The 256,364-nt window shown below is 43.1% G+C and overlaps 6 protein-coding genes and 1 long non-coding RNA gene across 21 annotated transcripts; 4 read left to right on the forward strand and 3 right to left on the reverse strand.

The window, feature by feature from the left end:
- Window positions 1–26,434: 26,434 nt before the first annotated feature.
- On the forward strand, window positions 26,435–69,824 carry PIAS1 (protein inhibitor of activated STAT 1). 4 transcript variants are annotated; one of them, XM_069986058.1, is made up of 14 exons: window positions 26,435–26,512; window positions 42,183–42,627; window positions 62,238–62,322; window positions 63,417–63,464; window positions 63,723–63,813; window positions 63,892–64,026; window positions 64,606–64,711; window positions 64,968–65,041; window positions 65,638–65,798; window positions 66,825–66,955; window positions 67,701–67,881; window positions 67,985–68,127; window positions 68,339–68,376; window positions 68,501–69,824. In XM_069986058.1, exons 1-14 carry the CDS (start codon window positions 26,489–26,491, stop codon window positions 68,786–68,788), a joined length of 1,950 nt encoding a protein of 649 aa, XP_069842159.1. In that variant the 5' UTR covers window positions 26,435–26,488; the 3' UTR covers window positions 68,789–69,824. The 4 variants fall into 4 exon arrangements, with proteins under 4 accessions (XP_069842159.1, XP_069842176.1, XP_069842184.1 ...); XM_069986075.1 differs by lacking the exon at window positions 26,435–26,512 and adding an exon at window positions 26,546–26,603; XM_069986083.1 differs by lacking the exon at window positions 26,435–26,512 and adding an exon at window positions 26,625–26,721.
- Window positions 69,825–75,505: 5,681 nt separating this feature from the next.
- Window positions 75,506–88,516, reverse strand: CALML4 (calmodulin like 4). Of its 2 annotated transcripts, XM_069986181.1 has the most exons (5): window positions 88,453–88,516; window positions 88,184–88,214; window positions 81,136–81,276; window positions 79,347–79,535; window positions 75,506–79,192 (listed from the first exon to the last, which is right to left on the reverse strand). In XM_069986181.1, exons 1-5 carry the CDS (start codon window positions 88,453–88,455, stop codon window positions 79,095–79,097), a joined length of 462 nt encoding a protein of 153 aa, XP_069842282.1. In that variant the 5' UTR covers window positions 88,456–88,516; the 3' UTR covers window positions 75,506–79,094. The 2 variants fall into 2 exon arrangements, with proteins under 2 accessions (XP_069842282.1, XP_069842291.1); XM_069986190.1 differs by lacking the exon at window positions 88,453–88,516 and having other exon boundaries at window positions 88,148–88,207.
- Window positions 88,517–92,558: 4,042 nt separating this feature from the next.
- CLN6 (CLN6 transmembrane ER protein) lies at window positions 92,559–99,925 on the reverse strand. Its single transcript, XM_069986170.1, has 7 exons — window positions 99,569–99,925; window positions 98,150–98,264; window positions 96,073–96,171; window positions 94,856–95,044; window positions 94,461–94,516; window positions 93,557–93,679; window positions 92,559–93,259 (listed from the first exon to the last, which is right to left on the reverse strand). The coding sequence occupies exons 1-7, from the start codon at window positions 99,619–99,621 to the stop codon at window positions 92,989–92,991; spliced, it is 906 nt and encodes a 301-aa protein (XP_069842271.1). The 5' UTR covers window positions 99,622–99,925; the 3' UTR covers window positions 92,559–92,988.
- LOC138802658 (uncharacterized) lies at window positions 99,664–116,679 on the forward strand. Of its 2 annotated transcripts, none has more exons than XR_011364797.1 (4): window positions 99,664–99,898; window positions 110,354–110,405; window positions 112,778–112,877; window positions 115,785–116,679. It is a non-coding gene; the product is annotated as an uncharacterized lncRNA (long non-coding RNA). The 2 variants fall into 2 exon arrangements; XR_011364798.1 differs by having other exon boundaries at window positions 99,664–99,806.
- On the forward strand, window positions 99,992–105,273 carry FEM1B (fem-1 homolog B). Its single transcript, XM_069986155.1, has 2 exons — window positions 99,992–100,272; window positions 102,992–105,273. Exons 1-2 carry the CDS (start codon window positions 100,019–100,021, stop codon window positions 104,625–104,627), a joined length of 1,890 nt encoding a protein of 629 aa, XP_069842256.1. The 5' UTR covers window positions 99,992–100,018; the 3' UTR covers window positions 104,628–105,273.
- Window positions 110,309–196,438, reverse strand: ITGA11 (integrin subunit alpha 11). Of its 7 annotated transcripts, XM_069986099.1 has the most exons (31): window positions 196,353–196,369; window positions 196,198–196,260; window positions 178,517–178,628; window positions 154,288–154,394; window positions 152,354–152,445; window positions 151,692–151,806; window positions 150,822–150,949; window positions 150,270–150,418; window positions 149,998–150,142; window positions 149,331–149,499; window positions 148,611–148,681; window positions 146,391–146,535; window positions 141,149–141,297; window positions 140,801–140,941; window positions 134,888–135,091; window positions 134,194–134,324; window positions 132,785–132,951; window positions 132,302–132,447; window positions 129,984–130,094; window positions 127,134–127,219; window positions 119,659–119,866; window positions 119,228–119,326; window positions 117,701–117,777; window positions 117,257–117,346; window positions 115,793–115,883; window positions 114,228–114,338; window positions 114,054–114,140; window positions 113,693–113,803; window positions 113,454–113,549; window positions 112,769–112,882; window positions 110,309–112,071 (listed from the first exon to the last, which is right to left on the reverse strand). In XM_069986099.1, exons 2-31 carry the CDS (start codon window positions 196,229–196,231, stop codon window positions 112,012–112,014), a joined length of 3,546 nt encoding a protein of 1,181 aa, XP_069842200.1. In that variant the 5' UTR covers window positions 196,232–196,260; window positions 196,353–196,369; the 3' UTR covers window positions 110,309–112,011. The 7 variants fall into 7 exon arrangements, with proteins under 7 accessions (XP_069842200.1, XP_069842220.1, XP_069842193.1 ...); XM_069986119.1 differs by lacking the exon at window positions 152,354–152,445 and having other exon boundaries at window positions 196,353–196,438; XM_069986092.1 differs by lacking the exons at window positions 196,198–196,260; window positions 196,353–196,369 and adding an exon at window positions 194,148–194,288.
- A 23,641-nt stretch (window positions 196,439–220,079) lies between these two features.
- On the forward strand, window positions 220,080–227,880 carry LOC138797059 (uncharacterized). Of its 4 annotated transcripts, none has more exons than XM_069978751.1 (4): window positions 220,080–220,152; window positions 221,578–221,746; window positions 223,435–223,477; window positions 226,259–227,880. In XM_069978751.1, exons 2-4 carry the CDS (start codon window positions 221,597–221,599, stop codon window positions 227,584–227,586), a joined length of 1,521 nt encoding a protein of 506 aa, XP_069834852.1. In that variant the 5' UTR covers window positions 220,080–220,152; window positions 221,578–221,596; the 3' UTR covers window positions 227,587–227,880. The 4 variants fall into 4 exon arrangements, with proteins under 4 accessions (XP_069834852.1, XP_069834178.1, XP_069833326.1 ...); XM_069978077.1 differs by lacking the exon at window positions 220,080–220,152 and adding an exon at window positions 220,322–220,426; XM_069977225.1 differs by lacking the exon at window positions 220,080–220,152 and adding an exon at window positions 220,352–220,455.
- The last annotated feature ends 28,484 nt before the right edge of the window (window positions 227,881–256,364 follow it).

The following is a 256,364-nucleotide window of genomic DNA, read 5'->3' on the forward strand; positions in this document are numbered from 1 at the left end:
GATAAAATTTACAAATCCTTAAACTGTTCTATATTAGTATTACCCTCTAAGCCCAGGGGAAGGGCAATTCTCCAGCCATGGCTCCCTTGAGGTTCCCTCCACAGGGTTTTTTTCCTTGCCTGATTGCCGGAGGGTGACTCGTCGTGTCATGTGATTTTAAACAAAATTATGACCATTGAACATCTCATTACAATGTGTTGCGTTTTCATTTTGTGTTCTTTGGTTTCATTCTTTTTTGCTTGGGATTTGGCAGTCCATCCATATTGCAGAGTCATAAAGCGAGAAATCTGGTTACCAAAGAAATACCTTCTTTGTTTCATCTTTTGCAGGGACCTTTGTCTATGACTGCACCGTCAAAACAGAAAATTCTGAGAAGTCCAATAGAGTCCATTCACTTCAATACCTGCATGGACAGTGCCACATGGAAGAGGTTGTTTAGGACACATAACAACTTTATTTGTATGTATGCTACATAGTATTGCAACTGTTAGTTTACACTTACTGTGGTTTCCAATACAGGCCTACAGAAAGTTTAACTCTGCTTTCCAGGTGCCTGAAGGGTAATCGTCCTGGGGCAAGGGGGATTCATCTAGGTAGATTTAATGTTCAGTCATTTCTATTACAGCTACAAACGGTTTGTTGCCTAGCTTTCCCGGAACCCTGAGAGGTAAATCTGCCTAACTAGTTAGATTTAGAGTTTTGCAGGTTTAGCATAACATGGTGGGTTTGTCGTGTACAGCTTCTCATGAATTCTTCACATTTTCTTGGCTCCTGGATAACAAGAGAATTGGGAAACTATGGAGGCCTGGGAAAGCTGACTGACAAACTTTGTGGAGCTGTGATCGGTATCAATTGATCATGCAAAACCCAGGATGCATCAGTCATATAGTGTGTGTGTGTGTGTGTGTGTGTGTGTGTGTGTGTGTGTGTCTATCAAGCAGTATCAGATCTGTAGTCACCATTGTGGAACCCCAGTGTCATCACTTAACTTTCCCAAAAGACTGAATGGAAAGTATTTCATGCTATATATAGGGGAATGTATCAGTATATAACTAGGTAAACTTTAAATTCATCAGCATCAGAAGGCTGAGTACCATGAAGTTTAAAGTGACACTGTCACCCCTTTTTTGCATTATGACTTCTCTACACAGGTGTAAAGGGTAAATTTTGCCATTTTTATACCTTATTTTATATACATTATGGTGCTTGTTCCAGTTAAAAGTGATCTTTTATCTACTGCGGATTGTGTCACCTGGGTGGGGCTTCATGGCCGCAGCGCCACTTAGCCCCGTCTACAACCCCGTTGTCCCCGCCCATACGTGACCTCATTGCCACATGGGCCCCGCCCCCTCCGCGGCCATTGGTATCGGCCAACCTAGAGGCAGTGGGGCCTAGACCTTTAGGCCAGCCTGTTCCAATGGTCATCGAGAGGGCTAGATGGCTATGACATCACAGAGGGGTGGGGTCTATGGCGTGCTGTGGGTGGGGGCCATGTGGTGCTTCGGTCGAGAAGCCCCGCCCAGGTGGCACAATCCGCAGATGATAAAACATCACTTTTAACTGGAACATATAATATAAAATAAGATATGACAACTGCAAAACTTACCCTTTACACCTCTGTAGAGAAGTCATAATGCAAAAAGGGGTGACAGGGGTGTCACTTTAAGGCAGGTGGGGCGGGGCTCTGGGGGGAGGCGTGATTTGCAATGATTTACGCCTCCTAGCAGTAAAACATGGTGCAACCTCAGATTTATTGGATTTTCTAAAAGACATGTACTGCTCAGTAAGTCTGGCGCGTAGCATAGCAGCGAGAGGTACAGGGACGCCAATCCTAATAGATTCCCCCCATTGTGTATATGCCCAGTACTGCAACTTGAATTGAACTGACCACAGCCACTGCAAAATGTATGGCGCTCTCTCCTTATTATAATTCTTCAGTATCAAAACCCTGTTTCTGTAATGATACATATAAATAATTTTTAGTTAATATCATTTACTTATAAAGTTTCAATGCAACACTATGGCAGTATGTGATATTATCGCAATGTTCTTCCATGTGCTGCATAAAAATCTCCAGTCTATGCGCACAAATTATCAATAGGAGCACCTTGATAAATATTGCAAAATTTTTGCACTTTATATTTTGGCTAAAAATTAAAAAAGCTACATAATATATTTTATGCAAATATAAAAATCACACATGATAAATTTGGCTAAAAAAGTAGCTAATATAAAACACTGCCCAAACCACACCCCTCCTCAAAACTTGAAAAAAAGGCGCAGCCAGCATAAGCTGATCAGAAATAGAGCAAACAGCTACCAACCTACTTTTTATTTTACAAGTTACCTACCAGACCAACCTGAGTATCCCTTCTGATTATGTACATATACAGATATAAATGTACAGTATAATTTGCAGACCGGATTTATTCTCTTAAAGGGGTGTTTTACTCAAACATAACATTTCATGTTTCATGCTACCCATGGTGAGACTAACAATTTATTCCATACTTGTTATTATCTATTCAGTCACCTTCTCCCAACTCTGAGCTGCTGCTTTCTGCTGAAGACACAAAAACATGTATGTGAGCTTTTCTCTCCATCCCCCCCTCTTCCCTTCCAAGACAGCTGATGTAAACAGGTACCTATCTGTAACTTTGTAATGTCACAGAGATAATCACAGTGACTTCATTAGCAACTTTACCTCAGATTAACCCTCCCAGCATTATGAAGAATTACCAAAGTTGGAGATACTGCTGGCCAGGGACTTGTTTACATTAGCCATCTCGGAAGGGAGGGGGAGCTGGGGGAGACGGAGAGAAAAACTCACACAGTTTTTTCTGTCTTCAGCAGAAAGCAACAGCTCAGAACTGGGGAAAGGAGACTGAATAGATAATAACGAGTATAGAAGGAATTGATAGTCTCACCATAGGCAGCAACATATGAAAAGTTATGTTCGAGTGGAATAATAATAATTAGGTACATTGCTATGTGTTTTTTACATGGACAGAGCAGCGTCGGGGTGGGAATGCTGGTGGCGTGGTCCTTTTTTTTAAACCGCCGCCAAGTTCCCGTGCACAATGCAGGACTTTTACCGAGCACCAACCCAGCCTGAAGCACTGGGAGCGGGACCGCCACCTCCCAGTGTGATGAAACCCCCACCCCTCTGTGACGTGGCTTCATTGATTCTAATGGAGCCACGTCACAGTGGGGAGATAACACTCGGGGGCTGGCAGCCCATCTCCAGGGCTTTATGCTGGGCCGGTGCTTGGGAATTGACCGGCGCCGTGCAGGGGAAGCGCGCCACGGTTAAAAAAAAAGAATTCAGGCACTGGCATCCCCACACCGGCGTCAGTTTGTTCATGTAAAAAACACAAAGCAATATACCTAGTGGTACATTCACTTTAAAGTGTCACTGTCGTATTTTTTTATTTTTTATTTTTTGCAGAAATCAATAGTACGTATAAAAAATGTCTTCCTCCATCATCTTACTTCATGTAAGATGTAAGGTGGAACCAGTGTCAAGGCAGTCAGTCTACACAGACTGTATCCAAGTTGGTAATCAGGGGAGTATGTGGGGGGATGGGGGGCACCAAGCCCTGTCTGTCAGTCAGTTAGGGCAGGGAAGGGTGGGGGAGGGAGCAGGTGTATGATGCTGCAGCTCAGCATGGCCTCTATGAGAAGAGAATTGTGGTTTTATGAGTTTGCAAACAGCCATCAGCCAAGACACAGGTATCATCTTATTCACTGTCCTTTCAGTAATCCTCTGATGTCTACTACACATAGCATGATAAAGAGCAGACAGACTCCCTTTAAATAACCAGTGTGAATAATGGTTACTATTCAATATGTTTTATTTATAAAAATGAATCATGTATTCATATAGCTCATTGAGTGATGACATAGAAAATCTAACTTTCTCCATAAAATGAGTGCACATTATATTGTATCTCCTGGATAGATTCCTATATCTGTCTAGGTCGCGGTGTCCCAGCTGTGAGTGGGCAGTAATGGACAGATGCAATGTACAGAGAACTGTTACCATAGCAACCCAGTGGCAGGGTCATGTGTAGCGCTCTGTGCACACAGCAGGAGGACGGGATGATAAATAACATGAATCTGGGGCTGTACAACACAATGGCCTGGGTCCATGCCGCCTATTTTTGGAAGGCAATATGAATGTAATATCATCACGTTAATGTCTCACGGGTTGATTCTATATTGCAATACTGTATCGCTGCTGTAGACCTTCATATTACAGATATAGGGTGGGTGTTGTCTTACTGTTTCTAGGAATTATTTAGCTGTAATCCTATAATTATTCAGTAATTACATCGCAAGAACCAACACAACTCTTCTGTGGAATGTGATGGCCTTATGTCGTGGCTTTTCATGTCAATAAATAGAATGATATTACTATACTGGAGACTGACAGAAAGGCAAACAATAGGGGAGAAGAGGCGGCAGTGAGGATGGTAAAGACCCTTTATATGGGCCGACAGGGCAGGGTAATGAGTTCCAACCGCATTTACCAAGTTTTTAGGGTGTGCTCACAGTCAGGTTTTTAATTGCAATCATTGAAGCCAAAGCAAGATCAAATAAAGGTCATAAAGAAAAAAACTGAGATTTCTCCTCTTTTCAAATCCAATACTGGCTTTTGTTTTCGTTAACTGCAATTAAAAACTGGAATGGGTGAACACCCCATTATATGACTCAGTTAACGATTTCCGCATCATTCATGCAGCCCTTAAAGGGAAACTAACAGCAGGTTAGAAGAACCTTTATCCTCACTACCAGTTTAATGAAATTCAAGGTAGGTGCTTGAAGGGAATAGAAGAAGCAGTTGTAGTAGTGCTTGTAAAAGGTAGAGAAAAGAGGAAAGGAGCCCTGAGCCCAGTGTAGCCCTGTACTCTGCTGGAACCTTGGTAGATATCTTTAGTAGTGAAGTGATGTTGTACTCACATTTAGACTGTGTCTGACCATCTTTACCCCTACAGTTGCGAGCTACTCGTCCTTTCAGGGTAGTACGAGCCCCAGCCGTGGGTACCTGGGTGTAGCTAGGTGTCCCAGCTGTCCCAATTACCTGCACTGTGCAGCAGGATACTTAGACCTTGTCGCGGTAGCTTTGTCCTACTGAGACCAGCTCCTATTGTATCAGGAGCCTGTCCTGCACTTTGTAGACATGTTCCTGGTGGCCAGGGGCTGGCTGGCAAATTTTAGCCCGGGGGGCAAGCACACAGCACTGGCCCATAAGTAGCAGGCTGGCGGCCCATCCTTTAAGGACCACTCTGGCCCTTACCTATAACATCTTCATCATTTGTGACCAAATATCCTACTGTGCCCTGTGAAGGGATCAGAAGTCACTTTCCTGTATAAGTCTATGGGGCGGCTCAGCGATGACACGGGACGTACCCATAGACAGATGCTAGGAATGCTGGGTGACCTCTATCATACTGAGTATATGATGCTGGAAAGCTGGTTGACCTTCATCAAACTGAGTATAAGATGCTGTGAAAGCTGGGTGATCTCCATCATACTGAGTATAAGATGCTGGAAAGCTGGGTGACCTCCATCATACTGAGTATAGGATGGTGAGAAAGCTGGGTGACCTCCATCCTACTGACTATAAGATGCTGGGAAAGCTGGGTGACCTCCATCATACTGAGTATACGATGGTGGAAAAGCTGGGTGACCTCCATTATACTGACTACAAATACAAGATGCTGGGAAAGCTGGGGTTTCTGTATTTTTTTTTTACAATAGTTTATATCACTGCTGTGGTCCTGTGGGTATAGGCATTCCTCTTTTTAGAACACCCCCCTCGTGTGTGCACCCCCCATTAGTAAAAATAATAATAAACAAAACAACAAACACACCTACTTATATGTATCCTCTATGTACTCCTGTATATATGTATCCTCTATGTACTCCTGTATATGTCTCCTCCTGTATATATGTCCCCTCTATGTACTGCTGTGTATGTCTACTCCTGTATATATGTATCCTCTATGTACTGCTGTGTATGTCTACTCCTGTATATATGTATCCTCTATGTACTGCTGTGTATGTCTCCTCCTGTATATACTGTATGTATCCTCTATGTACTGCTGTATATATGTATCCTCTATGTACTGCTGTGTAGGTCTCCTCCTGTGTGTGCGTATATATATATATTAGGGCTGGGCGATATGGGCCAAAATCAATATCGCGATTAATCGCACATGTAGCCGCGGTAACGATAACTGAACGATAATTATGACATGCCCCTTTTTGCAAACCACACCCACTTGCTATGAAAAACTGTCAATATCAAAAAAGTAAAAAACTCACTGAGCATGACTATACAGGGGTGGCGGACAGGGGTGTATAACTATACAGGGGTGGCGGACAGGGGTGTATAACTATACAGGGGTGGCGGACAGGGGTGTATAACTATACAGGGGTGGCGGACAGGGGTGTATAACTATACAGGGGGCGGATAGGGGTGTATGACTATACGGGGGGTGGGGTGGACAGGGGTGTATGACTATACAGGCGGGGGGTGGACAGGAGTGTATGACTATACAGGGGGGGGATAGGGGTGTATGACTATACAGGCGGGGGGTGGACAGGAGTGTATGACTATACAGGGGGGGGATAGGGGTGTATGACTATACAGGCGGGGGGTGGACAGGAGTGTATGACTATACAGGGGGGGGGGTAGGGGTGTATGACTATACAGGCGGGGGGTGGACAGGAGTGTATGACTATACAGGGGGGGGATAGGGGTGTATGACTATACAGGGGGGATAGGGGTGTATGACTATACAGGGGGGATAGGGGTGTATGACTATACAGTGGGGGGGGGGGATGGGGGTGTATGACTATACAAGGGGGGTAGGGGTGTATGACTATACAGGGGTGTATGACTATACAGGCGGGGTGGGCGGACAGGGGTGTATGACTATACAGGCGGGGTGGGCGGACAGGGGTGTATGACTATACAGGGGGGCGGACAGGGGTGTATGACTATACAGGGGGGGGGGACAGGGGTGTATGACTATACAGGGGGGGGGGACAGGGGTGTATGACTATACGGGGGGGCGGAGAGGGGTGTATGACTATACAGGGGGGGGACAGGGGTGTATGACTATACAGGGGGGGCGGAGAGGGGTGTATGACTATACAGGGGGGGGACAGGGGTGTATGACTATACAGGCGGGGCGGAGAGGGGTGTATGACTATACAAGGCGGCGGATAGGGGTGTATGACTATACAAGGCGGCGGATAGGGGTGTATTACTATACAGGGAAATGTAGTTCCCTTAGTAACAGTACAGGGCTGTAGCATAGGAGGAATGAATGGGCTGCAGCAGGATGTCTCCTATAACTTATCCTGCATGCTGCAGCCCATTCGTTCCTCCTATGCTACACTCCTGTACTGTTACTTAGGGAAGTACAGGACAGCCGCCCCCAAATGCTGCTCCTCCAGCTCTGACACGCCGGCGTCCCTGCACACACAGGAAAACATAGGGCAGTGTTCGCCGGCCGGGTGTGTGTGGGAGGAGCCTCGGAGGGGAGAGGTGGGGGGCCTCGGACAGGACGGGACCAGTGGGGGGCATCGGACGGGACTGGACCGCTGGGGGTGGGGTGGTATCGGACAGGTGAGGAGCCTCAGACGGGACCGGACGGGTAAGGAGGGCGGGCGCTTGGACGGGACTTGCGGGGGGCGGGGCCTTCTTACACTGCTGCTCCTCCACCACCTCCCGCTCTTATATTAGCGCCCCTGCACATAATGTACAGCGCTAATGCCAGGCGGCGTGCGTGTGTGCGGGAGGCGCTCTCACAGGATGGGCGCAGTGAGGGGGCACTCTAACAGGGAGATAGAAAAGCAAAAATACCGCAGATACCGTCCTGGCTAAGTTGAGGTCGGTTAACCGACGCCAGTGACGGTATCGGTATTTTTGCGGTATACCGCCCAGCCCTAATATATATATATATATATATTCACGAGGGAATATGCAATGCAGGAAAATTTGGATCAGTGTAACTATATATATATATTATATACACAGGAGGAGACCTACACAGCAGTTCATAGAGGATGCATATATACAGCAGTACATAAAGGATATATGATGTATCCTCTATGTACTCCTGTATATATGTATCATCTATATACTTCTGTATATATGTCTTCTCTATGTACTCCTGTATATATGCATACCCCCCAACTTTTGCTGGGGGGAAAGAGGGACATAGCCACGCCCATAACTGCGCTCTATGACCCCATAGCCACATCATCTATTACCATTATATAAGTAACAAATATTATCACCACTCCTTCACCACATAGTTACTTATACCACCATACTACTGGTGCCTCCATCTAGGTAGGGTGTAGTAGTGGAGGTATAGTGAATAAGGGGTGTAGTAGTACAGGTAAAGATGAGGGGTGAGGTAGTACAGGTATAGATATGGGGGGTATTAGTAATACAGATGAGGGGCATTAGTAGTAGTAGTACAGGTATAGATGAGGGGTATTAGTAGTACAGGTACAGATGTGGGCTGTAGTAGTACAGGTAAAGATGAGGGGTGTAGTAGTAATACGGGTATAGCTGAGGGGTCACTGGGGGAAACTGGGGCAGCTGGGGGTGACTGGGAGAGCTGGGGGTGTACGGGGCAAATTGGGGGAGCTGGGGGTGACTGGGAGAGCTGGGGGTGTATGGGGCAAACTGGGGGAGCTGGGGGTGACTGGGAGAGCTGGGGGTGTATGGGGCAAACTGGGGGAGCTGAGGGTGACTGGGAGAGCTGGGGGTGTATGGGGCAAACTGGGGTTGACTGAAGGGGGACTGGGGACAGTTGGAGTTGACTGAAGGGGGACTGGGGCAGACTGGGGATGACGGAGGGGAAATGGGAAAGACTGGGGGTGACTGAGGGGCACTGAGGCAGACTGGGGGTGACTCTAGGGGGACTGGGGCAGCTGGGGGTGATTGGGGCAGGAGTGAGTGCACATAGCCCTCCTCCTCTTCCTCTCACCCTGGCACACAAGTTCCCCTCCCCGCCACACATGCAGGTCCCCAGTCTTTGAAGGAGGCCGCAGGGACTGTAGTGGTGATATCACCACTACAGCCCCTGCGGCCTGCTCCAGAGACCGGGGACCTGCACGTGTGGCCGGGAGGGGAGCAGGACGTGATATTTATAGCTCAGGCAGGTCAGTCGCAGCTCTATTAGGCGGACTGCCCGACCGCCCTGCACCTCACCTCCGGCCCAACACTCCACGCACCGCCATAAGCCCGCCATGCACCTCACCTCCGCGCCGCCCGATTGACCTGCACCTCTTGCCCGGCCGCCAACCCGACAATTCATGCTGCTCCGCCTGCAATGATTTTTTGTGAAAATTTAATTTAAGATTTTCACAAAAAATCTAATCGATTCTAACCTTCTGGGCGAATTAATTTGATTAGTCACCCAGCCCTAATTCCTCTGTATGTCTCCTCTTGTATATATGTATCCTCCATGTACCCCTGTATATATGTTTCCTCCTGTATATATGTATCCTCTATATACTCCTCTGTATGTCTCCTCCTGTATATATGTATCCTCTATATACTCCTCTGTATGTCTCCTCCTGTATATATGTATCCTCCTGTATATATGTATCCTCCATGTACCGCTGTATATATGTCTCCTCCTGTATATATGTATCCTCCATGTACCCCTGTATATATGTCTCCTCCTGTATATATGTATCCTCTATATACTCCTCTGTATGTCTCCTCCTGTATATATGTATCCTCCTGTGTAGGTCTCCTGTATATATGTATCCTCCTGTATATATGTATCCTCCATGTACCGCTGTATATATGTCTCCTCCTGTATATATGTATCCTCCATGTACCCCTGTATATATGTCTCCTCCTGTATATATGTATCCTCTATATACTCCTCTGTATGTCTCCTCCTGTATATATGTATCCTCCTGTGTAGGTCTCCTGTATATATGTATCCTCCTGTGTAGGTCTCCTGTATATATGTATCCTCCTGTGTAGGTCTCCTGTATATATGTATCCTCCTGTGTAGGTCTCCTGTATATATGTATCCTCCTGTGTAGGTCTCCTGTGTATATGTATCCTCTATGTCAGGGATAGGGAACCTTGGCTCTTCAGCTGTTGCAAAACTACAACTCCCATCATGCATGGACAGCCTATGGCTGCCCAGGTATGATGGGAGTATTAGTTTTGCAACAGCTGGAGGGCCTTGGTTCCCTCCCCCTGCCCTATGGCCTGCTGTGTAGATGTCCTCCTGTGTAGGTACCTGGCTTCCTGCAGACACCATCTTCTCGGTCTTCAGGCTCTTCTAGCCCAGTTGCAGAAGAACCAGCTGGGAGGAGAGAGCGGCCTCTGGTGGCCGGAGGAAGATACTGCGTACAGCAGTTTGCTTTTTACCATAAGCCTCATAGGCTTATAGAAAGCATAATGGCCATAAAGGGGGCGGGGCTTACCGTCATGGGGGCGGGGCTTCAGCGGCCGCTTACAGCACAGACCGGATCCACAGCACAGCCACAGGTAAATATGACTGAAGAGGCCGGGGCTGTAAGCAGGGGAGGCACTGAGGACTCCAGCCAGCTGTCAGCAGCCAGGCGGCCCTGACAACTGGGGGAAGACCGGCCCGGGGGGCATGTGCCCCCCTGCCCCCCGGCCCAGCCCGCCCCTGCTGGTGGCTATTCTCTTTTACTTGTGCTTAGCACTGCCTAGTATAAGTGGTAGTTGACTTTGAAAAACTCTTGATCTCTAACTGTTCGCACTAAAGACTAGTCTACACTGACTGTTGTTGTCCCTGGCAGGGGTCCTGGCACAAGCTAGGCCCTGGCTTAGCTACTGCAGGTATGGTTTTCTTTGTGTTCTCTCTCTCTCTCTGAGAATCTAATCAGAACTGAAGTGCACTTCCTCCACCAGTAACTTCTCCTACAGGGGCCTTTGTCAGCCTGCCTATGAGTGGTGGGGATACGTGTGTGCAGGAGAAAGGACAAAGAGGATAGGTAGAGAAAGAAAGATCACCTCCTAGTGATCAGCACATAACACATGGTACACACAAACATTAACCCATTGATTACTTCAGCTGTGCATAGAAAGACATATAAATATGTCAAACACTGACACCTAGTAAGGAAACTATAAAGTACCTTATCCACCACTAAATCTGAGAACTTTCTAAAATAGCTGACTATGTGCACGACACGGCTCTTCCGGTTCTAGAAGCGACACAAGCAGAGAGCATAGATAAGCCATTCTCTGACAAAGAAATTGAAGCTGTCATTGTGTCTCTAAAAGGAGGGAAGAGCCGTGGCCCTAACGGGTTTACCGCCAGCTTCTTTAAAACCTTTAAACTGCTTCTTCCTCTCATGACTAAAACGTTTAACGCTATCTCTCCTGACTGTCCTTTCCCTAAACAAGCGCTCGAAGCGCTGTGGTGGTCCTTCCCAAACCCAACAAAGATACGGGGATAGGCAGCAATTATCGCCCTATCTCTTTGATCAACTGTGACATTAAAATTTACTCCAAACTGTTGGCAAACCGCTTGGGGGGAATCATTCCCTCGGTTATACACAATGATCAAGTGGGATTTGTGCCGGGACGGGAGGCAAGGGACAATACCCTTAGGACCATAGATTTAATCTCTTATGCTAAACGCAGGGGCCTTCCAATGTGTCTTCTAACCGTGGATGCAGAGAAAGCATTTGATAGGGAGCATTGGAGGTTCCTGCGAGCATCTCTGGAGCAAATTGGGTTGGGCGCCTCGTTTATTAACAGAGTCCTTGCTTTATATTCACAACCATCTGCCCGGGTTAGAGTTAACGGAATCCTATCAGACCCTTTTTTGATCCGCAATGAAACTCGCCAGAGTTGTCCCTTGTCTCCCCTCCTTTACATTCTCACTATGGAACATCTAGCAGTCGCCATGCGAAATAACCCGGATATTAGTGGGTTGCGGGTCGGGAGGGATCACCACAAATTAGCTCTCTACGCTGATGATTTACTTTTGTATATATCTGCCCCTCTGGTCTCCCTACCTTCGGTTCTTACTGAGTTCAACAGGTTTGGCACGTTGAGTAATTTCAAGGTTAACATGACGAAAGGGCTTAATATAACTCTCCCCACCTCAGAGGTTGTGAGTTTGAAAGACGCGTTTTCCGTCCAATGGCAGACGGAAAGCCTCACATATTTGGGGCTTAAAATGCCTGCAGAATTGCACCTATTGTTCCCTCTAAATTACTCAACATTACAAACGCGAATTCTTTCGGAACTTCAGACGTATGCGCACAAGCCCATGTCCTGGTTTGGGCGCATGCATGTGGTCCAGATGGATATACTGCCCAAATTACGTTATCTGTTTCAGACAGTTCCAATCAGAGTCCCGGTGGGGTTCTTTCGGGTCCTGCAGCGGGCGGTTTCAAAGTTTGTATGGGGGTCGTGTAGACCCAGATTACGGTTTGCTGTTCTTACCAAAAGTAGAACTGACAGAGGCACCAGGTTACCGGATCTCAGGCTATACCATACTGCTGCGGTTCTCGTCAGAATCCTGGATTGGGCCCACTTGTCTATAGAACGATCGCTAGCGCCAATTGATCTTACTTTGGCCCCTTGGCTGGGACCCGAGGAGAAGAAATTTTTTCCTGACTGGCCATTCTTGCCTACACACACGTTGCATGTTTGGGATGGGTGTATTTCCTTTCTACTCTTTCAACTTGGGTTTTTTCTGTTGACCGCTGAGAAATAGGTTTTTTGCTCCCCATGTTGGGGATTCTGCATTTCATGATTGAAAATGACTGTGTATTAATGTATATTATTGTGTACCTTGTTAAAGTTCTACGGCTTCATAAGCTGGTAACTTGGTTCGAGAAACTGGACACGTACGTCTACGCGTGAGATCCGGCCATGCCTTGGCGTGTCGGAAACACGAAATTGTTTTATGGACTCTAATGTGTCTTCTTGTATTGGGTTTTCATGACTTCGGTCGATTGTTTGTTTTGTGAACCACTCTTTACAAATAAAAACAGATTGAACATAAACCTGAGAACTTTTTGACAGGTGCATAAGAGAAGAGAAAAACACCAGTGGTGGGATACCACATTATTTATATGGTTTGTGCACTGGGGGTGGTACTACAACCCTTAATGCACCGATTTTTTTGCCCCACTACATCTATATTCAAGGTGTTCTCTGCATCACTCCACTCATTACTGCAGATCTCTGGATGAATATTCATAAGGAGGCGCAGGCCAGCAAATTGGCAGACTGAGAGCTGCAGTAAAAAGCTCCAATCAGCTGATGAACCAGTGTTTGCTTGTTTGCTTGCTGATCGCTGGCTCTTTTAGGGTGTCAAACCTCAAACACTTTAGTGGTGTCCCACCTCAAACACTGGCTTAGCTAGCCTGTTATGTCTAGTCCCCAAACATGGAAGAAGGCGAACAATGGTGACTGGAATGGCATAGTATATGCAGCAGCATGTAAGCTAAGTAAATGTTTTTTTTTATTTTTTTTTTATTTACCCACTTCTGGGCGTAGAACTTAACCCTTTTAGGACCAGGCCCAAAATGACCCAGTGGACTGCACAAATTTTGATCTTAGTGTTTTCGTTTTTCCCTCCTCCCCTTCTAAGAGCTCTAGCAGTTTCAGTTTTCTATCTACAGGGCCATGTAATGGCTTGTTTGTTACAGGAATAGTTGTACTTTGTAATGGCGTCTTTCATTTTACCATAACATGTATGATGGAACCCCAAATATATTATTTATAAAGATATAAATAAGTGAAATCGTAAAAAAGAATGCAATATGGTAATGTTTGGGGGGTTCCTGTGTCTACATAATGCACTATATGTTAAAAGCGATGTGATACCACTATTCTATAAGTCAGCCCGAACACAACTATATGCAGGTTTACACAGATTCTCTAATGTTATTATTATTTTTTTTTTATGAAATCCTTTTTTTTGTCAATTAATTATAATTAGTTAATTAAAATGAGCCTATTGTGACGCTTATAACGTTTTATTTTTTCACCTACGGGGCTGTATGAGATGTCATTTTTCCCGCCATGATCTCTAGTTTTTCTTAATACCATATTTGTGAAGATCGGACGTTTTAATCACTTTTTATATATATATATATTTTTTTTTATATAATGTAACATCAAATCTGTAACCGCGTGCTTTTTTCCCTCTTTTCGTGTACGCCGTTCGCAATGATGCTTGTTAAGTTTTAATAGATCTAACAATTACGCACGCTACTGTATATTATATGTTTATTTATTTATTTTTATATGTTTTATTTATATAATGGGAAAGGGGGGTGATTTAAACTTTTATTGGGGGAGGGGCTTTGGGGTAGTGTATTGGTGTTTTTAACTTTTTCTTTTACACACATTTGAAGTCCCTTTGGGGGACTTTTACATACATTAGTGTGATTATTCACACTGATCACTGCTATGCCTTAGGATAGGCAGATCACCAATCGGACCGCATGGAGGAAGGTAGGAGACCTCCGGCGGTCTGATACAGCTGAATGTAGCTGAATAAGCTTTCGTGTCAGCCATGGGTGCGATGTGCAGCCATTTCTGTCTTTTTGGCTTGTGCTTAAACTGCTCAGTACTCCTCTATAGTGTCCTCAGCGATGCTGCGTATTAGGGTCTGTATGGAAACATAGAAGTGCAGATTGCAGAATCACCTTTTCTATGTGTTCACTGTATGGAAAAAATATTGAGGATAGCCTTACCCATTAGATCAGTAAAAACTGAAAATTGTAGCTGAAGCCTGCAGAGCAGAAATCTAATGGAGAATGTACAAGTTATGTAATGCTTATAAGTGCTACGCCTTATGTACAGATATCACAGCAGCCATATATCTAACACTAGTGTAATAATAAATATAGGACAATCAATCATCATATTTTCATTGTTTGTGTAAAACCAAGAAGGCATTAAAAAATAATTAGGTGAAGGGTTAGTCTTTGTATCTCTTGATTTTAGACATTGCCTTATCGTATAAAGTTCTCCTTTTTAACTGTCTATCTGGCAATTGTTTCTTCTTGCAACATTCTTCCTCATTTATCTTAATCATGCAATTTACATTTGTTTCATCATATAAGAATTACGTTCATTAAAAGCCTTCAAAAGCTATGATTATTATATTTATTATAAGTTTTGTTACCTGGAGCAAAATTGTGCACACTCTAACCCTAGATGGTTTTCTTCATCTAAAATCTATTGACACAAATACAATAAATAAATAAATAAATATATATATATATATATATATATATATATATATATATATACACTACCGTTCAAAAGTTTGGGGTCACCCAAACAATTTTGTGTTTTCCACACTTTATTCACCACCATACGTTGTGAAATGAATAGAAAATAGAGTCAAGACATTGACAAGGTTAGAAATAATGATTTGTATTTGAAATAACATTGTTTTTACATCAAACTTTGCTTTCGTCAAAGAATCCTTCTTTTGCAGCAATTCCAGCATTGCACACCTTTGGCATTGTAGCTATTAATCTGTTGAGGTAAGCTGGAGAAATTGCACCCCACGCTTCTAGAAGCCGCTCCCACAAGTTGGATTGGTTGGATGGGCACTTCTGGCGTACCATACGGTCAAGCTGCTCCCACAACAGCTCAATGGGGTTCAGATCTGGTGACTGCGCTGGCCACTCCATTACCGATAGAATACCATCTGCCTGCTTCTGCTGTAAATAGTTCTTGCACAATTTGGAGGTGTGTTTAGGGTCATTGTCCTGTTGTAGGATGAAATTGGCTCCAATCAAGCGCTGTCCACTGGCTATGGCATGGCGTTGCAAAATTGAGTGATAGCCTTCCTTATTCAGAATCCCTTTACCCTGTACAAATCTCCCACCTTACCAGCACCAAAGCAACCCCAGACCATCACATTACCTCCACCATGCTTAACAGATGGCGTCTGTCATTCTTCCAGCATCTTTTCATTTGTTCTGCGTCTCACATTTGTTCTTCTTTGTGATCCAAACACCTCAAACTTGGATTCATCCGTCCACAACACTTTTTTCCAGTCTTCCTCTGTCCAATGTCTGTGTTCTTTTGCCCATCTTAATCTTTTTCTTTTATTGGCCAGTCTCAGATATGGCTTTTTCTTTGCCACTCTGCCCTGAAGCCCAAAATCCTGCAGCCGCCTCTTCACTGTAGATGTTGACACTGGTGTTTTGCGGGCACTATTCAATGAAGATGCCAGTTGGGGACCTGTGAGGCGTCTGTTTCTCAAACTAGAAACTCTAATGTGCTTATCTTCTTGCTTAGTTGTGCAACGCGGCCTCCCACTTCTTTTTCTACTCTGGTTAGAGCCTGTTTGTGCTGTCCTCTGAAGGGAGTAGTACACACCGTTGTAGGAAATCTTCAATTTCTTAGCAATTTCTCGCATGGAATAGCCTTCATTTCTAAGAACAAGAATAGACTGTCGAGTTTCAGATGAAAGTTCTCTTTTTCTGGCCATTTTGAGCGTTTAATTTACCCCACAAATGTGATGCTCCAGAAACACAATCTGCTCAATGGAAGGTCAGTTTTGTAGCTTCTGTAACTAGCTAGACTGTTTTCAGATGTGTGAACATGATTGCACAAAGGTTTTCTAATTATCAATTAGCCTTCTGAGCCAATGAGCAAACACATTGTACCATTAGAACACTGGAGTGATAGTTGCTGGAAATGGGCCTCTATACACCTATGTAGATATTGCACCAAAAACCAGACATTTACAGCTAGAATAGTTATTCACCACATTAGCAATGTATAGAGTGTATTTGTTTAAAGTTAGGACTAGTTTAAAGTTATCTTCATTAAAAAAGTACAGTGCTTTTCCTTAAAAAATAAGGACATCTCAATGTGACCCCAAACTTTTGAACAGTAGCGTACATATGTACAATAAAGTTTTCCCATAGAATACTACTCCACTCTAGGCTTAGGTGCACATCCACTTACATAGTGCTGCAGTCTAAGAGGTGCCAAAAGCTGGTCATCTTCATGTGACACAGATATCAAGCAGTTCTCAGAAACAATGATAATTCTGCAAACTAATAGCTCAGTAATTCACATTTTTAAAGTGCATCTGTCATGGCATAAAAAAACAAATAGTGTTAAGACTGTACCTATTGGGTCCTTGGCGCAGTTCTTGGTTCGTAAGGTACAACCAAGACTGCTCTTTTGGCCATGAATTTGCACTTATTCTCTTTTATTTGCATTTGTCTGAGTCTTGTCTGAACACTGTCCTACTCCAGCACTTGTTGTGTGGTGACTGACAGGTTCCACAACACCTGTCTAATTTCTTCTGCTAGCTATAAGGCTGCATTCACACGTCCGTAGATTTGTGGACCTTATGGTTGGTGAATGCATACAATGGATTCTTTTTCGCCCGGCATGATGTATCAATATCAAGCTGGCAGCGGGGAAAGTCTTTGGGGGAAATTTGCCAAACTGGTGTAAAGTAGAATTGTCTTAGTTGCCCCTAGCAACCAATCAAATTCCACTTTTCATTCCTCACAGATTGTTTGAAAAATGAAAGGTGGAATCTGATTTGTTGCTAGGGGAAACTAAGACAATTCTACTTTACACCAGCTTGATAAATCCCCACTTTGAGTTGCCGTGGCACTGTACTGACACAGCTGTGCAGCTCTTTCATTTACAGTGCTGCAGTGATTCAAAGACTTTCCCTGCTGCGGGGTAAGAATCTATTACATGCATTCACCGTCCGTAAGGTCCACAAATCTATGGACGTGTGAATGCAGCCTTAACCAGGGTTGCAGATTATTTATTAGTAATTGACGTTTGGTTTCTCCAATCACATCCTGGACTCCCTGACCTCCTGTAAAGCAGCTCCAGTGTCTTAAAGCGAATGTACCATTAGGGTTTTGTCAGACTGGGGGCGGGCCCGCCTCCAGTGCTTCAGGCCGGGCCAGAGCCCAGGAATAGATCGACTCTGTATGCAGGACCCAGGCCGAGGTTCACAACCAGGACCAGGGCATCTGCATCCTCACACTGGCGCCAGTCTATTGAGTTAAAAATCTTAAAGCAAGATGTACCTGATGGTACATTCGCTTTAGGACACTGGAGCTGCTTTATAAGAGGTCAGGGATCAGGTCCAAGATGTGATTGGAGAAGCCAAGCGAATGTACCATCAGGTACATCGCTTTTAGATTTTTACATAAATATACCAGTTCCGGCGTGGGGATGCTGGTGCCGCAGTCCTTTTTTGAACCATGGCACAAGTTCCACACTAGTCTATTCCCTGGCACCGGCCCTGCCTGAAGCACTGGAAGCGGGCCGGCCTGCCCCCGGTGTTACGAAACCCCCTCCCCTCCATTGATTCTGTGGTGTCCCACCACAAGTGTTTCGTGTTTCCACACCTGTCGCAAAAGCCCCTAACTCAAAGTTAAGTGGTGATGAAGGTATTCTCTAGTTTCACCACAAGGTGTCAGTATTTTATATATGCTTTTATGTACTGCACAGCTGAAGCCAACAAAGGGTTACTGTTTCCTATCTAATATGCACTTTTATTGTCCAATGGAGATCTTTCTTTCTAGCCTATCACTCCTTTTCTTTTCTTGCACACATTACTTTCCACCACTCACACTTTTACACATCCCTGTAGGAAGCAGTCACTCGGTGGGAGGAAGTGTAGCCTCAGTTCTGCTGTAGCCAAGCTAGAGCCTGGCTCCGGGACTAGTCCTGTTCAGTTGGTCGAGTGTATGCAGAAGCAACCAGATACACTCAGTTCTTCTAATCTATGTACTATATCTGATGCAGTGCTGGAACCACTCTACAAAGTACACGGCAGTATCCTACTACACAAGGGGAACTAGCCTGGATAGAACAAAGCTACCAGAAGGTCTACGTATTCTATCTCGCAGTGCAGGTTACCCGGTACACCCTCGGCAACTTAGCTTCACCCAGGTAACCAAGGCAGGGGCTTGTATCACCCTATTAGGACGAGTACCTCGACACTGTAGGGCAGAAGGTGGTCAGACTAAAGTCTAAACACGGGTACAAGTAAACTTCTCACTTACAAGTATTTCTCACTGTCAAGTATCTCTCCAAAGTTTCGGCAGAGCACAGTACTGCATTGGGTTGGGACTCCCTTGACAAACTCCTCTCCTCTACGCTGCTCTTCTCCACTCTAAACCTTTCTAGCACAGCTGCAACTGCCTCTATTCTATTCTACTGCTCCAAATATCTCCTCAGCACAAACAGGTTCAAGAACTAAAGTCTGTACATAGATTATCTTTTTCTGCAAAAGTGTTTTGTATTTCCAAGAGACTGTGCAGTAAGGCTGTTTTATTTTTAATATCACTGGGACTAAGTCATCCTTTTCCTCTGCACCAGCACCTATACACCATAGTCGTACACCTTGGGTTAATTTTCCCCTCTCTGTGGGTGGTGGTACTAATAGTCCGGGTGGATCGATTGACATTCAGGACTACAGTGACAAGAGTCCAAGGGACCTATCACAACCCAGCAGGTCAACGACCATTTTAAGGAGTACAGCGAGCCTCTATATAAAGTAGGTACTACCACCATGCCTGTGTGCTGGCCTAGCACTGGCGTCACGACTATACTATCACTGGCTGAGCTGTACAACACAACTGACCAACCACCACAGAATTGGCGTCACCAGTAACACCTTTGTACTCACCGGTCGACTACCACAATTCTAATGGAGCCGTGTCACAGAGGTGAGGGCAGAACATCAGACTAGGGCCGACCCGTCTCCAGTGCTTCACGCCGGGCCCGTGGTTCAAAAGAGGACTGCAGCACCAGCATTCCCGTGTCGGTCTATTGATGTAAAAATCTTAATGCAATGTACCTAATGGTACATTCGCTTTAACCCTTTATTGGCTATTGAGTCTAGTTTTCTACCTCTGTTGTCCTGTGGTTGTGACTTTGTTAGACTATTCTCTGGATCTTGTTTTTGTAGCTTTGCAGCCCGGTAGTTGAGACCTGGGCCTGTTTGACTATCCCTACTTGTCTGTCTTTTCTATATGCTTTCTTTGTTGGCACTTATCTAAGTTAGGGACTAGCACCGTGGTTGTCTGCAGCTGCCTAGGGCTGATAGTAGCAAGTAGGCAGGGACAGCGGGCGGGGACAAGTGCAGTGTACACAGTCCGTGTCCTTCCGATTGAGTGGTACCACAACTCATAACACCCAGACCCAGACACTTTTCACAGTGGGCATTTTTTATCAGTTAGTCTTCTCAGCTGCAGCAGTGCATAGGGCCATAGCTGGGCCACTTGTTACGGCGCATGTGCAGGAAGCAGCCCGTAACAAGCGGCCTAGCTATGCATATATAAATACGCATAGTGGGAGGGCCGGGAGGAGGCAGGCCAGGGCAGCCGTGCTGGTGCTATGGGAGCATGGGGAACGCCTCAAATGTTTCAAGCACACTAATTACCATATGAGCAATTAGCCGAAAACAACGGGTTACCGTACTGCACCGGAATAAGGAATACAGCCCTGGAACCCTGAGGTAAAGGGTGGCTGGCTCATATCAGCAGGTTCACTGACCCGAACCTGCTGATAGTGCCGCTTTAAATCCTTTTTTATAAATTATTTTTATTTTATTATTTTTATTTATTATTAATAAAATTGCCCTATTGTCACTCTTATAACTGTTTTAGTTTTTCACCTATGGGGCTGTATGGCACGTCATTTTATGCGCCATGATCTCTACTTTTTATTAATACCATATTTGTGTAGCTCGGATGTTTTGATCACTTTTTATTATTTTTTTTTTTATATACACTACCGTTCAAAAGTTTGGGGTCACCAAAACAATTTTGTGTTTTCCATGAAAAGTCACACTTATTCACCACCATACGTTGTGAAATGAATAGAAAATAGAGTCAAGACATTGACAAGGTTAGAAATAATGATTTGTATTTGAAATAACATTGTTTTTACATCAAACTTTGCTTTCGTCAAAGAATCCTCCTTTTGCAGCAATTCCAGCATTGCACACCTTTGGCATTCTAGATATTAATCTGTTGAGGTAAGCTGGAGAAGTTGCCCCCCACGCTTCTAGAAGCCGCTCCCACAAGTTGGATTGGTTGGATGGGCACTTCTGGCGTACCATATGGTCAAGCTGCTCATTGACCTGTTGTAGGATGAAATTGGCTCCAATCAAGCGCTGTCTACTGGGTATGGCGTGGCGTTGCAAAATTGAGTGATAGCCTTCCTTATTCAGAATCCCTTTTAGGCTAGGTTCACACTACGTATATTTAAATCTGTATGTTTGAGGCTGTATAGCAACCAAAACCAGGAGTGGATTAAAAACACAGAAAGGATCTGTTCACACAATGTTGTAATTGAGTGGATGGCCGTCATTTAATGGCAAATATGTGCTGTTATTTTAAAACGGCTGTTATATTGAAATAATGGCCGTTATTTACCGTTATATGGCGGCCATCCACTCAATTACAACATTATGTGAACAGAGCCTTTCTGTGTTTTCAATCCACTCCTGGTTTTGGTTGCTATGAGGACCTGACATGATGACCAAATACAGCCTCAAATATACATAGTGTGAACCCAGCCTAATTACCCTGTACAAATCTCCCACCTTACCAACACCAAAGCAACCCCAGACCATCACATTACCTCCACCATGCTTAACAGATGGCGTCAGGCATTCTTCCAGCATCTTTTCATTTGTTTTGCATCTCATAAACGTTCTTCTTTGTGATCCAAACACCTCAAACTTGGATTCATCCATCCACATTTTTTCCAGTTTTCCTCTGTCGAATGTCTGTGTTCTTTTGCCCATCTTAATCTTTTCTTTTATTGACCAGTCTCAGATATGGCTCTTTCTTTGCCACTCTGCCCTAAAGCCCAAAATCCTGCAGCCGCCTCTGCACTGTAGATGTTGACACTGGTGTTTTGCGGGCACTATTCAATGAAGATTCCAGTTGGGGACCTGTGAGGCATCTGTTTCTCAAACTAGAGACTCTAATGTGCTTATCTTCTTGCTTAGTTGTGCAACGCGGCCTCCCACTTCTTTTTCTACTCTGGTTAGAGCCTGTTTGTGCTGTCCTCTGAAGGGAGTAGTTCACACCGTTGTAAGAAATCTTCAATTTCTTAGCAATTTCTCGCATGGAATAGCCTTCATTTCTAAGAACAAGAATAGACTGTCGAGTTTCAGATGAAAGTTCTCTTTTTCTGGCCATTTTGAGCGTTTAATTGACCCCACAAATGTGATGCTCCAGAAACACAATCTGCTCAAAGGAAGGTCAGTTTTGTAGCTTCTGTAATGAGCTAAACTGTTTTCAGATGTGTGACCATAATTGCACAAGTGTTTTCCAATCATCAATTAGCCTTCTGAGCCAATGAGCAAACACATTGTACCATTAGAACACTGGAGTGATAGTTGCTGGAAATGGGCCTCTATACACCTATGTAGATATGGCACCAAAAACCAGACATTTGCAGCTAGAATAGTCATTTACCACATTAGCAATGTATAGAGTGTATTTGTTTAAAGGGGTAGTGTGGCGCTAAAAAATTATTCACAGAATAACACACATTACAAAGTTATACAACTTTGTAATGTATGTTATGTCTGTGAGTCGCCCCCTTCCAGTGGCGTAGCTACAGTGAAGGCAGGGAAGGCGACTGCTATGGGGCCCCTGCATGAAGGGGGCCCGAGGAAGCCTGCCCTGCCTTCATGGTAGGTACCCCGCTCCCCCAGGGGTCCAGAGAGGAAGAGGGACCCCCACTGCACTGTTCAGCCCCCTCACTGTAGTGCCGGGTGAGCGGGCTGAACAGAGGAGCAGGACCTGCCAGACGGCACAGGAGAGGGATGAAGGACCTTTGGGTCACAGAAAGGTCCTCAATACCTATGTGAAGATCAGCCCGGACTACAGGAGGAGGAGGAGGGGAAGCCTGGGAGCTGTAAGTGCTGTGTATGTGTGTCAGTGTGTGTATATATGTATCTGTGGGTATATGTATATGTCAGTGTGTGTATATATGTATCTGTGGGTATATGTATATGTCAGTGTGTGTATATATGTATCTGTGGGTATATGTATATGTCAGTGTGTGTATATATGTATCTGTGGGTATATGTATATGTCAGTGTGTGTATATATGTATCTGTGGGTATATGTATATGTCAGTGTGTGTATATATGTATTTGTGGGTATATGTATATGTCAGTGTGTGTATATATGTATCTGTGTATATATTTATATGTCAGTATGTGTATGTATCTGTGGCTATATATATATGTGTGTTTGTGTATGTCAGCAATGTCTGTAGCACTGGTGTTTATGTGTATATGTGTGTATGTCAGCAATGTCTGTAGCACTGGTGTATATGTGTATATGTGTGTATGTCAGCAATGTCTGTAGCACTGGTGTATATGTGTGTGTGTATGTCAGCAATGTCTGTAGCACTGGTGTATATGTGTGTGTGTATGTCAGCAATGTCTGTAGCACTGGTGTATATGTGTGTGTTTGTGTATGTCAGCAATGTCTGTAGCACTGGTGTATATGTGTGTGTGTGTATGTCAGCAATGTCTGTAGCACTGGTGTATATGTGTGTGTGTGTGTATGTCAGCAATGTCTGTAGCACTGGTGTATATGTGTGTGTGTGTATGTCAGCAATGTCTGTAGCACTGGTGTATATGTGTGTGTGTGTGTATGTCAGCAATGTCTGTAGCACTGGTGTATATGTGTGTGTTTGTGTATGTCAGCAATGTCTGTAGCACTGGTGTATATGTGTGTATGTGTATGTCAGCAATGTCTGTAGCACTGGTGTATATGTGTGTGTCTGCTCCCAAAGATGTTCTGCAGCAGCTTCTATTAATGCTGGGCTCTAATAAAAGAACCCACCATTAATATCTGCTGCATTTTCTTTTATTTCTGGTTGAGTATTTCTTATTACACTGAGATGATTTCCCTGTGTACAGTCTACTCATGGCGTATACATCTGTACTAGTGTAATCACAGCGTATATATGTGTGTATGTCAGTGGTGTATCTGTATATATGTTAATGGTGCCTCTGTGTGTGTATATGTGCGTCAATGTCTGTGTTTGGCGGGGGGGGGGGGGGCGTACAGGATTTATGGGGCCCCATACAGTTTTTTGCTATGGGGCCCCATGAATCCTTGCTACGCCCCTGCCCCCTTCCCATGTCCCACCACCCCCGGCCGTGTACCTGGAAGTGTTGGTGCATTATACATTACCTGATCTGTGTCGCGCATGTCCACCATCTTGTGCCAAACAGTCGCGTCATCAGCCGCTCAGCCGCGATTGGCTGAGCATAACTGTGATCAGGTAATGTATTATTACTTCCGGGTACACGTGCGGGGGTGGTGGGACACGGGAAGGGGGCGATTCACAGACATAACATACATTACAAAGTTGTATAACTTTGTAATGTGTGTTATTCTGTGAATAATTTTTTAGCGCCGCACTACCCCTTTAAAGTTAGGACTAGTTTAAAGTTATCTTCATTGAAAAATACAGTGCTTTTCCTTCAAAAATAAGGACATATCAATGTGACCCCAAACTTTTGAACGGTAGTGTATATAATGTAACAAAAAATTGGCAATCCTGGCACTTTTTTCCCTCTTTTCATTTACGTCGTTCGCCGGATGACGATTGTTATATTTTAATAGATCGGACAATTACGCACGCTACGGTATATAATATGTTTATTTATTTTTATATCTTTTATTTATATTATGGGATAGGGGGTGATTTTTATTTTTATTGGGGGAGGGGCTTTGGGGTACTTTTAAAAACATTTGGGGGGAGATTTATCAAAGGGTGTAGAATTTAGACTGGTGCAAACTACCCACAGCAACCAATCACAGCTCAGCTTTCCTTTCACCAGAGCTGGAAGCTGAGCAGTGATTGGTTGCTGTGGGCAGTTTGTGCCAGTCTAAATTTTACACCCTTTGATAAATCTCACCCTTTAACTTTTTTGTTTTTATACATTTTAAATCCCCCTGGTAGACTTTTATGTGCAATCATCAGACTGCATACACTGTACAATGCTATGCCATAGGCATAGCATTGATCAGTGTTATAGGCGCTCTGCTGATTGAGCATGCCTGTGACAGGAGCTGCTTCTGTCACTTACACTTAAATGCCACGATCACAGCGTTTAAGGGGTTAATGACAGGCTGCAGTGCGATCAATGCAGCCTGTCATTAAAGCGCCAAAAAAAAAACATGGCCACTTTCCCCCTACTCTTGTCTCCAGTTTGGGTGGGGTTTTGAAACTCGGTTCCATTGAAGTAAATGGAGCTTAATTGCAAACTGCACCTGAGCTGGAGACAAGAGAGGAGGGAAAGTGGCCATGTTTTTGTAGTGCTGGATAACCCCTTTAACAGTGAGGGCCCGGCTGCTGACTGCAGCAGGCCCCCACCTGCTATGAAGCGCGCTGTTCATAGCTCATTAGAGACCCAGTTAGGTCCAGGGTCATCTGGTGACAGACACCCATGATGTAATTGTACGTCCAGGGTCTTCTAGGGGTTAATCTTGAAGTTCGGGTCTCTATGGATACAGAGATGCAATGAGGCCATAATGGGACAGCATAAACCCTGTTGTCATGGTCCCTAGCCAGGGCACAGCATGCCTTGTCCCTGCTCCACACACCGCCCGGCTTTTCTATAGACAGTCCAAAGCAGGAAAGGTTTTCGATGAGGATTTTCTACTGCTCTGGACAGTTCCTGTGGCAGCTGGTGTATTCTTCTTCAGACCAGTAGCAGCGAAAATGGTTCAGGCTGAAACAGAATCGGTTGCCATCTTGGGCCGGAGCTGACTGTAGACCACAAAAAAGATGTCAGTTTCCAGTTTAGACTGGAGCATGTTGGGGTTATTCTCATCTCTAAGGAACAGTACAATCACATTTTATTAGTAACTAGCAAAAAGATTCAGCTAATCCCAGGGGTTCCCTTACTTTTTCTATCTATAATGACTGGCGTGTGAATAGGATTTAATACAAAACATCACATGGATGAGGAATACTGATGAATACTGACTGGATACAACACACCACCCTTATGGTGTGTTTACACACACAGATCTGTATGACAGATAATTGAAGCCAAAGCCAAGAGTGGATTTGAAAAGAGAAGAAATCTCAGTCTTTCCTTTATGACCTGTTCTCTGTTTATAGTCTGTTCCTGGCTTTGGCTTCAATAATCTGTCAGCTGAATCTCTCTGTGTAGCCGCACCCTCACTCCTGGTGTATGTGCTACATAGCTGGTTAATGATAGACGTATAATAAGGTGCCCTGACCTACATGACAGCACCTAGCTGCCGCTATTATCACTAATAACAAACTCCGCTCCACCACGTGCTCGTCCTCGCATGCTCCCCGCTCACTTGGCGCCATTATTCAAATCCTACGCGATGACATCACGGGCGCGTCGGAGCCACGTCGCGGCGGGTTCATTACGCATGCGCGCAGAGCGGCAAGATGGCGGACAGTGCGGAACTGAAGGTAAAGCGCAGCTGGAATTGCGGGACCGGGATCCCGCCCTGTGTCCGATGAGGGGAGTCTTAGGTTCCGGTCGGGGTGGGCCGATGGATCGGTGAGCCAGGAAAGGCGGGGTCCTGAAGAAGAAAGAGCTGAGCGGGCTGTGTGGAGGGCTCCAGTCGCCGCTGTTATTGTTGCTGATCTCCGTGCTGGTGGACGGGAGGGGGTCTGGGGTGAGTGAGGGGACGGCAGGGTGGCTGACCCTTCTCCTCAGGCTCGGCTCCGGGCACGATGAATGGGGAGGTGTAGAGAGTGGTGCTGAGGAGAGGTGTGTGCCGGGAGATGGGCAGGATGCTGGCGCTTCTCTCCATCACTCTATGGTCCCCTCATCCTGTGGGGGTCCTGGCTGCATGTCCCCCCGGCCTCCCCTCCCCCACAGCTGTCTGACTGCCTCCCCCTCCTCCTGTCAGCCCTACCTGACATGTCTGCCCCCTCTGCTCTCCATTGTCTGGGCTGCTGCTATACCGCTAACTGCCTCAGGCTTTATTTACATGCAGCGTTATTTCTTGTGTATAGCTACATTATTTCTCCATCCCATCCTAACACTGGAGCACACATTGTGTATGGGCAGCAGTGTGTTATCATGCAGGGGGCTGGTCACTTATATGGCAGCAGGCAGCGTAGTGCTGTGTAACCTATGCAGCAGCAGGACTACAACTCCCAGCATTCCCTGACATTGTAGTGGTATGTAAAGCTGTTGTAGAACTACATCCCCCAGCATGCCCTGGCTAACATGACTTGTATAGGTCTGTCATTTCCAACCAGTTGTTTTCTATGTTTTGCCAAACTACAACTCCCAGCATGCCCTGGCTGCCTGGCTAACATGACCTGTTGTATACATATGTATAGACCTGTAATAACGCTACAATGCCCAGACTGACTGGCTAACATGACTTGTATGTATGTATGTATGTATGTATGTGTGTGTGTGTGTATATAGATGTAGATGTTATCTCCAGCCTTTGGATGTTGAGGCATGATGGGGGTTGTAGTTTACAACAGCTGAGGGATTGCAGACTTGTCTAGGCTTCCTATGGAGTTTTCCATCTGATTCTGAGTGTCTTGAGCTTTGCTCTGTTTTATGGGTGGGCGCTATGCTTCATTGGTGTTTCAGTATAGAAATAATCTGCTCTGTAGTATTTAATACTTCTACCTTCTTCTGCTGCTGTCCTGTGTCTTACGTGACTTGTATGTATATGAGTGTGTGTGTGTATATAGATGTATATGATGAGTGTTAGGGTACTATTACGCGGAACGATAATCGGCCGAATTGGCCCGTTTCGGCCGATTATCGCTCCGTGTAATAAATGCAACGATCATCGGCTGATTGTTAATATAGGTTAGACCCTATTTTTGTCGGGCGCCGACCGCGCACCGCTGCGTGTAATAGCGGTGCGTGGCCAGCGACTAACGATATACATTACCTATCCACGTTCCAGGGCTGCTCCTGCCGTCCGCTTCTCCCGGGGTCCCACGCGCGCTCTAGCTTCACAGCGGCCTGTCAGCTGGTAGGCCGCTCAGCCAATCACAGGCCGTGGCGGTTCCGGCCTCTGATTGGCTGAGCGGCCTACCAGCTGACAGGCCGCTGTGAAGCTAGAGAGCGCGCGGGACCCCGGGAGAAGCGGATAGCAGGAGCAGCCCTGGAACGTGGATGGGTAATGTATGCCAGTTTAGCAAGGGCTGCAAGGACATCGGTAACGATGTCCTTGCAGCTCTTGTCAAACGATTATCGGGCCGTGTAATAGGCCCTGTAAACCAGCAACGATCTAGCAGATCGCTGCTCGTTTACAGGTATTATCGGGTCGTGTAATACCACCCTTAATCTCCAGTATTTAATACTTACAATCTCCCTTCTTCTGCAACCCCCCCCCCCTGCTGTCCTCTGTCTGTGTCTTACATGACTTGTATGTATATGAGTGTGTATAGATCTATATGAAGAGTGGTTATTTCCAGTATTTAATGCTTACAATCTCCCTTCTTCTGCCCCCGCTGCTGCTGTTGTCCTCTGGGCCTGTGTGTTTACTAGGTGCTAGTGGCGTAATGTCATGTTACCACGCCGGCCCCAGGATGCATCACCATGGACGTAACCGCATCCTAGTCAGCACACAGGACCAGTGGGGTCTCTGATAGATGGAGGAAGTCAGTGTAAGTAGATCGCAGAATGTATCTTTTTTTTTTTTTTTTTTTTTTTTTTCCCCTCGCTTGAGTTTGAAAGTGCGACTTATGTGCCTGGCGTGTGAGAGCAGAATACGTAATGCAGGTCAGTTATTGTAAACGTTTAACGTGAAAGTGGCAATTTTCCCATAGAAACTTCATTGTCAGAACTAAACATGAATCTGGATGCTTAGGGCAGGTGTTATTTCTTTATTTTTTTGCTAATCGTTGTTGTCGTGTTAAGACTGGAACTTGTATGGAAAGAAGTTTTGCCCTTTGCTGTATGGAAGTCTCTTAGTGACTCTAAGCTATGGTGGAGTAAAGTCAGACGGACCCACCGGCCTTGGTCAGATCATCTGACTGCTATGTGTAGGGCCGGGCCAGGTCTCCTCTGACAGAGAAGGCTTGAACATATTGTAATTCAGCACCTGATCCTTTTGTACTAACAGGGGATAAGATGCTGCCAGAAACTTCTTACCCCTATCTCCCCATTCAGCATGTGTATAAGTAGCTGTTGGCCAAACCAAGCATGTATGTGTATGAACAGCTGCTGACACAGCTATTGAAAGCTTATGGCTGTGTTCACACATCTGCATTGTGCAGGTCGCAGTCTGGCTGTGAATCTGACATTGTAGATCCCAGCCTAACCACATGTCTGATCTGATGTTAGAGTTGTCAGTTTGAGTCTTGTGGCCATAATATGCATCCACATTATGCTAGTATGAAAGCCGCCTAAGGCTGCTGGCTGGGAATTGAATGTACAAATCCAAGAAAATGTATTGTAAGTGACAGGATTCCCTGTGTTGGCATATTCCAGTATTATAGTTCCTGATACTGAGGTTTGATCGCCTGTGTTTTCATAGGCAGAATGATCTAAGGCTTTAGTGGTTGCCCTATTTGTCTTGGGCTGCTTCTTCACCCGCCCGCTTTGACCCCTCCTGGCCTCTTGATGTGCCCTTCTGTTTAACAGCTAATTATTTTTATAAATAGTTCTGTCACTTTAATTGCTGTATCACTTGCTATTGTGCATCCTGCAAACCTTGGCAATGTGCCTGATGCTGTAGTGTGCGGAGCTGCTTTACTACGGTGGTTGGTGAACATCACTATTATGTGGGTAAATATACCGTAGTTGGCGGCAGGTGTTCAGCTCCAGTAGGCATGTATTTTTGGAAAGAGGTACCAAATGTTTGCATTCTCCAGGGCTGATGAGGTTGACAGCTGTATGGTATAACAGGCAGTGCACAGAGCTGCCACCACAATACAAAAACAAGATACTTTTTAACTTTGATTCTTTCATTTGATCAACAGTTTTGTTCTGGTTAAAATTTGTAGCAAAGCAGAGTGCAGATCCTGGTGTCCAAGGTCTTCTAGCACATTCATACTGTATCACTAGTGTTTTCTGGCAGATAGTCCCCATTCATTTAAATATGTGGGGGGGAAAACGCAGCAAGAGTAACCACTGTCTTTCTTGTAGTTAGATTATTAGCAACAATTGCAAGGTCTTTCCCACAGGAGGACAATGGTGCAGTCATAAATTATTATTGTACTGAAAATAATGTGTAGTCGCCAAAAGTTTTTATGCAGTTCAGGCCTTAATAATATAGGAGTAGTGTTAATATTAGTCACGTTAAAAATTGCTACACGGTATGAGTGTATGTTGTCTGAGGTTCACTTTGTTCCCCCTCTTCACGCTGTGTTCCATACATCAGTCACATGACCCTGTTTTATATAAATTTGTGTTTTTTGCATAATTCTAGTTACTGTGTAGTCAGCCTTTTTAAAGGGGTCACCTCAAAAGACACCTTTGGTTGCAGGATAAGTGTCTAATGGCGTCTACCTACACTGATAACAGGGGTTACATTATCACATCTTTCAATATAGGGCAATGGTTGCGCTTACCATCTGTCAGTCCCGTAGAGATGGATTGGAGCAGCAGTGTGCATGCTTGATGGCTGTTCCATTCACAGTAGTCTCCTACCCTTTTATTACGGAGATTCCTACAATTGACGTTTCTAACTTCTCTTTTCCAGATAAAACCACTTTCAGGTGATTAAGTGCTAGCTATTCTGAGGGAAACTGCAGAGCCCTATACCCAGGTCGGATGACCAATTTACAAATCAGTCATCCGACCAGGGTATAGGGGCGAAAGACTAATCAAACCGTCTAGTAGCTGTCTCTAACTTTAGAAAGTGCTGTTTCTGGAAAATAAAAACTCTTTAAGGGTCCATTCACATGTACAGGATGTGCTGCAGCTTTTATGCCTCAGATATCAATGATTTCTCACCGCATATCACTTGCAGATTGTGTATGTGTATATGTGCCCTTAAGGATGTAGTATGCAGTTTTTCTCTGTAGATGTAACCTTAACTGCTCTCGGCTTCCTGTAATAACCCGGACTTTAGTAGAACAGTAATGTGCTGAGTGGCACAGCCCGGTTCTGAAGATTGTGCTGGGATTTGTAGTTGCATAATTGACGAGTCTTGTATTCCGTTTCAGGTGTGTATGTGTTCCATAATGGTAGCAAAATGTAATCCCTTTACAAGTTATAAGATCAATCTTTAACATTTTTCTTTTAAAAATTTGTTTCCATGTTTAGTCTCACCCCCACCCCCCCCAGTTAGTGTCCCTGAGCCATTACATAGAGATCTGGTCCCTCTTTTCTGCCTTACATCCTGTTTATTGTGGACAGTATAACAGAGGCTGCTGCTCCTTCCCTTCTTATCCCTCTCACACTGGTAGATCAGACCACCCCATTGTCGCTGTATATGATGTGGTCTGTGAGGATTTCCCGCCTGGTGTTGCCCTATAAATACTTATTACAGGTGTTGCAGTCTGACAAGTTCTAGTCTTATGTGGGAGTCCTGATGCTTGCTGTGGTCTATGTGATGCAGCTATTGCAGATCATGTCATTTGTAAGAATGTTAAAGTATTCCTTTGCTGTACCTGCACTTGTGTGGCAGCCATTGTGCTACATCTGTTTTGTAAAATGTTTAGACTGAGCTGACGGGTCATGAATGATTTTATCTGCCATATTGTGAGTCCTTTGTATTCTTGCTTTAACTATCCACATACATTTTAATTTGTCAGTTTGGTTTGTTTTTAGTGGGTGTTATGGGAGTAGTGTCTTAGGGTCCTATGATTTTTAACGGTTAATGATAAACTATCGAAAACGAGATTGTTTATCGTTAACCTGAAATCGTTCACCATATTACACAGAACAATAATCGTTAGTTACGCTCGTTACTATGATCGTTTATTCCTTCTGATGGCAGAAAAACAATGAACAATGTGCTATTACACTGAACGATCGGTGAAGAAATACTGGTGGTCTAATGACTCAAATTGACATGTCTGTTCAGATCTTTAGACCTGTGATAAGACGGAAAATACCAATAGAAAAACAAATGAACCTCTGACATATTATAACATATAAATTTTATTGTTAAAATTGCAAAAGAATAACAAAATAATGAATAAATACACAATGAACCATGGCTGACAAGAAATATTAAAAACGACAAACATACAATGAGGGGGCTGCTGCAGATGGACACAAGTAGATAAATTAATAAATAAATAAGTAAATGGTAGACTAAAGTGCTAAATACAGTACCAAGAAAGCTATAGGTAAATAGTATATACTAAGCAAGCCAAAGGAGTGCAATAAACAATTCATAAATTACAGCTGATAAAAGAAATTACTAAAGTGTCCTACCATAAATAATAAGGGTCAAGGTGTCCACCGGCGGCCCCCACCCCAACGCACGTTTCGGCGTAGCCTTTTTCAAGGGGTACCCCTTGAAAAAGGCTACGCCGAAACGTGCGTTGGGGTGGGGGCCGCCGGTGGACACCTTGACCCTTATTATTTATGGTAGGACACTTTAGTAATTTTATCAGCTGTAATTTATGAATTGTTTATTGCACTCCTCTTGCTTGCTTAGTATATACTATTTACCTATAGCTTTCTTGGTACTGTATTTAGCACTTTAGTCTACCATTTACTTATTTATTTATCAATTTATCTACTTGTGTCCATCTGCAGCAGCCCCCTCGTTGTATGTTTGTCGTTTTTAATATTTCTTGTCAGCCATGGTTCATTGCAAAAGAATAACAAAATAATGAATAAATACACAATTTTAACAATAAAATTTATATGTTATAATATGTCAGAGGTTCATTTGTTTTTCTATTGGTATTTAGCTTGCTACTAGAACCCGAAGTTCTTAAACCTTACATTTATCCCCCCATACATTAGAGTAGTACAGGTAGTGTCTTGTATGGTGGAGCTCTACAGACTTTATATATGTGTCTGTGATAAGACGGGCTTACAGCCGTAAGGGCCCTATTACACCAACAGATTTCTGATGGATTTTTACAACCAAAGCCAGGAACAGACTATAAACAGAGATCAGGTCATAAAGAAAAGACTAAAATTTCTCCTCTTTTCAAATCCATTCCTGGCTTTGGGCCCTTGCACACTACGGAAATCATGCAGATAACTTACCGCAGATCCCATCGCTCGACCCCAAACCAATCCCCCCAGCTTCCAGTTACAGTACATTAAAGCTGAGCCATGATTGGTGGTTGTTGTAGATGAGCGCAACTCAAGCATGCTTGAGTCCGATTGTTTGGCATTTGAATACCGATGGCTGAAGAAGTTGAATGCAGCCCTAGGGTGTCTGGGAAAACATGGATACAGTCGTAGGCCGGGTCATTGTGTATGAAATGGCATGCAGGTAAATCTGCAGATTATTTTTCTACTGTGTGAGTTGGTAGTTTGTCAAACACCACTTTACTTACACTAAACACTGAAACTGTACAAAGTATGTGATATAGCATTGTTTTCCTCAGCATGCATGTGTGGGATTATAGCATGCATGTTACAGTGGAACCCTAGCATAACTTCCATACCTGACTAAGGGTCCTATTAAACAAAGCGATTTTTCTTTTTGAGCGATTTAATGATAAATGACTGCAAAATGATCCCTTTTGGGAACAAGCTGAAATCATTCACTATAATACACGGAACAATAGTGTTCAGTTATGATCACAAATATGATAGTTCGTATACTCTAGTCTATAAAGGAATGATGTGTACATACACCGAAAGATTTGGCAATGAGTAACAATGCTTAAAAGATGCGATTGGCGACATAAAAATTAATTTTCGTTAGTCGTTTGTTTGTTGCCTGCATACACATGGAAAGATTATAGTTTAAATTCAAATTTAATGTTTTTTCACACGATAATCTTCCCGTGTAATAGGGCCCTAATTTTTCCTTTATAGTTGTTATGTTATATACTTTAGAGCTCTGTGTATATCTAGCAAAATCTCTCCCAGCTATATACCATAATGTCACCATTGATTCTTGGTTACGAGCATGGGTATAAAGCAGGTATGGGGAACCTTCGGCCCTCCAGCTGTTGCAAAACTACAATTCCCATCATGCCTAGACAGCCGAAGCGAAAGCTTTGGCTGTCCAGGCATGATGGGAATTTTAGTTTTGCAACAGCTGGAGGGCCGAAGGTTCCCCATCCCTGGTATAAAGTATGGGCCCACAATATTTTGAGATTTATTATGAACCTCAAAAAAGGTAGTTTTCACAGGTATGAGTCTCAAATATCTTAAATCCCCCCCCCCCACCAATTTGGAACGCTTTTCAATTTTTAATTTTATTTATTCTTTCCTGGCATTTAATTTGACATTTGTAGTAATTATGGACATAAAATGTAATTGCATGTGGTTTAATGACAGATGGTTTACCATTTGAGTCAATGCAATTTAATGTGTAAAAAATTTTTTTTTAATCAATGTCCCAAAATACAGTGTACATATCCTAGAGACTAGGATTGGTCTTGTTTTACTAAAATCAGTTTGATTGGTGAGACATATAAAGAACCCTGCATCAATGGACTGTATAGGGGGTTCCCAGTTTTATGTAAGTAATGCTTAGTCATTTTATTAGGGAAAGTTCTACAGCTTTCTAACTTTCTGTTTCCATTCTTCATTATCAACGTTGACAGACGTGTTTTTTTTTTTTCCTTCCCCCTCCCCCAAGCGTACTATGTAACGGTATGTTTGCTGTCAGATCTGTCGACTTTTCACCCCTCATAGGTAAGCAGGGATGTTTCCATTCATGCTGTACATCTCACAGCTGCAGTTTACTACCATTGTGGTCATTCTAGGCAATCCTCTGTGAGCTAAACACAACCAGGCACAAGTTGCTTTCCTACCAATGGCTTTATACATTAGTTTTAGGGAACCTGTACCATTGGAAATGTCTGCCAATCTGCAGGCATCATGTTATAGAGCAGGGGGAGTTGAGCAGATTGAGATATAGCTTTGTGAGCTCCAGGATAACTTATTTCCTCATGGAAATATCTGCTCATTCTCGGCTAATTAATCACGGGGGTGGTCCTACTCATTGATTGACAGCTATCTGTGTATACATGTGCGTTTAGATGGAGCTGTCAGTCGCTCAGCAGGCCCCGCCTCTTTGATTAATTAGCTCCGAATGAGCAGAATGTTGCATGAGTAAATGGAACTCTTCCCACAAATTATATATCCATCTGCTCAGCCGCTTTATAACATGTCTAAATTTGGACTACAGGTTAAGGCTAAATTCTCATGTTCTGTGTACAGTCTGTATATGCGGACTATGTGCTAAGGAATGGGCCTCAGAGCTCCCGCCATCATTCTTCATTATGATTCCGGGAGCTCCAAAACTGTTCAAATTTTCATCCATCCAGGGATGGATCAGAATGAAGGAGTGTTCTGTGGATGGTGGAAAGTGACTGAGTAAGCACTAGTGTCGCACAGCCAGTCAAAGTAACTCATCCAGGTCATCAGTGTTAGCTCACATCTGTGTCTGAGGCTGTTTGCTCTTACATTCATCTGCTCTGCCTCGTAGCAGAAGAACGGTGTGTGGAAAAAAGCGGATATGGCGCGTGACTTTCCCAAACAGACCCTATTAACTTTAATGGGGTTCGTTGGGTTTCTGGCTGGTGTCTATAATTTTTCTGGATTTAAACCGGAGAAAAATACTTTTTTTTATTTTTTTTGTGTGTGCAAGTGTTTGTCAGTGATTGAGGCCCTAAAGCAAATGGGAACTTAAGGCCGTATTACGTGGCACAATGTTTTGGGGAAGAGAGCGTTCCCCACTCACTGCCTGTGCTATTACATGCACAGACAGCAAGTGGAAAGGAGCGGGAGGGGCAGCTTGAACGATCCTTAGGGTACTATTACACAGGCTGACTACGGCCCTATCATTTTAGTAAACATGTTTACTGGACCTATCAGACGATAATAGCCATAGGGACATCCATGCAGCCCTTGCCCAAACACCTGATACATTACCTCTCCTCCGGTCTTCTCTCCTGGCCTGTGATTGGCTGAGCGGCCTGTCAGCTGACAGGAACCAGAAAGCTGCGGAGCACAGGAGAGAAGACTGGGAGAGGTAAGGTGTCAGGTGTTTGGGGAATAGTCAGCCGTCGGCCATGCATCACTATTACCCATAGCCATACGTGACCGGCGCCTGACAATTTTAGGTCTAAGCTTAAATCAACAATCAGCTGATAGTTGCCATTGGCTGGTTATTGTCTCTATTACACGGAGCGATAATCAGTCGAATTATCGCCCTGTGTAATAGGGCCCTTTAGATTGTGCAGGCGGCCCATTGAAGTCAGCCGCTGACTTAAAGGGAACCATTTACCCCGTGGCCCCGGCAGAAACTGACATACAGTGACATAAAGGTCAATATACTAACCACATCGCTCCCGGTCCCCTTCCGGATCCCGTTGTTGACACGGAGAAATCGCCGATTCTTTTTCTCGCACCCATTATGGTAATGAGTGCCGCCGGGCCCGAGTCCAGCCTTCTCCCCGCCTCCGACACTTGATAGAAGACGAGGAGGAAGAAGACCCGGCATCATTCTTCTCGCCGGATCCCGCGCAGGCACCGTGACAGTCGTTTTTGGCGCATGCGCAGTTCACAATTGAAGCCGCTCCGCCGCTTCACTGTTTACTGCGCGTGCGCCGATTGTCTCGAGCACGTATCCTGTTTACCACGCAGGCGCAGAAGAGGTGACTAGACCATCGCAACAGCGCCTGCGCGGGAATTCGTCAGAAGACTGAAGACGTCAATCAAGTTCCAGGAGGCGTGGATGGGCGGCGACGAGAAGAGGACCTCATGAATAAGTTGGACTCGTCCGTGGTTTCCTATGGACGTTGGACTCATCTCAGCTCATTACCATAATGGGCGCAAGAAGAAGAATCGGCGATTTCTCCGTGTCAACAACGGGATCGGGAGCGATGTGGTAAGTATATTGACCTTTATGTCACTGTGTGTCAGTTTCTGCCGGGGGCCATGGGGTGAATGGTTCCCTTTAATCGGGCTCTTTTGACATGTGGAAAGGCCACGATCAGCTGACATTGTGCGCAATTATTGTTGCCTTTCAACATGCGCTGTTAGGGTACAAACCCACACACCGTACACGCAGCTTATTTACTGCTGCGATACGCAGCAAATACGCAACAAATACGCAGAAGATTAGATCTAAATAACTGGACGCAGCATCAAATCTGTTCCACCAAATCTGCTGCGTATCTGCTGTGTATACGGTGTGTGGGTTTGTACCCTTACACTAAACTGTTATCGGCCTGAATGGTTGTTAAGTAAGGCCGATAGTTTGGTCTAATTGGGCCTTTAGCATTTCCTCAAGGGAATCTGTCATCTCTATCACGCCAGCTGTGCAGACCTGGACAGTTAGGGGTCAATTTTTGGCTAAGTAAAAAAAAAGCCACTGGGAAAGGGTTTTACAATCCCAAAACCAATAACCTTAGGTTAGTTTCAGAAGAGTGTAACGCACTTGTATATCTGTTTCTGTATTACTGACCAAAGTTTTAGTCTGACCACAGGTCTGATCACCCGAAGCAGAAATACGCTTGTCTCAATGTCTCACCTGCAGTTGCTGAGCTGCCAGAAACCACAGTAATTTGCCGTAAAAATTCTTGTGGTTTTGCAGTGTGATTTTTGACCACCTGTTACATGGTTGTTTCGGCACATGTGATTACATACTCTGGTCCTAGATACCAGTCATAGCACTTGTCTTGGCTATTTGCAAGTTGCCTCTAGAGTTAAAGTGTAAAAGAAACCTTTTTTTTTTTTTTTTTTTTTTTTTTTACACCATGTCTTTAGAAGGAAAACCTAAACCTAAAGGTCTGCGCTCTCAGTAGTTGATGCCTTTGAATGTCTCCCTGTAAGGATGACAGATATCAAGCCTCCCAGCCTGCAGAGATCTCTACATCAGATGTTGGAGCCGCTATCTAATACTGAGGCCTTTCTGTCGTCTCTGTATACATTGGGGCACTTTGATATTTTGTAGTTTACCTTTATGCTTTGTAGCTGTGTTCCCCATTTGTTGCAAAACTACAAGTCCAATTATCACCAGGGCATGGTGGGAAATGTAGTTTTGTAAGAGGTTGGCTAGCACTGCTCTACATGGTTTTCGTTTTTTCACAATGTAGGTTTATTCCTATTAATATAAGTGCATTTTGCATTCATGGAAATGGCAGATACTTTTCTGTCCTGCTTCCCTGCGGGATCCCTTGCCTGCGTTTCCTGTTTAGTCTGGAGCCCACTTTAACATGTAATGGTTAATGCTAGCTGTGCTCCTGAGTGGGCGTCAGTCCTGTGAGACCTGTGTAGTTGTCAGGATTCCAGCTCCGGAGGAGATGTCATCTAATGCAGTTCAGCTCTCCATGGAGCTGGGGAGCAGACAGTGTGGCATCTGATAGCCATCATAGCCTGCGGCTAGTTCTGAGGCGTCCCCCACTATGTGTGATTCTAGCAGTACACACTGTGCATTTCTCCTGGACAATCTTGAGTGTTTCTGCCTGCTTGTCTCTGGATAGGCTGCACCGCCCTTCTTGGAGGGTGATCTCAAGTATCCTCTACATATTTATTGCAGATATATAGTTTCCCTTTCTCCCTGTATTCCCCCTCCTTTCCCTTCCTCTCCTTCCCCTCCCCCTCCCCCCTCTTTCTCCTTCCCCTCCCCCCCCCCCCTTATCATTCTCTCCCTTCCCCCTCTCCCTCTGTTTTCCTCCCCCTCTCTCTCCATCCTTCTCGCTCTCCTATACTTATGTTGGAAGTAATTACTTGGGAAAGCCTGGCTTTTGTATAGGACGGAGCTATAAGATGTTACTGTAATTGTTGCCACAGCTCTAGGACTCGCAGACAGCAGCCGTGTCACCCATAGGAAACAGTGAGGTTGGAGCAATCATTTTTCCTATGCAATTTAAAGATGTTTCTATAGGTTGCTGTGGGTGATTCTTTACACCATACCTGTCTTATGCATGATGTCTACCGTCTCTTGTCATACATGGACATTCCTAGTAAGGAGAAATTCTTTTGTTTATCTTGGAAACCTGTAAAAATAAAAAAATACCTTTTTAAGGTTGAATTCACACATACAGGATCCGCACAAGATTTGATGCTGTGTTCAGTTATTTAGATCAAATCCGCTGCGATACTGTGTGTGTGTACAATTTGAGCTGATATTACAGATGACTGTGGGGTGATTCCAAGATTGTTAATCACTATCAGCTTAGGTGATAAGTAGCAGATGTTTTATAAAATAAATAATAGGGATGTCTGACTGCTGGGACCTTCATCAATGGTGAGAAAGAAGCTCTGTTGTCACACACTTGCTTGTTCTCTGCCCCGTTAACTCTTTATGTGATTTGACTATATTCAGAAGCACAGTTAATGAAGTGATGGCCAAGTATGAGCACCGCCACTCCATTCACTTTGGGGGCAGTTGACTTTTATTTCTTGTAATGGATTAGGGTCCTGGCAGTTAGACTCCCACTTTTCAATTACTCACCCTTTAAAAGTTTTGCTAAACTTTTTCGCAGTGGGCCTGTGTGAATAAAGGCTGACCCTTTTGAACTGTTGTGGGGGCTGCGGAACTTTGTGATGTAAAATGTATCTGGATCCTACAATCTGCAAAGTGTCCTCCATTGTGCACATCTATTAAATCTATTTCTTCTCCATTTGGAAGGATTGGCCCAGAGCTGGGTGGTTTGCCAGTAGTACAAACTTAGGTTTTTCTTTCCCTCTTTTGTCTGGCCAGTTACAGCATGGCTTACTCCTCTTTGCTATGCCATGACAGTGCTGGACTGACTGGCACTGTGCTAGGCTAATGACTTAGGCCTAATTCACACATCCGTTCTGTCCGTGGGCACGCAATTGCGGACAGAACGTAAAACCAATGTTTTTCAATGGCCCAGTTCACACGTCTGTATGTTTATACGGGGCCGCGATCTGTGCTGCAAATAAATTGACATTTTGTAATGCGTACCGTTTTCTTGTGGCACGGATTGCTAGGGTAATGGAGGGTGAACGTAGTGCTCCGTGAAGCACGGAGCACTTCAAATGCACATTCATAGTGCAGGTCCACGGTCGCGGTCTGCACTAGGGGTGTGTGAATACAGCCTTACTCTCTCCTGCACATAATCCTCACCCCACTTCTTGCAATTTGTCCTGCTTTGTCTTACTAGAGACAAATTTTCTGTGACGACAGAGAGAGAACAACAGAACACAGAGAATTAAGACACCTAGGGGGAGATTTATCAAAGGTTGTAAAATTTAGATTGGTGCAAACTGCTCACTGCAACCAATCACAGCTCAGCTTCCAGCTCTGGTAAACGAAAATGGGAGCTGTAATTGGTTGCTGTGGCAAGTTTGCACCAGTCTAAATTTTACACCCTTTGATAAATCTCCCCCTAGTGGCCAAAACTTTAGAGCTGTTTTTCTAGGGTAAGGAGTGGTCTTTGGTTAATAGAGTGATTTTGTTAGGAAACACATTAGCAAGTGGAGAGAAGTTATTTAAGAGTGAAGTTTCTCATAGACCTCAATAGACTACATGATAACCATGTGGGTGTCTGTAGCAAATTCCTAGCCTTTTTGGCTTCTGGTGTTTTTCAGTGCTGGTCTAAATGTGACAAGTGATCAAACATGTTGAGAGTTTTGCATCTTTTCATTTCCCATATGTGTAGATTTCCCTGGGGTAGGAGCTAGATGATAAAGGAAGAATGGGGACCCTCTGTCCCTCAAGCTGTTGCAAAACTACAATTTTCATCATGCATGAGCTTTGGCTGTCTAGGCATGATGGGAAGTGTAGTGGTTTCCCAGCCATATAATAAAGCAATCCTCCTTCTGCATTATGCCTATGGTAACTACTTGTCAGTCATGTGTGGCTTGCATAGAAACTGGTTGTGTTAAAGGGGTTGTCCAGCGAAAATATTTTTCTTTCAAATCAACTGGTGTCAAAGTTATATAGATTTGTAATTTACTTCTATTAAAAAATCTCAAGTCTTCCCATACTTATCGGCTACTATATGTCCTGCAGGAAATGTTGTCTTATCTTCAGTCTGACACTGCGCTCTCTGCTGACATCTCTGGCTGAGACAGGAACTGTCCAGAGTAGGAGAGACTTTCTATGGGGATTCATATAAAACCGAGACAGAGTTCCTGTCTCGGCCAGAGATGGCAGCAGAGAGCACTGTCAGACTGAAAACAAAACACCATTTCCTGCAGTAGCTAATAAGTATTGGAAGACTGGAGACTTTTTTTTTTTTTTTTTTTAGTAGAAGTTCATTACAAATCTATAGAACTTTCTGATATCCCTTTATTTGAAAGAGATTTTTGCTGGGCAATCCCTTTAAGGGTGCCTTCACACATACCGTATCGCTGCGTGTTTATTGCTGCGTGTTTGGTGCGATTTTTACATGCGAGTTTTGATTTTCACATGAAAATCAAAACTCGCATGTAAAAATCGCGATAAACGCGCAGGGTACGGTACGTGTGAAGGCACCCTAAAAGTCTGTTCTTGCCTTTGTGTTCAGAATTACAGAAGTGGACATATTATGTGAGCTTCTGCACATTGTGAGCTGTGATCTATAAGGGGATATTCACACACAGCAGAAATTCTGTATGTGTCGCCTTTTTATATTAATGGACCTGCAGGAATCTATTCTGTAGATGACACAGATGAACAGATTTTCAGTTATAGAAATTTCCACAACAAATATGCCATGTGTGAATTAACGCTAATAATCCTATTAGAAAGATAACAGCACAGGGCAGCAGTGGGGAAACCATATGCTTCCATCATGCCCTGTAGAATAGAGGTGCTGTTTATGTTTATGTTCTGCTTGTATGCTGTTTACGGAGCCCACAGGGAAGTGCCCTGATCTTACAAGAATCACTCCCACTCGTGATTCCTTCAGTAATCTATTAAGGCGTTGCTTGTAATGAATTTCACAACAGCATCTCTTTTGACCACAAAAGAAAACATTTTTTTTTTTTTTTTTGGTTTGATTACAAATGTTTTCAGGGCTGTATTTTAATAATTTGGCCTGTGTGTGGTTGTCTTTTCCATGACCATAACTAATTTCTTCTGTCTCCTTGTTCCAGCAAATGGTTATGAGCCTTCGTGTTTCTGAGCTTCAAGTACTTCTAGGATACGCAGGACGCAACAAGCACGGTCGCAAACACGAACTCTTGACCAAAGCTCTGCACTTGTTAAAGGCCGGCTGCAGTCCAGCTGTACAAATGAAAATCAAGGAGCTGTACCGACGGAGATTTCCACTAAAAATTCTCACACCTGCAGACTTTTCTTTACCCAGTGTGCACTCCAGCACCATGCCAGCCAACTTGTCTCCATCCTCCATTCCTCAGCTTTCATATGACAGTCACCCTGCTTCTTCCCCGTTACTTCCAGTCTCCCTTCTTGGGCCCAAACATGAACTGGATCTCCCACACCTCACATCCAACCTCCACCCTGTCCATCCAGACATCAAACTGCAGAAGCTGCCCTTTTACGACCTGCTGGATGAACTCATAAAACCCACAAGTTTAGGTGAGTGAATGTTCTGATGACTCTTGTTACTTGTTTTTGGTTATACTGTTATTACTGTAATTTTAGGTGACGCACAATAATGAAGAGTGTATCTTATACAAGAACCTCTTTTAGATTTTCATAACTGGTTAACCCAAGGGGTACTACGTCTATGTACCAGACAAAATGGGTATTTGGCTAGTGGTGGCTAAGAGGGAAGTCCGTCCATGGCTCATAGCCAATTTACATTGCTGATCTTGCTTGCCAACCTATTATGTTCACACTTTTCATTGCACTTTACTTTTTGTCTTGCTATGTAGCATTTTTGTTTTTCTAAATATATTTATTCCTCCATGCATATGTTCACACGTGGCAGACTTGTTTCAGAAATGTGTCTATTTGTGGAGTCTTCTTGTAAAAAGGCTCAAACGTAGGTGTAGGATCCTGTGGTGATCTGAAATCTGGCTCACTAAAACTGAAAGGTCCGAGCTGATAAAGAGCACTTTCATAAGAGTGTAATATGGATGCTAGCATTACAGATTAGTCTGTCATTAGTCCCGCAGTTGGGCCTGAACCTGCATCTACACTTAAGTGAAAGTGTCCTTTTTATAGAGTTTTTTTTTTTTTTTTTTTTTAAATCATAAAGATTGTGTACAAATCTGTTAATTTCAGTAAGATTAGCAACTAACGTACTTCATTTGAGACTGGACTACAGATCCATCTCAGCTACAAGAAGTCACATAGCCGTGCTGCTATTTATTTCTTGCTTGTGTGGTGTCTCTGAACACGTGACTATTACCCCTGTCGCATCACATGTCGCTCATCTCTACCGCTTTCTGACTCCTCTGGTTTTGTTTCTGGAGAGACTGGGAGAGATTTATGAAGATTTATGCAGTGCATTGTCTAGTTTGGGGAATAGCGGTGAGTAGTGAGTAGGTACAGACAGCTGAGGGGAAAGACTCAGCCACAGCAAGCTCCGGCAGCATCAAAACAAAGGTGCAGCATAGAACTGGTTATAATAAAAAAAAAAAACAAACTACTTCAGACCACTTCACTCATGATATTCTATAGTGTGATTAAAAGGAAAGACTATAAGATGGATTTGAAAAGAGAAATCTCAGTCTTTCCTTTATGACCTGTTCTGTTTGTCTGTTTCTGGCTTTGGCTTCACAAATCTGTCAGATAAATCTGTCTAAATGCACCATTAAGTTACTTATCTCAAGTGCAGTTATGATTCTCTACCCCCTCAATTGCTGCCAAGCCAGAAGCATTGGGGAAAATGTAGAATCAAGGAAGAAAAGGAATCAAGATGGCAGACACTATGCATGCCACCACAACAGCAACATACACAAGAGCCTGTGTACATTCATATACACACTGAGAAAAATAAGTGCTTCATTAAGGCAGGTTGCTTTCAGAGAGGGTTATATAAATGGCTTTGTCTGGAAGACAGAAATATGTAGCCCTTTTTATGTGGTCTGCACTGTTCCAAGAAGATGTAGACTTCTATTCCCCTGGAGTTGTCAGAATGTGTTTCTGCTTTGCCGTACCGAGCATAATAGATGCTGTTTCAACAAACTTTGAATCGTTGAAAGACTGTTTAGACGAAGCGATCTGCTAATTTTCAGTAAACGACCAATGACTATTTGAGTACCTGTTGAAAGATCACAATGAACGATTTATTGCTTGTCGTTTGATCGTACGCAGTGTTTACACGAGCAGATTATCGCTCAAATGCAAACGTTATCTTGAAAATTTGTGTAAACGCACCGTTGGTCACGAAGTGAATAGAGCACACACAACCTGACTACTGAGGGGGTGTGGTTTTTGGAAAAAACAAAACAGCAAGGTATTTCTAATCCTGCATAACCTATTAAAAAAAAAAAAAAACTCCCTGTAAAAATACCCGAGCACACTTTCTCTTGCTCTTCTATTATTCCTCTCGAAAATGTAGAAATACCTTACTAATAAGGTCAAATGCCTATTTAACTTTTTCCACGTGGCACAGCACAGTGCAAATGTCTTACAAATATATGCTTTGGAAATCTTATTAAAACAAGTTAAGGGCCATTAGATCTTTATTTTGCTTATTTTGACGCATTATGCCCACCAAATGGTTGAAGCTATGTTACAGTTCTCAAATACAAGTCACACGTTTTTATTTCTATTTTATAACATTCATTTAATCAGCCAAAAGATTACCTTTGTGGCCCTGAGGACCACTGTGCCCCTCTGCTCTAAAGCGCCCCCCCATTCCATTGGATAGATGGTGGGTCTGGCATCTGCCCCTCTTGCCCATCTGTTGTGTGGTGCAATCAACCAGGGCAGGGGGTACACAGTGGTCCCACCCTCCCCTACCAGGCATGTTTAAATCTTTAAAGGTATGACTTGTACCCCGTATGTGGCAACTGTAATACAGTGCTGGGTGTGGGGTCCTTGTTTACAAGGGGACAGATTTACTATGGGGCCATGCAGATTCATGATATGTTTTGGTAATTTTCCTGCCATGTTAAAGGGGTTGTTTTACTTTTTTTTTTCTTTCAGATCAACTGGTGCCAGAGATTTGTAATTTACTTCTATTAAAAAAGCTCAAGTCTTGCAGTACTTGCTGCTGTATGTCCTGCAGGAAGTGGTGTATTTGTTCCAGTCTGGCACAGTGCTCTCTGCTGCCACCTCTGTCCAGAGCAGCAGAGATTTTCTTTGTGGATTTGCTGCTGCTCTGGACAGTTCCTGACATGGCCAGAGGTGGCAGCAAAAAGCGCTGTCAGACTGGAGAGAATACACCACTTCCTGCAGGCATACAGCAGTTGATAAGTACTGGAAGACTGTAGATTTTTTTTTTATAGAAGTTAATTACAAATCTCTGGCACTTTCTGGCACCAGTTTTTTAAAAGAAATTTTTTTTGGCGTGAACTACCCCTTTAAAACTGTCATAAGATAATGGTGTTTTAGACAAGAGGGTGGAATTAGCAGATGTTCTATAGCTAGAACTATAGTTGGGGTGTTTTTGTTCCTCTCTGTTGGGGGGAAGAGGGATGTTCTCAGCCAAGAACAATGTACACCCCTACAATCTCTGGTTCTTGGAGCGGATTGGGACCCACAATGTTAACCCATGAGTGGCCAAACAAAACCGTTTTGTGCAAAAGTTTTTTACAGTCTTTAAACAGACACTTATATCAGCTTTTTTTCTAGTCTCCATAAACGCCAAATAATTGTATATATGTGTAATGGAGTCCAGTTACCTCCTTCTCTCGCCTGCTGTTCTGACATATATAAGACTGCATGCTGCTGCTGGCTGCCTTCTCTTCCCCTCCCTTCTCTGTGTTGGACCGGGTCCAGACATGATGGATTTGTGGTGTGGAAATTTTTTGCATCCATTCTTGATCATGCAAATGTCCCCTAACTAGGAGGGACATGGCACGTGAGAAAAGTCTGACTTGGGAGCAGGTTGCAAACGGGAAATTAGTTACTAGATATAAAACATAACAGCTACTTTCTTGCAAATCCAGCCCCACTCCTGTCCTCAGGCTATTTGTGGTATTACAGTTCAGCTTCAATGGAACTGAGCTGCAAAACTACAGGTAAAATGACTGCACGATGGGTTCAATTTCTGAAGGAAAGCAACCATTTATTTTTTATTTATTTTTTTTAAGGTGTCTGCTGCAGGTCAGGTGCGCTCTCTGCAAACACATGCAGCCAGTTGCTGCACCATACCTACAGTATATCTGTACATTGCGATTCAAACAATTGCATAAATGTCTGCAATCTGTTTAACTGTGGCTCTGCACACGTGCAATGACATAACACAGCTTTTGTTTTGTCTAAATGTAACCTTGTCATATACAATTTTTTACTTGTTAAAGGTATTTAAAGGGGTTGTCCCCAGATACTATCACCACCTATCTACAAGATGGGTGAGACATTTCTGATCACTGATCATAATACCAAGGTCCTATGTCCTACTGTCTAAATAGAACATTGATTATGCACGCTTGAAGGGACTGACAGATAGCGGAGCACGTATATAAATGTTACACCACAGTGTCATGGATCTGGCTACTTCTGCTTTGGGAATAGAAGATTAGAAAGCTGTGAATATGGTGAGGACAGAACATTCCAACACTGATGATAAGGTGACAGCTGAGGATATCCAGGGTACTGCTGCGTGTGGGGGAGGTGGACTGCACTGTATCCAAGACAACAGCTTACACCAATTGTATGCTCTGACCCTGCGAGATCCACACCAGGCTATTCTCCATAGTCTTGTGTGCAGGGCTGTGCTGATCCTTATTACTAGCCATTGTCTCTGCATCTGCTCTATAACAAGGATTGATCACTTCAAGTCTTTACGTAGTTTAGTTCTGTTTGCCTCCTGCAAGGATTTCTCCTTGGAAAAAATCCCTTTATGCTGTTAATGATATCTATTACCGGTTATTTATAGCAGAAATATATTACACAGTGTAATAAACAGAATGTATTCATCCTCATCTTGGACATTTTGTGAAGCTCACAGTGTGCCTATCATAATTGAGAACTTTGGCAGGAAGACATCAAGTCCCTGCTAGTCTTCTGTACCTCTAGAGGAAAAGCACATCCTTGCCAAGATAACCTCATTCCGGCACAGGGCACTGGTGGCCTCTTGGTAGCCCTGGTTCAGAGTACTGTCTGCATTTGCAGGACCATCACAGTCAGCACTTGAACCAGAAATGATTTTAATACATATAGATGACATAACTAAATTGCAGTACCTTTACTTCATAAAGTAGTCTGTTACTTATGCACATGATATAGATCTTCTAAAAGGGCCTGTCATATGGTTTCCTCATAGTAGTACCCTATAGTGATTTATCATGGAGCTACGATATTAAAGGGAACCAATCAGACCAATTGAGCTGAATTGGTTCCCTGGAGCACAGTATAAGGCTCGTGGCACATACCGGTCATGGCTTTAGCAGCTTTATACCCAAGAAGAAGGAAGTTTAACCACTCTGCGTGTGGCAAGCAGAGGTGGGGAGGTAGTCATCTGGGCAGGTCCCCGTCTGTTTAGTCACCGCTCTCTGTGTGTCAGTGCGCTGGGCGGGGATGATTGACAGGGAGAGGCGCCAGTGACTGGCGCCTCTGCCTGTCTCTCATCCCCGCCAAGTGCACTGACTGGGATAGACTGGGGAACTGCCCAGATGGCTCCCTGCCGTGCAATGTGGGATTAAACATCATTTTCTGGGGTATAAAGCTGCAGCCACGGCCGATACATGCCTCAAGCTGCGCAGAAGCTTTATACTGTGGGCTGATTGGTTCCCTTTAAAGCCTCTCACTAGGGGTTTCCATGTAGTGTTTAAAACAGAAAAGTATCAAATCTAAAATTTTCTAGATATTCTACTTTATTCATTTATTTTTTTACCCAGCCATCAGCCCCTCTGTGTACTGTAATGTGTTTCCTTCCCTTCTGTTCTGTAGCCTGATTGTTATTGGCAACACTGCTAATGTAAAAAAAAAAGTTATGCCCATCGATAAGCCATAACTTCTAATGGTGGAAGGCCCTCTTAAAGGAAACCTGTCCAGATTCATTTAGTTCCAACCACTGGCAGCATGAAATACCCACACGCTCATACAAAGAGTTTGAGAAGTTTTGGGGTGCTCTTACATGGTATGGATAAGCTTGTATTCTCCACAGTCATTTTGTGTGCAGAAAATCTGTAGCACCTCACAGTATTATGAATGTGATTCTGAAGAATCTCTCTGGAAATCTTTTTTTGCTTTATTAGTGCACCATAAGCTGTTAGAGAATATAAAGTGCCTTGTGCTTACCAGTTTTGTTTTTGTTTAAATTTTTTTTTTTCATTTTTAGGGTACAAACCCACACACCGTATACGCAGCTTATTTACTGCTGCGATACGCAGCAAATACGCAACAAACACGCAACAAATACGCAGCAGATTAGATCTAAATAATTGGACACAGCATCAAATCTGCACCACCAAATCTGCTTCAAATCTGCAGCGTTTTTGCTGCGTATCTGCTGTGTATACGGTGTGTGGGCTTGTACCCTTAACTAATATGGATTCCTAATGCTGCCCTTACTACTTATGGCTCTGGCTTTGCAGAGAGAGGGGTGGAATCTCCTCACCGCAGTTCATACTCGGGCAGCCAGCAAACCCATAAGTGGCTTGGTGTCAGTTCACCTCATGTGCAGTGTGTGTGTGTGGTTTTTTTTTTTGTTTTTTGTTTTTTATTCAGTGTTTAAGAGGAGAAAGTGATTTTACATATAATCAACTCCTCATAAAACACTGCAAATGTGAAGTTTTCAGACTGTGTTGGATACATATTTTCCAATATTGTGATTTGTGGGATTTTGAGAAATATTGGTAAAAAGTAGCAAAAACACAACTGCCCAGATTTATCCACGCTGATAAATGTGGCCCAATGTGTGAACCAACTTTAGGAGGTGGTTAGCTATTCTGATCTCGTAGAGAAGGCAGCAGCACACAAGTTGCGATGGGAGACATCTGGGAGTTGAGAGGTCAGCACGCAATGTGGGCATGATTGACAGGCAGTAGGCCACAAACTTTTCTCTCTGCCTTTCAATCATCCCCGCACTGCAGGCTGACAGGCCGTGACTAGTTGCCGCCCCTCTCCTGGCCTGCGTAGTAATGAAACTTTTTCACCTTTTATAAAGCTGCTGCTGCAACTGCGGCTATTAGGCTCAGTACAGTAGATCTGTACTGTGCTGCCGGTAACCATATCGGCACAATCGTGCTGAATGATTCCTTTTTAAAACAAACAACCCCCCCCCCCCCCCCACACACACACACACACACACACACACACACAAACCAGCTATAACTGTATGAATTGTAATTCCTATTCCTTACATGGCTCACTATTTTAGAGGTAAAACAACACATTAGACAACTAGTGTACTCTAGTGATTGGGGATGGGTTCTTGTTAAAACAAAGTGCACTCTCCTGTCTCTTAGATGGCACCGTTAATGAACATGAATATTTAACAAGCAGCACATCACATCCTTGTATCTCTTGTTTATGGCTGTGTATTCAGGGTCATCCTTGTATCTGCTCTGACTGATTTTCTTATGGATGTTCTGGATAGTAGAGGTAAAAGAAGGATATCTGGAGTGGAATTCCCCGCTGCCAGCTATGCTGTGGTTGAGTGACCTCAGAAGAGTCCTGGGAGGATGAAGTACACGCTTTATTGCCAGAACTATATATAGCTTTTTATAGCTGTGCTTGCCATTGATTGTTTTCTCATGGGAACAAGTATTGCTTTAAGTGGCCACCTATCTCTCACAGTTGGCTTTAAGCTAAGCTTTAAGGTAATGTGTCACCTAGGTATTTCTTGTTCTGATCAGAGCCAGATGCTGAAATGTTTTTTAATCTTTACTCCCCCCCCCCCCCCCCCACCTTAAATTTTGTTACTTTTCCTGAGCATTTTGAGTTACTTGTTTCATCAGTTCTATGGACATTGAAAACAATTGTCTGGAGCTTCCTCTTTTACTCCTAAGAGTTTTCTAGGCATGCTCTGTGACCTGTGCAGAAAGAAGGCTGAGCTCTGACACTCACTTATTCAGAGCCGCCTGATACAACATTGCCTTTAGGCAGAAGGGTGTTTGTGATTTCATGTTAAGACATTTCAGGATTCTCTGAAAGGCAATGGTGTATCTTTTAATGGTGTATCTATCTTCACAGTTTTTCCAAGCACAAAGAAATGTATCCTGCACACATATATAACCTTTAATTTAACCCTTAGGCGACCCTGGACATACCCGTACGTCCAGGGCCGCCTCCATGTGTTCAGAGCGGGGCTGCGGACCTGGGTGCCGCTCGTAGCCCGGGACTGCGGCTATTAGCGGGCATGGTCCGATCGCCATGCCCACTAATAAAGTAATTGGGTGCCGTTGTCAAAGTTGACAGCTGCATCCGATTACTTGAATGCAGCCATCCCTGGTGTCTAGTGGGGTGGATTGCTCCTCCGGGACGTTGTTGATCCCGGCTCGGCACTCTATTGCTTCCGGCTGCAGCAGCCGGAAGCAATCAAAGTGCCTATCTCATCGATCTATGCTGCTTTTTGTTTTTGTTTTTTCAATTTCACCACACTTTTTTTTTTTTTTTTTTTTTTTTTTTTCTGGTTTCACAGTGTACTTTACACTGACAATGCCTTTTTTTTTTTCCTCCCCCCTCTTACGTTTTTAACAAACGTTTGAGACTAGAAAACATTACAGCTTTTTTTTTTTCCAGCTGAAACAGCATCACTCCTGACGGTATCTGGAGTTAGTGCTCAGCCTCCTTCAATATAAAGCTGCAGTGTGATCAGCTCTATAGGCAAATTCTCAGTGACTACTTTGTGTTCATTTGAGTAAATACTTGGATTCTTTAAATGCTGGGCCATATACCCCCTCTTTCTTGTTACCTGTATAGGAAGGTGCAGTCATGGTGTGCTTCCTAGAGATGCTAGTGTTGGAGCGTAGTTACCACTTTCTCAGGCAATGCACTTGACAAAGTAAAGTCTGACATGGAATGTTTCCCAGTACTGATTCCTGTGTATGATCGATGAATGTTAGTAAGATAGTGATAGCAAGAGGATGGCTTTTCTGCACACGGTTTTGACTTGGATGAGCTATGAAAATCTCATGTCTGTTCTGCTGTTCTGGTAAAACACTTATTTTTCACAGGCTAACCGTTTATACTGCCCCCTATTTACAAAAATGTGTATGTGCATGTTAAGCATAATTTCCTCTTACTAGGATCATCTCTCTACATAGAGCCATTACTGGGGGTTTTGTTACTAGATGTTCACATAAACCGTATCTCCTCTTATTGGTAAGAGGTGGTTATTTCAATGATTTCAATCCTATAAATCATGGCGGAAAAAGGGGGTGGATACTGGAAATAAATGCCTATTATATAGCCAACCATGCTTTTCTTACACAGAACTGAACCCTGCCACAACACTGCCAGCAGACAGTCTATAGGTAACGTACAATACTTTCTCAGATATTACACTGTTGTATTCAATGATGTTTATTTCTTCATCTGATTTATCATTACACTTCCAGATTTCACTTACCGGACAAGGATTTGGCTTGAGGATTATTAACATAAAACAATTAGACTTATCCCTTCAGACTATTCACTTCAATTTTAGGATCAACCAAAAGCGTACAGAAAAGACTCAATTCACTGAATGTGAATCAGTCGTGTATTATATAGAAATATACTAATGTTGATTCCTGCTTCTAGGAAAAAATGTCCAGTATTTGATGTACAGCACTGTCCTATAGCCACATACTGTATATGCTACATACTGTGAGGTTACATAAACTACTATCCACCTTCTGTTCTCACTAAAGTTCAGCAATACTGTAAGGACAGGGGGGACTTGTGTCTGACGGGTCCAGGTACTGGAAAGAGTCTTCATATCAGACTAGGCCTCTATCCGTAGGATATCATGGTGCTGGAAATACAAAAGTCTGGTCTGCATGCTGGGAGGGCTCTTCAGGATTCCCAGATTTGGATAATCCCAGAAATACCTGGACATTAGTTGTTGACTTTGTACAGACATGCAGGGAATCGTATGGATAATAGGAGGCGTAACTCCTACTTCTCGAAGATAACTTCTTAAGAGTACAAAGCATCTAAGGCATTAGTGTTTATCCATGGTAGCCTATTAATATTCCTTCCTAAAGGCCCTTTTTAATGGAATCAGGAATCAGATTGGCCGATATGAACCACTGCTTCTCTTTTGCATTGTAGATGTTCCCTTTGGAATGCAGATTGGTGTATAGTTTTGGAGGGAAGAGTTCCAGGATAGCTTGTCATGTATTCAAGTAAATCTCTGCTCATTCCCACTCACTGTCAACACTCTATCCGCAGACTCTGCTGTCATCCACGGATTGGGCATGACCGACTGGCATGTGGGTGGTCCTAACCGGTGAATGACGGCTATCTGTGCATATAGAGCGCTGCCAGCCTGAGTGGGAATGAGCAGAGACTTACATTAATAAATGACATTTTATCCTGGAACTTTTCCCACCAAACTATATATCCATCTGCTCAGGTCACCCTGCTGTATAACATAATCCCTGCAAATTGCATTGCATTTTCATGGCAATGGATTCCATTTTAGGTACCTGTAAACATTAAAAGTAAAGTTGATAAACTGATAGTTTCAGTTAAACAAATGTTCTAGAAAGAAGTCTGATGTGCCTAAACTCTTGGCCGATAGACGAAAGATCCTTTGTCCTTCACCTGGCGTCATGTGGCCGGTCTGAAAAACTCTTAACCAGTATGGATGAAAATGTCTGCAAATCGATGGTTCATCAGACGATTGTACACTGGCTACTTAACCACCAGTCACCATCTATGTAATGTGTATGGCCACCTTTACAATAAAAAAAAAACAAAACCTGTAGTCCATTGCAGCTAGAGATCCTGGCCTCAGATGTTTACTGCGCGTGTGGATTTTCCCATGCCACAACCTTAGTTGCTGTCATTTTATTGTTTATAGCCACTTAAAGCTTGTACAGTATACTTTTAGTTTAAAAATTCATAAAAGATGAACAATCTGTTAAAACCAGCAAATAAGTTTTGACGTGTCAAATTTTTGTTTGCGTTCTCGATGCAGCGACCCCCAACAATCCGGAGAACGGGCAGGGAGCAGCATGCTCCACTTCCTGATGACCATCTTCTCCAGCATACTCTATAGACTTATAATGGAACTGCCTAGAGTAAAAGTGGAATAACACGATACAACACTATCTGTTGCTTTATACTATGAAAATACCTTGCTAGTACCCATCCCCATATTCTTTGGATCGGGATGCTTGGAGATAGGATTTCTGTTTTAATACCTGAGCATGAAACATCAGTCATTTGGGTATTTTGTGTTCTACTCGTTGTGGATTGCTTCTAGGTGTGAGTAAGTTACCTCATGCAGGATGCTATACTTTGATGTGGATCCAGCCCTAAAGAGGTACTACGGCGCGTGTCTTGTACTTCAGAGAGTGAATGAAGACCGGTTATTAGGAGGAAGGGTGGTGGCATGGGCAGTGCGGAGGCATTGCAGCCGAGGGGCTGGCGGGACAGGCCGGATGTTCAGGGAGTGCGCCTAGTTCAAGAACCAGGAAATAGACCAAAAGCTGTTGGTAACAGGGTCTACGTGGTCTATGAATGCCACGATTTCGGCATGAAAGGGACATGTAAAGTAGCGCAGTCTAGGAATTATTTTTTTTTATTTTTGTTTGGTTTAGTGCCGGAGTACTCCATAAAGCTTGAACTCTGCTAAAGACATTGGCCTAGAGCAGCTCATAATCATACATTAATCTCTCTTCATATGGATTGGTAATTGTCTTTTTTGGGAAACACCTTTTAAAAAGGTCAATATCATGATGTTCTCCCCCCCCCCCCCCCCAATTTCTCCTGAAGCATGGTTAAAAATTATACTCTAAATCTTCCATCCGTCCCCACCTGGTCACATATTGTTGCTGCTTCAGACACAAGATGTCTCTGTGAGATCTTTCTCTCCAGCTAGCGATTGGCTAGTTGGGTAGGTCCTGCAGGGAAGACATGGAAGTAGAAACAAGCAGTGACCAGCAGGGTACCAGAAGAAGCTAATGCTAGAACTGGGGTGGGCGAGTATCATTTATTTTATTTTTACCACACCCACCGCAGAATGTGTGTGTGTGTGTGTATATATGTATTTGTATCCATATAATATATTCATTTGAGCTTGGCTGCTTTGCCAATAGTTGATTACATTTTACAACTTGTGTTATCTCCTGTGCCTACTCACCACCTTTGCATGGGCTTTGGTTTATTAAGAAGTCACATTTGTTAAATTAAATGTATACATCTTTATAATATAGCACAATCCAAAGAGGATGACAAGCCTTAGTTATTGTACTTAGCAGGATTTACAGTCTAATTTACACATTACATGCATAGCAATTAAACCTGTCATTATGATTGTAGTATCTGGGTGGCACCCATATTACTCAGAAGAAAGCCGTGCAACATAAACTGCTCAGATATTGGCTGTGTTGGTGACTGAACCAAGTCCTGAATGGTGCAAGAAAATTGTGACCGCAGTGCTGCTGTGCAATGTCCACCATCTGCATTATATAGCACACCTCATTGTGCAGGAATCTCCGTACATATAATTGTTCATAAGTGTATTGTAATTTAAAACTTCATAGTACCTGCATTTTAATGAGAACTAAAAAAAAATATGCATGATTTTGTTAGATTAACACTTTATAATGTTAATGGAGAGTGTAACCAGCCGGTTACTGGACCAAAGGAGGACCCGTTCCACTTGGGTTAGCGCAGGAGTACTGGGATGTATAACCAGACATATATACCAACTTCGTATATCCACGGCACATATAGTCCAGCCACGAGAGATATAAGGAACCGATTACTTTTATTGCAATATTACAAGGGCCTTTCTCAAGCTGGAGAAAGGCCCTTGTAATATTAAGGCCAAAACGCGTTGCAATAAAAGTAATCGGTTCCTTATATCTCTCGTGGCTGGACTATATGTGCCGTGGATATACAAAGTTGGTATATATGTCTGGTTATACATCCCAGTACTCCTGCGCTAACCCAAGTGGAACGGGTCCTCCTTCTTTGGTCCAGTAACCGGCTGGTTACACTCTCCATATACTCCTTTCCCACCCCTGGTGGTGACACCCCGGAACAGCTGCGGAGTACTACTTTACATGCCATCAATAGAGTTGTGCCTAACTTTGCACAACTCCGCCAGGTGAGTGTTTTTTTTGTAGTTACCTACTACCATACACCTGATCCTCACCTACTGCACAAGGAAGCACCCCCGCCTTCTCCCCTTTTCTCACTTTATAATGTTGACAAGGCTGTTGTTTAACCCCCTCTATGGTGCACAGGTATTTTTCAAGAAATGGCACACGAGCAGGGCTGTTTGCCAGTAGTACCCATGCAGGTATTTCCTTACCCTTACTTGTCTGGCCAATCACTGTAGATTTTGCACACCACTTTGATATGCCATGACACAGCATTGGATTGATAATGCTAGAACTTTGTTAGGGGATAATTTACAGTACAATACTATCAATAGCTTGCAGAGGGAGAAAAGGATACTGATGTATTGGCTTTGTGTTGGGTAGTGAGCGCGGAAATAAGGAACAACAAGGAGGGGGTTATGCTAAGAACTAATGCTGAGATGAGAGAAGCTTTGATTTACCTTTTAGTGACCCTGAGGATCCTCTAGAGCAGTGGTGTCAAACTACAGCCCTCTAGCTGTTGCAAAACTACAATTTCCATCTTGATGACATCCTTGTTCTAGAGCAGGGGTGTCAAACTCAAATACACAGTGGGCCAAAATAAAAAAATTCTGAGTTTATTGACATTTTCAATATAAACAGACACAAATAAACAAAATATAGTCAGAGCACGGTACAGAAAATGGTTCAGCACATGTTCATCTAAGTAATATACCTATATATTCCAGATAATCTAGCCGTTGAGTAGGCCACAGGGCTCATAAGGAAAGGAAGTGAAACGAACTGGAGAGCCAGAAATACCGAACTTGAACGAACCAGGCCCGTAATGAACTTCTACAAAGCTGGGCTATGAGACAAACTTAGCACACCATAGTAAAGGAAAGAAAAGGCACTCCAACATGACACTCAACAGGTGACCTACATGCGCCCCGGTATGCCGGGGAAACAGACAAGAGGGGACATAGACAACAGAGACTGGATGAGGGACAGAACAAGAGGGTGGATCACATTTAACAACTAAACAGACAAGTGCGGGGCACGGTGCCCCCATGCGGTATGGAGAACAGGACTTGTAAACCACACAAGGTTCATACTAGAAGTGGATTCATACTAGAAGTGTGGCAAAATCAGCGGAAGCCTCAAAAAGGATCCAGGGGTTCCACACTTTGGAGAAGCCCTCCGTGCAGTCATGTACCTCCACCACCAGCTCCTCAGCCCTTCGGATAGCTTTTAGTTCATTATGCCATTCAGTCATGGTAGGCACCACTTTCGACTTCCAATGTCTCGGCACTACTGTTCGCGCTGCGGCCAACATATGTCTAAGCATACTTTTTTTTCTGAGTGGCCATGGTGCCAGGTAGATGAGAGAGAAGTGCCAGTTGAGGGGTATGTGGAATCGGCTTACTAGCATACTTTTCATAAATCCGAAACACTGCGCCCCAAAACTGTTGGATCAAGGGACACTCCCACCACACATGTAGCAGGGAACCCTCCTCGGTGAGGCACCGCCAGCACCTATCAGACACTTCCAGGTACATTCGGTGCAATAGCGTAGGGCATCTGTACCATCGTGATAAAAGTTTGTAATTCTTTTCCCTGGAGTGCGAATCAATGGACAAGCCGTGAGAAAGAGCAAATTTTCAACTCCTCTTCTGGGGAAAAGGAAACTCCAAGGTCTCTCTCCCACGCAGAAAAGAAAGGTGCTCTAGCGGCACAACCATGATATTTAATGAAGATTGCATGCAGCGTTGCTGGCACTGCCTATCCTAATGTAATTTTCCCCACATAAGTTACCCATTATATCCCTAAAACAGTAGGTAATCCCATAATTCTGCCCATGTAGTAGCCCCCCCTAAATAGTGCCCCACATACTAGCAAGGCCTACTATTAGAGACCTACATAGTAGCCAGCCCTCCCGATAGTGTCCCACATAGTAACAACCCCCAATAGTGTCTTATATAGTAGCCAGCCCTCCCAATAGTGTCTTATATAGTAGCCAGCCCTCCTAAGTGCCCAATATAGGATCAAGCCTTCCCAATAGTGTCTTATATAGTAGCCAGTCCTCCCAATTGTCTTATATAGAAACCAGTCCCCAAAATAGTCTCATATAGTAGCCAGACCACCCCAATAGTGTTTTTTTTTATATATATAGTAGTCAGCCCTTTCCAATAGTCTTTTATAGTAGCCAGCCCTCCCCAACAGTCTCTTAAGTAGAAGCCAGTCCCCAAGAATAGTCTCTAAAATAGAAGCCAGACCCTACTGTAGTTTGACTGCCCCCTTAGCTTGGACTCTTCCTTCCTGCAGCTGCAGGAGTTGCCCGTCAGAGGATGCACGTGATGACTTCACCACATTGCCAGCGTTGGGGCACTACTGAGATACTTCTACGCCAAGGGCTAAAAACTGCCTGCGGCCTACGAGATTATAATATGGGTGGTCCAAGCAGCTCCACCCATATTAGAATCTGCTGCAACGTCAGGTGGGACAAATTTGACACCGCAATAGAAAAGAATGGCGGGCCATAAATAATGGCACGACGGGCCAGAGTTTGACATGACTGTTCTAGAGGATGGAGACAGGTTCACACATTCCCATGCCCAGACAGTGTGTGCACTGCATCTCCTGCACTTATTGCTTTCACTATCACTTACTTCCTGTGTTCTTTCCTGCTCTGTCTGTTACTAAGACAGGATTCATCTAACAGGCAATGGGAGGGCAGTTTTGCAGAGAAGTGACACTTTTTTTATAGGCTAAAATTTTAGAGCTGCTTTTCCAAAGGAAGGACTTTTTTTTTTTTTTTTTTTTTTTTTAATAAAGAAATCTACAAATTTGTTAGAAATTGCTTAGGCTTTCGAGGGTATTTGTTTTGAAGTGCCAATTATCATTTAACTCAAAGTGAATGTAACAGTATAAGCAATGAACAAATAAGTTTCATACGACCTGGGCGACACAGCTGAGCAGATTCTGATGCTGTCGTCCATTTAAAAAAAAATGCTGTTTTACCTTTGCTAATCAAGTAGTCTGCCACAGTTGGAGGTGAGCCCAGTCCCCCTTCCTCCAGTGGTCTGATATCTCCTCCCTGGGGGACGTTCGCCTTTTGAATCAAGTCCGGGCCTGGCTCTGCCTCGGCACATCACCCAGGGCAGGAGATAGCGGTGTGCTGGGCCCTCCTGCAGTGCACCGAACTACTTTATTACCATATATAGTAAACAGACCAGGTCTCAGGACAGCACCATCAGAATCTGCACAATGGCGCTAACAAGGTTGTATAAGGATATTTTATTGATTATAGTGGTACCAAGCAGCCGGTCAGCTCAGAAACTGCCTCTAAAGCTGCACCCACGGCAATGGGAGTAAAAAATGGGGCAGGAGATCGGCAGTGTGGACAGGTAATGTATTAACTGTTTATTCAACCGTCGTCCATGCATCACTATTACACGTAGCTATGCCCGCCAAACAATTTTGGTCAGGGCCTAAAACAATCAACCAATCGTTTCATTGGCTGATTGTTGTCTGATTTGGCTGATTATTGCTTTATGTAATAGGGCCCTAAGGGGGGGTTGAAGGTTACATTCCCTTTAAGGACCTAACTCTTCAGTTTCTCTTACCCTTGCTTGTTACTTGGCTTTTATGTATAAAAAAAAGTTTGTTTTTCTTTTGAGAACAAAAAAAAAACAAAACAAAACCAAACCCTACAATGTAACAGGAAGTTCTGCAAAATGTGTGCTCGGCAGAATGTTCCAGAAAATGGAGAAATAGCCATTATGTGACATCTGATTATAAATTTACTGTAAAAGAAATCAAGTAACTATATGCAGACTATAACCTTTAATCTTATTTGAATTAATGGGGTGGGTCTTGTGTCCCTGGATGGTAATTCTTCTACTAAGTGGAACTTATATTGGCATATATCATCCTCAAAGTTCTGCAGTGACACTGCTACAATAGTATAAGAAGGAACCCTAATATAGCATTTTGTGGCAAGAGGCTCCCATAAACATTACAGAAAAGTTGTCCAAAGCTACAGATTTTTGACAGGACCGGCTATGTAATGTATGGGGAAGTCCGGTCTCCCAGCAGGTAATCTTGACATAAAAGAATTGGGAATGTTAAATATTCTTCCGTGGTGATAAATCCCCACCAGAAGTGTCTGGCAGTGGCTTACTCCCATCCACCCTTTGAAAATGCATGACGACTTAGCTGCCCATGTATCTGTGTGGGGGGAACTTGGAGTAATAGCTGTGTTCTGCCAAAAAGCAATTGACGTTGTGTAAGCACTGAGTCTAGTTAACCCTCATACCGAGTTGCTCCAGGGGAAGGCAGAAACCACCTATTAAAATCTCAGACTGACTTTGCCATACAGTGGTAAAATAACCCTCCTTTGATGCATTGTGCAGAATCCATCCCAGGAAGAACATTCTAGATTAATACCAGTATCAGTGTGTGTTCTACTCTTAAATCTAGCCCTACTTTTGCAAATACCAATACGTATTACAATGTTCCATAACGTTACGGTTCAGACAGTGCAGTAATGCTTTTGAGATTAGTCATGGAATTGCACCGATTAACGAAAGTTTGTGCAGCGTTCATTTGTTGATTTCTTTAGGATGCTAAAAAAAAAAACCCCACCAAACATTTAGTCCCGCCTGTACTGCTGATAGTCGTATAGTACATCAGTGTTGGCTAAACAGCAGCAGCACAATTCTTTTTGGCTGTATTGGTTTGTACACACAGGTTTTTTTAGCCCATATTTTTTTTTTTTTATGTATATAGTATATTAATCTACAACCCCAACTGTCTGGTCACATGACAGCAATGGGGAAGGGGTGTGTGTTCATTCAGGACTGATAGACTGCAGGAAGGAATGAGCAAGACATTTGGGCACAGTATAGCAGCACTCTTTCCAGGGAGAGGGGGGTTACAACTATGGAGAGATTACCCCCACAGTCCTGTCCCCTAAGGCAAGCCCCAGCCTGGATCTGCTATGATTTGGAAGGTGAGGGAGACTTCCTGGGTCAGAGTACAGTGCTTTAGACCCCGCTATGCAGGCCATGCCCCTCCCCCAACTCGCGTTCCCACCCAGTACAGGGAGCTCTTAAACCAAATCAATGCTCTTAAATCAAGTCACAATTTTGAAAAGCTGAGCTCTTAAACCAAAGCGCTCTTAAACCAAGTTACTCTTAAACCAAGGTACCACTGTATTCTAAGGATGCATTCCCACGTTCCGTGATCCTGACGGATCACGGACGTGGAATGCATGTACCAGAGTCTCCCCGCACCCGGACAGCATCTGTAATTAGATGCTGGGAGCGGGGGAGACTGTATTCATAAGCGCGGTGCTGTTACTATAGCACGGCGCTTATGAATACAGTCTCCCCCGCTCCCAGCATCTAATTACAAATGTTTTCCAGGCGCGGGGGGGACTCCGGTACATGCATTCCACGTCCGTGATCCGCCAGGATCACGGAACGTGGGAATGCGGCCTTAAAGTACTTGAAGGGGTTATTCAGAATTAGAAAAAGCGGTTACTTTAAAGGGAACCTGTCACCCCCGTGCCGGGGTGACAGGCTCCCGACCCCCCGTTAGAGACCCCTATACTTACCTCATCCCGCCGGGTCCCGCTTCTGGATTCGGTCGGGTCCCGGAGATCTCAGCCGCTGCAGCCCGGCGCGCGCGCTGACAGATGAGTCCAACGCTCATAGAGAATGACGGAGCGCTGGACTCTCCTGTCATTCTCTATGGGTGTTGGACTCATCTCTCAGCGCGCGCGCCGGGCTGCAGCGGCTGAGATCTCCGTCACCCGACCACCTCCAGAAGCGGGACCCGGCGGGATGAGGTAAGTATAGGGGTCTCTAACGGGGGGTCGGGAGCCTGTCACCCCGGTACGGGGGGTAACAGGTTCCCTTTAAAACAGCACCACCTGTGTCCTCAGGTTGTGTGTGGTAATTTTGACCGTTGTTTTTTAACATGTTGAAAAACTAACAGCTAGTATAGCAACAATCTGCTGCCGTTGCTCCAAATAATAGAAGCGGCGGTAGCCGATCGCCACTGTCTCCTATGGGCTCCCCCCAGCCACAGCTATAACAAGCACCGACAGCAAGCGGTTAACAAGGAGCAAGCTAGCACTCCTGCTGATCGCCCCGTGTAATAGGGCTTTAAAGTCTCTCTTCAGCCTTGTCCATTGGGTGACCTTAGAGGTATATTTACACATGGCAGAAAGTTCTTTGCCCGAAAATTGTTTGATACATTGGAATGGGGTTGGCAAGCATATGGATTTCTGCAAGAAAAAAAAAATCTACTGAAAATCGATGTAGAAAGTTACAGATTTTACACTTTCGAATCTTTTCTTTCTCCCCCTCCCCCCTCTCTCCATGTTGCTCTGTCTCCCCTACACTCGTAGCAGCATGTGATCCAATATCGCCTATCCACAGCTATGTGTTTGCTTACATAGACTTTAGTGGGTTCTAGTTTGTGCATTGAATGACATGTGATGTATCTGAACACGATAGCCTTGGTTTCATTGTCTGTATGGTAATCGCTCATTATGAGAAATTTTCTTTTCTAAATCTACGAGGTGTTTCAAGCCTGTGCATTAAAAAAAAAACTTCTGTTGCATTAAATGGATGCTTGAAAAATTCACATTGTTGACCACCTTTATAAAGTAAGCTTTGGATTGTGTCTTGTGTTCTCCTTGAAGAAGCATTGGCAGATACAGCAATCTGCGGCCCCCGCAATCTCCTGTAAGCTTCTGTGATAATATTTTGACTCAAAAAAAAAAATAAATCGAGGCGAGTCAAATAGTGGATGAATGTAATGCATTTATTAAGATCCTGATCCTAATGTCTTGTCCTTGTGTCTCTGCAGCCTCCGATAACAGCCAGCGATTTCAAGAAACATGCTTTGCATTTGCATTAACACCACAACAAGTCCAGCAAATCAGCAGCTCAATGTAAGTCCCCCCTCTTCCTTTCCTAGTACCCCCCTCCCTTTCTCTTGCAGCCATGCCTCCCCTCCCCCTCCTCACGCCTCTCACTTGGCAACTGCGCTGGGCCTATTGAAATCATTGTGCCTGATGGGGGCTAGAGTTACATCTGTGGCTGATGGTGAATTAAGTGTTATATTGGCAAAGAGTTTGAAGCGAGCGATACTGGGCTGCCCGCACAGGCGCCATATCCCCTATCCAGTTAACTCTTTTCTGACCGAAGCAAAAATCTCCCCCATCCTATTTTCTGCATGAGCAGAGAACTTTTTTGAATTAATTTGCGAGCCCCCAAACAGCAGCACAAACCTCAGCTTCCTAGACTACATACAGTGGGTGAAATAAGTATTGAACACATAAGTAAATATATTTCTAAAGGTGATGTTGACATGAAATTCTCACCAGTTATCTGTAACAACCATCCAATTACACAGACAAAGAAAACTCTAGCTGTCCATAAATGTAGGTTGAACTTGATGGGCTCTTGGGTGTTTGTTTTTTTTTTTTTCCTTTTTTTTTTTCCTTCTCCAACCTTATCAACTATGTAAGGCTTGGTTCACATTATGTTTTTGCAATCTGTTTTTTTGCAAAAAACTGATGCAACCATGTGCATCCGTCTTTTCAATCAATTTCCATTATAAAAAAAAATTATTTTTTTTTGCGTACACAAAAACGTGGTCGACCTCATTTTTGTGCCCGTTAAAAAAAGATCTGTTTTGATCTGTTAGTTTTTGCAAAAATGTAGTGTGTACCCAGCCTTAGGTATGAGATGTTCAAAGCTCAAGCCCCCCTTATCCCTGTAGAATGGTCACTGCATGCCCAGAGTGCTCTCATTCTAGTGAGTAGGGTCCAGTTCAGTTTGTATGTCGATTGGTGTTTGCTAGAAAGCGAATCACTAAATGCTGTTAGATGGCTGCTGCCATAATGTACAGTAGATTAAATATATTAGTATATATATAAAGTATTGCTAATATTTTTGTTTGCAAATTATTTAATTACTAATTAAACTACTTTTTTTTAGTATTTTTGTTTTCTCCTCAAAAATTCACTTTCCTTTTTTGCAGGGACATCTCTGGAACAAAATGTGACTTCACAGTCCAGGTGCAGCTCAGGTAACCCAATGGCTACTTTCTTTTCTGCCTGTCTTAGGCCTCATTCACATGTCTGTAGTTGGAACTGTAATTACTGACAGAACATAGAACCAATGCATTTCAATGGCCCTGCTCACACATCCGTACGCAGCTGTGATCTTTAATGCAAAAAAAAAGACAGGACTTAGTGCAGACCCGCAAGAACAGGCTGTTCTACGGCCATGTGGATGAGAACAGAGTTTCTAGTATCATGCTCTAATCTTGCATCCTTCTCCACAGGTTCTGTCTGTCAGAGACTAGCTGCCCTCAAGAAGACCATTTCCCACCAAACCTGTGTGTAAAAGTCAATGGAAAACCCTGTAACCTGCCAGTAAGTAGGGCTTCTGCTCAATGCTTGTCTAAAGACCCCCTTTCCCTTTCCCCTTTATTCATATTTCTACTCTTCTAGGGTTATCTTCCACCAACCAAAAATGGGGTTGAACCAAAGCGACCAAGCCGACCAATCAACATTACCTCACTTGTACGTCTGTCAACAACTGTTCCCAACACTATTGTCGTGTCATGGACAGCTGAAATAGGACGTGTAAGTTTGCCAAGTTTGACATTTTATTTTTGCCTTTAAATGGAAACCTATGTTTGTTTTTTTTGTCTTTTATGGGTCATTGACTCACATCACTGAGAGAGAATTTTAAAATCTTCACCTAAGGAGTCTACTAATGTCATAAATGTTTACACAGAGTAGTCCAGAGTAATATATTCCATGGGCTACCTTCATGGCGCACACGTGAAATGTGTGGTAAATCACATGATTATTGCCATGTCACCCCTGCCAAACCGGTAACACGGTCCAGGTAGCTAAGATGGGCAATAGTTTATTGAGGAGCAAATCTGAACTGTATTACTACACTGGTAGAGAGGGTATATTAGATGTTATATTACATAAGTGTTTGAAAACTATGCTTTTCAGCTCTACAAATGAGATGGGTACACACACATACGACAGCGTCTTTAGGCATGTCTGCCTGATAGGGAGTGCAATTGTGTCACTGCATGCCCCTTTATAGCAATGGCCATGGCGATATAACTTGTATATCTCACTTCTTGATCCTCTTGGCTTTTTTGTGAATTGTTGGGGATAACCTCATTGTACTCTGATCTGCAGAATTTTTCACTGGCTGTATACCTGGTGAAGCAGTTATCTTCAGCCATCTTATTGCAAAGACTGCGAGCAAAAGGAATCCGCAATCCAGACCATTCCAGAGCACTCAGTAAGTTCTGCCTTTATGATGCTGATTTATAATAGTGTTCCATGATATTCCCTAGGGTAAGCTCTCTGGAATTAAGGGCGCTCTATAAATAAATAATAATTATAGGGTTTCACTACTCTGCAGACTACCATTTGGGCCTGGGAAATGGCTGTAGAGTTAAATATATAGACAAGGTCCATTCACAAAACAGAACGATATTTGTATAATAGGGCTATATAGTGTTATATGAATAATGAATTTTTGTTTTTCTTGTTAGTCAAAGAAAAACTCACAGCTGATCCAGACAGTGAAATAGCAACAACAAGTTTACGGGTTTCACTCTTGTGTCCGGTAAGATATAATACAGGCCGAGTGCTTTATGGTTTGTCCACTTTAAAAATATGATCTTTAACCCTTTCACGATCATATTGATCCCATAAGCTGATGTTCCTGTGTCCTCCCCCTTTCCTCTGTCCCCTGCCGCAGTCACAATCTTGTGGCAGGGGAGAGAGGGGAGGGGGCAGAGTGCACGGCCAAGCGCCCTGCCTTCCCTCCCCCGCCGGCCTCCGTAGCCGGTTTACATGGCTACCACCGGGGCTCTACGATCACTTCGCAGAGCCCCGATGGACACCGGACAGAGAATTCTCCCTCTGTAGAGGGAGAATTCTCTGTCAGGAGCCATATAGATGCTGCGGTCGTGCTGACCACAGTATCTATACGGTTAACTCTGAGCACACACATTCCTTGTTTGGCCCTATAAACTTCCCGAAGGGTACATTCACACATAGATAACAGACCCATTCATTTCTTATGGCCCTGTCCACCCATCCGTAGGTGGATCCATGCCAACATTGGACTTTTCAGTATCTTTTGTATCTAGTAGCAAGGTAAAACTCACAATGTGATTCCGTGCATATGAAAAAGTAACCTGTTTGGTTAAATTTCAGCTGGGAAAGATGCGTCTGACCATCCCCTGCCGATCACTTACCTGCTCCCACCTGCAATGTTTTGACGCCACATTGTATATACAAATGAATGAGAAGAAACCCACATGGGTGTGTCCTGTGTGTGACAAGAAGGCCCCATATGAGCATCTAATCATTGATGGGTAAGTGTTGGGTCTTTGTAGTTCATTCTCAAGATGAATGTTTGATCCATAATGCATCCAGCCTCCCATTGCTATTAGAGAGTGAACGCTGTTTTGTAATCGATGCAATTCAGTGGTCACAATAATGAGATTTCCTTTTTCCCTTTATAAGGGGAGAATTTGTCTGGAATGGATGATGTAGCTCACTAATATAATCTTTATTTAAATATGGCGCCAACATCCTCTATAGTTTTTTACAATACAGAGGCTTTATGAACTCTAGGGACATTACATTTGAAGAGCAGTGGGAACCCTGTATGAATGAGCTTGTTCTCCTCTGTTAAAGATTAGTCCTCCCACAGTTCAGCCAAGATGGTTTAGTTATAGAAAAAAACTGTAAAGTGCAAAGCAACAAACCCCTAATATCGTCTTCCCCAAAAATCTGCTTCACATCTTCTGCCTCTTCTAATTGAGGCCCATTTTGAAAGTTGTCTCTTGTGTCTTCTCTTATACACTGCTGCATGAATCACTGACAACCTGTGGCGGATGTGTAATCCAACACCACACCATCTGAAATCTTATAGTGCTTGAAAGATGGCCACATGTAATTTTACTCCCCTCCGCTTTTCAGAGGGCATTTGGTGTAACTCTACACCACATCTTGTGTAACTGGCCGTCTGCTAAGTAACATGACACTCTATTAGCAGGGCGTTCCCCCCCCCCCCCCCCTCCCCCACCCCACCCCACCACCTTCTTTCCCTTCCCCCCTCTGCAACCAAGTATACTCTTTCATACTTGTCACTGTTGAGGTGTATTATTAAGCATTGTTTTATGATAACTTGCACAATTTAGAATTTGTCTATGTAGTTCATTACAATTTAGATCTCATAAGGGTGCCTGATTATTTCACTTTTAATGAAATATGGCTTTATTGGTGTCTGTTTTTACTGTCTTTTTTTTATAGTTTGGTGGCAACATGATGCATTGTGCTAAAATAGTGGTCTTATATGTAAATAGGATGATGACTTAGATTGTATGTATCCCTAGCTTGTTCATGGAGATCCTAAAGTGCTGTACAGACTGTGATGAGATCCAGTTCAAAGAAGATGGTTCCTGGTCACCTATGCGGTCAAAGAAAGAAGTGCAGGAAGTCACAACCTCACTTAATGGAGTGGATAGTGAGTACTGAGGTTTCCTATCTATCATATGTTATTTACCGATCTGCTTCCAAACCGTGGTAACTGTAACGTCCTAGTGCAAATGCAAAGAAAAATAAGAAGTGTAAAAAAAAAAAAGCGCTTATCGTTTCTTTTCAGTTCAAACAAAAAAAATTGCTGTCCGTGGCAATGCGACATATTCCCCCAGGAGCATTTAAAGAATATTATTTTGGTCTAGCACAGGGCTAGTAAAGGTGTGAGTGTGTGGTGTGTTTTTTTTTTTTTTTTTTTTTTCTTTTTATAACACGGCTAGGCTATTGGGAATCTCCTCCTGGGGCTTTGTGGGTTCACAGTTCCATGCAGACAATATTTATTTTTTTTAGTTGCATTAATAGTTGAGATTCAGTAACCCAGCATGGCAACTACATGATATACTAAGCTGGCGCTGTTTAAAATGTATTGCATGGGCCAGGGCAAACAGCTAGTCAGCAGGTGTGAGACCTACACTGGTCAAGTATTGATGGCCATGTGGATAGATAATCTGTAAATAAGGCTAGGAAACTTATTTGAGCCTCATGTAACATACAATTTGCATGAAATCCCGATTTGGTTTTAAAAATAATAAAAAGTGCTTTAGCGTCAAGGATACAAGTCTCTACTATACATGGTAGCTAAGTAGGAGGATTGTCTTATGTCCATTCCATACATTTTTAGACCCTCTTGTTGCCTATATATTTTATATGTTAATATGCATTTAATGTTGCAGGTGGGTGTATCAGCAGTACGGTAGAGCACCAGGTGTCGCCTAGCCAGCCTTCTAATAAAAGCAAGAAGGTTGAAGTTATTGATCTGACGATAGACAGCTCTTCAGATGAGGAGGAGGAGGAGCCATGCGCTAAGAGGAGTTGTCCATCTATAACTCCTGCGTCACCATTAAGTAACAAAGGGTGAGCAAGTCAGAAGTTTTATGATTATGATGCTCCCCCCCCCCCCCCCCTCGGTCTCTGTGTAGTCATTCATTTTGGTCTGTATTTTAATTCTTCTCTTCAGTCTGATGAGCCTGCCACACCAGGCATCTCCTATATCTCGAACACCTAGTCTGCCAGCTGTGGACTCCACGTATATCAATACCCCCCTACTTCAGGACTACAGGCATCCTTTCCATATGACACCAATGCCATATGACCTGCAAGGTATGAGTCACCAACGCACTGCTTCTCATGCCACTGCAAATGAGTTCCAGTTAGACTTGTTGGTTTCAGGTTCCATATGCAGATTGTTTGATTGATGTAAAGGCAGTCTGTATCATCTATTTAATTTCTACAGTGAATGTTGAGTGTTATATACACAAGTACTGTATTAGCTTCTTGACGCCTATATCAACTGTATATCTTTTCTTGGCAGGATTGGATTTTTTTCCATTTCTATCTGGAGATAATCAAGTAAGTGCTTCGAAATTCCCCTAACTTTTTTTTTTTTTTCCTTCTCCCCTTCCAGTTGTTTCCTTCCTTACCATTTCCATAATTTGCTTCCTCAAGGCTTTTCTTGTTTCTTGTTTTCCTTTAGCATTACAACACCTCCCTCCTGGCTGCCGCAGCAGCTGCTGCCTCTGAAGAACCAGACCTGCTTCATTCATCACGTTTTTTCCCTTATGCGACCTCTCAACTCTTCCTGGACCAGCTGAGTGCAGGAGCGAGCGCCTCTCTCCCAGCAACCAATGGAAGTAACAGTGGCAGTAACAGCAGCTTGGTATCCTCGAACAGCCTACGCGAGAGCCACAGTGCAACAAGCAGAGGACCAGCAGACAGCTCTTCTCTCTACGGCATAATCCCAGATGTTATCTCTTTGGACTGATCCACAGATGAGCACATTCGGGAGGAATTTAAACACCCCCCGTTTGTTGCCCAATTCCTTTTATTTTATTTTTTTTTAAAGGAAATGTTTAACAGAACAGACATGTACAGAGAACAGAACTATATTTTCAGTTTTACTTTTGTATATAAACCGAAAACTTTACTCATCCCCCTCCACCCTAACAGAAACTGATTTATGGACCCACCTCTTCCCCTGCACTTGCTTCCCCCTGCCCCCCTTTCCATTTTGGTTTTCCAACTGGATCCTGGAGACTGACTCTTGTTCTGGAGCCCTCCACCTGCCTAGTTGGTTCCTCCTTGTATTATCTGGCTTCACAGCATTACCCATTTTTGTACCATATAGATCAGACACAGTATTGGTTTGATTGTCCCTGTACGAGTCAGGTGCTTGCATCAATCATTCTGGAACAATCTCCATTTCTGAATCTAAGCTGCAGTGATCACTTGTTTAGTTTCTTTTCTGCACATGTATCTTGTATTTATTGGATCTTGTTGAAGTCTTTAGCAGTACAAATGAGCATCCTAACATGGCCTTTCTTCTAGGCAGTATTGCAAGGACTTGGAGTGGGTGAAAGTCATCTTATTGGTGTTTGCTGCCAAATGAACACTGCAAAACAAAGCACTTCTGTTCCCATCAGCACTGGGAGACATCTTGAAGGCTCTAAGTTACATTTCTCTAAATTAAGCTATCCATCTAAAGAAAGGGAGAAAACAAAGCCTTTTCCTGTGTGTGAGGAGCTGGCATTAACTAAACCTGAACTTGTCGCACTACTAGTGTTGCATTATTACTCTCTTAGCAGGTCCAGCATTGCAGGCGGTGCCTATATAAAACCGCTCCTGTGCATGATAAGTTAAATGGCTAGAAAGGGCCAAGTAAGGAGGTGAAAACCGTAGTTAAGATGAAGAAATGTGGCCTGTATCTCTATTGAATACTACAGACTGCCTAGATGATACAGATGTATGCTGCTCTGAGCATCTGTTCAGAGTCCTCTATTTCTACTGTTTCCAGTTATGTCAGCAATCAGCAATTATGTCTGTTATATGAAGAGAACGACCTCTCCCTGTATGACTATGACGTTGGTTTCACACAGCACTTATGTAGTGAACCAAGAGTGTTGAGCATCAGCCAACCATAATAATTTGTTATCATTGTGTCTACCTGTGGAAGTCCCACGATTTAAGGAATTGGTTTCTACTATATTTTATTGCAGTTCAAAACAGCTAATTGGATAAGGATAATTGGATTATCCTGGAAGCTTTCTTTCAAAAACAGTGCCACACCTTTGTTCAGGCTGTGTGCGGTATTACTATTCTGCTCCATTCACTTCAATGGAACTAAGCAAAACCACACACTCACTGGGGACAAGGGTGTTTCTGTAAGAAGGCAGCTATGATTATCTAATACAGTATAATCCTTTTAATGTACGACTAGGAGGTTCTGTGAGATTAGAAATAAGGTCCGATTACCTCTCAGATACAGTGTCACTCAAGTCTGTGGGATGTCTGGTAGTGCCTCTCAACCTCCAATATGGTTAATAGAAGGCTGCAATACCAGGCTCAAGTCAATGGACCAGAGTGATGCTGCTCTTTGCAGACAAAGCGGACCTTATTCTTCCAATTTTTATACCATCCCTCTAACATTGACAGACTGACTTTGGGTAGGCTCTCTGTTTGCTTCTAAAGCATGAGTTCACCCTTCTTTTTACAGGATAAATATAATCTATTTAAAGTTACTGTCATTTGTAAAAACTTTTTAGATGTCAGACCCATGTTAAAAGTTTTGTTCGGTCCAGGTCTGTTCAGACCCGTACCAATTGGTTGAACGAGCCAGGTGTACTTTGCGCTAAGAACAAGAAAATGCCCCTCCTGGCTCTGAGTCAATATCAGTCGGGCTCCCTGCTCGATCTCCCGATCAATAGGGGTCTGAACACTCATACCTGGACTTAACAAAACTTTTGCCGTGTCTATACAACATAAGGAGTCCTACAGCTACTGTTGGACTCCTTCTTGCTTTACGTTACTAGGTCAGTTCCCAGGATAACTGACCCTCCAGCATGCACCCCTTATTCTCCGCTGCCACTCTCCGGACCTTGTTCCCCGGTGCTGTTGTATCACAAACTTTTGTTATGTCTCTGACATGTCAAATATTTTTACAAATTACAGTGACACTTTAACAAGCTGAAACAAATGATACATTTCTACTATTGTGTGGAATCTTGGTTGTAGTCCAGAGCTGCATTTACAATTCTGCTTGTTGCCTTTTGGAAACAGTTACATTTTTGACTGCATTGAAAATTGGACATAATCCTAAAAATGTATGTAAGCATTCACGAAGCAGTGGGGCGTTTCTTCTAACTTATTGGGTTATTGTATAGTGGCCGGTGGAAAGACTGCAAGTTCCACAATGAGTTCAGCTCCAAAGCTTGATTTGATTTATAATGCAGACTGTAACTTTGAATCGGCACAAGACAAGTCATCTCATTTAATGACGTCTGTCATGACCCAATTCTATACATTTATGTTCAGGATGGCTATGGGGAGTATGGTATCATGTCATGGCTACACCGGTTAGTTGGCAATAAGGGTTTCTTAACCTGTGGCCCAATTCCCAGCATGCTGGCTGTCACAATGTTTTGCAATAGCAGGTGAGAGGCTATTGGTTGGTGTAGGATCCTACCAGTGAAAGTAATGACACTTGCACTTTATGGCAGAGCTGCAATTGCTGTATGTGTAATGCTCTTGCTACTATTTTCAAATAAGTATTCAGAGCAGTTTATACAGCAGTGTAGCATGAGACAGTGGTATAATATACAGCCCCTGAGTATTCACATGCAAGGTAATGTGTAGAAAGCTGCATTGAACAAACATAGCAATGCAGGTTGTTTTTGTATTGGCAGCTTTTTTTTTATATATATATATATATATATATATATATATATATATATATATACATACATACTATAAGGGTACAAACACACACCGTATACGCAGCAGAGCTGCAGCAGATTTGATGCTGTGTTTAGTTATTTAGATCGTATTTGCTGCGTATCACAGCAGTAAATACGCTGCGTACACGGTGTGTGTGTGTTTATACCCTAAAGCAGTACAAGGAAATGTCCCTACACTGCTCATCAAAAATATAGATTTTTTTTTTTTTTTACTTTTTTTTGCTAATTACCCAGTTGCTATCACAATGCCCTGAATGTGTCCCTGTAGCCATCCTGTAGCAGTACAGGAGGAGCGTTGTCATGTGACATTACCAAGATGTGACTGTACTGACCCCCAATAAGTCATCGAAGTATGAGTGTTTTTGAGGCAGTATGATTTGGTAAAAACCTGCTATGGTCAGATGTTAGCTGTGGGTGAACAAGAAAATGTAGAAAAAATTGAATGCTGTTATGCGTTGAAAAAGTTCCATAATCTAGGTTGTCTTTTTTTACTGTCTGTTACAGATGTGAGTCTCTGCCAGACCACAGGTCCTGAACTGACAATATTCTAGTTCTCTATGATGCTGGGAGGTTCAGGTGTGACTCTGCACTTGTGGCCATAATACAGAAGCAGAAATGAATCCTATGAGTGGATTCTCTTGTCTCTAGGCTAGAATACAGCTGCTTTTATACTGTGTGCAGTTTCTTTCTATGGTATAGCATAGGCTCCAATCTTTGTGCAGTATACATATGGATGCCTCTGTATGGCCTAACCACTGTTCTCCTTGATCCCTCTTGTACATACATGTGAATAGAAAAAGAAACCACCAGACACCTCTGGTGACAGCTTTTGTCCCAGAGAACAAAATGATCAGGCATTTGAAATCCCACGTGTCTGATCCTTTTCTCCATAACATCTGCCATTGGGGTGGGGGAGTCAGGGGGCCACCATACACACTAGATAGGTGGCTGATAACGTTGAATTGGTGCATTTAATGTTAATGGGTCATAATTGAAATGGGTAAGAAAAAAAAAAACGCTACCTTCTTGCAGAAATAGCACCACCCCTGTCCTAAGGTTGTGTGTGGTATTACAGTTTAGCTCCATTCACTTCAATGGAATTGAGCTGCAAAACCCCCACCCAACCTTAGGACAAGAATGGTGCTGTTTCTTGTGGCCATGTTTTCCTAAACCTGGATAATTCCTTTAAGGGTATCCCTTGGAGAGAATACTTTTTGACAATTCCTGATGCACTGGCAATAACTATAACCTGAGGAATAGTAAGGGAATTCTGAAAACATGCCCTGTTTGTGGATCATGGGGATTGTAGAGAGACTGATCTTAAATTCTGGGTAATAACTAAATGATGATTTCTGACTACTAGTGTTAAGTGGATCTGTCAAAATGTTTGGGTTTGGCAACATTATCTAACCCTGTACACAGTACAGAGAATTTGGATGCAGCCCTAGGGAGTCCTGGAAAACATGGATACAGCCTATGATTGTATTTAAGGTTTTCCTGGCAGCCCTAGGGTAGCATCCAACTTCTGCAGCTGAGGGGAACTAAACTCCGAGGCTTATGGTTCAGATTATGTCGCCAAACATTCTCACAGATCTACTCAACACTACTGGCTACCAATGAAGATGATGCCAGTCCCAGAGGCAGGAAATAGGAGTCCAGCCCTACTAGTCCTGCGTGATGTGTTCTTAGTAGAGATGAGCGAACTGGGTTCGAGTCGATCCGAACCCGAACATTCGGCCTTTGATTACCTGGGGCTGCAGAACTTGGATAAAGCTCTAAGGTTGTCTGGAAAACATGGATACAGCCAATGACTATGTCCATGTTTTCCACATAGCCTTAGGGCTTCAGCAGCCACCGCTAATCAAATGCCGAAAGTTCGGGTTCGGATCGACACGAGCATGCTCGAGGTTCTCTCATCTCTAGTTCTTAGCCAATGACATGAGAATACTTGGTAAAAAGTTGCATGTGACAGGATGGGACTCTTGCCTGCATACAATTTACATTGGCAGGAAAGAGGCCTTAGGGCTCAGATATCTAATTTATAGAATAATTCCATAACATAAGAGGTTATGTGCAGCACTGTTCTGTAGGTGCTTTGCATGGAGGGAGGGGTTGTAGTGACGGGACTCTTCTCAGTTTTACAAGAACAGATCTGCATACCAGAAAAGACTGGTTGCAGTAGATTATTTGTTAGTTTGCACTTGGCGTAGTCTCTTAGGTGAGATGTCACTAATCTGTAAAGTGAGGATCTAGGCTTCCCTCTAGATGCCATCCAACCTGTGGGTATCTGGCTATTGAAAAAGCTACAATTCCTATTCTGCTGAAGGAATTGTGATGATGATGATGATAGTTGTAGTTCTACAACAGCTGGAGAGCCACCGGTTGGGGAAGCCTGATCTATAAATGTAAATGCACTCATTAGCTACCCCTAGTGGTAAGAGGTCAGGTTTTGCAGACCAAACCACCTAACCTTTGTTTTTAGTTTTGAGTGTAAGTTCATTACATACTCTAAATCGATGTTTTCCAAATGAGGTTAAAATTTTAATTCTGGAAATAAGATTTGATCACTGGTTTTATAGCCAGCTCTTCATCCATCACAAAGGGTAATATTCCTGGATGGCTTGTAGTAGGGGCTCTTTGTGCTCTGTAGCTGATCTACAAGGAGATGTGCTCTGTTTGTGACTTTCTTTTTCATGTTTTTCCCATCCTTTGCTCTCATTGGGTAATACAGTCCTGCTGCTTATCCATACACTGCGGTGGGGTAAGCAGCAGAACGCGCGGCAGCAGATGTACAGAACACCACAAACGATCCAATCCTGTAACTCATTGCCTTAATCTTGTGTTCATATGGCATGCCAGACCAGCTGAAAGGCTTTTAAAGATGTATAATAGGCCAATGTCAGTTTGTATAAAGTACCAAGTGAAAATATTTATTACTTGCATTGGAAAAATTGTTTACCTATTGAATGTTATCTGTTTCTGTAGAAGTCTTTAGATGTAATAAAAGCATTCTGATGTCTTCTTGTGACATGTGGCTGTCCCTTCTCATAGAGGTCTAGTTATAAAGATTTCATTTTGCACTTTATAGCTTCAAGGGAAAGGGATGCGTGGTAAGGCTCAACTAGAAGATCTGGGGCCCCATTTCTAAATCTGTAATGGGTACAGGGGTGAATAGGAACACTCTGAATGTGATGGGCAGTGCTTCTCGATTCCAGTGATATTTGTGCCTATACCACCGTCACCCCTCCCAATCCAAGTCTGCATATGTTTGCAACCCTTCCTTTTAAAGGGGTTATCCAGAGAAAATCTCTTCTTTCAAAGCAACTGGTTTCGGAAAGTTATATAGATGTGTAATTCTATTTATTTAAAAATCTCTTAAGTTTTTCCATACTGCCCAGAGCAGTAGCCCATCCCTATAGAAAACCTCTCCTGCTCTGGACAGTTCCTGACATAGACAAAGGTGGCAGCAGAGAGCACTGTCTGGGTATGTGCACACTGAGTAAATAGGACAGAAAGTCCGTCGCGTAATCAGACGACCGCGGCGGGCGCGCGCGTCTCCGCCCGTGCCATAGACTCCATTCTATGCACAGGCGGATTCCTTCCTCTGCCTAAAGAATGATCGAGTTCATTCTTTGGGCGGAGGAAGGAATCCGCCTGTACATAGAATAAAGTCTATGGCACGGGCGGAGACGCGCGTGCCCGCCGCTGTCCGCGAGCGTCTGATTACGCGACGGACTTTCTGTCCTATTTACTCAGTGTGCACATACCCTCAGGCTGAAAAGAACACCACTTCCTGCAGGACATATAGTAGCTGATAAGTAAGGGAAGATTTGAAAATTTTAAATAGATGTAAATTACAAATCCTGTATAACTTTCTTGGATAACTCCTTTTAAAGTGATAAAGAGCAATGAAACCACACATTGTTGTGGAGAAAGTGATTTTATAGTTACTAAATTGTCCATGGCAAGCACTCTAAACTCTCATCCTTGGAGGGCATGTGTGGATCCCATTAAACTTCTATTCTGGATTGCCTCCTTGTGGGTATTCCCAATTGTCTGAGTCAACTTAGTTCCTGGATCCTCCCCTATCTAGATAACCTCTTGTGTGACTGTTAAACATAAAGCAAGTACTGCATTTATTATCTACTACTTTATATTTGGACTAATATGTAAAAGATACAAGCATAAAAAAAATTTAAAACCCATCAGTGCATTTCAGACCTCTCAAACACATAACCTAAAACGCTAATAAAAGCCCATCAATATCTTTTATGTTGGTCCAAAAATGACACTGATCATCTACTACTTTATTAGCCTCAAGAGATTATATCTGGATATTAGTGGAGAATCCAGGAGCCTGAGAGACCATTGGGAAGAAAAGGCTGGGGGTCCTATGTGAGACACTTTCCCACTTGGACCCCCAATTAAAGGGGTTATCCAGCTCTACAAAAACATGGCCACTTTCCCCCTACTGTTGTCTCCAGTTTGGGTGGGGTTTTGAAACTGTTTCATTGAAGTAAATGGAGCTTAATTGCAAACCGCACCTGAACTGGAGACAACAGTAGGGGGAAAAGTGGCCATGTTTTTGTAGCGCTGGATAACCCCTTTAATGGAGTGCACCATGTATGTTGCAGCCACACAGCTCATTCTCTCTATTGGGTTGCACACATTTCCAAGTTAAGCCCTCAGAAATGTTCCAAAGTTTCTGCTAAAAGGTGACAAAGACTTTGTTAACCAAAATATTAGAGAGAAATAAGCTATACACTACAATTAAAGTTCTGGCACTCTAATAGTTGACCAAGCCATTCCACAACAGTGCTCCAGGTTTACTAACTATATCACGCCACACACTATTAGGCCATGTTTACACAACTTATGTTTAGCATAAATCACGGCTGTTGTTGCAAATTGCAAAAACGCCTGTGATTTATGCTAAACATACGTTGTATTTGAATGGAATCCTGTCCGGAGCGTGCAGCTCCAGATGGATGCTCCTTTGTGTGCAACGGTGAATTGGGATGTGCGCCCGCATCCGAATTCACCAGAAATGAAGATCAACCGGCCAGTACTGCAGTACCGGCCGGGATGATCTTCAGTAACACCGGCTGTTCTGGGATCCAGACGGTGGTATACGCAGTGGGACCATGGCCTCATGCTGTGGTATAGACGTTAACATTTTCACTTAATATGCATTAAACTTTCAAAAGGGAATAATCAGATCGGATGCATTTAGTAGTCAATTGCAGAATCCTATGTCCAAGGATGCAGAAACATTGAATGCAAGCTCATTGATGCCTGTGCATGTATGAGTGAGTATATTAGGAGGGGGCTTGTTGGTGCACTGAGGCTGTTGCTAAAATCTGCCAGGCGTATGTTTCAGTGAGGCCGCACAGTTTTGATGCACCTGGATTTATGTAGTGGCATGGACCAGCAGGTGATTTTGTTATACCAGCGTAATAAATCTCCCCAGCATAACTTGTTTAGGGGTCCAGTGGGTGGTCCTAGTGACTGCTCAAACAGGAAAAGCTGTCAGAGATGAGCTAAACCTCAGTCAGTGTATCCATGTTTTACAGGCAGTCCTGGGACCTGCCATCACTTACAGCTGCCGAAAATATGGCTAAAGAACTATCGCCAGAGGATCACTACCCTGATTACACAGGACAAGGTCAACCTGTTTGCCCAATAATGTAACAGGGACCTTCGCCAACTAATAATTGGTCTAAATTTGGGCTAGAAAGCCTAAGTGTTCTGAGAAGAAAGGATATGCAAAATAGCTCTCACATCTCTTGAGCAAAGAAATGTCCCCGAGTCTCGCTCAGTCAAGGAGCCTTAGAACATTGACAGAGGATTTTATTCTAAGCCAAACAATCTCTCCAAAAGAAAAGATTTCCCATCTGCAGACAGCTGTTTTGGGGGTTTTGCCCCTCATCAGTGCAGAGCAGGGTGTTGGCTGGCTAGTGAGAGGTCTATCAGCGTGGGTCAAAGTGCTGGTTTTATAGTGTTCCAAGAACATTGCCAAAAAGTTCAGCATCTCTCTTTAACCCTTACTAAGAATACAACAATGGCCTGAGCCCTTGGGATAAATCTGGTGCAGAAATGGTCACTGCCGATATCCGTCCTGTGTAAAAGAGCCTGAGATCAGCCAACAAATGAGAAATGTCTGGTTCGTTGGCTGATCACATCTTTTGTGCAACCATTAAAATCCTTATTAGTTGTGTAAAAAAAAATGTGATGATAGGTATCGGCAGGGCTGTGGAGTTGGAATTTTCATATGAATTTTATAAATGTTCCTCATTAATATATTTTATGTTTTATCAATCTAAAGACCTTATTTATAACAACCAGAAATATAAACCCTTTCTCACGTACATTAAGTTTCCTCCGTATATCAGTAATAAAGCACTGGCCCTATTAGATAAAGGTGGTCGGGGAGAGGTTGTCAGTCATTATTTGTCAGTTTCTTTCTGAGCTGGAAGAGTCCATTGTGTGGGGGGAGATCTGTGCTGTTCTGGATGACTGCATATGAGCAGCAGTGTAGTATGAAGATATCCTGTGTAGCTGTAACCACTGTCCTCAATGTGGTGTTTTGTCTCTGGGAGAAGATTGTGTGTTTTTCTTCAGTGTGCTATGGCTGCAGGAGGCTGTGTGTTGCGGGGGGCGGGGGGGGGGCATCAATAATAATAATTAAAAAAAAAAGTCCTATTTACGTGTTCCTTGTGCCCTCACTGTGCAGCATAACAGCTCACGGTCCCCTGCTGGGCTCCTGATCCTGTGAAGTCACTCCCATTTAAGAATGCCTGCTCAGCCAATCAGTGAGTGAGGCGGGGCACAGCTGCAGTCACTGAATGGTAGTTCCTGTGGGGCCGCGATGATAGAGAGCTAATAAATCTGGGTCTATGTCTGACCTCTGTATCAGAGATATCTGGCATTAACAGTTTTCCTTGTGTATGGTGAATATTTAGTTAGTAGTAAGCTGTTCAGGACATGGTAGTTGGAGACTGGCTGCGGTCCCTGCACACACCCTCTGCTTTATATCTTTCGTTATTCCTTCAGAAGTCGCCCCAGGATCATGTAGGACATTACGCAGAAACTGCTGAGCCAGTTCTACTTTACACTAATGTAATAAATAACTCCCCTGGTGTCTGACCGTCCATTTATGAAGGATTCAGAGCTTGATAAAATTGGAGTCGGTGCTTGATAAAATTCAGGAGTCTTACCAACCCCATAGCCCTGGGTATAGGTGGCAGAAACAGTCCAGCGTTCATTCGTGAGGTCCGGCCCACAAGATGGATTGAGCGTTGTAAAGGCTCTGCAGGCGAGTTGACCATGTGTTGGACACTAGTAGTCAGGTGGTGGCACTGTGATCTTCCTCACAAAGTCTTCATACTTCACCATGCCATCAGGCCCTACCTCAGCATCTCGAAAGAGATCATCCACTGAAAATAGAAATAATAGATTTTTTTGAGTGAGTAAAACAAACATCTGCTGCATTGCTCACTGCCGCTTTCTCAAGCGATATACAAATCCAATGGTAACACTAGGCCTCTACCACAACCCAGACTATTATCTTATTATCTATGTTAGTCCTACCTTCTTCAGGTGTTAGCTTTTCTCCCATGCTGGTTAGTTTAGCCTTGAGCTCGGCCAGTGGGACCTTTCCCTTCTTGTGCCTGTCAGTCATCAGCATGGCTACAAGGATCTCATTCTCTGGGTCCTCCTGCTTCTGCTGACGGTACATGATGGTCAAGAAGGTTGAGAAATCCACTTCTCCATCTTTACCTACAGAGTAGAGACCAGGGACCAGCTATGATATGTATAACAGGCCTACATTTTAGTTTGTACATTTTTCAGCCTGAATTTTCTTCTTTTTTTTTTTTTTGCAAAAGCCTATTCACACAATGGAGTTTAAATACATGTTTAAGGCATAAACCATGGTAAGGATAAAGTTCCAGGATGACATGCTGTACCCTGAAAGTCACCACTTCATGTTCCACTAAGGGGGGAAAAAGTTGCAAACAGATGTAAAATTAATTTTTAGTCTTCATTTGTAAAGGAAAAAAACTCCCCACTATTTCTTAATGTGAATTTACCCCAAGGGTACAGTCACACCGCTTGAATGCAATATGCATTTGTAGGGTTACAGAACCTATTATGTGACTGGGAATTTAGATTTTCTTTAACATTAAAGTAGTAATAGTTATTTTTTTTTTGCAGAAATGAATAGTACAAGGGATTTAAAAAAACAACCCCGTAATAGGTTTTATTAGGCAAAAAAAAGCCTGTTTGTACTCAAAAAGCTGTTTTCCTTATAATAGACACAGATGGGTGAGGGGCTTTTTGGTGAGGGGCTTTTGGGTGAGCTTTTTGAGAACAGGAGGAAACTTGTTTGCTTAATAAAACCTATTACAGAATTTCTTAAAATCACTTGTACCATTGATTCCTGCAAAAAAATTTAAATGACAGTTACACTTTAAATGGGGAGGAGGTCAATATTTGCAACCTAGACTGGAAAACCTTCACCAGTTTTACTTGGCACATTTGAAGACTGAAGTAGTTTTAGTAAATCTGAGCCACAGTATTTTTCCAATACCAGGAGTAGACCCATAGAAAAAATCCTTCCATAAGAGTTGGACACAATCTGAGGTTGATTAGGGGATCTGGAGCAACAGGAGAACATCTTACTTTACTGAAAGAGTAGTACGCCTGGAACAAACTTTCAGCTGATGTAGCAGGTAAACTCCACAATAATTGAAAGTAAACCTGTCTGGAATAATCATGTTTCTTCAGCTTGTTTGGGGGATTTTTTTCAAACTTTTTTTTTGCCCATATTTTCAGACACATTAAGAGATGGACTGCAAACAAATTTTTTGGGGGATGTTTAGGTCCCAAAAAGATGTGCCAAGATACGTGCACATAAACTGCCCAAGGGACGTGCCTTGCAACTTGATTTTAGAGCTGTAGTTGAATTATAGCCATAAAATGGCATAAAAGGCAGTTTTCCTATTGAAGTCAACAGAACTCAACGGGAAAAAAAAAACTTTTTAAGACATAAATGAGACGTTTTTGGGCTGTTTTACATCCCCAAAAATGTAGCAGAAGTAAGTCTTTGTTTTACAGTATGGGGTGTCAAACCATGTTACATAGTAGCAGGAAATAACTGCTGACCCCATCACTGTGCAGAGTGGGTGTTTTATGCCTAAATGAAACAGCAGCTCCAGGGGATTGGGGGCAGGTAAGTATGCTTTCTTAAATAAAAAAAAAATAATAACCTCCCCCCCCCCCAAAAAAACAACATTTACTGACAGTTTTTGCATTACACTTAAACTGGCTTTTGCCACATAGACTATAACATAAATAATATACTTGTACCAATACCTACCAATTTTTTGAACCTGCAGGTGGCGGCTGACCTCTGCAGGGGTGGGACAAGTCCCCAAACAACGCATGACAGTCAGAAGGTCTTGAGCAGGAATCTTGCCCTTTCCCTTTTTATCATACAGGTTAAAACATTCCTTGAACTCTGTGAGAATACACAAATCACAGATGACACAATGCAGTGTTTCATAGATGAACATTCTGATTTCAGGAAATATCCCTCAAACATATGGATGAGAATTTTTGTAGTAAAAGGAGTACTCCAGAGATTTTTTTAATCAACTGGTACCAGAAAATTATATGATAGAGAAATAATTAAAAAAAAAAAAAAATCTTAAGCCTTCCAGTACTTATCAGCTGCTGTATGTCCTACAGAAAGTGGTGTATTCTTTCTAATCTGACAGGGCAGTCTATGCTGCCACCTTTGTCAGCATCAGGAACTGTCAAGAGCAGTAGCAAATCCCCACAGAAAAACTTTGTTGTTCTGGAGAGAAGTGGGCAGAAAGCACTGTGTCAAACTGAAAAGAATACACCACTTCCTGCAGGACATATAGCAGCTGATAGGTACTGGAAGGCCTAAGATTTTTAATTTTTTTTAACAGAAGTAATTTACTAATCTGTAAAACTTTCTAATACCAGTTAACTTAAAAACTTTTTTTTCCCTTCTGGAGTACCCCTATAATAAAATATGTTTTTAATTTGCAATGGCTGAGAAAAATGTTGCCACAACAACAGAGTTATCAATTGAAATACTGGAAAGGCTTATAAAGCTTATTTTAAATGGAAATCCACCACAGTGTGTGTAAGAAGATGTTGGTTGTTCCAAGTCAGCTGTGTGTTAAAGTATAAACAAATTGAGAAGATTATGCAAGGAAAAAGTGTGGAAAGACAAAGGAAGACATGAAAATATGAGTGTAGAATATTCAAAGCAATACACAGTACAGATAAAAAGGCACAACAAATCAAACAGTGAATGGGCAGAAACAGGAACCAATGTTTAGGACAAAACTGTAAGTGATTCCATATGGAAAAGCCAAATAAAAACCAGCATTAGCACCTAAACAGAAGATACAGGAGTCGTGCGTTTACACAGAAAGATTTATCTGACAGATTTTGGAAGCAAAAGCCAGGAATGAATTTGAAAAGAGGATAGATCCCAGTCTTTCCTTTATGACCTGATCCCTGTTTATAGTCTGTTCCTGGTTTTGGCTTCAAAGATCTGTCAGATAAATCTGTCTGTGTAAACGCACCATAATGCTAAGTTTACACGAGGCGATTATTGGCCCGATCGCACGATTAACGATTTCGAAGTAACGATTTTTTTTTATAACGATCAGCGTTTAGACTGTACGATATATCGTACGGAAAAATCGTTTTGCAATCGCGCGCCCGCAGCCTGGCCCGCCCGCAGCCCGGCCCTCTGCTCAACCGCAGCCCCCTGCGCCGCCCAGATCGCCACCCCCGCCGCTCCGATCGCCACCCCTGCTGCCGCTCCGATCGCCACCCCTGCTGCCGCTCCGATCGCCCCCCCCCCCGCTGCCTCTCCGATCGCCCCCCCCCGCTGCCTCTCCGATCGCCCCCCCCCCGCTGCCTCTCCGATCGCCCCCCCCCTGCTGCCTCTCCGATCGCCCCCCCCTGCTGCCTCTCCGATCGCGCCCCCCCCCGCTGCCGCTCCGATCGCCCCCCCCGCTGTCGCTCCGATCGCCCCCCCCGCTGCCGCTCCGATCGCCCCCCCCCCCGCCGCCGCTCCGATCGCCCCCGCCGCCCCGGCCACGAGCATACGTTACCTGCTCCGCGTAGCAGGTCTTCGAAATCCACGGCTCCCCTCTTCAGCGCACTGATTGGCTGAAGAGATGAGTCGGGAATTTCAAACGGCTCCTCTTCAGCCAATCAGTGCTGCCTTGCATTGATTGGCTGAAGAGGGGAGCCGGGAATTTCAAACGGCTCCTCTTCAGCCAATCAGTGCTGAAGAGGAGCACTGATTGGCTGAAGAGGAGCCGTTTGAAATTCCCGGCTCCCCTCTTCAGCCAATCAGTGCACTGAAGAGCGGAGCCGGGGATGTGGAAGACCTGCTACGCGGAGCAGGTAAAGTATGGTCGCGGCGGAGGCGATCAGAGCGGGGGGGGGCTTTGGGGGCGATCGGAGCGGCGGGGGTGGCGATCGGAGCGGCGGCGGGGGTGGCGATCGAGCCGGCGCAGGGGTCTGCGGATGAGCGGGGGGCCAGGCGGCGGGCGGGGCTGCGGGCGGCAGGCCTATCGCGCGACCACTGTTTACACGGAACGATCGGCGAATTTTTTGCGAACTACGAACGACGATTTATGAACATGTTAAAAGATCAAAATGAACGATTTATCAATCGTTCTCCGCGTTTACACGTACGATTATCGTTCGAATTCGATCGTTATCGCGAAAATTCGCCCGATAATCGCTCCGTGTAAACTTAGCATAAGGGTCCATTTACACAGACAGATTTATCTGACAGATTATCTGCCAAAGATTTGAAGCCAAAGCCAAGAACAGACAATAAACAGAGATCAGGTCCTAAAGGAAAGCCTCTTTTCAAATCCATTCCTGGCTTTGGCTTCAGATCTTTAGCAGATAATCTGTCAGATAATCTTTCTGTGTAAATGGACCCTAAAGACAAGCAATCATGGAGTGTGGAAGATTGGATGATGGTGATTTTCAGTATTGCATCACTAATCTGCACTGCCTAGGAGATGGTGCTGGGACTTTTGTCTAGTGCTGTCCTACTGAAACATAACAATGACAAATGCCGCCATAAAGTCTGTCTGACAAACTGGCCACTAAAGCCATGCATACACTATACAGAACAGTAACCCTGGACACAAAGGGTACTTTACTAATGCTTCATATGAAACCGTTTCATTACTTATAACACATAAAGACTATGTTCACACCACGATTTTCAATGCCCGTTATTTTCATATTTTGACGGCTACTGAGAACATCTTCCGTTATTTTATAGGCTATGTTCACACAACGTTTTTTCAGCCCTGTTTAAAATTACCTCCGTCATTTTGAGTCTAAAATAGCGGATGTAATTTAGCAGCCTGGCCTCCCCTTAGTGCATTATTCTAGTTTGGTTACTAATTGGCCTTTGGATGCGGCTTAATTGAAAAGTCCATTTAATTTAATAGTAAAAGAGGAGAACAGTGACAAAAGAAAAATTGTGTGTGAACAACTAATAAAAAATGTCCGAAAATAATGATCTAATTCATTATTTTGATAAACCTCCGTTATTCAATACATTTTGTGCACTGGACGTCCGTCTTCCCATTGACTTCAATACATTGCCATTGCAGTCAGTTAAATCGCAGCAATAACAGGCTTTTATTACATTTCAAAATTGGCCGCCTTTTCTCTATTTTTGATGTTGTGTGAACATAGCCATACACTGTATGCGCAAACAGCTGTTGTTTCCATAGTCTTCAATGGAAATCATTAAAGTCTGAAAACAACGGGCATTATTTAGAAAAAAAAAATGGTGCTCGTTTTTTTTTTTTTGTTTTTTTTTACAGAAAATTTACAGTGTGGGAACATAGCCAAAATGTGATATCCCAGACGCCTGCAATATGAAGGCAGCAGACTATATAATTAAGGTCTCAGCACTCGCTTGGAGTCTATAATATCCATACGGAGACCCCACCAGTAGGACAACTTTTTTCTCATACATTATAAGGCCATACAGGTGGTTTGAGCCTAACTGGTATTTTAAATAATTATAATTCTATTTATTTCAGTTACTTGTATAGTGCTGACATGCTCCATAACACTGGCATTATTCACACCTCACCCTGGTTCCTATCAGGCTCAAAATCTAATTTCCTCATATTAAACCCTTACTAGGGTCACTTTTCATAGTAAGCCAGTTAACCCTTTAGTATATTTTTCAGAATGTGAGGAAACTGGAGGACCTGAAAGAAACCCACACACCGTTGCTGTGTGTTTGAGCCATTAGGTTTTTGCATTGTGTTCTCTGCTACTGTCCTGAATAGATGGCCTCATGTATTAAAGGGGTTATCCAGTGCTACAAAAACACAGCCACTTTCTTCCAGAGACAGCACCACTCTTGTTTCCAGTTTGGGTTGGGTTTTGAAACTTAATTCCGTTAAGGTGAATGGAGCTTAAAGGGGTTATCCAGCAGTACAAAAACATGGCCACTTTTCCCCCTCTCTTAACTCCAGTTCAGGTGTGGTTTGCAATTAAAGGGGTTATCCGGCACTACAAAAACATGGCCACTTTTCCCCCTCTCTTGTCTCCAGTTCAGGTGTGGTTTGCAATTAAGCTCCATTTATTTCAATGGAACTGAGTTTCAAAACCCCACCCAATCTGGAGACAAGAGAGGGGGAAAGTGGCCATGTTTTTGTAGCGCTGGATAACCCCTTTAAGTTCCATTTACTTCAAAGGAACTGAGTGGTGCAAAAGTGGCCACTTTTTGTAGCACTGGATAACCCCTTTAAGATCTCTGTATAGGGGTGCAGTGTGAGCTCCCAGGAATATAGTAGACTCTGTTTGTCCCATACAATCAGGGAATCCACATCTCACCCCGGAGGTATGGTGTCCTAACCACGGAGCCATAATTTTCCCTCTACTTGATATGGAACAACATATGCCATTCATTACAATAATTCCTTTTATTTGTTTGAGGTTTCACAAAGCCGGAATGTTTCTCTGTTAAACAAACATATCGAGGGGATATACTTGTGTTTCATACACCACCCTCATGTAGAAGCCCGCCGGCGTGAAATACATTGCATCCATGGCTGCAGCAGATGTAGAGATCTACCCCAGCTACAAGTTTAGCTTACATCTCCACCATACAGTATGCCAGTTCCTGGCCTAAATTATAATCAGAGGTCGTAGGGTGGTATAAACTGGCCAAAAAGTCACAAAATGTTTTGTGTAAATGAGAAATAAAATATACAATTTCCCCCAGAAACTGGTGTAAATATAGGAATAATTCCACAACACCGCCCCCGCAAATACACATTTTTTTAGTTAAATGTCAAAAAATAGGGCCCCCCCCCCCAGCCGTTTGATACAAAATACGTAGTCAGGAGTGAAGAGGGCAGCTATGGTGACTGTTTTGGTATGTGTGTTTTTTAATCTTTTTTTTTATTTTTTAAATGAACTTATATCTCATATATATTATTCACCTCTCTCTATTTTTTTCTGAATAAATTAAAATGTATCCATTAATACTATGTAAGCAAGTTAATGGGATAAAGAAAACTTGTTAAGAATACAATTTAGAAACACACAGTAAGCTCATCTCCTCCACCTAGTGGTGATAATGTAAAAGACACATATCACTTTTGCAAACTTCTTAAGTCATACGGGGACATTTATTAAGGTGTGCAGCAGCCATTTTATGGTTCAGAGGGGCCAGATGTGAACTTATATAACTTACACATAGGGGGAGATTTATTAAACTGGTGTAGAGTTGTCTTAGTTGCCTCTAGCAACCAATCAGATTCCACCTTTCATTTTCCAAAGAGTCTGTGAGGAATGAAAAATGGAATCTGATTGGTTGCTAGGGGCAACTGGGCCAGTTTTACTTTACACCATGTTTGATAAATCTCCCCCACAGTATGTTTTAGCTTGATTTACCTTTGACAGGAAGTGGAACATGAAAGAACTACACAATGTGGTATTGTCTCCAGCTCCCTGCATCTTCCCTTCCTTCTAAGACAACACATCCCCCTCTGCTGTCTCAGAAAAATTGTCTGGATTTGGTCTCTGAACTTTATACCCACCCCCTGAATGATGTCCTCTCCCCTGCCCATCCCCATAGAGGCTTCATAAGGTGCTTCCTGTCATATACACATATATAAACATATCTTTATTGGTGCTGCTATTTACTGAACAATGCCACAAGCAGGGGAGAAAATATAGTAGCTAATGCAGACTTGCTGTGTGGAGAGAGTCTGCTGTAAAAGGCTCCGTGCACATGGAGCAAAAATGGCGTAATTCTCTGCCGTGGAATGCCGCCAGCTTTCCTGTCATAATGACAGTCTATGGGAGGCTCGCACCCGTCCTCTCTCCGTGCTGAAGAATGAACATGTTTATTCTTCAGAGTGAAGAGAGGAGGCGCGCGAGCCTCCCATAGACTGCCACTATGACAGGGAGGCTGGCGGCATTCTGCCACTTTTGCTCTGTGTGTATGCAGCCTAAAGCAATGCTCTGCAATCTCTCTGGGTGAGGAATGAGCAAGGTGGGAGTGCTGTAATAAACAGCTGAGCTAAGCACTGCATTCTGGGAATTGTAGTACCGAAGAACTGCTCAGGAATCACAGGTAATTAAAAAGACATAAAACAAAGATTTTTGGTGGTTTCAGAACCTGGGTCAGATAAGTAAACCTATATGCTTTAGCAGTACTTAAAATAAAAACAACAAAAAAAAAACTTACATTAGAATACCCCTTTAGGGTACGCTCACACTTACCGGATCCGCAGCAGATTTCATTTAAATAACTGAATACAGCATCAAATCTGCACCATCAAAACTGCTGCGGATCCTGTAGGTGTGAACGCACCCTTATAAGGTCTCAGGAGGGCAGTTATAAAGAAGCTAAATTCTTATACGGATTAGCTGAAGAGTTATACACTTCACCTGATAACGCTGCCTGCCTCTATCTGCTGTGAGTACATTTTACAGTAACAGGGAGAAAAGAAGACAGGCTGAAGTTGTATTACAGTATAATACACTATAGTGTTAGTTAGGGGAGAGGAGTTCTACGTCACTGATCTATCAGCTGCTGCACCTAGATTGGACTCATGGGAATTTCTTATGTAGATGTATAGAACAGGCACAAAACAGGGCAGAGGGACAAAAGTATAGACTGCTCCTCCAAAAGGAAGAAGCTCAGGAGGTATGGATGAACAGGAGACAAGCCAGCTGCTTCCACAAAGCACTAATAGGAAAGATAGAAAGCATGAAGCCCACATGACAGTTCCTTATTCTATAACAGATGGTAATAACAAGGCATCAATTACTTTTAGGTCAGTCCTCCCAGGCCCCCCAGGACTTACTTTGTATGTCATCCTGGGATAGGAACTTGGTCTGTAGAAAACACAATATCAGTTATCTAAATGAAAGATATTGGCAGCAATCCATAGAAACATACGTACATATATAATGTGAAAAGGGTGAGGTCAAGACTCAGGATACAAGAAAGACAAGTCATACAAATGTCTTACAACAGTATTCGCCTTGCTCTACCCCCAGGGACATGGTAAAGGATGGGTACATGCATGCTGTGACCCCCTGATAACGTCTGATCCATCTGATCACAACCTACCATCTCTGGTCTCTGTGCTGTTCCTGCTCCCTGTGAGATGATAAAGTCCACACAGGAAGAAGAACATCCGGCCACACTGACTCCATTGCCATGGAGACCTGGGGTCAGATTCCACCACGATCCGCCAGGTAACAGGTCCTATTACCCTCATAAAACAGCTGTCACACAAAACTCCTATCCCAATAAAGTATTGATGAAGTGTAGACAGAACACGGTCTCTTCCTGTACTTAACCATGACTTATGAATTTTGATTGTCTTTTTAGTATATCGGACCTGGCATGGGATAAGATAGATGGACTCTGATGATTACCAAATGATTCTTAATAATTTTGTTTTATCCTGCTTTGGGATTAAATTGTTATTTTTCTTAATTGTTTTTTGAATAGTTTTTTTTTTTTTGTTAACCTTTTATCTAATCTAAAGGCATCATGTTATAGAGGAGAAGGAGCTGAGCAGATTGATATATATCTTTGTTAAAAAAGATTCACTTTAACTTGTCACTTATTGAAATCCTTGACTTTTCCATGCTTAGGAGTCTAGTGGGTGGTGACACTGTGCACTGGACTCCTAAGCCCAGAGTGAGCAAAGATTTCAATCAATAAGTTATAGGTTTTGTTGAATCTTTTTCTACAAAGATATATATCAATCTGCTCTGCTTCGTCTGCTCTATAACATGATGGCGATAGATTAGATAGCATTTTCATGGTGACAGTTTCCCTTTAAGTAAAAGGTGAATGTGAATTTCTGCCTGGATTGATTCAGGGCTTCCCCAGGGATGTAGGTCCATTTGTAGAGTTACAGCAGGCTACGGGCCATTTCCATCCACCATTACAATTATGTTCGTAAACAAGGCACTTAAAATAAGTGGAATAACATTAGGCATACTGTAAGTGTGCTTCATATCTGCATTAGTTCTGCATCTTATTTCATATTTTGATTCACATAAGGACTGAGCAATGACACCCAATATAATTGCAGACATAATGGCTAAAAACGCACTTGAAGATCTCCTCTCCATTGTGCTGAAAGACCACGCCGACACTCCTCACTTTTCAGAGATATTGTGACTTCAATGTTTGGGCCTCTAAGAGAACCCCCTAGGCACATGATTAGTAGCAACCGTGCCCCCACAGAATCCTAACAACTCATGTACTGAACCCCAAGAAGCCTTAACGGGAAACTACCAGCATGTTAGAAGCATGTAATCTGCTGTAGTGTATAGAGCGCTGAGAATAGAGGTAATTGCGGTCACTCCAGCGCTCATCACTGCAGAGCCACAGATGAATATTCATTAGCAGGGATAGGCTATCCCTCCTCCCCACCCTCCTCATCATTAGGAATGCTCCAGGCAGATTGTCTCATATTCCTCAGCTGTGTGAAAACTGAACATGGGCTGGATCGTTAAGGCACCTGTGCAATGTTCAGACAGGAGAAAACGTTCCATCCTAATGATGAAGAGGGTGGCGAGGAGGGACGGTGGGGTGGTGCAAAATTATGGCACAAATACTCTTATGCTGCGTTTACACAAAGTGATAATTCGCCCAATCGATCGTTTAACGATTTTGAAGCAACAATTTGGTTTTTATAACGATCAGCGTTTAGACAAATAAATCGTTAGGAAAATCGTTCAAAAATTCGTAAGAAATATCGTTATTACGATCGTTTTTAAGATCGCCTGAGCCCATCTTTCACATAGGGTGAATTTTTGAAAGACTGTTTACACAAAGTGATCTGTGAATTTTTAGCGAACGACGATTTGAGAACTTGTTGAAAGATTAAAATAAACAATTTCTCGCTCATCGCTTGATCGTTCGCTGTGTTTACATGGAACGGTTATCGCTCAAATGCGATTGTTATTGCGAAAATTCGAAAGATAATTGTACCAGGTAAACGCAGCATAAGCCCCGGCCATTGGGCGCAGCGCAGCAAGTTTTAAAGTTGTTTTTTAGGACAATAACTTCATCACCTGCCAAACAGACCGCAGGACAGATCTTAGATTAAAAGCAGCTATCCGAAGGTACAAGCGAATTGGGGGGTCAGATTGTGGGCACAGAGTCACTTTAAGACTAATGGCCTAATACAGATGCAGAAATACATCCATGGTGCACTGTTGTGAACCCAGCCTTATAAAGAGCAGAGAAAGCCAACACAGTCAGTCAGGCAGTATGCTCCCCAATCTATGTCACATATTGCAGGATAACCAGGAGTTTACACAGTCTACATAAATAAACTGGTGGGAAAGGTTTAAAGCGACTCCGTACCCACAATCTGCCCCCCCCAAACCACTTGTACCTTCAGATAGCTGCTTTTAATCCAAGATCTGTCCTAGGGTTTGTTCGGCAGGGGATGCAGTTATAGTGATAAAAACAACTTTTAATCTGGCAGCGCTGTGTCTAATGGCCGGGGCTTACATTTGTATATGCATTAGGCTGGCACACCCTCTCTGTCCTTCCTCCCCACCCTCCTCATCATTAGGATTACTCCAGGCAGATTGCTTCCTATTCCCCACCTGTGGCAGCCCAGCACATGGGCTTGATCGTTAATACACCTGTGCAAAGCTCAAACAGCAGTAAATGTTCCTGGATCATTCCTAATGATGAGGGTGGGGAGGAAGGACAGAGAGGTGGTGCCAGCCTAATGCATATACAAATGTAAGCCCCGGCCGTTAGACACAGCGCTGCCGGATTAAAAGTTGTTTTTATGACAATAACTGCATCCCCTGATAAACGGACCCCAGGACAGATCTTGGATTAAAAGCAGCTATCAGAAGGTGCAAGTGGTTTGGGGGGAAAGATTGTGGGTACAGAGTCGCTTTAATGAAGACTGTTTAGAAAGTTGTCTAATTTTTTTATTTAGAAGACAAACAAACTATAGAAACACAGCTCCATTGCTTCTGAGGCCCTTCTATGCTTGAGTTTGTTTGACCTATACACTAGATCAGGGGTAGAAAACCTCGGCTCTCCAGCTGTTGCAAAACTACAACTCCCATAATTCCTGGAGAGCACAAACTTAAGCTGTCCAGGCATGACGGGAGTTGTAGTTTTGCAACAGCTGGACAGCCAAGGTTTCCTACCCCTGCAGTAGATGTTCTCTTTGTTTTGATTTGAGGAGTCTGATCGTTCAGCATTTGACTACCAGTGGCTGAAGAAGTTGGATGCAGCCCTAAGGAGTCCTGGAAAACATGGATACAGCTTATGTATATTGCACTCTTAAACAATTCTGATCATGGGACATATTTACATATTTTATCTCCCTCAAATACTCTTATTAAGGCGACTCTGTACCCACAATCTGTCCCTCCCAAACCACTTGTACCTTTGGATAGCTGCTTTTAATCCAAGATCTGGCCTGGGGTCCGTTCGGCAGGTGTTTCAGTTATTGTCCTAAAAAACAACTTTTAAACTTGCAGCCCCGTGCCCTACAGGCGTGGCTTAGAATATCTGTGCCCTAACTTTGCACCACCTCACCGTCCCTCCTCCCCACCCTCTTCATCATTAGGAATGCCACTGGAACATTTTCTGCATGCTGAACATTGCACAGGTGCCTTAACAATCCAGCCAATGTGCCGTGCTCACACAGCTGACGAATAGGAGACAATCTGCCTGGAGCATTCCTAATGATGAGGAAGGCGGGGAGGAGGGACAGAGAGGTTGTACCAGCCTAATGCATACACAATCTAGGCCACGCACGTAGGGCACGGGGCTGCCAGTTTAAAAGTTGTTTTTTAGGACAATAACTGCATCACCTGCCGAAACAGGACAGATCTTGGATTAAAAGCAGCTATCTGAAGGTACAAGTGGTTTTGGGGGTCAGATTGTGGGTACAGAGTCGCTTTATGATTGCTTGAGAGAAGAAAAGAACTGGCTAATTTCCTCTTGAAACAGAATCACTTGTCTGTACTACATGTGAGGTGATGCAGCTCGGCCCCTTTCACTGCTGTGCAATAGTAGAATGCCAATGATTTTCTGTTCTAGTACTAGAGGTTTAAACCTACAGTAATCCTACTGAACTGATTAGGAACCATTCAAGGAAAAAAAAACTGTGTGAACAAAGTATTTGAAAAGACAGAGATGGGAACTTCCAGTTCTAAGAAGTACATAAAAAATACAATAAAAAAGAAAATATAGTTTTTTATTCTGAAAAAAACATCCACAGGTAATTGCAGACATTTCAGAGTTGTCTTATTGCACAATCTGCCATCTAATATGATGGGCTGATATTGTTTGCATTGAACATGCATGTCCTCGATTGTCTGAACGTACAGTTATTGTCCTTTTTTTTTATTTTTAAAAACTAATTCTTTGCCACTATTCTTGTAAAGGTCTGCTAATGTAACAGGGCACACAGTGGCTGAATACAGCAATTTCCATATACTAAAATATAATAATTCTGCATTAAAAACAGCCAGCTACAGTAAGAAGAAAACAGCCTCTCCTCTTCTTAATCCCCTCTACTCGGGTGGAAAAACAATGGTAGTCTATGGCAAGTTTCACTCCTACAAGTGACTACACAGGGAAGCGCAGATCCGGGTCCTTTCAGTGCAGGCTGTTGATGTGCAGCGTATAGAAGGCCCAGGGCTCGGGGATATAGATTACTCCAGGGTATTTCTTGCGCAGAATTTTATCATTCCATAACCATATGATCCAGACCGCTATAAGGAGCAAAGTGACGGAAAATGACAGGAGCAGGAAAAGGCCATTGCTGTCCAGACGCAGACCTTTACGCTTCTGGTGCAAGATGAGAGCAAGCATTGCAAAGAAGGTGAATATGAAGATGATGAAGATTTGGCCCTCGGTCACCAGGTACCTGTAGGAAAAGGTAATGTAAAGCTAGGAAAATAAATGCACCATGTTCAGCTTCTTCTTAAGATTTATTTCATGGCAATATGTTCCTAGTGGTGGTCAGTATTCTTAGGAAACACTATTGGTGGTAGTCTGGGTCTGAGACCAACAATTACCATGTATACTGGAGCTGCTAGCTAACCGTTACTTCAGTCTGCCCTCACCCTCCTCATATTAGGTTCCACAACACAGCACCGGTGTATTTATCTATAATGCATGGGGGATACCTGGTTATTAGCAAAACTGCTATAAAGATACTTGCCAGTAATACAGGCTGCTGGGAAGCAGCAATGACCAGGCGGATAAAGGCATCTCACTTTCCCGCTTTACTGTTGTGAAGCAACCAGAGAAGTAGATGAACAGGATGAGAAAAAACGGAATGTACCTAAGAAAATAAGGGAAAATAACAGCAATTAATGATAATTATTTAGTTTAACAAAGGAAAGGCTGTGAGTACCATTGTGATTCTGAGGGACGTCAATGCAGAATGCAGCATTTTGCCGTATATCATCTCTGCATAATTCAGCCTGCAGGGGGCCTCTAGTGGAAGCTTAAAGAGAACCAGTTAGCACGATTGTGCTGATATGGTTCCCAGCAGCTCCCCAAGGCTACAAGCCACGGCTGTAGCAGTAGCTTTACAAAGAAGAAAAAAATGTTTTATTCCAGAGCGCCAGGAGAGGAGCAGCAACTAGTCATCTGGGCGGGGAGCTGTCCATGACTAGTCACGGGTCTCTGTCTGACAGCGCGCTCTGTGGGGATGACTGACAGACAGAGACACCCGTTTGAAGCCTCTCTGCCTGTCAATCATCCTCACACGACGCGCTGACAGGCAGAGAGTGAGTAGTCACGGGCAACTTCCCACCCAGATGACTAGTTGCCGCCCCTCTCCTGGCCTCGCTCGCTGGAATAAAACATCTTTTTTCCCTTTGTAAGCTTACAAAGAAACTGAAGGGTTTACTTTCTACTGATTTTTTTGGTGTGAAAACATGCTCTGTAAGCAAGTTTATTTGGGAGCTAGCTTAGTAGCTGCACTGTGCATCTCCACTGATTTACACTGTCTGAAGGAACATGGTGCATGCTTCACTGCAATTACATACTGGGGTATTGCTGGACAGTAGGACTGCATCAGTAAATGTGTGTGACACAAACATCAAGGAAATTCTTACCACATGGAATGACCCAAGTACTCATCGTAGTAGTATAACAACTCAAAGGAGTCCACCTGTAGCATAAAGGAAGACAGTATCAGGCAAGGTGAGAGACAACAGATTACACAGTTTGTCTGACAGTCCTAATTCCTTTCTTATGCAGCACAGCTCCTGAATGCTGCACTGCCCACGTGTTTCCCCCTAGTGCCAGCTTAGAATGCCACTTTATCAGTAGTGAGAATAGGGGGGCATGGAATAAAGTTTAGAGGGTGCAGTATGTAGCTTGTTCAGTTCTCCTTTAATAATTCCGATAACCATAATGGCTACTACTCTTGTGTTACTGCAGGGTTTCATCACCTCCCATATGTATGCTGCAGACCCCCATTCCCATGTTACCCTCCCTGCCTTCTCACCAGGGTGGGGGGCTGTAGATTCTGCATGATTGGGTTGTCCCGCACAGATAGGTGAAGCTGGTATCCGCTGAAGATCAATCTGTGATTGACAGAATCTCCCACCAGGTGGATGCTTGCCCCCATGACGAATGTCATAATGCTGATGTATATCACAGAGTTAGGTAGGGTCTTTGGAGATCTTTCAATCAACTGGAAGAGACACAAGAAAAAATGTGAACATTGTATTTCTTACAAATATCTTATCAGAGGGGCAACATGGGCCCCTCTGCTGCCACCATTTGTGTCAGGAACTGCAGGGCTGTCTAAGCCTTGCAGTTCACGATCCCGTAGGCTGTTTAACACTGTGTGCAACAGCCTCTACAGAAGCAGGTTGTAGCACAGTGATAGCAATCACTGCTCACTGTGCAGAGACTGGATGACAGCAATCGTCAGCCTCCCCCCCCCCCCAAAAAAAAAATACTATACACTTATTTTAATATAGTTATATTACAAAGTGATATTAAGAAATATTAAAACAATTTATTAGTGACATCTTTTTAGGCTCCAGAGTACCCCTTTAAAGAGTACCTGTTATTAAAAATAACTTGAGATGCCATCAGGCTTGTCAAAAGTTATTGATTGCAGCAGGTCTCACTGCTAAGACCTACTGTGATAAAGAAGATATAGCCAGGGAGAAAACAGCGGCCATGCCATCCACTCCGCTCGCAAAATCCGACAATGTAGCCTCATACACTTATAGTGTTTGATTTAGCTAATCTGAAGATACAGCTGGGGAGTGAATCACATGCCCTCCGCCCTCTCTCCCCAGCTATATCTCTGGATCACAGTCGGTCTCAGTGTGATCAATAACTTTTGACATTGCCCAATGACATAAAATGCAAGTATATGCGGTAAGTCCTGGCACTTGCAGGTTGCTGTTGCACTTTCCTCTGTATGCCTGATTACATGATAGAAGTTCTTTTGATTGACAGGGACTCACTATGTGATTATAGCAATTTAAGCTCTCATTGCAATAAAGTAAAGACTACTGTCCTACTGTGCTACTGTGGTCTGTATTGTGCTGCTGGCTCAGCTCCCTGCAGCCCTCCACAGTAATTAGCTTGGGCTGATATAAAATAGGTATAGGTCACGTATTTCTCTGTGTTCTCTTTCTAGTGGCTGCGGGGGCCTCTCTCTTTAATAGTCTCTAGTCCTGACTACCATTAATCCCATTTCACCTTCAGCAGCAGCAGCGGAGTTATAATGTTATAAGCCATATGGAAGTAGTCGCCTGCACTGGGTTTATTCAATGGGAACCAATCCAAGGGAAGGATAATCTGCAGAGAGAACAGAAAACATGACTTCACTAATAAATCACTTGATCTCTGGTGGCAAAGAAAGGATACATCATCTGGAAAAATACAGGGAAGCATTAGGAATTTGGAGCCTTCTAGGTGGAATGTAAGATATTTCCTAGAATTTGTGAACACTGAGATCAGTGGGGATACGGTTAGGAGGATACACTATATACTATAATGTGCTAAATACAAATAGTGATAAACTATATAGTAGGGAATATACATAAAGGATATTAGCAGTATCCAGAGAGAAGGGAAAAATAGGAGTGATATAGTGAGACAATTGTGTTCATATCCAAAACAGCCTAAATATGCAATGACCAGCCATAACATTAAAACCACCTGCGTACTATAGTAAAGCTCCCTGTTGCACCATCTAACGCATGGAGGCATGAGCTGCGTAAGAGCTCTGAAGGTGTCCTATAATACCTATTATTAGCAGATGCCAAGCCATGTAAGTTGTTACAGCTCCATGGATCGGGTATTTTGTTTTCCAGCGCATCTTACGGATACTGGAAAGTATTGAGATCCCAGGAATCTGGAGGCCATGTCACCACCTTTTTGTCATGTTTCGCATACTACAATCTCTGCAGTGTGACCAGGGCATTATCCTGCTAATACAGGCCACAGCCATGTGGAAATACTATAGTTATGAAGAGTATATTTGGCCTGTATAGGGTTTAATTAGGTGGTATATATGGATCCACATCCCCAGCAGAACAACACACTGCCTCCTCTGGCCTGTCTTCTTCCCACTGTGCATCCTGGTGCCATCTCTATTCCTGGTAGGTGACGGACACACGCACGGCCATTTACATGATATAAAAGAGGACCAGGTCACATTCTCCTATTGCTCCATAGTCCAATTGTGATGCTATTATCCCCACTGAACAAAAATGTTGGTCGGAGACCAGTATGGGCTTTGTGACTAGTCTATGACTACCCAGCCCCACGTGCAGCAAGCTATAATGTAATTGTTCTGACACCTGTCCTACAGTAGGTCTTCTGTGGGATCAGACCAGATGGGCTAACTTTCGCTCCATACACATCAATAAGTCTTGGGTGCCCTGTCACCAGTTCAACTCGGGTCGCTTGAAGCGCACTTAAGCCCTGACTGGGGGGTTGAGGCCTTATTAATGGGCTCTCTTGGTGCCTCCCCTCTCCTTTAAGGATATCATTGAGAAGCCATGTTTTATAAAGCATCTGGCTGATGGCAGACGTCCTTTAAATAAATTATCACCATTAAGGTAACATGCACAGAGTGACCCCCTCCTATACCCCAAGCCTCAGGTTACTGTATAGGATAATGTGACATATACTAAGAACCATAAGTTGTGAACGGTTTGCTGCTGAAACATTTTAAAAGGATACTGTAAGCTTCAATGCCATTGATATTTTACTGTGACCATCTTCACCTAATTCCTTATCCTGATCCAGGGATTTATTCTGATCGACATATTAAAGTCAGGCAGGATTTTTTGATGGGGCAATTGACATCTGCCTCATGAGGGGTTTTTTTTCTCCTTCCTCTGGATCAACACAGTAGTATCAGAGGTAAACTTGACCTTATTAACTAGTGACAAGCTCATTCATACCTCATTCATGGATAGAAACTGAGCCAGTAATACATTATAAGGGTTTAGAAAACTCATTTTCACATACCTCATTGGCAATTCAGAAATAATAAATAGACTCTTATCTATCTAGTGACTGGTGGGGGGCTACACTGAGATCTTGTCCAATCAACACTTGACGTCATTAGTTTTTTTAAGTGACACTTTAAGTTGAGACTAGCATGTGAAATACTGGTCTTAACAAATTCCCCCAAATATGTCCTTATTTGTCCATATTTTATCATAAAACTATGAAGCTATATTACCGCCACCTTCTACTTTCATGAGCGCAGAGTCCTCGCCTACCTCAGTCTACGATGCTGACAGCGATTACGCACACTTACCATAACAATCGGACGTCCAAAGTCCAGAAGCCAGTTCTGCAAGGTGAAATAGAACCACAGGTCCAGATGGAAGCGATTATTTCTTGATTCATCGTGGGGCTGAACTGCGCCAAATCTGCTCATTAAAGTAAAAGAGACACAGCTGCTCAATGAGAATTAGGACTTATGTAAGATAGGGACACCTTGGAGAAGCTTTTTTTGTCACTTTTGCTTTGTACTTGCTAAAGGGGTATTTTGTTAAGTTTTTAAATCAACTGGTGTCAGAAAGTTATACAGATTGTTAATTACTTCTAGTTAAAAAATCTCCATTCTTTCATTGCTTATCAGCTGCTGCATGTCCTGCAGGAAGTGGTGTATTCTTTATAGTCTGACACAGTGCTCTGTGCTGCCACCTCTGTCCGTGTCAGGAACTGTCCAGAGCAGGAGAGGTTTTCTATGGGGATTTGCTACTGTTCTGTACAGTTCCGATCCATTGCTGGGGACTTATCTGGAATGAATGGAGTCCACCACATGCCTGGCCAGCTCTTCACACATTCTCTATGCGGCCGCCCTAATTGGTGGGGGTCTCAGCAGTGACAATGACAATTACATTGTACGGTGTTCAAAAATCTCCTGTTAAAAATAAAAACTTGACAACTGCTACAATTCCCTACAACAGTGATCCCCTTCTTGTGGCTCTCCGATTGTTGCAAAACTACAACTCACATTATGCCATGAAAGCTGAAATGCTGCAATCCTACAAGCCCCATCATCATAGTTTTGGTGGTGCACAGTATGGGGGGACGCTGCACTACACTGCCCCAGGACAGCCACATTACACCTGTTGGGGCATGATGGGAGTTGTAGTTCTGCACCAGCCGGAGATCCACAGATTGGGAGAACACTGTAATACAATGCCCAGCGGCAGGGCTGGCATCACAGACCATCTGCTGTGGCGTCACCCTATCATATTACTACTACACTATCATGGGGGGAGATCTCACATTACGTCTATGTGGCGCAGCAGACAAAAGCCTCATTGTGCACGTCAGCTCTATGACCCGCTCACTAACAGCAGGGACAGTCACCAGCGAACCCCGGGGCGCCCAGACACATGGCGGAAAGTTCCTCCAATTTTGACCAATCTGATGATTTGGGTTGCACTGAAGTTACAGGTGCCCCCTGGGTGATGCCACCCTGCAAATTGTGCACAAGTTCCACTCCATAGGAATTCATGTAAATTGGGGACAGCTGCAAAAGTAGCTTAACACTAAGGACCAGAAAGTAGTGTGACCCAGGGTGACAGAGGTCATCATGCCAATCACATGACAGGGGAGCCCTATAGGCCATGCATGGCCATGACTGCTGGCATGTGCAGGACGAGCAGTGCCCACACTCTGCATGATGTAGGGCTGGCACAGCGCAGTGCATGCTGGGTACCTGGCCGGAGATCCCGGAGCTTGGTGCTGCCGCCGGCGTACAGCGCTCTGCATCCTGGTGCTGTGCGGCTCCCGCTGTGATCATCTACGGACCTGGCGGAGTTACAAGACTCCAGCGCAGCAGCCAATCAGCATGAACTGGGGGCGGGGCCACACGATAGCCATAGCGCTGTAATCATGTGACATGGGGCTCTGGTTGTCCTGGTTACCGAGCGCACCGTGTCACTGTTTTGGCTTAGGTAATTACGGTAATGCTGGGCCCGGTAACATGGCACATGCAGGGAGGCAGGCCTGACCGGTTGTTGTGCTCTTTCTTCCCGCCCCGCGTCCGGTAAACACACCCTTCTCAGGTTTCAATGTTTGTTACCCGGAACTCCAGTGACGTCGGCGTATGTTTTCTGCAGGACGGACCGGAAGTGAGCACTTGCGGACTTCCTGTTGCTGCCCCGGGATGGCCCTGGAGGGGCTGTCAGTGTATGTGTATAAGGCGGCGGCTGAGGGGCGGGTGCTGACTCTGGCGGCGCTGCTGCTCAACCGAACCGAGTCGGAGATCCGGACGCTGCTCAGCTCGGTCACCCAGCATGGCGGACAGCGCTCAACCCCCCTCATCATCGCGGCGCGCAACGGCCACAGCAAGGTGGTGCGCCTCCTGCTCGAGCACTACCGGGTGGACACCCAGCAGACCGGCACCGTGCGCTTTGATGGGTGAGGATGGGGGTGCAGGCATGAATACATGGGGGGTGCAGGCCTGTATACCTGGCGGAGTGGTGGGTCCAGACCTGTATACACTGGGGTGTAGGGGATCAAGACCTGTATACTTGGGGGTGTAGACCTGTATACATGGGGGGTGTAGACCTGTATACATGGGGGTGAGGAGGGGCCCAGACCTGTATACAGGGGGGTGAGGAGGGGACCAGACCTGTATACATGGGGGGTGAGGAGGGGACCAGACCTGTATACAGGGGGGTGAGGAGGGGCCCAGACCTGTATACAGGGGGGTGAGGAGGGGACCAGACCTGTATATAGGGGGGTGAGGAGGGGACCAGACCTGTATACATGGGGGGTGAGGAGGGGACCAGACCTGTATACATGGGGGGTGAGGAGGGGACCAGACCTGTATACATGGGGGGTGAGGAGGGGACCAGACCTGTATACATGGGGGGTGAGGAGGGGACCAGACCTGTATACATGGGGGTGAGGAGGGGACCAGACCTGTATACATGGGGGGTGAGGAGGGGACCAGACCTGTATACATGGGGGGTGAGGAGGGGACCAGACCTGTATACATGGGGGGTGAGGAGGGGACCAGACCTGTATACATGGGGGGTGAGGAGGGGACCAGACCTGTATACATGGGGGGTGAGGAGGGGACCAGACCTGTATACATGGGGGGTGAGGAGGGGACCAGACCTGTATACATGGGGGGTGAGGAGGGGACCAGACCTGTATACATGGGGGGTGAGGAGGGGACCAGACCTGTATACATGGGGGGTGAGGAGGGGACCAGACCTGTATACATGGGGGGTGAGGAGGGGACCAGACCTGTATACATGGGGGGTGAGGAGGGGACCAGACCTGTATACATGGGGGGTGAGGAGGGGACCAGACCTGTATACATGGGGGGTGAGGAGGGGACCAGACCTGTATACATGGGGGGTGAGGAGGGGACCAGACCTGTATACATGGGGGGTGAGGAGGGGACCAGACCTGTATACATGGGGGGTGAGGAGGGGACCAGACCTGTATACATGGGGGGTGAGGAGGGGACCAGACCTGTATACATGGGGGGTGAGGAGGGGACCAGACCTGTATACATGGGGGGTGAGGAGGGGACCAGACCTGTATACATGGGGGGTGAGGAGGGGACCAGACCTGTATACATGGGGGGTGAGGAGGGGACCAGACCTGTATACATGGGGGGTGAGGAGGGGACCAGACCTATAGAATGTGATGGCAGTGTAAAGCAGGGAGGTGAGACAACGTCATCTAACATAATAGATGTGCTGGGATACTGCTGTGTGTAGCATGGACCAGTGCTCTGCTATGTTGTGTATGTGCTGTGTATCTAACTAGCAATAGGTCTCCATCTGGTCCAGAACTTACAACTCCCATCATGTTGGGAGAGCTGAAATGTTGCACAGCTATAACTACCATCATGCCAAACAGCCTTCTGCTGTGCAGGTGTCCTGGAGATGTAGTTTTGCAATAGTTGAAGACTGAAAGGAGGGAAAACTTTGAGCTAAAGTTTTAATAGTAAAATATATACACTATACTCATCTTACCTGAACCTGTGCTTCTGTGTACTCCGCTTCCTCCCCGCTCTGCTGGTCTAGTTCTGTACACTGACTGCTGAGGCTGCAGTGGGTTCAGCACGGAAAGAAGGGAGGAGCCGGGCTGTTACTAAGTGGTATAACTGCATTGGGTAGGGTTAGTGTTTTTCGTTATCCTATACCCAGAGCAGGTTATATATATGGACAACAAAAGTACACACACTTACAGTAGCTGGTGGCCATAGCTGAACCTTAACCCCACCACCCCTTCCTTTCACCACCACTACTATCCTTATGATGTGAACAGTGGAACCTCTTTGAGATGACTACCCAAAATTGCATTGAAAAGTGGTGGTCTACATGTGCGTGTATAGTGGGTGGGTCTTAAATGGCCGCTATTTATGATGTTTGGGTGTTGAAATCCAACATGCAGAGCCCATATGTTTATGTGGGCGAAGGGTCTTTACAGGTAAGATAGCCTCTCCCTCCAACATCAGCAGGTTCAGCTGACTTTTCACTTCTAAATTCTTTTTTGTTTACCAAACTTGTGTTCGGTGGAGGTCACCTGACCGGCTGCTCAAGGATTTTGCTTGTGCCTTGAGGGCTTTCACTTCCTGTGCCTGGCACGTATAGGGTGTCAGGTAACATCATGCTGATAGTGGGGGCAGGACAGAGCAGAGGAGGCTGCCACTGCCACAGGACATCTGAGGGAGTGTGCTAGCTTCTCCTTCCTGACCCTCATCATTGACTTCGCATACATGCTGGGAAATGGATCTGGAAGGGTGAACAAGCTTTTCTGTCCACACAAGTGCTGATAAGAAGCTGTAACAGCAGATAGTAAAGTGCTGGTCCCTTTTAGAAAGGGGTCCTGAGGTTGGCTGCAGAACACCTATCCTTGCCTATCAGGTCAGTGTTATTGAGTTAGTTATTGCAAGCTTCATGATGATTTATAGGGATGACTTCACATGACGTCACACTTACATGTATTACTTTTATAAAATGTTAATGGTGATAAATGGTGTTATTGACTATGTAACATATTACTACTACTAAAATACTGGACATATGTGTGATAGAGGGGGGCAATTATGGTGATGTCCAATTATAGATAGTTATGAAGGATATTCATTTCTATTTCTTCTTTTGTCTTTTAGATATGTAATCGATGGAGCCACTGCCCTTTGGTGTGCAGCTGGTGCCGGGCATTACGAAGTAGTAAAGCTGCTGGTCAGTCATGGAGCCAATGTTAATCATACGACTGTGACCAACTCCACTCCGCTAAGGGCTGCCTGCTTTGATGGGAGACTTGACATTGTCCGCTTCCTTGTGGAGAATAATGCAAACATTAGTATTGCCAACAAGTATGACAACACGTGCCTAATGATCGCTGCTTATAAGGGCCACACCGATGTAGTCCATTACCTCTTGGAGCAGCGTGCTGACCCAAACGCCAGGGCCCATTGTGGAGCTACAGCTTTGCATTTTGCAGCTGAAGCCGGACACTTAGATATTGTGCGTGAACTGGTTAAATGGAAAGCTGCGATGGTTGTCAATGGTCACGGGATGACGCCATTAAAGGTAGCAGCTGAGAGTTGTAAAGCGGAGGTGGTGGAACTGCTTCTTGCACACTCTGATGTTGATATCCAAAGTCGGGTAGAAGCACTAGAGTTGCTGGGTGCATCCTTTGCCAATGATCGGGAAAATTACAATATTACCAAGACTTATCAGTACTTGTACCTGGCAATGCTGGAACGTTTCCGTGATCCCAACAACATTCTTAACAAGGAAGTTCTGCCCCCCATTGCAGCTTATGGTATGAGAACTGAATGTCGCACTCCCCGTGAGTTGGATCTTATTCGCCATGATACTGATGCATTACACATGGAAGGTTTAATTGTGCGGGAACGGATTCTTGGCTCTGATAATATTGATGTGTCCCATCCAATAATATATCGAGGTGCCGTGTATGCGGATAACATGGAGTTTGAGCAGTGCATTAAGCTTTGGCTACATGCATTGCAGCTGCGTCAGAAGGGAAATCGAAACACGCACAAGGACCTGTTGAGGTTTGCTCAGGTATTCTCTCAAATGATTCATCTGAATGAGCCAGTTAAGGCACATGACGTGGAGAATGTGTTGCGATGTAGTGTCTTGGAGATAGAACGGGGTATCACTCGAATTCAGAATCCACAAGAGCCTGATGCTCATTCTGCACTGGAAAACCATGAATGCAATCTGTACACATTTCTCTACCTCGTCTGCATCTCCACCAAGACGCAGTGCTCAGAAGAGGAGCAATCGCGCATCAACAAGCAGATCTACCGCTTGGTTCACCTAGACCCTCGCACTCGGGAGGGGTGCAGCCTCTTGCATTTAGCAGTGGACTCCAGCACCCCGGTTGATGACTTTCACACAAATGACGTTTGCAGCTTCCCCAGTGCCCCTGTAGCCAAATTGCTGATAGACTGTGGGGCAAATGTAAACGCTACAGACAATGTCGGCAACACCCCGCTTCATCTGATTGTCCAATACAACCGTCCCATAAGTGATTTTCTCACGTTGCACTCCATCATTATCAGCTTGGTGGAGGCTGGTGCTCATACAGATATGACCAACAAAGAGAAGAAGACACCGCTGGATCGGAGCACTACAGGTGTATCTGAGATCCTTTTAAAGACACAGATGAAACTAAGCTTGAAGTGCCTGGCTGCCCGGGCTGTGCGTCTACACAACATTAAATACCAGAACCAGATCCCCCGAACCCTTGAAGAGTTTGTGGAATTTCACTAAATGCCTACATACTTAATGTGCATGTTGGCATCTTCAGGGAAGGGTGTACCCCTATCCCTGAGTCTTTATTTTGCCTATTCTGACAGAGCAAGGGCTGATCCAATGCCAAGTCCCCTTTTCATGCGTGTTGGTCTTCCAGCTTTGTACAGAACTGTAATCTAAAAAGTAAAAATTGGAAAAAAGGCATGCCATATGGCACGGGACCCCTCACCAGTGAATATAGATATAGGTGGGGCCCGAGATAAGGTGCTGAATTAAGAGTGGAGATCCTGTCGGGACAGGACTTCTCGTGGGGACCATGCCCCCGCTGTCTTTTTAATTCCATTTAATGAAGCTTTGCACAATTTTATGTTCAATGAAGATGTAGTTTGGATATTTTCATGAAGCAAGCGGCTTTTTATTTTTGATTTAACAGATGTTAATGCCTTATGGAGCGTAAAATGGGACTCCTTGGGTCTTCACATCTTTTGTGACAGATTATGTGAGGCTTTTGAGAGATGTCATGTCGATGAATGTGTGCCATTTACCAGTACTGGATGAATTCCAGTTAGCCATATGTTAAATATATTTCTGCTGGCTTTTTATATGGTCAATGTCTGGATTCTCACCTTTTCTGTCTCAAATAAATCTCAGGCTGGCTCCTAAACACTCGTCTCAGATATTAAATCTCTGCCCCATTAGGGTGATATTCAAACCATTCAAATGACTTATATATATATTCTTACAAGTTTTCTCACTGTGGGAAATCCTGAAAAACTATGCTTTCCTGTCCATTCCCGTGAGGGGTGGTCACAGGCTTCTCCTGCTTGGGTAGTGAGGACACAGTAGCTGTGCTAATAACAGTGCTTTGTGCTCATCATGAATGCAGTGTGTTAGCAGCGCTGTGACCACAATGCAGGAGAGAGGGCAAGGTACTGGTGTAGCTGCTAGAAAGGGGAAATGTTAGGGACATGTTAAAGGAGTTATCCAGAATTACAAAACATGGCTGCTTTCTTCACGAAAAAGCACTGCTCCTGCCCTTAGGTTGGGTCCGGTTTTATGATATAGTTCCATTGAAGAGAATATAGCTTAATTGTTATATCGCACACATGGGGACAGGGGTAAATGCTGTTTTTTGAGCCCTTTGTTTCCGTTCTAATTCTGTATAATCCCTTTAAGGCCAGATTGTCCCTTTCTTTTTTTTTTTTGAAGTAAGATCCAGCAGGCCTTGTTTCTTGGAAACCTCTCTTCCCGGTGATGAGATGCGTTTGTTGGCAATAAAGTGCTACTAGGTTGTGTTATCGCACTATAGGGGTCATTCGCATGTTTTATGCATGGTCCATATATAAATATGATGTGCTGTGAAATGGAATTGGGAACTACTGGAATCATCATTCATTATGATGCAGAAAGCTCTGAAACAGTTTGTCAGTACAGTAGTGCGAAGATTTAAAGAGTTTGGGAGCTCCTGACATCATGAATGGTGATTCCGTTCCATAGCACATCATCTGTGCATGGACTGTTATTGCGGAAGACGTGTGAAAACCCCCTTAGGCTACATTTACACAGATTTAATAGGGTTCCTCGAAGAGCTGTATAGTTTGTGCCAAAACAGGTTCTTATCCTGTGTAGGAAGGGTTGGCAAGGCCCCCACCGATCCGGAGCACAGAGACACAGCTGCCCCACCTTCATTAATTCTGGGATACGCTAAACTCTTCCAGTAAGGGTCTGGGTGGTGATATCCCTAGTGATCAAAAAGGAATGGATAGGAGATAACAAGCCCAGATAGGAATACCCCTTTAAATTTAACATAATCCATGTATTTTATCTTGCCCATGTATTACCATTCCTATAGTCTTCAACAAGTTTTGGTTAGGAGGGTACATGTAAAGATGATATCTAACATATAATAGTATCTAACTATTCAAACACTTGTGAGGACCCTGCTCACAAGAGCTTACAGTCTATTACTTGTACTGTACAAGAATATATCTGCAAAACGCACAGCAACATGTGCTTTTTTACATCTCAATGTTTTCTGTGTTTATTTGGAGGGAACTTGCTCAGCCACGTATACCAGTTTAATAAACATTTTGCGTCTTTTCATTGTTTTTATACATCCCTTGTCACTTTTTAAAAGTGGTGAGGAAAGTGGGTGGCATTTAGCAGGTATTATAAGGTGTAGTAGACTTCCGCTATTGCTGGTATAATTTTAATTCATTCCACATGGACGGCCAAAGATGCACCAGATACAGTATACTGGACACCATACTTTAGCATCCCTGCTGTGCAGTACAGAGCCAAGAAATAACATTGTTTTGAAAGCTGATCCTTTTCTGGTTGGACCCGTCCTGTGTAGAAATGTCGTATCAATGAGTGGAAGAACTGAAGGAGTTCAGAAACTATGCAGTGCCCACCTAGAAAATGAGTTGTATGTCCAGTATATGTATTACAGAGTGTGAGAATTTGGATGGACAGTCACCATAGACCCCTGATTGTTTTCTGGATTAGCCTTTATTATTTTTTACAGCTGCTGAAGGGCTGAGAGATGTTTCCGCATTACATCACCCCTGCCTTATACCATTTATCACATTGGATTTCTTCAGGCATTGTGGTGGCTACTAAACCTCTTGGGATTAATCACTGGCAGACCACTGTGCTGCTTTACTGCATGTGGTTAATCTCAAAAGATTAATCCGTAAAACCAACTCCTCTTATAAAGCCAGGCGGCCTCCTCTACTCACACTGGGATTCATGGTGGTGAATGACCTGATTCAGTGATTCAAGGACACAAGGGGGAGATTGACAGAGGTTCACTAGGTAATAGAATGGTAAGTATTAAAAAAAAGCCGAAAGTTACAGAAAAATATATACAGGTAGATTTCACCCATTTTAATTATGATCATTTAGTTTTTTTGTGCAGCATGTGAATAGAGTCTTGAATACTTCATAAACGTGTATTGTACTTACAACTTTATACATATATGCTGTGTATGAGTGTGGCCTCAGGATAAGAGCAGAAAAGATGACCTTTGCTTGTTATTCTATGTTAGGCACTAGGTTATGCATTCATAGGGGTTTCCCTCCTACAATACATGGTTACTAGCTCCAGTTCTCTACAATAATTAAATAAAAAAAACATTTTGACTGTTAGCTTTGCAGCTTTCCAAACTTTACTTTGAGCATGAAGGAGAAAAAATCCCTGGTCATGAACATGTTAAACAATGAGCAGTTTTACATGAAGCTGCTGGTGTTTTGTAGAATGTAGTAAACACTCACCTTTGCACAGAGTACCCTATGTGCTAGAGATGCCAGTAATGTACTTATTCTACCTGCTGAAGTCACAAGTGCTGGTATGGAAGGCAGAGGATAAGTGCCTTACCTGTGGTCAATGTGCATATACGGCATTAAAGGGGTTATTCAGCGCTCCAAAACATGGCCACTTCCCCCTACTGTTGTCTCCAGTTTGGGTGGGGTTTTGAAACTCAGTTCCATTGAAGTAAATGGAGCTTAACTGCAAACCACACCTGAACTGGAGACAACAGTAGGGGGAAAAGTGGCCATGTTTTTGTAGCGCTGGATAACCCCTTTAAAGTGTCACTGTTTGTTTGTTTTTTTGCAGAAAGCAATAGTTCATGCGATTTTAAGAAACTTCGTAATTGGGTTTATTAGGAAATTATCAGGAAATCACTTCTTGTTGCATCAGACGTGCCCCTATCTGTTCTATGGAGAGGGGAGGGGGGAAGAGAGAGGAGGGAGATTAGTTGACAGCAGAGAGCACAGAATAAAGGATTACACAGCGGGACCTGTGTGAAAGCTGGTATTCAGAGGTCAGTGCTTACTTCAGAGGAGATAGCCCAGTGATGTAGCTGTAAATTAACTTTGTTGTCCTGTTTTGGTGCCTCATCTCCCTCCACCCCTCCCCTCACCATAGACAACCATGAAGACAGGGGGGAGAGCTTCAAACTGCTTTCTCATGATAAAAATGCATTTTTCGGCTAATAAACCCTATTACAAAGTCTATTAAAATCGCCTGTACTATTGATTGCTGCAAAAAAAAAAAAAAAATTAAGACAGGTACACTTTAACACTGGGCAGGGGTGTCATGATACTAAACAAATTGATCCTGCCTAACAGGGCAAGGAGATGGGCTCACATGTGTACAATGTTTCCTGCACTATGGATGTTTCCTCTGTTGCATACAGTTCCTTGGTTATAGGTGGAGGCTTGCAGGTCTCCCTTAACCATGTGACCTGTTTAAAAACCAGTAAGCACTTAACATTGATTCCACTTGATCCTTTGTCATATATCACAATCCAACAGATCATAATGTCTGTGTCATTTTGTGTCCCCACCTTCAGTTCTATGGTATGGTATGTGAACGGAACCTTTAACCAAGAAAGTCCTTCTTCCTCCTCATATACACACCTACAGATTGGGAGAGATTACTTGCTTTTATGAGTCTTGTGTACTAGTTATGGTTTTATGCTGAGGTTGTGTTACTTTATTTTTATAGTAATGTAGAGAAAATGCTTTTTAATCTCTACTCCTACCTTTTTAGATTCCACATAAAGGTAATAGCTATACTACATACCACTGATGTCATGTACAGGATCCACACCTAGCTAGAGAATGGGTGGCCAGTGTTGTGTCTGTTTGTATATGACCACATTTTATGCTACCAGTGTAGGAATTAAAGTAGGTTGCTTGTCCTGCAGAGTACTGACAAAATTCCCTTTTGGCTATGTTCACACAACGTTTTTTTCAGCTCCGTTTAAAATGACGTCCGTCATTTTAAGTCTAAAATAATGGACGTCATTTAGCTGTCTGGCCTCCCCTTAGTGCAGATGTGTCAAACTCAAGCCCTCCAGCTGTTTTAAAACTACAATTCCCATCATGCCTGGACAGCCAAAGCTAAAGCTGACAGGATGGGACTTGTAGTTTTGCAACGGCTGGAGGGCTTGAGTTTGACATCCCTGCCTAAGGGCAATGGTGGCTGTTGGCACATTATACTAGTTTGGGGTTACTAATTGCCCTTTGGGTGCGGCTTAATTGAAAAGTCCATTGAATTTAATAGTAAAAAACGGAGAAAGAACAGTGACCAAAGAAAAACTGTGTGAACAACTAATAAAAAACATGCTGTTTGTGAAAGATGTCTGAAAATAGCGGTCATGATGATTATTTTGACATCGACGGCGATAACGTCCATAATGTAATACATTGTGCGCATTGGACGTCCGTCTTTCTCTTGACTTCAATGCATTGCTTTGCAGCCAGTTCAATCGCGGCAAAAACGGATGAATTGTGCATGCATGAGCTGTGTTCAGAAGTCTATCAGAAGATATCTTCAGAACTAAATGCAGCTTTTAATGTGACTGGAGAAGAGGCCTTACCTAAATGCATGCTACTTATATTACATATCAAATATAAAAATATTAAAGGGACTGTATCATCAGGCCTGGGCTGAAGCACTGGAGGCGGGCTGACCCACCCCCAGTGGGAGGAAACCCCCGCCCCTCTATGACATTGCTCCATTAGAATCACTGGAGCTGTATCATAGAGGAATGGGGGTTTCCTCCCATTGGGGGTGGGTCAGCCCGCCTCCAGTGCTTCAGCCCAGGCCTGATGATACAGTCCCTTTAATACTACCCTGCACCTTGTGTAATATTGAAAAGACAGTAAAGTAACAAAGTTGTTTTTTTTTTTTTTTTAAATAGTATTTAATTTTAATTTGTTTTTTTAAATAGCACAAAATACAAAAGAACAAGTGACGTACCACATTGTGCATCACCAGAACAGGTAACTAGCAGTCATAGAAAGAGAGGCCTGATTGTCCTTGCGTCATGTAGTGGTTCCACTGTAGTAAAACACTGACACCAGAGAACATGTGATGCCAGTCCACGTTCTGTCCCGCTCTTCATCATGCATCTGTTCCAAGGACTGGTGACTGTATCCTGGTATACAATCATGCACTATGAAGGGGAGTTTGCTGACAACTTAGTGAACCATTATTTTTTTTAGAGTAGGTGCTTACATTTTGCAGGGACTATTGAAATCTATGAGGTCTTTTGTTAAAGGGACCAGTCAGCTGTATATCGTGTTTAGAGCTGCAGATGTGGGCAGATAGGGAGGTAAGAGAAATGACACCTGTCTCTTAGCAGATTGCCGTTAGCAAAGTTATAAAATCATGTTTTACTTCTAAGCTTAGTCTTAAAGCCTGTGTTGAGCTCCAGCATAGGCTTTATCCATGTTTTCCACGACACTTTAGGGCAGCATCTAACTTTTTCAGCCACCGGTAATCAAATGCCAAATGATTGGACTTGGGCTGCGCTCATCTCTAGTGCACGCTCATTGTTAAAGGCTGATGCCCACCTATTAACTCATTTGTGAGACAAACTCTAATATCAACATCTAATTTTTTGGGTTGGCTACTAGTGTTTTTTTTTTATTTTTAAATACATTTAATATGGCTGAAATACAATACCACATACGATCGGTAGGCAAATGTGGTTTTTGGAAGAAGTCAGCCATGTTTTTCTAATTCTGTAAGCCCCGGTAAATACAAATTTTTTTGGAAAATGTGATCTGTTATTCACAGAAACCATTAAGATCCCATCTTGCATTTTGTAACTTTTGCTGGAGAAGTGGTACCTGGATCTGACGGATGTCTATGAACAGCTACTCCACTTTTTGACTCACTAGTTCATCTATGATGCTCAATGACTATAATATTAGAAACTATTAAAATTGCTCCAATTATTATGAACATTGTCCTCATCCATAGATTTTTCCAGAATTTCCTAGTGAACATGATCAGTGCATGATTGTAAACTACAGCTCTATTCTTGAGAAGCTTCCTCTTAACATTCAGATTCTTCCTACTTACCGTCATTCTATATGGAGAAGTTGTTTCTCATCTTCTCTTCCCTGGCCATGTTAAAGTGGTCTTTTATACCAATAAAAAAAAACTAGAAAATGGGAATAATAATGGAAGTAATTCCAGGCATAGTGTATGATGGGAGACTTCCAGGGAGGCAGGCAGTGGTCTCCACCTTTTGGTAGTGACTGGTAGGTTGATCCCTGAGCAGAACCTGTCAGAGTTTGCAAGTTCAGTATTTGGCTGCAAGTTCTTTAGATTTCAGGTCAGTAAAGAAATAAATAGAGGCCAAAGAGGAAGCAGGAGCGCTTTCATCCCGCTCCCTGAGGCAGCATTTGGTGGTAATGTTCAAGTTACCATCTCGTCTTCAGCCCTGTGCAAGTTGGCCTTTCTGAGATTATTGCTTCTGTCCATTTGCTTTCAATTCTCAGAGTTGCAGCCAGCTTCTCTCTCTGGCCCCTTGGGTTGGTATATACACTATATGTATTGGCACAGGTAGTGGGCCAAGAGTTTCATTCCGCTGCAGCCTCACTCCAAGACTTTATCTTCTTCCTCTCTCTCATGGTGACTACGCTTAAAAAATCCCAGCTGGACATAAAGAAAGAACAAGCCGGTTAGATATAACTGATGTCCCCTCATCTCCATGTCTAAATCATTATAGGCTAGGACTACACAATAACATGAAACACAGTGTCCAATAGCCAAACCTGACCACTCCTATATCTATAGTGTGTTATCCTGCGAACAACATTATCCAGAAGAGATTCTAGAAAGTGACTGATAACTTGGGATACAAAATGTAGATAACAACCTAGCCTACCCCAATGCACATAAACTAGTCTAATGTCCTTCTCATGTACTAAACCCAGATGCAGGAACCTCTAGTGTTGATATACAGGATCTATAGCAACATGCTGCTTTAAAATCCTGGACAACCCATTTTAACTTCTATTCTAGGATTAGTATACTTGCTGTTGGAAATCTATTTCATTGACTGAACGCAAACAGGAATGAACTATCAATCATGGCTGGTGGGAAAGAGACAATCTACCTGGGACCATCCCAATGACTAGTGGTTCGGGAAGCATGAAAGTGATGATAGATTTCCTTTAAATCAATGAACAACACCACTGGCCGCAGGTTAGAACATAAGGAGCATATAATTCATGTACAAAATAAAGAAGACTTAAGGCAAGTCATGCAGAGTTTTTGTTATACACAGATGTATCCATGCATTAGAGATTAAGCATAGTAGCAGGTTGGCATTAAAACATTGTCTTCTTACCCTCCAAAGAGCCAGGACTAGGAGAGCCAGTAGGAGTAGCCCACCTATCGTACTGCTGACTATAATCCATATTGGAACCTCCCATTCCTCCTGCTTGGAAATTTCAAAGGTAATCTAAAAAAAAAAAAAAAAAAGCAAGATCTATTGTAGTTGTTTCCTTTGGGAGTCAGTAAAAAACGGAGCCTATAGAAGTGCATACGGTCCTATTGTTCGTGCATAAGCCTTCGTGATTTGCCATTTGGCAAATAGGCATGATCAGAGAGTAATATGCACAATGGGGGAGATTTATCAAAAATGTTGTAAAGTGAAACTGTCTCAGTTGCCCCTAGCAACCAATCAGATTCCACCTTTCATTTTCCAAAGAGTCTGTGAGGAATGAGAGGTGAAATCTGATTCTGAATCTGGTTGCTAGGGGCAACTGAGCCAGTTTCACTTTACACCATATTTAATAAATCTCTCCAAATATGTTTATTTGCCTAATAAAAGTGCAGACCTGTCCTTCCTAGGCTGGCGACAAATCTGGTTTAACAATAGAAGTACCAAGAAAGCATAAAAAATAGTGTGGACTATATGTAACCCATACCACTTACGGCTGCAAGGCACATTAAATATATTTACAAAATAAAACATCTATAAGATCTATCATCAGTCATATAGGACACAATCTGAAAGGTTAGATGATTACCTGGCGGCTGGGTTCCTCATCCCGAAAAATAAAAGGACTGTGGAATTTTCGTTGTAAGGCGGCAAAACTAACCAGGCTGACCGAGCGAAAATTCATCTGCGAATGAAACATTAGTAGCATTCAGAAACCGGAATCTTTTCATTCATTCTATTTAATCCTATAGTCATGTATATATGTCATCTTGTTACAATCCTCCTGTATCTCTTATTAATCCCCCACCAGCAGCAGCATAGTCTTACCACTTGGAAGGATCTTCTCCACAGATACCCATGCAGAGTGAGTGTCCCCTCCTGGTTGGAGGCCAGACTCATGGTGCACTCAATGGACACTACATCGGAGTTTGTATGATTCTGAAAAAGATGCATAGCGATCAGCCTTTTCTGCACATGGTATGGAGTTCTTTAGCAATGTATTAGTATAAAGCAGGGATGGGGAACCTTCGGCCCTCCAGCTGTTGCAAAACTACAATTTCCATCGTGCCTGGATAGACAAAGCAAAGCTTTGGTATAAAGGCTATGGACACTTCTGCTCTTCCATGACATACATAACACATAACAGAAATGAAATGTGAACAGAGCCTTATACTGCTGAAGACATTACCAGCTGTGGGATCTGAGTAAGGTCCTCTTCGGAAGGCTTCCTTCGGTAATCTGTACTGTTACCCCAGACATTGCAGGTTTCATTCCCCTATGGCAGGAAACATGGTTGTAGATCATTTACAGACATTTTGACATCATATCTCATATCATTTCCCACTAAGAAGCATTGCTGTACCTGGTCATTGACTAACTCTTGTAATAGAAGCAAACGGTTTCCACCGCGAGTAGCAACTGGGACAGTGATCCTAATGGTGACGTCCTCTGGAAAGAAGCCCAGATTATGGATCTGTAATACAATGCACTGAGGTTTAGAGGTCTGCTTCCTAAAAGTATGATCACCTTTATACAAGGGTTATATGGCATATAAAGGAATCTACATCTAAAGTGCAGTGACTAATACATTTTGTCAATTACTTTGTATCAAAATAATAGTAATAATATTTGTATAGTGCCAACAGATTCTGCAGCGCTTTTTTTTTATACAATACAGAGGTTACATTTATATTATATTACACAATAAATTAATAAAAATAAAGATACAAAGGGAGACTTGCTCGCAAAAGCGTACAGACTAGAAGGACTGGGGGTGACACAAGAGGCAACAAGTGCTTTATTTGCCGATGGTCCGGCTATTGAGAATCTACAGTATGTACAAAGTGCCTATAGGTAATCAGACGAGTCACACGTCATTGTCTGAGTTGAGGTAGAAAGTACATGACACCTAGGAGGTTATAGAGTAGATGGAGATGGGATAACAAAAAGGGAGACAAGTTTAGGGAATGTTATAAGCGCGCCTGAAGACATGGGTCTTCAGGGTGCACTTGAAACTGTGAGTGTTGGAAATAAGTCTGAGGTCTGTTAGTAAGGAATTCGAGAGAACTGGTGCAGCACGAGAGAAGTCCTGGAGGCGGGAGTGTGAGGTTCTGATTATGGAAGATGTTAGTGTAAGATCATTAGCAGAATGTAGAGCATGGGGAGGATGGTAGGTGGAGGTGAGGGAGGAGATGTATGGAGGGGCAGAGTTGTAAAGAGCTTTATGGGTGAGGGTGAGGAGTTTGAAATGTGTTCTGTATTTAATGGGTAACCAGTGCAGTGACTGGCACAGGGGGGAGACATCAGTATAATGGCTGGAGAAGAAGATGAGTCTGGCTGCTGTGTTCAGGATAGACTGGAGAGGTAAGAGTGTTGAGAAAGGAAGTCTTTAAGTACAAACTGTACAACAGCTTTATTCTCAACTGTGCTGCTTGTTATTGGAAATGGACAACAATCATGCAGACAGACACATCCCTAGAAACGTGTCCAAGCCCCTAAGATGTATGTGTTATGAGATGCAGATCCTGTGTGTGTGAATGCACCCCAAAGAGGACTTGTGGTCAGCACAAATAAATAAATAAAAATTAAATATTCTCAGTATATGATTAGTAATTTTATAATCAACCCCCCCCCCCCGTAAACATGATTCGCCCTCCTTTAGCCTCATACCCCCCCCCCCCCCACACCTATCCATTTAGCAACAAAGTTCCCGCCCATCTGACTATTCAGCAAAGAGTACAGATAGTCAAACAACTAGTAAAACCCTATATCTCAGGAATCGGTGGGTGTAGTAAGAAAGTAAAAACTCTTCACGGGTCCTCTCTATTATTTCACCTTTAATACCATCTATGAAGATTATTGATAACAACATTGAAGTAAATGATTTTAGCTCTTTTTTCTTTTCTTTTCTTTTTTACAGTAACTTACCTTAAAGGTGCAGTTGAACGGCGGTCCAATAGCATTGTATCTGTCCGCAGACCCTTGAGAGTTGACCTCATATTGGTCCAGGCTGGAGTATCTATGATAGAAGAACAGCTGTCAGAGCCTTGTAATGGCAACCACCCAACAGGTTTAGATGGAATGGGGAACTTTTCCATCATTCTGTTTCCTAAATCATTTTTGATTATAAACATGTGTCATCATAAAAGAGTCATTCTCTCACATCAGGTTTTACCATATGGCATTATTATCTCATCTGACTGCACAAGAAGCTCCTGAGCGCCCACACATGTCCCGCTCTGATATGTGCACGGCCAATAAAAGTGACTTAATATGACAAGTGTGTAACGCGTAGAGCCAGACACCTCGCAGAGAGTGCTCCTTCTGGCTCCCGATTAAAGCGCCTATCATTTCTGCACATCGCATATTCCAAGTGCATTTGGGGGTCACCCAAAGGTTTCTGAATTTCTTTGTCTCTACATAATAACTGGAAGCAAAACAAGTGGAAATAAGCAGGAGCTATAGTGACACATAGGTCTGGAGTGATGCCCTGTATCTGTGTATGAAGCCGGAGCAGCAGAAATTACATAACAGAAGACTGATGCCCTAAAATGTCTGATAATAGTTACTGTATTGCTTCCATCCCCATACTTTACAGTGGAGCTCAGTTTCATACTGGGTACTGTGTATAAGCAAATGTGTATCAGAAAGTTTGGAAAGAAGATGATCATTTTTAATACTTTATAGAGAGAAGATGATTTTCAGAAGTAGCAAGTGCTATAAATGTTTGAAGGGAAATAAGCATTGAGAATGACATCATGTTATAGAGCAGGAGGAGCTGAGCAGATGGATATATAGGGGGAGATTTATCAAACATGGTGTAAAGTGAAACTGGCTCAGTCGCCCCTAGCAACCAATCAGATTCCACCTTTCATTTTCCAAATAGTCTGTGAGGAATGAAAAGTGGAGTCTGATTGGTTGCTAGGGGCGACTGAGCCAGTTTCACTTTACACCATGTTTGATAAATCTCCCCCATAGTTTTGTGGGAAAAGTTCCAGGATAACATTCTGGACTTAGTCACTGAGTGGGACCACCCACATGACTACTGACAGCTCTATATGCTCACTTATACATGGATAGGACCACCCTATTGACTACTTAGCTCACAATCTGAAGATATTTACAAGAATGACAATTTATCCTGGAACCAACCAATTAGATTGCACCTTTCATTCCTTACAGACTCTTTGGAAAAAGAAAGGTGGCATCTGATTGGTTGCTGGGGGCAACTGTGCCAGTTTCACTTTACACCATATTTGATAAATCTCCCCCATTGTCTGCAGCAGGTATGTATTGTCAATGAGACAGGTTTCCTATAGGGATCCCAAGTACCCCCCAAGGTCCCAAGTACAAATGTCTAATGTATTATATAAGACTGAACAGCACAAATACCTAGTAAACAGAAGATCAGATTCATACTTCAAGTTAAAGTCCAATAAAACTTCATTATCGGAAATTGTACCTTCCAGTTCTTCGCTGTCACTATCAAAACACATAGCAATATGTAATAACAGTATAATAGAATTTGTTCTTATGTGTTGTTATTCAATTATTATACATTAACATCTCTAATATATTATAACATTTATTTGTTATTTTTCAATATTTCAATAAATGTACCCCACTTACTGATAAAAAAATAAAGAAGAAAAAAAACAGTATAGTAGCATAGCTGCTTCTGTAACGTGTTATTATTGTATTTTGTATTATTATTGTATTATGACTATTGTTATTATATTTTGTATTATTATTATTGTATTATTCTTACAATAAAAAGGAGTCTTAGGTTACGACATACTTCGGTATTTTTGTGGCTAGACACATCACATAACGTACCTGCTTGCTACAAGATGTATTTGCAGAGATGGAAGAAAAACATATTTGCTGAATTCAAAGTCAAGCCGAAACGCCACCTATTATGGAAGTATACACGGGGATCAGTAACACATATTGGCAGCCTCCCTGACGCATTCCATATACCTCCTGATCTAGAACTTGTTTTATTTCCCCAGCTGAGCAGAACGAGTTTTGGAAGGGATCAGTGCCACACTATATCTTAGATGGGGTCTGAAGGAAAGTTTATAACAAAAGTTTCCCTTTTCATAGTTTTTTTTTTATGTTACTTGTCCTAGGTAAATCACAACCTTTACTATCATGTTCCCCTATTCACAAGGATTTAGGGCTTCATAAAAAAAACACTTTAAAACCTAAGCCTTGGTGAGATACATACACGAGCGCACATGCATGGAACTCGGAAATGCTCAGGACATTTGCACATCAACCCAAATTCTGTCACCAGCAACATCTGCATGGGGAAACCCAAGCAGTGACAAGGACGCTTTAAATAGAGGTATAGGCTTTTGAGATACAACAGGAATGACATAGTTAGATCTGTCATGGAACTTAGATGAACTTGAATACTGGTAGATTTGTACTTCTATCTACGGTTCAGAGATTAAGAAGAACAAACATCTTCTGTAACACCTACTGAAATGATAGAACTAAGACTAGACTGACCATTTCTCTGGGCCACCCAAAACCACATCCAGCCCAATAAGCAGCACGTAGATGTACGTCCACCTTCAGTAAGCTATGCACATGTCAAGGTCTGAGAATTGTGACTGTCCTACAGAGGTTTCCAATCACTATAGATTGATCAGAAAATGTATTATTCTCTAAACCAGTGCTTCTCAAACTGTGAGGCGGGCCTCACCAGTGAGGCGCCCCCTAGTTGTTGGTGAGGCCCAGCTGGGGAGCCAGTTTTCACAAAATAACTATGATCTGCACAGTCCTTTTGCTGTTTGCAGCATTTCATTTATTTTGTACTTAATTTATTAGTATATAGAGTTTTGGAGACAGGTGAAAGGTAGCCCTAGCATTATTGTGAGCTTGTTAGCTTGGACTTCCACCACAGATATTGAGGCCCAGGTGCCCTCCTGGTCAGTCTGGTGAGGCCCAGGCATTGCCTTGGTCTGTTGGGTGAGGCTCCAGTAGAAAAAGTTTGAGAAGCGCTGCTCTAAACAAAGCCCCATCCACACATCCGTAATCCTGTCTGTAATGGTAGATCCACAACTACAGACAGAATTATGCAAGTGTACCAGTAACCGTCCGTATTTGCATGGACCCATTAATTGAAATGGGTGATCTTTGCCATAGATCCATAAGAACTATGGATGTCCGCATGAAATATGCGGATATGTGAAAGGGACCTAATACTTACCATTCTGCTACTAAAATGAGGAATCTTTTTATAAGTAGAGTCGAAATTCAGTTATTTGTTCACATTTCCAGCCTAGGACCATTATTGTACCAAACATATTGGTCTAAAACATTAATTCCAAAGCACAGCAACCGACTACCTACCTTGGCTTTGGCTCTGAAAAATGGGAAACTGACATTGCAGATCTTGCAGTTCGGTATACGTTCATCATTTTTGCATTCAATCTTAATGTCTGATTCTTCCTGGGGTATAAACACGGGAAAAGGGTAATTTATAGTCTTAGGGGGACATTTAGCAAGACCTTAAATAAAGCCCCATCCTCATTTAACCGGACGGATTTACTAAGTGATGGACACCTCTTAGTAAAGCCGGTGGGACCATGCCTCCTCCTTGCCTTGCCCCAAAATGGCATATGGTCATACATTGTATAAAGAACAGATGCCCAAATAATGCCATACATTGGCCAAACTCTGCCTAAGAAGCAGAAATACACAATATAGGATGCTTAAAGAGCTTTTCTGGGACTATATGATTGATGGTCTATCCACAGATGAGAAAAAAGAACATGCTTCACCTTGGTTATCAGACTGGCATACTGAAGGTTCTGCGAGTAGGATATGTTGAGTATAGTGCTGTATGCGTTCTCCCCTCGGTTTTCTAATGTGACTTCCAAGGCCACTCGCCTTCTGCTTCCTTCAATAATGAAGACAGAGTTGTCGAAAGAACGAGTGAAAATGGAGCAGTCTGATGGAGATCTTCTGAGTGAGCGCTGGCAAAACTCCCTGGGTGTAAGAAGAAGAATATGATAGAAATACAACAACCTGACCAGTATCTGGACTACTCATGGAGATTACGACCTTTATAATGCCATCATACTGCACAGTCTGCTCTCCATTCCTTAATGTTTGAATTCCACATTTAAGGGGAACAGAATGTGCCCTATTTACAATTTCCCAGTCTCTTTAGAAAATACATTCTTGGGAAAGAAGGTTATTGCGGGCTAAGTGTTTGTAAGAAAGCTAGCATTCAGTCACATGCAGATGAATTCGATTGAATGGCAATATGGCTTTCTACTAACTGTTCTGTGGAAGGTGTCCACGAACATGGATGTCATATCAGAAAACTGGCTGGGGATTTATGGAACTAAAGCAAGGCCCATAGCCAATAAGTATCCGTTCAAATGAGGATCATAAGGAGACACAGTGCATACTATATAAAACATACAATTTTATTCCATGACTAGTATTATATCTTGGTACAATCTTAAGCAGTGGTCTCCAGGTGTTAATAAACCAAAATTCCCAGCATGCCCTGGGAGCTGTTAGTGCCCAGGTAATCGCTAGATCATCCGGGCAGCCCATAGAGGATAGCGATAGTCTGCTGCTGCCACTCCTATTCCACAGAGCGACAGCAGCAGATCGCTGCTATCCTGGTTGTTTGTCTTTCTACATGTTAAAAGACAAACGACAGCAACAATCAGCCGACATTGTTCATGTCAGCTGATCGTTGTCTGCTATTACACCAGCCGATTATCGGCCGTAATGGCCGATATCAGCCAAATAATACGGCCGATAATCGTTTAGTGTAATAGGGCCTTTAGGAATACTCATTTGCCCCATAATTAGCCCAATGCCATAGGGCCTTTAGGCTGGGTTCATACAAGCGGTCAGTACTGTGAGCTAGATACTGATGGAATTATATGTGTGAAACCAGCTTAGGTTTTGCAAAAGGTGAAGAGCGGCAGGTTAGGAACCATAGACCTAAAGGAACCAATATTCTGTGCTTTATATTAGAGAGACGGAAATTGAATATGAAAGTAAAAACAACTAATAGTTATGGAGTACAGCACACCTGTGTGGAGTCTATGCAATAGGGATGGACCATGTGGCTACAAAAACAGGTGACCCATGCTGATCATTGCTATGATGGCCCACTACTGCTATTTCCATCATTGACCAAATGTGTATATGAAATATAATACCAGAAATATAAAAGATAAATGTTTGGATAAAATGCTTTATAAAGAAAGACTTGGACTGTGGGATCACTGTCCCTTTAATAGCTACCAGTCAGACCTGTTGTGAAGTAATACGAGGGCTGCCAGTGCAGACAGAGGAGTCATGTAACCGAATACTTTGGGCTGTCTACCTAGCGCTACTGTGTCTTTTCTATTAGCGTGCAGAAGACCTGATGGAAACATTTACATCTCAGACACATATGTTCTCAATAAATCCCACTCATTATGTGAATAACTGAAACAATCTGGATTAGTCGATCCACTAAAGAAAAGAGAAATTTATATTGTTAGTAAAGTATATATATATATATATATATATATATATATATATATATATATATATATATATACACACGGTGTAGGAATGATAAATGCAGAATTAAGTGCAAGAATTCCATAAAGTGCAATAGGTAAGTAGCTGTGGCAAACTATTACTATAGTGGGGGCAGAGGGATAACTGAAATAGGTGCCACGTGTACCTGTCTCTAGCCCCCCTAGTAGATCAACTAGCCCAGGCTTTATGAAAATTACATTCCATACTGGGAAAGTATGGCCTTTCCTGATTACAGGAAGAACGTCTGACTATAGGCATCTATGAGGCAACCTGACATTTACATACTGTATGTCGGATATAACTCCTTTGAATCCCTCTTAAAGAGGATCTGGAGTTTTTACTTTCTTGCCAGCCTTCCTGTTTCCTGAGCTATATCATTGACTACCTGTACTTTACACTGCAGTGTCAGATTGGTGGATTAGCCCTGTACTTTACAGTGTCAGATTGGTGGGAACTTTATTGCATTTAGAGCAGTCAACCAAACAGTAAAACCTCTATATCTCAGGAAATAGGGGCATAGCAAAAAAGCAAATATGGAACCATTGGAACCAGAGCATGTGAGGCTACGAGTTTATTGGACTCTGCACACATCTTTTTAAAGCTAAGTTTGTGCATAGTTTATTTTTTTCAGATGGATCCCTCATCAGATTCAGTGTGAAAGCCATACAAAGTTCACATGTCATTAGTTTCAATGGGAATCCCTGCCATAGTTTGCACAGGGTGGATAGCCTGGTTGGGTGGCCTGGAAGTGGAATAACCCAAATGAGTAATCTATGCCTTGATTTTCTGCCATGGATTCAGTGACAGATTTTCCAATAAAACCTATGAGGGAACGTGTCAAACAGATTAGAACAAAAGTCCATATTTCAGCATCTGACTCTAATCAGTAAACATTTTTTTCTATTTTCTGATTGTTCATGTCCTTTATTTAAAGGGAAACTAGCAGCATGTTTATCTATATGAAAATCCTGTTATGTACTAGTGTTGTTATGTACGGACGCTGTTACTTTGCGGGGTCTGCGGAGGGAGACATCACTGCCTATGAAAATATAAATATGCACAAGAAGGAGGCAGGGAACGAGCCGACAGGTGGGTGGGACAGTGCACTGAAGGGGCCATGGAATGCCCCCAGTGCACCAAGTGGGCTAATTTACATATTTTCTTTAAATAAAAATACTCCAAAATGGCGCCATGGAGAAAGATAAGAAGGTTGCACTGGAATCTGCATCTCTTCCCCTACAGATATATAACAGCAGGTTTATATGTACAACTGCTGTTAGTTTCCCTTTGATATTTTTCTACATTATTACAGGGGCAATCACATTGCCTGAGCTTTTCAGCAGCTTCATGGACATAGCAACAATACTCAGGAGCTGAACTATGGAAGAGTTTTCTAGGGATGATCTGTGACCTGTGCAGAGGTAATTATACAAGGGGGAGACTGAGCTCTGACTAATAACTACTATGAACATGTGACACGTTCAGTATTAGCATAAGCTTTGTTTTAGGCTTAGTGACCAGGATAAAAATTGTAAGATTTTGGGATTATCCCCGCCTCCCAGTGGAAAATAGTAAATAGAAAATTAGTAATAAAAGTATATGATAGAAAAGTGGTATTTGGCTCTATTTAGAGGCCACACATTCACACACGGTGACTGGGTATCAATAACATATACTTCTGTTACATATTTTTTACCTATACATCTATGATTACCATTGCAGAAGTAAAGGACTGGACAAAGCAATGAAGAGCGGTGAATAACACAGAGCAACACCCATAAAAATCTCCATAAAGCGATCACCCTAGGAGACCAGAAGAAATAATCCCCAAGATCCTGTGGAGCAGAAGATTCTTTATTGACACAAAGGCAATTCTTTTTATAATAAATCTCAATTCTTTTTAGAATAAAACAACTGTAAAGCGACCATCTTAGAAAACCGGAAGAAATGACCCCAAGATGTCTGTTGTTTTATCATAAAAAGAATTGTGATGCTATACAGTATGCCTGATGAAGGGAACATTCAGGTTCCAGAAACGTGTTGCCTTTGTGTCATTAAAGAATCTTCTGCTCCACAGAATCTTGGGGATCATTTCTTCTGGTCCCCTAAGGTGGTCGCTCTATGGAGATTTTTATGGGTTTTGCCTTATGTTATACACTGCTCTTTATTACTTTGTCCAATCCATGCTTTATTGAGCCTTCTCAGGAAAACCTGCCTGGAAGCTGCATCCCCATAATCATCAAAAAACATTACTCTCATGCCTAGATGTATGACCACATAAGGTGAGTGTACATTTCAGGTGAAGTTTTCCTGGAATCACTCACCACAAGTATAATTTTGCACATACAGGGCTATTCTGTTCCTTTTTTCTCTCCACATATTGAATATTGCAGAAGTAAAGGGAAAGTTGGGAAGAATAGTCAGTGTTCACCTATAAGCAAAATTACCTTTTGAGCAGGGAAACATTAGCATTTACTGGGATACTAGGCTGCCTGGCAGTCCTAATAATATATATGTGTCCAGGTCATACATCTTCAGGCAGGACAGATGCCGCCTCCGCAGCAGATCTCTTGTGTCTTTGGTAACCTGAAACTGATACTTTTTTCCAGAGGACATATATCAAAGATATATTCTTTCCATCTGCGCTGGAAATACAATGAGCTGTGAAAAGGCTACAGTATTATTATATTCTGCTTTGTGGCAAGTCCAGCAAAGCTGAAAAATGTTGTGAATGAGACTTATGATTGCTATAGATATGGCTGCCGATGATTCAGAGGGGCTGCGTGCAGACAGGGTCCTGGAATAACATTATTAACAAACCCGAAACCTATCAGTGGCGATATAATCATGAGCGTGGGTCTGGCAGGCGCTCACCTGATGAAAGTGTATGAAAGTGGAAACTATGTGGAATGGGTTGTATTTTTTTTATTGTTTCCACCAAGATAGGCAGCACCTATAATTTTCTGATAGCCTCCAAAGAATTTATAAGTTTGTATGGCGAGGGCTCAGCACGGAATCAGCTGTTTTAATAGATCAAGGCCGGATAACCATGCAGATCCAGTGGATGATGTTAAATAGTCCTTTGTACTGTTGTGGCCAAGGGTTATCCAGCGCTACAAAAACATGGCCACTTTCTTCCAGAGACAGCACCACTCATGTCTCCAGTTTGGGTGAAGGTTTTGTAACTCAGTTACACTGAAGTGAATGGAGCTTAATTGTAAACCACACCTGAACTTGAGACTAGAGCGGTGCTGTCTCAAGAAGAAAGTGGCCATGTTTTTTTAACCCCTCTGGATAAGCCCTTTAACAAGTGGACACATAGTTCAGCAGTAGACTCCGTGATGAAGCCCAGCCCAGTGAATATTTGTCTGGTGGGCATCTGTGGCAAGCAGTCTGGGGGCATACGAGGGTGATGCACTTTTCTACTCCAGATGGGTCATTGATATCATATAGATGGCACCTGTTGATTAGCTGTTTCCCAAAGCCATGGCGCCTTCCTATACAAAGAACAGACAGTTCCATCCACTGTGTAGTGGCCATGCTGGGTTACTGCATCTCAGCTCTCTGTATAGCTCAACTGTCTCCTTATAGCTCTGCTCTCTACATATGTTGGTGCTGTGGCTCTGGTACACATCAGCAGTTGCCAGATGCTATCAATCATTATCTGATATTAATAAAAAAAATCCCCACTGATCTGATATTATTGACTCATCCTGAGCATAGGCCATCAATAAATTTAATCCAGAAAACCCTAATAATAATAATAATAATAATAATAATAATAATAATAATAATAATAATAAGGTATTAGGTTTAAACTGACAAGTCAAAAGGTAGAAGGTCTGGGGTGCCTTAGTTTTTCCGATTCTTGATCCCTTTACTCCCCTTTGCTTTAGCCATTGAGTCCTTGTCCATTTTATTATGGATCCTCTGAAGGAGGTAGACAGGCTCAGCTTGCCTACTTCCTAGTCTTTCTCCTCCACATAGCACTAGCTAATCCCTCTTCCCACTTTCTATGTTCTGTCCTGGTCCCTCTCTGCTGGAGAGACTGAATTCTCCTAACAGGCAGTGGACAACAGTTTCCAGGAAAGTGAGACACCTAGTGGCCAAAACGTTAAGGCTATGATGGTATGATGGAGAGGAGTTGTTAGATAGAACAGTGACCATTTACAGACATATCGAATCATTCTAACCCTTTACTTTAATCTAATTGACAGACTGTAATATTCTCATCTTTTCGTATAAATGATAAAACTGAATGATTCAAGATGCCCCAGATGTAGACAGCATGAGGCGGATTTCATCATGTTTTATGGCATTGTAATAAAATTTATGTTTATTGGAAGGCTATCTGTAATAATAATTTAGAAGCATTGCAGATTGCTATCCATTTCTCCCGACTGCTACTGATTTTAGGGGATGATTCAGATTCCATTAAGGCAAAAGCCGAATGTGATGAAATAATTTTCTAATGGCTCGACTTCAGACAGCGAGAAAAGTGGTCAATTGTGCACAGGCAACATTATCCTGTTATCCTATTATCCTGGCAATATTATGCTGTTATAAAATAGAACAGATCCAAAGACGGGCTACAAAAATGGTGGAGGGTGTCAGGCATAAAACATCAGGAAAGACGAGAAAGGGGGGACATGATCAAAACCTTTAAGTATGTTACAGGACTTCTTTAAAAAAAAGTATTTTTCAGGACTAAATAAGGTGGGAAGGGTTCTTAGAAAAGTACTGAACTCTAGAACAAGAGGACACAGTGAGAGGTTAGAAGGGGGAAAGATCAGAAGCAACCTGAGGAAATATTACTTTACTGAAAGAGTAGTAGATGCTTGGAACAAACTTCCAGCAGATGTGGTTGGTAAATCTACAATAACAGAATGTAAACTTGCCTGAGATAAACATACATCTATCCTAAGATAATAAGAAGGGAATTACTAAAAGGGCAGACTAGATGGACCCGGTGGTCTTTTTCTGCCGACAATCTTCTATGTTACTATATAAAGAGGCTGTACCCCATTTGAAGGTTCAGCTTGCAACAGCAGTGGTTTACACTAGGATTTGGCCCTCCATTGTGTGTATACATCAACAGCCTCGGGTGCTGACATATACATGGACCTCTTTTACATCTATGGCTTGAATTTTTCAGACCATTTCTCACACCTATACAAGTTTTTCAACAGACTCAAAATCACAACAAATCATGCTTTTCAGCCCAAATAAAAACTCAAAAGCATGCTTTGACCACCATAGAACTAAACGGGGCCTGTTCCAGTGCAAACACAGATACTTTGGCACCTCATTTTGACAGGGTGTTGACATATTCTGGGCCTGGGAGGTGCTCCCAATTTACTGGGGCACTGGGACTTCTAGGGTGAAGACAGAAGTGTGATAAGTAGCTTTTCCAGAAGGATTAGCACAGTTCTCCATGTATTACTGAATAATGAAATCATTTCAGTACTATTGAATGTTATATGAAAACAATTAATAGCTCATCAATATAAAGCAGGTTGTGTACTTCAATATATATTTTTATCCTTAGACTTAAAACACAAATAATACGATACATACAATGCTTTAAAAATGCAATGTTTCAATGGATACTCATGAGACTATATATATATATATATATATATATATATATATATATATATACTGACTAATATATGTGTTACCCATCACATAAACTCACAGTGCAGTTGGAATATCGTGTTTCACATCCAAGAAGAGATCGGGCACACAGCGCTCGTCCTGGTTACATCCATTCCAGAAAGGAACCTGAAGTGGCAGAAAAGTCTTTATCATACAAGATATTCTCGCTGATCAGCTGCACAAGAGGATCAGTCTGCACAGCTCCATTACTTCACTATATTAGCAGGAATTCACGTGCAGCAGATCTCAGGCAGAATTTTTTTTACAACCATCCCATTCATGGACATACTTGGTGCCGAATCCACGTCATTTGGGGCAGAAGTAAAAGTTTTCAAAGTTTTAACCTTAAAGAGGAACTCCGGCGAAAAGCTTTTTTATTCAAATCAACTAGTGTCAGAGAGTTATACAGATTTGTAACTTACTTCTATTTAAAATACTCAATTCTTTCAGTACTTACTGGTGTATGTCCTGCAGGAAGTGATGTATTCTTTCCTGTCTGACACAGTGCTCTCTGCTGCCAGCTCTGTCTGTGACAGGAACTGTCCAGGGTAGTAGCAAATCCCTATAGAAAACCTCTCCTGCTGTGGACAGTTCCTGACATGGACAGAAGTGGCAGCTGAGAGTGCTGTGTCAGACTGGAAAGAATACACCACTTCCTGCAGGACATACAGCAGCTGATAAGTGCTGATACCAATCAGTTACATTGCTAACCTTCATATAAAACTTGGAACACCTAAGCTTTGCTATGGGAGATAGTTCACTTCCGCTTCTACCACCTGTTGAAACCCAACCTACTATCTCTACTGGAGCGGTTGCTACAAACAAACACATATCAAATGATAAGGGTTTTCTAGAACTTCCCATCACTGTGTGCCCCCTAGGACCATCTTACTGAAGCAGTGCAGGTCCAGATCATGTACAGAGTACACTATGGGGGAGATTTATCAAACATGGTGTAAAGTGAAACTGGTTCAGTTGCCCCTAGCAACCAATCAGATTCCACCTTTCATTTTCCAAAGAGTCTGTGAGGAATGAAAAGTGGAATCTGATTGGTTGCTAGGGGCGACTGAGCCAGTTTTACTTTACACCATGTTTGATAAATCTCCCCCAATATGTCTCTATTTCATTGTACTACTAAGTGGTGGAGGTGCTGAGGGTCAGACACTGTTCACACATTAGTGGTCTATCCGAAGGAGAAGCTACGGAAATTCCTGGAAATCCTCCTTCATAGTCAGCAGTTTCACCGCAAAGTCTGTAGAATATTAGAGGAAACCCTGACAAACGCTACACATATGTGACTGTGTCAGTGTTATATAATGTTACATATGTTAGTTACATGTTAATGAGCTAAGTAGGACTGACGCACGTTATGTTAGAATTGATCATGGATATTGTCACCTTATGGTTGTCATTAATAACAATTACACTACAAGTGACTGGCGTCTTTCCCATATATACGAAGCACAATAGTAATTCCTTACAGCGTTGTATTCTGTCGCTGTCACTGCCCCCCAAGAGTGGAAACTAGAATTAGGCAACAGGCTTATAAATGGTAGAATATTAAATCTGGAAAGTGAAAGTTAATAAGTTGCAGAAGTTGAGGTTTGTATTGAATTAATTTTCACGTACAATAAGTAATGTGTGATCCAGTGGGTGTACTGTTCAGTTATATAGGAACCTTCTCCTATGAGGTCTTCATATGCCTGGCTGGTTGTCTAAACCCTTTTTTTTGCTTTCCCAGAATTCTCCATAAGAATATCTGTATTGGTCATATGACTGCAGCTTTGATGGCTCCTTTGGGAAGTCTTAGCTAATATTACAAAACTGCATTTCTATTCATTTTCTAATATATCCATTACTTGAAGGGTTGCCTTTAGGGGCAGTAGTAACTGGGGTAGTAAGGGTTCCCTACTATTGCTCTTTGTAGAGCAGACAACACTATATGGCAAGTTCTTTGCAGATGGCCATTACAACACTCACCCAGACACCTACCATTAAAACTTTTCATGTCTCTTTGTTAGACTCTGTCAGTAGGTCTATGCTGTCCTATCTCAGGGTAGCATAAACTAGTGACAGAGAAGCTGAACAGAATGATGTATCACTTGCATTGTTCTGTGCAGCTGATCCAGAGATATACTCCTGAATAACATGGACAATAAGTAGTATTCTCTTTTATGTGCATGAGCCCAGTAGTCCCGGATATTCATGAGAAGCAGAAAACTCTGCCTACCAGCTGCCTATTGGCAGTTATCTCTCTATGCTGTTTATAGGCAGTAAACTGTCTGGAGGGTGGGAGGAGGGGTGTGGCAAGAATCCTATTCTCCTGCATATTAGGAGAACGGCTGAACAAAATGATGTAAGTAATACACTGATCTGTTTCTGCTATTTATGCTGCCCTCATTTAAGGTGGAATAAACCTAGTGACAGATTCTCTTTAAATGACAGGGGGTACTTTAAAGGTTGCAGATATACCAGGCCACTCGGCCATTTCTAATCACAGGGCTGAACCTTACATAGACCAGTGCACTATAAAATCTTTAACCAATGGAAAAAGTTATTGCTTACTTTACTGAACAAATGAAAAACTTTAGAGAAAGTTTTTGTCTGTTAACTGAAGGTATGTAATAATGAAGTATCATCAGAAATAGATTCAGCGTCCCAGCCAAGTTATATATTCTCTTGTTTTTTAAACCTCTGCAGCTGCACATTATATAGCCCCATTTACTGTTTATTTGCTGAATTTATCATAGTGGAAAAAATGATTCCATGCCCAAACTTTTTGCCTATGCCAAATTTAGTTTCACTTTAAGTTTCATTTTTTTCCATTAAGTTTTATGTTCCTTTTTTCAACTTTTATTTCTTTTTTTTTTTTTTCTTTTAAATAACATACCGACACTTTGAGAGCTGTTGGCCAGTCCTCATCCAGTACAGGTCCTTGCTCTGGAAATGCCAGCTCATACTCCAAAGAAAAGGTAATGGGCTTCACATAGTCTGCGGTGTCCTACAGAGGAAGGGCCAGACATCAAAGACACGGATTAGTATGTAGGAAGATGTTCAAAGTCAGTGAAAAGATCTGTCTGGTGGTTTGGAGGGAAGACCCAAAGTAAGAGGATGAGAGAGTCATTCAAAAGTTCTCAGTAGGGTATGGATACAATTAGGTCTAGGATAACTCCATGCAACTCTATGTTATATTCACATTTCATCTAATTTGGAAATTCTGAAATTTAGCATAAGAAGGCTTCTATGGTTCCAAATTGAGCTCACTAAACAGGAAGGGTTTTGCTATATATTGCTATATTTTTTGGCCAAGTCAACTGTACATGCAGTCAAGTATGTATGTCTGGCTCAAATCTAGAATAGAGATGAGCAAAGTTACTGAAAGTATGGGTTTGCACAAACCCGAATGATGGGCATTTTAATCCCGTTGCCTGGAGAAGGTTGATGCAGCTGTCTATGGCAGTATCCCTGTTTTCCCAGCAGTCATCAGGCTGCATGCACCTTCTACAGGCAGTGGGATTCTAATGTCCATCATTTGGGCAAGAACACAGTTATTATTTTTATGTTAACATTATTGCATTGTTCTTAAATAAAGATGAGCGAACCGGGTTCGGGTTTGAGGCGATCCGAACCCGAACGATCGGCATTTAATTAGCTGGGGCTGCTGAACTTGGAAAAAGCTCTAAGGTTGTCTGGAAAACATGGCCATACAGCCAATGACTATATCCATGATTTCCACATAGCCTTAGGGCTTTATCCAAGTTCAGCAGCCACCGCTAATCAAATGCCGAAAGTTCGGGTTCGGAGGGACTCGAGCATGCTCCAGGTTCGCTCATCTCTATTCTTAAATTCTTAGCGTCGACGTCTCTACCAAAGGTTGATAGTGGAAAACTACATTGTAGTAGGTTTTTGTAGTTCTCTATGAAATATGACTTAGGGTACCTTCACACGTACCGTATTGCTACGTACCGTAGTGATACTGATTGCTATAAAGTCAATGTATGTGTATTCTCGCTGCATGTTTGGTGCGATTGTGATGCGTGTTTGGTGCGATTTTTACATGCGAGTTTTGATTTTCACATGATTTTCACAGGAGAGTTTAACACCACAAAAAACAGAGCTACTTTCGTGCGAGTTTCATGCGAGTTTAGTGCGATACATACACAGCGATACGGTATGTGTGAAGGCACCTTTAGTGTTGACTTAAAGTGTACCTGTCGTTATAAAAAACTTTTGAAATGTCATAGAGACATGTCAAAAGTTTTGATCGGTCCATATCTGAGTGCTCAGACCCGTACCGATCGGGCAATGGAGCAGGGAGAAGACATGCTGCAGCAGACTCACTCTCCGCTCTGAATTAAAAATAAAATTTGTACTTAAAATGGGCTTCTATGGAGCGCAAATCTTTTTTTTAAATGCAGAGTGGAGAGAGGACACGCTGCTGCTGCGATCCTCTCCCCGCTCTATCTTGCGTCTCTATGACATGTCAAAAGTTTTTTTTATAATGACAGGTACAATTTAAGCACTGTCCAGACTAGGGCAACCTAAGATGATGTTAATGATACAGCAAATTCAGGGGAGGTATGATTCTCATTGATGAGATCCAGTGATTTATGGAGACTTATGTTACTGGCAGTGCTCCATGGGGATAAAAAATCATGCAAATTAACTCTGCAGGCAGAAGAAAACTAAGGGCCCCATTCCACCAGACGATTAGCGTTTGCATAATCGTTAACTATTAACGATCTCAAACGACTGCTATTGCGAAAGACCTGAAAACGTTAACTCATTTCCATGGAACGGTAATCGTTACTTATGATCGTAATTGCAATCGTTTGTCTTCGCTATTTATTCGCTATTGCGTTCGTATCTATTGCGAACGACCGAATGATGTCTTATTCAATGCAAACGATTTGTGGACGTTTTGCGAACGAGCAACAATAAAAATAGGTCCAGGTCTTATAAAGCGATCAACGATTTCTCGTTCGGTCGTTAATCGTTAACTGCATTTCAACCAAACGATTATCGTTTAGATTCGAACGATTTAACGATAATCTGAACGATAATCGTCCAGTGGAATAGGGCCCTAACTCTCACTAGCCAAACCAAAGTCTCCTCTTAAAGGAATAGTCACCCATCTATAGACAGCTTTGTCAGGGTACAGGTTGGCTAGAGAGATGCCTTAGATTAAAATGAAAGTTCTTCACTCACCAACACATGGAAATTGAGTTGCTGGCACTGGTTGTGTCCACTTGTGGCTCTGATGGTTTTGACAAAGTGTTTGTCTCCTCCAATGTCATCGATCACAGCACGAGGGGTATATCTCCTCTCATCAATCGTCACATTGTATTTAATAGCTGCAAATGCATTCAGAAAATTATTAAGAGTCTTACAAACACATTTCAGTGCAGTCTAATAATATGTGGCCTGATCAGATATAGACACCACATAACAGCATTAGATGTGAATATGTGCGATGTGATATACATATACAGTTAGGTGGCAGGCTCAGAGTGACCGCCTGCCAAGGAGTAAGGAGAGGAAGGTTGGCTTACACTAATCTGGCTATTCATTGCCTAGTACCTTACTATAAAAACATATCAATGTTCCAAAAAACGTGCTGTGGCAGAACAGAAACAATGTCTGCGAAAACTTAAGAAGGCTGAATATATAGAAAAATATAAGGCTACGAACCAACACTCTGCCCTTGAAACTGTGGAGCTTTAAACACTGGAGAGAAGCAGATAAAGGCGGCCATACATGTCGCCTCTCGTCCATTCCTACGACATTCTTTGCTGAAAATATTGATTTTAGGCGGCTCGAACCTGATGGTTGCGTTGATCTGAATAACGCTGCGAGTCCTAGACAAGATATATCAGAAAATAAAGAAAATCAGAAATTAAAATGAATGTAATAATGGCTAATACTAACCACATAGAGAAATACCCACCCTAAGAGCCATGGTCCCATATGCACAGCAAAATATTACAATGCCAGAAATAAAAATATAAAAATAAGTGACAGACCAAAAGATATGTAAAAATTCATTTATATATGGCTATAAAGATATAGATATCCAAATACCTTGCTTCTATTCATATACAGTAATAATATAGGTAAATAAAAATTTGCCAAAAATGTGTTTTCTTTCAAATTAACTGGTGTCAGAAAGTTATATAGATTTGTAATTTACTTCTATTTAAATATCCATTACTTATCAGCTGCTGTATGTCCTGCAGGGAGAGGTGTATTTTTTCCAGTCTGACACAGTGATCTCTGCTGCCACCCCTGTCCATGACTGGAATTGTCCTGAGTAGTAGCAAATCCCCATAGACCAGTGCTTCTCAATTCCAGTCCTCAGGCCTCACCAACAGGTCATGTTTTGAGCATTTCCTTAGTATTTCACATGTGATATAATTATACTCGGTGCATTGGGTACTAGTCCAGGTGTCCTTTGTATGGGAAATCCTCAAAACATGACCTGTTGGTGAGGCCTGAGGACTGGAATTGAGAAGCACTGCCATAGAAAACCTCTCCTGCTCTTGACAGTTCCTGTCTCGAACAGAGATGTCAGCAGAGAGCACTGTGTCAGGCTGGAAAGAAAACACCACTTCCTGCAGGACATTCAGCAGCTGATAAGTACTTTAGGTTTTTAAATAGAAGTAATTTACAAATCTATATAACTTTCTGACACCAGCTGATTTGAAAGAAATACATTTTCAGGTCACCTGCAGCTGTCTGAATTGAAGTTACTGCATATTGGATGTATACAGATCTCAATGAACACATTGGGAGTTATATAATCTGGATGCAGTGATCTCCCCATTTTGGAGGCTGCTGATGACCAGAATTCTACAGTTTGGCTCTATAACACTGCGATTGAAGGGGGTGGGAGACATTCATTCATTCATTGATGGGCCTTCTCTACTCAATGGCCTCTTAGCAGTGGCATAGTCTGCCAGTACAACTGACACGCCACAACAAAGAAGGTAGGAAAAATGCAAATAGAATAAGTAAAAGCAAATTTAAAGGTAAAATGAACTTTTGAGCAGTCCTTCCAAACATATTTGCACAGCTATAGCTCTACCACACTAACCACTTACCATAGCAAAACTGCATTTCCCATGGAACCCACTGCCAAGTCCACCAGTCCATCCTCATTCATATCCATATCACAATTAATATTACAGCCAAAATATTGAAGTTTAGGAGACAGGTCTGCTGCAGCTATGCGCTAGGTGGAAGAAACATAGTAAACATATGAGCAATGGTTAAGCCTCAGCCCTATCAAAGTTTTTCATATGGCATAAAATCATGTTTTCCTTCTAAGCTCAAGTGTTATAGAGGCAGTGCTGAGCTGCAGCATGCATGTCTTTTCCCTCCACCCCCACCTCCCTCATCTGTATGATCTATTAACAGAGTTTGGCTTCCAGCACTGAGCCTTGTACATCAATCATGCTGGGCAGGGGGAGGAAGGAGGCATGCATGCTGCAGCTCAGCATGGTGTCTATGATGCAAGCTTAGAAGGAAAACATGATTTTATAACTTTGCAAACAGCCATCTGCTATCTGCGCATTTCTGCTGCTCTGAGCATGCTAAAGAGGTGCCAGGACTTTCCTTTGCACCCCCATACTTGCTTTAACTACATATATATATATATATACACAGTAACTTAAGATGTTTTTCATACCCTAGATCAAAGAACATTATTTTCTCTTATAGATCGTATCAGAACATATGGCTAGAGATATACCTCTGATACCTGATCAATGTGCAGAGTTTCTTTTTTGTTCTCACCTGTTTATATTTTTTCAAAATATTCCTCTTGAATCCATGAAATATATAGATGGCACCTTTGTGATCATCTTCAAGAGGAGCCCCGACTACTATATCATTGAAGGAGTCCTGGTTAAGATCTGGCACGGCAGATATGGCATATCCAAACCGTGCATTCTGTGAGCTGTCATAGTCCTGGAGAACACCATCTGGGACAAACCGCTTCTGTAACAAGAGCAGGACACAGGCTCTAAGCATTGCGCTGGCTGGATAGTAAGGTGCCAAATATAACAGAGGTAGTGGAACAAGTTCACAAATTGGTACTTTTGGAGAAGGGAATTTACAAAAAAAGGAATCATATGGAAAACTTAGGAAAAAATGGGAGATGTGGAAAAAATATCAACATAGTGAGAAAAAGTCACAAATATGGTAGTGATAAAGAGGTGTTAGTGAAGAGAATGGGTAAGGAGTAAAGATGAGCGAACCGGGTTTGGGTTTGAGTCGTTCCGAATCCGAGCGATCGGCATTTGATTACTGGTGGCTGCTGAAGTTGGATAAAGCTCTAAGGTTGTCTGGAAAACATGGATACAGCCAATGACTATATCCATGATTTCCACATAGCCTTAGGGCTTTATCCAACTTCAGCAGCCACCGCTAATCAAATGCAGAAAGTTCGGGTTCGGGTGGACTTGAGCATGCTCCAGGTTCGCTCATCTCTAGTAAGGAGGTGAATGTGTGAATTGTAACTTTTGATGCCATATACTGATCGGTTGTGTTTTTCCTTTTGAATTGGTGTGTTGTTTTTCTTCCTCTGTATAATGTGTAAAATTGAAAAATAATACATTAAAGGAAAAGTAAGGGGAAAATCATAATTTTCCAAGAGGCAGGGGGGCGGGGGGAAATACCTGACTCGGCAGAAGGATTGCCTGCTCAGCCAATTGGCGCCCTGCCCTAGTTACCGACTGACTGAGCAGTCAATCTGTCAGCCGAGTCGTGATGTCTCTTCAGATCCAGGTGCCTGGCGGGAGTCCCGAAACGGTGAGACAGCACTGCAGAGGCACTGGAAGAGGTAAGTAGAGCTTGTTTATTATGCTCCTCCCTGCCCCTGCCTGCTAGAAAATTGTGATTTTCGACAGAATTCTCCTTTATGGTGCGTTCACACCTACAGGATCTGCAGCTGATTTTCTGCAGCAGATTTCATTTAAATAACTGAACACAGCATCAAATCTGCTGCAGATCTGCTGCAGATCCTGTAGGTGTGAACGCACCGTTAAAAAAGTTTTAAGAAACTTTTTTCTTCAACTTTTGGGATTTTTTCAACTTTTGTGCCGACAAGTTGCTATTGGACAATATGAACTAAGAAAAATGTGTGTTCCTGTTAAACTGTGTGCATTTATTTGTGAATATATTGTTTAGCGCAAGGTATTTTATTCTAAATCAATGTCAATGGAGTCGCCCAGTATCGGGACATGTGTTCACTAGAGGATCACCTGGTAATCTTGTGGTCCAGTCTGTGGCTATGTTCACACACCATTTTTACAGCTCAAACACTGCTGTTTTTTTTTTTGTTTTTTTTTTAAAGGCTGAAATTGCAATGGTGTGTGAACACAGCCTGAACAAAGGGATTTTCCCTATTGAGTTCAAAAGATAATTGGGCCAGTTTTTGACCAGTAAAATGGCTGTTTTATGGAAAAAAATGAATAACCCAAAATACTGGGTGAACAAGGTCACTGCTAGAGATGAGCGAAACTAGCATATTTGATTACCGGTAGCTAAAGAAGTTGAATGCAGCCCTATGAAGTACTGGAAAACGTGGATACAGCCATAGGCCGTGGTTGCATCCAACTTCAGCCACCAGTAATCAAATGCTGCTCGAGGTTCGCTCGTCTCTAGTCTCTACTACTACTAGGGTTAAGTAGTTTAAAAATAATTTAAGAACATAATAGAGACATTAAAGATTTTTAAAAACTGTAACTGTACAGCCTCAATGCTGATGGTGAATGATGGCTTTCTATATATTTTATTACTTTTACATCAACTTTTTAAAAATCAGATATACATATTTTCTGTTCATCTTCTATTTCATGTTATTTCCTTACACATATAATAATTCCAATTCCTGTTGAAATACTTTTAGTTCCTCATACTGGTAGAAGGAATAAGTTACATAGCATGGATTACAGTCCGATCACTGGCGGAACGCGGGCCCCTGGAGCTGACATATCCTGCAGCACCCGGCGGCTGAGCATGCCTCCCGGGTGCTGTAGCCGGGGGCCGGTCCCGTGCTCCTCCCGACCCGGAGACTCCTTTCCCCAACCATAGGGAAAAGGAGTCACTGGGCCAGGAGGAGCACGGGACCGGTCCACAGCGCTCATGTCACCCCCTGTCTGATGCGCAGCTGCCGTCTGATGCCGCGTCCTAGCCCCGGCAGCGCGCGTATCATAGAGTTCTGTGTGGGCTTGTGCTGCGGTTCAACTTCCGGCACAGAGACGTGTGCCGGAAGTCGCGGCCACAGGCCCACACAGAACTCTATGATACGCGCGCTGCCGGGGCTAGGACACGGCATCAGACGGCAGCCGCGCATCAGACAGGGGGTGACAGGAAAAAGGCTTGACGGGGGAGCGTGTTGTTAGGTGAGTTTTTTTCTTTTTTTTAAACTTACTTTCCTCGGAAGGGGGCATCTATAAGGAAGTGGGGGGGGGAGAGAAGGGGGCATATATAAGGAAGGGGAGGGAGGAGAGAAGGGGGCATCTATAAGGAAGGGGGGGGGGAGAGAGGGGGGCATCTATAAGGAAGGGGGGGGGGGAAGAGAGGGGGCATCTATAAGGAAGGGGGGGGGAAGAGAGGGGGGCATCTATAAGGAAGGGGGGGGAGAGAAGGGGGCATCTATAAGGAAGGGGGGGGGAAGAGAGGGGGGCATCTATAAGGAAGGGGGGGAGAAGAGAGGGGGGCATCTATATGGAAGGGGGGAAGAGAGGGGGGCATCTATATGGAAGGGGGGGAAGAGAAGGGGGCATCTATAAGGAAGGGGGGAGAAGAAAAGGGGGCATCTATAAGGAAGGGGGGGGAAGAGAAGGGGGCATCTATAAGGAAGGGGGGGGAAGAGAGGGGGGCATCTATAAGGAAGGGGGGGAAGAGAAGGGGGCATCTATATGGAAGGGGGGGAAGAGAGGGGGGCATCTATATGGAAGGGGGGGAAGAGAAGGGGGCATCTATAAGGAAGGGGGGGGAAGAGAGGGGGGCATCTATAAGGAAGGGGGGGGGAGAAGAGAGGGGGGCATCTATATGGAAGGGGGGGAAGAGAGGGGGGCATCTATATGGAAGGGGGGGAAGAGAGGGGGGCATCTATATGGAAGGGGGGGAAGAGAAGGGGGCATCTATAAGGAAGGGGGGGAAGAGAGGGGGGCATCTATAAGGAAGGGGGGGGAGAAGAGAGGGGGGCATCTATATGGAAGGGGGGGAAGAGAGGGGGGCATCTATATGGAAGGGGGGGAAGAGAGGGGGGCATCTATATGGAAGGGGGGGAAGAGAAGGGGGCATCTATAAGGAAGGGGGGGGGGGGAAGAGAGGGGGGCATCTATAAGGAAGGGGGGGAGAAGAGAGGGGGGCATCTATATGGAAGGGGGGGAAGAGAGGGGGGCATCTATATGGAAGGGGGGGAAGAGAAGGGGGCATCTATAAGGAAGGGGGGGGGGAGAGAAGGGGGCATCTATAAGGAAGGGGGAGGGAAGAGAGGGGGGCATCTATAAGGAATGGGGGGAGAAGAGAAGGGGGCATCTATAAGGAAGGGGGAGGGGGACATCTATAAGGAAGGGGGGGAGAGGGGGGCATCTATAAGGGAGGGGGGGAGAGAGGGACCATCTATAAGGAAGGGGGGGAGGGGGACATCTATAAGGGGGGGGAGAGAGAGGGCCATCTATAAGGGGGGGACACCATAGGGGGAGAGCAGGCCATCTATAAGGGGAGAACATAGGGGGAGAGGGGGACAACATAGGGGGAGAGGGGGATATAAACGTACAACATTGGGGGAGAGGGGAACATCTATAAGGGGACAATAAAGGGGGAAAGTGGGCCATCTATAGGGGGGGCAACATAGGGGACCATCTATAAGGGGACAACATGGGGGGGCATCTATAAGGGGGACAGCGGGGGGGGGGGGCAACATAAGGAAGCTATCTATAAGGAGGGGCGACAGAGAGGAGGGCCATATACTAAAATGGGATCACATAGAGTCAGCCTACCCACTAAATGTGGGTGTAAAGGGGCCAATACAGATGTGCAGTTGGTAGAGATGAGGATGGTGACAGAGTGTGGAGCCTAATATGTCTGTCTGGCAGATTCTGTGGATTCGTGGCCCGGAAAGGTTCTCATAACGGCCCAGGGCAGATGGAAAAGAAAATGAAAAGGGAAGAACTCCGATCAGAGAAAACGTCTCCTGTAAGTCACCTGATGTAACTGTACTGTAATTTATATGGTGTACAGAACCTGTGTAGAGCTGAGTGTGTTGATGGCGTAGTGGTCGATCGAGAGGGGGTGGGGCCCCAATCAAAAGTTTGCTATGGGGCCCAGCCATTTCTAGTTACGCCCCTGAGTCCGATGACCGCAGTGTGAAGCCAGATGACGTACAGCTTGTAAAATATGTCTTTACACTTAGTCTTTTTGTACTGAAGAGCATGAGAAATATGTATATGGAGAAGATCCAAGAAAGTGGGGGACATAAGATCTGTCTAGTTTAATGCTAACTTCTGAACTAGTCATACAAATCATATGTTTAAAAGCAAGAAAGAAATGCTGCTGTAAAATTTTACCTTTACACACGCAAAACATGGAAATTCTGGGAATAGTCCTTATTCTCTGTAAACATTTTTGTAGAATCATAAAGGTTCTTACTATTACACATGTTGGCCAATAAAACCAATGTTTTACAGCACAATTTTTTTCTCAAAAAACTGCTGTTTTTTATTCTACTGAGTTCTACTGATTTCAATACTACAATGCCCATTTATTCATATACATGGAAAAAATATTTTCTTTTCCCTGTATAGTAAAAGCTATAGAGGAAGCTGTTTCTAACCTATTGGTGTTTGTAGCCTATAATTATGATGTTGATGAGTATATATGATGAATATGATCAGCATGTATATACATTATGTATCTATGTGGATGGTGGGTCATTAGAGTGGACAAGCAAGGTCACTGTTACACAGGACCTATTATTGGAGGACAAATTGTGCTTTACTTAAAGTGTCACTGTCCTTTTTTTTTCTTTTTTTTTTTTGCAGAAATCAATAGTCAAGGCGATTTTAAGAAACATTGTAATTGAGTTTATTAGGCAAATATGCCATTATCTGCATTCAAAAAGTCCCCCGCCCCTACTCTCTATCATTCACTGCTCATTATCAGGAAATCTCGACTCTTTTACATCAGATGTGCCCTGTCTGTTCTATGGAGAGGGGAGGGGGGAGGAGGGAGATTAGTCACCAGCAGAGAGCAGGGAACAAAGGATTGCACAGTGGGAGCTGTGTGAAAGCCAGTATTCAGAGGTCAGAGAGGTCAGTGCTGACTTCAGGGGAGGTAGCCCGGTGATGAAGCTGTAAATTAACTCTTTGTTGTCCTATTTTGGTGCCTCATCTCCCTCAACCCCTCCCCTCTCCATAAAAGAACCATGAAGACAGGGGGGGAGCTTCAAACTGCTTTTTCATGATAAAAATGCATTTTTTGGCAAATAAACTCAATTACAAAGTTTCTTGAAATCGCCTGTACTATTGATTTCTGCAAAAAAAAAATGTAAACAACAGTGACACTTTAACATATCATTAGCTCTAGAACATTGTCATCCACCAGTCGTTTCCCAATATCCCAATAGATAAAATGGTAAAATGCATGAACAACTAGTAGCTAGTATTGAATTACATGGATAAAACAGCCACTTACATCTTTCAGGATATAGACATACACACGACCACGCTCCCGTCCGTCATTGAAGAACATAGGTGCTCCAACCAATAGGACATCAGTTACCCCATCAGCATCCACGTCTACAGAAGCAATTTCACTGCCGAAATATGATCCAATCTGCCAGGAACAGAAGAAAACCTGTAATACATCACCCTCACTTATACTGCTGGAATGGTAGTATTGGTAGAAACAAATAGTAGGAGACAAGTATGGATGGTTGCTTTGGGTAGCAGCACATAATGTACCAGTGGCTTCATTCCACAATTATAGGTCATTATAGATCATTGCTGGAAACCATCACTGCAGTGTTATGTGATTGATTACCTGATTCCCAAGAAGAGACTGGTGGATGACAAGGTTCTCCATTCCCTGCATGCTGCAGATGATCACTTTTCCTGTATGGTTGAATCGTGGGGCTCCAGCAACATAAAGTCTGACATGTTGTGGTGTCATGACAGACGTCACAGTGTAACCTGCCCAAGACAGAGAGGGAAAAAAGTGACATGAATAGCTTATTAAGTTTAGCAATGTCAGACAATGATGACATAGTAATATCTTAACGCAGAAAAATAGCGGCACTCACCACTTTGTCGCAAATCCACAGTTCCTTTATTAAAAAAACCGAACCATCATAACAGCAGGTAAGACGCCAGTGAAAGACAATGATGGATAGTTACTAACAAATCTAAAAACATGATTTGGTCAAAGATGTTTTGGCATAATTTCCAATCTAATGTGTTTAGTCAAATGTATGTAAATTGTCTAATAGCATAGTAAATGTCTCTTAAAAATAATGGTCTTTTAATTATTCTAATAAATTCACCTGGTTCGGAGCAGACGTAGCGATGCGCCAATATATGTGACTTTTTTAAAAAATTGCCCACTCACTCACCCACTCACAGCACACCTTACAAGGGCTGTAGGAAGGAAGTCACATGGGTAGAGGAAGTGTAGGGTCTTTTGCTTTTAGACTCTGTAGAGAAAGGACACAAGCCAGTATGCTCTCTACAGCGGTCCAGTTGGGCCCTGGCCCCTGCCAGGTCCCCAGTCTAAGTTGTGGTCTGGACGCAGAACACATGTACCTAGACACCTTCTCTTTGCAAGCAACCTCACTCAACACTATGCAGTGTTAAACCTTTACTAGAGAGGACAAGTGAGGGATCAACCCACGCCGTGGACAAGGAGAGACACAGTGCAGGACAGTATCCATAGAAAGTAAAGGAACTGATCTGGATAGAGCAATGTTGCTAGAAGCCTATGAACTCTATCTCGCAGCGCGGGTGTAAGCAGGGTACCCTCAGCATTCCACTCATCCAAGGTAACAAGGTCTGGGGTTTGTGTCACCCTCTAGGATGGGTTACTCGACACTGGTGGGCAATAGGTGGTGCAAACACCAAAGAGTCATAACACAGGCACAAGTATTCTCTCTTCTCAAGTATTCTTCTATTTCTACCTCTGAATTTCCGGCAGAGCACAGTACTACTTCGGTTGGGACTCTCTCCACATCCTCCTCTCTACTCTTCTGATCCTTTATTCTACTTCTCAGTGCGCGGCTCAGTCGTCAAGACTGTACCGCTCTCTCTACTCTTAATGCAGATCTGGATCCTAAAGTATTAAGAATCTTATCAAGTGTAAAGTATTGTATCAAGGCAAAGCTGTATGATCTACTGCCTACCTCAAGTATTTTCAGAGTAAATAAGATTTTATTTATGCTAAAGAGACTCTGTGATTCCTCATCAAGCACTGACACAGCACACACACACACTCCTTGGGACATTTCCCCTTTCTGTGGGTGGCAGTGCCAATAGTCCGGGTGGCTCACTATTCCACTCCGGACCACTGTGATAAGTACCCAAGGGACCCCGCAACAGCTCGGCACGTCACTTACCACAGGGGAACAAGGTATAGTCGGCCCCTTAAAATAAAAGCAGGTGTGCCATCAGACCTGTGTGCCCAAACGGCACTGGCGTCATGACATAACATCACTGGGCACAGCTATATCTCGGCCAACCACCATAGAACTGGTGTCACACCTAACCATCTGGCAAGTGACCGGCTGTACCCTCACACCGGGGGTCACCACACTTCCTACTCTAACACCGTGCTACTCCAAAATTTACTGTCCAGTGCCACCTATTAGAAGTATGTTGGACCCTTTAAGGTCATTAAACCATGACTGGGGATTACATGCCATACCAAAATCTCTCCTTGAAGGAGGAGTTACCCATTTGTAGACATCTGTTTTGGGGGTCCTGCCCCTCATCAGTACAGTACACCTTCAATAGATGGCACTGTGGAGCAAGGTTTTTTTTTTTTTTTTCATTTTGAGAGACATACTCCCCCCACCCCCCACCTCAGGTATCATTGCATAAATTTTACGAAAGACTCCATACTCTTTTTTAGAAGTCTCCTTAAGGAGAAACCCTACTACCCTTTTTTTTTAAAAAAAAATGATATAACAGATATTGAATATGCATTGAATAATATTGAGTCAATACCGCAAATATTAAAAAGGGTTAATATTAAAGGTAATGAATACTTGGAAGTTTCTGAGCGGACTGAGGACTTATATGCAGAGCTTGGTTTGAGACTGCTGGCTTGGTGCCTTCCATAACATTATTGTACATGGGGGTAAGACAATACTAATGCAGGAGCAGCTCTGGGCTCTCGCACATTCCCTGCAGCAAATGTGGTAGTGTGGTGAGCAACTCCAGGCAAGAGGCCAGACATCTTTTCCACAGGACCCAAAGCAATAAGATCCATCCTGGACATTGCGGATATAAAACACTTATTTTTCCCCCTCAATTTTCCAAGCGATGTTCCAAGACAGATCAAAATTCAGAGCTGGGCATTAACCCGTAAGACCCATAATCCTATATTTTGAGAGATGGTACATATGGTATATATACAGAGATGGTAAATAACATCATAGACGGAGATTATTTTCATGACAAATATTAGGAAGAATTTACTAATAGTGATCGCTCCTGCAAGCATCCCTAGCTTTTATACAACGATTTACAACAGATAGACATGCCGTATATTTAAAGTGAAGGTATAGACTGTGCATCAGATGTGATATATGGGACAGCTAATAAATCAGGGGAGTAAGTGAGAAAAAAATGTGCTATAAAGGTTCCAAGGGGAGACAGGATCTGGGCAAGTAAAGCCGAAGATTAATTTTCTATATTAGTGGAAATGGCTTTGAGGTATTTAAGTTTGTAAACTCCATTATATGTAACTATGACTTGCCAAGGCCGAATGAATTTCATATTATAAGCCTCATTGCCTGATAATTGTAGAAGCAGACAGGTCCGTCCAGGTATTTATGTTGCCAGGTGACACATTTGGCTGAAGCATATAACTTTTTTTATGTATTAAACAAAAAATCATTACTAATGTAAAAGGCCAAACCTCTTAGTCTATTTAGTACAGATTATAGGTCACATGACTATTTGGGGGTCTTAGATTCCCAGGTAAATAAACCCCCCCCCCATAAAATACGACATGGAGAGAAAGGAACGCCTGCACATCCCACCTATGGCTGATACTAATGCCGCTAGGCCTAGTTTAAAAACCAACGCCAGGATGTTGGTATATAATTTGATCCAACCATATTGCCCCGTGTACCACGTGCAGGTCCCCCGCTAGAGTCCTGCTGAGTAAATCAGTGATCTAGATATTGCAAAAAGGCAAGTCCTCTCGTGTTGTAATGGCCTCAGCATGTTAGGTCATCCTGGGAGCTGGAGTCTTGCAATAGTTGGAGAGTAACAAGTTGGGATTTAAAGCGACTCTGTACCCACAATCTGCCCCCCTCAAACCTCTTGTACCATCAGATAGCTGCTTTTTATCTAAGATCTGTCCTGGGGTCCGTTTAGCACGTCATGCAGTTATTACACTAAAAAACAACATTTAAACTTGCAGCCCTGTGTAAAATTGCAGTGGCCTAGAGAGTGCGTCCTAGGATTACGACGCCCCTCCGTCCCCCCTCCCCGCCCTCTTTACCATTAGGAACACTCCTGGACAGGATTTCTCCTATTCATCACTTGTCTGAACACTGCATTGCACTGAACAATACACCCTAGTGCAGTGTTCAGACATGTGATGAATAGGAGAAATGGGCGGAGAGGAGGGAAGGAGAGGGGTCGCAATCCTAGGGCACAGACACTCTAGGTCACACCAATTTGACACAGGGCTGCAAGTTTAAAAGATGCATCACCTGCCAAATGGACCCCAGGACAGATCTTAGACTAAAAGCAGCTATGGTATGAGTGGTTTTGGGGGGGGGGGGGCAGATTGTGGGTACAGAGTCGCTTTAAGGCCAGGACTAAACAGTGACGTTGGCCGTACAACAATAAGAGTCCAATGTCACACTGTTAAAATTGAAACTAATGATAGTGAATGTAGTTGTGTTGATATCCCCATCGTCACATTGACCACATTCACTATCATTAAATAAAAATGTTTACTTTGTATTTTCAATTGCAAATCTTTACTGCTCAGGGCGGTTTATAGTTGAGGGATTTGTTGCAGTCGGGATTCCCACCTCACAGTCATCAGTCTAGATTGCTACAAACCCCGCCGCTCCCTGGCTTCCACAGTAATGGCTCTTTTACACCAGTTAATAATTGGATGAATGAGTGATTGTGGGAACACTTGTCCACGATAATTGGGCCATGTAAAGGGCCAGCGATCAGCCAATTAATTATTCATTGGCTAATTGGGTCTTTGTGGCAGCCATTATTATCGTCCTCTCATGTGATGTGTAAACGGGTGATGTGCGATGGAAAACGATTAACTTAAAGGACTGGGCTAATTGTTTACGTGGCTTAGTTTGCACCTAATCTGCCATGGAAAGGCTTATTAATAAGCACCAATCTGATAGATGGCTCCTTTTTATGGGTGCAGATTGGTTTATGGACAAGGGTCTTAAACCTAAATAGTGTTACCAAATGTTTCTTCATTATTAGAGAAGATAACCCACTTGGCTAGGCAAAAAAAAAACTGAAACATCTTCCCACCCTAATATCATCAGAGAGGAGAGAATAAACAACAGTACACACAAAACAGGTGACAAAGAAGAATAAAAATGTACTCTGCTTCCAGGCCAAATTACATTTAAAGGGGTGGTTCACTGGCCCTAAGCTTCTTTTGCCAGGCTTCATAGTAGTGCCTTGGGCCATTCCATAACCTCAAACATAAGGTTCAACCATAAATTCAAATAATCTGATCACTTCTCTCATTTTCTAACCTGAAACTTTTCCCTGGTAATTGATAATACAGCCCTTCACTTGCATCATTGTCAGGTGGACCAGCCAACCCGATGAATGAGTGATTGTTCTTCGGCTGATCGCCTATGCCACTATTAAGTATGTAATGTAATGTAGATACATTATAAACCTATTATTTAAATTGCATTATTATTATTATTATCATTGTAATATGTTACAAAGCCATTTCTCTCCTGAATGAAACTGGCGTGTTGAACTTGTCCTTTATAAGGAACAGACCCATACATAAACTGCACATGAAACGTATTATGGACCATTATATCCAACAGTATTACCAAGATAAGCTGCATGGTTCTTTAGCTCATCAGGAAACTCTTTGAGGTAAGACTCTCTTCGTGGTATCACCTTCCCACCACTGGTCTCCTTCAGAACAGCCCCATTCCAGTCATATGCACCAACAGCTCCAAGCAAAATCCCATCCTGGAGAAAAGGGCATGCAATATTTTTTCAAAGACAATAAATATGCAACAAAAATAGTAGTAATAATAATTATATGGTGTGTTCGCAAATCACAAAAGAGGATTAATGTGCTGAAGAAATATTGGGTTTCTATATAGTAGAAGTATATTCTACCTTCTTAAAAGTAGACGATCATTAGCTTTTTATATTGTTCTGTTCCTTACATATAATTCATATACAATATCCCAAACCACAGTGAAGTAAAGAAAGGTAAAAAGTTCCTAAAGAATTAAGAAACATTTAATCCATCCACTTTATGGATTGGACATATCAGGTTGAATGTCTTGCGTTTTATGACCACTGTTGCCTAGAAGATTTGCGGCTTGCAGACTTGGACCTGACATTCAGGTTATTACGAGGTCAATTTTGTGAGGCCCAGTCTGAGTAAAGGGCTGACAGCGCAGAGGTCAGGTTAGTGTTGTCTACCTCATAAATAATTATATGTTTCTCTAAAATGTTACTTCAGTATAAGAGGATATATGGGTTAGTCTATGAAGTACTGTCTGCAAAGTTCACTTATCAAAGAAGAAGCCACAGTCTGCAGGGTCAAGTAAAGTTGTTGGTTTATTCAACAATGTTAGTGGTTTAAAATGTTTAGTGCCTTTTGCTCACCTATCCATAGCCTGCTGCTCACCTATCCATAGCCTGCTGCTCAGCTAACCATATCCTGCTGCTCAGCTAACCATAGCCTGCTGCTCAGCTAACCATAGCCTGCTGCTCAGCTAACCATAGCCTGCTGCTCAGCTAACCATAGCCTGCTGCTCACCTAACCATAGCCTGCTGCCCTCCTAACCATAGCCTGCTGCTCACCTAACCATAGCCTGCTGCTCACCTAGACATAGCCTGCTGCTCACCTAACCATAGCCTGCTGCTCACCTAATCATAGCCTACTGCTTACCTAACCATAGCCTGCTGCTCACCTAGACATAGCCTACTGCTTACCTAACCATAGCCTGCTGCTCACCTAGACATAGCCTACTGCTTACCTAACCATAGCCTGCTGCTCACCTAGACATAGCCTGCTGCTCACCTAGACATAGCCTACTGCTTACCTAACCATAGCCTGCTGCTCACCTAACTATAGCCTGCTGCTCACCTAGACATAGCCTGCTGCTCACCTAACCATAGCCTGCTGCTCACCTAACCATAGCCTGCTGCTCACCTAGACATAGCCTGCTGCTCACCTAACCATAGCCTGCTGCTCACCTAACCATAGCCTGCTGCTCACCTAGACATAGCCTGCTGCTCACCTAACCATAGCCTGCTGCTCACCTAGACATAGCCTGCTGCTCACCTAACCATAGCCTGCTGCTTACCTAACCATAGCCTGCTGCTCACCTAGACATAGCCTACTGCTTACCTAACCATAGCCTGCTGCTCACCTAGACATAGCCTGCTGCTCACCTAGCCACAGCCTGCTGCTCACCTAGACATAGCCTACTGCTCACCTAACCATGGCCTGCTGCTCACCTAGACATAGCCTACTGCTTACCTAACCATAGCCTACTGCTTACCTAACCATAGCCTGCTGCTCACCTAGACATAGCCTACTGCTTACCTAACCATAGCCTACTGCTTACCTAACCATAGCCTGCTGCTCACCTAGACATAGCCTACTGCTTACCTAACCATAGCCTACTGCTTACCTAACCATAGCCTGCTGCTCACCTAGCCATAGCCTGCTGCTCACCTAATAAATAATCCACCTTAGAGTCAAAACTTTTTATTAAATAGTTACATATGGGACAAGGTGTAGTTATTACTTTTACCATTTTAGGGTGCATGACTTTTGGATGTAGTGCAGTGTATTATGCCTTCTTCTAAGCATTCTACTGACATGTGCCCCATTGAAGCCAACCCCTAGAGAGGCCAGTAGTTTCACATACATCCAGACAAGGATAGTGGCACCCTCACATAGGGACTCTCCACTCTCTAACTACAGTAACTACCTAGACAGCATGATCACTATTTATCTTTATACTCCTATGTGCTACATGTGATGATAACCCTGCCTGTGACCTAACGTCTATACTCACCTCCACTACATGTGATGAGAACCCTGCTTGGGACATTTCAAGCCCAAATGATGTCTCGTTTTTATTGGTTCCTGCAATTAAAATGAAACCATGTCTTGAGCAACTTGGAAATTTCTGTAAATTCTTGCAAACACAAAAGCAGATACAATAAAAACAGATATTGGTTACATATGTTTCTTTAAATAATTACAATTAGATACATTCATAACATATAGCAGTAATAAAATAGATTAAAAAAAAACATAAGAACATAAAACATTTCCGCCAGTAATATTTTAAAAATCATAAATAATTGTAACCCAACTGTCCTTCCTTGACTCCAGCTCCACAATACACACAACTATCACATGATCTTGACTCTTTCTCTTGGCAGGGCATTCTTCAGCACCCACTTCCTACATTCCAACCTCTCCACATGCGGAACAATCCGTCTCTCTACATCTCAAAGATATTCATCTACAGTCAGGCTACATGGAACATAGAGCTAGAGGTCCACATCAAACCACATTTTCCATTGATCTCTTCCATCTCAAACCTTTGGATTCTCCTACACCCTCCTACCCCTTAGATATAGATGCCCTTTGATTCTAAATAAGACAGAGGCCCCAGTTTTAGCGTATAGCTGAACCACTTCATACATATTGGTCGGTGTACATATTACATTCATTGTACATTATGGCTATATTATTATCAGAATAGTTTGTGCAGTGAAGTCTATACCTCCTTCCAGATCGAATATCCTTTCACCAAGTGCGTCCACAATGTCCTTCAAGGCAGCTTCATCTGTCACATTAAAGAAGTGCTTGTCATCTGGATCACTGGCAATGTACTTGATCTCATTGAGAAAGGCTTCGGGATTAATCTTTCTTCTATTATAATATCCTAAAACCTGAGGATAAAAGAAAGCAGATTATTTTCCATCAACTCTATCGGTATTGCAGCTCAGCCCCATTCAGGTAAATAGAGTTTTTGCCTGGCCCCCCCCCCATAAGCAAACCATGTCACCACATTCCTGTCTGACTCCATCCCCCCACACATTACCTATCCTGGCTGAGCCCATCCCCCACACACAATACCCCACTTGACCCCCAGTGGTCCTCCAGGCCATTAGGATGCCCAATGCTGCCATCGCCAATGTATGACTGCCAGGTGATGTCACTGGTGCGCACCCATGGCTGGTCCATGGGTGGATGGACAATACATATCACATATGCGGCGAGGCCTGGGGCAGTGGAGTGGCCCGCTGTGTGGCTAAGAGTCCTAACCTGAAGGGCCCCTCTGTTGGCCTGGGCCCCTGTGCAGTTAAACCAGCTGCACAAGTGATATGTCCGCCACTGGTTCAGCAGCAATACCACACACAGCACATGGAGTAGGGAGAGCTACTTACTGCCACTGCATAACGGGTAATGTTGTCTCTTTCACTTCTCTCTATCACTCTCTTTAGGTCGGGGCTGTCATGGGACTCTCCATCTGTTATAACTATCATCACTTTCTTGGCTCCCTTTCGACCACCATGCTGGAATGCTTCAGTACTATGCAAGATCAAAAGTACCAATACAAGTTAACTACAAGTCATTCTGAGACAAGGATAGAACTTCGAGAATTAAATGCAGACTGCCTATAGTATTTCTCTTTATACACAAGCTCTTTTCTCCTTACACGGCTTTCTCAATCCCCAGGGCAGTACGGGTCTCTTCTCCTCCCCTTTGCTCAATACGTTTTGCAGCCTCCACCACCTCAGTCACTGACCGATAGTCCTTTAAGTAAAATTCATGAACGACCTTCTCGCCATACTGCAGAACTCCAACCTGTCACAGACACAAGGGGGCATTAGGCTGAATGTAGTTTCATACACGGGAGGATGTCCCTGTGATCATTTATGCAAAAATACTGTGGAGACACCATCACTATTTTTCTATGTCAGTGAGCTAGACAGACGTTCCTCAGAGAAGGAACAAACAAGCCAAGGAATGTCTCCAGTCAAGGAAACCACCAAAGCAAGGTATTCATCCACAGACAGCTGTTTTGGGGTGTTTGCCCCTCATCAGTGTGGAGTAGGATTCTGGTTAGTTGGCGCAACACCTAAGTAAGTAAGTGCATGCAAAAGGACGCTGGTTGACCTCAGGGAGATCAACCAAAACACCGAAGAGACACCATCACATGTCTCAACGTCAGTGAATCTAGGACATTGCCCCCTGGGATCATTTATACCTGTATCTGCCCAGGAGCAATGTAGAATTTCTGTAGGATGCTGATGAGGAAGCTTTGTACTTCTTCCCAAGGGTAGATGCTGTTAGATCCGTCCAGAACAATGACGATATCCATGAAAGTTGGACATCCTGAAGAAAGAAACCACGCTAGTAAGTTTTGTATCTTTGCCACTCTGAGTATGATGTACAGCCGACAGACTCCCTTTTGATGTCATGACGGAGGTCATATTAATCGACGGAAAAGTTTTCAGACTGTGATTATAAAAGGGCATGTCTCCCGTAAGTAATTGTAGTATTCTGGCTTTATTTATTATGTGGTTTGGACACCCACTCAAGAGATTGTGGCTTAGAGGAAAAGAGACCATGACTTAAAAGGGGTTATCAGGGAGAAAGGTCCCACCTGTTCTGTTTTCCAGCGCTTCACTTTAACCCCTTTACTGGGGTAGGTGCATTTCAGGAGCATTACGTGTGGGTCAAACTGTGCCAAAACTGTGCCAAATACCATGTCCAATAGCTGCCCTTTTTTGCTGCAACATTTATAACATTGTGCAGCTACTGAACATCAAATGCATCCGGACAAACACCTGCACTCATCTCTATACTTCCAAGATGCTCTATCAAGGCCTTCAAAAGTATAATAGAGCACTCCACCATCTATTTATAATGACATGACTCTGCCCAATCTGTCCTGGTCTATACAGCAAATCTAACAAGTCAGCTGAAATAAAATGTAATTTTCTGCCAATACATTCCCTTTAGACTACTGATGTAGAACCATATTGTATTGACTTCTTTAACAATCAGATGCCAGAGGATAATCCTAATCCAGCTATTGCAGACAACACCACATATTGATAGAGTTTAAGCTTACTTTGAAGAGCAGGAGCCACGATCCTGGAGAAACGGAAATTGGCATTGACCCTGGAGCACATCCCTGTGGTATAATAAGAGCTTCCGCATTCATGGGACCAGAGTGGGCTGCAAGCCTGCAACATAAAATATACTAACAATATGGCCATGCAAACATATTATATATACAATATATAGGATAACATAGTCTTTTGCAATGAAAGGCTGAATCATGAAAGAATAGACCCTGCTACAGCTCTTAAAAGGGGTTGTCCAGCAAAAAAAGATCTGGTTTCAGAAAGTTATATAGATTTGTAATTTACTTCTATTGAAAAATCTCAAGTCTTCCCATACTTATCAGCTGCTGTATGTCCTGCAGGAAATGGTGTTTTCTTTCCAGTCTGACACAGTGCTCTCTGCTGACAGCTCTGAGACAGGAAATGTCCAAAGCAGGAGAGGTTTTCTATGGGGATTTGAAAGAAAAATATTTTCGCTGGACAACCCCTTTCAATGCAAATAAGATTGGCATATTGGAGGGATGCTTTAGGGGTAGCATTAATAAATCATAAACATAGTAGAGAGACCCAGGCATGGCATGCAGTAATGCAGAATTATATAAGTCTGGAATATAGCTAGAAGCATTAGTAGAGAGCAGAGGCAATATATAATATAACATGACATTACCACAAAGCTATTATCTTTGGGATTTGTGACTAGGCTCATTCCCAAGCGCATGTTGTCCTTTCGCTCCGAGACGTTGGACAGCGTCACCCTGCCTGAGAGACCTCCAGTTACCACAGACACAGACTTCTGAGACCTCCACAGAGACCTGAGAAACCTCTGAGTTACCACAGAGACCTTAGAGACAACCATACTACCACATAGACCTCAGGCTTGATGTATTCTATGTCAGAGAAAGACAACACTGTGTGCTAGTAGATTATGTGAAGAAAAAGAATACATTCAGGATTTTGGGGTGCTCCAAATGCCCTATAAATGTGATTGAGGATTTAGCGTGGGGGCGCTAGTGAGTTCTAGTTCAGCAGAAAAAAGCGGAGCAGGAAGATGTCTTTTTTAACGTATACAAACACCTTTGAAAACTTTTTCTTGTGCTCAATACATTTAAAGTGGTTATCCAGTGCTACAAAAACATGGCCACTTTCTTCCAGAGACAGCCCTGCTCTTGTCTCCAGCTTTGGTGGGGTTTTGCTGCTCAGTTTCATTGAAGTGAATGGAGCTTAATTTTAAACCGCACCTGAACTGGAGACAAGAGTCGTGTTGTCTCTGAAAGAAAGTGGCCATGTTTTTCTAGCACTGGATAACCCCTTTAAGGATAGGGCCTCACAGCAACGTTAGTGGTACACTATCAAGTAGTATGCAGGTCACATGACTCAAAAATGTACTGTCGCAGTTTAGCGTCGCAACTATTTCAAGTTTTTTTGTGATTTGTGATTTGCCATATCTAGAAAATGCGCATTATTTGTATACTTTTAATGTAATAAAACCACGTGGACAATCATGTTTTGCAATCTCATGTCAAGTCAACATGTAGCCCTAGTCGAAAATTATTTTTCCTTCCATTTTGTGTCCACGGCTCCCATACAGACCACTGTGCTTCAATGGTAACAGATTACAAACAAACTCTCTGAAACCTGATCCTACAGTGAAACTCCATTTCATGTATTCCCTATTTCCTGCAGATATACATACATTCATGCAAACATACATACATACATACATGCAAACATACATACATACAACATATGAATCCCTAACCCCACACAGCATCAAATCTGAACCACCAAGTCTGCTGCAGATCTGCTGCGTATATGGTGTGTGTGTTTGTACCCTATGGGTACAAACACACACACACCGTATATGCAGCAGATACGCAGCAAATACGCAGCAGATACGCAGCAGATCTGCAGCAGATTTGATGCTGTGTTCAGTTATTTAGATCTAATCTGCTGCGTATCTGCTGTGTATTTGTTGCGTATCGCAGCAGTAAATACGCTGCGTATATGGTGTGTGTGTTTGTACCCTTAGGGTAAAAACACACACACCGTGTACGCAGCAGATACGCAGCAAATACGCAGCAGAGGATGTGCTGCTGTCTAGAGGTCCATTGCACAACCTTCCCCCCATGGTGCTCAGGCCTTGTATTTTAGGCTCTGTATATGAGCACCAATCTAAAAGATTAATGTTTATTTACATCAGGACATCTAATAGCGCCCTTAGTAAGAAGTAGGACACAGATAAAGATGTGACTATAGGATCTGACTACTCAGGGTTGTTTGTAGTCTGTAACCACGGAGACACATTGGTCTGATTATTACCTGGAGATATGAAATTAGGATATTTTTTTACAAAGTTACTTCATTTTTATTTATTTATTTTTTAGGTGCATTGGAACAATAAAACAAATAGGGCATAATGGCTAACAGTGGTTGAGAGGGCCCAAAGAAAGGGATGAATATATGGTCTTTTTAAGACCATTAAAAAAGGCAAAGATTAGCATATTTTTTTTTAACGTTTCTCATTACAAGAGTTATATCATAGTCAAAGAAGATAGCCTGTAAAGCTATGGTAAAAGATATGTGTGATGACATGTCGCCTACCGATTCCAAGTTTGCTGCAGTCAGTAGATGTGTCATTGACTGAACATCTGTAGATGTCTCCTGTTCTCTGAGCTCCATTATGATCAAAGGGGGCACCAACCACCAACCTGTAAAATGTAACAATATAAAAAAGTCAATTTGTAACTTAGGAACATGTTTTATAAGACAATTAATAAACTTATGCTGTATATGCCGTATATAATTAGTAGAGATGAGCGAACCAAGTTCGGGTTCGAGTCGATCCGAACCCGAACGTTCGGTATTTGATTAGCGGGGGCTGCTGAACTTGGATAAAGCTCTAAGGTTGTCTGGAAAACATGGATACAGCCAATGACTATATCCATGTTTTCCACATAGCCTTAGGGCTTTATCCAAGTTCAGCAGCCACTGCTAATCAAATACTGAACGTTCGGGTTCAGATCGACTCGAGCATGCTCCAGGTTCGCTCATCTCTAATAATTAGTGAAATAGTGATTCAAAAGTGACATCCTAGATTTAACCCAATAGAGAAAGGTATTAAAGAGGATTTCTCCAGAGATTTTTTTAATGAGCTGATGTCAGAAAGTTATACAGATTTGTAATTTACTTCTACTTTAAAAAAAAAAAGTCTCAAGCCTTTCAGTACTTATCAGCTGCTGTATGCCACGCAGGAAGTGGTGAATTTTTTTTAGTCAAGATCTGTCCACAGTAGTAGCAAATCCCCAGACAAAAACTCTACTGCTCTGGATAGTTCCTAACAAAAACAGAGGTGGCAGCAGAGAGCACTGTGTCAGACTGAAAAGAATACATCCCTTCCTGCAGGGCATACAGCAGCTGGTAAGTACTGTAAGACTTGAGGTTTTTTTTTTAATAGAATTAATTTACATACTTGTAGAACTTTCTGGCACCACTTTGTCCTACAGAATAAATGTGTGTAACATTTCATTGCTAGCAATTATATCACATACTGCGTAATAAACATATACCTATATACATCTGCATGACTCTTAGCAAGGATTGGTAATGTTGGTTTTAATATTTCTCTAGCTCTACATTGGTGATTTCACCTGTGCTGCATTGTTTCCATGCTGTTTAGTTTATATTCTGTACACATTTCTTTGACATTTATTTCACACATGGTTTTTAGCTCAATAAACAAGTTTTCATAGTAACAAAAAGTTATGATGAAATCCACCTGCATTAAAAGTTTACGCTACTGGGGTCATCTGTTTCTTCATACTGGAAGCTATTATTCAAATGTACGAAACAGAAACTATTGATATACAACATTTTATTAGCAATGTTTTACTTTTCCTCTACTAAGCCTGAGAGGCAGCATGAGGTATAATCCCAGAGAAGAACTAAGATTTTGTTTGTAGTAAACTTTGGAAAAAAGGAGTCAACTTAGAGGCAAACCCTTTTGCTTGTAGCATGACCTTTGCTTAGGGTCAGGGGCTCTGAGTGGCAAGGTCTCTCTTGTAGCCTATTCTTATAGGCACTTCAAGAACATTTGAAATGACCTGGATAGTAGGTTCAGAGGCAGTAAAGGTAAAATCTTCTCCTTCAGCTTAATCTTTGCAGACTAGAAACTTCTCTCAGGTTGGGCTCAAAAGTAACCCAGATAGGTTTGCATTTGGTTCTCCTTCTTTGCTTGTTTTTCCTTGGCTGTTGTACTGATGCTGTACACTAAATACCGAACATGGGATACCGAGAGGACTTAGCTAAATAGCTGACTGATCTGACTGACTTGCAAAAGCTCATCTACCAGATATGTCATCTGGTCAAAGCCAAGGTCTACAATGGTTTATGTCCACCACTTCCAGATTGACAGGCCTAAGGACATGCTCTCACTGGTTGAGAGAAACATGTGACCAAAGCATCTTATTTCTATACAAAAAGGTTAACCCTTGTAGTGACAATACACCTCAGTGGCTGCTGTTTATCTGTGTGACAAGTAAAACAGCAGTACATACCAGAAACATACGATACCCCAAAACGGTTTCAGACTCTTAGATAAGATATTTCTCAGCCACCCAATAATATTAAGCTTGAATTATGGGTATTAGGGCACTGCAAATGGATCACATGACGCAACTGAAGGAAATAATTCAAAGAACTTTCACTAAATGAGGTAATGAAAAATAATAACAAATCTGGAACTGCTTCCTTAAAGATGGGTTGAAATGCCTACCCTATTTGTAAACTTGACATCTTATATTTTCCTTCTTACATAAAAAGTGGAGTGCTTTAAAATGTGAAGCTGCTTATCCCATCTTTCCTTAAGAAATCTAATTTTGTATGTACATTTGCAAGTAGCTGACATCCTGGAAAAACAGAAATTGGCAATGGAAGTTAAGGAAAATAAACATTCATCTTTCAGGCTGCATAGGTATTACAGGATAGCAGATATACTTAAAGACATTAGCGAGAGACTTGTAAGATACGGGAGGTTTGATAAAACCACAAGTGACATGCAGAAGCAGCTTGTGGGTTACACAGAAGTTTGAGGTTAGTAGCTCCGCTCGGGCCCAACTCGTATCACATTTCTAGACTCAATTTACAGTGAATGAGTAATCTTGTCAGCACTAAATTTATGTGTTAGTTGGAGCATGTCATTCCAGGATTAAGAGGTTGGGGACAATAAGAATGAGCACATCCTAAAAAAAAGACTGGGCAGATTTCTAATTCAACAACCCCTAACCTGTGGCATTCAACTGGTTTTGCAAAACTACAACTTCCAACATAACCTGTTGGCCAAAGAGCATACTGGTAGTTGTTGTTTGGCAACAGCTTGTAGCCAAGAGTTTAAGGGGGGGATGTCACGGAGTATAGTGATGTCCCTACTCTCCCTGACAGCCAGCAATACAACACTGATCTGCCAATTATGTATCTGGGGAATCAAGAACATAACTCCAGATAACTCAACAGGACACACAACACCCCTGTCAATCAACTAAAAGGGATGATGTGCTCCTGTAGGTCCTGAAGCCTCTTTAATGTTTATTTATTCTTGTAGTTGCATATTTAAGAATTGTAAATGTCATAACTGCAGGTAATATTCGGCCAAGGAAGGGACAGGGTGGACACAGACAGTGAACCCTGAACATGCCTCCACCTACTTTCCCCGGACAACCCTAGGTGACTGTAGGCAACTGGGTGACAGTCCCTAACCTGCTGTAACGTGTAACACAAAACAAGGACAAGACAAACAAAAGCAAGGATAGTCAAACAGCTTGAAGTCAAGTCCAAACGAGCAACATGGTACAAAATCACAATCCAAGTCGAGAGGTCAAGATACAATAAGCCAAAGTCTAACCAGGAATAGCAAGACAGAGAGCAAAACACAAGAAGGACGCTTAGCATGCTTTACAAAGAAAGACAAATAGCTAGCAAAGAGTTAATAGACCAAGGAAGTATATACAGGAGGTCAGGGGTCCGGTCCGTATTGTGATTGAACTAGAGACCCAGAACTCAGGCTGACAAAATGAAGTATAAGTGAAAAAAGCAGAGTGTCAATCAAAATCGAAACAAAAATTAACTGTTTACTGAGCAGAGGGATTTATGGAGGGAAGAGATGGGTGTGGTAGATAATCAATGGTAGAAGGGATTGAACGGATTAAACATGCAAACATCAATTTATGACAAAGAGTGTATACCACAAGCCGGGGACCGCACTGAGGTCCTAACAGGTACAGTCAAGATTGTAGGGTAATGCATGGAAGAGCATAAATAAACACTGCATTAGCCTACCCTTTAATTAGCTAATGGAAGTGTTGGGAACCATCGCTGATCTATTGATAGTTTATCCACAGGATAGACCATCAATTTTGTTCAGCTAGTTCCCATATTCAGAAGATGGGGATAACATGCTGATCGATGGAGGTCTTGCTGGGGAAATGTATCCCAGAATGAATGGAAAACACTGTGTATATGCCTCCAGCGCTCCATTAACTCTCTATAGAGAGTTAATGGAGAACATTACTGAGCACAGCTCTATGGTGCTTCTGAACAGCACTCAGCAAAGTTAAGGCTCTGCATGTGCTCATTCAGGGGGTACAAATCAGCATGTTATCCCCTATATTGTAGATAGATAATAACATGCTAAGATGGGAACACCCCTTTATAAGTTGATGTATACCTGTGAACTATACCTTAAACATATAGCCATGCAGTGGCCTATGTCACCCATTGGCTGCAGTGCAAAGAATAAGATATACCATATGGTATATTTTCTTTCTTTATTTTTTTGGGGAGATGGCCTGGAATTTTCTTAGCCATTGTTTCAAAGTATTAGATCAAACAAAAACTGAATGGAGACCTCTGCTTCACATGATACGCTGTCATAGTTGTAGCAGTAATCAACTGAAGACAATGTAACCACAAGACTGTATGTGGTTTATATTAAACAAAGTGGGAGTAAAAGAGAAAGTCACACAATGTGAGTTTTGCTCGGGTTGCCTCATATGACTCAGCTGGTCTACATCTATGCTTCTATCCGTTATGTTTTACATTTAGCTAAAATGCTGGATTTGTGTATTTATATTCTATATAGAAAGGGGTTGTCATCTGGGGAAAACTGAAACACCATTGTAGGATGCAGGTGCAAAAATACAATGATTCGCTATGAAGTTAAACCTACTGACAGGTGACGTGAATAATACTGATTATCTTGTGACAATAAGAAGGGTGGGATATATTATACAGCAAGTCATCAGTCAGTCATTGAAGATAATGTGCTTCAAACAGAGAGGCGTAAAGATCTGAGCAACTTTGATAAGAGCCAAACTGGCTAGATGCCGGGTCAGAGCATTTCCAAAACCTCAGGTCTTGTGGGGTGTTCCTGGTATGTAGTGGTTAGAACCAACCAAGAGTGGTCCATTAGTGAGCCATTGACTAGGTCACAGGTACCCAATATTATTAATGTGCACGTGGGGAGCAATGACTAGCCCATCTGGTCAGATTCCAGACTGGACCAAGCTCTTGTAGCACAAATGTCTGAAAAGTTAATGTTGGCGATAAAGCTCTCTCTTGGCCACATCGCAACAATCATTCAGGAATGGTTTGAGGAATATGGCAAAGACTTTAAGATGTTGGCTTTCATACAAATTTCTCAGATTCTATCAAAAATGTGTGGGACGTGCTATAAAAACAAGTCAGTTCCTTGGAGGCCACACCTCACAACCTACAGGACTTGAAGGGATCTTCTGCTAAGTCTTGGCCCCTGATACCACAGGACACCTTCAGAAGGCTGTAGACTCCATCCATCAATGGGGAACATCAAAAGACCTACACAATATTGGGGAGGTGGTGTGATCTATATGGTGTTTAGTTAATAATATTATTTTCCATAGCTACACAGCAGAATTTAACATCAAGACAATTTCCTTATGTGCTGGGGTAAGACTTTTATTCACATAAACCTCCATACAGCAAGCTGCCAGTCTCATTATATTAACTTGGCTGCCAACAATGGAAATTCCTGTGCTCCATACCTCTCTCTGCCATATGAAGTAACATGAAACCCCTCGAGCACTAGTTTATAATACTACAGACTGTATGATAGATCCAGACAACATAAACAGTAAGTCTGAGACTGCACAATGCCGGGCCTGTATCTGCTGCTATACCACATTATTGATCATCTCTTGGATGGTGATTTGTTATGTAATACTTTTCTCTATATTTCCATCCTGGTTATAATACGAGTAATTCCTCATTTTTCCGCAGCCCTTTCATAGCCAGTGTGGGAAGATGCTCTCACTTTCCAGTAGGAACAGAGATTTAGCTGGCAATTTCAGGAAGCTTGTTGGTACTGCACCACATCAACTCTACAGCTCTATGGTAAATGCTTGGGGGTCACTGTAATCCACTAGCAGCCCTGGCTGTGTAGTTCACGTAGTCATTAGGGACACAAAGAAACAACTAATATGTGTCAGTCCACTCTACTTAAAAGAAATCTGTCAGCGCTTACTTGGGTTTCCGCACAGAGCCCTGTACATCAATCATGCAGGGAGGGAGGAAGTATGCATGCTGAGGCTCAGCCTAACCTCTATGCACTTGAGCTTGGAAGGAAAATGTGATTTTATAACATTGCCAAAGGCAATTATAACAGTTATATCTCCCTGTCAACTATCTGCCCATGTGTGCAGATCTGAGCCTGGGCTCCATAGATGCATGACAATCATGATTATATCTCATGTTAGTGTGACCATGGGGCCCACCTCCCCCCAGAGTTTGCAACAGTATGCAACATTTGTAAAAATCCCACCATAATAAGAATTATTGCTATTGTTGCATACTACATGGTCAATGTGATGAGCTATGTAAATCCTCTTTGTAAGCTGCTTCCTACTGTATATACTGTATATATAGAGATGTAATCCCATTGCCTGTTTACATGGATTTTCTTCACAAATATCCAAACATCTGCAGCAGTATGCTATACATCCCAAGCACAGGGGCTCCTGTAAGGACAGTACTATTCATAAACAACCCGCTTGTAAATGTATATAAAGACACTAGAGCACCGAATTGTTTTTTCGTGTCGCGAAATTTGTTAAGAAACAGGATGCGTTATAGAAACCAGCAAGAAAGCAAAGTTGTGTTTTTTATCGTAATATAATGCAGAGCTGCAAAACATTGCACATTCTTGTACCCTGGGTTTACTCAAAAGTTTTGAAACTTTTTGCCACTCTGCATCATGCTAACCAAGAGGGCGGGGGTCTTAGAGGGGAAGCAGCGTGGCTTCACACAAAGAGGCGTGGACTTTTTATGCACCGAATCTACTACACTTTGTAGTGGTAGTTAACATATATTCCAGGTCCAATCTGGTAAACAATTTTATTGATGATACATGGTAGCTTAAAGGGGTTATCCAGCGCTACAAAAACATGGCCACTTTTCCCCCTACTGTTGTCTCCAGTTCAGGTGCAGTTTGCCATTAAGCTCCATTTACTTCAACGGAACTGAGTTTCAAAACCCCACCCAAACTGGAGACAACAGTAGGGGGAAAGTGGCCATGTTTTTGTAGCGCTGGATAACCCCTTTAAGGGGAATCTGTCAGCTGTACTTCATGTCCCACACTACTTACACTGCTAAATTGCTGTTAGGGCAAGGAAACACCTGGTACCTTTCCTATATCTGTCTGCACTCCCAGAATGTAGAAAAATACATTTATTCTCTGGTACAAAGAGTCAAAGAAGCTTTCTTGAACTCCTGAATAGCTGTATGTTGGGAGGCCTATTCCCCCCTCACTGCTTGATTTAAAGAGGATGTACCATCAGGTACATCCTCTTTAATATGACCCATGTATAGAATGGCGCCGTCATGGGGAAGCCTTTGCCACAGTCCGTTTTTGAACCGCGGCTCGGTTCCCGTGTACGGCGCCGTGCTATCCACGGGTACCGGGCCGGGGCTGAAGCACTGGAGACGGGATGGCCCACCCCCAGTGGGAGGGAATACCCTCCCCTCTATGACGTGGCTCCTTTAGAATCAATGGAGCCGTGTCATAAGGGGAAGGGAATCCCCTCCCACTGGGGGCAGCCCGGCCCGCCTCCAGTGCTTTAGCCCTGGCCTGGTACCCTTGGTTAGAATGGCGCTGTACTCGGAATCAGGCAGCGGTTCAGGAAACGGACCGCGGCACCGGCTTCCCTGTGACGCCGCCTTTCTATCTGTGGGTCATATTAAAGAGGAGGTACCTGATGGTACATCCTCTTTAAACATAGTAGCTGAGTCCCAAGCAGGGATGGGAGGGGGAGTAAAGAGGTGTTATAGCTTGCTGCACAGCTATCTAACAGTGCCAGCAGTTTGAAACATGAATTGCAGGTGACAGCTTCCCTTTAAGATGCACCTAGATTTATTAAGACATGTGTGCAACATAATCAGGTGTGATCATACATTGGCGTGGGCTTAAATGAAACAAACACATGAAACATCGGTCTTTACCGCTATGGTGTCACAGAAAACATCTGTTCTAGGAGAGTTAAGGTGGCAGTAGGGTTCATCTTATGGGACTTGATGGACCAATCTATTTACAGAGCAGTTCCTGGGGTATAGCAAGTAGTGGAGTGAACCGCTCAGCCTCGCACTTCTCTCAGCTTTATTTAGCGTTTGTTGAGGGTCATCTGAAAACTCAAACTCCAACCCATCAAAACTTTTCACGTGTTAAATGTTTTTAAAAGTGACGGTGACAGAGACACTTTAATAAAAATGAGAAAAAAAAACCTATAACCTCTTTCATTTTTATAAAGAAATAGAAACCGTTCTTCATGATTCCAGTACAGTTCCACCCTGACCTGTAGTCAGTAGATGTGACCTAGCAGCTCTATTCTATATGGCGACCATTAGTACTCTGCAGTGCTGTATAGAAAGCTGTTCATGTGCAGTTAGTGGATCCTTCCAACTGTATTAATTATTTGGAGTGCAAGAAGATGGACTGTTCTCAATTGTCTCACTGGCTTAGTGATACATGAATACCATATGAAGCCCAGCTCCCTCTCACAAGAATACCAGATGAGGTCGAGCTCATGAATGCATGAATAGCAGATATAACGGGGTGTATTACATATGAATACTGACATGACTTGCCCATAAATATCTCAGCACATGAAGAACCTGTATAATATAGTTAGGTCTAATAGTTTTTTGTTTCCTTGGCAAAAACTTTTGACATTTAAAAGTTTTGAGTGGTGGTCTGGATGTTCAGCTGTGGACTTCTCTCCCGACTCACCTGCCATCTCCATATTACAATGGAGCCCATCTACTAATGATCAGCAGGAGTCTCATCACCCAAAATGTATGTCAGTGACTACAGCTACAACAAATTCTAAAAGGAGCATGTACACTGTGTTATGCCTAGTGCAGGTCCTTGGTGGACGATGCATAGCACAATGATCTGTCTTTTGGTGAATGTACAGATCCCTCAGGGCATGGCCTAAGCTAAAGCAGTTTTCCCCAGAGTACATAGGAACATCAATCTCATTAAAGGGACCCATGAAAATGCTACCTAAGCTATCAGCATCATGTTATAGAGCAGAAGAAGCCGAGCGGATTGATATATATCTTTATAGGAAAAGATTCAGTATAATTTATTGATTGGAATCTCTGATGTTTCCATGCTAAAGAGTCCAGTCCATTGAGTGACTCTGCCCACTGGACTCCTTCACACAGAATGAGCAGGGATTTCAATCAACTTGTTACAAGTTATACTGAATCTTTTCCCACAAAGATATATATCAATCTGCTCAGTTCTTTCTGCTCTATAATATTGTGGCAATAGATTAGATTGTCGTGGATTGTCATCATGACAGGTTCCCTTTAAAATATATACATTCACTATCAAAGTATATAATTATTTATTTAGCCAGCTGTAACCATCCCAATATGCTTTTTAGTACATGGATTAGCTTTTTCCTTTTGTTCACTTCAAAGCTTCAAATCCTGTCTGCTTATGATAGAATCATGTTATCCATTGCCTCAGTAAGGTCTGTGGATTCCATAACAGCTCCATGAATTCCGCATTGAGGATTTCGCTGCACGTTCATAGTTGCAGGTTGGTAGCGGATAAGATGTAATTTTATTTTATAGTTTTTGGTTCATTTTTAGCAGACAAAGAGGGTTTGGGAGTCTATCCATGAGACTGGGAAACAGCAGCCAAAGACTACTCACAAAACCAGATGTTAGGGGAGTGTGTCTATTGGCTTATTGGGCGACAATGAATCGAGCAGGAAACGTAACCCTATGAACGATGGAAATATACGCTATGCAACACATCCAATGTGCTTTTGCACCCAAAAGATGAGTTTTTTTTTCTAGGGGCCTTATGGTTATTTGCAGTGATGAATCCTTGATGTCTCCCCACACACAGGCAGGACCGCATGCTGCGCACATGTGGCCACGCTGGTGATGGGGACATTCCAAAGCGACAGACATAAAGGAGAAACCTTCAAACATCTGGTCAAAGGGAGCAGAGCCAGGAAAATATACACAGCAGCAGAATTGTAGCCCAGCAACGGGCCGACTCATGAAACCATGATGTGAGCCCTGCAAAAAGCATCGAAGTTTCCCCGGATCTGTAGAGATGACACCCAATAAAAGGGCTGACTGCATTCCATATACTGTAATTCTATGGGATCCTCATAAAAGCTCAGTCATATCCTAGGAGTAGTCACTGCTAGGATGAGCTATCAGCTGTTAACAGGTGTGGCGCTCAACGTTGACGGCTATACCAATGAGATCATATGTGACAACTTATAAAAACCTTAATAAAAATAATGAAAATGATAAAAAAAATAAAATAATGTAATGTAGAAGTTTATTGTTGTTAGGGTTTTGGAAGAGCAGATGAGCTATTATACAGGCTCCTTAGGAATTTTTTTTGTTGTTGTAGCCTAAAGGGGTCATTTATCTTGAGCAATCCCTTAACGTTATAAGGGAGCCCCAACAATAAATTCAGTACAGACCGTCCAGTTTAAAAACAAATCTGACACCAGGTGTTAAGTTGTCTTACAGCACCACCACAGGCAAAATGGAGTATGGCACAGTTCAAATTAAAATCAATTAGCCATTCATATAATGCATTAACTCCAGGGTGTTAAAGGGGAACTATCAGCAAATTAGACAAATCTAACCTGTTGATAGCTCCCAGAGCGGAGTTTACTCCAACTAACAGTGCGGGACCGGCGCTGAGGTGGAAAGTAAGAGACATACTGTACCTTCCTCTTCGGCGTCCACAGAGCAATAGGGGGCTATGAGCAGGATAGATTTGGGAACTATTCCCCTTTAGGGTATAAACCCACACACCGTATATGCAGCAGATATGCAACAAATACGCAGCAGATTTGTTGTTATAGATTTGATGCTGTGTTCAGTTATTTAGATCTAATCTGCTGCGATTTTGCTGCGATTTTGCTGCGAGTTTGCTGCGTATCGCAGCAGTAAATACGCTGCATATACGGTGTGTGGGTTTATACCCTTAAAGTCTGCCAGATGATAATACATCTCTATCTCTGTTAGGCTCTGTTCACATATAGAAGGAGATTTATGAAACTGGTGTAAAGTAAAATTGTCTTAGTCGCCCCTAGCAACCAATCAGATTTCACTTTTTATTCCTTGCAGATTCTTTGAAAACTAAAAGGTGGATAAACCAGTTTGATAAATTTTCCCCATAGTGTTTAATTAGCGTTCATTAGTGTTATTTTACCACAAATGACACAATTTGTGGTAAAATAGTGTTATTTTTGCCTTGATTTTGACAGAATTGCAGCAAAAATAACACTATTTTACAGCGATGGCACAATTCATAGCAAAATAGCGCTAATTAAACGCTATGTGTGAACATAGTTTTTCATATAGAATATGTCCCTTGAGGACCCAAACAATATGCAGCATTTAACATTCTGTATAATTAGTCTAAACCCCAAAACCAGGGGCGTAACTAGAAATGGCTGGGCCCCATAGCAAACTTTTGATTGGGGCCCCCCCGCCCCCCCCCCCCCCCCCCTCTCGATCGACCACTATGCCATCAACACACTCAGCTCTACACAGGTTCTGTACACCATATAAATTACAGTACAGTTACATCAGGTGACTTACAGGAGACGTCTTCTCTGATCGGAGTTCTTCCCTTTTCATTTTCTTTTCCATCTGCCCTGGGCCGTTATGAGAACTTCTCCGAGCCACGAATCCACAGAATCTGCCAGACAGACATATTAGGCTCCACACTCTGTCACCATCCTCATCTCTAACAACTGCACATCTGTATTGGCCCCTTTACACCCACATTTAGTGGGAAGGCTGACTCTATGTGATCCCATTTTAGTATATGGCCCTCCTCTCTGTCGCCCCTCCTTATAAATAGCCCCCTTATGTTGCCCCCCTCCGCTGTCCCCCTTATAGATGCCCCCCCATGTTGTCTCCTTATAGATGGTCCCCTATGTTGCCCCCCCTATAGATGGCCCCCTCTTCCCCTATATTGTCCCCTTATAGATGGCCCCCTTTCCTCCTTTATTGTCCTCTTATAGATGTCCCCCTCTCCCCCTATGTTCTCCCCTTATAGATGGCCTGCTCTCCCCCTATGGTGTCCCCCCCTTATAGATGGCCCTCTCCCCCCCCCTTCCTTATAGATGCCCCCCTCCCCCCCCCCTTCCTTACAGATGTCCCCCTCTCCCCCCTCCCTTATAGATGGTCTCTCTCTCCCCCCCTTCCTTATAGATGCCCCCCTCTCCCCCCCTTCCTTATAGATGCCCCCCTCTCCCCCCTTCCTTATAGTTACCCCTCCTCTTCTCCCCCCCTTCCTTATAGATGCCCATGCCCCCTTCTCTTCTCCCCTCCCCCCTTCCTTATAGATGCCCCCTTCTCCCCCCCCTTATAGATGCCCCCTCCTCTTCTCCCCCCTTCCTTATAGATGCCCCCTCCTCTTCTCCCCCCTTCCTTATAGATGCCCCCTCCTCTTCTCCCCCCTTCCTTATAGATGCCCCCTCCTCTTCTCCCCCCCTTCCTTATAGATGCCCATGCCCCCTTCTCTTCTCCCCTCCCCCCTTCCTTATAGATGCCCCCTTCTCCCCCCCCCTTATAGATGCTCCCTTCTCCCCCCCCTTATAGATGCCCCCTTCTCTTCTCCCCCCTTCCTTATAGATGCCCCCTCCTCTTCTCCCCCCTTCCTTATAGATGCCCCCTCCTCTTCTCCCCCCTTCCTTATAGATGCCCCCTCCTCTTCTCCCCCCTTCCTTATAGATGCCCCCTCCTCTTCTCCCCCCCCTTCCTTATAGATGCCCCCTTCTCTCCCCCCCTTCCTTATAGATGCCCCCTTCTCCCCCCCCCTTCCTTATAGATGCCCCCTTCTCTCCTCCCCCCTTCCTTATAGATGCCCCCTTCTCCCCCCCCTTATAGATGCCCCCTTCTCTTCTCCCCCCTTCCTTATAGATGCCCCCTCCTCTTCTCCCCCCCTTCCTTATAGATGCCCATGCCCCCTTCTCTTCTCCCCTCCCCCCTTCCTTATAGATGCCCCCTCCTCTTCTCCCCCCCCCCCTTCCTTATAGATGCCCCCTTCTCTCCTCCCCCCCCTTCCTTATAGATGCCCCCTTCTCTCCTCCCCCCCCCCTTATAGATGCCCCCTTCTCCCCCCCCCTTATAGATGCCCCCTTCTCCCCCCCCCCTTATAGATGCCCCCTTCTGATGCCCCCTTCTCCCCCTTATAGATGCCCCCTTCTGATGCCCCCTTCCCCCCCCCCCCCCTTATAGATGCCCCCTTCTCCCCCTTATAGATGCCCCCTTCTGATGCCCCCTTCTCCCCCCCCCCCTTATAGATGCCCCCTTCTCCCCCCCCCCCCCCCCCCCCCCCCCCGAGAAAAGCAAGTTTGAAAAAAAGAAAAAAACTCACCTAACAACACGCTCCCCCGTCGAGCCTTCTTCCTGTCACCCCCTGTCTGATACGCGGCTGCCGTCTGATGCCGCGTCCTAGCCCCGGCAGCGTGCGTATCATAGAGTTCTGTGTGGGCCTGTAGCCGCGACTTCCGGCACACGTCTCTGTGCCGGAAGTCGGGGCCGCAGCACAAGCCCACACAGAACTCTATGATACGCGCGCTGCCGGGGCTAGGACGCGGCATCAGACGGCAGCCGCGTATCAGACGGTGGGTGACAGGAGAGCTGTGGACCGGTCCCGTGCTCCTCCTGGCCCAGTGACTCCTTTTCCCTATGGTTGGGGAAAGGAGTCTCCGGGTCGGGAGGAGCACGGGACCGGCCCCCGGCTACAGCACCCGGGAGGCATGCTCAGCCGCCGGGTGCTGCAGGATATGTCAGCTCCAGGGGCCCGCGTCACGGGCCCCTGATGCGGCGGGGCCCCGTAGCAGCCGCTACGGCTGCTACGGCGGTAGTTCCGCCAGTGCCCAAAACGATACAGAGCAGCTATCATTTTAGACTACATAGCACGCTTACAAAGTGTACCATATACAAAGTGCATCTTTACTTTATACTGTGTATGCACTTACTTCTCATTACTAACACAGTACTGGCAAGCAATACTCAAACAGTGCAGATATGCATCATTGACAAAGCACAGACATACACTAATAGTACAAACATGCAATACTAACATAGTCCAGACATGCATCATTAACACACTACTGACACACATCATTGACAGTAGGGTCGTGCCTTACTAACACAGTGCAGACACATATCATTGACAGTAGGGATATGGCTTACTGATAGAGTACTGACACACATAATTGACAATAGGGACATGGCTTACTAACACAGTGCAGACACATATCATTGACAGTAGAGACATGCCTTACTAACACAGTACTTACACATTATTGACACAGTATGGACATGCCTTACTAGCACAATACTGACACACATAATTGACAGTAGGGACATGCCTTACTAACACAACCCTGACACAGTATGGACATGTCTTACTAACACAACCCTGACACAGTATGGACATGTCTTACTAACACAACCCTGACACAGTATGGACATGTCTTACTAACACAACCCTGACACAGTATGGACACGTCTTACTAACACAACCCTGACACAGTATGGACACGTCTTACTAACACAACCCTGACACAGTATGGACACGTCTTACTAACACAACCCTGACACAGTATGGACATGTCTTACTAACACAACCCTGACACAGTATGGACATGTCTTACTAACACAACCCTGACACAGTATGGACATGTCTTACTAACACAACCCTGACACAGTAGGGACATTTCTTACTAACACAACCCTGACACAGTATGGACATGTCTTACTAACACAACCCTGACACAGTATGGACATGTCTTATTAACACAACCCTGACACAGTATGGACATTTCTTACTAACACAAGCCTGACACAGTATGGACATGTCTTACTAACACAACCCTGACACAGTATGGACATGTCTTACTAACACAACCCTGACACAGTATGGACATGTCTTACTAACACAATCCTGACACAGTATGGACATGTCTTACTAACACAACCCTGACACAGTAGGGACATTTCTTACTAACACAACCCTGACACAGTATGGACATGTCTTACTAACACAACCCTGACACAGTATGGACATGTCTTACTAACACAACACTGACACAGTATGGACATGTCTTACTAACACAACCCTGACACAGTATGGACATGTCTTACTAACACAACCCTGACACAGTATGGACATGTCTTACTAACACAACCCTGACACAGTAGGGACATTTCTTACTAACACAACCCTGACACAGTATGGACATGTCTTACTAACACAACCCTGACACAGTAGGGACATTTCTTACTAACACAACCCTGACACAGTATGGACATGTCTTACTAACACAACCCTGACACAGTAGGGACATTTCTTACTAACACAACCCTGACACAGTATGGACAAGCCTTACTAACACAGCCCTGACACAGTATGGACATGCCTTACTAACACAACCCTGACACAGTAGGGGCATTTCTTACTAACACAACCCTGACACAGTATGGACATGTCTTACTAACACAACCCTGACACAGTAGGGACATTTCTTACTAACACAACCCTGACACAGTATGGACATGTCTTACTAACACAACCCTGACACAGTAGGGACATGTCTTACTAACACAACACTGACACAGTATGGACATTTCTTACTAACACAACACTGACACAGTATGGACATGTCTTACTAACACAACCCTGACACAGTATGGACATGTCTTAGGTTAGTTCATATCTCGTTTTTAGCCGCACGTCGGGCTATACGGCAGAAATCAGTGAAAAAAGGATGCTGCCGTGCAGCCTGACGTGCGGCCGACGGCCACATTGACTTTATTGAGCAGGACGGAGTCATTATGTGACTGTGTTCTGCTCATTTGCGGGACGTACACGGCTTCTGTACAGGACTCAAAAGCGTAGTCGACATTTAAGTCAATGTGGCCATCGGCGGCACGTCGTGCTGCACATCGGGCTGCACGGCAGCATCCTTTTCTCACTGATTCCCAACGTGCAGCCCGACGTGTGGACAAAAACGCGATATAAACATACCCTTACTAACACAGCCCGGACACAGTATGGACATGTCTTACTAACACAGTATGGACATATTAATGACACAATAGGGACATGCCTTACTAACACAGTACTGACACATTACTGACACAGTATAGACATGCCTTACTAGCACAGTACTGACACAATACTGACACAGTATAGACATGCCTTACTAGCACAGTACTGACACACATCACTAACCCAGTATGGACATGCCTTACTAGCACAGTACGGGCCTGCATTACTGATGGTACTTTAGCGCTATAGACAGACTTCTCTAGGGTGCAGTCATTACTTTGTTTTGTCTTTGCACTTGATCTTAAATGTGACCAAATTCTAGAATCAATTCCAAGAGTAGTGTGTGAATTTCCGGGCCCTGACCTTCACACAAGCACCATGTGAAGGGGGGAATAGACCACAGTTTGTGATGTCATGTCAGCAAGAGGGTGAAGAGCTGCCAGATCACATTCAGTATAGTGCCAGCATCAAGATAAAGTCCAGGCCAGAAGGAAGAATAACATCTACTCTGCCTCCATGTCTCCTTTATCTCTCCTGATGTGGTGTCTGGGCCTGTCCCGGATCACATTGCATTGACTCCGAATAGCATCACTTGCACTGTTGTATCTCTTCTCCCCCACAACAACTGTGTCCAAGCTGTTGTTTACTAAGAATTATTCTTACATCACTCTTTATCCTGAAGGCAGAGCCGAGCTGGCACATCTCATTGACTTTACGCCTTCTGATCTAGGAAACTTACACATCACATGAACTCATTCCATATTCCTTCCATTTAGTTAGTATCTTCCCTTGGGTCAACTTCAGCTTACCCCAAATCTGGGCTCAGGAATACTTGTTACATAACAGGCATGGTATCTCTGCATCTGTACTGATCGCACTTGACCAACAGACTCCATCACTGGCCCAGGGGGGACATGACTAATTCCTGCACGCACTGAGCCTTACCAGATGATTGGATTACATAATTTATCCTTCAGATTAACTTGTACATCATGCAAGCGCACATGAGGATTGGTGAGATTAAACTATGGCATTAACCATTACTACCACAAAATCGTGTAATTTATGACTATACATATACCGGATTTATATACCCAGTGCAGTGATCCTTTCTGCAGGTTCCGTCATCTTTATCCTTCGTAAAACCAAATCCCAATCACCCTGTTGATCCTATCTAGAACACTGTGTGGAAATTATTTTTCATAATGTTCCGGAACAGTTCGCAAGGAAATATTTTTATTTTATAATATGGATTTAGCATTCAATTTATACAGATACTACTACTGAAAATTTACCCCAAATACTTGAATAGAGACAGCACTTCCGTGAACAAACATGACTATTTATTAGTGCCCAAATGCAACGTTTCAGCTTTTACATAAGCCTTTCTCAAGCATCCTAATGTAAAAGCTGAAACGTTGCATTTGGGCACTAATAAATAATCATGTTTGTTCACGGAAGTGCTGTCTCTATTCCAGTATTTGGATTATTGCGGATTATGGGTCCCATCCGGTGAGGAGTACATACACTGAGGACTGTTCCAGTGCTGCTGTTATCTTGTTCATTAAAACTTCCCCCATCAGAGTCCCCTATGCAGTGGCGTAACTACCAGGGTCGCAGCAGTTTCCGCTGCGACCCGGACCGCCACAAGGGGGGGCCCGCGGGGCCCGCTGGGCCCCTGAGGCCCCCCCTCATCAATCACTTTTGTGACCGCAAGCATTGTGTTGCTTGCGGTCACAAGAGGCCGCCTCCGTCTGCCCCGGATCATGCGCTGCTGCCGGGGGTGTTGCGTCCTATCCCCGGCAGCGCGCGCATCATAGAGTTCACTGCTCCGGCACAGGGAGCGCACATTTGAGACGCTCCCTGTGCTGGAGGTCCCAGCACAGGGAACTCTATGATGCGCGCGCTGCCGGGGATAGGACGCGACACCCCCGGCAGCAGCGCATGATCCGAGGCAGACGGAGGCTGAAGAAGAAGAGGATCGCCGGGGGAGCGCATTGTTAGGTGAGTTGTGTGTGTTTTTTTTATTTATTTTTATTTGTTTTAATAAAGAAAAGAGGGGGCTATCTATAGGAGGGAAGGGGCCATTTATAAAGGAGGGGGGAGAGGTGGCAATCTATAAAGGGGGGCAAGAGAGGGGGACCTTCTAGAGGGGGGGGAGGAGACCATCTATAAGGGGGGGAAGAGTGGGACCATCTATAGGGGGGGAGGGGACCATCTATAAGGGGGGGAAGAGGGGGACTATCTATAAGGGGGGGAAGAGGGAACCATCTATAAGGGGGGAAACAAGGGGATCATCTATAAGGGGGGGGGGAGAGGGGGGCCATCTATAAGGGGGGGAGAGGGGGACCATCTATAAGGGAGGGGGACCATCTATAAGGGGGGGAGAGAGGACCATCTATAAGGGGGGGGAGAGGGGACCATCTATATAAGGAGAGGGGAGAGTGGGCCATCTATAAGGGGGGGGAAGGGGCCATCTATAGCAGAGGGGGCCATCTATAAGGGGGGGAAGGGGCCATCTATAGGAGAGGGGGCCATCTATAGGAGGGTGGGAGAGGGGGCTATCTATAAGGGGGCAATATATAAGGGGGGGGAAGGGGCCATCTATAAGGGGGGGGCATCTATAAGGGGGGCAACATAGGGGGAGAGGGGGCTTTCTATAAGAGGGGATATACAGAGGGGGCATCTATAAGGAGGCTACATAGTAGGAGGCATATACTATAAGGGGGGATACACAGAGGGGGCATCTATAAGGAGGCTACATAGTAGGAGGCATATACTATAAGGGGGGGATACACAGAGTGGGGACCATCTATAAGGAGGCTACATATAGGGCATACACTATAAGGAGGTCACATAGTGTCAGGGTTACCCACTAAATGAGGCCAATACAAATGTGCAGTTTGTAGAGAGATTACGATGGTGTCAGAGTGAGGAGTCTAATATGTCTGTCTGGCAGATTCTGTGGATTCGTGGCTCGGAGAAGTTCTCATAATGGCCGAGAGCAGATGGAGAAGAAGATGAAGAGGGAAGAACTCCGATCAGAGAATACGTCCCCTGTGAGTCACCTGATGTAACTGCACTGTAATGTATATGGTGTCTAGAGCCTGTGTGGAGCTGCGTCCACCTCTATATAACTGGATGCAGTGATACGTGTACAGTCAGTAGGTGTTAGTCAGTATGTGGTGGTGTTAGTCAGTATGTGGTGGTGTTAGTCAGTAGCAGTGGTGGTGTTAGTCAGTATGTGGTGGAATTATTTGTTACTTGCTATCTGGTACGTATGGTATGTTTTATTGGTCTTAGTATACAGGATTTGGTCAGTAACAATATGGCGGTAATATGTGTGGTGATAATATTTTCTCTTCCTATCTTAAGATCGTTATTCGTAATATCTATCTTGGTGTATATATATATATATATATATAATATACACATATACCAATAGCATCACTTGGTCGAGGAAGGGGGGGCCCAAGTTGACCTCTCGCACCAGGGCCCAGGAGTCATTAGCTACGCCCCTGCCCCTATGGCTATGCAGGGTATAATGGCGGTGGTTGGCATGTGGCTTGTCTCAGCACTCACTGCCATTCCATGCTCCTGATTTTGGCCCCAAGTCTAAGGGGCCTATTCCACCGGACGATATCGTTCAGATAATCGTTAAATCGTTCGAATCTGAACGATAATCGTTTGGTTGAAATGTAGTTAACGATTAACGACCGAACGAGAAATCGTTGATCACTTTATAAGACCTGGACCTATTTTTATCGTTGCTCGTTCGCAAAACGTTTGCAAATCGTTCGCATTGAATAAGACATCGTTCGGTCGTTCGCAATAGATACGAACGCAATAGCGAATGAATAGCGAAGAAAAAACGATCGCAATTACAATCATAAGTAACGATTATCGTTCCATGGAAATGAGTGAACGTTTTCAGGTCTTTCGTAATATCGGTCGTTTGAGATTGTTAATTGTTAACGATTATGCAAAAGATAATCGTCCGGTGGAATAGGGCCCTAACCGGGAGGATAACATAGTAGATTTACACCGCCTGAGGGGCAATGGAGGGACACAGTGCTTAGCCAATTGCTTCTTCTTGCTTGTTCTAGCAATTGGTGAAAAAAATCTAAACTTTTGATGTTTCTCTATATTGTCTTGAATAACAGTAACAATTTAAGGTAACCCGAAAATGGAGAGCCAGGACGTTACCTCATTCAGGATTCTTGTACTCTTGCTTTCACAAAACTCAGTGGAGTGTGTAACAAATGTGTTGGTAAAGTCTCTGGTGGTCTTGAGGCCATAAGGGGTTAGAGGTTAAATTCCTTGCAGTCTAGCATGGTTTAGGGTTAAAGGGCTTATTACATACACTAGTTACATAGGGTTGAAAAAAGACAAGAGTCCACCAAGATCAGCCTATCATTATGCTGGTAATTTTCCGTACTTTTTATTCTAGAACTCTGTTCCAAGCTATTGTCTTTCATATGTCTGCGATGTCCAGTTGACACTTTAGTGGGAGCTGAATTGTCACTTACATCAAAAAGAAAAAGGGTTTTAGATTTTACTTGGGAAAAGTTTTTTTGCTTGTAATATGATTCACAGACAGCCCAAAATATAGACTACCCGCTGCAATGTGGGATTCTGTGTTTAAAAAACCAATATAACTAGAGATGAGCGAACCTGGAGCATGCTGGAGTCCATCCGAACCCGATCGTTCGGCATTTGATTAGCGGGGGCTGCTGAAGTTGGATAAAGCCCTAAGGCTATGTGGAAAACATGGATATAGTCATTGGCTGTATCCATGTTTTCCAGACAACCTTAGAGCTTTATCCAAGTTCAGCAGCCCCCGCTAATCAAATGGCGAACGTTCAGGTTCGGATGGACTCAAACCCGAACCCGGTTCGCTCATCTCTAAATGTACTGCTTAACATTTCTTTGAAGGATGACTGGTTTACAGATAAAGAGTATGTGATCATTTCAGATCTTCAGTTATTTAAGGAGTTATTAAATGAAGATGAGATATAAAAAAGGATCCTGTGGTGCATTCCATGGAAGTAAACCTCAAGGGATGGATATAAATAATTCCAGATAATGTATGAGTAAGAACAGCAGTCATAGTCCAGCTCGTCTCCAGAGGGTAAAAGCAACTTCAGGATTTGCAGCTATAGTGTGAAACCGGGCTCTTTCTGCTTCAAACATCAGTGTTTGACTTCAATAAAGTCTTAGAACATGACTGGGTATTTAAAGTGTACCTGTTGTTATAACTTAGATTTAACAGTAGATGTGAAATAAAGCAAGTTTGCAATTTACATTCGTTATTTTTCTTTTGGTTATCATGCTCCAAAACAAAGCTTTACTTACCAGAAATCTAGGTCCAGTCTCCTAAAGGCAGCTTTTCAGTCTTGTGCTGGTTGAACAAATGACTAAACACAGGAAGTCCAGGTCATCTGAGCGCTCACAGAGAAGGCAGTCATGTGATTGATGGATGCATTGAGCCGTGACTCTCTGTACAGGTCAGACTTCAGGTGTTTAGCCTCTTTTTCTTCCAACCAGCACAAGACTAAAAATCTGCCTTCAGGAGACTGGACCTGGATTTCTGGTAAGTAAAGCTTTAGTATATAAGTAAGTATAGCTTTGTTTTACAGCATGATAACTAAAAGTAATAATTCATGTGAATTGCAAAGATGCTTTATATCACATTTCCTGTTGATTTAGAAAGTTACAACGACAGGTAATGTATCCTTTCAGTCAAGGCAGACAACTCTCCAGAAGGAGAGGTTACCCATCTATAGATCTGTTGGCCCTCATCATGACAGACCAGGGTGCTCAGGTCAGTGTTCCACTCCAATAAGAAGCCTCTTTGGCCGATTATCCTTCCAACAGTAATCACTGAGCTCAGAGAGATCAGTGAAAAAAATCCAATGAAGTACTCATTTAAGAATCTCCATTGATACATTGCCCCCTATAAATTTAAACATGTAAAAAAGGGGTTCATTGCCCCTGTTAGCCAGAATCCTGCTCTACACTGACGAGGGGCAAATACCCCGAAACAGCTGTCTGTAGATGCATGCCTGGTATTGGTAAACCCTTGTCATGTTGCAATACTCACAACTTAGTTAGACTTTGAAGCTAAAGGTGCCACCCTGGTATTTCCCTATTTATGTTCCAATACTCACAACTGAGTGGGACTTAGGGGGCTACGAATCAGGGGAGTTTGGTGACTCCCCACTGGAAGATACCCCTTGGCAACAGGTTTTCCTTCCCTGGTGAGATATCTGGCTATTCCTGTGTTTAGAGACTTGCAACTGAGGCTCCTCAGAGCCCTTTTTTGCTCCCTGTAATAGAGACAACAATCAGCCGATGACAACAATCATCAACTGATCGTGTCTTTTGGTGCTGACCTAAAATCGTCGGCTGATTGACCACGCATTGTTAAGTGTAATAGCCACTGACAATAGTGTAAAAAAAAAAGAGCTGTAAACATTGTAATAGGCTTGTAAATACATGACTAGGCATACAAAGGCATTGTAACTCAAAAATTAAAACTAAAAAGCCGTAGCCTTATTGACCTAGCTGTAATAAATAAAGTACATTGGCTTACATGCATTTTTTTTGTTAGATAAACACACAAGTTCTTGGCAGCTTTTCATTCAGTTTTTTTCAGTCAATGTCAGAAGCAGATTGAAAATGAATAGGAAATATAAAAAGGGATTTATACTTCTCTATGCTGCTGGATCTACTTCAAAAAATGCTGTGTGTGACTCTCAGGGGCGCATTAACTTTACTATGGGCCCCAGGCTATTCACCAAGCTTAGGCCTCTCCAACCCACTGTAACTATGGCGGCACTAGCTTTAGTCTTTTTCCTCCATAATGCAGCCTGTAAAGGACCTGTGGTGACATCATTGTCACATGATAAGGTCCTTCAGTATGTTCTCTTATATTACTGCATTTTTCCTGGTTGCAATTTTGCCCTGATTTGTGCAAAATTGTGGTAAAAAGCAGCGATTGTTATGTAAATCATGGCAGAACTGTAGCCTGGAGATAAAACACCACTGAAAGTATAAGTCTGTTTGGGGGGCCGCCCAGGAGCTTAGGGCCCCGAGCTACCGCCCAAAACGGACCTATTATAATCCGCTAGTGGTGACTCTAGCTCAAATCTTTGTAAAAAAAAAAAAAAATCGAAATGGATACAAGTTTTGTAAAAACTGTGGGGAAGATTTATCAAACTGGTGTAAAGTAGAATTGTCCTAGTTACCCCCAGCAACCAATCAGATTCCTCCTTTCATTCCTCACAGATTCTTTGAAAAATGAAGTGGAATTTGATTGGTTGCTAGGGGCAACTAAGACAATTCTACTTTACACCAGTTTTGATAAATCTCCTCCTGTGTGTGTAAAAGGTGCCATAATATTACTGCAGACTTCCATTATCATCAGCTATAAAAAACCGCCATACCACTTAAGGCCCCTCTGACTGCCGTGCCCACCATCTGGGAGCTGATCGCCATAAACAGGGTGCATGGTATTAGATTAAGACACTGATATTTCATGGAAGTTCACATTATTGAACTTTCCAGCTCATATGGAATTGTGGCCAGAATCTTGGCTTCCACTTAACTTAATTCCTTTAGATAAGATTTAGCCAACGCTGGAGATTCCTACAGATCCCAAATGAGATACAAACGCACCACAAAAATGCAAACATATGTAAAACTCTTTTTGGCTTTTATTTGTTAAAATAAACTTAACCCATTCATTGTATTGATTTCACAGTGCTAAATATCCAGCTGTGGTTGGTGTTGAATACACACTGGTTGGGGTGTATTAACAACAAACATCTCAGTGGAACTATTTTATTATTTTCAATTAATATTATCTTATAATCCTTCATAAAATGATGACGTCACTTACTTTGTTAGTATGAGGGGTTAGTTATGGGGCTCAACACTATATAATTATAGCTGGACTGGCATTCAGCTGAGGTCAGCCAGTCCCCTAACCTAGGAGAGCTGACCAATTTGTTCCTTAACCAACTTTACTATAAATGGCCAATCACTTAATACATGGATGGGCTGGGTCCAGCAGAACATGAGAGGACTAGTTCTCTGTACCGGCTAGTGAATTGTGAACCTTAGTGAGGAAACCCTATATATATTCCATATATATAGGGTGGTCACTGGGTAATCAGCACTTACCATTTCTTGCCTCCAACCAGATGCTGCTGCACCGTATAGCCAAAGAATGCATCCTTGGATCCCTCGATGATCCTTGGTTTCTTGTCATCAATGTTGAATGTGTCAGTAAGACCTGAACGAGAAAATAAGAAAAGATGGGGTTACTTATAAAACCTAAGGATCTCATTGGGCTAATCCCAAGTTCTTTACTTTTTCTCTGTTGCTTTGAGACGCCAACCATGTATAGGTAACAATGCCGTCTTATTTATATAGTGTCAAAACTCTCTGGACACCCTTTTATTTTAGAAATGAAGAGGACAATTACCTATCTGAATATCCCAGCAAGTAATAGGTGAGGGGGCCTATTTTATTTATTTTTTTAAGCTATGTCTGCAACATGGCCGCCAGCTTGAAAGCTGCCATATTGGATCAAGAGCAAGTTCTTCCAATGGTAAGGTGGTCATGTAGCATATGTTAGAAGACCAGAATTGTCTCAGAAATCGATTGCCAGACGTGGAAAATATCTATGAAAACCTGATCATCTGGGAGAGAAGCATTGTGACAGGTATGCTTTTACCCTTTTCCCCCATACGAAATTTTTTGGCAAATTTGTAACTCCTCACATTAAAAACATCAAAACTGCATTTTTCCATATAATGAGCCATATGAGGGCTTAAAGTGACTGTACCACCAGGCCCAGGCTGAAGCACTGGAGGTGGGCCGACCCAGCCTTAGTGGGAGGGAACCCTAGCCCCTCTATGATAGGGTTCCATTGATTCTAATGGAGTCACGTCATGGAGGGGCTGGAGTTTCTTCCCACTTAGGGTGGGTCCGCCCGCCTCCAGTACTTCAGCCTGGGCCTGGTGGTACAGTCACTTTATTTTTGCGGAACAAATAGATATTTTTAATGACATTCTTAATTTTATCATAAAACATAATGAAAAACAGAGAAAAAACTACAACATTTCTGGGTCAGAATTGTAAAAAAAAAACTGCCGTTCTGCACCTATTAAGAGATTTTGCTCGCAGATTGTTCACTTTGCAATAAAACAGATATGTAATCTTTATTTTCTAGGTAAGTACAATTACAGTGATAGGCAGTTTATGTACTTTTTTTTACTGACTTAAAAAACTTTTTATTCCATTTTATCTGATAGGTAATATGACCAAAAATATGCAATTCTGGCAATTGATATCGTTTTTCGTTTACACCGCTCACCGTGTGAGATGAATAATGGTTTATTGTAATAATTCAGACAATTCTGCACACGTCGATATATAACATGTTTTGTGATTTTTTGTTTATATTTGATAAATGGGGAAAGGGGGTGACTTAAACTTTAAATAAGGAAGGGGTTCTTTGAACTTAAGAAAACCTTTTTTTTCTTTTAAATGCTGTATAAGTCCCGATAGGGGACAATAATGGTGGAGATTAAAAGGTCAAAAGTTTCTAAAACAAAAAATAAATGTGGTGCAAGGCATGTAGTCCAGGGTTTTTGTGCAATAATATATCTTCCCCATGGAGTCTAATAAAATATAAAATATAATTGGCAGTGTCCCTATGAACCATAAAGACACCTATATCCATGCACATATATTCTATCCATGCTCATGTACTGTAACAATCCTGTAACTGTGTGGGATCTGTTGCTATAATGAAAGTTCACTTGTTAAAATCCAGGCTTTAATTTTCTCCAAAAATAATACACAAAACATTCCATAATTCTTCCACTGTCCACGGATCATTCCTTAAATAGCCCCTTGGATCACGGACATGGTTTGTGGCAAATCTGAGACAAGCGACAGTGTTTGCTTTAGACTTTCTATGGTGTTTAATGTGGATTGTGGTGGTTTTCTCCATTGTATCCTCCCATGAGTACCAGACTCTGTTTTCTTTATGGAAGGATTATCTCGCATGATGCTAGAAAGTTATATTAGAAAACACAAGTGGCACAGAGGAAAGCCATGTGTGCTGACAGTGGGATTCCGTTTTTACAAGTGACAACGTGTAATGACAATAACTTATTTAACAATGGACTGTATACTGGGTATACAGCCAACATTAGGCTAGGTTCACATTGTGGCTCGTATTTATGGCAGAAACTTTTACAAGACGAATGTGTCTAATGTGTCATAGACTTTCATTAACCAAACATATGCCAAAAAGGTGTCTGCCAATTTTCAATAAAATTAAATGCACAATCCCCCTAAACCCCAGATGGTGTGTGATTTCTCCATAAGCAGTCAATGTAGAAGTTTGCTTAGGCATAATGTCTGGAGCATATACTTGGCTTTTTCAAGCGTTCCTACCATATGCAATGGCTGAAACATGTTATGAACCCAGACTAATACTACTGCTGCTATGGCTTCCTTTGGAGTCCTCGTTCTCGCGTGTTGCAGGAACTGTGGCACATCTGCCTTTAACATGTGCTCAGTTTCATGGCATCCTTACTGGCGTCTGTAGAACACATTTAGTCAACAAAAGAATATTAACTAGCTAATAGAGTCTCTGAAACCATGAGAATCTAAAATTCTGGATATTAAATTCTAACTAATTCTATCTCTTATGATACCTGATGGATCCAATGGTGTCAATTGTTAGTGTGTGCTGTGTGATGGCAGAGGGTTGTGCCCTCCGTTACAAATACAAGCAACAATGCACATGTGAACAGAGGCTTAAAGGAGAAGTCCGGCAGTTTCTAAAAGCCAGCAGCCGGCAGTGGGAGGGGGGGAAATTGATTACAAGTAACAACTTACCTATCCCCGTGCCCACAGTGAGCATCGGGAGTGGCTGCGGGACTCCCCCCAGGCTACAGGATCTCCATATCACGACCTGGCTGATGGACTGGCCACTCAGTCAGTCAGTGACCGGGATGGAATGCAGCTTCACTGACTGGCTGAGTGGCTAACCTCACTGATTGGCTGAGCTGTCAGTTTATCAGCCAAGACAGGCATGACTTCCAGCGGGGGTCCCGTGGCCACTCCAGCCACTCACCGTGGGCACAGGGAGTGGTAAGTTCCTACTTGTAATCAATTCCCCCCCCCCCCCCTGCGGGCTTCTGGCTTCTAGAAATCGAGGGACTTTTTTTTGATAGAGGTATCATCTGTATTCATTGCCATGATGATATGTATTAGGGTAGGTTCATACGTACCGGATCCGCAGCAGATTTCACACTGCGAGTTTGCAGTGTGAAGCTGAATGGGTCCCATACACGCAGCAAATCCTCACACAGCCACAGCGCAGAGCAGGTAATGTAAGCTTGGGGCCGGGGCTGCAGACTGCGGGTGGCCGGCGGCTGTGGGGGTTTAGGGTACGTTCACACGTACCGGATCTGCAGCGGATTTCTCGCTGCAAATTCGCAGCAAGACCTGCTGCGGATCCAGTACTGTGAAGCTGAATGGGTCGCATACACGCAGCGGATCCGCTGCGTGTATAGGAACCGGCCCCTTTTAACCCCCGTGCCGCCGGCCCACCCGCAGCCCCGGCCCCGAGCATACATTACCTGCTCAGCGCCGCGGCTGTATGAGGCTTTCGCCCCCCTCGCTTCTCAGCCAATCAGTGCACGGCTTTCAGCCGGCGGCACGGGGGTCAAAGGGGCCGGATCCGCTACGTGTATGGGACCCATTCAGCTTCACACTACAGGATCGGCAGCGGATCCGGTTCCTGTGAAGCTACCCTTATAGCTGTATATAAAGGGGTTATCCAGTGTTAGAAAAAACTTGGCCACTTTCTTCCAGAGACAGAACCACTCTTGTCTCCAGTTCAGGTGTGGTTTGCAATTAAGCTCTATTCACTTCAATGGAACTAATGGTGCGTTTACACAGACAGATTTATCTGACAGATCTTTGAAGCCAAAACCAGGAACACACTATAAACAGGGAACAGGTCATAAAGGAAAGACTGGGATTACTCCTCTTTTCAATTCCATTCCTGGCTTTGGCTTCCAAAATCTGTCAGATAAATCTTTCTGTGTAAACGCACCATAAGTTGCTAAACCTACACCCAAACAGAAGACAAAAGCGGTGCTGTCTCTTGAAGAAAGTGGCCTTGTTTTTGTAGCGCTGGAGAACCCCTTTAATAAACATTTTATCTCCCTCCTAGCATAAAGTTAATGGGGGAGATTTATCAAACTGGTGTAAAGTAGAATTGTCTTAGTTGCCCCTAGCAACCAGATTTCACTTTTCATTCGTCACAGATTCTTTAAAAACTCAAAGGCGGAATCTGTTTGGTTGCGAGGGGCAACTGAGCCAACACCAGTTTGATAAATCTCCCCCATTGTTTTTTTAAAGACTACTACAGTACAAACTATAGACACAATGACAATGTAAGATTGGTTCCATCTGAAATAACAAAGCCATCATCCTGAGCAAACTAATAAAAGTATCAATGGTGGGCTTCTCCTAACTGATCTAACTGACATGACAATGTGCCATGGCATCTGGCAATCCTGGTGACATCATTCTTGGTGGGCTATTTGAAGTTGTCCTGAAGTAGAAAAACATGTCTTCTTACTTCCCGAAACAGCACCACTCTTATGCTCAGGTTGTGTGTGGTACTGCAGCTCAATTCAAAAGTAAGTGGAGCCAAGTTGTACAGTAATACCACACACAGGCCGAGGGCGTATTATTTTGTAAGAATGCAGGTATGTTTTGTAATCCTGTAATCCTAACTTCTTTAACTTTGCTGTAATAGCTGAAATTGTGTAAACATCAACATATCTGAAACCTATGAATTATGGTCCCAAAGGAAAGGCCAAAATTCTTAGGTCTGAAATGCATTGGTGAATTGTTTCTGTTCCCAGTACAACATTTTTAATATTTCTACGTTTTTTAATGGATTAAAATTATTTGCAAGTTTTAAATTACCACGAGATCTGAAGAATATTTGCATTTATAGGCTATGTTCACACACAGTATTTTTGCTCAGTATTTTGGTGAGAATTTTGCAACCAAAACCAGGAGTGGATAGAAAACACAGAAAGGCTCTGTTCACACAATGTACATAGCCTTTCTGTCTTTTCAATCCACTCCTGGTTTTGGTTGCCAAATACTGAGCAAAAATACTGTGTGGGAACATAGCCATAATGTGTACTGACATTTCTCTACTGGACCTTGGTATTTTTTACTTCATTTGGTTTTTCCTTGGTACAGTGATTGATTCCTTTGAGGATGGAATTAACTGCAATGTTCCTATCTTTGCAAATGACACCAAGCTTTGCAGTACAGTACAGTCTATGGAAGATGGGCACACTGAGTGTTTGGGCATCCACTTGGCAAATGAGGTTTAGTGTGGATAAATGTGGAGTTAAAGAAGCACTCCCCTGATGATTGCTTTCCTGCAGCACAGCATTATTCCACTTCTCAGAGATTTCTATGCATCTCTATGAGAGCACTCTCATAGAGATGCATTGAAGACACTGATTTTCCGAATCAAGGGGCTCAGAAACGAAGTGCACCAGTGGCAACTAAATGGCATCAGAGCAGCAGAATGACCCCACGCCGCTGGAAAGCGATCATCAGGGGTGATTATACTTGTCAGCCTGCAGCCGGGGAACCAAGAAAAAAAAAATTGGGGAGAATCACTGGTAGACAAGGACATGAGTGTACTCTTAGATAAGAGACGACAGGCTCAGATATGTTCCTCTACAGTATAACATTAATGCAAAGGCAGAAATATAGAATGTATTCATTCATCACCCATCCCTTCCCTTGGTTGAACATGATAGATGTAAAAGGACGCTGGTTGACCTCAGAGAGATCAACCAAAACACTGCAGAGACCCCATCACGTGTCTCAACGTCAGTGTATTCCAGAACATTGCCCAAATGAAATATGCAAAAGAACACTGCAGAGACACCATCACCTGTCTCGACGTCAGTGAACTAGCCAGACCTTCCTCTGGGAAGGAACAACTAAGCCAAGGAATGTCTCCAATCAAGGAAACCACCCAAGCAAGGTATCCATCCACAGACAGCTGTTTCGGAGTATTTGCCCCTCATCAGTGTGGAGTAGGTTTCTGGCTAGTGGGAGCAATGCCTAGTAAGTGCATGCAAAAGGACGCTGGTTGATCTCAGGAAGATTACGCAAAACACCGCAGAGACACCATCACGTATCTCGACGTCAGTGTATTCTAGAACATTGCAGCCTGGGAAATCAAATATGCAAAAGAAAACTGCAGAGAGACCATCACGTGTCTTGACGTTAGTGAACTAGCCAGACCGTCCTCCGGGAAGGAACAACCAAGCCAAGGAATGTCTCCAATTTAGGAAACCACTAAAGCAAGGTATCCATCCACAGACAGCTGTTTCGGGGTATTTGCCCATCATCAGTGTGGAGTAGGATTCTGGCTAGTGGAAGCAATGCCTAGTAAGTTCTTTTGCGAACATGATAGATGTGTCTTTTTTTCAACTTTACTAACTTTTTTTTTACTAACTTTACTAACTATGTAACTATGTTGAGGGTTGTGGGTGATGCAGGAATGCAAAGATACAGAAGAAAGGGATAGCTTAAATGCAGCGCCCCCTCAGGCTAAACTGTGTATAACACAGTGTATCAGATTTGTCGCAATGAATTAGTTCCTTAAGAGTAGCATGAACTGATACGCTTAGAAGGATGGGAGAGAACTGGAGGCTTTTCAGCCATAAATCCTAAGAGCCTGGCACCATACATGAAGATTAGGGACAGTTGATGATTCTGCAGGATTTACTCCAGAGAGGCATTCATAGGGAATCGATGTAATATAAGTCTACGCCCTCTTTATACAGTGATGATCTAATAAAACAACAATTTAGTAATTGGGGTAGAAATGTGGATTGTAAGCACAGGCAGACATGAAGCGCTCCGTACAAGTCTTCATATAACCACAAACCAAAACAGCTTGTTTCAGCAATATAAAAGTAAGGCTAGATCTAAAACACACTGGAATAAGCCTACTATGTCCAAGTCTTTTCCTATGCGCTAGACAAGGAACAACAAAAGGTATTCATGGCAGCCATGGGGCAGCTGAATAAACATTACCAGCACCGCTATGAGGCATTACTGTATCATATGATCTATATACAGTATAGTAATACACACAGACCATGACCATGGCCATCAGTGACTTCCCCCTTTATTTCCTTCTCAGGCACTGATATAAGGAACAGATGAATCTGCAGAATAAATCAGCGAGTTACAGAGGGGATTTTATTTTTTTTTAATCACGAAATGTTATTTAATGTCGCAAGAAGAAAAGCACCAAGCTGCCAAAGTGCAAATGCATGACAGTGAGTTACACACCTGCAAAGGGAAAATCTATGTCACTGTTTTATAGTAAAGAGGAGAATGCTGGGTAAAGGTGTCATGGAAAAGAAGTTAGCAACATCAGGCAGCTACTGCCAAATCAAATAGGATTGTGAGATGCAACCAAAGGGTTAGAGAGGGACCACTGTAAAAAAAATAAAAAAATATATATATATATATGTATTTATGCATTACTATGCAGTATAAAGATGTCTCCCTTAAAGGGGTACTCCACCGGGAAGAACTTTTTTTCAAATGAACTGGTGCTAAAAAGTGCTTTAGCTGCTGTGTGTCCTGCAGGAAGTAGTGTATTCTCTCCAGTCTACAGAGCAGGAGAGGTTTTCTATTGCTACAGGACACTTCCTGTCATGGACAGAGGTGGCAGCAGAGAGCTCTGTGTCAGACTAGAAAGAATTCCTCTATGGTCAGAGGAAATAAGGTTTCTACACCAGTAAAGAAACAGAGGAAATTCTCATGATGAACTCACTAAAAGAGTTCAAAAGGGCCTGGATGCATTTCTGGAGTGTACAAATGTTACAAGTTATGGGTAGTAGATCCCTGGAGAAGAGTTGCCGAAGCAGAGATTTATTCTCTTTGTCAGTTCTGGAATCTGGAAGTGTTTTTTTTTACCCACAATGAAAAATATTGACTTTTGCCTCTTGGGGTTTTTGTCTTACTCTGGATCAACACAGCAAGTTATCAAACTGAACTGGTGAACGGTTGTCATTCTTCATCCTTACAAAGGTGTAAGCACAAGGCAACCAAGGACTGGTGGTCATGCTGGTTTCAAACTGATATAACAGTTTTTTGAGCCAAAATTGGATTCAAAGTAATGGGTAAAATAGAGGAAGCTCTTATATGTCTCTTACCTGCCGGATCCACTGCTGGCTTTGGCTCAAAAACTGCAGTGGCAGCTTTCCAAAAAATTGCTATGTGTAATTGCGGCATAAGGCCGGCTTCACACTACGTAAAAAACACGTCCGTATTTCATAACAACGGCTGTAGTTGCGCAAACAACGACCGTTATTTCACAAATAAATACGGCCGTGTTTTTTATGTAGTGTGAACCCTGCCTAAGCAAAAGGCAATGAGGTAAACCTTCTCTACGCTTGGGAAGCCAATGTTGGTGTGCCCCATTGGGACTCTGCTATTCGAGGGCCCACATGCCTGACAGTACCTGACAGTCTGAATTCCCACAAACGTTACTATCCTGTAACAGAAAGTTATACAACTCAATGAGCGCTGACTGACGTTTACATAAATATGGGGCAGCTTTCTGTCTGTATTAGACAGGCCCCTTTCTCTGCCTTTGGCAATGAGGCTGTGAATATTGGACCCCTCAGCTGCTTGACCTAGAACCAGTGTTCTGTCTTCTACCCTGGTAGTCATATCCTTGCATAAGCTTTACATTTTATGATCTTGACAGTATTATGCAGAAAGTTGTAAAAGGACTCCCATAGAGGTGCACCGGGCCTTAACCGTACCTCTGCATGACTCTTATATTGATACCATATGTTCAGGGGTGTTTTGCTCTAAAAGTCCTGCTGTACATGTCACACATGAAGACTTTACAGCAGCTCAGACAGCACGCACACCTTTATATAGGATACACTGGTGGGGGTCTGACCTCTACAATGGGTCACCACCCACCCTCCATAACATGTCGATCAGGAGCAGTAGCCAACCATAGGCATTTCCCATTCCATACAAACACATGAGAAAGTCAAATCATGGTTTTTTTTTCTAGTGGGATCTAGGTCGGTATCTAGAAAGGCCTATACACACATAATACATTGAGAAAATCATGTATTATGCCTTTGCTAAGAATAGTTAGTTACTCACACAATAATGTCCTGAGAAAACCTCCAGACAGAAAGTGCACAACCCACAGGAATGCCGAAAAAAAATCATCTGAACGGGAGCTGATGTTACATTAACCCATATGTGTTCCCAGGGAAGGAGTCAAGCTGTTCTGCAAGTCCTGATAATACACTGGGGCAATGACATAGGGTGTATGGGGGAATGGCAGGCATGGTGACAGTCACTACATTGGAATACACTACTTTTCCAGAAGACATTCCCGGATATTTCTTTGCACTTCTAGTAGTTAGACACAAGTCAGAACTATAGCAGAGAAATTACATATAGTGTAAATTATAAATGTATTTTATTTCTATGCCTCTTTGTGCACTTACATAAGACTCAATGTAACCAGCGATAGTAAAAAAAATAAATGTAGAGAGTGTGTTCTCTGATCCGGGAGGAGACACTGTAAAGTATTTTGTCAACGTGTAATCTTTCCACATGTTTCATGTTATCTGAGAGCCGGGATCTCCTCTGTGACTCTCTACATGCAGAATGTATAGTGCTGGAAGAATTAAAGGGACAATCATTTTACAAGTACATTATATTTCCCTTCTATATGGTACATTATGACTTATAGGGGAAGAAGGAAAAGGAGAGACATGAGACCCAACAGGTCTTACAGATTAGAGCAGAGATAGGGAACCTTGGCTCCCCCGCTGTTGTAAAACTACAACTCCCATTATGCCTGGACAGCCAAAGCTAAAGCTTTGGCTGTCCAGGCATGATGGGAGTTGTAGTTTTGCAACAGTTGGAGAGCCAAGGTTCCCTACCCCAGGATTACAGTGTGTAACAATTGTATCCAGTTCTCTGTGAGTTAAACAGCTTGGACTCCAGACTGAAATAGTTCAGCTGATCCATTCAGGCAAATGATCAAGATCTGTGCAGTGGACAGAATGTAAAAGCAGTAACCTCTCACTGCAGTGTAGTCGTCTCTGGATATTACCAAGATAGTAAACACAGGTCATGAAAATAGCAAGTTTTGCTGCAATAGTTTCTAGTAGAACTATAAGGTTGTGTTGGAATAGGGCATGAGATTCTTATTTAGCACCCGGGAAAATGGTAGGCACCTGCCGAGGACGTCACTGCAACTACAGGTGGTCACTAGGTACTATTACACCAACAGATCTGACGAAAGATTATCTGCCAAAGATTTGAAGCCAAACCCAGGAACAGACTATAAACAGAGAACAGGTCATAAAGGAAAGACTGGATTTCTCCTCTTTTCAAATCCACTCCGGAGTTTGGCTTCAAATCTTTGGCAGATAATCTTTCGTCAGATCTGTTGGTGTAATAGTACCCTAACACTGGGAATCCCTACTGAGAGTCACTTTCAATTGCAAACACATCTTTAGGGGGCACACACAGGTGAATCAAAGTTTCATTGGCTTCTTGTTTGCTCTATAGGCCTGGAGAGGCTTGTAACAGCATAGCACATCTGCACTCACCCCCGCCACAATAATGCCACTCATTATGTGGTGCCTGACCCAAGAGAAGTCCTTGCCTGAATGGGAGAGGAGAGGAAGTGGGTATGTGTGTGTATTTGGGGAAAGGAGTATGTAGCCATTTCTGGGGGGGTTAAAAAACCCTTCTGCACTGGCAGCAGCTGTCACCCACACCTATCTATACTGGGAAAACTATTTACCACCAAGAGGAACACCTATCTACACTGGTGGCAACTCTCTTCTTCCTGATGAGGAGTTTTCTACAGTGAGAATACCTCTCTACCTTCAGGTTGGAACTGATCTACGTTGAGGACAGCTACCTCCTGGGGGCACCTGTCTACTCTGGAAATAACTCTCTACTTCCAGGCTGGAACTTAGCTATAGTGGACGCAACTCTTCCTCCCGGGGGAATCTTTTACAGTGGGGGAAATTATCTACCAAGTTGGAACCTATCATTTCTGGGGGAAATTAATTCCTGGGAGGCATTATCTACACTAGAGATAACTATCTATGTACAGAACGAAATCTGTCTACACTGGGGGGAACTATCTAGCTCATGTGGAGCATCTGCATACACTAGGGACAACTCCTGGGGAAATATATCTACACTGGGGGAACAATCTACCTCTGTGGGACACCTGCATACAGCATATTGGGTGCAACTAATTATAATGTCCACTAAACAATTGTGATGACTGACTGTGGTTCTCCTGTCTGGGGTACTTTGCTTAGGGCCCTATTACACCAGTAGATTAACAGATTTCTTTGAGCCAAACCCAGAAACAGAGAACAGGTAATAAAGGAAAGACTGAGATTTCTTCTATTTTCAAATCCATTCCTGGCTTTGGCTTCAAAAAAACCTGTCAGGTTTTCTGTTGGTGTAATAGGGCTCTACACATTGATAACCCCTTCCCCATTATTTTTGTATTAACCATGACACCCGCTTCCACCTGTAGTGCAGTCCAGACTGTCATAAGCGCCTTACAATTGACTTAAAATACTATAGAGAGTCTTAAATCTGCCTGCATGTGTCTGAAAATGAGCTATTCCTCTAAACAGATAAGTAGTAGCACCTGTTTTACTATAGGTTACACAACTTTACAGTCTACAGCTTTCTCCTAAGCGGTGTTCACACTGAGCCTCTAACTACAACTGAGAGTGTGATCCATCACCAGCTTGCAGCATTACTGAGGAAGAGTTTGTGAAGAGTTTATTTCTCAACCATTTTTAGTTGCATAGTATCTCAATATTCAGGTACACATACAGAAGCAAACTATCACTGCAATCTACCATAACACATAACCTTTAGGAAATATGCATTTGGCATTCCACCAAATCAGATAAAATCAAAGGGGCATATATATCATTATGCATACCTTCTGTGCGCCGCGCAAAAGGTGCAGATTTCTGCCTTATCCATGGCATATTCGTTTGTTGGGAGTGTGACAAGGTGGGAGAAGGTGTGGCCTCCTTCCGCGACTAATTTATCATGGTTTCTGACTGCAAACAGGCGTAAACCATGCAGAAATCTGTTCTGGAGCAGGAGTAGATTTCTGCGCGAGCCCTGCAACAGGCGCAGGTTCCACCGACTTTACTAAGAGACGTGCACCTCTTAACCTCTGAACACAATAAGCTCTTTCATCTACCAGCACAGGGTCTAGTGAGTAGCTCCATTGGGAGCTGGGTCATCATACCACAACATTGTCTATTATTAGTGATGAGCGAACTTGCCAAATGATCAGGTTGTTCCCTTACAATCTAAATATTTAGTGCAGCATGTAGCATTCTTTATTTTAAGAAAGTTATCCCCATGCACAGCATAGAAACATAGCAAAAGACCACTTGGTCCATCTAGTCTGCCCTATTAGCTCCCTAATGGACATTGGATGTATAATGCAAGTGGTTGGCTTTCACCGGCTTACTATCATTCAGCTTCTCTGGCTCCCTGTCTGGTCCTGCTGCCATACTGCTTGTTCCCTTGCACTTCTTATTATCTTAGGATAGATATATGTTTATCCAAGGCAGGTTAAAATGAATTATTCTAGATTTACCAACCACATCTGCTGGAAGTGTGTTCCAGGCATCTACTACTCTTTCAGTAACATAATATTTTCATAAGTTTTTTCTGACCTTCCCCCCAACTAATCTCAGATTGTGTCCCCTTGTTCATTTTTATTAAAAACACTTCTCTCCTGAACCTTATTTAGTCTTTAACATATGTAAAGGTTTCAAACATGTCCCCCCTTTCCCTTCTTTTCTCCAGATTATACTGATTCAAATCCTTAAGTCTTTCCTGATATGGTTTATGCCTCACACCCTCCACCATTTTTGTAGCCCGTCTTTGGACCTGTTCTATTTTATCAATGTCCTTTTTTAGGTGAGGTCTCCAGAACTGGACACAGTATTCCAGATGTGGCTCTATACAGTGGGATCACAATCTCCCTCTTCCTACTGGGTAAACCTTTAGCTATACAGCCCAGCATACAGTTTGCTTTCCCCATTGCCTAGCTGCACTGGTGACTCATTTTAAGCCCGTCAGAAATCACTACCCCTAAATCCTTCTCTTCTGAAGTCTTTGTGGACACAGAACTGCCATATGATACTCGGATTGAGGATTCCTGCTCTCGAAGTGCATTATTTTACATTTGGAAACATTGACCAGATATCTAGTAAGAAGAATCCTCAAGGCAAGGCTCGAGCTTACAACCTTGCCATTACTCAATGGTTACTGCTTTATAACTACTGTGCGCTAAAGCCACAGCTCCATTCGCTTAGGGGACAACAGACATCCATCATGTGGATAACGATAATTGAATCCATTAGAGCATGTTACACTTTATACTGTACAAAATGTTCAAAATCAACCTTAGAAAGTATCCAGAAACTTCAGAGAATCTAGCGATGGCCGTGATGGATTTCTAGGAAGGTGAAACCCTAGAGGGTGGATACTTTAATCTGATTTGGCATTACTTTCTAGTCATACACTGAAAATTAGCATTGCCGGAAAACTAAGCACCACCAAGCTGTCTCTGTCATTGTTACTTGTTATTATTGGTCGGTCTGGCATTGGTAGCAACTCAGTAGGCTCCCTAATGGACATTAGATGTATAACGCAGGTGGTTGGCTCCCACCGACATACTGTCTTTCAGCTTCTCTGGCCCCCTGTCTGTGTCCTCCTGCCATACTACTTGTTCGCTTGCACTTCTTACTGTAGCCTGTAGGGGGCATGGGCATGCTTCCCAAACTAGTTTAAGGGCCAGGACTTGCACATCTTATCCGTCCCCCACCTATACTTGCCCAGTACTTCCTATTTAAGGTTGCTTTTTTCACTCCGGGTAATATTGTGCCCAACTTGCCTTGTCTGACCATTGGCGCCTCACACTGGTATCTTCTGGTCTTGGAGAAACAACTTGGTACCTTTAGCAGCCCCCACATTTTGGATTGGGTTAGAGGATGAAAACCTAGAGAGCACTTAGATTCTGCTCCTAAGTTTGGCCCAAAGTCATACAAGTTGGGGTTTACACCCATGAAAGATAGTTGTCAAAAATCAGAAGGCACAGCTGACGTCTTACTTGTATATATGAGGGCCTTTAGTACAAATATACCCTCTGTTATCTTATACCCTTATAACTTAAGAATTTCTCCACAATGAGAAAATATTCCTGCCGTTCTCCAACAATAACACCACATCTGTCCATGGCATGTGCCTTGAACTGCAGCTTATTCCCATTCAAATCAATAATAATAAACTGTAATACCAGACGTATCGCATTGTAAGGAACTTCTAGAGAAAAAAACTAGACAATTTTCTATACCTGGACAAACTTTTTAAAAACTGGGGGGGACATCAGTATCACAGAGGTAACATGTAATCTGTGGGACCTTTCCACTGGTAAAGCCTATGTTCTGCATAGTTCTCTACATATCACTTCTGCTTCTATCATTAGCACCTCTATTACTTCATAACCACAAAGCTCCATGTTCCCCACCAGCGAATATGTGTTTCTTACGTATATATAGCAGTAGACTGTACGCCATCTTCCCCTCCAGGTACCACTCCTCCCATCATTTATATCCCCTCCACAGTAATCTCTCCCCTTCGCCACTGCTCAGCCTGATGTGACTCTCCTGACATACTTGTGGCTCCTAAAGTAGCCGAGATGATTCCTGACCCGTCCTCCACTGCCTCCTTTCGGTCCTGAGCTCCCCCCAATTCTGTAACATCTTCAGAAGATGCCAAGCCCAGCACCCCTGCCCCCCTATCCAACTCCTGTCCACCATTCTTGTCTTTCATCTCTCAAGCCCCCTGTTCCTCACATTTCTGCTATGCTTGGGGATTTTGGGCTGACGGCAGACTTTGTTTCCAGTTGCTGCCAGATGTTTAGCTCTCTGGAAACGTCCAGCTTTAGACAAACAGAGAAGATTCCTCCTTATTAAAGGGACAACGTCTGTGATCCATAATGCGGCACTATCTTTTATGCTAATGCAGAACCTGGCAGCGTCTACAGATGCAGAAGCAGTACATCTATTGGCAGCTAATAACCGGCGGCTGAGTGCTTAAGGCTGGTATATGCCATTCATTCAGTGTGAACAATCACTCCCATTCTGCAGAACATGCATATATCACATATCATAGGTGTAATTTTCCTTCATTTTATATCAGACATCCCAATAGCGTTACAACCCTTAAAGGGGAAACTATCCTTTTTAAAAACTTCCTACATGTCAGATGTTTATTAAAGTGATAGCTACCCTTTAAAATCAGGTGGATCTTATGCACAGATCACTATGCAAATAGAATTTTATTTTACCCTTGCGTCAATGCTTGTATCTGGTACACACATGGTTACTAGTGTACCGTCTTCTCACTTACTCAAAGCACTCTCAATGAACTGACTTAGACGTCAAATTTCATGCATTTCATGCATATCTAATAGCAGCATAGAATACATTTCTGTAAACCAGAGTTCATCAGAGGATTTTATATATATATATATATATATATATATATATATGCCTTTACTATGTCTGATATCAGTGGTCCTGATGGTTGTCCAGCTCACCTGGTAGGAAGAAAAGAGCCCAGGCAGTGAGGAGCCCCCTCCAATGATCCACGCTGCGAACTCTCATTCTGTCTGTGGGGATTCCTCTGCCAGACTGGTAGCTGGAGAAGCTGCCACTTTCCCACTTCAGTCTCCGCTATTCCCTGGCTCCCAAACTTCAGAGTTACATAGTAGACTGAGGAAGTGGGAGGACCAGACTCTGGTAGGAGGTGTAAGTGGTACAGGGGACAGAACAAGAGCAAAATAGCAGGCTGTATGAGGATATCAATCACAAGGTCATCAATAAAAGACAAAGAATGTGAACTTTTCCATGTGGCCCCTTAAATAGACCCATGAGTCACATTATTAAGTGAAATCAAAGCGGATCTACTATTTCAGTCTGTGTGTTGCAATACATTGGTTACCTGCTTCTATTTGGTTTTTGGTGTTTTTGGGGAGGGGTGAGCTCAGAAGAATCTGCAGTCATTCTGATTCAGTGTCAGTTATGAAATTATTTCACATCTGGACGCATCGTATTACGCAATAGCCGCCTTTCCTCCAGACAGTGCACCCTAGATACTTCCAGAGCACACAATGTCACTGCTGCTAGCTACCACCGGTTTCTCCATTTCATACAGCCACATTTTACTGTCAGTTCTGTGGCCACAATGCTCGGACGCCCTGCTTTTCCACTTGACCGAATTTAGATCACTATAGAACACTATACTTAGGGCTCATGAGTCACGTACAGCAGTGCACAAAGCCTGTACGGCTGGGAATAACCATTCCTTGTTGGGTAGATAGGCTGTTGCAACCATATTTGTATTCTGCAAGTGGTTGGAAATAAAAAAAAAAAAAGGGGAAACCAAAAAGTTGGCAAAAAGTTTTGATTGAAAAAAAATAAATAAAAAATTTGCCAACAGTCTGGATTTTGATTGGACAATCCTGCAAACTGTATGGAAAAGGGGGCAAGGTTTATGAACATTACTGGGTGGTCTTGAGGAGAAGCAAAAAGCAAAGCTTCTCAATTCAATTGAATTGAATTGAATTGAGAAGCATTGAGAAGCACTGGCTTAAAGTGTAGCTGTCATTTCATATGACTTCTTGGGATAAGCTGTCCTGTTTCTGTATATAAGGAGAAGATCTGTTTGTGGTCATTAGATAACTTGTATATATGTCATCGGTCCTATACTTCTGACTTTTGTACCTTAGAAATAGGGTACAGATGGAATGGAGTATGGCTGCAGAAACATACTGCAATGATGACTTTGTAATCATGAAGATAAGTAGGTCTACATAGGAACTGTAGACTTTTAGGGTACGTTCACACTGAGGAAAATAGGTGGAAATTCTGAGCGGAACCCCCACTGTGGATTCTGCTCGCAGTCCCGCCTGCCTCAGTGTCTCAATGTGAAGTATAGCTCTCCTCTGCTCTCCACTGAAAGAATTGACACGTCAATTCACATTGTGACACTGAAGTAGTAGTGACTGGCTACCACTGACCCCAAACATTCAAGAAGTGACTTTAAGGGAATCTGTCTGGGATCTGTTATGTTCTAAACTGATGGCACTGTTAGATGCTGTTAAGACAAGGAGACACATGGTACCATTCATATATCTGTCTGTGATCTCAGAATTCTCCTGTGCAAAGAGTTAAAGAGGCATTTCAATCAAGCCTGGACAAAGCTGAGAGGGGAAGCAAGGAAGCAGCCCAGCTTGGGAACACCTCTTTGAAACTTTGCACAGGAGAATAAAAGCATTTTTCTACAATATAGAAGCACAGATATATATATGAAAGGTACCATGTGTTTCCTTGACCTAACAGCTATCTAACAGTGTCAGCAGTTTGGAATGTGAATTACAGCTAACCGATTCCCTTTAAGCATTTCCTATGAGAGAAGATTTAGCGTTCGTATGGGATAATTGCCTTTACCCATTTTCTTCCATGTGAAAGAACAGGGAGGTCTCCTATCCATCTGAGAGTGATGAGGCCAGACGATAGGAAATTCACCAGTCAGCTCTAGACATATACATAGGCAAATTCATAACAAAGAAGAGCCAGAAGTTTCACCTTTTCTTGGATGAAGCTCGTGTCCCACACACATTCACATGGCCGAGTTCTCCCTCTCCTTTTCTAGATAGAAGAATAATATTTTTAAGGATCTTGTTTGTGACTGCAAGACAATATAGCGCAATTTGGTTTTTATAAACAGCAACAAAACTTACTTTTTCCTCCTGCTTGGCCAGAGCTAGGTTCATTGGCTTTCTTATATTGTAAGAGAATGTGTCATTTGGCAGAATTCATTGTGTTCCATGCAAGCTTTAGTTTCAAAGACCAATGGTAAAATAATATTATAGCCTATATAAGTAGAGGTGAAGTGAAGATTCATGGCATGGACCACATGCAATACTAAATCTGTAGTCACCATTCCGTAACTACTGAAAGATAGAAAAACATAGATTCATACAGAAGGTGGACATGCACAGCTGATAGAAAGGCCCACCCAAAACAAGGCTGCTCATTGATATCTGTTCTTGATGACTTCATACTTTATACAGCATGGGAAAACAACCAAATAAGCACATTTGTTGTAACACTAAAGCATTCTACTACATCATTGGGCTCTATCCTGTGACTCTCTAGCCATTACAAAACTACAATTCCCAGGATACCACCTTCAGCTGTCTGGGCATGCTGATGTGGTGTCCCACTAGGGGTGTTACTGTTGTTCACACCCTTTGCAAAAGTCTGTACTTTTTGTGGTCTTATTGCAGCCAAAGTAGTATTAAAGGATGACCACTAGATGTCGCTGTATTATGTATTGAAGTATGAAACCCGCACAGCTGAAGTGTCTCAAAGGGTTATTCAGATCCAAACCAGTAGGATCTTTACTTTCTTCTGTCCTATCACCTCTTACCTTTCTGCTCCTCTGTTGCACTCTTTCCACCCAACCACAGCGCACCTTACACACTGGATAGCAAGGGAATTGCCCGAGAGACAGGAAGAGGAGTAGTTTTAGTGCCCCGCATGGGTAGGACGCAGGACAGTGCACTCTTACAAACTTCTTTCTTCAAGTACCTATACCCTGCATGATGCAGTGTTAAACCCCTCAGGAGAGGATTAGCCAACAGATCATCTCAACCCACGCCGTGGACTAGGAGAAACAACAGTGCAGGACAGTATCCACTAAAAAGCCAAAGAGCTAGGAACTGATCCGGGTGGAGTAAAGTCACTGGAAAGCCAGGGAACCCTCAGCACTCTGCTCATCCCAGGTAACTAGGTCTGGGGCCTGTGTCACCCATTAGTACGGTTAGGGCAAAGCTAGTGGGCATAAGGTTCGTGTGAAGACTATAGAAAGGTCAATACACGGGCACAGGTTTTCTTCTTCTTCTTATACAAGTATTCTTCTATACATTCTAACATCCCGGCAGAGCACATTACTACTTTGGGTTGAGACTCTCATGGCACCCACCTCTCTACTATGCTACCTCAGTACAACCTTACCAACTCTACTACATCCTACTCAGCACTTATCCCACAGATCTGGTGGTTTTTATGTCTGAGTATTTATTGGAACTTTGTCATGTGTACACTACCGTTCAAACGTTTGGGGTCTCCCAAACAATTTAGTTTTTTCCACGAAAAGTCACACTTATTCACCACCATACGTTGTGAAATGAATAGAAAATAGAGTCAAGACATTGACAAGGTTAGAAATAATGATTTGTATTTGAAATAACATTGTTTTTACATCAAACTTTGCTTTCGTCAAAGAATCCTCCTTTTGCAGCAATTCCAGCATTGCACACCTTTGGCATTGTAGCTATTAATCTGTTGAGGTAAGCTGGAGAAATTGCACCCCACGCTTCTAGAAGCAGCTCCCACAAGTTGGATTGGTTGGATGGCACTTCTGGCGTACCATACGGTCAAGCTGCTATCACAACAGCTCAATGGGGTTCAGATCTGGTGACTGCGCTGGCCACTCCATTACCTATGATAGAATACCATCTGCCTGCTTCTGCTGTAAATAGTTCTTGCACAATTTGGAGGTGTGTTTAGGGTCATTGTCCTGTTGTAGGATGAAATTGGCTCCAATCAAGCGCTGTCCACTGGGTATGGCATGGCGTTGCAAAATTGAGTAATAGCCTTCCTTATTCAGAATCCCTTTTACCCTGTACAAATCTCCCACCTTACCAGCACCAAAGCAACCCCAGACCATCACATTACCTCCGCCATGCTTAACAGATGGCGTCAGGCATTCTTCCAGCATCTTTTCATTTGTTCTGCGTCTCACAAATGTTCTTCTTTGTGATCCAAACACCTCAAACTTGGATTCATCCATCCACAACACTTTTTTCAGTCTTCCTCTGTCCAATGTCTGTGTTCTTTTGCCCATCTTAATCTTTTTCTTTTATTGGCCAGTCTCAGATGTGGCTTTTTCTTTGCCACTCTGCCCTGAAGCCCAAAATCCCGCAGCCGCCTCTTCACTGTAGATGTTGACACTGGTGTTTTGCGGGTACTATTTAATGAAGATGCCAGTTGGGGACCTGTGAGGCATCTGTTTCTAAAATTAGAGACTCTAATGTGCTTATCTTCTTGCTTAGTTGTGCAACACGGCCTCCCACTTCTTTTTCTACTCTGGTTAGAGCCTGTTTGTGCTGTCCTCTGAAGGGAGTAGTACACACCGTTGTAGGAAATCTTCAATTTCTTAGCAATTTCTCGCATGGAATAGCCTTCGTTTCTAAGAACAAGAATAGACTGTCGAATTTCAGATGAAAGTTCTCTTTTTCTGGCCATTTTGAGCGTTTAATTGACCCCACAAATGTGATGCTCCAGAAACACAATCTGCTCAAAGGAAGGTCAGTTTTGTAGCTTCTGTAACGAGCTAGACTGTTTTCAGATGAGTGAACATGATTGCACAAGGGTTTTCTAATCATCAATTAGCCTTCTGAGCCAATAAACAAATATATTGTGCCATTAGAACACTGGAGTGATAGTTGCTGGAAATGGGCCTCTATACACCTATGTACAGTAGATATTGCACCAAAAACCAGACATTTGCAGCTAGAATAGTCATTTACCACATTAGCAATGTATAGAGTGTATTTGTTTAAAGGTAGGACTAGTTATCTTCATTGAAAAGTACAGTGCTTTTCCTTCAAAAATAAGGACATTTCAATGTGACCCCAAACTTTTGAACGGTAGTGTATATCTGAGCACATCTGTATTACCTGTTACACATTTGCCAATAGTAAATCAAGTCAACGTTATCCACGGAGTCTGTGATTATTCACTACCACCTGCACAGCATATACACCGCAACCTTGGGACATCTCCCCTTTCTGTGGGTGGCGGGTCCTACTATTCCAGGGGGGTCATTACACCACTCTGACCATCTGTGACTACATCATCCGTGACTACACTATCCCAAGGGACCCGGCAGCAACCCGGCAGGACACCGACCACAGGGGAAAAGGGTACAACCAGCCTTACACCTTAAAATAATTCGTGCCATCACACCTGTGTGCCCACCAGGCACTGGCGTCACGTGACAAAACCTTAAGGTCCGGCTGTATCTCGGCCATCCACCATAGAAGTGGTGTCACACTTCCATCTAGCAAGTGACCGGCCGTTCCACCGCTACAACAACCTCCGGGGGTCACCACACTGAGAGTTGTAGTTTTGCGATGGCTGGTGGGCCACAGGTTGGAGACCACTGTACTAGACTGGATGTTTTCCATTCTGCAATTACATCAGAAATGTTCGCTGTAAAGAGTCACTCTCATGAAAAATAACTTCTGACATGTCATCAGGCATATAACCTACAATTAAAAGATGCTGGACAAAATACTAAATTTATCAAAAAAACTTTATTGTTACATACAGAAGATACCTTTTAAAAACATATTAAAAAAGGGAGCAAAAAATCATACACCACATACATCAGATGGTATACAAGGCAGAAAACATGGATATAGTATGTTCTATATACTGAACAAATGATGGTGTATCACTTGACCCACAGAGGTACAGAATGTGTATGCAACCAAAAAGTGTAGTTTGAAAATGATAATACTAAATATACAATGCTGCGAGTGCAGACCAAAGTGCAAGCAAAGTGCAATGTCAAAAAACCATAAAAAAAAAATAAAGAAAAGGATATGTATCACAAAAAAAGTTATATCACAAAAAAATATATATACTACTTCAGACCTCTTGGTGTAAAATAATCCTGCCCAGTACTACCACTCACCCAACGCTGCGTTTCGCCGTACAAGCTTTATCAAGGGTAATGGCAATCAGGTCGCCTGTCTCCTTTATATGTCTAGATACCAATCACATCTTGGCTAGGCAGCTGATCATTGCCTCCTCAATCATCCCTGAGCCAATCACAAATATTCCCCCGGCAGAGTCTCCCACCCCACACCAGGTGTAGCACACTCACCACGTTAATAGGCGCCATTACCCTCTCCCTAGAGATCCAATATAGTGTCGGAAGTGCCTTAGGTCACGTGACCGCCCAGCGGTCACCTGACAACCACACGTCATTCAACAGATGACGGAGGTCCATATCACATGATACCCAATCGGTCATGTGGTAGAGTGGCATAGTAACATAGATGCGTCCCCGGTCACATGACCGCGGCCGCATCACATGTCCAGAAGGTCCGGATCCGGCGCATGCGCAATACGACTAAAACAGGACTTAAAAATCAGACGCACATACAACCATATTATAGACAAACATCAAGTGGTGTGAAACAATTAAACAATAATAAGTGAATGATGAATAAGTGATGAATGTGAAATATGGAAAATAAAGTGCAAGGTGCCACGCAGTGCTAAAAATCATACAAGGATGAAAGTGAAAAAAACATAAAATGCATATATACCCACCCTAAAACTTACCCACTATAAGATCTGAAAATTCAATATCTGGACATATATTAATTAAACAAGTGTATAGTATAATATATACATGATACTGTGTGAACGAAGACAGAACACCCACAAATTATAGGCTGTCATCAGGCATGTCAAAAGTAATTGATCACAGCAAGTCTCACTGCTCACATCAGAAGATATAGCTGGGGAGAGAACGCAGCATCAGCATGATCCATTCCCCGGCTGCCCACTAATTCCAACACCGTCGGAATTAGCTACAGTGATGTGGCAGGGGAGTGGATGGTGCTGCTGCCAGGCTCTCTCCCTGATCTCCTGATCAATTACTTCTAGCTACTGTATATCTCCTGATTAATTACTTTTTACCTCCCTGATGACATGACAACAGTTATTTTTTATGACAGGTACTCTTTAAGTAAACTCTCCATATCCATTAGAACCATATATATTTCCACTGGCACTAAACTGGCCTCAGCCATGGGCAATGTGAACGCTGTTTAATGTTGGCACTGTGGCTGGCATTTGATAAGGACACTATAGCCTGAATTCCTATCCAGCACTGTGGTGGCCCTGTCTTCAGGCACAATTTACCTTGCTACTTTAAGAAGTTGATAAAAGCACTATAGTCAGAATATGTATATGTGGTGTGGTAGCGCTATCTTTGGGCACAGTTTGCTATTCTTCCTCAGAAAGCAGAATATCAGTATGGCACTATAGACAGAATACCAGTATGGCACTATAGACAGAATATCAGTATGGCACTATAGACAGAATACCAGTATGGCACTATAACCAGAATACCAGTATGGCACTATAGACAGAATATCAGTATGGCATTATAGCCAGAATACCAGTATGACACAATGGTGGCACCAGGGCCGGCCTTAGGGGTGTGCGACCTGTGCAACTGCACAGGGCGCATCACCCCATCAATCATGTCGGACAGGCCCACTGGATGTTCAGAAGAGCCTCCAGTGGGCGCCGACAGCTGCAGGGGCATCCCGCGAATCCAGGACACCTGTCCTGGATTCCCAGGTAAGCGCCACACTCAGATGTGCGTGCAGCGGCGGCGGCAGCAGCAGCGTCCCAGACTTCCGGAAGAGAAGAGAGGAGAGGAACGCCGGCTGCTGGGAGACGCACTGCTGCATGGTTCCTGCACTAGGTGAGTTTATTTGTTTGTTTTTTGTTTCTGATGTTCTGTGAGGGGGATTACTATGGAGGAGCACAGGGGGGGATTACTATGGGGGAACACAGGGGGGATTACTATGGGGGAACACAGGGGGGATTACCATGGGGGAGCACAGGGGGGATTACTATGGGGGAGCACAAGGGCCACTACAGCAAGAATATCAGTATGGCACTATAGCTAGAATATTAATATGGCAATATAGACAGAATATCAGTATGGCACTATAGCCAGAATACCACTATGGCAATATAGCTAGAATATTACTATGGCACTATAGCCAGAATACCACTATGGCAATATAGCTAGAATATTACTATGGCACTATAGCCAGAATATCAGTATGGTTCTATAGCCAGAATACCAGTATGGCACTATAGACGGAATATCAGTATGGCACTATAGCCAGAATATCAGTATGCACTATACCTAGAATATAAGTATGGCACTATAGCTAGAGTATCAGTATGGTACTACAGCCAGAATATCAGTATGCACTATAGACAGAATATCAGTATGCACTATAGACAGAATATCAGTATGGCACTATAGCCAGAATATCAGTATGCACTATAGACAGAATATCAGTATGGCACTAAAGCTAGAGTATCAGTATAGCACTATAGACAGAATACCGGTATGGCACTATAGCCAGAATACCAGTAAGGCACTATAGCCAGAATACCAGTAAGGCACTATAGCCAGAATATCAGTATGGTACTTTAGCCAGAATACCAGTATGGCACTATAGCTAGAATACCAGTATGGCACTATAGCCAGAATACCAGTATGGCACTATAGACGAAATATCAGTATCGCAATATAGCCAGAATATCAGTATGGCACTATACCTAGAATATAAGTATGGCACTATAGCTAGAGTATCAGTATGGTACTACAGCCAGAATATCAGTATAGCACTATAGCCAGAATATCAGTATGCACTATAGACAGAATACCAGTATGGCACTATAGCCAGAATATCAGTATGGCACTATAGCCAGAATATCAGTATGCACTATAGACAGAATATCAGTATGGCACTATAGCCAGAATACCAGTAAGGCACTATAGCCAGAATACCAGTAAGGCACTATAGCCAGAATATCAGTATGGTACTTTAGCCAGAATACCAGTATGGCACTATAGCCAGAATACCAGTATGGCACTATAGCTAGAATATCAGTATGGCACTATAGCCAGAATATCAGTATGGCACTATGGCTAGAATACCAGTATGGCACTATAGCTAGAATATCAGTATGGCACTATAGCCAGAATATCAGTATGGTTCTATAGCCAGAATATCAGTATGGCACTATAGACGGAATATCAGTATGGCAATATAGCCAGAATATCAGTATGGCACTATACCTAGAATATAAGTATGGCACTCTAGCTAGAGTATCAGTATGGTACTACAGCCAGAATATCAGTATAGCACTATAGCCAGAATATCAGTATGCACTATAGACAGAATGTCAGTATGGCACTATAGCTAGTGTATCAGTATAGCACTATAGCTAGAAAACCAGTATGGCACTATAGACAGAATATCAGTATGGCACTATAGCCAGAATATCAGTATGCACTATAGACAGAATATCAGTATGGCACTAAAGCTAGAGGATCAGTATAGCAATATAGACAGAATACCAGTATGACACTATAGCCAGAATACCAGTAAGGCACTATAGCCAGAATATCAGTATGGTACTATAGCCAGAATACCAGTATGGCACTATGGCTAGAATACCAGTATGGCCTTATAGCTAGAATATGAGTATGGCACTATAGCCAGAATATCAGTATGGCACTATAGCCAGAATACCAGTATGGCACTATAGCTAGAATACCAGTATAGCACTATAGTCAGAATACCAGTATGGCACTATAGCTAGAATACCAGTATAGCACTATAGTCAGAATACCAGTATGGCACTATAGCCAGAATATTAGTATAGCACTATAGTCAGAATATAAGTATGGTACTACAGCCAGAATATCAGTATGGCACTATAGCTAGAATATCAGTATGCACTATAGTCAGAATACCATTATGGCACAATAGCTAGAATATCAGTATGGCACTATACACAAAATACCAGTATGGCACAATGGTGGCACTAGCTTAGGGCAGAATGTACCATCCCACCATCGGAAGCAGATAGCTAGAATAAGATGCTCTCAGTGAAGCAATCTCCTTTTTATTACAGGAATCAGCTTCTATTATATTGTTGACCTCTTGTGGTATATGTGGCCTAAAACATATACCGGATAAATAATCTAATTTCATACAAATCTAGATCTATACATTTTAAAAGCTCAGAGCATTCATCAACACTTATACATACATAAAAAGATTTAATGCTGTAAAGGAAAATACCTCCAGCAAACCTGAAAGATCATATTGGGTCAATGTAAACAGGTATGGGACAGAGTTACTAAGTAAATGGAAAGACTAGCAGCATCCATGTGCTCCCCCTCTGAACGTGCTGTCCTGGGTCTGAAAACCCACAAATAATGAGGCATTTAACCCCGGGAAGTGTCTGTGGCTGGGGTGAGATCTCCCTACAAGGGCCGCATCTGTGCCCGCAGGAAGAGTTAATGGGACTGAATCACAGCCCGGCTGGTGTGAGGTTGGGGAAAGAATGTGCACACGGATATTTTATCACTTATAGTATACCTTGCGCAATGCAAGGGACAGACAGGGAGATGGAACAGGCCTCCTAGGACAGATGTGGATCAGGGGAAGCGTCCATAAATCAGAGCAAAGCCTTCCAATAAAGGGACGGATGATAAACCTTCGGAATGTCACAGTGTGCCATGGCTATGACCTAACCACAGATTCATCTCCATCATCAATATTTTTTCCATAAAGCACTGGAATGTTCTGAGCGTCAGCCCGCTACTTACATAAACTGGACCCATTAACCCCCTCATACACCAGGTGTTGGAGCCTCTAACAAGACCTTAAAGGGAAAATGTTTTTTTATTTTTATGTATTCTTAAAGGAGTTGACCAGCGAAAATCTTTTTCTTTCAAATCAACTGGTTTCAGATAGATTTTGTAATTTACTTCTATTTAAAAACCTCAAGTCTACCCATACTTATCAGCTGCTGTATGTCCTGCAGGAAATGTTGTTTTCTTTTCAGTCTGATACAGTGTCTCTGCTGATATCTCTGGCCGAGACAAGAACTGTCCAGAGCAGGAAAGGTTTTCTATGGGGATTTGCTACTGTTCTGGACAAGTCCTATCAGGGACAGAGGTGGCAGCAGAGAGCACTGTGTCAGACTGGAAAGAAAACAACATTTCCTGCAGGACATATAGCAGTTGATAAGTACTGGAAGACTTGAGATTTTTTTAGCACTTCTGGCACCAGTTGATTTGAAAGAGAAAATATTTTTGGGGAACTACCTCTTTAAGTGTTGGCTGAACCCACCGATTAATGGGACTATATGTATGGGACTGTGTATAGTGGCCTCCTGCCTCTCTCTGGATCTCGGATCATACAGTGATGGCATATCCCAACCATATTCTCCAGAATGTTCAGATACTGCAACTAGGGTCTTAAATTATGTTGCCTATGAAATATGAAATGTAGGTAAAAAATATTCACTGAATGACTTTTCCTAAAATTATTGCCTATAAGGATTAATGAGTGTAATATAAGCTGTTCTTTCTACCTGCCTATTTATAGGTGTGCATATTTAATATTTGATATTTGATACTTAAAAAATCTGTTTCCATGAGCTTGGGCATTGAGACTACATTGACTGAATATTATAATAAATGCGTTGGCACCGCTAATTCATGGTATTCCTCTGTGAAATGGATTCATGCATTTATCTCTTTAATGGACAGTGAAGGCCACTGCTGAAGAGATTAGTAAAACCTGAAATGTAGATGGAGTATGGATTCAGTAAAGTGACTGCATCCATTTTGTTTGGAATTTTGATTTTATGCTCTTTTTCTTCAATACATCAGTAAGTAAACTGTAGATGCCAAGTCCCGACACACAAAGATCACGAACAGCTAAACTTTCATATGGATTTGAAGTAGATGCCAAGCTCCTTTATATTAAAGGGGTTATCCAGCACTACAAAAACATGGCCACTTTCCCCCCTACTGTTGTCTCCAGTTCAGGTGCGGTTTGCAAATAAGCTCCATTTACTTCAATGGAACTGAGTTTCAAAACCCCACCCAAACTGGAGACAACAGTAGGGGGAAAGTGGCCATGTTTTTGTAGCGTTGGATAACTCCTTTAATAATAGAGATGAGCGAACCTCAAGCATTCCCGAGTCCATCCGAACCCGAACGTTCGGCATTTGATTAGCTGGGGCTGCTGAACTTGGATAAGGTTGTCTGGAAAACATGGATACAGCCAATGACTATATCCATGTTTTCCACATAGGCTTAGGGCTTTATCCAACTTCAGCAGCCACCGCTAATCAAATGCCGAAAGTTCGGGTTTGGATGGACTCGAGCATGCTCCAGGTTCGCTCATCTCTAATTAAGAACATTAAAAGCCCCTCAATGGGCCCATACTATGGGCCCATACTATGGGCCCAAAATATAAACAGACAAAAAACGCTGCATACTGTTTTTTCTTTTTTGGTCTAGTAAAGTGACGGACACTAGTCTTACTCCTCTTGGAAATAAATCCCCTAAATTATGGGTCTCCAAACTGTGACCCTCCAGCTGTTGCAATGCTACATTTTCCATCATGCCTGCACAGCCAAATCCAAAGCTTTAGCTATCCAGGCATGATGGGAGTTGTGGTTTTGCAACAGCTGGAGGGCCACAGTTATGAGACCCATGCCCAAGACAATGTGGCATGCTCCATAATGAATGGGCTTTCCACTCATTCTTTCACATGGTGGAATTTCTGTCAGGAAAAATTCATTGCGGATCCGCAAGAGGAATCCTATAGAAGTCAAAGGGGCTTGACTCTGCTTGAAATTCTGCTTGAATTCCACTTGCATTCAGATCAAATTTCACCCCAATTCTGATCAAATTCTGCTCAATTTCTCAGAAAAATAGGCAAGGAATTTCACGCAGAAAACATTCCTCTTTCCTCGCCTATTCCTCAGTGTGAATGCACCCTTACAACATAAAACTATGTAGGAACTATTCACAACAGGAAAGTTAAAAACCCAGTTGTCAATTTTTTTTATATTTGTCCAGAAGGAAGAACAGAGGAACAGCATAAAATACAGGTGCTGACAGATCAAAACAAAAGGCAATGAGGCATTGTTGCTACATATTTTACTGTGTTAGGCTATGTTTACACTACGTAAGCTACGTAGTAATCACGGACGTAATTGCTACGTAGCTTACGTAGTGCTGCCTTTTAAGGAATCCCGGCCGGAGTGTATACACATGGTATACACTTCAGACGGGATCCCTAGCAGCGCAACAAGAAACAGAGTCTGTTAATGAATAGCGGCCGCAGAAAACCCTGTCAGTGCACACTATGGAGTGAGCGGCTCTGGCCGCACGCTCCATTGTGAGCAGTGGGGAATTCTGATGCGAGCACGCACGGTTGCACCTGCATCAGAATTCAGCGGCACTCTCAGACACCAGCCGTTCTGTGACCCAGCCGGGTCACGGAACGGCCAGTGTCATACAGCATCTGAACATAGCCTAAAAGGGGTACTCCGGCCCAGGGGTATTTTTCAGTTATGGCCGGGGATGGAGTGGTTATGGACGGCGGAGGTCACTTACCTACCCCGTTCCAGCGCCGGGTCCTGGATCGCGCCACGTCTCATGCGGCAGCTCACACCAGGAAGTGGCCGCAGGACGGGTGTACCGGGCGGTGCGGTCCAGGACCCAGCACTGAAACAGGGTAGGTAAGTGACCTCCGCCATCCATAACCACCCCATCCCCGGCCATAACTGAAAATACCTCCGGGAGTACCCCTTTAATATGTTCCAAATCTTTATGCAGATTTCGTCATGAAATTCTGTGTGAACTTGGCCATATACAGTGGAAATGCATTTAATTTAACAAGCATTCTTGCTGTGATTTAATGTCCCAAAAGAGAAGAAAGTAAATCTCCCTATATTCTATGTAATGTATAACACTGCTGTCGTCAAGTTATTCTTGCAGAACAATATGACAGGCAGAAAGATCATCTGGGCTCGGTTAGTCTGTAAGCAACATATACAGGTGCTATGAACCCTAGTGATGGGGAAATGTCAGCATTCTCTGGGAGAAGTTTAGGTCTAATGAAGGGATGGGGAATAGAGATGACGAACCAGGTTCGGGTTCGAGTCGATCCGAACCCGAACGATCAGCATTTGATTAGCGTGGGCTGCTGAACTTGGATAAAGCTCTAAGGTTGTCTGGAAAGCATGGATACAGCCAATGACTATATCCATGTTTTCCACATAGCCTTAGGGCTTTATCCAACTTCAGCAGCCACCGCTAATCAAATGCCGAAAGTTCAGGTTCGGATGGATTCGAGCATGCTCGAGGTTTGCTCATCTCTGATGGGGAACCTGCTGCCCTGTAGCTGCTGCAAAACTACAATTCCCATCATGCCTGGGCAGCCAAAGCTAAAGCTTTGGCTGCCCAGGCATGATGGGAATTGTAGTTTTGCAACAGCTGGAGGTCCGAAGGTTCCCCATCCCTGGTCATATGCCTGGCTGCCTGGGGTCAGTGTGAACCTGCTACATTGACGCTACCTTTACTGATAGATGATGGGGAGTTTAACCATTACTATAATGTGTAAGTATCTGATGGTGACAGGAGAATAGGGAATTCTTATCTGACTACAGACCCTTAGATAGTCTATAAGAGGGTAGTTATTCAGCTTGTGGGACATCATCATCGCTTCATGTTTTTTTCATGAGGTTTGAAGTCTCCCGGCTACAGAAGGCGAGCCCATATCTGATTATACAGCGACTTGTGAGGGGAGCATTGTAACAAGGCCAAGTGGAATGTCCACCGGGAAAGAAAAGGAAGGAAAAGAGGAGCCTGAAGGAGACTTACAGCCATGAGACAGTTCATCATATAATGAATCTTTTGTGAGAATTGCTCCCCTTTTAGGGAGTGCATATTCAGATTAGTGAGAACTTAAAGTGTATTTTCACCTTTGAACATCATTTACAGCTTAGATAAAATCTCAAGAAATTGTTTGTAGGGATAAACAGATCTATTCACAAGGATTTGATGCACTATTTTCTATATGAATACATTGGCAGCTTAAGAGTAAGCAACCATAAAAGCAGAGGGGAAGATTTATGAAACATGGTGTAAAGTGAAACTGGCTCAGTTGCCCCTAGCAACCAATCAGATTCCACTTTTCATTCCTCACAGACTCTTTGGGGAAGGAATCTGATTGGTTGCTAGGGGCAACTAAGCCAGTTTCACTTTACACCATGTTTGCTAAATCTCCCCCATTGATTTTGGGCAGAAAAAGATCACCTGGTCCATCTAGTCTGCCATTATTTCCTTTCTTATTATCTTAGGATAGATATATGTGTATATACCAGGCAGGTTTACATTCAGTAATTGTAGATTTACCTACCACATCTGCTGGAAGTTTGTTCCAAGTATCTACTACTCTTTTAGTGAAGTAATATTTTCTTTTGTTGTTTCTGATCTTTCTCCCAACTAACCTCAGATTGTTGCCCTTTCTACTCGTGTTCACTTTCTTTCCCCTTGAACCTTATTTAGTCCTTTAACATATTTAAAGGTTTCAGTCATGTCCCCCTTTCCCTTCTTTCCTTCAGCCTATAAACATTTAGATTCTTAAAGGAGAACTCCAGGTAGAAGTTAAAAAAAATGAAACTTCTGCAGAAGCATAAAGCATTACTTACCTATCTATTTTATTTGGGGATGGGGGGGGGGGGTTCTGTCTTGTGTTTCTGCACTTACTGGTTGAACAGTTGTACACAGTACTACAGGTTCCAGAGTGCATTGCTTTCCCTCAGCTGTTCATCACAGTCCCCCATCCTGCACATTTCCCACCCAAATCTGTTGCAGAACATCTAGACTGTGTTCACACATTGCAGTTTCATTGTGTTACTGAATTATTGGCATTACTTTATCATTTCATTGTTGTCCCACCCACACAGCACGCTGTATTCTCTACCTGTAACAACACACAGCACGCTCTATTCTCTACCTATAACACCACACAGCACGCTGTATTCTCTACCTATAACACCACACAGCACGCTGTATTCTCTACCTATAACACCACACAGCACGCTCTATTCTCTACCTATAACACCACACAGCACGCTGTATTCTCTACCTGAAATACCACACAGCATGCTGTATTCTCTACCTGTAACACCACACAGCACGCTGTATTCTTTACCTGAAATACCACACAGCACGCTGTATTCTCTACCTGTAACACCACACAGCACGCTGTATTCTCTACCTGTAACACCACACAGCACGCTGTATTCTCTACCTGTAACACCACACAGCATGCTGTATTCTCTACTTGTAACACCACACAGCACGCTGTATTCTCTACCTGTAACACCACACAGCACGCTGTATTCTCTACCTGTAACACCACACAGCACGCTGTATTCTCTACCTGAAATACCACACAGCACACTGTATTCTCTACTTGTAACACCACACTGTATTCTCTCCCTGTAACACCACACAGCACACTGTATTCTCTACCTGTAACACCACACAGCACGCTGTATTCTCTACCTGAAATACCACACAGCACGCTGTATTCTCTACCTGAGATACCACACAGCACGCTGTATTCTCTACCTGTAACACCACACAGCACGCTGTATTCTCTACCTGTAACACCACACAGCACGCTGTATTCTCCACCTGTAACACCACATAGCACTCTGTATTCTCTACCTGTAACACCACACAGCACGCTGTATTCTCTACCTGTAACGCTGATATTGGAATAAAGTAAAGAACTTTTTAATTTTTTTATTTTCATTTCCACGCACATATTATGATCAAGCATCTGTTATCTTTGAAGTTGAGCCCCACAATAAGGCTCTGATCCTCTCTGCCGTTTAGCATCATTTACTTGTGTTACTGCATCATCTTTGTGAATAAACTGCAGTACTGCAATGACACTCCAACATGTGTGAACACAGCCCTAATTTCACTGCACACTGTGCAATTTCACTGCACACTTCTGCACAATCAGAGAAATCAGTACAGCACCTGCTTCTGGCTGGTCAGAGATGGTGGATTGGGGGATCCAGCCAAGCCTCCTGTGACATCATGCAATGCCCCCTATCTGCATCATCAGCCTGTCCTCAGCAAACACACACAATGTAAGACAGAGGCATGGAAGATTTGTCTCCTAAGGGGGAGAGCAGTGGGAGCAGGAGACAATGTGGATTTGCACAGAGGACATTTTTCTTCACTTCCTGGATTTCTATCAGCTAACAGTGTGGCAGAACCCTACAGATACGTTGATACATTGTATAGGAACATCTACATAACTTTTAATGTACTTTTAATAGAAAACAAGTTTTTCTTATCCGGAGTTCCCCTTTAAGTGTTTTCTGATATGTTTTATCACACCCTCCACCATTTTTGTAGCCCGTCTTTGGACCCGTTCTATTTTATTAATATCTATATGTAGGTAAGGCTTCCAGAACTGGACACAGTATTCCAGATGTGATGTCACCAGAGCTCTATACAGCAGGATCACAATCTCCCTCTTCCTACTGGTTATACCTCTAGCTATACAGCCCAGCATATGATTAGCTTTTCCTACCACCTGGCTGCAGGGCCGGCCTTTGGGGTGTGCGACCTGTGCGGTTGCACAGGGCGCATCACTCCCGGCCAGCAGGGGGGCGCTCGGGCAGAAGAGACAGAGACAGAGACTAGCTATAAAACTGTGTGCTGTCTCTGTCTGCAGGAGCGCAGGCACACTATAGGAGGAGGCCGCAGGGCGATCAGCCATAGAGGCGCCCGGGCAGAGAGAGGCAGCTCTGCATACTTATCTTTGGTGTAGAAAGGAACGCTGTATGTCTGCAGGAGCGCCGTTAGAAACCACTGTAGGAGCAGGGTGCCGGGCGGCCAGCTGGGGGCGCGATCGGGGCGGACAGACATACACAACATGCATTATGTAACAGTGTTGTGCTGTGTATCTCTGTCTGCCCCGATCGCTGAGTTAAAGTGTCTGTTTTTTTTTTTTTATGTGTGTTTGTCAGTGCCTACATCTACAGATACCTACAACTACCTTCCTACAGCTACCTACCTACAACTACCACATCTACCTATAGCTACCTACAACTACCACAGCTACCTACCTACAGCTACCCACATCTACCTTCCTACAACTACCTACAGCTATCTACTTACACCTACCTATAGCTACCTACCTACAGCTACCCACATCTACCTACCTACAACTACCTACATCTACCCACATCTACCTACCTACAACTACCTACCTACAACTATCTACAACTACCTACCTACAGCTACCCATAACTACCTACCTACAACTATCTACCTACAGCTACCCACAACTACCTACCTACAGCTACCCACAACTACCTACCTACAACTACCACAGCTACCTATAACTACCTACCTACAGCTACCTGCTTATATGGTGGCACAGAGCTGCCTGACTACTATTTGGGGGCATATATAGGGAATTCTGCTTATATCTAGTGTTGAGTATTGTCTTATGTTAATGTATTATTATTTTTTAGTTGTATGTGGTATTACAGCTTGTCTCTATTCACATCAATGGAAGTGGGTTGTAATACCACACACAACCTGAGGACTGGGATGGAGCTGTTTATGAAAGAAAGTAGCCATGCCTTTTTGAATCCTGGATAACTCCTTTAGGCTATGTTCACACTGGGTAAGAGACCGGCCGTTCCAGAACCCTGGCCGGGTCACGAAATGGCCGGTCTCTGGCCGGATGATCTTTCCGGCCGTGGAGCTCTGATGCGGGCGTATCAGCACGCGCCCGCATCAGAGCTTCCCATAGCCCACAGTGAAGCAAGCGGCCGCAGCCGCTCGCTTCACTGTGTGAACTGACAGGTCTTTATGCGGCCGGAGTTCCGGCCGCAGAAAACTGGCCTGTCATTTTTTTCCGGCGCCGCACGGGATCCCGGCCGAAGCATATACGATGTGTGTACGCTCCGGCCGGGATCCCATTGAAAATAAGACTATGTTCCACCCCGCAAAACTACGGCCGTAGTTTTACGTAGTGTGAACATAGCCTTAATAGGGTTGTCTAAAATTGGAAAAGAACAGCTACTTTGTTGCAGAAACAGCACAGCCGCAGGGACAGCAACAGCTCTGCCCTGTATGTATGTCTCTCTCTCTCTCTCTCTCTCTCTCTCTCTCTCTCTCTCTCTATATATATATATATATATATATATATGTATGTATGTATAATGTATATACATATATAAAGTGTGTTGAGGGGGGGGGCACCAGAAGACGGTTTTGCACAGGGCGCCATCTACCCTAAGGCCGGCTCTGCCTGGCTGCACCGGTGACTCATTTTAAGGCTGTCAGAAATCACTACCCCTAAATCCTTCTCTTCTGAAGTCTTTGTTAACACAGAACTGCTGCCATAATTCTCTCATCCTCTATAATTTAAAAGATTGGATCTGATGATTGATAGACAGTAACAGTAATAACTATTATTATACATAATATACCGTAACTGTTAACTACGTTTAAGCATAGCTTTTGACCCCAAAGTCTTTGTAAATCGAATTTTGATGTAACATTTGCTATACAGGTCGTGTACATTTGAGGGTGTTTCCACAAATCCTCAAGGTTGAGAGGTCTATAGAAACAGTTTATCAGTCTATGAAGAATAGTCCATGTCAGTTACAACTATGTTATATTATCCACCCCTCTAAACATGTCCAAAGCTTATTACATGTCAGAAATATGATGTCAGTAATTCTCTAGTGGCTTTTGTGCACATTAAATTGTGCCGTGACAACACAGTTATGTAAATAAATTATGATTTCTTCCAAGAAAGACCGCAAATATCCTTAAGATTTCCTGTTCTGGACTAAAAAAACTGCTACCAGAGGCTTAGGAATATACTGAGAGCAGAGGTCTGCTTGTTATCCATCATGGAGTTTAATCCAAAACGCATTAATGTCACTTAGTGGCGCAGTCTAGAAACAGACATACAGGAGATTCATATCTGAGTATATTTCATTACTATAACACACAGACAACCTTGATCTTCATACAGAGATTGGACATTACTGCATAAAATTCCAGTGTCGTTGAACTGAGACGATTACAGTATAGATATAGAAAACCGAACAATTGCTGGAGGGCACTAGCAGAAAAATAGTCTCTTCTTCACGTGTTAGGGATGTTATTCAGCTGTACTATACCTTCGGATTTGTCCATGGGATTCAAATGGGGAATGTGTAGCTTCACAATAGATATACAAGGACAAAACACATAAACACACATATATTGTATACATGGTACACAAATACATATATAATAAGGTCTATACAAAGACACATTGTATACATTGTATATATGCTACACACATATACATAATAGATATACAAAGACACTAAACATAAATATTTACAAACAAACATATATAATAAAAGATATAGAGACACCACACATAAATACAAATACAAATGTATGTTCACACAATGTTTTTTAAAGTGATAAAATTGCCTTTTCTTTTATAATAACCGACGTTATTTGATGAGGATGGCCATAAATAATGATCATGATGATTTTTTATGGCTGTTATTATCAAAAGTGGACATTTTTTTTTCCTTTTAACAATGTGTTCATAGCCTATATGTGCCTATAAGTTTTTCCAGGGACACTTTAGCATTGACAACAAGGGGTGTGGCTTAGTGTGGGTGTGGTCTGTGTGGGGTGTAGCCTACAGTGGGTGTGGTTTGCGAGGTGTGGCATGGCGGCAGTGGTGTATTATAATGTTCTGAGGCAGCTGTGCTATATGCTGGAACTTGTAGTATGGCTATTACAGCTAAAAGATTATGTCTGGCTCTTTATAAAGTAAGAGGCTGTACTTAAAAAGGTGAGCGGTGCTACACCGACATCATAATACACACCTCAGCTGCTGCAGCACATGATAATACACACCTCAGCTGCTGCAGAACCTCATTACACACCTCAGCTGCTGCAGCACATCATAATACACACCTCAGCTGCTGCAGCACGTTATAACACACACCTCAGCTGCTGCAGCACATCATAATACACAACTTAGCTGCTGCTGAACCTCATAACACACCCCAGCTGCTGCAGAACCTCATACACCCCAGCTGCTGCAGAACCTCACACACCCCAACTGCTACAAAACCCTACAAAGAAATAAATGATGAGGCTGTGTTCACAAGGTGGCAGCCTGGCCCCCCACCCGACATACACCAACTGTCAGCCAGATATCTGCATCAATTTGACCTAAAACTACATCAGATGTTCACTGTCCTAAAATGAGATAACGAGAATCAAATGAATAAAAAAAATTATATTTGGTCATTTATTTACTGTGATCAATGATATTTGTTAGTAGCAAAATATGGCTGTGGCTTCCAGTATCTGGTAAGACCACCCTGCGAAGCAATGACTGCCACACACACACACACACACACACACACACACATTTATATACTAAACATATATACCCATGCATATACAGTATATCAGTGTAACGCTAACAGCCAGCCCACTTAAAGAATTGTCAAGTGCTGCGGAATATGTTGGCATTATATAAGAAAATTATTATTGAGGGGGTTGGCCACTTTATAGTAAAATTGCTCAGTGTACAGTATTAGTAACTGTACTCACTGTATATACTGACAGCAGCTCCCTGTGTACCTCATTGAGCTAATATCAGACTCCATGGCCAACATGGAGGAGCAGGTGACAATGCCCCACCCCCTGGTGGGGTGGGGTATTGTCACATGCTGCTCCATGTCAACCATTTTATGGACAGAAACACCACAGAGCAGGGCAGCACAGCCTGGAGCAGAAGAGTCTGATTTTAGCTCTATGAGGTACACAAGAAGCTGCTGTCAATAAGACTAATACTGTGCACTGAACAATTTTACTATAAAGTGTCCAACCCCTTTAAAGGAGAAGTCCAGTGAAATTTTTTTATTAAAGTATTGTATTGCCCCCCAAATGTTTTACAAAATACCAATATACACTTATTACGGGAAATGCTTATAAAGTGCTTTTTTTCTCTGCACTTACTACTGCATCAAGGCTTCACTTCCTGGATAACATGGTGATGTCACTTCCTGGATAACATGGTGATGTCACGACCCGACTCCCAGAGCCGTGCGGGCTGTGGCTGCTGGAGAGGATGATGGCAGGGGGATGGATGCTCAGTGTCCCGCCAGTGCCCTGTGTCCCTCAGTGTCCCCCTGCCATAATACTCTTCAGCAGCCACAGCCCGCACAGCTCTGGGAGTCGGGTCGTGACATCACCATTTTATCCAGGAAGTGACATCACCATGTTATCCAGGAAGTGAAGCCTTGATGCAGTAGTAAGTGCAGAGAAAAAAGTTCTTTAAAAGCATTTCCCGTAATAAGTGTATATTGGTGATTTGTATAACTTTTAGGGGACAATACAGTACTGTAATAAAAAATTTCACTGGACCTCTGCTTTAAGTATTATTATCATTTAGACTTTCAATACCGGCCTACAATAATCAAAATCCCCAACATAATAAAGCTTGGCCTGTCGGGAGGTTAATGCAGTTACAAGCACGGAGAAGTAACTTCTCCTCATGGCGGTACAGATCTCTGAAGATGGTTCAGTGTTGACTAATCCTGACTACTAATAATAAATAGCAGACTTGGTGCTTCAAAGTCGACATCTGTGTATGCGAGTGTCCACCAGACCTGTGCGAGGCCGGAGCTGTTAGGAGACAGCCTGACATGAATGCTGAGGAATGGAAATGGTAATTTATACCGTATATTTGTGCTGCACACCATACCTACATAGCAGTAACTATAGGGAGTCCCATTTTAGTTTGGCTGCTCCCTCTACTTACAGTTGCTAATGACTTATTACTGAGATGAGCGAACCTTGAGCGCCCTTGGATCCAGCTGAACCTGAGCTTACGCCATTTGAATCGATGGCGGAAGAAGTTGAATGCAGTTCTATGGCTGCTTGAAAACTGGCATACAGCCTATGGCAGTTCTAACCATTCTTCTAGGACATAAATGGCTGCCATTAAATTGCTCGGCTGGTTGCAGCTTCCTGAAAATCAGCCGATAAGACAACTAGCTATTCGTGCGATATGGCTGCCATATAAGTGATATTGCAGCTTTCTAAAGTTCCTTCCAAGAAAATATCCCTATGTCCATGGTGCGGATTGGCTCAGAGTCTCACATTAACCTCAAGCTGATATTCTATCCCATAACAGGAAGGCAGACAGTGACTCAATGGAAAGGATATAAGTAGTAACAGATCAAGTGGGCCATGAAGGAAGTAAAAGTCACACATTTCCATGGTGGATTTCTATAGAATACTATATCACCATTACACTGCCGCTCAGCAGATCACTGAGGAGGAGGCACACATGGTTCCCTTTTACATCCAAGGCCTCAGTGATTTCAGACAACTGCAAATAATGAACATATCATGGTATTCTGAGAGGTAAAATGGTCACAGATCAAACACAAAGCTCGGAAATCAGGTGTACATCTACATCAAAGAGCGCGTGCTTCTTACAGGGGACCTGCTATGGTGCTCGGGGATATTATGGAGCACTGGGTAATCCTGCATTGATAGTAAAGTACATTAATGGGGGTATGTGAATAAGGCTATGTTCACTCTGTGTACAAACAACGGCCGTCGTTTTACATGTTCATGTTGACGGGTTAACATTTTTATTCGTCCGCCCTATAGGTGTGCCTGGAAATCAATTAACCATTTCTTTTCAGGCGCAGCACAGTCGCCAATTATTTTCGGCCCTGTTTGGAAACGGACGAAAGTAATTGACAGGTTAATTATTTTCATGGCTGTATTGAACAACGGCTGTTGTTTAATACACTATGTGAACAACGGCCACTGTTTCAATTGAAATCATTGATGTCCATTTTTTTTAAGACAAGAATGGCCGTTGTTTTAATTGTCAAAAATGACCGTTCTTGTCTTAAAAAATACACTCTGTGAACACAGCCTTAGGCTATGTTCACACTACGTAAAAGTACTGCCGTTGTTGCCATTGGCAACAACGGCCGTACTTTGTACGGTGTGGAACACGGCCTGTTCTTCTATGGGATCCTGGCCGGAGCGTATACACATAGTATACGCTCCGGCCAGGATCCCATGCAGCGCCGCAAAGAACTGACATGTCAGTTTTCTGCGGCCGCAATTCAGTGAATTGCAGCTGTAGAAACCCATGTCAGTTTGCAGAATGAAGCGAGTGGCTCTGGCTGCTTGCTTCATTGTGCGCTATGGGAAGTTCTGATGCGGGCGCGCGCTGATGCGCCTACATCGTAACATGATCTTTGCAGGGACCCACCGTTCCGTCACCCGGCCGGGTCACGGAACGGCCAGTCTCTTGCGCAGTGTGCACATAGCCTAAAACTGCAATAGCGTAGTGAGGTTCTATACCGCTTAGCAGGGTGAAGCTGTCAATATTGCATCAGCAATCACAAGATTTTTAAAGGCTGTTTCCAAGATCATTAATTCCCACAAAAGATGCAGCATGTACAGTATCACAGATTTCACATAGGGAGGTTTAGAGGTTACACATAGTATTCCTGGTGGTATTCCTGGGGAACTAAAAAGCCTAAATAGTTTTTAAAAGAACTGGTGTCAGAAAGTTATACAGATTTTTAAATTACTTTTATTTAAAAATGTCAAACCTCACAGTACTTATCAGCTGCTGTTTGTCCTGTAGGAAGTGGTGTATTCCTTCCAGTATGACAGTGCTCTCTGCTGCCAACTCTGTTCATGTCACCAAATGAGAGCAGTAGCAAATCACTATAGAAAACCTTTCCTGCTCTGGACAGTTCCTGACATGGACAGAGGTGGCAGCAGAGTGCACTGTGTCATACTGGAAGGAATACACCACTTCCTGCAGGACATGCAGCAGCAGATACATACTGCAAGGTTTGACATTTTTAAACAGAAGTAATTTACAAATCTGTATAATGGTGCGTTTACACAGGCAGATTTATCTGACAGATTTTTGAAGCCAAAACAAGAAGGATTTTGGAAGCCAGAAACAGACCATAAAGTCATAAAGGAAAGACTTAGATTTCCCCTCTTTTCAAATCCATTCCTGGCTTTGGCTTCCAAAATCTGTCAGATAAATCTGCCTGTGTAAATGCACCATAATTTTCTGACAGCAATTCATTTGAAAAGCCCTTTAACTGACAATACCTAGTAAGTAATACTGAGTTACTATCTGCAGTATTGATCCTGCATGATCCTGCATTGGGCCCTTGACATCCGGAGAATGCTCCTGGTACCTTATAGGCCACAGGTCTAAACCAGCTCCCTATGATAGTATATAATGGGGAGGGAGCCGATGGCTCTCTGCTCTGTCATAGCTTTTAACTGTAGTTATATTATCACCCCATTACTCTATGTGCGGTTCTCTGCACCATTCACAAGCTTAGATGCTGCACATTTATATACGTATATACGTCTGTGTAGCTTCATTGCTGTACAGTGTCACCTAGGCGGGGCTTCACTGCAGTTTTCCTCTCCCCAGCAGGAAGATAACTATGTACCATGAAGACCCGCCTAGGTGGCACTGTCCACTGATGAAATGAAATGAGAATAAGGGGGTTGACAGTATCACTTTACGCTAGTGCTTGCCCAGACCACCAGCAGATTGTGGTGGGAGTGGCCTGGACCCCTGTCATCAGGCATGTCGAAGTCTAACAGGACCAAATTTTCTTTCACCTGACACTGAGACACTCCCATACATGTTAGCCGATTGGATAGTTTTGGTGGGTGGCCGCCATATCAACAGGCTATCAATGATATAAAAAATCCCTACAGCAGTGCATGGCACCCAAAAGCTGACTGTGTAAAGTGTATGGTGTCTTACCCCTCCCTTTCCCATAGAGGAAACATGAAGGCTTGGCTGTGCATGTGTATGGGGAGGTCAGGAGGGAGAACTGTTGGCTGACAGTTATTAAATGGTGTATGGTGTATGATGTATGACCAGTAACCGGCTGCAGGGCTGAAGTGGGTGAAGATGGTGTAATGGCTGCAGAGAAGGTAAGGAAAGACTGGCGGACACCACCAAAGCGAGTAGGTTTTCTTTTTGCGTAGAATCTACTATCAGGGCCGGCATCATCACAGGGCTTACCTGGGCAAGTGCGAGAGAAGACTGAGCTGTAAGTGTTGTGTGTGTCAGTGTCTGTGTCAGTCTGTCACTGTCTGTGTCAATGATGTGTGTTTGTATATGTTAGTGGTGTCTCAAGCGATTGTGCATAGTGTGTGGATGATGGGTGCATAGTGGATGGATGAGGGGCCCGCTGAGGCACTGTCACCTGCGGGTCCCCAAAAACCTTGAGCCGGCCCTACTATAGCTGATTACATTTCATCATTTAAACACTTGGATAACCCTTCTAAGATCTCTGTTTGCTGTCAGTGATGGGGCTGAAATCTGACACAGACCTCCTATTCTGCGGTCATATCCCATAAGCAGTCCTCCAGGAATCAAACAGCTCCATACACTTTACCTAGACTGATACACAAGTGAACTATCATGGCAGTAATAAGATTTGTGCCGCTGTTGATGTATTTAGCTCGCAGATAATTGCCTGATACACATATGAGAGGTATTACGTCTCTATGGATTTACAGCCTCTGGATGTAAATGGAACTTCTCCCATTCACGGACAATGCTGCGTTCGTTTTCAGTGTACAATAAGATATATATTTCACATCGATTGATGTCAGAAAGTTATATAGATTTGTAAATTACTTCTATTTAAAAATCTTAAGTCTTCCCATACTTACCAGCTGCTGTATGTCCTGCAGGAAGTGGTGTATTCTTTCCAGGCTGACACAGTGTTTTCTGCTGCCACCTCTGTCCCTGTCAGGAACTGTCCAGAGCAGGAGAGGTTTTCTATGGGGATTTGCTACTTTTCCGGACAGTTCCTGTCATGGACAGAGGTGGCAGCAGAGACCATTGTGTCAGACTGAAAGGACTATACCACTTCCTGCAGGACATACAGCAGCTGATAAGTACTGGAAGACTTAAGACTTTTAAATAGAAGTAAATTACAAGTCTAAATAACTTTTAGATACCAGTTGATTTTGCTGGAGTACTGCTTTAAAAATTTACTTATATGGTGCGGCACCACAGTACCTGCATGTAAGTGTCTCAACTGCTTAATGACATTAATATATTTCTTTTTTAGCATCCACTATAAACTGGAAATGGGACAATGTCTATCGAATGTGATCACCGATATCCTTGATAACATCCATAAAGCTATTTGTAAAGATCCAGTTACCTTCATCTTCATAGTATTTATTATCATCTACAAACTGTTTGTATGGGCAAGCTCATCCGAAAACACAGGAAGGGTAAGACTATGTTCACACAAAGTAAACTAACACCAAAATACAGCCGTAATTGCGATGTAAAAAGGCACCTGTATTTTCAATATAATAGTGTGCTCCATTGAGGTCAATGGGAAATTGGTCGGCAGTGAACACACAGTATAGAATAATGTCTGTAATTGATTACAACTGTCCATATCAACACAGCCTTTTTTTTCATCTGTTCGCACACATTGAAGACGCATTTTGAGTTTATTTTACAGCGAGTGAACTTAAATTTAAGGCTATGCTCCCACTTCAGAAACATAGCAGGGAAAGTCGGCTGTCTTGTAATATAGACTGGCGCTACTGATCTTTTTTTGCAGCCATCTATATTAAAAGACGGCCACCTTTCCCCACTATGTTTCTGAGGTGGGAGCATTGCCTAAGCCAGTATGAATCATACATAGCCTCCTTGGCCTTTGTTCTTGTTTTGTTTCAAGAATTTTTAAGGCTTGTTGGAAAAATAGTTTATGTAACTAAATGTTACTTCGAAGTCTGTGGTGCAGCATCCAAAATATATTTTGTGGTGGCATTTTGTGTTGCATTTGAGCATTTTATTTTTATTTATTTTTCCAAAATGCACCATTATAACTTTTTTGCAACATTTTCCTAAAATCCGCAAAAACTACTAACAAGCTTAATATGGAACCTAAGTGAGGCAAAGATTGTCTCCAGGGATGAAGCTACCATAGAGGCAGGGTAGGCAGTTGCTATGTGGCCTGTGCAGGAGGAGGGCCTGGGGGAGAAGGTAAGAGTGGGTGTCCTTCTGCTTAACCCCTTATGTACTGCAGTGTGTAAGTGACCCAATGTTTACTTACATGCTGCAACACAAAAAAGGGTTAACAAGCAGAAGACAGAGATCTCTGCTTCACTGCACTGATAACCTCTGACCTCTGTTCTGCCGCTGAGCAATCGAGTAGGAAAGGAAAATGTGCAGCTATATATATATGCGCAGTGCTTTGTGTTGTACGTAGGGGAGGGGGGCACCTTAAAAATTTTTGCTTTGGGGCCCCGTGAATCCCCCTGATTGTCTCATTGAAGTCTATGGGACCATAATTACTGCTCCACAAAAAATATGGATAACAAATGCAATACGGATTCTTTTGCGGATTGCAGACATCATATATGATCTTGAAAAACTACCGAACATGTGAATGTAGCTTTCCTAAGCAGAAAGTTAAAAGAGTATTTTGCAAAACGCATAAAAATATATGACATCTCTTACAAGACAAAAAAGCCTACTAAAACAAAACTAAAAAGGGACAAAAAAAAACTTCAACTGCTGCAAAAAAATTTTTTATTTGTTTCTTAATCCCAGAAAATCCTGAATGAATAAACACTATGGGGGACATTTATTAAGTCCTGCGTTTTCTTTTTGTACCAGGCTTAAACATGTCCCCACCAACGTCAACTCATGGCATAGTTTTCCTTATTTTTCAGATGGGAAAATTATGAATTCAGCGGACCTACAGTCCACATAAATTTATTCGCATCAGGCCAGTATATACCAAAAAAATAACACTTTTTAGTTTGATAAATCCACCCCTATAGGTCGCACTATAAGCAGATCTCAAGTTCGTTTCTATTCTAGTGTAATGTCATGTGGTCGGGTTCTACAGTATGTCTGAATTCTATGGATATTGTTACTTAACTAACTTTCTCCTAAGCAGATTGCTCTTCAGCCTAAGAATTTTAAAAGCTGCATAAATAAAGGTATTCTATTCAATTATAATTTTATTAGATGTTTTTACCAATAATCATCTACATAGCCATCAGGATGATTTAGGAAGGGCACGGAGCGGGAGGCGCAGACCTAGCGGAGGCCCAGCATGACTAGGTTAGCTGGGAATGTAGTTCAAGGGGTTAAGTGGGGCAGTAAGGGGTTAAGTGTGAGCCAGTTGGGAGGGGGTGAGGAGTTTGAGGAGAAAATGAGGGAGTTGCTAGGTGAGTCACTTACCAACGGACGCGGTGTTATAGGAAGAGGAGGAAGAGGTGGAGCTACAGTTCTTGCCGGACCCGATTCAGCCCGCCCGCCCTATTACAGGCTTTTTGGTGTTCGGGTGTGGGCTTTGGTTGCTTTCTTTGTCATGACAGCCTGCGGTAGGGAGGTCTTGCAGGGCACATTAATGTGGTAATTCGGATGGGGACCCATAAGAGGGATGATACTCCCCGCTTGTTTGGTGGATTGTGGACGGAAAGTGGTGCAGTGCCAGGTGACAGATTTGTCAGCCCCTGAGTCGGCGCGGTGCGGCTGGGGGGATAGCCAGTAATACTGGTGCTGCCAGACCTCCCTAGACATAATGGGTTAACTAATGTTATTGTTATTATTGTTATTTATTTTATGTTTGTTAATTATTGGAAGCACTTTTAATAAAGAGGCTGTTATGGCCAATTTTTTCCAACGTTAAAAGAGGTGTCCTCAGTTTAATGGGGTAAAGGGGGGAGGGTGTGTGTGGAATAAGGGGTTCTATTGGGGGAGTAGTGGTCGATAGGGGATAGACGAAGGGACTCAGCAATACCTTAAGTCAAGAGCAATACACCAACACTGCACCAAACCATCACATCGAGTCCCATAGAAATTAATAGGCTCCATCAACTTATTCACACAATACTTTAAAACAATCTGTTTTTCCATTGACTTCTATTATAAAAAACAGATCAAGACGGATTTTTTTATAATTTTTTAGCGCACACAAAAAAGTGGTTGACCACATTTTTGTGTACGTTAAAAGTAACCATTTAAGAAGGGATATGTTAAATGGACTGCTAAAACAAGCCTTAACCGAACTAATCCAATTGATGACCATATGGAATTTAACAAGGAACAACCATTTTAGCTGACTGAATCTGTCATCATCTGGAAAAAAATTGCCTGGATTTGAAATTTTCTGCAAATAGTCCAAGAAAAGATCATTCATTTAGGAAAATTTTTTCATCCATGAATGAAGAACGATCTCAGAACATTCCCAGAAAGACCATTCATCCTTGGCTGGATGTCATCCATCACGTATGACCACTTTGAATGCCTGTAAACAACAGACTAAAATCTTTATGTCTGCCCTGGCCAAATAATCATTTATCAGGTGATAGTTCGTAATTGTTCATTGTTAACAAATTTTACATGTATGTGCACCTTAAGGCTATGTTCACACTGCGTATGTTTCCGGCCGTAGTGCGAACCGCGAATATACGCACGTAGTTTTGAGGTTGATGCGTTCGCTTGAAAGTATACGATATACGGCCGCACAGTGCACACTACGTATGAGCTTACGGCCGGATCGTATGCGGCGCCGTGAAAAATGAACAAGACCATTGTTTGAGGACGGAAATGTTGAAACTCATGGCCGTGGATTTCCATGCAGTCCCGTACGAAGTACTTATTTCAGCCAAACTGAACTTGATTTTTCGATCCAAAAGGTTCTGTGTGTTTTATTGGGCTGGGCGAAGATTTCCAAGTAAATGACCTGCCTCAGATCGCTTCGAAACAAGCTAGGGAAGCATAACTCTACTACGGGCGTATGTTCGCGGTGCGTACGCATCCGGCCGCATGTCTATTTTTCCCACGCCCGTAGTTTCAGCCGCACATGTACGGCGGCGTACGAAATGCGGCCGGACTCGTACGCAGTGTGAACATAGCCTAAGAGTGACTACAGCAGACAACCTGTTGAACTATAACATTAAAACCACCTGCCTAATACGGCCTTCAAAACAGCTCAAAAGCTTCAAACCACCTGCCTAAGCCTTCAAAATAGTGAGAAAAAGAGGTTTTTAAATCATCTGGTTTAAGAAAGTTATGCACCTATATGCACTATTTAAAAATCTTGACTCTTCCAGTACTTAACAGCTGCTGTATGTCCTGCAGGAAGTGGTGTATTTTTTCCAGTCTGACACAGTGCTGTTAATGACAGGAACTGTCTAGAGCAGAACCAAATTTTCATAGAAAAACTCTCCTGCTCTCTCCTGACATGGACAGAGGTCTCTTGCCCATTTTATGCTTCAGAGTAGATTCACATGTACAGCATCGAAGCTGGATTCGTGCTGCGAGTTTCGCAGCAAAATCCGCAGTGATGCTCTGTAGAATTATGGCCCATGGCTCTGCATTCTTGCAGCGGATTTTAATTCTGCTGTGAGAATGTAGCCACTGCCTTAAAACAAGATAATACATTACCTGCCCTGTGCTCCTGTTTGTTTCTCTGGCTCCTGGGTCACTGACGGCCCACTCAGCCAATGAGTGCGCTGTCCTGCCACTTTTTGGCTGAGCAGGATGTCAGTAACCTGGGATCCGGAGAAACAGGCAGGAGCGTGGGCAGGTAATGTATTATCTAGTTTACAGCCCAGCAGCTAATGGGTTAAGTAGGCAGTGGTTACATTCTCACAGCAGAATTTAAATCTGCTGCAGAGCCATAGGCCAGGTAATGTAATGTTTTATTACAAGATATTTAAATACATTGATAATCTTTCGTTAATGATCTTAACGGTGTCTTTCCTTTGTAGAACCATCTTTGCATCATAGTGAAACCCTGAACTTTGACCATGTCCGGACCAGCGTGGCTTCAAGTTCAGCAACAAAGAAACCATCCTTAAAAGAAGAAGAGTCTGCAACACCATCTTATGTATCTAAGGTGACTACTGAAGAAACCTTGACTTCTAAGTCAACTGAACTTCATGTGAAACTAAAGGAAAGGAAAAGCATCCAGTGGGTTGAAACCATTACTCCTACTGGTGATGACAATGGTCATTTAACACTTTATGAAATCAAGGTAAAGGAAACACATCAACCATCAGTCTTGGGGGAAATTCAGCAGTTGTTTGCACCACCAATTCTCCCAAAATCCCAGGAATCTGGGGATATGACAAACACACCAGGACTCGAAGACCAAGGAAAACCCATAGTTTTTAAAAAATTGGCTTCAAAACTCAGATTACATTGCCTTCGGAAAATTTTAGAAAATTTAATGATGGCTTTCCCCGAAATTGTTCAGAAGTCAATGCAGATGTACAACGAAAGTACTAAAATATCTCCTAGACAGAAAAGCATCAATGCCACTCAAGGGTCTTCCAGGAATAGTAATCAATCACAACTCACTCCAAGCCTCAGGAATAGCCTCCCAGTATTGAATGTGAGACCATTATCCAGCTTTAATGACATAAGAATTGCAAGGACACCTATTGGACACAGAAGATTTCACAAAAACATTTATTTTAAAGGATGGAAAAGACCCTCCAAAGAAGAAACAAACCTGCCCATAGGGTCCTTAATACATCTTGGAATAAAAACGATACAGACCTTATCTCCTGAAGTCTGCCTACATAGGTCTCCTAAGCAGATAAACATTAGTACGAGGCCAAATGACAAGAAAGTGAGCAGTCCTCTAGAGCCTGGAATTCAGAAAGGTGCAGGGGGTACAATATCAAAATTACAAACCACACGGATAAAAAATAACATGGTGGTAATAGAAAGACACGAAAGCCATAAGGTGATAAAGCCAAAGATTATGATGTCACCACTTGTCACCAGTGAGGATTATTCTACCCTTCTGAAAGAACCAAAAGTCATATCATATCCTTCAAAAGTTGATGGGAGGCTTCCAAGCACAAGGGCGAGGGAGGTCACCCATTCACGTCCAGATGGAAGGACCTCAGCACGGCTTTTTTTCAGTACTGATCCAAGCAAAACATCTACATTTAGGCTTCCTGATGTTTTTACTTCTTTTAAAAATCTCCTTCTGAAAACCATGGAGCCGAGTGATCCCCCGAGAAGAACGCGGAGATGCAGAACTGAAAGAAAGAAACACTGTGAAAGGCAAATTGCAGAAAAATAATTTTCTCGTTAATGTCATATCCCAATTACTATTTACACATAAAGGGTTTTTGGATTTTGGTTGTTTAGAATTTTTTAGATCCCATATTGGTACAATATACTGTACACTATGATGATGTCCTCGTCAGCTGTTGGACGGGGGTTCCTTGGGTCCAGCAAAGGAATGACTTTTAGGGCCCACCCTCTACCTATTTATATAAAAATGTTCACATCCATTTTTAATAGTTTCCTAAAGAGGTTTTGTGATGCTGAAACCTATTTTCAGCTATGTAATAAATGAACATATACTGGTCAATACAGTTGTTATACTGCCTTTTTTGTCATCTTCTGTCTTCTCCTTATGCAAACTATATGCTCTGTTCTCTCTGTTGTTCCACTTCCTGTATGGTGTATATAGTGTAACAGGCTTCTTGTTCCTGCTGGACACTCTAGCTGGGATTGCAGCCAACTATGCCTCCCTCACACTATGTGAAAGCCTCTTGTGGCTGTAGGAATAGTCAAAACAGCGTATTGGGATGAAGATAGAAGTGGCTGCAATGCCAGCTAGATTGTACATCTGTTACAGTTAGGGATGAGCGAACTTTTGAAAAGTTCGGTTCTGGCAAACTTTTGTGAAGTTCGGATTCGTACAAACCGAACCTAAAACGAACCTTGCTATAACGCCTGAATAATTGCAGCTAAAATAGTGAGAGTCTGATAGGGTATAGTTTCGTTTAGTCGCAGTTGCTATTACAATGAAAAAAGTGGAAAAAATCAAAGTGCAAAAATAGTGAAAAAAAATTAGCCAAGGTGTAAGTGAAAAGGCAATAGCAATTGCCGGCAATAATACCGCCCATTTGGAGTTGTAGTGGCTTATTCCCTGAGAACCACAAGGCTCAGCCTGAGTTGGAGCAGCCTATTCTCTGCATTCTCAGCGCTCTATTAGATAAAGCATAGAAAAGGGGTGTCAAACTCAAATACACAGTGGGCCAAAATAAAAAAAATTGGACAAAGTCGCGGGCCAACCTTGATAATTATTAAAACGCGAATGCGGCAGTCCTGGAACTGTCAGAGCAGCGTACGGTGTTCATGGCACTCTCAGTGGTGTGCGTCTCCCAGCGCTGTGCACTATGATAAATGACATGATAAATTGCTATGTAGCAAAAAGAGCAAAGTCCTCAGTAGCACTCCAATAACCACAGGGGCCCAACCTGGCTTCCCTCTGGATGCAGATTTCACCCGGGTCGTGGATCCCAATCGGCCCAATGAATGCAGTATAGGAAAGATGGATGACAGCGTCCAATCATGCAAACGTTTCTTTTATTCCTCCATAAACAGACAATGTAGTAAAGTTTCGACTCGTCTGAGTCTTTTTCAAACTGACCAGTACATGCAAATTACATACTTATATAACACAAACCATTTAGCAATAATCACATATTAAAACACACCCGAACAGACTCGCTACACGTGTGTCCTAAGCTAGCCGGCGTTCCCTGGCACTAACACACATGCGTCGGCTTGACCAATAGGTTCCCGGCGTCTCAGGAACTATAGTAACAGGGAGTCACCTGACTCCATGACGTGTGTCGTCCCATCGGATCACATGACACCTACGTCATCACGTGGACGTGCCCGGCAAAAAAGAAAAGAAGAAAAAAGAAAAAGAAGGGAGTAGAAAAAGGAAAAAGAAAAAGAGAAAAAAAAGTCCCCAATGTCACGGCATCCTACTTTGTTCCAAATTCAAAACAAGAGCCCTTAGAATTCGTGTACCCTGGGTAGCTGCAGTATTACGGGGGGGGGGGGGGGGGGGGGGGTTGGATGCACGGACATAAGGACACCAGCACTCCCCATAGCCTGCTGCATTCTCTACTTGTCCCTAGATTTCACTGATCAATTACCATCTATAAATATAGATGGCTAGCGGGCTCCCTCTTTCACTAGAGATAGATAGGACCTATACAGGAGACTAGATAAAAAAAACCTTTATTAAATTAACACCAACAAATCCAAAACCGCACAAAAAAAACGCATGTAAGTGTGAACTAGGTCTTCCACTTCAAAAACTTTTTCTTATTTCTCAGGACACATCTGTGGCACCTCCGCTGTTCAGGGCTCTAAAATACAAAGAAAACCAAAATTAAAATTATCATACTGATAAAAACATTGTCATATTAACACTATACTCCAAAGAATTATTCGGCATAAAGAAAGTCCCTAAATGAGGGAAGAAAGGGAAAAGTCTAAATTGAGGCCCCTTGGGGCTAACGTCTCCAATGTGTGAATCCAGCGCAATTCTTTTGCCATAAGTAATTTCTTTCTATCGCCTCCCCTTCTCAGAGGGGGTACATGATCAATTACACGAAATTGTAGCTGGCTGATGGTATGCTTGGCTTCACGAAAATGGTCTGGAATAGGCAAATCCGTCATATTCGTTCTGATGGTACTCTTATGTTTGATTATTCTATTTTTTATGGGCATCGTAGTTTCCCCCACATAGTATAACCCACACGGGCAGGAGATCACATACACCACAAAGCTGGAATTACAGTTGTATCTCTCCTTGATAGCAAACCTCCTGCCCGTGTGGGGATGATTGAAGCCATCACCCCTTACCAAATTGCCACAACAAGAGCAATTCAAGCAAGGAAAGTTGCCTTTCTTTGCTGCTGACAGAACAGCTTGTACATGTGTTTTTGGAGCCCCTATATCTGATTTGACCAACCGGTCTTTAAGGCTCCTGTTTCTCCTAAAGGAAAGAAGGGGACGTTCTTTTAACAACTGCACCTCTGGCCAGCCATCACTCAAAATGCCCCAATGTTTATTAAAAATATGAGCAATACGTTTACTGTAAGGACTAAAAGTCAATACGCACGGTATTCTCTCACCACCACTCTGTCTCGGGGGGCCTGGTCTAAGTAATTCTGTGCGATTCATCAGCTTTGCTCTTTCCTTATGGGACCTCACCAAGTCTTGGGGATAACCCCTATTTACAAACTTTGTTACCATATCCTCCAATCTAGGATCCACCTGTTCTTCTACACTCACTATCCGGCGTACCCTCAACATTTGGCTCCATGGTAGAGAATCCACCATGGGCCGGGGGTGACAGCTCTGATAGTGAAGGAGGGTATTTTTCTGTGAAGCCAAGCATACCATCAGCCAGCTACAATTTCGTGTAATTGATCATGTACCCCCTCTGAGAAGGGGAGGCGATAGAAAGAAATTACTTATGGCAAAAGAATTGCGTTGGATTCACACATTGGAGACGTTAGCCCCAAGGGGCCTCAATTTAGACTTTTCCCTGTCTTCCCTCATTTAGGGACTTTCTTTATGTCGAATAATTCTTTGGAGTATAGCGTTAATATGACAATGTTTTTATAAGTATGATAATTTTAATTTTGGTTTTCTTTGTATTTTAGAGCCCTGAACAGCGGAGGTGCCACACGTGTGTCTTGAGAAATAAGAAAAAGTTTTTGAAGTGGAAGACCTAGTTCACACTTACATGCGTTTTTTTGTGCGGTTTTTGTGCGGTTTTGGATTTGTTGGTGTTAATTTAATAAAGGTTTTTTTATCTAGTCTCCTGTATAGGTCCTATCTATCTCTAGTGAAAGAGGGAGCCCGCTAGCCATCTATATTTATAGATGGTAATTGATCAGTGAGATCTGGGGACAAGTAGAGAATGCAGCAGGCTATGGGGAGTGCTGGTGTAGACGGTCCTTATGTCCGTGCATCCAACCCCCCATAATACTGCAGCTACCCAGGGTACACAAATTCAAATTCTAAGGGCTCTTGTTTTGAATTTGGAACAAAGTAGGATGCCGTGACATTGGGCACTTTTTTTTTTCTTTTTCCTTTTTCTACTCCCTTCTTTTTCTTTTTTCTACTTTTCTTTTTTGCCGGGCACGTCCACGTGATGATGTAGGTGTCATGTGATCCGATGGGACGACACACGTCATGGAGTCAGGTGACTCCCTGTTACTATAGTTCCCTAGACGCCGGGAACCTATTGGTCAAGCCGACGCATGCGTGTTAGTGCCAGGAAACGCCGGCTAGCTTAGGACACACGTGTAGCGAGTCTGTTCGGGTGTGTTTTAATATGTGATTATTGCTAAATGGTTTGTGTTATATAAGTATGTAATTTGCAACCAGTTTGCCAACCCCCCCAATGTTACCCCATGTAGTAGCTAACCCAACCAAAATTGCCCCACCTATTAGCCAGCCCTCCCAATAGTGCCCAATTTGTAGTCAGCCCCCCAAGTGTCCCATATAGTAGCCAGCCCCCCAAGTGTCCCATATAGTAGCCAGCCCTCCCCAGTAGTCTCATATAGCAGCCAGCCCTCCCCAGTAGTCTCATATAGTAGCCAGTCCTCCCCATATTCTCCTGTAAAGTAGCCAGCCCTACCCAATAGTCTCTTTTATAGTAGCCAGCCCTCCCCAATAGTCTCTTTTATAGTAGCCAGTCCACCCTGTAGTCTCTTATAGTAGCCAGCCTTCCCAGTAGTGCTTAAATAGTAGCCAGCTCCCCAAGTGTTCCATATAGTAGCCAGCCCTCCTGAATAGTCTCTTTTATAGTAGCCAGCCCTCCCCCGTAGTCTCTTATAGTAGCCAGCCCTCCCCAGTAGTCTCATATAGTAGACAGCCCTCCCTAATAGTCTCTTATATAGTAGCCAGCGCTCCCCAATAGTCTTATATAGTAGCCATCCCTCCCCTGTAGTCTCATATAGTAGCTAGCCCTCCCTAATAGTCTCATATAGTAGCCAGCCCTCTCCCATAGTCTCTTATATAGTAGCCAGCCCTCCCCAATAGTCTCTTATATAGTAGTCATCCCTCCCCCATAGTCTCATATAGGAGCCAGACCTCCCCCATAGTCTCTCATATAGTAGCCAGCCCTCCCCAATAGTCTCATATAGTAGCCAGCCCTCCCCCATAGTCTCTTATATAGTAGCCAGCCCTCCCCAATAGTCTCTTATATTGTAGCCAGCCCTCCCCAATAGTCTCTTATATAGTAGTCAGCCCTCCCCAATAGTCTCATATAGTAGCCAGCCCTCCCCATAGTCTCATATAGTAGTCAGCCTTCCCCAGTAGTTTCATATAGTAGCTAGGCCTCCCCCATAGTCTCATATAGTAGCCAGCCCTCCCCATAGTCTCTTATATAGTAGTCAGCCCTCCCCAGTAATTTCATATAGTAGCCAGCCCTCCCCCATAGTCTCTTATATAGTAGCCATGGCGGGCCAGATGTAATTCAAACTCTGAATTGCCTGGCGGGCCAAAAATAATGGCGCCACGGGCCAGACTCGGGCCGCAGGCCAGAGTTTGACATGACTGGCATAGAACTTGCTATTGAGGTGCCTGGTGAGTTGGAGCGGCTTACCCCCAGTGCACCACGGGTCTCAGACCTCCCTTCGGATCTTACATAGAATTTGCTGCTGCGGTGTCCACGGTCTGGTGAGAGGTGTACTACATTGCTTCTTTATCACGTTATAACTTTACAATACAGATTGAATAGACATTTCATATTCCCCTACTTGTGACAAATGATATATCACTAAGACAAAACCGATTAGTTGCAACATAGATTAAAAAGACGTCTTTCCATTTGGGATATATGATCCATTATTAAGACAGACTGTTGATTTGCATGCTATCTCATAGCTATCAGAGACACCATCTGGACCCAGTGGTTATTATACTGATATATCTTCTGATATATTTACATATTTTATTACTTCTATAATTGTTTTACAACTATTAAACTAACATATGTATTAGGTAAAGTTCCTTTAAGGATTGGTTATATTTTACTTATTACTATTATGACCTCAGGGACATTACAGTATAGAGAGCTCCACCATCCTTTGATATTTAATTAAGTATTATATTGAACTGTATTACCGGCAATATTAATTGCCGGCATTAATACAGCTCCCTGTAAATGTTAATATTTAATTAATAAAGCACGTTTTCGTTCTAATAAAGCTATTTTTGTTGTTCAATAGCATAATTAAAACGAATCCATGTTTTTTCAATTAAATATACTGTAAATAAATAAATATATATATACATTTATTTATATATTTATTTTTTTTATTAACAGTATATTTAATTGCAAAAGCATTGATTCCTTTTAACTATGCTATTGAACAACGAAAATCGTTTTTTTAGAATGAAAATTTTTTTTTAATTAAATATTAGCAATTACAGGGGGCGGTATTATTGCCGGGGATCGCTAACCCCGATAATACCATTCCCTTGATATTGATATTCACAGACAACTAGGATCCAAGGGATCCAAGGGATACAAAGTTCGTAACGAATCTGGTTTGTAACGTTTCGGTTCGCTCATCCCTAGTTACAGTACATACACCAGACAGGAAGTGGGGTATCTGTTATTCAAGAATCAGCCCTTGTCATAAGTGATTGGCTGCAATATCTGCTCCAATGGGGTTGTCTTAGGGCTCTGTTGAGTCAGGGCCAGGTACTTAGTCAGATCTTAAGGCCCTATTCCATGGAACGTTTATCGGACGATAATCGTCCCGTGGAATAGAAGGCAACGTTCAGCCAACATCGTCCATGTCGGCTGATCGTTGCGTCGTTTGCTTTCAAACATGTTGAAAGACAAACGACTCATACAGCAACGATCTGCTGCCGTCGCTCCGTGGAATAGGAGCGGTAGCAGCAGACCGCTGCTGTATGCTATGGGCTGCCCGGACGATCTAGCGATCACCTGGGCAGCCCCCCCGCACCTCCCCGCGGCCCCTCCTGCAATCACCCGCTTGCTGCTGCCACGTGAAATAGCGGCGTCAGCGATCGGGGAACGAGGAGCAAACGAGTGCTATTAGCGCTCATTTGTTCCTCTCAGTCGGCCCGTGGAATAGGACTGTTAGACTGTTCCTCTGGTAGGTGGCATGTCATACACAGAGTTCCAGTACTCCTCTTTGTTGCGATGCCATGGTCCTACCAATGGCTTTGACAGATTGCTAAGCAACTGTGTTTTTACAGCAGTTTCAGCAGAAAAGTCAAATCATCTTGCTATGTCTTAGGTGTCTGAGTTGATTTTCACTCTTGTTCCTCTGCTGTGTTGCTGTCTTGGTATTGATCCCAACCACAACTTTGTTCAGACATTGCTTCTGTCATGCCCTGTAGATTGTCTGCCTAATACCTATAGTTCTAAATCTAGTTTTGACTCATGGTTACAACACTGACTACATGCCTATTTCGTCCTATGGCTTGTTGCATTAGAAAGCTCTCCAGCTCCAACTCCTTGGCTACATTCCTGACTACGACTACAGTCAATCTGTGTTACTCACATCTCTGCCCATTCTGGGCTTATATGACTAGTAGGTGGTAACTCTAGCCTTTCTTGTATAAGTGTACAGTGACAGCTGTCAATCACTATGTAAGACCACTGACTGGACTCCGATAAGCAGAGTTTTATTGAATAAATTGCAAGTTACTCTGAATCTTTTCCCACAAAATGATAATCTGTTTAGAAAGTTCTGATTATAACATGAAGCTGGCAGATAAGAATGTAATTGGATATTGATGGGTTCACTTTAAATCTTATTGTTGACTCTTATGAATGTGGATTCCATTAGGAATTCAGTTTGTTCGATGAATGGTGCTTTAAGGAATGTCTGCCTTTGGGTAACTACTCCTAATGATTCTTTTTCTAAGTAATGAAAGAACTAAACAAAGTCTGCAGAATTAATCTTAATGTTATTGTGTCCATGGCCTTCACAATCTGTCTGGCAGAGATGAGTTAATACGACATCTGGCTTCAGGTACATAGTATTTTTAAATCATCAATAGAAAGACTTCAAAAGGAAGAACTTCAAAGAGTACAAGCACATTACAACCAAATATTTAGTTGTGTATGTAAGCCATAAGGGTCCTCGCGATAAGTTATCAGGGTCCTCACAATATGTTACAAGTGTTAGACAATCCATTTAAAATACATGTACATCTGTACCCTGTATGATAATGGTTAAGTAAGGTATATACATAGTACCTGTGTAGGCACTATAGATAAGCTTAATCACACTACCTTTGTGCAGAAACACCAGCTCACAGCCCAGAGAACAGGACCTATGGATTGGCTGGTCGGCTTGAGAGGCTATGTAGGCTGTTCCTTGTCTGTGAGCTATGCCCTATGGGAGACAGTCTTGGCTCCACCAAGGTGCTACCTATTGTAGGTGTAAGGTGGTGGATTGCAGTGCCCTGATGTTGTGGAGTGAAAGGAAACTCCAGACACACCGGTTGGCTCCTGACAGGGTTTGACACTTGTAGTTCTCATTGACACTCTGCAATGGCCGATCTGTGTGGGGCATTCTACTTCAGGTGCAGCTTTCTCAGCTATGTAAATGACTAGGCCCAGCCTGTGACCCAAGAGGACACTTTGTTCCATCTATTCCTAGAAGACTACATGACTTTTACTCTCTTTCTCCTTTTCAGAAGTAGACTGAAAAACCTGGGCAATTCGGAATACTTTGCAATCGCTGTAGCCCCTAGTCTACTAATGGTGTCTTGAGGCCTACTCTAGAGAAGAGGTAGCTAGGATACTCCTCACACTGTGCTAGCTAAACCTAGACACCTGCCACTGAAAAAAACTCAAGGCTTGTGAAGGGATGGAACTGACCAAAGGACCCGCCATTTTTCAGATGTTTCCCTGCATAAGTCTATAGTCTAGTGTCAATCTATTGCTTACTAGCTCTTGGTTTACCACAATATTGTGACTAGGTGGCAGCAACATTCAGGTGTATTAGAACATTAGCCATAAATGAAAACTATAAACACTGGGTAATTCTAGAGAGGTAAAGACACTGGCAAATATAAAAAGCCTTTAGAATAATATTTTTCTATCTGACAACCAATGGACAATTCAAACATCACACAGCAGGACGTTCACTTTCTCTATACATATACATTACACAGCAACACAAATATACTGACAAACACCCATGCACTCATATGCAAGTCCACCTGCCCATTCAGGGTCCTCTTCTAACTACAGTCATGGCCAAAAGTTTTGAGAATGATACAAATATTAATTTTTACAAAGTCTACTGCTTCAGTTTTTAAAATGGCATTTTGCATATACTCCAGAATGTTAAAAAGAGTGATCAGCTTAACAGCAATTACTTGCAAAGTCAATATTTGCCTAGAAAATAAACTTTATCCTGTCTTAAAAGGACCAGCTAACATTGTTTCAGTGATTGCTCCATTAACACAGGTATGGGTGTTGATGAGGACAAGGCTGGAGATCAATCTGTCATGATTAAGTAAGAATGATACCACTGGACACTTTAAAAGGAAGCTGGTGCTTGGCATCATTGTTTCTCTTCTGTTAACCATGGTTATCTCTAAAGAAACACATGCAGTCATCATTGCACTGCCCAAAAATGGCCTAACAGGTAAGAGTATCGCAGCTAGAAAGATTGCACCTCAGTCAACAATCTATTGCATCATCAAGAACTTCAAGGAGAGAGGTTCCATTGTTGGCAAAAGAGCTCCAGGGCGCCCAAGAAAGACCAGCAAGCGCCAGGACCGTCTCTTAAAAGTGTTTCAGCTGTGGGATCGGGCTACCAGCAGTGCAGAGCTTGCTCAGGAATGGCAGCAGGCAGGTGTGAGTGCATCTGCACGCACTGTGAGGCGGAGACTCTTGGAGCAAGGCCTGGTCTCAAGGAGGGCAGCAAAGAAGCCACTTCTCTCCAGAAAAAACATCAGGGGCAGACTGATATTCTGCAAAAAGTACAGGGAGTGGACTGCTGAGGACAGGGGTAAAGTCATTTTCTCTGATGAATCCCCTTTCCGATTGTTTGGGACATCTGGAAAACAGCTTATTCGGAGAAGACGAGGTGAGCGCTACCACCAGTCTTGTCTCATGCCAACTGTAAAGCATCCTGAAACCATTCATGTGTGGGGTTGCTTCTCAGCCAAGGGAATTGGCTCTCTCACAGTCTTGCCTAAAAACACAGCCATGAATAAAGAATGGTACCAGAATGTCCTCCAAGAGCAACTTCTCCCAATCTTCCAAGGGCAGTTTGGCGATCAACAATGCCTTTTCCAGCACAATGGAGCACCTTGCCATAAAGCAAAGGTGATAACTAAATGGCTCAGGGAACAGAACATAGAGATTTTGGGTCCATGGCCTGGAAACTCCCCAGATCTTAATACCATTGAGAACTTGTGGTCAATCATCAAGAGATGGGTGGACAAACAAAAACCAACAAATTCTGACAAAATGCAAGCATTGATGAGACTGGACTGCTATCAGACAGGATTTGGTCCAGAAGTTGATTGAGAGCATGCCAGCAGTAGTGGATTATAATAGGTCCGTTTCGGGCGGTAGCCCGGGGCCCTGAGCTCCGGGGGGGGCCCATGGCCACCCAAAAAGACTTAGACTTTCAGTGGTGTATTGTCTCCTGGCTACAGTTCTGTCATGATTTGCAAAAAATCATTACATTTTTACCACAATTTTGCACAAATCAGGGCAACATGACGTTAGCTATCCTGTACTATGGATACCACGCTAATGCTACCATAGTTACAGTGCTTTGGGGGGGCCCAGGCTGGGTGAACAGCCCGGGGCCTATGGTAAAGTTAATCCGCCCCTGCATGCCAGGGAGAATTGCAGAGGTCCTGAAGAAGAAGGGTCAACACTACAAATATTGACTTGCTGCATTAACTCATTCTAACTGTCAATATAAGCTTTTGTTACTCATAATATGATTGCAATTATATTTCTGTATGTGATAAAACATCTGACAAACACACATAAAAACTAGAGGGCAGCAGATCATGTGAAAATATAATATTTGTATCATTCTCAAAACTTTTGGCCATGACTGTATACTTAACAAAGCACAGCAATCTCTGAGCTCAGGGAGACCATTCCCGTGTTTTGAGACTCGTAACTGAGACTCCACGGAGGACCCTTCTTTTGCATATTTAAATTTATAGGGGGCAATGCATCAGTGGAGACTCTTCAGTGAGTACTCCATTTGATTTTTTTGTCGCTGGTCTCCCTGAGCTCAGTGATTACTGTGTTTTGTTGGTCTATTTTTCATTGCCCCTGTTAGCCAGAATCCTACTCCACACTGACGAGGGGCAACTACCCCGAAACGGTCGTCTGTGGATGGATGTCTGCTTTGGTAAACCCTTGTCATGTCGTAATACTCGCCACAGAGTTAGACTTTGACGTAAAGGGGGCCACCCTGGTATTTCCCTATTTATGTTCCAATACTCGCAACCGAATGGGACTTAAGGGGCTAAGTATCAGGGTGGTTTGGTGATCTCCCTACTGGGAGGCACCCCCTTGGCAATAGGCTTCCCTCCCCTGGAGGGATATCTGGCTATTCCCGTGTTTTGAGACTTGTAACTGAGACTCTATGGACCCTTCTTTTGCATAACTGTATACTTCCCAAAAGTCCTGACAGTGTACAGGAACAGTAAATGCCATGTACCTCCATCAAAAACTTTGGAATTCAAGAGGACAGAAAAATGGAGTGTTTGCAATAGTAAATCCCCATCATTGTGTTCAGGATAGAACCATACAGTATATGACAGAAATAGAGGTTTGCATGGAATCTCTGCTTTATTTTAAAGTTATTTTCCCATGACCAAAGTGGTCATTAAATTATCCCGGGGTATGAACTACGCCTTCCCCCAGTTAGAACTTTTTGAGCCCTGGGTATTTCCTTTTTTACTTACCTGTGTAAGTACCTTGCTGTATATTAGTCCATATAGTGCTCTCTGCTAGTGAGTACCCCTCGCTACTTCTCAATGAAAAAACTAATCACGCACAGTAGCTGTAACTCATAAGAACAGCTGGAGTGGTAATACTTGTATTGTGCAAGCACGAGGGTAACTGCTTTATCTCAGAATGAGAAACAGAGGGAATGTGAAGTAGTGGGTCATTTTTATGTCAGTATACAGAATGTAGAGGGACTATTATAGGAGTTCTGTAGTCCAATGGGGAGGATACTAAAGGGGCAGAGATGTGAAGAGTGGCAGAGGTCTAATTTAGGTATGTGCAAGGATTTATGGGGGCAAGCATCTAAAGGTCCGAATACATCTTGCACTTTTGTCGTCCCATCACTCACAGCAAATTTGGCTGCTGGGGCCCTATTACACAGAGTGAAAATCGGCCAAATCGGGCCCATTCGGCTTATTATCGCTCTGTGTAGCAGAGACAACGATCAGCCGATGACAACGATCATCGGCTGATCGTTCTTTACTAGAGATGAGCGAATTGGGTTCGAGTCAATCCGAACCCGAACGTTCGGTATTTGATTAGCTGGGGCTGCTGAACTTGGATAAAGCTCTAAAGTTGTCTGGAAACCATGGATATAGCCAATGACTATATCCATGTTTTCCACATAGCCTTAGGGCTTTATCCAACTTCAGCAGCCCCAGCTAATCAAATGCCGAATGTTTGGGTTCGGATCAACTCAAGCATGCTCGAGGTTCGCTCATTTCTATTCTTTAGGTTTAGACCTAAAATCATTGGGCACTGACCGCCCATCACTATGTGTAATATGCATGGCCGACCGCTGATGATTCCCCAAACACCTGACACTTTACCTTTCCCCGCTCCCGGTTTTCCCTCCTCTGCTCCCCAGCTTCCCGATCCCGGCGGCTGCAGCGTCCTGTCAGCTGACAGGCTGCTCAGCCAATCACAGGCCGTGGCTGACCGGGAAGCTGCGGAGCACAGGAGAGAAGACTGTGAGCGGGGAAAGGTAAGGCATCAGGTGTTTTGACAAGGGTTGCATGGAAATTGTCAAAGATGTCCATGCAGCCCTAATCGGGCCATCTAATAGGTCCTACTAGGTCAACGCTCGTTTACTAAAATGATCAGGCCGTAGTCGACCTATGTAAAAGTACTCTTAGTATAAGGTGTATGGGGCTCTCCTGACCGTCCTCCAACAGATAATATAGGTGGATATAGGGGTCAGATGTGATGGAAAAATCACTGTCTGTCCCCTTTGTTCTGGCCCTCTGGCTGCAGAATAACCCTCCCCTCTCCATATAGAACATAGGAACGCTTGGTTGTACCAAACATTGCAGTGTACGGGTAACATGGAGGGGGGGGGGCTGGACGTTAGGGATAACTGGCAGCTGAACGAGGGGGGGTTTGGCTTGGTAAATATGAAGGCTATTCAAGTAACAAAGCATAACTTATTACCTTGATACACAATACCAACTGAATCGGTGGGGGTCTTACCACTGGAACCTCTACAAATTGCTAGAACCAAGCACAGATAAAACTTAACTCCCGCCAATGCTATATATTATCAGTTCTTACTTTAAAGGGGTACTCCAGTAAAAAATGTTATCTTTCAAATCAACAGGTTTTAGAAAGTAAAACGGATTTTGTAATTTACCTATATTAAAAAATCCCAAGTCTTCCCATACTTATCAGCTGCTGTGTACACTACAGAAAGTGGTGTATTCTTTCCAGTCTGACACAGTGCTCTATGCTGCCACCTCTGTCCATGGCAGGAGCTGTCAAGAGCAGCAGCAAATCCTCATAGAAAACCTCTCCTGCTCTGGACAGTTCCTGTCAATGACAGAGATGGCAGCAGAGCGCACTGTGTCAGGGTAGGTTCACACTACGGAACCCGAGCGGAGAATTTCCGACGGATTCCGTAGCTCGTACCCTCTCGTAGCTCTCCGCCCGTGCCATAGACAACATTCTATGCATGGGCGGATTCCGCATTCCCCTGAAAGAATTGACATGTCAATTCTTTCGGCGAATAGCAGAATCAGGCCGCCCATAGAATAGTGTCTATGGAGCCAGCGGAAAGGTGCGCGGCCGCGAACGGGTACGAGCTACGGAATCCGTTGGAAATTCTCCACTCGGGTTCCGTAGTGTGAACCTACCCTCAGACTGGAAAGAATACACTACTTTCTCCAGGACATAGAGCAGCTGATAAGTACTGGAAGACTTGAGAGTTTTAAATAGAAGTAAATTACAACTCTATATAACTTTTTGACACTAGTTGATATGAAAGATTCCCCCCCTTGCTGACGTACCCCTTTAAGCTGGTCATAGATGAACTGTATTAAATAAATTTTTGTTATCATGATGCATGAGACACACGCATACATAGTTGATTCAGTGGTCTGGTTGGGTGGCTTGGTGGATACAGAGTGCCATTAAGTACTGCAATGAAACTGCACTGTGTGAACACAGCCGCAAAGGAGAAGTCCGGCCATTTTGAAAAACAGGCAGCTGGCAGCGGCAGGGGGAATGTTATAACGAGTCCTAACTAACCTTTCCCTGGACTTTTCATTCAAGAAGCCTTGTAATAGTATGCTGCAGGCTTGGCCACTCACATGAGATTGCAAGTTAACATCTCAAGTTTGTACATACTGTGGAACATACATTCTGTCCAATGTATGTGGAGAACCTTACTCTGCTCACTGTGACATATACTTAGGAGACAAGCACAGAGTGCCAAATAGTGACCCCAGAGCACCATGCTTTTCCAAATGTCAGAGTATGCCTACAATAATCATTGAAGAAAGTCTCCTGCACTAACAAGTTCCATACAGAGAGCTATGCTGCCCCCTGCTGGCAGCATCTCATTGATAGGAATAGGTTTATAATAAGCTGCTGCCTTTTTTTCCCTATGAAACATGAGAAAATGAATGTACAAATGCACAAGATTTCTCTATAGAAGGCTGGGTTCACACTAAGTTTTTGCAATACGTTTTTTTTCATCTTTTTTTTCACAAAAAAACATGAAAAACTTGTGAAAAAGCGGATGTAATTGTGTGCATAAATTTTGAACCGTTTTTCCATTGACTTCCATTATAAAAAAAAAAAAAACATCAAAACAGATTAGTTTTTTTTAAACGACAAAAAAAAGAGGTCGATTACATTTTTGTGTATGTTAAAAGAAACTGATCCGTTTTTTTTTTTTTTATAATGGAAGTCAATGGAAAAACGGATCATCAGTTTTTAATCCATTTCCTGCAAAAGACGGATAAAAAAACGGATTGCAAAAAGTAGTGTGAACCCAGCCTAAGGTTTTATTAAAACACACACACGTGGTTTTAAAAAAAACAATTCACATATTCTGATACCCATACCGGTGAGGGAGGAAAAACGAAAAACAATGGGACATTCAGGGGATTGTATTTATTAGGGCATGATCACACAATGCATTTTCCAGTCTGAGTAAGCCAAGCACACCCATTAGATTTCTGCCAATGATTTTCACTATGCAGCTGAATCCTTGCTGAAATCCGAAAGAAAAAAACTTAATGTGAACAAGACTTTAGTCAAATATTTTAGGTTTTCTAAAATTAAGGAGAACTTATATAATAAACAGAGTGAAGCCGTTTACCACCTGTGTCCAGTAGCTCCGCACCAGCCCCTAACTCCAACAGTGTGTAGATAAGCTTAAAAAAAATCCACTGGGCACAGCGATAGAGTGAACAATCTCTTCTTGAGTAATGCACAAGAAAAACGGAGGAAACATCAAAACTGGCTCAGGCTAAGGGCCCTATTCCACTGGACGATTATCGTTCAGATTATCGTTAAATCGTTCAAATCTAAACTATAATTGTTCAGTTGAAATGCAGTTAACGATTAACGACCGAACGAGAAATCGTTGATCGCTTTATAAGACCTGGATCTATTTTTATCATTGCTCATTCGCGAAACACTCCCAAATCGTTCGCATTGAATAAGACGTCGTTCGCAGTAGATACGAACGCAATAGCGAAGAAATAGCGAAGAAAAACTATCGCAAATACGATTATAAGTAACGATTATTGTTCCATGGAAATGAGTGAACGTTTTCAGGTCTTTCACAATAGCGGTCGTTTGAGATCGTTAATCGTTAACGATTATGCGAACAATAATCGTCCGGTGGAATAGGGCCCTAATGCAAACGCGTTTCCTGTTCATGGAACCCCTTAGTTATGGTGGAATTTAAGGAGAACTTGTGAAATTCCCAGAGCTTCACATAACTTGCCCCATGACCTGAAAGGTGAGAACAGCATTCTGATGGAACCATCTAAAAAAATTACAAAGTAACATTACACTTACTGGGAATAAAGTTTAATTTCCCCTCTTTTGTAAGACAGGCACAGATTTACTATTGCAAATGCACAGAAGGCTTTTTTACCATGTGTTTTGTGCTGAAGTATCACAGGTGCTCTTTCCTTCTAACCTATCCTCTAGAGCCTCTTTCTCACCCACACTCAGCCCCACCACTCACAAGACGGTACACAAACACCCCTTAAGGAGGAGTTACTGGTGGAGAACGTGCAGTTCACTTCTTGTCAGAGAGGACACAGACAAAACCGTCCGTGCAGTAGCTAAGCCATGGCCTGGCTTATACCAGAACCCTTGCCAGGGACACCAAAGTTTAGTTTAGACCAAATACTGAATGCAAACAGATGCAGCTAGATACCAAGAGTTTCTCAAAAGTCACTACCACTTATACTATGCAGTGGTAAGCACAAGTGAAGGAGAGTAGCCACCAAGGAACACCCTAGCCCAGCCCGGAACATGTCTACAAAGTGCAGGACAGACTCCTGAAGCAATAGGAGCTGATCTCAGTAGAACAAAGCTGCTGTAAAAAAAAGGTCTACGTATCCTAATGTGCAGTGCAGGTAACTGGGACACCTCGGACACCTTAATACACCCAGATAATTACTGCTGGGGCTTGTGCTACCCACCTAGGATGGGTTCTACGACACTAGGGGGCAGAAGGCGGTCAGACATAGTCTTAACGTGATGATGAGTATCACTTCACTACTTCAAGATATCAAGGTTCCGGCAAAATACAAAGCTACACTGGGCTTAGGGCTCCTTTGGCAAACTCCTCTTCTCTCTACCTTCTACAAAGCAATACTACTACGTCTGCTCTTCTGAAGCACCTACCTTAAGTACTAAGTCAAGCACTCAAAAGGGTGTCAAGATTTCTATTGTCTGTAAAACCTTTACTGTTAACCTGAAAAAGCTCTACAGTAAGGTTATTTTATTTTTATATCAAACGCATGGGACTCTGCTTATCTCTGTTTGCACCTGCACCTATACACACACCACCGCACACCTTGGGTTATTTTTCCCCTTTCTGCGGCTGGCGGTACCAACAATCCGGGTCGGTCAGTTGCCACTTCAGGTTGCCGTGACAAGAGCCCAAGGGACTCACAACAACCCGGGAGGTTACCGGCCATTTTGGGGAATCCAAACCGGACATATACAGAAAGCAGAGTACACCACATATATGTGTTTATTTACACTCTATATACATATATGTTCTATATATACACCAGCCAGACCACTGCTATTAGAGCAGAGTGGGGGTCAATAAACTAGACAACGAGTTGTCAACAATGGGAGGAAAAGAGCAGCATATCAGGAGAAGTAAGTAGGTTTGGTAAATTAATATACAATGGTGCCTTAGATTACGAGCATAACTCGATCCGGACCATGCTTGTAATCCAAATTATTCTTAAACCAAAGCAAATTTTCCCATAAAAAATTATTGATATGCAGACAAATGGTTCCACACCCGCCCCAAAAAAGTTTTTTTTATTCTGAATAACATGTAAAACAAATGAAACAAACATTTAGAAATAGCAGAACATGTGATATAATAAGTTTCTCTACAGTAATGGAGAGGATGGGAAACACAAGGGCACAGTATAGCAGCACCCTCTGTCTGGGGAGAGAGGGGTTACAGCTATGAAGAGATTACCTCCACCGTCCTGTCCCCTGATGTGAGCCCCAGCCTGAAGTGGATCTGCTATGATTTGGAAGGTGAGGGAGACCTGTAGATGCTATGCAGGCCATGCCCCTCCCCCGCTCCTCCTCCCACCCAGTACAGGGAGGTCTTAAACCAAAGCAATGCTCTTAAACCAAGTCATAATTTTGAAAAACTGTGAGCTCTTCTTGCAAAACGCTCTTAATCCAAGTTACTCTTAAACCAAGGTACCACTGTATTTGCAAAAATATTTAACTTGACAAGTCCTACATATACTGTATAACTATATTAGCTGATATGGGAATATCTCCTTGAGGCTATGTTTCCACAACGCACCAAGGATCATAAAGAGTTTAACAAAAACGGCCTTTCTTTGCGATCTTTAGAACGCCTTTGGAACATAGCCTTAATTGTCCCCTGTTGCGTCTTTCCCCACCAATCTATAGTGTTTTTTGGAACCATGGTAAAAGATTACCAGACAGCCTTTACATTTGGTGACCTGATTTCCTGTTGGGCTTCTGTATAAACATTGACGAACAGACTATACACAATATCAGTATCGGTTGGCTGACTGATCGCTTGGCCAGCAGTTATCTCTCCCCTCCTCCCCATACACATACACTTTTGGCATGGTTGAACGTTCATGTGTTCCCTAAGGCGAGGGGTAAACTGGAGCCAGACCACACTGGTACTGAGAACACAAGAGTCTGGCAGTGAAAATCAGCCGGACCCTTCAGGAGGCCCCCATACACCTGATACTACTTCCATCTCAGATGCTGGTCCTCACTAATCCCCAGGCAACGCAGATTTAGAGACAATTTACACCTGCATACAGGTGTATATTGTGATAAATACATTGCATATGAAGGCCATGCTCCCCTGTCCCCTTACCACCTCCTTGGCAAACAAAACACATGTGGTGTACCCCCGGTGGTGTTGTTCGGAGGAGCGTCCGGTCACTTGCTAGATGGTGAAGTGTGACACCACTCCGTTGGTGGATGGCCGAGATACAGCCAGACCCTAAGATGTTGTCACATGACGCCAGTGCCTGGAGGGCACACAGGTGTGATGGCATGCCTGCTTTTAGTTTATAAGGCCAGTTGTACCCTTTTCCCCTGTGATCAGTGTCCTGCCGGGTTGCTACTTGGTCCCTTGGCCAGAGTGGTATAGTGACCCTCCTGGATGATAGGACCGACACCCATAGAAAGGGGAGAATGTCCCAAGGTTGCGGTGTGCGGGGTGTGTGGTGGCAAATAATCACAGAGTCTTGGGTATAGTTTAGTCAGTTTAATACTTGTAAATGTGCAGCAGGTAGTACAGGTTACACAATATAAGGCTTCTTTAGTTAAAGTCTCTGAAACACACTTGACAAAGTTCCAAATAAACATTGATAATAGGACGACCAGATCTGTAGTGGAAGTGTAGGATATAGTCATGATATGATATGATATAGGATATAGATATGACTTGTGCTGAGTGATACAAGAAATAGAGTAGCAGAGAGGAGGATGCAGTGAGAGTCCCAACCCATGTAGTACTGTGCTCTGCCAGGATGTTGGAGGATGAGGTAGAATACTTAGAAGAAGAAGAAGAAGAACACCTGTGCCCGTATATTGACCTTTGACTTTAGTCTTCACACCAACTTATGCCCACTAGACTCGGCTGAACCTTCCTAATGGTTGACACTGGCCCCAGACCTTGTTACCTGGGATGGTGGGAATGCTGAGGGTTCCCTGCTGACACCCGCGCTGCGAGATAGAGTTCCAAGGCTACTGAAAATATGCTTTGTCCAGAGAACATAGTGCTTTGGAGTGCTACTAATAAGAAAGTTGTGAGAGACATGCTGTCTTGCATCCTTCCCATGCAGGGTACTGACTAAGACTGACTTGGGGTACAGGGACCTGGAAGAGGGCCAGGGCCCAGATAGGACCACTGTGGAGAACTATCTAGCTTGCGTCCTTCCTCCAAAATGTCCAGAAAGAAAGACTCCATGCTCCTCCACCCATGTAACTTACTGTGAGTGGGTGAAAGAGTGCAATAGAAGAAGAAAGGAGCAAGATGATAGGAAAGAAGAAAGCAGAACCCCTACTGGTCTACAGATTCTGGTGACACATAGAAAACAATAACCCTTTGCAATCCTTCAGCTGTGCAGCTGTATACATATACATAATATAGTGTCATCTAGTGTTGAACTTCAGTACTACTTTCATCACAATAATGACACAATAAGTACAGACTTTTGCAAAGGGTGTATATAACTGCAACACCCCTAGTGGTACACCATACACAGACATGGCAAAAAGTTTATACATTTATTATAGAATTGCTATAGAATTTATTCCTTTAAGATGTTGCCTCATACAGCTCCTACCCATACACCTTATTACAGCGTATGGACATCATAAGAGCAGCTCCTGTTCTGGATGACTTGTGCTGTCCTTATATTACATAGATCACTATGTATTAATATCACTATATGAGGATTTAGCTTTGTTTCATGTATGGTCTTTTTCCCAGACTCTGTGTCCAGTAAGTTCCAGGTTAATAGAGCTTTCCTTTCTGTTGGAAGAGGCATAGGTTTATGCTTAGTTGCTAAGTTAGTTGGCAGCTGCCCTGCTTTATACAGCAGACATTACTCAGTTATTCCACATGGTCAACATCAAGACAATTCCAATATAGAGAACAGCTATACAGCTGCAGTAATAATATACACCTCCCATCTGATTGAGGCTCTCAGCTCAGACGCGGTCTATTTCTTGTACAATTTCCTAAGATTTAGGCAAAACATATTTGTCGCGGTATGACCATCATATTGTGTATGCATATGTGATCTGTACATCACCTCAAAGATGGGAATTTCAATAACTTCAACCTGTATATAATTTGTGAAAAATTTAAATCACAACTTTTTACATGACCAGGGGTCCTATCACACTGTACTAAGCAATGTCCATGACATAGGGGAGTTGTGACATGTTTGTCTGACAGATAGCACTTAGCAGCATATAAAGTGCGGTATGATTTTTTATGCGGTTTACTGGATAACCCCTTTAAGTGGACTTAACACTTAGACCTGAATCTTCGTTCAGAATGGGGGCTTCCCAGCCCCCTTTAGTCTGTTGGCGGCTGCCTGGGGTGGTTGAAAGCTGCAAGTTCAGGGGTTACACAAACAGTATAACTAGCAGGATTACGTTGTTTGCTGCGCAAATTGCGTAAATTGCCAGATTCTGCAGTTTTCGGTTTCCTGACCAAATCAGATGGTTTAGGTAGGGGGCCAGGGACCCTTAAGGCTGTATTACATGGCCTGATGTGCCAATCTGCTAGACCGGCGCTTGCAGCCCTTGCTTTATATATAAATATCAGTATCCCTGCAGCCCTTGCTTTATATAAATATCAGTATTCCTGCAGCCCTTGCTTTATATAGAAATATCAGTATCCCTGCAGCCCTTGCTTTATATAGAAATATCAGTATCCCTGCAGCCCTTGCTTTATATAGAAATATCAGTATCCCTGCAGCCCTTGCTTTATATAGAAATATCAGTATCCCTGCAGCCCTTGCTTTATATAAATATCAGTATCCCTGCAGCCCTTGCTTTATATAGAAATATCAGTATCCCTGCAGCCTTTGCTTTATATAGAAATATCAGTATCCCTGCAGCCCTTGCTTAATATAAATATCAGTATCCCTGCAGCCCTTGCTTTATATAAATATCAGTATCCCTGCAGCCCTTGCTTTATATAAATATCAGTATCCCTGCAGCCCTTGCTTTACATATAAATATCAGTATTCGTGCAGCCCTTGCTTAATATATAAATATCAGTATCCCTGCAGCCCTTGCTTTATATAAATATCAGTATTCGTGCAGCCCTTGCTTAATATAGAAATATCAGTATCCCTGCAGCCCTTGCTTTATATAAATATCAGTATTCGTGCAGCCCTTGCTTTATATAGAGATATCAGTATCCCTGCAGCCCTTGCTTTATATAAATATCAGTATTCGTGCAGCCCTTGCTTTATATAGAAATATCAGTATCCCTGCAGCCCTTGCTTTATATAAATATCAGTATCCCTGCAGCCCTTGCTTTATATAGAAATATCAGTATCCCTGCAGCCCTTGCTTTATATAAATATCAGTATTCGTGCAGCCCTTGCTTTATATAGAGATATCAGTATCCCTGCAGCCCTTGCTTTATATAAATATCAGTATTCGTGCAGCCCTTGCTTTATATAGAAATATCAGTATCCCTGCAGCCCTTGCTTTATATAAATATCAGTATCCCTGCAGCCCTTGCTTTATATAGAAATATCAGTATCCCTGCAGCCCTTGCTTTATATAAATATCAGTATTCGTGCAGCCCTTGCTTTATATAAATATCAGTATTCGTGCAGCCCTTGCTTTATATAGAGATATCAGTATCCCTGCAGCCCTTGCTTAATATAGAAATATCAGTATTCCTGCAGCCCTTGCTTTATATAAATATCAGTATTCGTGCAGCCCTTGCTTTATATATAAATATCAGTATTCGTGCAGCCCTTGCTTTATATAAATATCAGTATCCCTGCAGCCCTTGCTTTATATAGAAATATCAGTATCCCTGCAGCCCTTGCTTTATATATAAATATCAGTATCCCTGCAGCCCTTGCTTTATATAAATATCAGTATTCGTGCAGCCCTTGCTTTATATAGAAATATCAGTATCCCTGCAGCCCTTGCTTTATATAGAAATATCAGTATCCCTGCAGCCCTTGCTTTATATAGAAATATCAGTATTCGTGCAGCCCTTGCTTTAAATAGAAATATCAGTATCCGTGCAGCCCTTGCTTTATATAGAAATATTGGCATCTGTGCAGCCCTTGCTTTATATAGAAATATCACTATCCCTGCAGCCCTTGCTTTATATAGAAATATTGGCATCTGTGCAGCCCTTGCTTTATATAGAAAATAATAATCTTTATACATACCTGCCTATGCTCTCCAGTGTTCTTCTCGCTTTCGCCCTCTTTCCGCTCCCAGGAGCCGCTACTGGAACTTCAGAAGTTCCAGCGGCATATAAAGTTTATGTTTATAAAGTTATGTATAAAGTTTATTTATCGGCGGCCGCCGCCCATGCATGGCTATAACACGTAGCGATGCATGGTCATGGCTAATGATTTTTTAACATGTTGAAAGACAATAATAAGCCAATGATAGTTTTATCAGTTGATCTTTTTCTTTATTACACTGAGCAATAATCTGCCGAATCGTCCCGTGTAACAGGGCTTTTAATCTAAAGACATACACTCACCGGCCACTTTATTAGGTACACCTGTCCAACTGCACGTTACCAATTAATTTCTAATCAGCCAATCACATGGCGGCAACTCAGTGCATTTAGGCATGTAGACATGGTCAAGACAATCTCCTGCAGTTCAAACCGAGCATCAGTATGGGGAAGAAAGGTGATTTGAGTGCCTTTGAACGTGGCATGGTTGTTGGTGCCAGAAGGGCTGGTCTGAGTATTTCAGAAACTGCTGATCTACTGGGATTTTCACGCACAACCATCTCTAGGGTTTACAGAGAATGGTCCGAAAAAGAAAAAACATCCAGTGAGCAGCAGTTCTGTGGGCGGAAATGCCTTGTTGATGCCAGAGGTCAGAGGAGAATGGGCAGACTGGTTTGAGCTGATAGAAAGGAAACAGTGACTCAAATAGCCAACCGTTACAACCAAGGTAGGCAGAAGAGCATCTCTGAACGCACAGTACGTCCAACTTTGAGGCAGATGGACTACAGCAGCAGAAGACCACACCGGGTGCCACTCCTTTAAGCTAAGAACAGGAAACTGAGGCTACAATTTGCACAAGCTCATCGAAATTGGACGGTAGAAGATTGGAAAAACGTTGCTTGGTCTGATGAGTCTCTATTTCTGCTTGAACATGACAATGAGTTCACTGTACTCAAATGGCCTCCACAGTCACCAGATCTTAATCCAATAGAGCATCTTTGGGATGTGGTGGAACGGGAGATTCGCATCATGGATGTGCAGCCGACAAATCTGCGGCAACTGTGTGATGCCATCATGTCAATATGGACCAAAATCTCTGAGGAATGCTTCCAGCACCTTGTTGTATCTATGCCACGAAGAATTGAGGCAGTTCTGAAGGCAAAAGGGGGTCCAACCCGTTACTAGCATGGTGTACCTAATAAAGTGGCCGGTGAGTGTATATGAGTACCAAAGGTGGGGCATGCATTTAGGGACACTTGTGGACAGGGGCGTCGCTAGGACTCGTGGTGCCCCGTAGCAAAAAACTGTATGCGCATGACCTGGTGCAGTCCCATGGCGTTCTGTTCTCCCGGGAGCTGGGAGACCGTAACACTGTGGAACTGTGCTGGCTCTTGTTAGTATGTACACCCGGGGGGGGGGGGAGGGGGTTGGCCTCTTGTGACTAAAGGTGCAGTGTTGCCTCCGGCCACAAGAAAGACTGGCAGGGCAGGGTGCAATGCCTGTCATGTGGCAAGCCTAGTTACAACCTCCCTTAGGAATGCACAGGATCAGAAAAATTTGCTTAGAATAGTGCACAAGCTTTTACAATTTAGCGAAGATGGTTATGAAAGGTTGTAGCCCAGCAACAGCAAGAATTTACACAACACGTTCAAGATGACCCATTTCAAGTATACTTTGCTGTAATATAAACATTGCTCACAAGAGGGCGCCCTGATCAAGCCTGGTAATGCACTGGTAGAACTTGCTTGTATGGTATGGTCTGCCTAAAATAACTCCCAGCAGCTTGTAAAAATGATCTGTTTGTGAGAAAATACAGGTATAGCCATCCATGTGTGTAATGAAAGAATAATCCCGCCTTACAATGCAGTGTGTATCCTGCTGTAAATATATATATACATGTTTTATTAATTTCCTTAATCCCGTAATACCGGTGGTAGTTTAGGCCTATTTAACTACACAGTCTTTAGTCATTTTACACACTTGGTTATGTGTCTGTACTTTTAAAGAGCTATAATTATTTTCTTTTTGGTATTACTAAAACTAATAACTAAAATGACATTAAGGGTGCTTTCACACATACAGGATCTGCAGCAGATTTGATGGAAGCGCTGATTTGAAGCTACAAATTTACTTTGAATCTGCAACTTAAAATCTGCGCCATCAAATCGTCTGCAGATCCTGTGCATGTGAACAAACCCTAAAAGGGACGTGTCACTGCTCCTGACCTACCAGCCCCCAGCCTCTTGTATTTCAGAGAACGCACCTTCACCAGGTCACCGAGTGTGCCCTTAACCACCTCATCCACAGTGAGGATTTTACCCTGCGTTGTTACTAAACACCATGCACTCCACGTGTGGTACCTGACCACTATGCTGACTAGGAATAAGGTGCTCCGGTCCCAGCCACCAAGGTTTCTGAATGCTCCATAGGCCCATTCCGCATAGGAGATACAGACTAATCTTGGCCACCCAATAGAGGCACCCACCCTGTTGTAAACCTCTGTATTAAAGGCACAATGAAGCAGAAAAAGCTCCATGCTTTACAGCATGCCACCAAACTCCTCCCGGGACATCCCCGATCCTCAGAGGTCCTGCGCTTCAGATTGTCCCTCACACCCATGTAATATTGGGGGGTCAGTCTTAGCCATTTTATACCAGCTAACACTAGGCCCTGATTTGATCCGTCTTTCAGACAGCTTCCACTACTAAGTCTGAAAGCAAAGAAAAATAAAACACAACACAATAGAGAAAAGTATTTTATTTTTTTTAAAAACCCACACCCGTTGCTGACCATTTTATTAAAAAAAAAAAACCAATCACAGTCATCGACGTAGTCCAATAAATCTGACGTAATCCACAGGATACCGATTTCTGAAAAACAAAAGGGAAAAAACACCCCAAAAAAGGCCAGGAGCAGAACACCTATCATTGAGACAGGTGTTCTGCCCCTTACAGTAGGCAGCATCTTAGCAGATGCTGGTTACAGTCTGGCACACATGGGGTTTAGTATGGATGCATGGCATCCATACTTAATCTCTTGTGTGCCAGACTGAACATTGTGGCCTCCTGAACTGAATGCATGGCATCCTCAATTACAGGGGTTATCCAGCGTGGGGGCACTTTTTGGGGGGGACCGGGGAGGAGGTGGCTGAAATAAAAGACATCCACTTACCTCCCCGGTTCCAGCGGCGGGTCCCGCATCACGGTGCTCCAGTCCCCGGCCGCTTCCTGGTGTCTGGCGCCGCCCGAGATGCTACGTCACAGGGCCACTCAGTGAAGGAGGCGGGATCCGAGCGGACTTCCAACAGATCCCGCCTCCTTCACTGAGTGGCTGAGTGGCCCTGAGACGTAGCGTCTCGGGCGGCGTCAGACACCAGGAAGCGGCCGGGAACCGGGCACCAGAGCGCCGTGATGCAGGACCCGCTGCTGGAACCAGGGAGGTAAGCGGACGTCTTTTATTTCAGCCACCTCCTCCCGGGTCCCCCCCAGAAAAGTGCCCCCACGCTGGAGCACCCCTTTAACCCAATGGGGGCCACACTGATGTCACAATGTACCCATCCCAGCTAGGAAGGCGTTAAGAAGGGGGGCCCTATTTATACTCACCCTGATGTCTTCTATCTTCAGCAGAGCCTGGCACAGCTAACATCTGGCGACATGCATTTTTTTTGGGGGGGGGGAAACGACATGGCATTTTTATTGGCATTTTTCTAAGAAAAAGAGCCAGTGTGAAGGCCGCCTTATGGTACATTTACATAGAGAGATTTATCTGACAGATTTTATGAGCCAAAGCCCGGAACAGACTGTAAACAGAGAACCGAAAAACCTGAGATTTCTCCTAATTTCAAATCCATTCCTGGCTTTGCCTTTACACGGCCTCTTTTTCAAAAAAAAAAAAACGGCAATAAAAATGCCAGGATCACTACTCTCAATTGCCTCCTGCACAAATTCAACACAATGATTAAAGTCGGCCGGAGACACTGAACAACAGAATTCACCACCATACATCAACTTCTAGCTTCGTACCATAAGTGTGCCTTCACACGGAACGTATCGTTGCGTTTTTATCGCTGCATGTTTGGTGCGATTTTTACATGCGAGTTTTGATTTAAACATGATTTTCATGTGAAAATCAAAACTCGCATGTAAAAATCACACCAAATACGCAGCATTAAATACGCAGCGATACGGTACGTGTGAAGCTACCCTGAGGGTGTGTTCACAATACGGAATCTGCGCAGATAAGCTCTCATGCGTGCTCCCGCTTGAACATCTGGCCGTCCCATAGGTGCCATTCATTGTTCAGACGGATTCCGCCATCTGCCTAGAGAATTAACATGTCAATTCTTTTTTGGGTGCATGGTGGAATCTGCCTGAATCGAATGGCGCCTATGGGATGGGCGCCTATGGGATGCACAATCTGTACAGATTCCGTAGTGTGAATGCGCCCTAAGAGGATTCGGATAGTATAAATATACAAATTATTTTATTACTTATTTCTGACGTGTATCGGGACACATAGATCCCTTCCTCAGGGAATTAACAAACTGATAAAATGACTAAATTTTACCCCACAATATGCACCTCAAGCTCCTCCTATCAGACTGACCTCACTGCCGGGGATAAGCTCACATCATTCAGCTGTGGCTATAAATCACAGTTAGAACTTTACTCACTGTAGGCCGTGTTCACACATTGCAGACCCTTTCTGTGGAAAGAAACAAGGGGAGAAGTTACAGCTTTCTATGGTTTCTACATAGCAATAATTGGCACCTAAATTTTAGAGAGACGGTTAGTGAAACCAAAACGTTCTATATATTTATATATAACAAGAAGGAAAAATAAATCCAAAAACATTTTGAGACCAATAGATTCCAATGGATAATTTGCACTTTAAGGCAATGTTCACACAACGTCTTTTTATGCAAAATAAATGTTATTTTACAATGACGGCGGTTAGTAATGATCATGAACATTATTTATGGCCATCTTTGTCAAACAACGAACATTTTTGCCTAATGGTGCGTTTACACAGAGATTTATCTGACAGATCTTTAAAGCCAAAGCCAGGAACAGACTATAAACAGGGAACAGGTCATAAAGGAAAGACTGAGACTTATCCTCTTTTCAAATCCATTCCTGGCTTTGGCTTCAAAGATCTGTCAGATAAATCTGTCTGTGTAAACGCACTATAAGGCTATATTCACACAATTGGGAAGATTTATCAAACCGTGTAAGGGTACTAACACACACACGGCGGATCCGCAGCGGATTTCTCGCTGGAATTCGCAGCGAGACCCGCTGCGGATCCTTGCCCAGTACACTCAATGGCAGACAAACTCGTAGCAGGATGGACATGCCTCTGTGAGTATGTCTGCAGCCCGCCCCGTTAACCCCCCTGCGGCTAAGCGTATAAATCACCTGCTCCCCGCTCCAGCTTGCTTCGGGGCTCCTGTAACGTCCCGCTTGGCCAATCAGTGCACTGCCCCGCTGCAGTGCACTGATTGACTGAGCGGGACGTGAAGACACCGGGAGCTCCGAAGCAAGCCAGAGCGGGACCCACTGATGTGAAGGCTCCGGCGGACAGGGGGGTTAACGGGGCGGGCTGCGGACATACTCACAGCAGGATGTGCTGCGGATCTGCTGTGTGTGTGTTAGTACCCTAAAGTAGAATTGTCTTAGTTGCCCCTAGCAACCAATCAGAGTTCACCTTCCATTTTTCAAAGCATCTGTGAGGAATGAAAGGTGGAATCTGATTGGTTGCTAGGGGCAACTGAGCCAGTTCAACTTTACACCATGTTTGACAAATCTCCCCCCATGTCTTTTTTAGGCTATGTTCCCACTACGTACTGGTTAGCGTTGTTGGAAAACAACGTCCAGAATTAATGTTCATGATCATTAATTCTGGCCGTTGTTATCGCTTATCAGTACGTAGGCTATGTTTACACTCTATCTTTTTATGGCAATTTGCCGGCCATCTTTTAGGAAGGTTGCATCATTTTAATTTATAACGGCCATTATTTTAATATATTAAAAATACGGCTAAACCTTTATCTCAGAATTACAAACAGCATTTAGCTTTACTTTACGGT

This window comes from Dendropsophus ebraccatus, chromosome 1 (assembly GCF_027789765.1).
Source record: "Dendropsophus ebraccatus isolate aDenEbr1 chromosome 1, aDenEbr1.pat, whole genome shotgun sequence".
Classification (NCBI taxonomy): domain Eukaryota; kingdom Metazoa; phylum Chordata; class Amphibia; order Anura; family Hylidae; genus Dendropsophus; species Dendropsophus ebraccatus.

Coding starts and splice junctions, on each gene's coding strand:
- LOC138797059 (XM_069977225.1), top strand. CDS start 220,412: ATGGCTGCAGAGAAGGTAAGGAAAGACTGGCGGACACCACCAAA. Junction 220,456..221,577: donor GACTGGCGGACACCACCAAA/GCGAGTAGGTTT, acceptor TTTCTTTTTTAG/CATCCACTATAAACTGGAAA. Junction 223,478..226,258: donor TAAAAGCTGCATAAATAAAG/GTATTCTATTCA, acceptor TTTCCTTTGTAG/AACCATCTTTGCATCATAGT.
- ITGA11 (XM_069986092.1), bottom strand. CDS start 194,214: ATGAGAGTTCGCAGCGTGGATCATTGGAGGGGGCTCCTCACTGCCTGG. Junction 134,325..134,887: donor TTTTGAAAAAATATAAACAG/GTGAGAACAAAA, acceptor TCTTCCACCTAG/CGCATAGCTGCAGCAGACCT. Junction 119,327..119,658: donor ATGCCAGTCTGATAACCAAG/GTGAAGCATGTT, acceptor TTTATACCCCAG/GAAGAATCAGACATTAAGAT.
- FEM1B (XM_069986155.1), top strand. CDS start 100,019: ATGGCCCTGGAGGGGCTGTCAGTGTATGTGTATAAGGCGGCGGCTGAG. Junction 100,273..102,991: donor GGCACCGTGCGCTTTGATGG/GTGAGGATGGGG, acceptor TTTGTCTTTTAG/ATATGTAATCGATGGAGCCA.
- PIAS1 (XM_069986058.1), top strand. CDS start 26,489: ATGGCGGACAGTGCGGAACTGAAG. Junction 65,799..66,824: donor GAGCATCTAATCATTGATGG/GTAAGTGTTGGG, acceptor ATGTATCCCTAG/CTTGTTCATGGAGATCCTAA. Junction 68,377..68,500: donor TTCTATCTGGAGATAATCAA/GTAAGTGCTTCG, acceptor GTTTTCCTTTAG/CATTACAACACCTCCCTCCT.
- CALML4 (XM_069986181.1), bottom strand. Junction 81,277..88,183: donor ATCCCAGGATGACATACAAA/GTAAGTCCTGGG, acceptor GTATTCTCACAG/AGTTCAAGGAATGTTTTAAC. Junction 79,193..79,346: donor AAAGCTAACACCTGAAGAAG/GTAGGACTAACA, acceptor TTCTATTTTCAG/TGGATGATCTCTTTCGAGAT.
- CLN6 (XM_069986170.1), bottom strand. CDS start 99,621: ATGCAGAGCGCTGTACGCCGGCGGCAGCACCAAGCTCCGGGATCTCCG. Junction 94,517..94,855: donor ATCTACAGCCCCCCACCCTG/GTGAGAAGGCAG, acceptor TTTATGCTACAG/GTGGACTCCTTTGAGTTGTT. Junction 93,680..94,460: donor TACTTGGGTCATTCCATGTG/GTAAGAATTTCC, acceptor TTATTTTCTTAG/GTACATTCCGTTTTTTCTCA.